Source organism: Rhipicephalus sanguineus, chromosome 7 (genome assembly GCF_013339695.2).
Source record: "Rhipicephalus sanguineus isolate Rsan-2018 chromosome 7, BIME_Rsan_1.4, whole genome shotgun sequence".
Classification (NCBI taxonomy): domain Eukaryota; kingdom Metazoa; phylum Arthropoda; class Arachnida; order Ixodida; family Ixodidae; genus Rhipicephalus; species Rhipicephalus sanguineus.
In genome coordinates, this window is record NC_051182.1 from 34,490,197 (window position 1) to 34,764,986 (window position 274,790).

The 274,790-nt window shown below is 48.3% G+C and overlaps 5 protein-coding genes, 1 long non-coding RNA gene and 1 other non-coding gene across 7 annotated transcripts; 3 read left to right on the plus strand and 4 right to left on the minus strand.

The window, feature by feature from the left end:
• Positions 1 to 3,081: 3,081 nt before the first annotated feature.
• On the minus strand, positions 3,082 to 5,726 carry LOC119399389 (uncharacterized). Its single transcript, XR_007416844.1, has 3 exons — positions 5,430 to 5,726; positions 4,524 to 4,636; positions 3,082 to 3,272 (listed from the first exon to the last, which is right to left on the minus strand). It is a non-coding gene; the product is annotated as an uncharacterized LOC119399389 (long non-coding RNA).
• A 58,303-nt stretch (positions 5,727 to 64,029) lies between these two features.
• On the plus strand, positions 64,030 to 64,683 carry LOC119398608 (uncharacterized). The gene has a single exon (XM_037665442.2). It carries the CDS (start codon positions 64,030 to 64,032, stop codon positions 64,681 to 64,683), a length of 654 nt encoding a protein of 217 aa, XP_037521370.2.
• Positions 64,684 to 70,877: 6,194 nt separating this feature from the next.
• Positions 70,878 to 203,131, minus strand: LOC119398609 (uncharacterized). Its single transcript, XM_037665443.1, has 10 exons — positions 202,880 to 203,131; positions 186,385 to 186,572; positions 138,296 to 138,436; positions 128,775 to 128,999; positions 126,561 to 126,789; positions 91,432 to 91,532; positions 90,613 to 90,789; positions 79,836 to 80,939; positions 77,496 to 77,783; positions 70,878 to 70,916 (listed from the first exon to the last, which is right to left on the minus strand). Exons 2-10 carry the CDS (start codon positions 186,394 to 186,396, stop codon positions 70,878 to 70,880), a joined length of 2,316 nt encoding a protein of 771 aa, XP_037521371.1. The 5' UTR covers positions 186,397 to 186,572; positions 202,880 to 203,131.
• Positions 203,132 to 230,911: 27,780 nt separating this feature from the next.
• Positions 230,912 to 236,644, plus strand: LOC119399391 (putative nuclease HARBI1). Its single transcript, XM_037666202.2, has 4 exons — positions 230,912 to 231,736; positions 232,420 to 232,555; positions 233,010 to 233,500; positions 235,275 to 236,644. The coding sequence occupies exons 1-4, from the start codon at positions 231,185 to 231,187 to the stop codon at positions 235,299 to 235,301; spliced, it is 1,206 nt and encodes a 401-aa protein (XP_037522130.1). The 5' UTR covers positions 230,912 to 231,184; the 3' UTR covers positions 235,302 to 236,644.
• A 4,764-nt stretch (positions 236,645 to 241,408) lies between these two features.
• LOC119399393 (uncharacterized) lies at positions 241,409 to 243,329 on the plus strand. The gene is made up of 2 exons (XR_007416845.1): positions 241,409 to 241,857; positions 242,345 to 243,329. It is a non-coding gene; the product is annotated as an uncharacterized LOC119399393 (transcript).
• Positions 243,330 to 246,053: 2,724 nt separating this feature from the next.
• On the minus strand, positions 246,054 to 248,132 carry LOC119398611 (putative nuclease HARBI1). Its single transcript, XM_037665444.1, has 3 exons — positions 247,563 to 248,132; positions 246,649 to 246,860; positions 246,054 to 246,393 (listed from the first exon to the last, which is right to left on the minus strand). Exons 1-3 carry the CDS (start codon positions 248,130 to 248,132, stop codon positions 246,099 to 246,101), a joined length of 1,077 nt encoding a protein of 358 aa, XP_037521372.1. The 3' UTR covers positions 246,054 to 246,098.
• A 2,005-nt stretch (positions 248,133 to 250,137) lies between these two features.
• LOC119398612 (uncharacterized) lies at positions 250,138 to 258,930 on the minus strand. Its single transcript, XM_037665445.1, has 4 exons — positions 258,740 to 258,930; positions 257,372 to 257,462; positions 255,102 to 256,991; positions 250,138 to 250,167 (listed from the first exon to the last, which is right to left on the minus strand). Exons 1-4 carry the CDS (start codon positions 258,928 to 258,930, stop codon positions 250,138 to 250,140), a joined length of 2,202 nt encoding a protein of 733 aa, XP_037521373.1.
• Positions 258,931 to 274,790: the final 15,860 nt, after the last annotated feature.

A 274,790-nucleotide genomic window follows, 5' to 3' on the forward strand; every position in this document is an offset into this window, starting at 1 on the left:
AAGGTAGGGCTTTTTGTCAAACATTATAAAGGTAACATTGAGGTAAAATTCTAAAAGCGATAAGAAATTGTCAACAGTAACGCCTGCGTCATTAATAAAAGGAACGTCGCCATTCTTTTCGATGCAGGATTTTACAGATGCCAGAAGCTTGTCATGCGGTACAGAATAATATAGATCTACCACATCCACTGAGAAAGCGTTGCAAGTACCATTACGAGGCCAAGCTAACAACAAGCGTGCGCTTGTTGGTAGCAGTGTGACGTGATTTCGTGCCGGGTACCAGCGACGCCGACACATTCAGCTGTCAGCGGTCTCATTTACATTCATGTAAAAAATAGAAGCTCGAACGTGCGCGAGTGTGGTGATCGAAAAGGAAAGTTGCATGATCAAGTGCTGCTTGTGTTGCCTGCTATTTCACTTCTTGACTCTTGGACTGGTTCTCTGCCGTGCAACTATACCTTAGCACATGCCCAGTTGCACATACCTTGTTTTGCAGGTTGTCTATTCTGACACACATTCTCCCTAGTCTATTCTGATACTCATAGACTGGAGAATGCGAACAATGGCGGTTCTCCATCGTTTTACAGTTTACTTTGTTTACAGCTGGACAGCTAATTTGCTAAAAAGCTTGTAAGTGACAAGCACCTCCATTGAAATCTGAGGTGCACAATGACATGATAGTAAGAAGAGAAGGGCATGACATCACACGTATGTGCAGAAGGAATGAAAGTGCAATATTACTGTGCTGCTCTTTGTTTAGAAGGAATTCAAACGGTGCCTCATCTGCAACCACAGACACTTTTGAGACCATTCTAAACTGCGCACATATTTATCTCTTCCTCCAGGCTGATTCCAGCTGAAATTATTATTTGATGGTTTCAAATGCCAAATCCTTGGATGTATTGCAAGGACTACTTCATTTCTGTTCAGTTCTTTGTATATGCACTAACTTGGACTATACATGCACTTAAGCATAATTGAAATATGAAGGCATTAAGCTATGTCAGACAACTTGCCAAAGACTTCTATACAGTGCTCTGGTACAATCCTATGACCGATATCTGATGCATCATGAAGTTTCAGGCACGATTTATATTATATTAGAGGGTACTTTGACTACTGACGACGTGCAAAGGTTTTCTACACAGTGCTTGGTTCCAATCTTATAACCAATATCTGTTGCATCATGAAGTTTCAGGCCCGATTTATTATATTAGAGGGTATTTTGACTACTGATGACGTGCAAAGGCCTTCTACACAGTGCTTGGTTCCAATCTTATGACCGATATCTGTCGCATCATGAAGTGTCAGGTGTGGTTTGTTGCGTTAGAGGATATTTAGACTACAGACAATGTCCAAAAGCCTTGCACAGCTGCAATCACAATCTTAACATAACCCATTTTTTGTGCAAACTAACATGTTCAAATACAATTTCTTCTGAGATATACAAACACTGGAATGATCTACCTGGTTCAGTTCATGAAATGAATCTGATTTTTGGAGGCACTTGTACGATATTAATGTTTTATTTCTCTCATTTTTTTTACCCAGTTGCACTCAACAGGTGGGGATATCTGCTTTTGTTGAAGCACTTGTTGCGATATTACTGTCTACATTCTTTCCTTTTGTATGTATGTACACCACTCCTGCAGTAGCCCTGCATTGGGCTGCAGTATTTGAAAATAAATAAATAAATGTTATGACTGATATCTGTTGCACCATGAAGGTGTGGTTTGTTGTGTTAGTGGATATGTAGACCACCAAGAACGTGCGAAAGCCTTCTATACAGTGCTCAGCTGCAATCTTATGACCGATATCTGTCGCATCATGAAGTGTCAGGTGTGGCTTGTTGCGTTAGAGGGTATTTCAACTACAGACAATGTGCAAAAGCCTTCTACACAGTGCTTGGTTGCAATCTTATGACCAATATCTATCACATCACGAAGTTTCAGGTGGGGTTTATTACTTCAAAAAATGCTGTAAAATATGAAGTGTAAACATGCACTGGATGTACCAGCATATTCATGATAATTTTAATGAATTTTGTTTTGTAGGTATATGAGCCTGGTGGTTTTTAAACCTTCATGATACTTCGTTTTTTGCTTTTTAGAGCCTTTAGAAAGTTTTTTTGGTGTTAAAAGCTTCAAGAACAGGACGGGCCCTATGATATCTTCACCAAAAGCGCTGCTCACACTTTACTTTCTGAACCATTCCTAGCAACAATCATGCAATCAATGTACAGACACCGTCATACCACTCATTTCATTTCAATGAAATTCAGAGAAAAGATCTCTTGCACATCCCACTACATGAACCAAATGCTGTATAAGTCAATTATAGGTCAATTATTTTTTGTTTTATAGACCTGAATGCCTTTCTTAATCAAAGCATCACGCTGTGCAACTGAACAATAAGAAGGTATTTGAGTATGTTTTGTGCAGTGCCAGGAAGTGTATAAGGTGTGGGGATAGACTGTTTAATTATGAACTCGATGCATATTTTGTGGTGAACATTGCATATTCATTTATTAGAAAACAAGAAAGTCAGGCCATACTTGCAGCAGCCAACCATCTCACATCCAGTGGACATTCCATAAATATCAACCATGAGATATTTAATCTTCAGAGGATGTCCACAAAAGTTAATTTAATATTTATAAAATATTCAGAGGATGTCCATTTTGAACAGAGTGGACATCCATAGAATGTCCACAGCAGTTCCACACACAATATTGATATGATATTGGCAATATTAGTACAATATTTAGAGGACGTCCATTTTCACAAAAGTGAACATCCATAGGTTGTCCAAAGCAGTTCCACAGATAACATTTATATATCAAATGGCATTTATTTTTAGGTGCATGGACCCATGCAATTGCACCATATGCTACAAAATAAGACTTTTACTCGATATGATTGCTTTCCGAGGCAAAAATTTCCAGCAAGTGAAACCACTTGAAGTGGTCCCACTTGCTCGTTCCCCTCCGCCCCCGTGGAATAATTTCCAGTTAGAATCTTGTTTCCAACTGGAAATCCCTCAACGAATGTTTATACCGAGTACAATTCAGACTGGCCAGATCTCGCACAGATGTTAGCTGGCTGCTATTGCATGTCACGTGGTTCCTACTTTATCAATCACAGGACCTGCTGGTCTAGTGAACAGTGCACAGCAAAAGTAGTATGATGGTGAAACTTAACAGCATTTATTGAACGCTTCCAGCAACATATCTTGGGATGTAGAATGTGTTTGCACATGTTCCTGTACGCCACCTGAAAGAAATATTTATGCGTAGTAAGTTACAAGTAAAACAATAAACACATCAAACACATTTTTAGCAAAAGCCATAATGGCCCTTAGCCCGTTTTGCAAAGGACATGCACAGTTTAAGGTGTGCCTTCAGCCCACTTGGTTGGCTAGATGAACCATGAAACGGTTATCAATGTACATTTTAAGCTACTTTTAATAGACTTAAAATATGTTAACTTGTACGTATTTACTGTTGTTTGCTGCATGGGCAGATGTGCACCATTAGACATGACCGTATTGCACAGCATTGGGGGGTGCTTACACAAACATGCAGCACTTAATTTATCAAGGCAAGGCAGAGAAAAATAACATTTGCTCACGTAGATGACTGGCCATTACATCGGTATCATAAAGGTTGACAATGCAAGCAATGAAACAAAAAATATAAACATGGGTAGAAGATACGGTATTTTGGAGCAACTTCAGAGCGCATTCCAAATCGGCAGGCGTTAGAGGATAACCTATTTGTTCTTACACAGTGTAGAGAAATATCTATTAGAATATGAAACAGATTATTAAACGTGGCTTTTCTAGACATCTCTGGGGTGCATCAAAACGTTAATTAGAAAATCTTAAGGACTATATTGAAAGAAGCTGGCATACGTAATGACCGTATAAGCTTCCGAGGAAGATACACCGAGAAATCATAGTCTGCATGGAATGAGAAAGAATAAGCAGGAAAGAGAACATTGATATAAGCAAAAGGCTGAGGCAGGAATGTCCGCTGTCTCAGCTGTTATTCATGTTATACATGGTGCGGATGGAAATAAGTGAGAATGAAACAACACTGGTTTCCATATGCCACAATAACAGGTGAGTGTGACTCGAGAGCAGCAGCTTCCAGGTTTATGTTATAAGGATATTGTCTTATTCGCGGATAACCGCGATGATATACATCTCATTGTAACTTGTAAAACAGCACATGAAATTAAGACACATGCGGAAGGGAAGGTGAAGGTGTAGAACTAGGATTTAGTGTAACAAAATGTATAATAATGAACGATACCAATAATCCAGTCGCATCAATACAGGTCCAGGAAATACCGACGGTAAGAGAGTGTATTATTGAGGGTGATACAGAAAGCATCACGAAAATCCACCACCATAAATGGAAAGAGGAATGCTGCAATAATGAAGCACAGAACGTTATGGGGATACAATAGGTACGAGGTACTTTGAGGTTCGTGGAAAGGTGTAATGGTTCAGGGACTTACATTTGGGAACTCAGTGGTGTTTATGAAGTCAGAGGTGCAATCAGGACTTGATATGCATCAAAGGACTGTGGGACACCTCGAGTTGGGCACTCACGGGAAGACGAAAAATGAGGCTGTAAAGGGCAATATGGGATGGGCAAGGATTGAAGTGACAGAAGCGCAGGGTGAAATGAGGTTCAAAGAGAGGCTAAGGAAAATGGGCAAAAAAAGTGCTCCAGTATTTGTATACGATGAGTGTTGACTCACAGTGGAGAAAAAACAAGGAGACTCGCCAGCCGGCAGTGTAAGCGATATGACAACATAAGACGTAAGGTGAAAAGTCATAGAGGCGAAAAAGATTTATTGGATAGTAGCAATGGAAAACAAGACATATTTTGAGTACCTAGCGAAAGGGCTGCGAATTCATGGACTTTTATTTAACTGAACTAGACAAGGCAATAGGCCAAATTAAAAATAACAAAGAAGTTCTTTGTTTAGCTTGGGCGCACAGGTCGCCACCCTGTTATAATGGGACGTTCATAGAATCCATCCATCCAATCATTCATTCATCCGTGTACTTGGAATGTTCAACAGAAACGCATGACGGCTGGTGCTTTTTTGAGTCATCAGTGAATGCTGGGTTTTCGCCTGATAGTCAAACGTTGTCACAGTGCGGAAGCAGGGCTTTTCCTTTCATATATACCTTAACTAGTAGTATATCAGTGTCCTCAGCGCCCAACGGTCGTGTAAGAAAGCGCCAGGCGCCATGCCGGCTGACTACCGCATTCCAATCGCTGAGCGCTGTACTTCGCGCATACATAGACATCGCATACAGGACTATACAATACGGTACCATGCTTAATAAAGCCCACGAACATTCGGGATAAACGTTCACTTATACTTGAAATGTATTAATGCAACACTTACCTCTTTATGGAAGAATTATTGCTGAGGAAATCGGTGTAGTTCGACCACTGATGAATCCAAGATACCGCCAGTACAACCGCAAAAACCGCTCAAACGTGCTGGTCATTACGTGTAACACTTTCCACAGATAAATCTGACCAAGAATATCAACTATTTCATGGTAATGTTAGACGGGTCCCTCTACAAAACTCGCTGCAATAACGGATACACACAAGAAGAAAGCCCCACGACGAGTTGCCATGTGTTGTACGAAACTGTGGTGCCTTAATAAGTTCTACAATATATTAGACCGCTGTTAGTAACACTTTCAGCTCTAAATAAAAAGCACAACATTATTTATTTAGTAATAATACTATGAAATAGGTTTTTATTTAGCATTAGCGCATGAAAACATAAAAACAAATATACGGGACTAGGGCTACCCCTACTCATGTGCAAACAGACGGAGCAGACATGGCGGCATTATGAAAAAAGCAGTCGGAGCTAGCAGAGTTCATTGCTGTTAGGTCGTGGCAGATAATGGCGAATGTTTAAAAGGGCTCCTTTTCGCAGGGAAGTGACTATGTTTTAAACACGAGTTATTCGCACAACGGTTCAGTATGAGCAGGCACCTCGTTGGAAGTCTACAACAGTAATATTCGTAACGCCGTGTCGGTCTGGCGCACGTCTACTCCAGCGGTAGAATTAAAGTACGTTTTTTTTTTTTTTTCCAGTGAGACCAGTTGCCGTCCAAGTGGTGCTGTTTTAATGGGCGCTTGAAAGCAAGTGGTACCACTTCAGTCGCCACTTAAAAGCAAGTGGTACTACTTTGAAAACCACTTGGCAGCAAGTGGGACCACTTTGGACCACTTGAAATCCCACTTCAAATTTTCGCCTGGGTATAGGCAAAGTTATTGTACGTAATATAGCAAAAGCCTCGGGGGACGCGCATATATATATATATATATATATATATATACACAGTTTTCATGGTGGCGTTGTGCATTGGTAGCCCGCAAATATAAAAATTAATGCATATATACACATGTGTATTAACACCACTGATGACACAGCTAACATAAATACGGGTAAAATAGATGCTCAACGAGTAGTGTATGAAGGAAAGCATGTTCGCTGGGTTAATCTGGAATTTGAAAAATTGCCTCAACAGCATCACAGAGGCCATAACAGCAGTTCCAGTAATGAGTGTCACCACCATGGTGTACCCCATCTAAACATTAGAACAAAGCAAGTGAACTTTTTATATACGCTAAATATCTCGGGCTTCCTGATGCTGAGCTCTCTTGTGCATGTTAGTGAAACAATGTTCACGAATATTTTATGAATATCCACTTTTTGATATTTAAATAGAGATGTTCACCCAATATCCATTGAATATCCACAAATAACATAGGATATTCAGACCATTTGTGGACATCCTCTAAATATTGATGGTTGGCTGTACAGTTTACCTGCATTTTGTTGCTAGAGGGGACATAAGTAACTGTGAGTTTCCAATAATGTTGGTTTCTTTTTTCCATGCTATTGAAAAAAAATTTAGTTAGTGTGTATGCTTGCTCCAGGATTCTAACTTCTCAATTTTGGCCCATGTAATAAACTGTAACTCATATTAGGTAGCTAGAATACCAGTCATAGTGACACCCGTGGTACGCGGTAAAGCCATCTTCCTGTTAATGTGAAAAGTATTAGTTGTTATGCGGCGAACTTTTAGGGCACCTCAATTGGACTTTGCAGCAAATGTCTATTTCCTTCTTTTTTTTTCGTAACTAAAGTACGCGCCAAGAAACGATGTCAAACCCACCGACGATGCGGGCGACGCCGCTCCCGTCCGCTTCTTTTTAGCAGCAACAGGAGCAGAACCATTTTCATCAACAGGATGATTATATTCCTGTTGGGCACTAATAGCATGCCAATGAACAGGCATCAACAAGGCAATCGCACAAGCGTTGGCGATCTCGCAAACATCGTTGGCTGTGTCCCGTGATGCAGATGCGAACTTACGTTCGCGGGAGCAGCGCATGCACCGATGTCGATCACTTGTGCATGCCGTGGTTGTTACTTTGGTCATTGCGATGTTAATTACTTCTTAAATAGTCAAAACAGTGGTGGGTGAAGCACAATCAATATTTTAACGACATTCTAATTCGCTTCGATTGATAATGCACCGTTCTAGGCAGTACATGGACAGTTTTAAAGGAAAACATCAAGCAACACTGTGCCTCTGCCAAAAGCGAGCGTCGACGCAGTCAACGCTTGCCAGTGGTTGCGCGCGCTTTTCCTCCACGGGGTGCGACGCGACGCATTTGACGCGTAGATGCGTGGAGCGCGTGCCGGCGCTTTCCAGTGGTTGGGCCTTAATGCTAGGACACCGTCCGTCATGTGGATGTGCCTGCTGGTGAATGATCTGTGGATTAGCCGTCCGCATCCATGACAAATCCGGAATCAGTCCATTGCCTGAATGCACCATAAGTCAGTGAGATTGCTCAGTTTACACACCTTTTGGCAAATGGTGGGCGTTAATCACGTTTGTACTGGTAAAGGTACCCCCTCTCCCCTTCTTGAAAAAAAAATATCCTGGGTTTGTGCCTTCTGTAGTTAAATGTAACTACACAGACTTATCTAATAGTGCCCTCTTTTTTTCGTAACTCGTGGAATGAAGTGGCTTATTCGCCAGTGCATTTCGCACATCTCACTCCTTCTCATTCTGCCTTTTGATGTTCCTTGTTGGGCCTGAATTATTGTTATAAGCAACTTACAATTTCCTCGTTCATTTTTACAACTGTAGCTTGAATTCTTGTGATTACAGAGTTCGACTCCCTGTGCGCATGATTTAATTCATGTTAGCAAAAGGTTTGGTGCAGCGTTCAAAATGTCTCTGCTCTTATTTTAGCATGCATTCACTGTTCTTATATACAATATTGCACGTACAACCAGCAGGATGCCACACTCTTCTCGTCTTCAGCACCACCACAACAGTACAAACAGGCTACCCAAATGGGGCACGTTGTCTTCATATTATGTTCGTGTACTGACCAGCCATCGCCAATCAACCTGTTCCCCACTTGCCTCCTCTCTAGTGTACAGTGTGTTTAATTTATTCACACGAGCTCATACACAATGCCTGACATTTGTATTAAAAAAAGAATGAGGCACTAAGTATGTGGGCAAGAATGAAATAAGTCTGTTTCGAGCACTGTAGGATTGCTGAACCTGGAGGAGTATGACTTAGTTTGTCTTATTGCATTCAATACAGTCTGATAACAGACCTGTACCAGACAAACACCAGACATGTGGGCTTGCAATATTGCATGAGTTTCCAAACAACTGTACAGGTCTGTGTTATATACAAATGTACACGCTGCATTAAAAGGCGTACAGGCGCTCTCAGAATAATTCGGAACGCCGGACACGCAGCAGCGCGCCGGCGGAGTGTGCGCGCAGAAAAGTAGTACTATGGTAGTAGTACAAGTAGCACTAAAGTAGTAGTAGTACAACTACGAGCTCGTCTGCTCGTAGTTGCGTGGTTGCGTTTTCTTCACCATGCGCAGTGCCGAAATCGTGAATATTTCTGTGCTTTTGACCATCGCTGGTTGCTGTTGAGAGTGGTAGCCGTTCGAGTGTTGCCTCGTCAGCTAGAAACTGCATCGTCGGCACGTTCTCACGACTGACCGAGGCAGGGGTGCAGCATTTCTCCAATAACAATGCTGGCGCCGGCTAGTTTAGGATACCTGTGTTCGCTGTATGGCGAGAGTCCCGTTCGCTGTCTGTTCAGTATGTCATCGAGCCGTACCTCGGCGTATCCTCCCCGTAGTCTCACGTTCCCGAGAAACTGCGACATAGCAACCAAGCAGACTCGCATTTTCACGGTAGCTGCAGACAGCCGGGGGATGGGTCCGCACTGGCCCGATGCCCCACGATCCTTTCTTCTAGTCTTTAGTACTTTGTTGTCAACCCGCACTCGCTGTGCGCCCGCATTCGAAGAGCAAACAGCATCGAAGTGCCCACCCACCGGCTTAAATGCTGTCAATCCAGTACCGCCACCTGGAGAAGGGTGCACGCAGCTTTGCCGTGTTGAATACTGCCACGCCCACTTCTTGTCTTGTTTTGATGTATTCGGGTTTGACCGGCAGGGACGGTTATCAACGCTCGACGCTGTCAGCGAACTAGTGTTCTAGAAGCGTCGCGATTGTAGTAGATCGGTTTGTTAAGATTGCGCCCCGCACGCGAATGTTCCAGCTTTGTCTAGAGATTACGCCGCCACCAGCGATATCGCTGGAAAGTTCGATAGCGCCTGTATAAAAGCCGACGCGCTTGACTGCTTGTCAGTTGATCCACGGGCGACGCCCTGTTCGCCGCTATCATTGTACAGCGTGTATTGCTGTAGTTCTAGTTCTCATTTTCCCGGCCACAAGTTCGGCCAAATAAACAGTTTCATTCTGCAAACGCCGACTGCTGTCTTCGTCGACGTCACGACCACGTGACATCTGGTGGAGGTGCTGCTTCATGATCCGGACGCCACCGCGGAGCGCTGACCCAAGCCCAAGCCGCGAAGAAGACGACTCTAAGGACAACCCGGAGCCTCGAACCAGCCGCCGGCAGAAAGGACGACGGGGGCACGAGACAAGCAGTCGGCGTCGGAGTGTTTCCTTCCGGACTTGTACACGACAGTAATGTCAAATTCTTGAAGTCTTAAGCTCCACCGTGCGAGGCGACCTGAAGGGTCCTTCAAGTTAGCTAGCCAACACAAGGCGTGATGGTCGCTCACAACTTTGAAGGGCCTGCCGTAGAGGTAGGGGCGAAACTTTGACGTAGCCCAGATGATGGCGAGGCACTCCTTTTCTGTTGTGGAATAGTTGACCTCTGCTTTAGACAGCGACCGGCTAGCATAACTGATAACCCTTTCCAGTCCGCCCGTCCGCTGCATAAGGACGGCGCCGAGTCCTATGCTGCTTGCATCGGTGTGAATCTCTGTATCGGCGTATTCGTCGAAATGCGCAAGTATCGGAGGCGTCTGCAGGCATCGTTTCAATTCTTGAAATGCCTGAACTTGCCACGTTTCCCACCTGAATTCGGCGTCGGCCTTCGTGAGTTGCGTCAGTGGCTCGGCGATCCGTGAAAATTCTTTGACGAAACGTCTGTAATAGGCGCACAAGCCGAGAAAACGGCGTACGGCCTTTTTGTCGGTGGGCGTCGGGAAGTCAGCGATGGCAGCTGTTTTCCACGGGTCCGGGCGAACACCATCCTTGCTGATCACATGACCCAAGAACAAGAGCTCCTCGTACGCGAAGCGGCACTTTTCAGGCTTCAAAGTGAGTCCGGAGGTATTGATTGCTTGAAGTACAGCTTCAAGGCGCCGAAGGTGTTCGTCGAAGTTTGAGGAAAACACTACGACGTCGTCCAAGTACACGAGGCACGTCTGCCACTTCAAGCTGGCCAGTACTGTATCCATAACCCGTTGAAAAGTCGCAGGTGCCGAGCAAAGACCAAAAGGCATGACCTTGAACTCAAACAGGCCGTCTGGCGTTATAAAGGCAGTCTTTTCTCGGTCTCTCTCGTCGACTTCTATTTGCCAGTAACCGGTCTTGAGGTCCATCGACGAAAAGTACTTTGCGTTGTGTAATCGATCCAGGGTGTCGTCTATCCGGGGAGAGAGGGAACGCCGCTATGGCGCCGAGCGGACGCATGTCACGTTGGCTCTGCGCATTTCGTAGTTTTTGACCCGGACCACCCTCTTTTCGTCGCCGACAGTCTGTCGGACATTCAAGTGCTCAACAGAGGGACCACCCGGACCCAACTTTCTAGTCGGTAGGACAATTTTTTCGCCCATTTCCGACTTGTAAAGTGACGAAGCGAGCGCTGGCTCGCTAAGCCTAACGGCAGACCAAACTCGCCTCGGCGAGTGACGGGCTGCCAGGCCTCGCGGCGGGGCCCACAACCCCATGATGGATCCCACTCAGCACTCAACGAGTACTTGCACGAACCACGACATGGACTCGCGACCGGACGACGACCAATTCAACTCCCCCCTTCCGGCCGACCCCTCTGACCTCGACGAACTTACATCGGTGAGCGATGAGGACGACCGTGGAACAACTCAACCACCTCAGGAATCCGAGGGACCCGCTGATGACCAGGATCCAAACTGGAAATTGGCGTTGTCTCGTCGCTCCCGACAGAAGCAAAACAGACGCGAACGCGAGCGGGCAGCAACGCAGCAGCAGGCCGGGCAAGCTGCGGCCCCGAACGCCACCGGGAACGCTTCAACAGGGCATCACTCCGTTAACCCGTCTGCCGCGGTAGCGGCGGCGTCTCCGACAACAACAGTCTCCACAGCGTCGCGTCAGCTGCGACGAAAGCTGCCGCCGCTGCCTCGAAGCGACCTTAAAATTGTGCTACGACCGAAGAAAGGCCTTGCCATCAAAGAATACTCTACGCACCAAATCTCTCGTGCCATAGTGGCAGCCTGCACACCCCACCCTCAATGCACGGGCAACGATTTCATTGTCCGGATTCGACCCGGATCCAACATCATCATCGTAAGCACACCGCACGAAGAGACAGCGCGGGTACTTCGCCGAGTGAACACCCTCACCCTGGATGGCAAAAACTACGAGTTCAACGCATATGTGGCTGCCCCGGAAGGCACCTTGCGTGGTGTTATCCACGGCATCGATCCAGGAACACCACCAGAAGAGCTCTTAGCAAACCTACGGGTACGCACGCAGGGCGTCAAGGTGCATAGTGCCCGAATGCTAGGAGACACTAACACAGCAGTCGTCACATTCGACGGCAGCATGATCCCCCGATACGTGCTCTACTACGGGGGTGAGGTGGCGTGCCATCCTTACAAAGCTACCCGACAAGTCTGCAAGGTCTGTCTGCAACAGGGACACAGATCAGACGTGTGCCCTAACCCGACAGCTCCTGTGTGCCGCAGTTGCGGTCTTCTCAACCCACCGACGGACCATCCCTGCGCCCCTCAGTGCCAGATATGTGGGGAGGGACACCTCACAGGCGCTAAGGAGTGTCGACAACGGCTGAAGACGATTCGCCAACATCCACCACCCCACCAGACCAAAGCGTACAGTGAACGCGGTCGTAAGCCACAACGCCGCCCTCGATGGTTCAGCTCGGAGAGGGACGCGTCACGCGGCGGATCCAGATCTGGGTCTCGATCCAGATCCAGGTCCAGATCCTTCCCGCCCCTTCCCCCGGCGGACTTGGACCACGACCAAACCCAGGGCAGCCCCCGGAACCACCAGGACACCGAGCAACAACAGCAGCAGCAGCAGCACCAGCAGCAGCAGCACCAGCAGCAGCAGCCACATAGCGCCAAAGGCACCAAGATTAAGAATCCTAACGCATGCCCCGCGGGGGATGGCACTAAGGTGAGCTGGCTGGCAGAAGGTTCGGCTCCCGCGGCTCCGCACTCGCTAAACCAACCCCACCCGCACTTGTTTGACAGCCTAGCTCGCGAAAATCAGGCACTAAAACGCGAATTACAAACCCTACGAGCCACACATGCTAGGGAATTGGCAGAGTTAAGAGCCCTCATCACGGGGCTTCGTACCTCACACCCCGCCCCAACCTCCACGAACTCCCCTGCCCCCGTAGCCCCGCAATCCTCCAATGACTCTCCGGTCACCCTTTCAACGCTTCAGAGCATGATGAGGGATCTAACACAGCAGATTACGCACCAACTTACGCAGCAGCTTAACCAAACCCTCTTGCACCAGACCACACAACTAAGTGCTCGTCTCGACACCATTGAAAATCGAATTGACGCACGAATCAGCGAACAAAGCAGCATCGCGCGGAAAAAGCGAGCCACCACTGGCACCACACGTGCCGCCACACAACCACTCTTAGACCCCGGTGTCTTAACGCTGGCTCCCCAAATCACTCACTCCACCTCTCAGAAATAGTATGGGCAGCGCACCTTCTCCATTTCAAAAATCCTTAGAAATTTGGCAATGGAACTGCCGCGGCTACCGTCGTAAACGGGGCCTTTTACAACAATTTATTCAGAAGCAACTGGTACCGCCGGATATCATCGCACTTCAGGAGACAGGGACACACCCTGCACTAGCCGGATACGAGGTCTTTGTGGGTCCGGAGGATGGAAAGGTGGCCATCCTAGTTAAGAAGGCCATAACGGTCATTGGTCACGACACCATACCTGACACTAATGTTGACCATGTAATTATTGAGCTGATCCTGCAAGTAAAAAAGCAGATGAAGAAGAACAGCTTAATCGTGCTCAATGTTTATAGCCCGCCTCGGCAATCGGACGCGGATTTACGGAAACTCATTCGTGGAGCATGCCGTATCGCACAAGGCAAAGAAATCATCATACTAGGTGACTTTAACGCACACCATGATCGGTGGGGCTACCGCAAAAGAGATGCCAAGGGGAGACAGTTAGACACAGCTATAGACGACTTTCAACTTGTCTTGCTTAACGATCCAGCTGCACCCACACGACTGGGCAACAGTGTATGCCAAGACACCAGTCCCGACCTTACCCTAGTTCGGGGCAACGCGACGTACACATGGGAAAATATGCAAGAGACTTTGGGCAGTGACCATTGCATCGTCCGAATCCAACTCACGGAGTGCGCCAAAAGCCACCCCATTGGGCAAGCAAAGATCACTGACTGGGATGCTTTCCGTAAAGAAAGCACGTTGGCTCTCGATCATCTTTCAGATCTTGGTGATTGGACTGCTCAGTTAAGAAAACTGAGGGACAAATGCACCAAGAACATAGCCAGAACATTAAAGAACCCAGAAGTTGACGGCCATCTACTCCACCTCTGGGAAGCACGTCGCAGCCTCATCAAGAGGTGGAAAACACAGAAGCACAATCGCAAATTAAAGCTTAGAATTGCCGCCCTAACAACTCAGGCGGAACTATATGCGATGCAGCTAACCCGCCTTAATTGGGCTCAATTCAGCGACAGCCTTCAAAAGTCCCTGGGGACGGCCCGCACTTGGAATATCTTAAAGTCTCTTATCGACCCCGCAAAAACAAAAAATGAAACAACTAAAGCAATAACACGACTAGTCCACACCTATCCAGGTACTGAAGATCAACTCTTGGAGCAGGTCCGACGCAAGTGCTTTGGCACCACTAATCCTCCTCCCTATCAGGGCACGTATCAAGGGGAGCCAAACCAATACCTAGACCGCCCAATAACGTTTGACGAGGTCTATGCCGCAATCCGCAGCAGCACTCGTAATACAGCCTCCGGTGCCGATGATGTCCACTACAGCCTCATACGGAATCTCAGCGATGCAGCTGTGCATGATCTCACGACCTTCCTCACGCACACTGGGAGCAGGGTACAGTCCCGCCCGAATGGAAACACGCCAAGATAATTTTGATTCCAAACCAGGCAAGGCGCTTCAGATCGAGAACCTTCGACCCATCTCTCTGACCTCCTGCCTTGGCAAACTTTATGAGAGAGTGATTACCACCCGTCTCCAGAACTACCTAGAAGACCACTCACTCCTTCCTAATACCATGTTTGGCTTCCGGGCTCGCTTATCAACTCAAGATGTGCTCCTTCAAATTAAAGAGGAAGTCCTCGAGAGAGTGCCCCAGCACGGAGCCCACATCCTCCTGGCCCTGGACATTAAAGGCGCTTTTGACAATGTCAGTCATCGAGCTATACTAGACTCACTCGCTGCCCTCAATTGCGGCCACCGAACCTATGAATACGTCAAGACGTTCCTTACAAATCGCACTGCGACGATAGGGCTGGGCACACTTCGATCTGCCACACTGTCTGTTCCTAACAAGGGAACCCCGCAGGGGTCTGTAATATCCCCGCTGCTTTTCAATGTAGCAATGATAGGCCTCGCGCGGAAACTACAACAAATCGAGGGAGTTCACCATGCGCTTTATGCGGATGATATTACGCTATGGGCCACACAGGGTTCCCTCGGAGAAAAAGAGACTCATCTGCAACAAGCGGCTACCTGCGTTGAGGATTACGTGCGTAATTGTGGCCTCGCCTGCTCCACAGAGAAGTCGGAGCTTCTCCGCATCTGGCATTCGAAGAAAAATAAACCCAACCCCCAAGATCCCAGCCATCGGCTACGCATTATGCTGGCCGGGCAAGAAATACCGGAAAAAACTATTGTACGCATCCTGGGCATGTGGATACAGTCGAACCGTCAGAGCAGCCACACTCTCAGCACCCTTCGCACCACCACTCTACAGGTCTCTCGTATGATTGCGCGAGTGACCACTCGTCGCCACGGTATGCGAGAGGAGGATACACTAAAACTCGTACGCAGCCTCGTCGTCAGCAGAGTGACCTACAGCCTTCCTTATCAGCGTCTCACTAAAGCGGAGGTAGACCAGATAGACGCTATGTTACGACGGGCTTACAAGGCAGCCCTTAAGCTCCCACTAGGAACCTCTAACAACAAACTTTTAAGTCTCGGCGTTCACAACACATTTGAAGAGTTACAGGAAGCGCAACTGGCCACCCAACTCTCCCGGCTCGCGCAGACTTCTACCGGCAGGGACCTACTGCGGCGCCTTGGGCATATGGGCCTCCTTCGAGATGTCGCTAAACAACAGCCTATTCCATCAAACCTCCAAGCAACCTACAAGGTTGCCCCCATACCCCGTAATATGGATCCTCAACTACATCACGGCAGGCGGGAGGCCCGAGTCGAGGCTCTACGAAAACAACACTTAAATAAGACGAGCGCAAGATATGTAGATGCAGCGCTCTACACTGGTAATAGCAATAAGGCTGTAGCCACGGTGGTCGACCATCGTCTTCGCGAAATCACCAGTGCATCAATCCGCTGCTCTTCCATTACGGAGGCTGAAGAAACGGCCATCGCTTTGGCCATTGCCACCGGCAACCACCAAAGGCGGTCACTAGATATCCTCACGGACTCTCAAGCGGCCTGTAGAAATTTCTTGAATGGGCGAGTCGGTCAAGCGGCGATTAGCATTCTCCGTGGTGCACCAGATCCCAACGACACCCTTGACACACGAAACCCCATCATCCGGCACAGGATAATATGGACGCCTGGTCACATGGGGCTGGAGGGGAACCAGGAGGCAGACAGGGTGGCTCGAGGGTACACAACAGACCGAGCACCTCATGATCCGGCCTCCGAGGAGCCTATCCCGGTCCCGTGTGAGTATGCGGCCATCCTAAATCACTACAAGGGACTCAGACGTATCTACTCCCTCCCCCATAAGAAGCTCACAAAGGAGGAAGCTACCAGCTGGCGCTTAATCCAGACCGGAACGTATCCGAACTTACATTTTCTCAATAAAGTGCACCCAACAGAATACCCTGCGCGCTGCCCATGGTGCTCTGAGAAACCCACATTAATACACATTACATGGACTTGCCGGGCCATCCCCGGTCTGCCCCCCATTGACCAAGCTAGTGTGGAGCGGTGGGAGGAGTTGCTAGCCAGCGATAACCTTGATGATCAGATCAGTTTGATCGACAGGGCACGCAGGGCGGCAACTGCCTGTGGCGTCCTGGACTGAGGGCAGCCAGCACTGCTAGATGGTACTTGCGGACCAAGCATCACAAACCCCTTTCTGTTAATAAATGTTTTTTCCTCCTTCCTCTATCCGGGGAAGGGGATGTCACGTGGTCGTGACGTCGACGAAGACAGCAGTCGGCGTTTGCAGAATGAAACTGTTTATTTGGCCGAACTTGTGGCCGGGAAAATGAGAACTAGAACTACAGCAATACACGCTGTACAATGATAGCGGCGAACAGGGCGTCGTCCGTCGATCAACTGACAAGCAGTCAAGTGCGTCGGCTTTTATACAGGCGCTATCGAACTTTCCAGCGATATCGCTGGTGGCGGCGTAATCTCTAGACAAAGCTGGAACATTCGCGTGCGGGGCGCAATCTTAACAAACCGATCTACTACAATCGCGACGCTTCTAGAACACTAGTTCGCTGACAGCGTCGAGCGTTGATAACCGTCCCTGCCGGTCAAACCCGAATACATCAAAACAAGACAAGAAGTGGGCGTGGCAATACGATTCAAGCGCGAGCAGCGCTACGAGGCGGTGTATCGGACTGTGGGTCAAAACCCATCTCAGCTGTCATTCGTTCCAAACGCGCACGCAGGCTTGCGTCCATGGTTGGCAGAGCGATGAAAACACTACAGCAGTTCGAGGTGCACGCCCTACATTACCAAACCGACTCGCAGTTTTCAAGCACGCGCGATACACGGTGCGACGGGCTCCGCTCGACGACGACCACGCAAGCCGACCGGAAGTGGCGCCACAGACCACGTGGTTGCACCCACACGCCAGAGAGAAAAAAATGAAGAAAAAAAATTCCGCCGGCACTGACGTAACTCTTGGGCACCTCCTCGCACCTCCGCTCTCCCTCCCTCCACGCCCCGCGCAGCTTTCCGTGCGCTGGCGGCATTGAGCAGAGGGAGAAAGCTGCGGAACGTGATTTCTATAATTTCGTAACACCACTTAGACTTGACGGATTTGAAAAATATTTGCGGCATACGACTCGTGAAGAGTCATACGTCAATAATGAGACTATTCCAATATACCTCAGAAAGGTGTTGCAGGGCCCCTTCAAGCAAAGCAGTATAGCACTATGCTTTCTCAGTCTAGAAGAGCTAGCACCCTATCGTAACAAATTCTTGATGCCCCAGTAATCACCAAGAACTGTGTGTAAAATTACTTCTTTCTTTAGTGCAAGCCTGTCAAAAAATCTGACAAGGAAAAGCACGAGGGCACAAAAATCTAGAAAGAGGAAAACCAACCGTCCAGCAAAGACTGTTAATTTGAAATAGGTAACCCAACGTAGCAGCAAAACACTAGACTGACACACTGCTAAACTAGGCAAGTCTGTATCCTAAGTAGTACTATATCTTCCAAAACACGGGACTGTGCATTCTCCCAGCACCCACCCAGTGATGAGCTACAATAGGCAGAAACACCATTGTGCAAACCACTAGGAGGTCAATGGCCAATGAGATTTTTGTTCAGTGTAAGTGATTTGGGGGTCCGCGTTATAATCGAAGCACCTCAAATCGTGCCTTAACGGTGCCGCCCCACTCGTTCCTTAAAATGGCTACGACAAACCTAGCGATCTTTCAACCTTGTGCTGGCAACATATGCATGCTGGCAATATCAAATCCAATCCAATCCAATCCTATTGTTCGCGACGTGTTTTGCGGGCGGTTCATTTCCTTTGTGCTTCCGCAACTTTGGCTCGAGCAAATGGCAGCACGACGAGTTCAGTACGATGCCAACTTTAAGAGAAGTGCAATACTGATGGCTGAGGAAATCTGGAACTCAGCCGCGGCTCGACGGCTAGATGTGGCGGAATCTACTATCCGTGGGTGGAGGCTCCAGCGTGAAGCGCTCTTCAAGAGTGAGCCCGGCCGAAAAGGCTTCTGTGGACCTCGTTGTGGCAGTCACACAGAACTCGAAAAAAAAGTGGCGGAGTTTGTGATTGAGCAGCGAAATCGCCTACTGGGGGTCAACGTTGAGCTGATTCAGTGGAAAGCCCGAGACGTAGCTCGAGAGATGGGGATCCCGCGGGAGAACTTTAGGGCTTTACGTGGATGGGCACAAAAGTTCATGCGAAGAAATGGATTTTCCCTCCGGCGAACAACGTCGATAAGGCAGAAGCTACCAGCAGATTGCGAAGCGAAGCTAGTGGAGTTTCAGCGCTATGTGCTCGACCTGCGCCGCTCGTTGCAAATGCCGTTGGGGCACATTGGCAACGCGGACCAGACTCCCGTTTTCTTGGACATGCCTATGTCAAGGACTGTCAGCGAAACAGGTGCCCCCAAGTTCACATAAGGACAACAGGCAACGAGAAGACGCGGCTAACCGTGATGCTAGCCTTGGTACGGCCTGCCGCACGACATGATAGTTCGCGCGTTTAAAAAGTGCTGTATATCGAATTATAGGGATGACACGGAGGATGACCTCATCTGGGAGAAAGAAAGTGACAAAGAGGGCTCGACCACCGGCGATGATGGCGATGAAAGCGACGAATGAACAAAACTCACTTTATATTTAGAAGCTGGGATGTCTTTGCCACTACCCTGTGCAGCAAATAAAGGCACCTTTTTCCCCCCAATTTACTCGCGTTACATTCGTGTTCTTTTTTTTTTTCGGCACTGAAAAGTCACCCCTCGCTTTACAATCGTGGTCACGTTACATTCGAGTAAATACGGTACATCTTAAACAAAGGAGACTTGTATGTACAACATTTGGTGAGAGTTGCAATTTGGCCATCGCTGCTGTGATCCTCATCCAAAATTCAATTGCTACAGTGAGCGGTAGGTACGAGGACACAATACATGACGGCAAGAAAGCATACCAGCTGCACTGTTGAACTTCCTCCCACGTTCATAGAAACATTAAATGTATCATACACATGCATGACTTTACCTTATCAACTTGGAGCCAAATTAAAAGCATTCAGAGGTATGCTGCGGTATCTGGCAGATGATGCCCGCAAAAGAACGTCCAAAACAAGGATCTTAGTAGAAGCGGTTTCTAAAACCCTCCCCCCCTTTGTTTTATGTGGACTGGATCAGATGCAGAAGCAAATGTTCATATGGTACGCGTCAAATACTGTAAAATACCGATCAAAAGACCTCAGAACATTTCGGCAGTCCTGAGCAAGAGCCCCTTCACCAATGTTCCCTGCATTATTCCCAAAGTTGAGGGGGGCACTTGTCCATATTTTACGGTCAGCTGCAAGCTGTACAGTCACTACACATGAAACATAAGCTGAAAATGTAAGAGATGCTGCTCTGACAATGGCAGCCAATGCACAAAGTCAATAAAGACTCAGTTGACAACAGGTGAGGAAGACATGACTAATGCCAATAACACACAATGAGACAACACATCTGCACACCGTGATTACCTATGTGCATTATTAAAGCCCTCCGGAGTCGAAATGGAAGGAAGTTTGCCAGGGATTGGCCGCAAGGCTGTGTGTATGATGAGTATTTGACAGATGACCACAGCCATGGTGCTTTCACTGATGCGAGTTCTGTGCTGCAATAGCAGCGATGGTGCCATGGATCCAGTCCCACTCGGCTGGTGTCAGGGATGCAAAAAAGTCGGGGGTGAGGAGCTGGTAGAATTCGTCCTGCGACATCAACCCCAAATCTGCCTGCACGTGCAGCGTCTGGAAAAAAGAGCCAGGTGTTATGGGAAGCATCATGGAAAGCTGAAACATCACCCCCCACTGAAATTTCTCTTTTATTGCACAGGTACCATGCAGAGAGTGTTTTACGCTGACATGACGAGCATGCTTTGTATGGAAGACTATGCATGTGGTCTAAGCAAGCCTAGAAAAGTGGCAGCTCTAAAGTGCGCCTGGGTGGATGTTCCGTGGTCTGTCTGCACATGCGGCATAGTTTATACGCTGAAGCAAAGGACCATTCATGGTTTTCTGCCACCATTGTGATGACTAGTGCTCACTGTTCACAGAGTGAACTTCAGGCACATTATACCATGCCTTAGTAAGCATAGGTTTCCTGCAGTTTACCCTATTCATAAAACGACAAACTGAAAATATTTCACAATAATAAAATTCTTTGGTGTCTAGGTCAATGCTTCACTTTTTCAGGTGAAAGCGCTTAATTGCAATAGTAATTACAGTTAAAACTCGACTTAACAAAACACAACTTTACGAATTTCCTGATCTAACGAAGAAATTTCTATTCCCCGGCAGGTACCCATAGGATTCAATGTTGTCATCAGCTTGAATTAACGAAGCTCTTGTGGCACTGAACTGAATTTAACCAAGTTTTTCCGGAAATAAATGAGCAAAAATGCCGTGATTCCTTTCCAGTTTTCACACAGTCTTTGGATGTGCGCTGTATCGTTATTGCGTTAAAGCAACTTGCCACCCTAGTCACAGCACAAGTTTTATTCTGACGAGGCTGTTTGCCGCAGTTGATAGCGCTTTTACTTATCAAATGGCGCTGGGCGGTAGTGGTTTGTTGTCCCTGCAAATACTCCCACAGGAACACTGTGGTTCCTTTGGTTATTAAATGGTTTGTGTGACAGATGGCAGTGATCGTCTCCTTGGAACTTTCTTGATCTGTCTGCTCTCGCACATTAACTGCACCCGTTCTCCCTATCTTTGAATATCAGCAGCTTGTCATAGCTTCACATGGCCATCTACCTCGCCTGTATCGCCCGGAGATAGGAGGAATTCATGCTCATGCTGCCCACGTGGGCTTTTCACACGTGCAGGTGTGTATTAGTAGCAAACAAAATGCCGCGGTAGCTTTCAGGAGACGCTACGTTACAATTGTAGATTTCAAAGGACCGAAAAATTCCTTCCTCAATTTTACGAACTTCCTGACTTAACGAAATCATTTGAGTGCCCTCATCACATCGTTAATTTCCATCATGTTTCGTATAAAGTTCAAACTGATATTATCGCGCCACGTGTTGTATGTTCTATGCGCTAGTGGGGATCTTCGATTTTTGGACTTCTGGCAGTTTGCTGGCAGGCAGGGCTAGCCAGAGGGTCAGTCAGCTAGTTCCAGTTGAGACAGGAAACAACATCGTGGTCACCTGTGTTGGAATCCCGAGACAACCCCAAGCTGTCTGAAGATTGCAAAATCGAATGCTGGGACAGCCAGCGTAAATGTAAACAAGTGCTACCGCCGTGGCAGCCAACGAAACTTTTCACCGCATGTGCGTTGGCTTTTCCTGCATTGCCCGCTTGGAAATATATGTGGCTAGGTTTGCTGAAGAGCTGAAATGATATTCTAGAGCATACGTATTTGGGATACCGCCATGCACGCTCACAAGATCACGCACAACTTGCCCCGTCCGCGAATAAACGCACGGCGCCTAGAGAACGATGCAAGCTGAGCTGCCGTGCTGCTAACTGCTTAACAAGCTCACGTCTGCTCACTACATGTAACAATGCTGCACAACACGACGCAAAATCTCGCGAAAGTGATCGTGTCCCCAAAAGAGCTCGAGGATAACCTGCTCGGCTATCGCGTACTACATCGCACACACGCGTTGACCAGCTTGCGTTTTGTCTTACTGAGACATACAGCGGTATCGGTACCACGAGTGCGTATTATATCTAAAATAAACTTCTGCGTGACGCGTCTTCGACTCGTTTTGGCAGATGCTGCCTGAGCCTCTTTTCCAGTCCTAAGTGGCACTTCCAAAAATCTCATGTAACCCAGCTTTTATTTGAACTACTAGGTGATAACCGCGTACTACGTACTGCATGGCATGATTACTAAATTGTGGAAAAAGACAAATCCGACAATGAAATAAGCAACAAAAGAATGCATACATTTCTGAATTGATCTCCATTTTTTCACATCGACACGCCGTAGCATAACATGATACCATACCACATATACTGGCCCATAGATCAATGTACGCTCGCACGCCGTTCGCGACCAACGAGCATCACACAAAAAACACTGTCGCGATCGCTATTATTCAATCATTGCATTCTATCAACAGCGAAGACCTGGTTGAAACAGTTAAGTTCCGAAGGGGTTCACGCACCCTAACATACGACGGAGCAGAATAGCTAGTTCGATCACAATCGTCTTTGCTAAGTGCACAGAAAGCACACACGACACCACAACCGAATACCTACTACGAAAAAATAAACTCGAAAGGGGTTTCCATGCGTGCGTACGAACGTTTACATATCTTTTGAGACATGTGCACGACACAGTTATAACACGACAGTTCGCCACATTGCTCACGAAAGGAAGCTTCATGGGACACACAAAAAAGCAATAAACATTAGCTCCAAATGCTCGCCGCCACTCATAATCGCACCATCTCGCACGGCGAAACGGGCTTTAGAAGATAACGCCGCACGCAATGACAAGCAAAGGCTAGCGAAGGTGTAGTCAGAGCGAAGGTGTAACCAGAACCGTCCGGCACGAGAAAAACGAACGCCAACCGGAAGTGCCCTGCGCAGGGCGCGGAGCGACCCAAGAAAAACGAACAGGCTCTGGCTGGCTCTGGCAGCCCGTGGGTCGCCAGAAGTAAAAAATCGATGAGCCCCAGTGAAAGCTTGTGAGCACTGCTGAAGATTGCGGCTGCACTGGCCGTCTACACTGTGCAAAAGGCGCACAGAAGGATGCTAGAGGGGGAGCTGCATGCTTCCAGCACGACATGCGTACTTTGACCAGCCGGGCGTGGTTGCCCACAGGTCGCGAGCCCCGTATTCTTGCAGGCGATCAACTAATAAACACATACCTCTGTACGTGTTTCCTTATCATCACAAAGCTTGAGTTGAAGTAATAGGCAGCCCGAAGGTTGCTTTGCTTGCTGCAGCAGCTCCGACTCCAGAAATACGACATCCGCGTCGTATATCGCTCTGGACGCAGACACTGATGCTGGCGCCCCTTCCCGGTTTCCACTCATTTGAGACTGCAGCACTTCTACTTGCAGTAATGATATGCTGCCACTTGATATTATGGACATGGCCTTGGAGCAATGAAGCAACCCATGAATCGCCACCATTTTGGATTTTTGACAAGCCCTACAACAGCGTCGGCACCTCAAGCACTGCGGTGCTAGGTACAGCATTTCGCTATCCGTGGCGGACTTTTATACCACCACAACTACCACGATGACGGCCGCACATGGTTATTAGTAGGGGTGTGCGAATATTTGAAATTTCTAATATTTTTCTATTAGTGTTTGCTATTCAATTCAATTCGCACCGGGATTTTACTATTCGAAGTATTCAAAGCTCCGGAAAACAGATATAACGGTTATAATAACGGAAAATTAATAGAACGAGGATAAATCAGCATGCAGCGTGCTTGGTCTAGCGTTTTGGGGCACCAACGTGCAAAACTGCCACACGCTGCCACCGGTGCTCGGAGTGGTCGCTGCACGAGGAGCTTGGCCGAGGGTCCGCTGCCGATGCGTGAGATGCCCATCCGCGTTTCCAAGGAGCCAGCGGGCGATGACAATCATTGCTTGTGACGAAGCACATAGTGGCTTCTTCGCTTTCGCATGTGCGCTAGCGCAATGAGCAGAGTTAGGCCTAGCCACAACTCCGAGCAGTAAGCTCGATCATGGTGCCCAATGTTTCAAAGTACGCCATTTTCGATCACGAGTACAAAAAGTTGTTCCACAGTAGTCTCTGTCATGAGTTCCGAGGTACCGTGCTAGCAGACATGCCTGCAAAGTTCGGATTTGTATAGTACATCGTGGCGCCGTGAGCGGAGTTAGGCCTAGCAACGACTTCGAGCAGTAAGCTCGATCGCGGTGTACGTGGCCGCGGTGCCCGATGTTTCAAAGTACATCATGACTTGATCGCGAGTGCAAAGAGTCGTCCCACGACGGTCTTCGTCACGGGGTCCGAAGTGGTGATAACTAGAACCTCCAACCACAAGTCGGTCCAAGACATGAGTCTGCGATGTTCGCGACGAGCACAGCGCACTATCGTAATCTGTTGATTGAGCTTCCGCTTGGAGCTGCCAAACTAAGGCGTAATTATTTTCTAAATGACTGTCAACCCGCGAACAATGTCCGAGTGCGAAGGCGTCCCTAAGTAGCGCGATTTTCAACAGCCGTGGCCTTGCGATGCGCAAGCAGTAGACGACGCTGACGCTCTCCTGGAGCAAGATCGGACCAATGGCGAGACGTGCTGGAGCTACTGGGTGCAGCCAAGTGGAAGCCTCGTAACGAACTTCAAACATTTGCTATATGTCCACTTCTTTCTAAGTAGACTACCGTAAAATTCCGAGCAAGCGCTCCCCTTACGGTGAAGGATAATTCAACCAGATTTGGAGGGGGGGCGCTTGCTCGGCCCCGGACCGAAATTCAAGATGGCGGTGGGAGAGCCGCTAAAAATAAAAAAGCCCATCCATGTTTCTAATGAAATGTTTTATTTATTTACTGTTTTTATTCCCCCTGGTCACTGTCAAACTCGTCAAACGACTCCTCAGAGTCGGACGCAAAAGTTAAGCCCACGCACTCGGCCTGCAGAGACCTGAAGTCTTCTGGTGGTACAACGCCGACACCGGAGAGCCTGGCGTGCAGCGAAGCATCCTCCGAACCATCTAGTGCATTAGATATGCCACACACGCATTCAGTGTACTCATTCTTGTGGTTCTTTTTACGCAAGTGATGCTGGCCTGAAAGAAAAGTGGCCGCCAAAGAGGAGGGGGAGGGGGGCGGCGCTTGCTCGGTCAATGGTGCTTATTTCAGATCTCCCAAAAAAGGGAGGGGGGCGCTTCCTCGGGTGGGGCGCTTGCTCGGCATTTTACTGTAGTTAGTTAAAGCGGGAAATTCGAACACGGAGAAACGCTCTTTCCGGCGAGCGCAAAATAGCGGCGCCCAGTTGCACCGTTGCGGAGCTATAATTTTATTAAAAGCTCTTTTTCTTGCTTTTTTTGTGATTTACACGTCGGCAGGCGCAACAAATTTTTTACGGCAGTTTTAGGCAGTTTTCAGTGAATATACTTTGGAATCAGATAGAAAAAGGGCTACATAAACTGAAAATGTGATTTGGAAAAAATCGATTCGTTATTTTTTGCGCACTCACACTCGTCCGGAGTCCGCAAAAGCAGCGCGTGGAAAACAAGTGACCTCTCCTACCGGCACTGATGCCGGCACCAACGCGTTAAGTGGTGACACCGCTTTGTTTATACCAAATCATGCAAATAAACGCAATGTGGCCTCCCCATTTTCTCACTCTTTATAAGACATCTGGGGAACACGACTTAGCGGCACCCCTCCAGTGCTTCATCAACCTAGCCAAATATAACACTTTCATGTTCCTACCTCTTGAGAATATACATGGATTCTCAGCAACTTATGTTCTGTAATTTGGCTTTGAAGTATTCGAAAAATATTCGAGAAATATTCGAAAATTATTCGATTCGATTCTCACTCAAAATTTTCCTATTCGCACAGCTCCAGTTATTAGTAGTACCCAGCCATCTTTGACAAAACGTGCGCTCCGCTTTTCACCATGACCTACAGTGTGGTCAAGCTGAAGTGTCCACGACGCACACGTGGCTTCGCCTAAAATATTATTGGCGTACAGCACATACTACTTTGTCTGTAAGTACATCCGCTCCTGCATCGCCTGCCAACGACGCAAACCAGTCTCACATCTCTCCACCGCACCTCCTCAGCCAATGTCCCTGCCCAGCCCACCCATTTGATTGTATCGGCATTGATTCATATGGGCCTCTTCCATGCACTGGTGCTAGCAACCGATGGATTGTTGTCACCGCCGACCATTTGACAAGGTATGCTGAAACTGCCGCCTTACTTGCTGCAACAGCAAAATGCGTTTCCTCTTTCATTCTACACAACTTTGGTCTCCGTCATGGCGCACCTTGTGAACTGCTGAGTGATCAGGGTCGTTAGTCCTCTCGGATGTACTGCAGTCACTCCTATCTGCATGCTAAATTATTCACCACACCACTACTGCGAGCGATTTAACCGAACTCTTGGCGACGTGTTGTTGACATAGGCGTGCGCAGGGTTCCCCTTCAAAGGGGGGGGGGGGGCTGTCCCTCGTGCGCACTCCTACAGTTGTCGCCATATGTTGTGTAAGACCACTCCAACTGGGATCTAAAACTTCCATTTGTCACATACGCCTACAACCCCGCCTCCCAAGCCACTACTGGATTCTCCCCGCTCTTTTCACTTTATGGCTACGGGCCCTCCAGCACCACAGTCTGATACGATTCTCTTGTACTGTTCGGACCTTGCTGACTGCCAACCTGTGTCTGTGGGTGGCGCACTGCGCAGTCACGAAGGAAGGAAGCAGTAAAAGAGGCAGGTCGCTCAGTATACCGAGAAATGCCGACAACAGGCCTGTTCTTTGACGTCTGCTCAACAGAGTTGCCAAAAAAAAAAAAAAACGCATGGCAGCTCTACTACTGTGAAACCTGAGGAAGCGGGTCGCATGGGCACCTAGCGATTCCTGTTTGTCGAGTTCCCACTGCTCCGTTTACCAAAAGCGTCGATGACGCCAATGTTTGAGGTAAGCATGTTGGGTGTCCCCGGCACAAGTAGAATCTTGTTAGGCAGATTTTCAAACTCGGTGAGTGACATGTGCATTACTTTTTGCTGCACTTCATCGACTTCCTGCTTGTTATGGCATTTGAGATACGCATCGTCTGCAGCGCCGGCGAAGCATAGGGGGAGGGGCATTCTCTTGCTTGGTGATGTGGTAGTTGTTGTGTCGTGCGACCCCTCTTGTGCAGCCCCAGAGTAAGCCGCAGGTTTTCGAAGCGTTTTTGGCGATCTTTAGTCAATAATTGCGATTACTTCTTCGTTATTTTTGTTAATTATATTATATTAGACATTGCTCATTCATTTTAACCCGGTTTTGAGCATTGCTAGCCTTGTTATGGCCTGTATTGAGCGCTTTACTGTGAGCGTGATCATGCCACATGAGATGCATGGATGGCCTACAAGCTGGGCCCCTCAAGTGCTCCGCACTTAAAACAGCGTCGTGACTCCAACCCATTTGCAATCAACACCCTCGTGAGGCTTTGGGTCCTGCCAGTTGCTGCCCCTGGTCTTTTGTTTAAGGTCCTTCCGAAGTACCATGGACGCTACTGCGTGGTTGCACGAACGTCACCCGTTAATTACGTGGTCAACCACATATCTCCATCGTCGCAGGTAAGAGGCAGTTCACATTGACGGGCTTAAGCCACATTGCAATCCTCTGACCTCTCTCTAGTTCGCCAGAATGGCTACCTCTCAATAGCAGTGATAGAAGCGACAATTTGCTTTTTGGAGCAAATTTTAGAGCAGAGAAAACGCTCATGTTAAGGCAGGTAGCGCAAAGAAACACGGACACAAGCGGTGTTGGTCTCGGGGTTTCTCCAGAAACATTTAGGGTCTTTGCATGTGAACGATCCGTCCTATATTTCATGTTCCGCGTCTGTTGTGGAATTTTTGGACAAAGACAATCCGGTGGGTTGCGGCGCTTTCAGTATCGATGTCGAGAACATGTATAATTCCATGTCCCAGGTCGCCCTCATGTTGAGCGTAAGAGAATGTACGAGGGACGTTCAATAAAGATTTCCCCTGACTGACTTCTATTTATTGCAGGATGCTGAAACTGCGCGTGTGTAATGACATAAGTCACTGTAGGTCACGTGCCAATGTGCAACTCTAAACTAATAACGGTCTTTCTTTTAGAGGTGCTGAAGTGGTGTGAGGTGTGATAATGGATGCAGTGGAATACAGAGCAGCCGTCAAGTTCCCGTACTTGAAAGGCCGCACTCCAAGGGAGACGTTCGATGAGACAAAAGAGGTTTATGGGGAGGATTGCCCATCATATGATGTAGTGAAGAACTGGCATCGTCAATTCAAATACGGTCTGATTTCGGTGGAAGCGGCTCCGACTGCAGGGCGACCCCACTCCGCTGTCGATGAACACACCATGCAGCAAGTGGAGGCCGCCATTTTGGAAACTCACCGCGTTAGCGTTCGAGACCTAGCCCAACATGTCAAGATTAGTGTGGGGTCCATGGAAAAAATTATTCAGGACCATCTTCATATGCGTAAGGTATCCGATCGCTGGGTTCACCGGCTGCTCACACCTTTCCAAAAGCAGGAACGAGTCGAATGCTCCCAGGCTCTTTTGACCATGTGCCATAGAAAGCAGCAGGACTTTTTCAACAGACTGATTACACAGGATGAATGCTAGGTCCATCACTATGATAACGGAGACTAAAGTCCAGTTGATGCAATGGAAGCACTTGGACTCACCGCCTCCAAAGAAGGCACGCACCCAGCCCTCGGCGGGCAAGGTCGTGCTCACAGTCTTTTGGGACCAGCACGGAGTAGTCTCAATGGATTTCCTAGCAATGGGTGCTACGATTACTGGGGCATACTATGCTTCACTGCTGCGGAAATTGCGAGAGACCATCAAAAACAAGAGACGTGGCATGCTCACCAAAGGCGTCCGCCTTCTGCAAGACAGTGCCGCAGTTGACAACTCACATGTTGCCCAGACGGAAGCATGCTCCTGAGGCTTTGAAATTCTACCGCATTCCCCTTATTCACCCGACCTCGCACCATCGGACTTTCACCTCTTTCCAACAACATTGAAGTCACATTTGAAGGGCAAGCATTTTCCAGATGATGAGACTCTGATTTCTGAAGTTACAACATGGATTTTGCAGCAACCTGTCGACTTCTACAAGCGAGTTGTCACAGTTGCATAAAACGATGTGAGAAGTGTGTGTCCCTGGGTGGCACCTATGTAGAGAAGGGCTAATAAATCTGCAAAGTTTCGTTGCTCTCTGTCCCCAGGAAGTGGGTCAGGGGAAATCTTTATTGAACGCCCCTCGTATATGTACTGATAATGACGAGGTCGCCTTCATGTCCAGATGCGGTGTTTCGGCTGAAGGTTCTTTAGAATTGCTAACTGTCTACCTCCGCTCCACCTTGATTTCATGGGAAGGAGGTGTTTATGCGCAACGATCAGGCGTGTGTATAGTGTCTCGAGTCGCACCCATCTTGAGTCAAATATTTTGGCCAAGGTGGACAGAGGCATCAACAGCCGTCTTGGTAGTGTGGCACAAAAAATTGTGAGGTATGTCGATGACTACTTGATTTTTGCTCAAACGCAAGATTTTCACCTCAAGGTATCTGAGGTGCTAAAGATTTTTAAAGAGCAAGGCCAAGGTTTGTGTTTTTCATTTGAAACACCCAAAGACAACGTTATACAGTTCCTGGACTTGCAGATTACGCTGGGAGGCTCGCATGTATGCTGGCAATATATGCCTCGGTCTGAGAAAGCCCTGCTGAGCTACAATTTCCTGCCATTCAAAGCTGGTTAAGGCTTAAGCAAGGTCAAGCGGTACTTACCTACGGAGCAGAAACCTGGAGACTTACAAAGAGGGTTCAACTTAAACTGAGGACAACGCAGCGAGCGATGGAAAGGAAAATAATAGGTGTAACCTTAAGAGACAGGAAGAGAGCAGAGTAGGTCAGGGAACAAACGGGGGTTAAGGACATCATAGTTGAAATCAAGAATAAATGGATATGGGCCAGGCACGTAGCACGTCGGCAGGATAACCGGTGGTCATTAAGGGTAACTGACTGGATTCCAAGAGATGGCAAACGCGTGAGGGGGAGACAGAAAATTAGGTGGGTAGATGAGATTAAGAAGTTTGTAGGTATAACGCGGCAGCAGAAAGCACAGGACTGGGTTGATTGGCAGAACATGGGAGAGGCCTTTGCCCTGCAGCGGGCGTAAACAGGCTGATGATGATGATGAAGCAAGGTATCGTTCTTTCTTGCATTCATCATCATCAGCCTGTCTACGCCCACTGCAGGGCAAAGGCCTCTCCCATGTTCCGCCAATCAACCCGGTCCTGTGCTTTCTGCTGCCACGTTATACCTACAAACTTCTTAATCTCATCTACCCACCTAATTTCTTGCATTCACTCAGCTCTAAAGAAATCTTGTGAACATTTGATGACACAAAGTACGAAAGGGCAGGTGAAAAGGCTTCAGGCGGCTGGGTACCCAGAGTCTATCATTACTGCGGCTGCCTTCAAATGTTTAAAGGGACCGACAACTGATTTTTCTCGACCCAGCTTTTTACGGCGCGACAGGAAGCTTACCCTTCGTAGCGTTTGTAGCTGCAGTGGTTTATCCTAAAAGCACGCAGTTATTTTATAAGCAGTATTTTTCGATCTGAAAGGCTCCAAACACGCATGAAGGCTTGCTCCAGCAACGCTGAGAATTGATAGCAATGCCGCTAGCCCTTGTGAAAGCTGTCGTCGTTCTGCTTTCGCAGGAGTTACTGTAGCTATGCTTAACCACCTGTATTTTGAGCTTTCCAGCCATTTTTGAAAATAGCAAGCTGTTACAATGAGATGATGTGGCTTTACACACCTTCTCGGTATTTGTACAGCGTTGTGCGCGCCTGCGACCAAGGTTGCCCACGCCTGTGTCATGGATGGCTTTTCGCGGCATGGGATCATTACGCCAAGCGAAGGCAGCGTCACTTTGTTGCATACAACTAACGCAGGCCTATATGTACATTTTTATGGAGTAATATCTTTTAATATAAAGAAATGAACAATATTTCAGTACTAACAGAAAAGTCATCGAACGCATACACCAATCAATGGTCACGTGACCGGCTTCATCGGACCGTGTATGATTTTGCCGCTAGAGGCGCCAAAGGTCATTTTTCGCGACTTTCAATGAAGAAATAAAAATATAAATCCGCCTCTCAAGATATAAACAGGGTTGATTTGAGTCAATGCGATGGACAATCTTTCCATCAGTGCAGTCATCTTATTTCATGTTCTGGGCAGTTGTCGGTCTCTTTAAAGACCGTAAAAAAAATGGCAGCAGAGGGTGTCAAAGGGTCAAACTGTAGAGAGGAATAGTTTCGCGGTTATACCGTACATCCACAGGTTTTCTCATCGCGTCAAAAAGATGGCATCACGTCACGACGTTGACATTGTTTTCACTGCGAAAAACAACGTGGGCGCCATTTGTCCAAAGTTGCAGAGGCGCATGTGCAGCAAGGAAGACCACAAAACGGCGTTTTGAACCATTAGGCACGGTATGCGGTTCGTTCCGTGCACTCGTAATGTTGTGTACTGCATTCCTTTTTCGTGCGGACGTAAATATATTGGTCAGACGGGCAGATGTTTGAACATCAGGCTCGGAGAACATTTCAGCTCTCTAAAAGGTTCGCCATACTCGCATCTTGCGATGCACTGTCGGCAGTGCATCGCGAAAAAAACTTTTTTCTGACACGGCGGTGATGTACCGGAACCGGAACAAGCTGTCCAGAGAGATCGTAGAAGCGTTTTTAATTCTCAAGAACGATTCCGTATGTGTTAGCCCTTCACTGAGCCTACTCCCGTGTGAGATGGCCTTCCTTTCGGCCAACCTGGCTCCTACCCTTGCCACGTGAAAGGAACTCTCGATTCTGAGCATGTTTGTTTTATTGTGATGTTTTCGAGTGTTATCAGCTTTTGACTGCGCAGTTTTTGCGCGTTTCGGTGTAGTTATCATTTTTAGGTATAAGAGCTGATCAAGATGAGTCGGCGTCATGACATCCATAGCATTATCAGTTGTTCTTTCCATGGTGACAATGTGGTGTTGTGATCTTTGATAAGTAGGCGAGGATTCAGGAAATAAACCTTAGTTTGAAGTTGGCACTTGTCCCATGTACTTATTCGCTTGTGTCCGTGTTTCTTTGCATTACCTGTCTTAACATGAGTTCCCACAAACTAGCTCAGTTATCTGTTCTCGTAAGAAAATGCTGCTTTGGAGTAGCCATAAGTGTTTTTGGAGCAGAAAAAGATGCTAGCTTGGAGCAGCGATTGGTGTTTTTGGAGCAGATGGCAAAATTTATCTGTGCGACTCCTAGAGTTTAAAGCATGGTTTAAGCTTTTCATAAATATTAATATTTATTATTAAACATATTGCACATACAATAATCACTGCTAAGTGCAAGATACATAATTAAGCAGATGGATGGCCATTGAACACTAGGATGAGCTATATATTTAAGATATCAGTACTCGTGGCAGTAATTTTATAAAATCGATAAAGCTGAACACCAAATTATAAAAGGAACCACAGACACATATAACCGTTACCAAAGAAGCAGTTCATAAATGGTACGAGATCAAAGCAATCTATTATTTCCATACTTCACCAAAATAGCCTGCACTGAAAATTTAAAAAAGGCAACGAAGTTCTTGTGGCATAAATGAGGTGAAAGCTGATAAAGCAATAAATGTAAGTCACACATTACATTCGTAACAGCAGTATTTATTAATCAGTGCGATGTTTTACTAATCTCGCACACATTTCACCAAAATAGCCTGCTTGTCAGGTACAAATATATAGCTAAACGAGATATATATTGGCAATGCTAGTACGCACCCAGTCTACAATCGGCATACTAGGACAATAGTATACAGCTTGTTTTTGGTTTTGTTTAGGCTCGCTGGATGATCACATGGTCAAAGTTCATTGTTTTCAGTTTCCCAGTGCCATTTCGGAGCAGGTTCGGAGCAGTTGCTAAGAAAAATTACTATTTGGAGCAGCATGGACCAGCACTTCCATCACTGCAATAGAGGGGGTGATAGTGAGCAAGATGCACAAATGCCTATCGCCATCGACTGGCTCATACCAGCGGTGCGCTCTCTAGCTATGCCCTGCTCGATGTTGCTACCATCGTCACTGTTGCTGCATACGAACTCAATAAACCTCCTCAGCAATTGCCTGCCTTCGACGTAAGAAGCCGGTTCGAGGATACCCTTTTCAGTAATGGAAGCGCCATTTTGCTTTTTGGAGCAGATTCTGAATCAGAAAAAATGGTGCTTAGGAGCAGCCATAAGTGCTGCGAAGCTGAAAAAATGCTAGTTTGGAGCAGCCATTGGTGTTTTCGGAGCAGATGGCAAAATTCTGCAAATGACTCCTAAAGTTTAGAGCATCATTTAAGCATCTCATAAATATTATTATTTATTATCAAAAATACTGCACACACAATAATCACTGCAAATTGCAAGAAACAAGTAACTAAGCGGTCACTGAACACAAAGTATGATGAGGCACGTACATCTATTTAAAATACCAGTACTTCTGGCAGAACTGATATAAAATAGATAAAGCTGAGCACCAAATTATAAAAGTAGCCAAGATCACATGTATCTGTCGCCAAAGCAGCAGTTTATCATCGGTACAAGATCAAAGGAATGTTATTTGCATATTTCACCAAAACAGCCAGCGTTGAAAATAAAAAGAAAAACAGCTAAATGAGCTATACACGTAAAATACCAGTTCTTATGGCATAAATGAGGTCAAAGCTGATAAACAAGTAAAGGTAATGTCACACATCAAAGTTGTTACAGCAGAAGTTAGTAATCAGTATGATATCAACCTAACCTCACATACATTTCACCAAAATAGTCTGCTAGTCAGGTACAAATACAGTAATACCTCGTTAACTCAAAGTAGTAAAGACCAGAAAAAATTTCGAGATAAGCAAAGTTGCGCGAATTCCACTCAGAAGTCCAGTTCTATCTAAAAATGTTATCACTAATGACCAGTTTCTTAACAGGAGCGCCTAACTCGCTCTTTGTAAAGGTTTTAAAGAAAAATAATGACATACCAAAGCTATCAACCAGCTGTGTTTTTCGGTACTGCCTTTTTATTTAGTGCACAAAGACCGACTCAACGGTAGACAGAAATTGAACGACTTCCTCGGAGTTACGTACAAAAAACTGATCATGGATGGACAAAGAATGTTAGCGTTTCTGCAAAAAACCTGAAACTGCCAGTTGCCATGTGCCACGCTCAGAAACGATAAGAGCAGAAGGGGATTCCTGGTTTGTGCGTTTTAGCTGCGAAAAATAACGTCAACGTCAGCTGCGTAGGCCGTTTTATAGCTGCGGCCAAACTTTCCAAACTGAGCTCTCTGCACAGGTCAAGTGCTCGTTTTTTCGCGTTTTTTGCTGTCACCTCAGCCCCTTTGAAGTTATTTGCCACTGCTACCCACGCTTTCTCAGCAAATGCGGACTCTTCCAGGACCACGAAGTGGCCTTCCTTGTCTGACACAAGTAACCGTGCTCCCTTTGCAGCTAAAGCCGAGCCCCCCCGTCCGCTCACCGCTCTGGGCCTAGCAACGACATCAATGCACTCTGATACAAAGTGATTCCTTCGTTCCTCAGTCACAAAACGTGCAACATTCCACGTCAAAGCTAATCGTTCTACAGTCTTCAAAGGGGTGTCTAGACAGAATTTTGGGCCGAGACCCAGCACTTTTTCCTCACGGTTATCCATGGGCACATTTCCTAGCACAAGGGGTTTTCCATCAGCAGGCCTGCACTTGTTGGCAACCTGAAGACTTGGACGCGCATTGTTCCACAGAAGCACAGTGCGTCTTTCCGTGTGGGCAGTCCACTGTCGGAACAAACCGAAGTTCAGCCTACCCGTTCTCAGAGACACGCAGGCTACCTTCAAGCTGTCTCTGAAGTGTCACTCCTGGCTTTTACATGATCGGCACGAACCATCTTACACGTTCTCGTCACATGGCCGGGTGAAGAGTGCAGAAACCCGAAGACACCTTGAAGCCTTGCGTAAATAAAATACTGAAGTCGCATCTCCGACGGTAAACAAAACGACGTGTATGACCCGAGCTATCTTGCAGGGCCTGCCTCTGTGCACGTGTATAGAGTCACATGACGTGACACAGGGTTGCTTGACAAAGTTGTTATGCCGCTAGGTTCTGACTTCACATTCTGGAACAGTGTCAGCTTTGTCGTAAGCAAGGTCTAGGTACGGGCTAGTTGGTATTCCATTTTAAATTGTGATCAAAGCGCAAGGTAAGACACAAGACAGAGAGCAACGAAGATGAGCACTGACTTCCAACTAAAATTTTATTGTGAAGAACAAGCAATTCATGAAAAATGACATGCGATAAAAACTGCATATGATAAATGACACCCCTTCCGAAACACAAAGCCAACATGATCAAGCACTCTAAAACAACAAAGCGAGAACAGACCTGTCAAAAAGAACACTAGCGCATGTGTGAGTGCAAGAAAGCAAGTTCCTTATCAGTTAAAGGGGTACTGACACAAAAATTTCGCGGCCGAGATAGCCTGCTGGATCGATTTGCGTGTACGTGCGTGTACCATCTGCGAAATATCGACAGCGAATAAAGCTTGGAAGGTATTTTATATGAATATTGAAGTTCGCGTGCGCGATCCAGCATTATAGGGCGCACCTATTGCATTGACACCCTCGGAGGTGACCCGAGGTGACCCGAGGTGACCCCCCTACTTCCCATACGTAACCGTTGTAGCTGGTACAACAAGTTGTGATGACGTCGTAGCCGCCATTTTTGTTTTGACGCGCTCGCCGCTGCGCTGTTGGTGTCTCAAGGAAATCGTTGCCAACAGAGGAGGACGACGATAACGAGGACGATGATGGCGACGACATCGCGCAGCACGTGCGGCAAGCGTGCGAATGCGAGGAGACGACGCGAACAGCGCGGAAGTGCGTCACACTTCTGTGTGCTGACGTGATCGAGCGCTGCAGCCGCTAGGTGGTGATAGTTGCACCCGGAGGCTTGTCGTTTTCGAAACCGAAACTGACACTGGTCGGTAATGAGGAGCCTGTAATTAATTATCTGTCGCGCGCTGCAGCAAACGATGTGCCGTGTTATGTCTAACAGGCCCCCAGCAACACATTGCGGCAAAAAAAACGCGAGGCCAGAGTTTTTGTGTCAGTACCCCTTTAAAGCTATCGAAGGCTTACTAACAGAGCCACCTTCAGCGATTGCTGCAGCTTCTATGATGAGTCTTGTATTCTCGTTGGGTTGCCTTGCTAGTACAGCAGTCTTTTCAAAGAATGGAATACAGCCGCATTGTGCGCAATGCACACCAAGAAAGCCCTCTCTCCCTCTCCTCACTTTGTTGTTGTGTTCCTGTAGTCGGATGTTCAGATATCTACATGTCTGCCCTACGTAGGACAGACCACAAGACAGGGGTATCTTGTACACTACCCCTTTTGAACCAATGCAAGGTAAATGTAACTGGTAGCGAAGCTTCCATAGGAGCCCATACATTCAGAAAATGATGGCTCAGCAGCTGCTCATGGGGCTTAGCGCCATCTATGTGAGGAGGGAACATTTCCGGCGGAACAAAAAATAAAGCGGATGTGACGCAATATTTGGTAAATAAGTGACGTCATTTTGTTGGCACTAGCGCAAAATGTGACGTGAAAATTGTTTTCGTAGGCCCCTTATCGCTAAGGGCTCGTGCTAAGGCGAGCCGGCAAAGTCCATGACGAGTGCGCTTCATGTCAATGCCAGCTAAACTAATATCGACTCATGTCTAGACGGTGGTGTTTAAGTGCACTGCCGTTTAATTCACTTTGTTTTTACTAGGAAACTTGTTCTTGCAACTTTTATCCGGTGATCGTGAAATATTCCGCAGATAGATTAAAGCCAAGGAGGTTGAAAAAAAGACTTCTGGATTGGAGGCGGCGCGCCGCCGTTGAAGGCGACGACCGCCATATTGCTCCAGGCAGAAAACGTGTGGGTCGTCGCTTGAGCCCACGCGGAAGTTCCACAGATGGCGAATTTCTAAACTCCTTTGGTGACAAGCGAGTGTTGTGGATATATCATTTTTTGGACTGCGATCCACTCGATAACCACATTTACAATTTGTTGAAGATTGCCAAGCTGTACATAAAAAGCGCCAGGCCTGCGCGGAGCACGCAGCACAGTCACAGCGAAAGCTGGAAGAGCAGCCTTTCTAGAGCCCGTTCTAAACTCTCTTGGGGAGACTAATGCAAGTACACTTGCAAGGTACCCACTACGCTGCAAATAATAATTTTTGTGAAGTGGGGAAGCAATCACTATGCCATTATTCGTCTTTCTGCGGATAAGCGAGGTACCCGCTACACATGTGTAAGGCATTATGTGAACTTTGTTGATGCTGCCTGTGGCTGATGACGATGAAGAATTATGGCTGAGCCTTTTGTAATGGATTGGGAGCAATTAACGATCCGGTCACTCGTTGCACAATTAGCATACATGTGTGAAGCCTGGTCGTTATTTTACTCTTCTGACACGCTATATTACACATTTAACGAGATTCTTTGCCCGACATGACGCCTGTAAGGATGTTTTTGCAAAGGAGTTCCAGTCACTAGCGTGGCTCTGTGGTAGAATATTTGGCTGCCACGCAGAGGACTCGGGTCCAAATCCCAGCTGCGCTTCTTCATTTTTATTTATTTCATTTTTTTTATTTTGCGCGATAGTATAGTTACGGACACCGGCGGCGGCAGCGGACAACTAACCCACTGCCATTGTGATCTGATAACTTTCGCTGTAAAATCAGGCTTGACCACATTTCAAAAGAAATCGACCGGAAAAAATTAAACATCTTCCTGAAGGGAACCCTGAGGTGATGCAAACCATCAGGGGGGGGTTCCGTTGTTTTAATTGCGTAGACGAAGGTGAAACGGTTAAGGAAGGCCTTTATTGAGCAGTGTATAGTACTTGAGGTGTGCACTTTGCTTTGAAGAGGATGGGTTTGTGGTCACTGAAGTGAACCATGAGGGGATCTTGGTGCAGTAGGTGGATCTTGAAATTGGTGAAGACGTGATCAATGCAGGTGCCGTGACTGGTAGTTGGCTGTTGTTTTCGGTCGTCGTGTGATACATGTTGCAGCGAGTGGTGTGATGACATGTACTCAACTATCCAATCGCTCTTCATGACGTTGACATCAGTCGCCAATGAACATGAAAGGATGTGTGTCTGTGTATTGCTTTTGGTAGTCACCCATGGCCTCGTCAATGTATGTCTCCACGGCCGTGCGCGAGAGGTTGGGTGCGCCGCTCGACGTCCTCGAACCGACGCTGCTTCATGTTGTCGTAGTTCAGCATCCGCCGCTCGACGTTGACGCTTCCCCACTAACTGACGAGACTGTTGCTTCTATCCCACTTCATCGGACAATCACACCTCATCGGACAATCACACTTCATTGGAAGGATCAACGGAGTCAAGCGGAGTGAATTGAAGCAAGCACTGAACTGAACGCGCGCAGCGCTCAGCCAACACCTCCTAGAACTTTTCGGGCATGTGCGCAAGAATTTGACGTCACAAGCCGCCGGCCGACAACCCGTCCGACGAGTTCGTTTACCTTGCATTGCAATCCCCTGTCTCCCTAGTGACCCTGCCTGAAGCGCGTGTGTCTGCGTCATTGCCGAGGGCACGTTTCATGTATTTCTGCATTCGCTGGAGAGGAGAGGAGACTAGAGGAGGAGAGTAGCGCACACGCCGCGAGAGCAGAAGCGAGAACGCAGAAGTGCAAGCAGGTGGTACGGGAGAAGTGGAGAGTGAGTGCGGAGAGTGCGCAGCGTGAGTGCGGACGCCGACGAGCGTGTGGGACATGCCGCCGCTAAGAAATGCTTCGCATTTTAAAAATTCGGCAGACCCCATGCGCTGTGGGAATCTGTTTCATGCGAAGCAGTTAGTGAGTACTTCTATGCTGTATTTTATGGCTTTGAGCCAAGCGTTACGAGGTGGATCAACGTATTTCTGTAAGTGTAGTGGCTGTGTGCACATTGTGAGCTTACCAGGCACGTCTACAACACTGGCATTTAAAGGGTAACTTTATGGTGCAACGTAACGTCAGCCCTCACGTTAGAATACGTACGTCAGTATTATCGAAACTAAGTGCACATTATGATGCAACCATGTGCATATCATACGTAACTTTCGTTAATGCATTCCTCTGGGGTCGAGCAATGCTTCAATGTATGTATAGCTTGCTGAAACAGGAATACAAATGTAATGTTTATTACACTGCTATGAAAGCGGAGCCAACATTGGAACCACATACGTTAATCTGACATGACGCCTGTATGGTAGGAGTACATACGTACTGTGCATTGCTTTCTTGCAAAATTAGATAGCCAGCACCACAACCACACTTGACGTTGCACCGACATTACGCCTGCATAGGCTGTTTTTCCAAACCAGACTATATACCTGAAGTGCCTGTGTGGCAGAATACCTGATTGCCACGCAGAATGCTTGGGTTCGATTCCTGCTGTGATCCTAACATTTATTCTTTCCATTTGTCGGGTCAATGCTGCCGATGTCGGCTTTTCTTAACGCTCTCGCAGTTAAGTTATAAATGTCTCTTTTCGCCATTCCTGGGTAGATATAAACTGTCAATCACCCGTGGTGCATAACCGTACACCACGGCCAGTGGTAAACGGCTATGTGCCACACGTGTCTGGAGGAAAGGAAGTTGACGACGCACGCAACAGGATTTTCCCGTTATTCATGTCATGATCTGACAGTCATATTCAGCAAATCCTCTTACCCTCCCATGCTGATTTTGGTCTACACCAAGTTAAGGAGGCAATCATGAGAGCACCCAGGCGTAGGCGGCTAGATAGATAGATACGTATAGATAAAAATGCTGAATGTGCCAAAGGTTCACTAAAAAATGCTTCGCATTTAAAACTCTGAGACCGGAGCAAGAATGCGGCTTACAAGGACCGTTATTTTTAAAATTTTGTAGACGAGCGTAAACAAGAGCTGCAGCAAGCTAGTCAATCTGCTTTCGTATCTCTTCTTTTGCAGTGTTTACTTTTTAAGGGCGCATGTTTCATATGATTAGTTTAGTTATGTCTGCATTATGCATAAACAAGAGCTGCAGCAAACTGGTCAACCAGTCTGCTTTTGTATCTTTTCTTTTGCTGTGCTTAGTTTTTAAAGGGCCCGTAAACAGGCTGCGACTTTTTTTTTACACCCGCCAAACAAGCTCGCTAATCCGTACAGTAGACCGTGGCGATCACGTTTTCCGAATATTACAGCGCCGCGCGCCGCGCAGACCCTTCATTTCGAAAAACAATTCCCGCGCTTCTTTCCTACGCCTGACCAATCCTCCTCGTACGCACAGTGACGTCAACTCGGCGATCGCCGAGTTGACGTAGCACTGAGCTCGTCGATTGGTCTAAACCAGGTCTCAACAAACAATTGTCAAGTTAACGTCAGTTCCTCTTCCCACCCACCGCTACGAAACTGCGCCTTGTTTTTGGCCGTGCGGTGATGCGGTTTAGCACCTGCACGCGCTTCGCCTTCGACATGAGGCGAAGCGTTGTTCAGTTGCCGGCTGCAAATCGAGCGGGGAGGGGGGAATCTCCGGTAGCTCGGACGGATCGCGCTTGCTTGCGCGGCACCGGGGTTCTCCAGGCTTTTCTCTCGCGCCCCTTCGACGTCTCGGAAAGCAAGCACGCATTCCTGCTGCATTGTGAACTGTCACAAAGGTTTAAAAATAGTGAAGAGCCGAAAACTGCCCGTCAAGTTACGGAGCACGTGCGACAATATAAACAATAAACAACCAGGAGCCGCAGCAAGCGGAAGGGCATTGCGACTGATCGACTGATCGAGCTCGCCCATGACGTCAATTGTTGACGTCGTGTCGCGTTGCCGAAGTGGGCGGAGTCACGACGACGGGCTACGCCTTTTCCTGCGAGGCGGTACATGCAGGAGAACGATCCTCAGGTCACGTGGGCATAAAGTCACGTGATCAAAGCGATAGCTCATCTAGGTACATCTTCACCTAGGAGCAGAGAGTGTGTCTAGGGACGGTTTAGGTACAACCACCGAACACGCGGAACACGTAGTACAATCGCGTGGTGCGTGATGGGTGTGTGTGAGAGGCATGAACGGGGTGGGCGTGTGTCCACAGCTTCCGAGCTAGTAAAGTTGCGTTAATTCGTTACCACTTAAAACGTGGCAGGCCGTTTCAAGCACGTCTTCATTAGCACTGAAACCAACTCTTGGGAAAAGAAATACAGGCAAGTGAGGTGTGAAAACGCAATGTGAAGTGCTAAATGTTGAGAAAGCGCCTATGAACCAAATGTACTGGCAACAGCTAGGTTGAGGCATTTTCATTGGTGTCATGTGTGCTGACTCTACGTAGTTTCCGTGAATGGTTTGAGAAGTGTTTTGCGTTTTTTTTTCCTTCATGTATTGCATGAAGCTGCACACATTTTAAGTGTCCCGTAGAAATGCTTGTACGCAAGAAGAGTAGCTTGGGCTTGTTCGTGTACATACATAACGCAAGCGGAATAGCTCACACCGAGGCAGGGACGGTGTAAGCAAGTCGACACGAGAGCATGTGTTGTCTTGCTTGCTCCGTCGCTGTCTCAGTATGTGCTATTCCGCTTGCTCGTGCTAGGTCTAAGAGGTGCTAGCGCGCGCCCCGGCGCTTTCGCTGCCGTCCATCGAGAGCGTCCGACAGGAGAAAGGAATCGCTCTCCGCTAGCTCGGGAGACGGGAACGCGAGGCTCACTTGTTGCGGGATCGGCAGGAACTGTAGGTAAACTGGGAAAACTTGGCATCGCCTCATGGGGAATAATCGAGCTCTTGATTTCTCTCGTGGTTGACGCTGCACCGTCCCTAGAATTCCCCAGAAAGCGATGTTATACGGAGCGGTGACGTCTGCATCGAACTAGCCAATGAGAGCGAGGATCACCCTCCTGGAGTTACCGCTTCGCCCTTTTCCTCCATGTGGCGGAGAAGGGTGGTGAGGCCGCGCGAAAATTTGAAACCAGCTGAAACGGATGTTCTAACCCCTGTAACTTCCTTATTATAGCACGTACTCGCAAAATTCTTGCGGCAGCATGTTAACATAGCAAAAGTGCGCATATTTTCTTTTCATTAAAATTTTTGGACGTCGGGGTTGTTTACTGGCCCTTTAAGGGCACATGTTTCAAACGGTTAGTTTCGTGACTGTCTGCATTATGATGCATTTTGAAGTTATTTTGGATTTGCTGCTTTATCGATTCACGTATAAACCACATTGTATATGCTTCTTTTTTCTTTTGAAATTGTATAAAGGCCAGTGATGAATAATATTTTATGCACCACTTATTAACTCCACCATGTGCTTCATCTCGGGAATGCTGGAAGTGAATTCTATGTGTTATGAGGCTCGCTTCCGGCTATGTATTATGGCGTAATAAACTGCCTTCTTCCACCTTGCAGGACAAAAAAAAAAAAATTCGGCCAAATAAGTGACACTAACTATACACTTCTCATGCTGAAATGCCCCCGCGGAAGCTCACAATTATGCTTCCCGCGCTCAAGCTGTGCTCCCTCTTGCCTGGAGCAAGATGGCTGCCAACCGGTCTCCCAGGCTTCACGCGCTCGCGTGGGCGCATATAGGGGACCTCCAATCGAGAAGATTTTTTTTAAACCTCCTTGATTAAAGCATGCAGCAGTGTACCTTTCATATTTTCAGCGTTGCTTACTTGCTTCGCACACAGGTGCGTTTCTTAAAGTGCACATTGGTTGTGTGCTTCAGTTTCAACAAGAAGAAATGACTTCCAATTACGCCAAAATTAGGACATTTCAGTTTTTTTCAATGGTCACAATTAACTAAATTTCATTACACTGCAGACAATGAGCACCAAGTGTGGGAATAAAAGCAAAAAGTGCAAGGACACTACGGGCTCTATGTTTTGCCTTATGCTCCAATAAATTACTGTTATGTGTAACGTATACAGGCATGCTAATTGTAGCGCGATAGATAACTTGGCGATCTGGTCACCAATAGCAGGAATAATAGTAGGCACTGCGTGTCACTATGGAAGCTGGGCCGCAGGAATACCGATTCCAATACCGCATCTTTGCACAGCACATCGTTTCCGCGGGTATCGAGGTAAGCGCTCGGCGTTAATTATTCTCCGCATCGTCCCGTTGCTGAGAATACATAACTTCTCCTGGACACGTGTCCTGAACACGTTGGTGAACGTGTGCAGGACACAGTCCTGAACACGTTCACCAACGATGAAACACACCTCACGACTCAGCGCACGACCAAAATTAAATTCTCACCACAATACAGTATGACCTCGTTACAACGAATCTGTTTACAACAGACATTCGGATATTACATACTAATCTGCGGCGTTATGTCGACCTCCATATTGGTTCCATTGATTGAGCTTCGTTTACAACGGATTCTGGTACAACGGACATTCAGATATAATTGACCAAAAATGTCAGGCCAGCAAGGTGGTCAGGACTCCTTTAGAGCGGACTATTCTACCACGGACATACCAAATTCAATAATTTCCGACTTCAAACATCGCTTAGCATACTTTCGGGACAGGAACAGCGCGCCGCGGATATTGACGTACCGATTTAAGAACGAAGGCCGCCGATCTTAGGTCTGTCAATGATCAGCTATGCCTGGCTGTAGCGACAAAAAATCGGCGCACAGCGTGCTTGGTGTTACGTTTTGGGACGCTGACGCGCGAAATTGCTAGCCGCTGCCACCGCTTCTCCGAGCGGTCGTTGCGCGGCGAGCTTGGCCGGGGGGTCCGCTAACGATGCGCAAAATGCCCATCCGCGGTTATGAGGAGCCAGCGGGCAATGCGATTCGTTGCTTGCGACGCAGGACATTGCGGCTTCTTCGCTTTCGCATGTCCGCTAGCGCGATGTTCTTGCCCGCAAAGTTCGGATTTGTCTCGTACATCGGCACCGTGAGTGGAGTTAGGCCTAGCCACGACATCGAGTAGAAAGCTCGGTCGATGTGCGTGGCCGCAGAGCCCGATGTTTCAAAATACGTCATGCTCGATTGCGAGTACAAAAAGCTGTCCCGCGGTGGTCTTCGTCATAAGCACTGAAGCGCTGATAAGAAGAACCTCTAACAGCGGGGTCCAACGAGTCAGCGCACGTCTGCGATGTTCGCGACTAAAGCCCCTCCATGCGTTTTCCGCCGGCTAGGTTAAGTAGCGCCAACTCGTCCGCCCCCCTCTCCCATTACACTGGTTCCCCGCCTAGCGGAAGCCGAAATGCCGCCATGATGTTTCTGCTGCTTTTCCGGTTGATGCACCTGCCCCATACCCGCCTCTGCCCTCGCGACGCAGAAACAGAAACACCGAGCGAAAACTCGCTCGGCGGCGGACAGTTTACGACGAACCTCAAAACAACAACACTTGTGAAACGGAGAAGCAAATATGTGCTTTCTCGCGTGTGCACATGCGTGCGCAGAAACAACATGGAAGGAAAAAGCGGAAGGAAGTGGCTCAAGAACTTCCTTCCGGAAGCTCGGGAACAGGAAGTGGGCGTCGTCGTCGAACAATAGATGGCGGTACTTAAAAAAAGCGGCAGTAGACGCGATGGAGGGGCTTTATTCGCGACGAGTGCAGCGCGCTATCGTAATCTGATGATTGAGCTTCCGCTTGCAGCTGCCAAACTAAAGCGTTCTAAATCATCGTCGACCCATCAACACAGAACGAGTGCGAACACGTCACTAAGTAGCGCAATTTTCGACAGCCACGACCTCTCAATGCAGAAGCGAGCATCACGGCAGAAGCAGCCAATCGGAGGCCTTGGATTGAACTTCAAACATATGCTTTTTGTACGCTTGTTACTGAATGGAGGAGCTAGCTGAAACGGAGAACTTGAACACGGAGAAATGCTCTTTACGACGTGCCCAAAATGGTGGCACCCGGTTGTACCGGTGCCGAGCTATAGTTTTGAAAAACGCTGTTTTCTTTTAGCTATTTCCGTAATTTTCGCCAAGTCGGCAGACGCAAAAAAATTTTTTATAGCACTTCTACGTAGTTTTCAGTGAAGATATTTTGGAATCAGATAGAAAATGGGCTACTGAAACTGAAAACGCGATTTTCCAAAAATCGCATTTTTTTTGGTCCCCCGTTAAAAATAAGACCATGTTTGTGACTCGTAATTCTCTCCGGTTATAACAGATCCATTCAGTGTTTACATAAAAGTCTGTTGTAACAGTACTTGGATTTTACATACTCCCTTTACAACAGACCAAAATACTCTTCACTATGAAGGTCTGTTGTAATGAGGTTATACTGTAATTCAGAGAACACATGCAAGTGCGGAACACCAAAACACATGAGGAGGCGTGTCGTCGTAGTCAAACTTTACGAGCACGCCTTTCCATACAACGCGAGGGCTGCACTGAACAATAATAGCATGCACCTCTCTTCAGAGGGCGCTAAAAAAATGTCTTTCGTAATATAGACACTGTCATAAAATCTTTCCACGTTTATTCTAAATAATATCGTTTGCGAAATAAATGTATCATTTGTAAACGTTAAGATTGCTTAGCTCTCGAATGAAACTTGGTTTTTTTCTATTATTGTTTGTTCCCTCCACACCTAGTCGGGCTTCAATCGTAGCACCCATAACTCCCCTTGTTGATGTTGCTGGCAATAAGTTCTGAACTGCTTTTCGCCCAAAGTTTCGTGACCTATTTGGATCGACCTTGACCAACGTACTTCTTGTTATGGTTAATACTACATAGATTACGCGCCTTGGCAACAGGATTAGTCCTAACACAAAGCTGTGAAAGTTTTTTAGGAGCCGAAAAGACTACGTCGACACCCACTTTTCTTCCTATTTTCTTCAGTTTGTGGGATACGCCATGAATATACGGAAGAACAGTTATTTTTCTGCGATCATGTGCTGCAGGATCGACGCTCTGGGGTCCATCACCTAACCTACTGCGCAGCTTTTCCGCGACTGAAACCAGAAGCTTGTCAGGATACCTGGCCGCCTTCAACCGAGCGATTTGGGAACGGAACCTTAAATCAATTGAATGATGACAGGATTTTACCAAAGCATTATGCAAGCCGGCATGGGCAATTCCTCTTTTGATTAGTTTCGAATGGGCCAACACATATGATAACAGAGGCTTGTGTGCACGTGGCTCATACATCCAGCATGCATGATGCGGCAAAAAAGATAGCTTCAAATCTAAGAACCTAAGCCCACCATTCATCGGTAGTTCATGCGTAATTTAAAGAGGTTTGAGGCATTCCTGAAATAGAGCCAACATCTGACGAACGGAGGTTTCTAAAGAACGGTGATCACAATCAAGCAGTCACAATCAAGCAGAATTAAGTAGTCGTCTATGAAACGAAAGCATTTCACAATTTTTGTATCGCACAACCGAGAGTCGACGTTTCTGTTGAGATATGCCAAAAACAAGTCACTCAACACGGGAGCGATACAAGACCCGATACTTATACCACTCTTCTGAAGGAAGAACTTACCATTCCACTCGGCAAAGGTTGAGGTGAGGTAAAACTGAAGCACTTTTATAAAGACCGAAGTAGAAACACCACACTCGTTTTGAAATGCTACAGCATCAAACCTTAAAATCACTTCTTCAACAACATCCAACAGTTCCTGATGTGGTATAGAATAATATAGATCTTTTATATCTATGGACATAGCGTGAAATGTAACATCAGAATTTTGAGACAGGTGTTCAATGACATCGGAAGAACCTTTGACTAGAAAAGGGTCATCGACCTCAAGATTTTTAAGACGGCTCTGAAGCCAGCAGGAAAGGGTATTCTGCCACGTACCTTTTTCTGAAACAATGACGCGAAAAGGAGTACAGTCGAATCCCGCTATAACGAATACCGCTACAACGAAATTTCCGCCACAACGAATAATTTTCGATTCCCCGTCAGCCGCCCATAGAAAACAATGTGAAAAATGTCTCGTCACAACGAATGCTTTTTTTGGGTACTTCCGCCTGAACGAAGTTTTCGCGAGTGCCACCACATAAGGAAAAGGAGCTTGCCTAGGATTGCCGTGAAATTCCGCTAGAAACTCTACCATTTCTCGTTGCCAGAGCCATGCGGCCGCATTGCAAGACCCTTGTTTTCATCGGAGACATGCTTTCTGCCCACACGCACATGCTGGTAAATTATTCACCATGAAGATGCTCGGCGACAGATCGTCCATCCGCCATGATGCTGCCGGCGAGTTTGATGCGTGTGCGGGCCGCGGAAGAATCGTTCTTCAAGAACTCCCACCATTGCTTTGACGTAGCACTCAAAACAATACTACTGCTCGTCGTCACAAGCCCTGCGATCGTGAATAACATCCATGGCATTTTGAAGGCACACGCGCGGCCAGCGCGCACCTAGTCCAAGCGTAATACATTCTGCCGCAACCGCTGCGAACACAAATGCAGTCATGTCGACGCGATCATGGGTGACGACGAAAGTACACGCGCATGCAACGTCCGCGCACCAACTCAAAGCAATGTTGCGGTCAAAACCGCGGTAGACACGATCACCGACAGCAACGACGCAGTTCTGAAGGCACGCGCACGGCCAGCACGCAGATTGAAAACGGAACCACCGTTTGCCGCAATCGCTGCGCTGAAAACCGCGGTCGCTATCGTCGCGATCATCGATAGCGAATACGCTCAAGTACGCAGCTAACACACCGGAAGAACGATTAAAGGCAAGAAAGTCGTAAAACAGCACAAAGCGTTTCGGCTATCCTTTCGCTCGCTTATGACTGTGGTAATGCGGAGCTCCGGCACTTTGTTTTCAGTTAGCCTCTAGCGCACTTCAGCACGCGCCTTCGCGGCGCTACGCGCTCGGCACGCTTCGAGGGTAGCCTGCATGCAGTATTTGCTCGTGTATAGCCCACGTGTATAACTCGCGTATTGACGCAAAGCCGCCTTCCTTGCATTACCGTGAAGCCAACTTGCTCACCAATATTGCGTGTAACCCGCACCCCGAGTTTAGCGCTAAATTTTCTGTATATTTTGTGCGTGTTATACGCGAGAAAATACATTCACTCGGTGTGCGGCCAAGTACGTCCGAGTTAGCGAGAATTAAATGCAAAGGACAATGCATGCGCTTGCCGGGACCAAAGGAAGAGTCATGATCATCAGATCTTCCTAACTTTTGTGGTCTATAGATGAATTTTCGCTGCAACGAAATTCCACGACAACGAACCTTTTCGCGCGTCCTGTCAATTTCGTTGTAGCGGGATTTGACTGTATCATGTTTATGAGTTTTTCCTGAGAAAAACATCGTTAAGGCCAACCCTTCCTTTTTGTCTAAAGACTGTGCAAGACCACCCAGATTAAGTCCTGTTAACATGCGTTTTGCCTTAGTTTTTACTTTCTTGAGATCAACATCTGTTCGTAAGCACGGCAGCCTGGCATGAACATTGCGAAACGTATGACACTTTCGCGCTAGTATTTCATGAAACCGTTCGGCGGCGAAGTTTTTGTTCCACTCTCAGTCAAGATTTCGAAATAACCGATAGTGGGCACAGAAATACTTCGAGATAAAGGGCAATAAATACAATGCACCTATAGGAAATCGTTCAGTACCAAGGAAAATTTCAACTTAGCCGATTTTTCAAGATATGCAAGTTCGAGTTAACGAGGTATTACTACACAGCTACATCCGGTTTACAATATAACCTCACTACAACATACCTTCATAGTGACAAGGATTTTGGTCTGTTGTAAAGAGAGTATGTAAAATCCAAGTACTACTGTTACAACAGGCTTTCATGCAAACGCTGAACACGGAGAAAGAAGTATTTGAGGAGGAGAATCTCTCAGCCGTGGCAGCGCGCGAGGGCGGCGCGATAGCGTCACGGTGGAATGCGGTTACGCCGAAGCACGACAGATGACGCTTTCGGCCTGTTGCCATCTTTTACATGCTCATGGACGCGACGCATAAAAATCGTGATAGCGCCTCGTAAAATGTAAAATTTCTAAGATTTCTGTCTGTAACATCAATCGGTAGATATGGCAGATATTTTAGCTGCAGTTCCTAATCGATACTGCCAGAATTATAGGCCGTACAGCACTTGGAACGAACTGCTAGTAGTGGCCCCTGAGCAGACGACGTCTGCCGCCGCATGCACGCGATCCTCGCTCCTCTCTCGCATGTTGTGCGCGCGCATGCGCAGGTGGCCTTGGGACGGAAAGTTCCCTTCGCTTTTGCTGGTTTCTTTCTCTTTAGCGCTCTCAGTGGCTTCCGCGCGTTGTGCCGGCGGCGCCGACTCCTCGATGTTTGCGCACGCTTTTCACGCCGCGACAAAGGAGAGTGCTTTGCAGATTTCGACCAGTGCTTCTTCAGGATGGGGCGGAAATGTGTCGTGCCGAACTGCAGCAGTTGGTACGCATCCTGCAAGGAGAAGGTAATTACCATCGAAGTTCCTAGTGACACAGTGAGGTTGGAAGCATGGGCTTGCGCCATACCAAGAAAAGACCGACAGCTGACGCCTCGTGACTACGTTTGCGAGAAGCACTTCTCGGACAGTGACATAGACAGGCGGCGCTATTATGGCGAACTTGGTGGCGAAGTTCTCCTTGACAAACCGAAACGGCCAGTGTTGTTATGAGACGCCGTGCCTTCAATCTTTCCGCGCACTGTTCCGGTTACTTGTCTGCTGTTCTCAAAAAAAGACAATGTGAAATTTCAACCACCTGGGGTTTTGTAACGTGCACCTAAATGTAAGCTCACGGGCCTTTAGCATTTCGCCTCCATCTAAATGCAGCCGCCGCAACAACCTAAATCTGAATTGATGGCATATAGGCTAAGTCCCATCATTCGTTGAAATAAATATACCTAATTCATTGAGTTCACGTTATCAAAAATTATAGATTTCACGTTGTACAATTAAAAAATATCACGGTGGTAATTTTCCTGCATGTGACGCCAATTTTCTCGTTAATTTACCAAAAAAACTTGGAGTGCGCTTGAGCTTTGCCTTTAAGAGTAGAATGCGATAGCGTAATCGGGCCCCGTGCGCATCGCCTTCTCAGTTGCTAGCCTCACCGACACAGACGCCGACACCGGTATTTCTGCGAAACGGGCTCTTTAACGCTGTCGCGTTAAAATATGGAGCCGGCGAGGACGCACAAGACACATCCATTCGGGCGTGAAGCGCGAACGGCGAATTGGCGATGAATAGCCTTGAACCGACGAGCTTCGTTGGAGAGCGCGGTGAGAGGGACGCGCGCATTTTTCCTTCTCCGCTAGCGGACTCTCACGACAGAGGGCGCGTGAGCGCTGTGCCCGATTTCGTGACTTTATTAGGGCGCCCGAGCGAGCGCAGTTTCGCCTCCTCAAGAATTCTTGCTCCGTGACGCTGAATGGGTCTGTTATAGCCGGAGAGAATTACAACTCACAAACATGGTCAAAGAATGAATTTTAACGAAGAACGAAAAATGCGATTTTTTTCAAACATCGCATTTTCAGTTTCTTTTCTGTAGCCTTTTTTCTATCTGATTCCAAAATATATTCACTGAAAGCTACATAGAAGTGCTGTAAAAATTTTCTTGCGTCTGCCGACTTGGCGAAAATTGCGGAAATAGCAAAAAATAAATGAATAAATAAAAATAACAGCGTTTTTCAGAAATATAGCTCGGCAAAGGCGCAACCAGGCGCCACCATTCTGGGCTCGCCGTGAAGAGCATTTCTCCTTGTTCAAGTTCTTTGTTTCAACTAGCTCCTCCGTTCAGTAACAAGCATACAAAAATCACGTTTCAAGTTCAATTCGAGGCCTCCGATTGGCTGCTTCTGCCGTGTTGCTCCAGCAACTGCCAGCACGCCTCGCCATTAGTCCGATGCTCGCTTCGGGAGCGTTATGTGCCGCTTGTGCGTCCCGAGGTCATGGCTGCCAAAAATTGTGCTTAGTGATGCGTTCGCACTCGTTCAGTGTTCACGGGTCGACGATTATTTAGTATATAGTTACCCTTTAGTTTGGCAGCTTCAAGGGGAAGCACAATCGTCAGATTACAAAATTGCGCCGCACTCATCACGAACATCGCAGACGCGCGTCTCAGACTGAATGTTAACTTGTTGGACCCGCGGTTAGAGGCATGGGCGTCGGCAGGGGGGTGCAAAAGAGGCACTTGTCCCTTCAAGCCACACAAGCACTTGTCCCCACCACTACACCAGCGCTCTTCCCCTCTCCCAGCCACGATGCAACACAGGCTTGCACCCCCTAAGACAAAATCCTGCCGACGCTCCTGGTTAGAGGTTCTGCTCATCAGCACTTCGGACCTTGTGAGGAAGACCATCCGGGGACAACTCTTCGTACTCACGATCGAGCATGACGTACTTTGAAACATCGGGAACCGCGGCCACGCACATCGCAGCCAAGCTTTCTGCTCGAAGTCGTGGCTAGGCCTAACTCCGCTCACAGTGCCTATGTACGAGACGAACCTGAACTTTGCGGGCAAGAACATCACGCGAGCGGACATGCGAAAGCGAAGAAGCCACAATGTCCTACGTCGCAAGCAACGAATCACATCGCCCGCTTGCTCCTCAGAACCGCGGATGGGATTTGCGCATCGGCAGCGGAACCGCCGGCCAAGCTCGCTGCGCAGCGACCGCTCGGAGAAGCGGTGCCAGCAGCTAGCAATTTCGGGCGTCAGCGTCCCAAAACGCAACACCAAGTACGCTGCGCGCCGATTTTTTGTCACTACAGCTAGGCATAGCTGATCATTGACAGACCGGAGAGCGGCGGCCTTCGTTTCTTAAAATCGGTACGCGTCGATATCCGCGGCGCGCATCTGTTCCTCTAAAGAATGCTAGGCGCGCATTGCCTAGCATTCTTTCTGTTCCTCTCCTGAAAGAATGCTAGGCGATGGTTGAAGTCGGAAGTTACTGAATTTGAGATGTCCGTGGTAGAAAAGTCCGCTGTATAGGTGTCCTGACCACTTGCTGGCCTGACATTTTAGTCAATTATATCCGAATGTCCGTTGTACCAGAATCTATAGTAAACGAAGCGCAATCAATGGAACAGATGTGAAGGTCGGCATAACGCCGCAAATTGGTATGTAGTATCCGAATGTCTGTTACAAACAGATCCGTTGTAACGAGGTTATACTGCATATGGTTTCAGTACTTGTGGCATATATTATTATGGTGCGGGCCGAGGTTTTATTCTTTTTTTTTTTCATACCTCACAATAAAGAAAGTACTTGTGGCATTGTCAATATGCTAGTATACATGCTGCGTACTGGTGTACTGGTATAGCTTGTTGTCGGTTTCGTTTCTCATGGTTCAGTGTTTTCAGTTTCCCGACGCCATTTTGGAGTAGGTTCAGAGCAATTACTAACAAATATTACACTTAGGAGCAGCATTTCTCTTTTGCAGTTAGGAGCATTTGGGGTAGCGCTTTCAAATGCGAAAACCACGTGCTATGTGCACTCACTGTACACATTTTGTAAACACATCATGTGTCTGTGCTTTCTTTTGTCCAAGACTATTATTGTAGCAGTTAAAACTTCCCTCATTTTGAAAGTATTTACAGCAGGGCTCTCACAATGAGCGCCAACCTAGGAGAAGCCTGTCGCATTATCCCTCACACTAGGCAGGCGAGGCCCTTCTGGCAGATGGCGACTTCTCCCCCTCGTCGTGCCCGAGTCTGCCTTCTTGGGGCTTCTGTAGAGAATGCAACGAAATATATTCACCTGTTACCAGTGGGCAATACTGCACCTCCCTGCTGGCAGTGGTTTGTGCATCCATCTCAGTTTCATCGTCAATTGTGGTTGCTGGATTGTCTTCCTGCAAGATACACACAGAGCAAGCTTTTCAATATACCTTGGCAAAGACAAAACCTAAGATTATCCCACTTGAGATTGACAATTTTCTAACCATTTGAATAAACACAGACACGTTAAACCTTAAAGGGACACTAAAGGCAAATATAAAGTCGACGTCGATTGTTGAAATAGCGGTCCAGAAACCTCGTAGTGCTACTTTTATGCCAAGGAAGTGCTTATTTTGAAATAAAATCACGTTTTAGTGGTCCGCATCACGTTAGCGCATTTCAAATCACCCGCCTGAAATCCGACTTTCATACGTCACTGCTGCCGTGCCCAACGTTGCCCGCCTTTACTGCGCGGCCGCCGACACTAGTAGCAGCAGAGCGAAAGTAGCAGGACCCACAGCAACAACAATGGTCATCGAAGCCATCAAAGCTTGCCACAATCGCCGCAATGAATGTGGACGGAGAACTTGACAACGAGACATTAGAGTCTTTTAGCAAGTTACGGAAATGCGGTACACAAATACGGTAAGGCAGTACGGTAGCGTTCCTCCTTTCCCGCTGCTTGTGCTTGCTCAACGACCGGGAAAGGAGGAGCGGTACTGTACTGCCTTACCGTATTTGCGTACCGTATTTCCGTTACTTGCTAAAACACTCTATTGGCTCGCGACGCTGGGCTCCAGTTCAGCGACTTAAACCCCGATGAACGCGGTATGCTGCTGAGGGCTCGTAATGTCGGCGTCGTTGCATGCAGAATTTTGTCGAACTTTCTGTCAGAGCGACTTTCACGAGCGCGCAAAACACACGCGGCAGTACGCGATACCGAAACTACCACTGAGAAGCGACCGCGTGAGCGAAGCAGGGCGCTGGGCGAAGCGCAGTTCGGCAAAAACGGAACCTTTGAACCACGCGCGCCATTTCCCATGGCAACGCCACAGAGGTTCTTTTTTCCATGAATCAAACGGAAGTGAACAAACAGCATTTTATTACGTCTTTTGATGCACTGAAGGTTCTTTTTTTATTGCTGCTAGTTTGACTACTAGTGATTTATTGTAGGCAGACTCTCATACGTCATCGGGATCACTTCGAAAATGTCCCACCCGTGGCGCTCATCATGTGATACATTTAGCTTAATTTCTCGGTAAGTAAGGCACTGCTGTTGATAATGTTGCCATTTTAGAAGTTGTCATACATTGAGCTTTCACTCTGACATAAATTGTTATTTGCCTTTAGTGTCCCTTTAACGCAACAAACTTGAGTAAAACGAAATTTTCAGTACAGTAAACTTCAGTTAATATGATCTCGGTTACGATGAATTCTCGCATGCACCGAAAAACAAGCGAATGTTTGGTTTTTTTATGGACTCTATGCAAAAAACACCTTCTTAAGATATGAACTGCCTCACGTGTTAAAACAAGTGTTCACAGTCAGCGTCTATGTTGGCACACCCCAGGGAAAGCAAGAAGTGAAGACAGAAAGGCCTCCCCCAAAGTCAGTGGTCATAAAGAGACAAGATGTTTAGGACTGGGACCACCAAGCCACAAGCTGCTGTGTTCCTTTGCACTTTACCGGTGTTGTTCTGTTGGCCAGCCACAGTACAAGAGAATGCAAGAGCTAGGGGCTACTTAAGCTATCGTGGCCGGTCTGGACACACATGCGCTGTGGACAGCAACAAGAGGCCAGGACGCTTAACTTGCTCTTTACCACTAAAAGGTTTTTTAGTTGCAACCGAAGAGCATCCTACCGACACATAAGCTGCTTCAATTGTTCCTAAGTGTGTGTATCTGTTTTACCATTACTTCCTTGCATTACTAGCCTTATGTAATGTTCCCACTCCTGCTAGGGCCCTAAATGGGACTGTGGTATATGAAAATGAATAAATAAATAAACAAAGCAACAGAGGGGCCATTCCATCAGCAATGTTTACTGGCCATCATAAATATGGCTGAAAAATTTTCCACGTTTTTGCTCAAGTTCAAAAGTCATTATTTTTGTTGCTGAAAATTTTACCACCTATTTATGAGTCACAGTGATGTGCAGGAGGATCGAAAGGTGGGCCAGTTGGTAATTCATTTTCTTCGTTCAGCGAACTGGGAGCGCAGAAAAAAACACAGAGGACGAAGCGAGGAACCACATAAGACGAGCGCTCGTCTTATGTGGTTCCTCGCTTCGTCCTTTGTGTTTTTTTCTGCGCTCCCAGTTCGCTCAATGAAGAAAAAAAAAAGACAGTGATGTGATTGACCAAAGCTACTTCGGTGCAGCTTCTGGAGCTCACTTTGTAGCAGCAAATCAGCCTGTTCGAGCAGCTACCAGTCCAGATTTTCTAATACTGATGTATTTAAGCTTAATGCAGACACTTTATGAACACATGCATTCATATTTTCCCAGCAATACACTTCACATCTGCAACTGAATCTTGCTCTCCGTGATGCTTTAGTTACAGCATTGGAAATACAAGCTGTGTATAATTTTCATGCATTTAGTTTTGCTCTCATTACAACTTATAGGAGTTCATTTTGAGGTGCAGTACCTGCTGTTGTGCATTATGCACAGAACAGTTAGATTTAGTCCTTTGTGCCCAAAATCTACTTTGTGCCTCTCAAAACTTGGAGAAATTTCATGCTTCATATTTAATTTTGACAAGTTATAAACACAAAACTTTGCCGCAGTGGAGAAGCGGAACCGGGACGTGGCTCCATGCTTAATCAGCACGATCCCACAGGTCACTGCAGTGGGTAAAATGGTTGATAAATTCTGTGCATCATATTTTCTGGAAATCAATAAAATCAAATAGTAGAAAATATTTTTTTAACACAAACCAACCAGAATGAAATGTTCTGTTCGAGTACATAGACATACACTGTAACTAATGCAATCAATCAAGTAAAAAACTGTCATCCTATAAAAACCTGTAGTTGCAGCAAGAATTACTTTTTTCTAACTCAACAGTTGTGGATTCACAACTGTTAGAAACTACACTGCTGAACGTAATAATGTAACCTTTCATTATGGTCAAGTAGAAGCAGAATACTTTATCTACGAAGTATTGGGTACTTGGAATTGCTTAAAGCCATGCGATAACAGCCAGTAGACTTAAAGCAGCGCATCATGATGGCGCGGCAGAGCAACCACACACAGACAGAGAAAAGAAGGAACACAAGTGAATTAGCAAGACTTGTGTTCGGGCAAGTTGGTTCATACTTGATGCGGAACATACGAGCGCTATGGAACGGGGACATAGACAAGAGGCACACAGGACAGATGCTCCACTTTCAAGTGAGGTTTATTCAGCAGACATGAAAAATTTATACTAGCAACCAGCAAGGGCGATAACATTTGTGAATCATCCACTCGATAACAAAAGTACCAAGACCTCACCAAAAAGCCGCGTCATGGCCGCGCACCACGCCGAATAAAGTTCCTACCGCTCAAAGGCGATACAAAACATCCAAGATTGAAGACCAGGAGACACTTGCATTAAAAAATATACCTAGAAAGACACATGCGCACTCACCAAGCCTTAACATCGAAACCCAAAAGGAAGCAAGTGCCATCAAGACTAAACAGGCCGTCAACGAACCAGCCTAACAATGTTGAAACAAACTACTCCACCATTCAGGACAAAAAAAGAAATGTGGGCTAGAGACTCTGCACATATGCTGAACGGAACTCCAAAAAAAATTAACCCGCTCAATCTTAGACACAAAGACAACAGCACAAAACGTAGAAGCATACCATATCCACAAGTCCGGTGATAAGTGTATCAGTGTACCTTCCATCACACTCTGTGACAAGGAAGTCACCTTCCTAGAAGGTTATCTGTAAGCTTCCATTCTTTGGCGTAGCTGTTTTGTGCTGTTGTCTTTGTTTCTAGGGTTAAGCGGGTTACTTTAAATGCGAAGCATTTCTTAGCGAACTTCTGCGACTTTGAGCGTAACTATCTATCTGTCTATCTATCTAGCTGCCTATGACTTTGTATTCTCCTGGCCATTTCGTTAATGGGATGTATACCAAAATTGGTACGACACAACATGACTGTATTACGAACATAAATGACAGGTCATAACATGAAAATCATGACATGCATGTCATGAACAGCATGATTTACATGCCACGGTCTTCGGACTCTTGCGGCCACCTCGTTAATTTGATATATACCAAAATTGGTATGGCATGACAAGAGTGTATGACAAACATAATGACAGGTCCTAAAGTGCAAATCATGACATGCGTGTCATGTACAGCATGATTTACATTACATGGTCCCGGGCCCCTTGCGGTCGTTTAAATGAATTGATACATACCAAAACTGGTAAGACGAGACATTTCTGTGTAACAAACATAGCTTACACATGGTGACATGAAAATCATGACATGCATGTCATGTACGACATGATATACATGCCACGCTCATGGTGCCCTCGTGGCCATTGGGCTCGCTTGATATACACCAAAATTGGTCTTGTGTGACGATACTGTGTGATGAACGTAAATCAGTGGTGGTAACGGGAAAATCATGACATGCAAGTCATGTACGACATGATTTACATGCCACGCTCATGGTGCCCTCGCGGCCATTTGGCTCGCTTGATATACCGTATTTACTCGAATGTAACGCGAGTTTTTTTCAAAATCTCTCTGAAGTGATTTGGGGGTCCACGTTATAATCGAAGCACCTCAAATTGTGCCTTGGCGGTGCCGCCCCACTGGTTCCTTAAAATGGCTACGACAAACCTAGCAATCTTTCAACCTTGTGCTGGCAACATATGCACGCTGGCAACATCAAATCCAATCCAATCCTATTGTTCGCGACATGTTTTGCGGGCGGTTCATTTCCTTTGTGCTTCCGCGACTTCGGCTCGAGCAAATGGCAGCGCGACGAGTTCAGAATGATGCCCGCTTTAAAGGGGTACTGACACAAAATTTCGCGGCCGAGATAGCCTGCTGGATCGATTCCCGTGTACGTGCGTGTACCATCTGCAAAATATCGACAGCGAATAAAGCTTGGAAGGTATTTTATCTGAATTTTGAAGTTCGCGAGCGTGATCTAGCATTAAGGCTGCGCCTGGTGCATTGACACCCTCGGAGGTGACCCGAGGTGACCCCCCTACTTCCCCTACGTAGCCGTTGCAGCCGGTACAAGTTATGATGACGTCGTAGCCGCCATTTCTGTTTTGACGCGCTTCCCGACGAATCGCTCCCCGCCAGTTTGTCAAACCTGAAGTGATTCGCCACGTCGAAAATTCCATCCCCGCCACAAGAAAATCGTTGCCATCAGACGACGATGAGCCCGGCGATGACAGACTGCGCGGAAATGCGTCACTGTTCTGTGTGCTCACGTGACCGAGAGTTTCACTCGCTAGGTGGTTATAGTTGCACCCGGCGGCTTGTCGTCTTTGGAGCTCTGTCAAACCGAAACTGAGGCTGTGTCGGTAATGAGGAGCTTGTAATTAATTATCTGTCGCGCGCTGCAGCAAACGATGTGCCGTGTTATGACTAACAGGCCCCCCAGCAACACATTGCAGCAAAAAAACGCGGGGCGAAAATTTTTGTGTCAGGACTCCTTTAAGAGAAGTGCAATACTGATGGCTGAGGAAATCGGGAACTCAGCCGCGGCTCGACGACTAGATGTGGCGGAATCTACTATCCGTGGGTGGAGGCTCCAGAGTGAAGCGCTCTTCAAGAGTGAGACCGGCCGATAAGGCTTCCGTGGACCTTGTTGTGGCCGTCACACAGAACTCGAAAAAAAAGTGTCGGAGTTTGTGATTGAGCAGCGAAATCGCCTATTGGGGGTCAACGTTGAGCTGATTCAGTGGAAAGCCGACACAACATGATAGTTCGCATGTTTAAAAAGTGCTGTATATCGAACTATATGGATGGCACGGAGGATGACCTCATCTGGGAGGAAGAAAGTGACAAAGAGGGCTCGACCACTGGCGATGATGGCGATGAAAGCGACGAATGAACAAAACTCACTTTATATTTAGAAACTGGGATGTCTTTGCCACTACCATGTGCAGCAAATAAAGGTAGTACTTTTTTCCCCCCCGCTTTACTCTAAGACGAGCGCTTTACTCGCGTTACATTCGTGTTCTTTTTTTTTTTTTTCGGCACTGAAAAGTCACCCCTCGCGTTACAATCGTGGTCGCGTTACATTGGAGTAAATACGGTACACCAAAATTGGCTTTGTGCGACGATACTGTATGATGAACGTAAATCAGTGGTGGTAACTTGAAAATCATGATATGCATATAATTTACAGCATGATTTACATGCCACGCTCATTGTCCGGTCGCTGCCGTTTCGCTTGCGTGATATACACAAAAATTGGTATTGCGCGACACGACAGCATGACGATTGTAAATAAGAGGTGGTAACATGAAAATCATGACATGCAAGTCATGTACGACATGATTTACATGCGACGCTCATGGCGTACTCGCGGCCGTTTAGCTCGCTTGATATACACCAAAATTGGTATTGCGTGACGTGACTGTATGGCAAACATAAATGACAGGTGGTAACTTGAAAATTATGATATGCGTATAATATGCGGCATGATTTACATGCCACGCTCATTGTCCAATCGTTGCTGTTTCGCTCACTTGATATACACCAAAACTGGTACTGCGCGACGCAGCTGTATGATGAACATAAATGAGAGGTGGCAACATGAAAACCATGACGCGCATGTCATGTACAACATGATTTACATGCCACACTTATAGTGTGCTTCCGGCCGTTTTATTAACTGGATATATGCCAAAATTGGTATGGCATGACACGAGTGCGTGATTAACATATATGACAGGTCATGCATCGTATATTCCAGAATACATGTTTCATTAGCATTGTATATACCGGATTGGACATGCATGCATGCATGGCAAACATACAATATACAGCACAGACCGCTTATAACGTAAGTCGCCGGAGTTGCGAATATCCGCACCATAACCAAATCAACATCTTTGAAAGGTTGCACGTGTGCAAAACATGACCAATTGCAGGGAAGCGCGCGATTCCGACTATCGAGGCATGCGACTTGGACGTAAGTTTTCATCTGCTTACGTTTCAAAATGTTGAACGGTTAGCGTCTGCAGACCTGCGGTGCTGACATAACGAATGCGGAAAAAATGCGCCGTCACGGGAAGTCGCCGCGGTAACATACTGCGCGTGCGCGATGTCGAAAACGGTGGCGACCGCAAACCACCACTCGAGTGTTTCACACGCACGCCCACGTTTTTGTTAAAGATGTAAGTCACCCCTTCTAAATGCAACAACTGCAAAATGTTTTATTGCCTCGGCACCAAACCGCAACTTCTGTAGTCTGCAGCCGCCGACATGGCAGCTAGCGCTTGTTAGGCTTAGCGTGCGCGTTGCAACTTGGCATGCCGTCGCGAGAAGCTTGCCCTAGACAACACAGAGATCGGACGTAGAAGAGATCGCAGTCGCGAGCTGAGGGCATCACGCGTGAAACGAAGTTTCGGTTAGCGGTCGGGAGAACAGCCGCGGCAACTATCCTGAAAAAGTCTTTCAAGCTTGCAAGTCCGCCTGTTGGTGGCAAAGGCGAAAGCTCAATCGCATCTCAAAGCATTGTTACTTGCGAGGGAATCGAGGTTGCACGCGCGATATCTGCGCTCTACGACGAAGCAACTATTTTCCCGACGGAGACAAACAGCGGTGACGCGCCCTTGAGTGCGGACGCGGGCGCCCCTACGTAGCGGAGCGCGTGTCAAGCGGCCAAAGAAAAGGGGGCAAAGGCTTCTCCGTCGGCCACGCAACTGCTCCCCCTCCTCACACCACGCACCCACGCCGGGCCGGGCTGCTGCCTCCCACCGCCATCCCTCCCTCACCCCCTCCCGCTACTTGTTCGTTCGTTCCGCGTCCCCTCCTCCTTCGTAACGCCGTCGCCGCTCTCTCCGCCGCCGGCGCATCTCCGTTGAGAAGCAAGCTCGCTCTCTCGTATCTCTGAAAACGTTCCGGCAGCCGCCTTATAACCGGTCTTTCATCTCGGGGGACTGCACAATAAGCGGTATGCATATACATGGAGTTCTATGGGAGGGTAAACAGGAGTCACAAAAAACCGCATTATAGCCGGTACTGCACTGTAAGCGGTTACGTTGTAAGTGGTCTGAGCTGTATAGTGAAGTAGATGCCATGGCATGAACGACTTCATTTGCCTCAAAAACGAACAAGGCCATGTAGCAGCTTTTTGATAGCTGCTTCGCATTACATCGATTCCCACAGTGCGTGGAATCTGACGTATTTTTTAATACCTTGTTTTCGACTGTTTTCCGACGCAGCTCCTTACTGTTATGAGTGGTTTTTGATGCGGACCTTATGTGTTCAAGCTTTGTTTTTGGTTTTTATGCTTTGTGAAAATTGCTTCTTTTACTTACGCGGCCCTTGGTTATGTATTTTTTGGAGTCCCGTTCAGCTTATGTGCAGAGTCTCTAGTCCGCATTTCTTTTTTGTCCTGAATGGTGGGGCAGTTTGTTTCCACATTGTTAGGCTCGTTCGTTGATGGCCTGTGTCATGAGTAAAGGGCACAGGGCGCGTGCCAGACGGCAGAATGCGTCGATGGTGTGCGGGGAATGGAAAAGTACCCGATGGTGTGCACCTCCGCCACGTCCACGCACGCCGTTGGCCGGAGAAAGGCGCGTGCCACGCGACCCGAGCTGAGGTGACAGACCCCAGAAGAAGAGAAAGTGATTGTTCGGTGGAGTTGGCCAAGAGGAAGGTGGTGCAAGCCAGCGTTGCGCCCTCGACAAGAGAAGCAGGGCCGAGTTCTGGAGGCAGCATTGCGTGAGTCCCGGAAGGGTGGCCGTCAACTTTGGTGTCTACCGAGTGAGGCTTCCCGGGCTTGCGGCCTCATCATGCAGTTCTCATGGCACCTGCGGCACTACCCCAGCTCGACGAGACGGCAACCCACCGACAATCACGGAGCCACGTCGGTAGTTGGACCCCGTGGCACTGAGGAGAGGCCGACAGGCCTAGCTGGGAGGGTCCGGTGCTGGGAGGGTCGCGCGTTTATTTGCCGCGTTTTTTTCCTAAACGTATCAACGAGGTTCTACTGTACTTTCAGCGTTAGATGTCTCGCCTGCTGGAAGGGTTGGCTGGTGTTGTTAACCTTACGGACGACATCCTTGTGTTTGGCCGCACCACAGAAGAACACGATCAACGCCTCCAGGCAGTCCTCGGTCACCTCCAAGCGGGGGTCACCTGCAACGCTGCCAAGTGCACTTTCGGCATGTTGAGCGTGCGGTTCCTTGGCGGTATCGGCGGTGCCAATGGCATCTCTCCGGATCCAGAGAAAGTGACCGCCATTCAGCGCATGCCAGCTCCTCAGGATGTTCATGGTGTCCAACACTTTCTTGGTATGCTCAACCATATCGGTCGCTTCGTCGTGGGCCTCTCTCAAAACACTGCACCAATCAGAAGTTCCCTGAACAAGACTGCAGCCTGGACATGGGGACCAGCACAAGCGTCAGCATTTGAAAAGCTCAAGAGCATGCTGTCCTCAGACATCTGCCTCACAAGGTATAACCCTGCACTGTTGACGATAGTCTCCGCAGATGCCAGTTCCTTCGGGCTAGGTGCTGTTCTCCTTCAAGACCAGTCATCAGGGGAGCACCGACCAGTTGCATGCGCCTCTCGAGTGCTGACTGAAATGGAACGGAGGTACAGCCAGATTGAAAAAGAGGCACTGGCTGCCACCTGTGCCATCACCCGATTCGACGAGTTTCTCCGGGGCCTTCGTTTCACCCTGGAGACCAACCATAAGCCGTTAGTAAAGCTCCTAGGAACAGCAGATCTCGATCTCATGCCACCACGAATCCAGTGCTTTCGCATCCGCCTTCTCCAGTACCAGTTTGATGTCAAGTACGTTCCTAGGAAACAGCTGGCCACTGCCGATGCACTCTCAAGGGACCCAGTCGTCCAGCTGCCAGCGACTCCAAGCTGTTGATAAGGTGCAGCTGTACGTTCAAGAAGCACTCCGTGCTATCCCTCCCACATTTGCAATCCTCCTCGACGACTTCCGAGCTCACCAGGCTGCAGATGGGGAGTGCGTGCTGCTCAAGTCGTACTGTGAGCAAGGGTGGCCTAGGAAAGAGAATCTGCCTCTCAGCATGGCTCAGTTCTGGGTTCATCGGGCCAAATTCAGTATCGCTGACGGCCTTCTCCTCTGCGGTAGACTCCTGCTGGTGGCTGCTTCTCTGTGGAAGCACATCCTCTGCCCCATCCTTGACGGACACCTCGGAGTGAACCGCTACCGTGCCATCGCCAGGGGAGCTGTCTGGTGGCCGACCATGGGGAGCCAGATCAAGACCATGCTGGAGAACTGTCCCAACTGTGCCACCACGCGGGTCCAGTGAGCAGAGCCACTGCTGCCTACCGTGATGCCTAGCCATCCCTAGGAGCGAGTCGGGGAGGACATCTTTCATCATGAAGGAGCCGACTACCTTCTCCTCGTATATTACTACTCGAGGTACCCAGAAGTGCTGTCCCTTCACTCGACGACGTCTACAGCGGTGATCTCCATCATCAAAAGTGTCTTCACAAGGCATGGGATCCCAGAGACCCTCGTCAGCGATAATGGGCCTCAATTTTCGTCGGCAGAATTCCGCGTCTTCTCCCAGAGCTATGGCTTCTCCCATGTCACCAGCAGTCCCAGGTACCCGCAGTCTAATGGGGAAGTTGGGCGTATGGTGCAGACGGTTAAGGAACTCTTCAAGAAGTCTCCGGACTGGCCTTTGGCCCTCTTGGCATACAACAATGCACCTGGCCTGACTCGGTACAGCCCTGCTCAGCTGCTCATGGGGCGCAGCCTCAGGACTCGCCTTCCAGTCCCAATGGCCACATTGCTCCCAGAACCGCCTAACGCTGCCGACTTCCACCGGCGTGACACGGCCCAACGGCATCGCCAGCATCAAGATTTTGACCGTCGACATGCTGCACAAGATTTGCGGCCCCTGGAGGAGGGAGAGAGAGTGTGGATTCACGACACAGATTGTGCTGGCACTGTTCTGTGCCCAGCACAGCGTCCACACTCCTATGTGGTCCAGATGGATGCAGGTGCTCTTGTCTGCAACCCGAGACATCTGGTTCCGCAGCAGTCTCCGTCATCAGGTGGTCTAGACCTCTGCAGCCCCAGTCCACAAACACAAGGATCCGAAAGCCTGCCACAGACTCCAACTCGCCCAGAGCCTGTGTGCAGCAGTCCAACTCTCAGGGCACTTACTCCTCCACCAGTTGCATCGCCACCAGTTGCCCCAGCTACGCCCTCAAGACCGCCTGGGTTGCTTGTGCACACTCGGTCAGGACGTTGTGTTAGGCCACCGGCGCGGCTGAACTTGTAGAGCATGCCATGAGACATTTGTATTTACGTTGCATACCTGAGAGTGAGGAGTTGCTGTCTGTTACTTTCCCAAAGGGGGGATGTAGAGGGCGCGAGCGCCAAGTCAAATATGAGGCGCCCTCTATAGGATGTACTATATAAAGGGTGTACTGTCGATAAACGGGGGAACTTCTGCTGGGTAGTCGGAGCGTGGGTACTCGGAGCCTGCCTCCTCCGCCGCCACGGCTCGAAGCCGCCCACCACAGCTACAATGTGGCGGTAGTCGGCAGGAATTTGATGCGGGTGTAACTACGGCGTTCTTTGAGCGCTTTCACGCGAAATGCCTGGCTGCTTTGTTCAGTGGCGTAGCCAGGAGGGCCCACCGGGCCCGTGCCTTCCCCCCCCCCCCTCCCCCCGAGAATTTTTTCACATGAAATACAGAGCACAATATGACACTCGACCCCACATATCTGCTCACACCCAATGTCAGATAAAAAAGATGCCCCCCCCCCCCCCCGAAAAGAAGTTCTGCCTACGTCACTGGCTGTGTGCCAGTGTGCTCAAACCACTCGAGCAATGATTGGCGACTGTTCAACTTTCCGAGGGACCCAAAAAGGGGAACTGTCTGGGTGGCTCAGATCAAGCGCGACAACTGGCAGCCTACAGACATCTCGTCCGTGTGAATTGTGAGTATTATGTAATTCCCGCAAAATATTTGTTTATTCTGCAATTTTTTTTAGCACAAGGGTGGTGACTGAAAGATCTTCCCTTATACATCGCGTTTGATGAGAAACAGCGTACGAAGTAATTTACAAGTTACGCTAACTCTTAGCTGTGAGTGTAAAGCATTCAGAAAACAAATCCCATTATATAATGTTCTGCCAGTTTTAGAAATAGAGTTTGGAATCCTAATTCATACTCAGCGCACGCAAACTTGCACTAAACGCATACTTGTGATGAGGTTGTCAGCAATAAGTTATAACAGCGCGTTCGTCGGCGGCTGCCACCTCGCCTTCGTTCCTGCCTGATGCTCACCGCAAAGGCATCGCCACAATTGCGCGAAAGTTGGAAACATTGATAGACCGCACTTTTCGAAAAGGAAAGTTCTGCGGTGCAGCAAATTTTTGTAGTATGCAGGGTATGGACTAGCCAGTAGGCACAGACGCACTCATCGGTAGGCATAACTATGGCTTAAGGCAGTCAGCGAATGCATTAGGCTCCGCGAGACTCAGTCAGGGATTTGTCGCAGCTATGTTTTAACTGTTAGTATGTTTGAAGCCAGTACGTATTAATGAGGTTTGACTGCATCAAAAACAAGAGGCTTGCATTTGCAGTAAGTGAGCCTACTCTGATTTTTTTCCCTGGGACCGCTCTTCACAGAGTCCAGCCTGCCAGAGGACAGCATCTTTCCAATTTGTGATCTTGGAGAGTGAGATCATGTCATAGTAATAAATGAGGGAGGGATCTCTGAGGAAGGCACAAATGTTCAAAAAACCAGTTTGTTACACAACCACACAAATTTACTTCACTTCTAGGATCCATTTTGAATGCACTTCTTGTCTCTTGCTCTGCTTGCCTTTAGTTACCCGTCATGGGAAGTTCAATATTTCGGAACGAACACCCACAGATCTAATCACAAACAAGTTGGCCACCAAGAGTAAAAAAGACGCAAATGCTTTGAAAATCTTTTTCAGTTACACAGCCATAAGAACTGCCTTAGCCCAATCGCAATTCCTGGCACTCACAAGTACAGAGGTTTATTTGTGATTGGCAGTGCTTACAGGTTATGGCATGTTACATGTTGCTATGACGATATTTTGTGGCAGGGTCTCGAATGTTATATGTTTATTGAGTAGTAGTACCTGTGTCCTGGGCATCTCAATGGCCTCCTCATTCAAGGTTTCGTCCAAGTTGGCCTCAGCTGCTATGTCATTCTCTGTTGGTGCCAAGCAGGCAGTGGACTTGCCGTTTCCTGATGCTTCTCGTGAGTCGACCGGCAACTCGAGGGAGGCACAGAGTCACGGTCTACCTCGATATATTGAATTATTGCCTATATCAGGGGTTCCCAAATTTTCTGGCCTTGGAGAACACCAATGGCTTCTCCAGAGCATTGTGGAATCCTAGGGGGGACATGGCAATGAAAACTATCTTTGTTATTTATGGAGATACAGTGATAAAATTTGGCATGCAGATGTGATATGTTGTGCTTATTTCATAACTGAAATCGGTTTTGAGCTATCTGTTGCGGTTCTGGAGTTACAACACTCAATAGACTCTCATCGTCATTCCAAAATTATTTATTAATTAGACAGTCAAGATTTTTGCATAAAGATATTTACAAGGGCCCATCATGTGCCGTAAAGCTATTGGTTTATTTTTTAAATATTCAAATAAGCAGACACTCTTACTAACAACTTTTACAAAAAGCCAATTATAAAAATCTGTATGACGTCCAGACAAATATGGACAGCTTTACGGCACTCACCAATGTCTCAGGATCTAGGTGCAGAAAACGGAATGGTTATATCTTCATTTGTTGTAAAATCGCACAGGGATGACTGACAGCAACTGTTCAAAAAATGAAAGCTGAGAAAATGGAGCTAAAAGCTAAGAAAATGGAACTCAGAAGGAAGCTGGTTTTATTTTTCATTGGAAAAATGCAGCTTTGCGGCTATCTTGAGTTCTATCTGTCCTCTTTATGATGACGCTAATGTGGTGGCACTGTGCCAAGGGAAAATTTCAGATTTTCATTTTCAAAAGCCCAATTTTCTGAGTTTTTGCGGACAGCACACCAGTAAAATGCTTTTTTTAAACTTCTACTGCATATTTTGGTCTAATATTTCACCATGGCACGGAACGTAGGAGCCTTGTGCAATACATTGAGGGCAAGACCGACGTTGTTTTGAAGGTGTTGAAGTGAGGGCTGGCATCATTTTTCTTGTGAAGCAGTCTTCTCCTAAAGAAGAACTTCTCGCCCCTTCGAGCCAACTACCTCCTAGTGCCTCCAGCATTACATCCAAAGGTTCTGGAAATTGTGCATGACAATCCGACGGCTGGACACCACGGATTTTTCCGCACGCTCATGAAGATACAAGAAAACTACTACTGGCCTTGAATCAATGCCGACGTTCCCCATTACCGAAGGGCCTCCCGAGACTTTCAGCGACAAAAGACACCGCCGACTAGGCCAGCCGGACTTCTGCAGCCCGCTGAACCACCTTGCCGACCATTCCAGAAAATCAAGATGCACTTACTGGGGCTGTTCCCGATGTCAACTTCAGGAAATAAATGGATCGTCAAAGCTACCGACTACCCCACACGTCACGCTGCAACAAGGGCCCTGCCCAAAGACAGTGCCGCCGAGGTAGCCAAGTTCTTCGTTGAGAACATCGTCCTGCGTCATGGCACCCTAGACGTCCTCATCATTGATAGAGGTACGGACTTTGCTGCTGACCTCTCAGGTGATCTTGGAATACAGCCAGACAAGCCATCGCCGTACCACCGCCTAGAACCTACACTCCAATGGCCTGCCTCACAGAGCGTCTAAATAACACCATTGCTGACATGCTGGCCATGCATGTTGACGTTGAACACAATACGTGGGATGCCATTCTTCCGCACGTGACCTTCGTACACAACACTGCCATAAGCCATAATGACCAACCAACAAGCCCGCCAGTATATTTTAGGAATTTTTAAAATAACAGAGAACTGAGCGTGCAAACACGGACACAAGAGAGAAGTCATGACACCATAAACGCCGACTAACAACTGAAAAAGCGCACAATGGAAGAAAAGAAAGCAGGCATGAAAACTTACCTGCGCATGCCTAAGCAATAGGCAGCATGCGTGGTGGTCTACGTGAGAGATAACTATTCGGACACTTGATGTCTTCTTTAGGCAGGTTAATCGATGGTTGGCTCATGCATGTGCTACCACTATTATCGATATGCCAGGCCTCAACCATTAAATGCGTTTCTTCATTCCTGAGCCGGTACAAAATCACGCATTCATCGAATTTTGACGTACACTTACACTCTCGACAATGTAAAGATAGATTACACGGTGAGCCTCTGGTTAGCGATCTCTTATGCATAGGTCGGCAAAAAAATTGGAGCTCAGTCAGATTCACTCAAAAAATATATTTTGCTCTGAGGGCTCACTCGGACTCAGACTCACCAAAATTGTCCTCAAATGGACTCACTCGGATTCAGACTCGCTAAACTTTTTCTCAACTGGACTCACTCAGACTCAAACTCACCAACATATTAGTACTCAGCTGGACTCACTCAGACTCGGACTCACGGCTTCACCTGAGTCCGAGTGAGCCTGAGTGAGCGTTCAAAAGTGGATAGCGCGAAATCGACAAGGACTAAGAATGAGAACAGATGTACAGGACAGGTGCTACTCGCAACTAAGCTTTGTTCAGAAAAGTCTCCCTACATGTATACACAGCCGAGTGGTGCGCGCAGGCATAATGCACATCACAGTCAACAAAGCTAATCACGATTGGGAGAGCAAAACATATTCACATCATAATCAAGTTTCTAAGAACGCAAACCTGGCTGAAGGCTAAACTTGGGACCTTTTTTGAGGGTCGTAGAGAAGACACCTTGTGGTAGCTGAACATCCCCAAGAACAGTGAGGTTACCAGATTTGGGTGGCACGCGCCGAGGCCCTTTCGGTAAACGGGGAACGAGGGACTGCCACTGGAACTCCGTAGTTTGAGCCGCTAACTTCTGGAATCTTTTGAAGGTCATTTCACAAAAACCGCCGTCGTTTTGCTTGCAGCAAACCACTCGTAGCCAGTTGTACAACAGCCGCACTTGTCTCCATAACTCAGATTTCGGGATGCGGCAAATTCGTTTAGCATGTCCAAACGATGGTTGAATGCAACCAAAAAGAGCGAGTACTTCCGTTGGAAAAACTTTCTTGTGAAGGCAAAATGCCAAAAATCTTTTTTGCCCGACATGTTGACTGCACAATGTGAGTGATGATGGCAAAATGCTGTACAGAAGTAGGTAGGACACAAATAGAAGGGCCCACTGCAGAAAAAATGTAGCTTAATAGTATACGTTGCTGGGCTAGTTGGTTCATAATCTTCAAAAGCTGGATAGCGCGAAATCGACAAGGACTAAGAATGAGAACAGATGTACAGGACAGGTGCTACTCGCAACTAAGCTTTATTCAGAAAAGTCTCCCTACATGTATACACAGCCGAGTGGTGCGCGCAGGCATAATGCACATCACAGTCAACAAAGCTAATCACGATTGGGAGAGCAAAACATATTCATATCATAACCAAGTTTCTAAGAACAGTTCCTCCTTACTGCGCAGAAAGTACATGTCTCACGCAACCCCGAAGTTCTTCCATGCAAGCGGGGGCAAATCGAGGACATTTTGTTGGGAGCAGACATTACGACATGCACCCCATACCTACTCGCCACATTCTTCAATCCATGAGAAAACTTAGGCACGTAGGGGACCACAACCAGTGTCTTTTCATTGTGCACGCTTTCTTTTTTCCTACGTGTGTGATTCCCTCCTTTGATTCACTTGATTAGATTTTGGCAGCTTCTTAAGATTTCCGCATCAGGGTAGCCTGCCGACTTAAGCCTTTCAACTTGGCTCATGAACTCAAGAAGCGTACGGTGGGGGGCTAGTTGGTAAGACATAGAAAACATAAAACTGCGCCTACAAACAGGACACAAGAAGAAAGAAGTGCACAGGACCAGTGCAGACTAACAACTTCTTTCTTCTTGTGTCCTGTTTGTAGGCGCAGTTTTATGTTTTCTTTGGCTCATGAAACTTTCTTTTAACGCATGTGCGCACGTTTTCTGGAGCGCAGCTCGCAATGCAGCATAAATAATGCCGAACTTAACTATCTTGGAATGACCTGAGGTAAACGGCAAGATACCCTTTATGGATCGGGGCTTGTAGAGCCAACACAAATGTTCCTCATGAAAACGCAGTCTGATATCGAGGAACTGAAGCTCTCTTTTTTCCGGCAACTCGAAGGTGAACTTCAACCCATGACCAGAATCCTTAAAAACGGACAGTCTGTGTTGTGCCTGTGTCGTGTTTTCTTCCTTAGTCCTCGTCCATTTTTAGCGCTGTTTTTTCCTTCACAATATTGAATCACCAACTAGCCCAAGTTTCTCTTATAGTGCAGTTTATTTCTTGTGCATCGGGCTCTGCTCTCTCTCCCAACTTTCCTCATGAAGACAAGGCCACCTTGACTTCTACCATAGCCGTCTGCATATGTAGAGCAAGGTTCTCGGATGCGGGCGTGAAAAGACAAGGACGAAGGAAAGACGGACAGACACCTTCTTCCTTCGTCCTTGTCTTTTCGCGCCCACATCCAAGCCTTTGCCCGCTGGATCTGCAAGGGATGTGCGGTTTCCTCAATTCTTCGGTAGGGCATGCCAGAAGGATGTCTCGCATTATGTGCTCCGAGTGGTGGAGGCAGGTACGGTTTTTCCAAGACTGTTTGGTGGTGGCCTGATCCAGTGAGCCCACATACAGACATCAGCACCGCCTGCAAGACCAGGAAGAAGAAAAGCCCGACTCGAGGGGAAGTGCGCCTTCTTGGTGATTGCTCTATCCCGGAGGACGTACACAAGGTATTGAGCCTCGGACCCAAGTTCACTTTTGAATAAAATGTTCCACCGGTGGAAAAGGCAGCTTTTTCAAGGAACATTTCCTGGTATGTGCCTGAAGGTGAGCAAGTAAGATGCGTGTCTGAGTGTGTTGATGTGTGCGCACAGACGTCGTTAGCTAGACGAAGACCTTCGCCGGACAAGTATGTCGTGGATTTTTTGGAGGGAAATAGTCTTAGGGTACGCCTGTCAGATAAGGAAGGAATGTTTGTGGTCATGAAAGAGGGCGTTTTTAATGGAAAAGCCTGAAAGAGCTGTTTTGAAGAATTTCAAGAGAGTTGATGTTAGAACAGGGAAGGTATGTTAGAACAGGGAAGGTAAAACAGAGGGCGATCGCTATGTTACAAGATAGGAACCTGTGCAGTCTCATTAGTAGAGTAAAAAAGGCAAAACAATCAAACCTGCAGGTTTTCTTCTCAGTAAAAACCCATAAACTGGATTCCCCATTCGGAGCCATCATTTCGAAAAAAGGGACTTGGCTGTCTGAAATATCGACCTACTTGCAGAAGCACCTAGAAGCCTTCAATGTAGTCGATCCTTTTTCAGTTAAGAACTCGGAAGGTGTAGTGGATTTTCTCAGGACAAGCAACCCGGGTTCATGTACGGCTTTCAGCATCGACATTGAGGACATGTTTTACTCCTTACCTCACAGTAAACTTTTGCAGAGTGTTAAGTCTTGCGTTGTCGAGGACAACGATGAAGCCAAGTTTGTCAACAGTTGTGGCATTTTCTTGGAAAGCTATCTAAAATTGTTGGCTTTTTACCTGCGGTCTATGTTTGTGGAATGGAAAGGGAGAAGGAAAGGGAGCCCATGTTTCTCTTCTAGTGTTACTAGTTAGTGATAGATTCGGCTGGCGAGCTCACTGTTGTAAAACCAGTTAAAAAAATGTACACGTGTTCGTTCGTTTGCTCGACAGTGTCCGTGTGTTCCATGAGCGCGGTTTCATCATCAGACCCCACAGTACCAACTAGGCCCACCAGAAGTTTTATTGAGGCACAAGCGAGCCCGTGAGAGGGAAAAAAAGAAAGAAGAAAAATACCTTGGACGCACCAGTGGAGGTTTGTTCCTGCGTATCGGTGTCCGCTGCTGATACGTCGTGACGCTGTTTTCGTCGGAATCGGATTATTTAGAGAAAGTACGCTGCTCTGTGTAGCACATGCGCACAGGACGGCACTGTTTTCCAATTCTGGTTACCAGAATCAAGTTCTTTCTCGACCAAAATGCATGCTTAGAAGCACGTTTTTAAATTTTTTTCCGCACCATCTGTTCAAGTACAAAAGAACTCCACAAAACGAATCAGGTTAACCAGTGATGCTACCGAGGACTTCTGATTTGGAGCAATTTTTGGAGCAGCAAAATTTCCGTTTTGGAGCACTTTGGAGCAGCAAAATTTTCATCTTGGAGCACTTTGGAGCAGATAATTTTGTATCTGGGAGCACTCTGGAGCAGCGAATTTTACATCCTGGAGTGCACCACAGAAGCATATTGCAATAACATTCAAGCACCGGAATATTACTATGGGGCTCTTATGAAGGCTAGAAATATTTCAATTCATTGCAAATCTCATGGAAAAAATCATCTCAGGAGAACTCCATACTTCACTCGCTAATGAAAAAATAAGGGCTCATGCAGTTGAGTGTTCTGAATTAACCTCTTCAGCGATTATTTTCGACCCTAGCAAATAAACAGAATACCACATCAATATAATTGCACTTTATGAAATAACACTCTAAATACATCTATGTGGTTATCAGCAGACATTGTAGACAAACGCCGTGATGTACAGCAGTGCCTCAATGCCAAAGAGCCACACTGTCCCTAATGCATTCCCCTAAGAAAACTCCAAGGCGAAAGCCAGGTTCTTTTTCTTCTCGATCGACGGGTTGATCCTCCCCCTCCTTCTCTGCAAGCTATCTGCACTTCACCTGGTTTTGCGCTAGCTCCGTGATCGGCGCACCGATCACAGAAGCAGTGTAAAGCGACGATGTCGTGATGGCGTCATCACGTGACATCACGATATTGGCCTCGAGGCCCACCACTGGAAACGCCGGCGCCACCGTCGGCGTGACGTGCTTGGCAGGATCACGTGGTCTGAGCGGCCGCGTCGGCTGCTTGTGGCGCACTGCCGCGTGCTTTGAAAACGAGTTTCAAGTCCCACATGCGCTGCGGTGTGTTCAAATTCGGAAGTTTTCTCTCATTTTCTGCTCAATTGAAGCCATTGTAATAGAGTGGCTGCGTCCGAAGGCGACGAACATGGGGCTCTACCGCTCGGTGCCGCAGTGCCGCGCTTACGCAAAGGAGCCCAGTGTCTGCCTGCACGCGGGACAAGAAACAGCGTGAAGCATGGGTTGTAAAGCTAAGAACCGGCAAGTAGTCATCCGTTACGAGTCTTGTGTGCAACAAGCACTTCCGCGGCGAAGACTTTTGTTACTGCGTCGGGCCTGCGATGTTCGGTGAGTAGCAGACAGCGCGCACTGAGACGATGGCTCGCGCGCGCTTCCCGCCGGCAAATGATGCTTATCTGCCACAGGATGGTAAAAGCGCTACCTTTTACCACGTGCGATGCCATCTCAGAACCCTCCAATGCGACCTTTTGATCGTCGGCCCCGTGCTCAGCGTCCACAAAATCGGCTGCAGATGCGGAAGTCATTGTTTAGATACGCTGAATTAAAAAACCCCACAGGGTCCCTTATGCATTCGTTAAAGATGACTAGAAGGCGAAAGCCATCTTCTTGTCAGTCGATGTACTGATTCTCCCGCGCCCCCCTCCAAAAGCGTTCTGCACCTAACGCAGTTTTGCACGGCCTCCGTGACTGATCCCGGAGGCAATGCAAAGCGACCATGACGTGTGAATACGTCATCATGTGACGTAACATTATGTGACGTCATAATGACGCTACATATTTTGGCGATCTGTGACGTCATATGGTGACACCATCACGTGACGATTATTTTTTGCATCGCTCGTGTTGGCGCCGCCGACGCGGGACGCCGACGGGCAACCTTCCCATTTGATGAGGCATGCATTGCTTCATAAGCTACATAAATTTTGCAGTGCCTCCGTGAGCGGCCCACCGATGATCGGCCCACCGGCCAACCCCATGTATTTTCTTGGAGCCTTATTTATTTACGTGGAAAAGATGCCACCCTGTTGGCGTTAGACACGACACTGCTGCCAAAATTGCTGGGGTACACGCCAAATAATTACTATCCTGCTTTGCGGCTGCTGGTTGCTGCAATAAGTTCTATTTTATTCACCGCTATTTCAAGTTCATGTGGGTCCTAGTTCACAGCCGACGTTTGCAGAACAAATCCGGGAAACGTTACTGTATTTTCTTTCTTTTTCTAGGCGTCGCATGCTGCTACATGCTCGGTCTCGTATAGACTGGTTCTTCTTCCACCAGCAATCTCGAAGTGGTGAAGCTTTGGTCTATGAATTTTTTGATGACAGAGAGCGGCAAGTTCACTGGAATGCAAACGGAACGATAATTAAGGAGCATTGAAAAGAGGCGTCGCATTTGCTCACGTTTTCTGTGAGCACCAAACGAAACGAATGCGCTGAATAAAGAAACAGAAGCAGCGGCATTTGCCCGCTGAGAAGACCGATCAATACGCAGTGCGAGACAACTTGTCAAATGACATTGAAACGTACCCGAATTTAGACCGAAAAAGAAAAAAAAACACTGAATCGTCGCGACGGCAGATCACAAAGTTGCCATGCGCACCGAAGCCGCAGTTGTAAGGAAATTGTTTTTGAACTGCTCTGATAGCGTCCGCGCAACAGTAGTTGTTTGTTTACTCACAAATTCTCATATTTTGCGGCGTAAAGTTCACAGCGCGGTGCCAAAACGTGATCGTAGCAAAAGCGAAACAATCAGTACGAACATACATGCCAGACGCTCATACATGCAGAGGCACCATCAGTCGTCGCGAACCCGTGCGATCGCTGGCTTGAGGCTTCTTTCCGTTATGCTCCGTTTGGTTATACAGGCAGTCTACTCTAACGAGATATTTCACATAGTCTGCACTCAGCGAGTGACTACCTTTCACGCAAGAAGCCGGTTCAGGGGTCTCCAACGCGGTGATAGCGTGAAGCGGGTGCTCGGTTTTCTGCAAAGAGACAGCGACTGTAGACTATCTTGTGCTTTGAGTTCGTCGAAAATGATTATTTTGACAGTACAGAACACAGCTCATTTCGAAAGTACTTACAGAAATGCCCTGGAGGGCTTCCGCGAGGCGTTTTTGTAGAGCGCCGACAGCAAAACCTATGGGGAGCGCGCCGGCGGTATCCTGCCTAGCACGCAATCGAGGCGCGTCCGATAGAGGGCGACTCCGTAACTCCTCGAGGCCAATATGACACCATGATGACATCACAAGTTTTGACGATCTATGACGTGATGATGACCCCATCACATGATTATTTTTTGCATCAATCGATTGACGCCGCCGACGGTCAATTTTCGTGTTTGATAAAGCATCTGATGCTTTCGCATTAATATTGCGTATTGAACGTTAACAACCTGGCCTTACATACCAAACTATCCTCCACCATGTCACCTCCTTGCCATGCGCGAAACAGCTTCGCTTATCATCCACTTCCCAGAGTCAAATGGCTCCTCAACTTTTTTTTAATGTTTATTGTGATAACAATTATATAGACGCTCTCCGTGGATTTTTGCCGTTGCTATTGCCGTAATTTTCTGTATAAAGACCAAATTAATAACATCACCACGCGCATTCTAGCCGCGGGTAAAAGCTCGCGAGCGCTGGCGACGAACGCGGCTGAAGCGGAGATTAAGCTAGCCGGCCGTCTGTCTCCGTTGCACGGACAGCGCATGAGATAACATCTTCCCGCGTGCGGGCCTGCCGTCGATTGCTCATCAGAGAGGAAACGCCCCGCCCGTCTTTCGTAAGGAGCATGAAAGGACGCCAGGGGAGCGGGGGGCGGGGGAGGGGACCGCATCGTTTGAAGGGCGCAGTCGCTTGCGCGCGCGCCATCTCGAGGCATCAGGAGACGGCTCGTAAACGTGCTGTGCTCTCAACGCTTACTTCGTGTTTAGAGAACTCAGAGCAAAGAAAACGCTTCGTTTTTCGTTTCCTGGAGCGGCCATATTCCGTTAAACCAGTGTTTTGTTGAGTTACGCGAGATCAAATCCAAAAGAGTTAGCTCCTAGCCTTACTTCGTTTAACAATACAATTTGTTGGTATGTAACTGAGTTTTTTTACCAGTCAGCTACTGACCACCGAAAGCGAGGGGCGGACGTGTAACTTAGGGTAGCCGCTTTATTGTGGGCCGTCAGCGACGGGCCCGCTACTGACAGCTGCGTATTTGCGGCTGCTCCGACCAGGATATATGATTTTATTAATGAGATGACATTTTTAAAAAGCAAGCAAAAAATTCGAATTGGAACCCTAGCACATGAGCTCGAAAGGGCAGGGCCTTTTAGGGGGTATTTACCGCAGAGTGATTAAACTCGGACGTGCTGGTATAAGCAATTACGAAAAAGCTCTTCCGAATGAAGATCCATGTATAAAGTATATCTGAGGAAAAGTGTGAACGCGTTTCCACCGTTCGCGTGCTCTTCCATAAACGCGAAGCAAGGAAAATTCGATATTGTTCCATATATATACTGCTAGCGATGAATCCGCCGATGAATCGCCGTCGCACTTTCTACCGAGAGGCACGTCACGAGCCTCTGCGGAGAGCGCGTTTTGCTGTCGAGCCGACTTGCAGAACAGAAACTGCGTCGGCACCGTGCATGACATCGTGGCTTATTCGGGACGCACGCGCGAGCGCTATTTATTCAGCGGAATAATTCTTGGTCCTTTGGCAGCCCCAAGATCAAGCTGCACATGTTCTGACGCGCCGGCCGTGCGATTGCCGGTGATAGACGCCCTCAAACCCGAGACTTTGGCGCAGTTTGGCGCAATTTTCGTCGATATTATCAGGATGGCGCAGTAAATACAATTTGGCGCACTTTGGCGCAGTTGGCGCAGGAGTGGAATCACTGGGTTAACTTAACTGCATAGCCCTGAACTGCTTCTCTCAGCGTGAACAAGTCCCACTTGTTTTTGGTAGGGAAAGGGTTAAGCAAAACAGAGGACTGTGATGCTTCCCTGTACAGGACATTTGGAGCTAGATGGCCAGGAGCAGTTCATTGATATTTAGCTCACCTTGGCTCTATGCGGGGATCCCTGTGGTGAGCCATCTTCAGCTGGTGGGCGCCTCTTGAGGATGCTTAGTGGAGAACCAGTGTTGCCCCCATCGTCGGTCGATTGTTGCACAAAGGGCACATTGGCTGTGTGACAGCTTGTAGAAGAGCCAACGCTCTGCATGGCTGCATCCAGCATGATGCGGCTGCGTGACAGAGCTGGTGAAGAACCCGAACACTGAGGTGGCGGCTTGCCTCCAGCTGCATCTGGTGGCGGAGAAGAGCTCCTCTGCCCCTGTTCTCGACATACCTGATAAAGCAGCAATGCAGATTCAGAAAACTCGGAAAGCGGCATCAAACAGACTTATAACATGGCACGAATGTCCAACAGCCAGAGCTCGTCAGCAAGATTGGCCACACCGCCTTGTCATCCCAGTAAAACCCTGTTTGCTGTTGCTGCACGCAAAATATACATTCGGAGGACGCCATTGCACAGTTACTAATGGCACATGTATAGCACCCTCTTAATACCTCTTTTCAGGTAACTGAGCACACACCATTGCTGGCCTGATGCAAAAAAACATAAGCGCATTTAAAGGCCAACTCCTCGGCGATTTTTTGGCCATGTCAAAGTAATGGTGCTTTTATGTTCCTGAGACGCTCCTATTACGGGCCCGATAGCAGAAATACTCGGCGAATTGGAGAATAATTTTAAATAAGCAAAAAAGCGCAACACCGAAACCGAAACCCACCCGAGTGTACTGTCTACGTATGACGTAGACGTTGTTACGAACGAACCGGAAGTCGTGCAAGGCATGCCGGTCACGCCGGCGCGGAGTATGAAAACTGTGACAGCCGGGACGACCAGCGAAGCGCCGGCCAAACCAATGCTGTCTGTCGCCTTGTGCACCGCAGACGCTCGCTGTAGCGGCCGAAGCGCCGAAGTAGCGGTGCCCTCGGCTGCGTCACTTCCGCCGCCTTCCTAATACTGACGTCACAGACGCAATGTTGCCAATAATTGTGGGAAGCCAGGAGGGCGTTTGCAGACAATCTTTAAAATTCATTTGCAAACAATCTGCGCATGTCTCAAGCTTGTAATTTGGCATAAATGACAAAAACGTGCAAAGGAACGTACCCAGCGAATTTCATTGAGATCCATCGAGCTCGAAAAATCGCCGGAGTTGGCCTTTAACAACCTCTCATAAGTCAAGAGGTGTTCTGACTTGACAACCGGAACTAGACCTTGTCCTTGCCCGGGAGCCATTGTCATCACCACTGGGTGACAACAGTGTTGTACACGTTCCTCTAAAACAGGAACAAAAGCTCATTCCTCCTTAATCTTGGAATGAGTTCCTCTTACCAGTTCCTTTATTGTGAAGGAAACGCGTTTCAGTTACACTTCGAACACTGAAATGAGTTGTTACTTTAACTTTACATTTGATTATTTAAATTAAAATGTAGTGCCGGATAATCCTAAAGAAAGTGAGCCACTTAAAACTCACATCGAACTACGTATATTATATGAACTTGAACATACGTTACAGCAGATTACCCACAGGTAAGAAGAACCCAAAGAAATGCACCTAAAGGAATTTTTTCAGGCAGCACGCACCGGACGTACTCCAGACATGTCTAACTGCTACATTGGTGCTCGCCTCTTACAAGAGCAATACATATGCCACTTTCCAGTTCAGTCTTCAGATAGCTACTCCCATGCACCAAAAGAAAGCTACTCCCATGCACCAATATGAATAAATTTCCTGCTCACGATACATCATCAGAAAGAACAATACACCGTTTTTCACTGAATGTTGATTCGACATCACAGTTTCAGTGGGAGAAAAATGTCCAGAATACACTTTCACATGCTGGCAAAGAACTGGCTTGCTACATTGTGGACAAGCGATCTGCTGCCGACCATTTTTCTGGTGAAAAAATTATTGTCACGTGCCAGTGGTGGTGTTGGTGGTACGTAACAACGAATGGATTCAGAGCCTGTTTCAGCTTAAGATATGGGGGTCTTGAGCTGAGGTAACATTGTGAACGAAGTTGTGACTGACGAAAATTGCAGCTTTTACACTGCTCTTATGCAAAATAAGTACTGGATTTACATATTAATCAAGAAAATGAAAATGCACTTGTTCGCTTTCTTGATACTTTCGATAATTTGGCATTTGGTTAATTCAGACGTTTTTTTTCACTTCCATGAAATCCGAATCAACGAGTTTTTACTGCATTGACGTTTATATGTACTTGGTAACCAATTCCTGGAATTGAACAACCACAAAGTTATGTTAAGTCAAGCGTGCTCTCTTTGCCTCAGTGTGCATGCAGTTAGAGATTAGAAATTATTTCAGCTCACCTGCTTTGCCCGAAGGCGGCTGGAGGTTGGAGATGTTGTCTGTGAAGGCCGCTTGCGCTTGTGTGCTCCGCTGACAGCCTTTCCTTGAGCTAGCATGCTCTCTGGCTTGGATGCTGCAGTATCTGTTGCACTTTGTCGTTCCCAGCTTTCTATGGTAGCTTGGTCTTCGGTTTCGGGCACTGTGCAGATGTCTGGGCATGAGTGACCAGCAGAGACACTCTTGTGAACGTCAACCCCGGCTGGGCACACATTGCCTATTTGCTCTTCGGTGTCCACTGCCAGCTGGACTCTGTTGGCGTCTTCAGAGCTTGGAATAGGCGCACCGAATTCTGGTGATGCCCGAGACGCTTGCGTGGTGCCCTCGCTGTAACGTGCAAAAAAGCCTTCAATGAGTTGCAGCACGCACTGCTCACTCGCCTCACTGTTCGCAAGTGTAGGGGATGCTGCCGAAGGCTCACAGTGTGGAGAAGTTTCAACCTCCTTTGTCACTGGCTCCTCCGCCTCCAGCTGGTCCTCGTATATTTCAGTGTCAGTGGACTCCTGAGTTGTGCAAGCTTCCTCTGCGTGCACTGCACTGCTATCACCATGCTCCTCTATGTTCTGCTCAGCTGGTACACTGTTTGTGGGCACATGATCATCAAGTGGTGCACTGCCATTTTCCAACAGCTCATCTTGCCACCTGATAGGCCCATTAGCAAGCAGCCACACCCACGTATGCCTTGCACTTTTTTGCGCGCTATCACCACCGTCCTCATGCACCAGTGTCCTCAATGATCTTTGGTGCTTGGCAGGAGACAATCGTGCCTCTTGACTGGCAATGAACCGGTCCCACTCCTGGTCTTGCAGCCGCACTATGACAGGACTGTCTGGGTGTGGATCCATGAGTGGCTTATCCTGACCCAACCTGGCCACTTCTACCTCCTCAGAGGAGTCTACGGTGGACTGTGAACAGGGCACTACATCCGTGTCTCCTAGTGCCTCACAGGCTTCCGGTTCCTGAGCAGATGGCCGGGTGAAGGTAGGCCTGGCCCTGGGACGGTGCACTCGAGGGCTGCCTCCAGACACATGGTTTGAAGGACAGTCCACCTTGCGTGGCTTTCGGCTCTACAGGACACCACAGAGATAAGAGACAAACAAACTTGCTATCAAACTGCTTTTGTAGCAAGCAATGCAGCAAACACTTTGACATCATCTCCCACCCATATTTTGATGGCGAGGTAAGTTTCTACAGGCAATCTTTTTAAATTGTACCTATGAAAAGTTACTTATTATGCTAGCTTTAATTGAGCTGATGGCAGAATTTCAACAGAGCTAATCACATACCACTAACCTGCCCTCCTGATGCAGAGAGCTTTCAAAATCCAAGTATGGTTCAAACACACGAGGAGTGTGGAAACTGAGGCATATTGTACTTTTGTATGCTATCTGTCCCTCTATGATTTACACCATCTACTGTGCAAGTGACAGCCCGGCATCACCTGATCCAATGTCGTCACATATTGCATCATTACACTTCCTGCCACAGTGGAATCACCAGTGCGACCAATCCAGAGAATGCCCAGTAAACCCTCCAAAACAGCATACAACATGTACGTACGAGTGTAGAATGCCTCGGCTATAAGCAGCACTGGCTAACACTTCCAGGGATTACACATACACCCAACAAAGTGCACGGGGAAGCACCTTTCGTCGTAGCTCAAATTAGTAGAGGTTGCGGTTGCGGTTTCAAATCCACCTATGGAAACGGTGATTTTTCGACAAGGACTGCAGATTGGGCAAGTTGGTGCCTTATGATATCATACTGGTAAAGTTGGTGCATTATGATATCATACTGGTATAGCGCAGCTCAGTTTGAGCATGAAGAAAAGAGGCAACAGCAGAGAACTCTCCCCAAGTTCGCCGTGGAAACTAAGAGAAGACCCGAAGAGCTGTTGTCTTTCTTTGGTGATTTTTCGTTCACTTTAATTCATTTTGTCATTACTGCTATGCTACCGTCAAAGACAAGAATGAATGCTTTCCCTGGCACAACCGTTTGTTGAATTCCTTAGGCTGTGCCCAACAAAGCCCCCCGAAGAAATTCTTCTGTTCAGGCTATGCCACGTTAAACTTGTCGGAGGCTCAAGCAAACAGATTGCCGTAGCGCCCAGGAAGAAGCCTACAGATCACTGTGAGAGTGTGCCCCACAGCTACTGGCGCACTTTCAACTGTGTCTTGCTGCAGCCATTTCTCGGAAGTGACACGCTAGCAGCATCCTTTCTGTGTTTCTGCTTTTTGGCCCTGGAGCTTTTTTTGGTTCTTGTGCCAAACAAAAACAGGCATTTCTGGTGTTGCTGGAAATGAAAGAACCTGGTACAGTTAACCGTGTTTGTGGTGAGAGGCAAGAAATGCCACATATTTTGACTCAAACCTTGGATGGGTCTAACACAACACACTATGAAAGAACAAAAGGAGGATAATTAATTGAGGGGGTTCTTCTTTTCTTAGACAAAATATAATGAGGTCAGCAAACAACAAAGCCAAGGACAGTGCAGTCTGTCCGTCTGTCTACGTCCTGGCAATCTCGTGGTCGTCTCCTTAGCTTGCATGTTTTGCGAAAATAGGCCTATTTTGCGAAAGAAACATACAAATAAAGCCAGGAATGATCGTACAAAAAAAACTGACTAAGGAAACTAAGGAAACGAACAGCATCAACAATGGTGTGTAAAAGTGGGCAGAGCACGGTGTGTGGCCTCCCAAGAGGTTGGTGGTGTAAGTCAAAGGGTTGGCGTGTGGTAGTCGCTGACAGAGGTCACAAGAAGGGGAGGGGAGAGCAGCGGAGGCTATGGAGCTAGACAAAAGAGGATAGGAAGCACCGGAAAATTGGAAACAGGCACTGCCCACAGGAGAAAGTCGGGAGGGCTTTGCATGCGAACAAGAAAAAAATGCAGTGACGGAAGGAAATGCACTGAGATGAACCGCGCGAGACGCGCGAAAGACCTGATACCAGGTGACAATACGAAGGCTAGAGGAAACGACGTAAGGCTACGGAAGTTCTCAGTTTGAACATGGAGGTTGCGCGAAAGAAACCCCTGGCTGCTAGGGCTCTCGCGCTATCGGTTGAGGACGACGAGGATGTGCAGATATATTCGTTCAAGAGTGTCGAGAACTGCTCCACCAATGAGAGAAAGTATAACGTAGTCGTCGCTCCACGTAGCCATCTTTACACAAGCACAGTAGAACGAGTACTGAGCCGCAAAAACGACGCGAATGATCCCGCGCGCTTGTTTTCAAACAGAAACACATGTTCGAATAGCCGCCGGCGTGCCCAGCTGCCAAAAAAAGATAAAACAAAAACCGGTTTTGTTGACACACCAGCCTCGCAAGCGCGCGGCCCGCCGTCGAGGGCCGGTACGGGTGGCCCGTGAAAATGTTCTCAGAATTTCTCGCGTGCTCCCTCTCCAGGCCGCCCGCGGCCTCTCCCAACCGGAAGTGGAGGGTCACGTGACGGCGAGGCCGCGGGCCAAAAGCGCGGTGTGGCCCGTCGTCTGGATGTACCATAAGAGTTGAACGCGACAGTGAAATCCAGCCCCTAGGGCACACTTGAACCACTAAGTGCACACTTAACAATGTGTGTTGTTACACACACACGCGCACAGACGCGCGCGACGTGGTCAGGCCAGGAAAGCGGAGGTCAAACGCCAACAACGCCATGAAGATGCCTTGCTGAGAGCCAGGGAAGTTGAAATGAAGCGTCGTCGCCGTGATGTCGATCACAGGCGGTAACGACGCCAAAAAGACGCAGAACTTCGAGCTCGAGAAGCGGAGGCCAAGCGGAGGCCAAGCGTCAGCGTCGCCAAGACAACCCTGACATGAGAGCGACTACTTGACATGAGTGTCCCACCGGCACTCATCGATTAGCAAGGGCTCTGCTGTAGTCGCATGGCCTCCGAGACGGCAGGCACGCGGCGCATTTGCAATCTCGGAGGCCATAAAGCTTGCGTTTGTTTGATATGTTTTCCACTAGATGGACATAGTTGTCCATTCTTGGAGCTGTTTGTAAGTCTTGCTTTTAGCGGCGATGGCTGCACTATACACTTGAACTCCGCTACCACGAACTCCGCTTCAACGAAATTTCCGGTACAACGAAAACTTCTCGGTTCCCCGTCAACAGTCCATAGGAGTCAATGCATAAATATGCTCGCCACAACGAACACTTTTTCTGCTGCCGTTCCGCTTCAACGAAATTTGACGATGCCATTCGGGGCTCAGAAATTTAATTTACCGTGCAATAAACACAATCTCGGACATTTTGATGCATTTTAGAACATAAAAATACGAATTCAAAGTCTGAATCGCGTGTTGGAACCACCAGAAACCGCTGCTGTTGACTGAGCATGGGGGCCGCAATTGCTTGATAGCGACGGCGATCAGACTGCCCTGCTTTCGCAACTGGCTTGAGTTGCTTCTGAGTCACAGACAATCCGAAGCCAAAGCTCAGTTGTCGGCACTGGTGTGCAATCGTGAAACGATAGGTTTTCCGATGCCTTTCCAATACTTTTCGTGCTTTTCGCGCTTCGCTAGTAGTCAGAGCGACGGTACATCCGCCACATCCGCGTTATCAACGCGAGCAGCCCTGGGGTGCAGTCGCGGCATGGTGCCTTTTCCAATGCCAATGCTTTTCGTGCTTTTCGCGCTTGGCCAGTGCGACCGGTGGTCGGAGCAACAATTCGTCCTCGTTATCAACGGGATCAGCCAGCCGCAAGTGGTGGATAAGAAAAGCATAGAATAACGCGTAAGTCATCGCTCCGCGATAGCACGCCTGCATGTCGCCGTTGTCGGCGAATAGCTAGTGTTAGCGTGTTGGTGCAACTGTGCAGTTCGTGTTGCGCGCCCATGCTTGTTTGATTCGTTCGCGAAAGCCGTTGTTTCTGCGTGCTTTTCAACGTGACGTCGCTATGCATATATGAGAATCGCGTCGTAACGCTGCTGGGGACGCAAAGGAAGCAGCAGACACTTTTTGAATATTGGAAATAAAAGTTTCACTGTTCTACTAGCTGAGGTCAGCCATATTTTTTTCGATTTCACCACAACGAAATGTTCGCTTCAACAAACATTTTTCTGAGCACCGTCAATTTCATTGTAGCGGGGTTTGACTGTACCGGCTTTTTCGAAGCATGGCGTCGCGCAAAAAACGTAGTTTGATGGCCTCGCCAATGCGCCTACAAATCGCCAAATGGGGTCAGTTTCGTCGTGACACCTGTCGAACAAAGTAAAGAATCCCTCAAGCCTGTGCTTAGTTTGCAAGGCACACAGCAAGAAGTCCGAAAGCTGATAGGAGTGCGAGCAACTCGCTGTCGGCTTCGCATGAAATCGATTCCCACAATCGATCGGCCGGAATTTTTTAAAATGTTTTTCACTGTGGTTGTGTCCGTGGTGTTATAATGATGGCTCCTTCAAACTTGTACACTTATTTATCCTCATAAGCATGGTATAGGTGTGGTAATGATTGTGTACTTAGCTTTTGTTTTGAAGGACCACAGAAAAAAAAACTCATCTTGGAGTTCTGTGCTTGTGAAAAATGTATTGGCTGGATGCATTATTGCTATTAAAGAGATATAGAGTCGCCGACCGTTTATTCGGACGCCGAAAATTCGGACATGCTCCTTTATTCGGACACCTTCGCGGCACCGCCACTCGTCCCATTGAAGTAATGTAAACTCACGACCGAAAATTCGGACGCCCCACAGCCCGCCGTTCGATTTTTCGGACTCCGGCTGGCTGTGCGACGTTGAATGCCATAACAAGCTGTCAGCAATGTTTACAATATTTTTACTAGGTTGCCAGCACTGAAATGTTGCACTGGCTATAACTGGAGATCGTGCCAGTGTCAAAAATCCACGCAGAAGTTACCGATCTCGAAGGCTATGTTTGTTGGCTACACGTAACGGTTGCCTTTTGGCTTTAGCCAGTCACGTATCCATTGAACGGCTACCACGGCCAAACAGCAGGCCAAGCCAAGCCAAGCTTGGAATCGACTCTGTGCGGCGTTTGAGGTGAATGACAGCGCGTACGAGTACGACGCGGATCCTAATTCGGACAAAGAGAGTACGACAACAGATTACAGAAGCGCTGCAACATCAACTAGACCAACGTCGTTTCCTTTTGGCGTGTGAGGGTTTGCGTTCTCAGATGTTTCTGTGGCTAGGCCTGATCTGCATCCCGAGCTTTGTGTCCTGCTCGTGCGAGGCCTGATCTGCTGAAATTGCTCCGACGCTGCCCGTTCCACGTGCGCCGTCGGAACTAAAGTAACGCGGCAACTACAAGGCCCTGATGATGGCGAAAAAAGCGGCGATTATTCACCAGGTGGAAGTTGCTAGGGAGTTTTCGCCGAGTTGGGTGATGAGATCATCCGTCAGCTACTCGAACCAGCGCATGTGGACAGTGACTGCCTGACGACGCACCTCCCACACCACAGCCATCAAATGCGGATTTAGCATAGGCCGTTGCAGTGCTATTGCCGACTATCAGGGGTGGCCAAATATTGGCTGAAATACAGGCCGACTTGCTCGCGCGTAAGCGTACATGTGTACAGACGCGCACTAACAAGTTTTTCCGGCCGCTGGGCCAATAAAAGTGTTTTTTTCTGGTGAATCCTTTTTTTCAGACTCCCGATTATTCGGACTTTTCAGCGGTTCCCGCCGAGTCCAAATAAACGGTCGGCAACTGTATACCACTTCAATTCATTCTGCTTTTTACCCACGTGGTACCTTAGAGGCTATAGCATTGAACTGCTTAGCATGAAGCGTGCACGTTTGAATCTGTCCATGATAGCCACACTTAAATAAGGGTTAAATGAAGAAACATGCATGCACTCTAAATGTGATTTAAGTACACATTAAAGCTCCTGATGTGGTATAAATTATTCCAGAGTCCCCTGCTACACCATGCCTCATTATGTTTTCCCAATGTAAAGGCCAAAACCTTATCCTGTCCACTTTCTTTGTTAATTTTATGTTGGCAAGGACATGGATATGCACATGCTGTTCTGTGCTAACCCCAAAAAGCGAAGCTTCAGTTCTTGAAATTGGGATTACAGTAAAACCTTGGTAATTTGTACTCGGTTAATTGGGAATCCCGGATAATTTGTATTATTTGTGCGGTCCCAAATTTTTACATGTAAATTTAACCGGATAATTGGTGCGGCCAGTCTGCGACTTCCCGGTTAATTGGCACACTTGGCCGCGACTTCCAAGATATGCAAAGGGTGTTGCGAATCTCGGAGGCTGTAACTAAAACATGCATTTTTTTTTTTTTGATGTACGGATCTCGAAGGCCATGTTTTTTTTTACCGGAAATACGTCGTAGACGCCATGTTTTAGCAATTCCCAGGCGGCGATGCGTGCGGTTGCGATCATGATCATCATAATCTCAACAGCGATGTTAGCCACTCTAGCGAAGTGAATGTTTTGTGGAGTCTTTGTGCCATTTGGATGTCGGCTGGCGAGCATTGCGCGATTCGGTGCGACTGCTCCATTTGTCTCCTGTCTCCGCTTGAGTGTCTTCCCTGTGAATTAGTTGATTGAGGTGTGCTTGGAAGGAAGATGCCGAAGTACAAGAGCTTGTCCCTGCACGAAAAGGTGTGCTTAATTGAAGAGGCCAGCAAGTCGACGAAAACGGCTCTCGCCGAAAAGCACCACGTGCCTCTGTCAACGCTGTGCAACATCATCAAGAATAAGGAGAAAATTCTCGATGCTTACAGCAAGACGCACTCGTCAAAGCGTACACGAGTACGCCCGCCTACGTACGCCGACGTTGAAGCAGCTCTGATCGACTGGCTGCAGAAAGCCAACGCAGCACACCTTCCTGTGAATGGGACCATATTGCGTGAGAAGGCCAACCAGCTGGCGCTGCAACTTGGACATTCTGAGTTTAAATGCAGCAATGGATGGTTTTGCCGATTTAAGGAGCGCAACAACCTGACATTCGTGACTGTTTGTGGCGAGAGTGGCAGCGCGGATCAGTCTGTTGTCGACGGCTGGAAGCAGCACACCTTGGCTCCACTACTCGCCAAGTACGAAGCAGCAGATGTTTACAACCTTGATGAAGCTGCTCTGTTCTACAAAATGTTGCCTACGAAGACGTTCGCTTTGAAGGAGGCAGACATTAAGGGGCGGAAACAGAACAAAGATAGAATCACTGTTTTGTTTGGTGCAAGCATGTGCGGTGAGCACAAGCTGCCACTGCTTGTTATTGGGAAGACAGAAAAGCCTCGTTGTTTCAAAAATGCACGACTGCCATCCAAGGATGACCTGATCTATAAAAACAACAAGAAAGCTTGGATGACGGCTGCACTCTTTGAAGAATACGTGCGGCACCTTGACCGCAAGTTTGCGGCCGCAGGGCGCAGCGTTTTGTTCGTCGTCGATAATTGCCCAGCTCACGGCGACATTCAGAACCTGCAGGCAATCAGGCTGGTCTTTCTACCCCCGAACACGACGTCGCTATCGCAGCCGATGGACTAGGGCGTCATACACCATACCAGGAAAATATATCGCTACAATCTGTTGAAGCGAATGCTCCTTTGCTATGACAACGGAAAGGAGTATAACATTGACCTCCTCGGTGGTATTTGCCTCATTGTTCACGCATGGAGGCAGGTGGAGGCCACCGTTATTCGACGGTGTTTTGAGCACGCCGGTTTTGTGAAAGAAGAGGCAACCTCCGCTGAGTTTGCTGTCACCGCTGTCACTTGCCCGTTTGATGAAGAAGGGGAGACTCTCTGCGCTCGATATGAGGCTTTGCACGCGGACGAGGAGTGCACTCCAATCGGATTCTCCGAGTACGCAAATGTCGAGTGCACAGTGCAGACGTGTTACGCCGACATCGACAGCGAGATAGCTGCGAGATCGACCGATTCGGCCTCTAATGTTGACAGCGATGACGAGCCCTCCCGAGCACCCCCTTTGGCGGATGTCATCGATGCCTTGAGTGTTGTGCGCAGCTTCGTCGAGTGCAACGGCGGCGAGGCTGAGATGCTGCGCCTCATTGACAGGCTGGAAAATATGACTTTCAGTGCTGGGAACTACCGAACGCGTCAGTCACGCATGGAGGAATTTTTCTCCAAGTAGGCTGACTTGCCACAATAAAGGTGTGACTTCCGTACATCACGTTTTCTGGCTGATTTCTTTGATTTCGCGTTGTTTCGGATAATTGGGAATCCCGCTTAATTGGGATAGTATTTTTCTCGGTCCCGAGGCCTTCGAATTAACGAGGTTTTACTGTATATTCTTAATTTGCTCTTTTCGTTTACATGTATAGTTCACTCCTGACGATACCATGGCAAGGGCGTTCCATGGCAATATTATAAAATTTTAAAATGGATATGCATGTCAACATGGCTGCACAACACAAATGAACGAAAAGAGAGGACACAACGCATGCACTGTGGTGTGTCCTCTCTTCTGTCTTCGTTCAATTTATGCTATGCAGCCATATTGATATTCAATCACCAACTCACCCAAGCTACAAGCTCTATCAACTGTATTCATGACTGGGGCAGTTTCATCACGACTGCATGCTTCTCTGTCTTGTGCACTAGCACGTTCACTAGCACATTGGGCACTAGCATACTTTTCATAGAGATACAGCACAATCAGTTTTCAGTGGATATATATGTGTATAAAGGCATCATGTTTCAGGACAGAAAATACTATTAAATAGGAATGTAGTACTACAGAATTGTGTCTAATTACTCAAGGCACACTTCTGTTGTCACAATTGAAGGCACACTAAGACAACTAGTTTCTGTTGTAGCACAACACATTTCTGTAGTACTACAAAATTTTGTCACATACTGCAGGGACATTCCTGTAGCAACAGCCGGGTGCCTATTGTGACAACACATTTTTATAGAGTACTAAACATTTGTCGTAGTACTACAGCTTTCTTTTGTACCACTGCACATTCGACACAACACACTTCTGTTGAGCCGACAAAAATATGTGCTGCACAACTGAGAAGTCTGTCCCCACAGTTGGAATGTGCAGTAAGTACAGAAAAATCTTGTTGTGACAACAGAAATTTCTGTTGTCTCAAGGCAAGTTCTGTTGTTATTTTCAACTGGGTCGAAGCACATCCACATGGCTCCTAAGCTCCTTCTTGATGCTCGCCAGGGGCGTAGCTAAGGGGGGAGGGGGGAGGTTTAGGGGCTCAACCCCCCCCCCCCCCGAAATTTTTCAATTTTGCTTGCGCATATATACACGCAGACATACAAACGCACGCACGAACATACATAATGTATGGTTGAACCCCCCCCCCTCGAAAAAAATTTCTAGCTATGCCCCCGATTCTCGCACACTACACTCTAAAACAAAATCGAGTATTTGGGGAGTATTTCTGCCACACAACAATAATCGTCATCTGGCTTGCTCGCGTTTCCTTTCTTGAAAACCCAGCTCTCGTCACTTTCCTGTCAAGAATGCTATGTCACGCTGATAAAGCGCGCGCCGTTCGTGACCGGGAAGTGCCGCAACCGCGGTGATAACGCGAGGAAAGCACGCGAGGTGGATGACGATTGTTGTTGTGTGGCAGAAACACTCCCAAAATACTCGATTTTGTCTTAGAGTGTAGTCCCCTAAACAAATTCCATTCTACTACCCTATTATAGATTTATAGCAAAAATGAGAAAGTCGCAAACACTGACAAAGTTAAACATGACCGAGCAAATGCAGCCCCTTCCAGTCCGGGAAAGTAGTTCAATTTCGCGATAAAAAAGTCACAGGCGTGACTCTGAACTCACATTCTCAGCGCCGTCAGTGCCCACTTCCTCGCCATGCAGGGCAATGAGGGCCCGAATCGGACCGACCAGCCTCGCCAAGACAAGCCTCTGGTCTCCACCGAGTATTGAGCGCAGCTCCTCCAGTTGCTGTTGCACATCCTCCAGGACACTCGACAGGTGGCCTTTCTCGGTCTCAAGCTGTGTTGAGTGCAAACAACATCCACATGTAAGTTTGCAGAGAAGGCAAACAGTTACTCAGACAGAGACGTACTTGCTCGTATAAACCTAACCCCTTCAGGTAATGTGTACACGCACTGAGAAGGAAATACCAAAGACACAAGAAGTGTCGGCGCATGTGTTTCGTTGTTTCTTCTGCTCGCGTCTTTGTTATCTGCTGTGTGTAAAGATGCAGATGTAAAGACTCGCCGAACTAGCGAATGTGTGCACACTCCTACAAATTAAATTCTTGCAGCAAAGGCACAGATGAAAAAATAAGATATTTAAAATGTAGGGGTGTGCACATGGTGAAATTTATAATCGAATCAAATACAAATCGAATAGCCGCGCGTATGACGCTTTTGGAGCTGCATTTCAGTTACTATTCCCAAATTATTTTGAGCAGCTCCTCATCCTTTTTCCTTAAGACAAACCTCAGCCTGCAGAACAAAAACTCCTTCAGCAACTTATACGCAACATTGTGAAATCAAATCATATATACCGAATCGAATATGAATGAGGCATCTTACCATGACAGTGCTTCGAACCACTTCTGTGCTCTCAGTTTCCAGGAGCTACTACCTAAGCGCCAGCCGAACCGACATGCACTTGAGATTCACTAACCTGTTTAATCTGCTTCTCACGCTCCCTGATCTCAGCGAGATGCAGTTCGCTGAAGAGGTCACCCACTCTAGATGGCCGACAGGTCGTGGACACTTCTCCTTCTGTTCACACAAAATTAAAAAAACAAAATGCCATCATTAACAAAAATTTGCTGCTCAGTGTGTCAGTATATGTGTGAGCTGAAACGAATTAGCCAACTGATTATGACACCTTTTGGGCGCCTTTCTGATGTCTTTCTATGTAACTGGAATCAATAGCTTTGGTACTGTTCCTTCATAATATGTTAGATGGTCCTGGGAGATGTCAGAATTAATCTGTGAATTCAGTGTCCATGCCAGTTCCAGTTGCGACTGTGCCTTGATGAGATGAAACTTTTCCAAATGTGGCAGCATGATAGCGATTCCAAATGACTACTACTTTAAATGAGAGATAAAGTAATGCCACTTCCACAAACAGTGTGTTTTAAGACTTGCTTTATCCTGACAACAGGCAACTAAGCACTCTGAAGAAAAAAACTGTTGTTCCAATGTCATGCCTGTCAAAACTTTTCAGCTGACATGTACCTTCTCTTTTCAGCTCAAGTCACCAAAAGCAAAACCAAGAATGTCTGTGCCATCTGGCTTGTCATCGTTTTTAAGAACATATACTTCAAAGCAACATGAATTCAGGACATATCACTACTGCTCAATTTGCCCAGGAATGGCGCTTTAACAGCTACTAAAATTTGCTGTTAAGTAAATCGGTAATTGCACGTCACAGAAGCACGAGGCATTGTGAAAGCAGCAAACCAAAAGAATCCCGTTTTAACTGTCAATTTAATGAGATATCTCCATCAGCTCGGAAGGTACCACACTAAGAACTAACCAATATCGAAGCATCAGAAGCGAAAACAATCTTGTATAAAAACTAACCTCACACTGAAGCCCATGATGCTATTTGGGCCTGATCTCTAAAAAAAGCGCACTAGACAAAAGAGCACGCAAGCGTGAAGAAAGCAGCAGGCCTCAAATCAATGATGCTGTGTGTGAGAGGTCTTATCAAAGAAAACCTCGCCACAGGCTTTGTGACAACAGCTATCGCTGGGAGGCTCTCAATAAAAGGAACTACCCTAACATTACAATCTGAAATCGTGATTTCTTGCAGCTAAGTATCACAAATGTTTGGCAGCTTGAAAACAGAAAGGTTTTAATATTAAATAATCAGACAATTCGCAAATGCATTCTGTGCTTTACATATGTTCTCATAATGGCTTGGAGATTGTTCACTTTTGGTGTACGCTCATCAGCATTCTGGCAGAGACGGCCAAAAAAGCACGCAAATAACACAATGCAGAGTGTTTCTCTTAAAGCTAACCTTTACTTGCAACTACAGGAACTTAACGAGTACACTGGAACAGAAGTTATAGTGATCATAAATGTTGGAACGCAGCACTGCATGTTCCGTCTTTTGTGTGCTTTTGCTGTAAGCACCCCATAGTGAGCAGAATACCATTTCTGCACTGTTAATGTTCTGAGACATAGGAGCAGTGAAACTATCACCTTCCAGTTGTCCCCTTCAAATTTATGGTAATACAAATTCATGGCAAAGGACCTCAATAAACCACCATAATGTAACTAAAATGCGCAACATGAACCTCACAACATGCAAAAAAAAAAGAAACTGGCGTGCTAAGCTGCCATGGGCGTGGCTAGCAGGCAATATGCCTGCTTGACAAGCCTGCAACACCTAAGAAACGATGACATGAGACACGCGATGAAAACAAGTGTTTTATTCCACCATGCAAAGAAATCATTTATTAAAATGAATAAAAATGCTGCTAATACCCCTGTCACACTGAAGGTGTTAATGTCATTAAGTTCGAATGTCATTCGGTGCAACGAATGCCATTCGATCCGTGATGGTGCTACACAGGAAAAAATAATGTCATTCGTTCATGATACCTATGTCGATAATTCAGACAAAAAATGGCCGGAAAAGTTGAGGAAGGTCATGTAGAGTTGTAGAAAAGTGAAGTTATTTATTTTAAAAGACATGTGGGAAGTCGCTTCACAAAAAATTAAACGGTTAAAATTTTGAATCGCATAATATCTGGCCACAATAAGCCAAGACGACGCTTAGCCAGTAGCAACATGAACACAAGCAACATGGCTGACATGTCAGTGCCGCTGAACAACGACGCTAAGCTGCAGCAAATAAAGCATTTAGTTGCTTTGTACTTCGCGTTGCGAGAAAAGCGCATAAGACAGTCGAAGAGACTCGTTGATCTTCAAATAGAAGAATCAAGACGCAGCCTGTTGGGTATGAATGTGAAACAAGGCGGAGTGCGTTCGCCTAAGGCATGCGCGGCGTGATGAAAAAAAAAAGATGTGCCACGTCTATTGAAGCTTTCCCCAACGCGAAGTGACAGAGGCACCCGTGGCACTTTGCGGTGCGACAGCACACAGTCAGAAACCCAGAGCGTTCCACGTTTATTCGCTTTCAAAACGCAGTCTCACATGCGTCCATGCAGGAAAGCAGTTTGCAAAGGAACTTCGCAAAATTGTCTTCCCATAGCCTTATGAGAGCAAACGCCTCCGCCTGGATCTAGTGCGCTCGTCGAGCTGATGCCATCGCTGCAGATACACGTGCACACAGGCGTCTGTTTGTTTACACTACGACCGACAGCGCCGGCGGCCAGACGCCAGAGAGTGGGAGAGTAAAAAGATTTTGCAGCGGCCTTGCATACACCTGTTCTCGTTAAAATGAGAGATGCCTAAAAAAAAGCAACATTAATAGCGAGTTTGTATGAATGCGTGCCAAATTGGGAATTCTGAATGCCACATTTTAAGTAGTCTCTGGGGTAGAGAGTATACATTCGGTTCGGCTGCGACGGCGAATGAGTTTTCTGAACTCATTCGATTTCTTAATGCATTCGATTCTAATGACATTAAATATCACTGTGTAGCAGCCGCATAATTCCATTAGATGCGAATATCATTCCATTCGAATGACATTAAAACGTCCAGTGTGACAGGGGTATAAGCTATGAGGGAAGCCTCGTAGATGATAAAAAACACTATCTAAAACGTGGAAAATGGCACGTCTATGTAAAAATGCCCAGCTGGTAGGGTTAAAAAAACAAGTACAAATATGGTAAGCTAGTTACCCTACTTGACAAAAAAGCATCACATTCCTCTAAAAAGTCATGCTAAGCCAATCAGGCTGTGCACTACCTCTTTAAAAACGCTACTTTCACATTTGTGCTTTGACCTTCAAAGGAGTAAAAGAACAAATATTGCAGCTTTTGCAACAAAACTGCCAAGGCACAACTACAGACAATGCAGCAATCAACAATGTGATTGATACTGCGCTCACTGAACTTAAAAACAATGCCTATATTTAAAACTTGCGCAAAAATATGGAACCACGAGAACAAGTTGTGCATTTGAAATTTGTGCAGCGCAAAATATATAGCAGCAGGTACTCAAATCGCACTGTGCCGACTCATTTTTAGAATGACCAGGCCTTGCACAGTTTTCACATGACGTCACACCCAGCTCTGGCAGTCTAGTGACCATTATGGTCATGCGGCTTATATGCTCAAGTTTTGCACCTGACATACTTCAATCTATTTATGAGTTGTGAAAGCTTGCGACAAAGTGCAGTGTAAGATACACACTCTTTAGGTGTGGATGCTCGCCAGGCATGATTGAGATGATAAAGTAGCAACAGCCAGTGCCCCTGCCCGATGATGATATTGCCTGTACGATGCGACTTCGAGACAGAAAAGAGTATCTCATGCTGCTATGGTAACCAGTGCTTCGCGATAAATATGAATCCAATTACAGATGGGTGTGTGTGTAACTCAGCGAGTCTGACCGGCTGTCGGACGTGCGTGAAACAGGCGCATTCCTCTCTCTGCTACATACTTAAATTCACTGCGGCGCTCAACTACTTCCAACTTACCCTGAGGCACCAATTACTACAGCAGTGGGGTGCAAAAAAGTAGTATGTCTTGAAGCAAATATGCAAATGATATGCTATGCAAATAATAGAATAAAGCAGGGGCTCTCACATTAGATTCTGCAGAACCAAGAGGTTCCACAAATGGTATAAGGGTTCGACAGATGGTCAAAACAAACCCTACCACATACCGTTTTCCCCTAAATGCCTCCATGACTTAATATCCATTCATCGATCAAAATAATAAATATTGCATTGTGCTTTGGATTTAACGAGCCATCTAATGCAAGGCAGTGGGAAACCCACACAGCAGAATAAATGAATTGTTGCTTCGATAAAAGATTTGGGAGTTCACTTGCGCACGGTTCTTTCCAAAAGTGTACTACAGTAAAGCTTCATTAGTTTGCCAAGTCAGATCATTTGGACTCACCATCTGATCCAAGTCACATTGCACACGTGTCTTTAGAATGATTACCGTGCATGATCACAGTGTTACTGTTCTAAGGTACATCCAAAAGCGTTCCGGCAAATGGTAGTCTTGATTTGCTTCCAAAAATACATGGACGACATTTACAATTGTGTCAATCGCAATTACGGTTTCATCTACAGCACCTCCATCAAACAGCACCTTAGCTTTTGCTCATATGGTCAAAACCAACCACACCGAAATGAATGGGACAAGTGAAAAAATTCATTGTAATAGAATTTCGTTGCAGCGAAACTTCATTAAGGACCACACAAATATAGATAATTACCAGTGCTGACTCATCCACTAGACACCAGCAAGCGTGTGCATTATAAATTGGCACCGAACTCTGACTACTTCAGACGTACCCGACCGGACCTCAAGTTACCGTTCAGAAACGGGACACTATTCATTGTGATGCAATGTTGATGTCTTTGGCCCCGCCTCAAGCTATTGAGATACTGACGAAAATTACAACTCTGATCCCAGAATTTGTTTGGATCCATAAACATCTAAAGAATACTATCGCATAAATTGAAGCGAAACGCTGCCATCTCCGACGCAGTTACACACGCAGTATTAAGTGATTTTGTTTAGCTCTTTTAAATACTAAGCTAGCTTCAAAATACAAGGCTGCATATTCCAGAGGAAAGTGTCAAGATAGGCTTAGTACTGTTGACATTACTGTCACAGAAATAAGCCCTTAACATTTAAGGTTTGACCCAAAAACCAGAAGCACAAATATGCGCATCGAACACTATCTCTGTACTCTGTGTCCCAGATGCATGTGGCATTCGCAGCATGCGTTTCCCCTGCAAAGAGCCTTCCTAGCAACTGACTTCACTTTTGTTGCAATGGCACTGTGGGAAGGTCACACACAGTTAGAACTCCGGAAGAGCAGCATGAACACAGTGGTCCGGGGCACATGGTTATCATACTGTCAACCATATCAGGTAGTGAAGTGCTCAATCATTCAAAACTACATAGTACCATTGGTCTATCATATCAGGTGACCAAATCTGTTGGATCACCATGGATCAAAGCCTGATTTTTTTGTATTGTTTTCTATGAGTGGCTCAAGGAGAACTGAAAGTTCTTCATTATGAAAATATCATTATAGTGGAACTTGACTGCAGCGCTATGACCACTTGCCGTCACAACTGCGAGGTTGTTATCCGTTACTGCGCTGTTAGAGATCTGGATTTTATTCACAGTGGTTCCAGCAAACAGTTTCATTTTGACTTGCCGTGCACAGGCTGCATACATGCATCCAGATTTATGATCGTGTCCCTATCAACCACAGTTTCATCTGCAGTGGATGCAGTGCTCGGCAAGTCCATTTTCACAGCGCAATGAGTGCCCAATGTTACAAATGTGGCGAAAGTTGTCGAAGATGGAGGGCAATTCAACCAATGAAGTAGAAACGAGAAAGCTGTGCATCGTCATCAGGCACTAATCAATGGCCACTTATCTATCAAGTGAAACAGGTCAACAAAAACTGCAGTCAGGAGGAGGAGAGGATCACCTGGCCACTCCGCCATTACAATTCTTTCAACGCTCTGCAGTCTCAATTGTTTTGCTTTAACAGCGGAGCTGTAAGTAGCACATTTCCTTGATTTTGAGGTGTCCGTCCGCGTACAAAAAACGTGTAGCATTCAGTAGGGTGCAGTGGTGTATTTTGAAGAATTAAAGTGGAACCCCTGGCACCCTACATGAAATGGCAGAAGAAACTAATGCATTAGGGTGGAAGAAAAATAGGCAGATCCCACGCAATGTGGGAATCGATGTAATGCAAAGCAGCCAGCAAAGAGCTGCATACATCGTCTTATTTGTCATTGAGGCTAAAGAAGTCATTCATGTTGTGACATCTAGTTCACTATATATTGTAGCGCGGTTGCAGCTATGACTATGGTGAGGTGTGCGAAGAAGAGGCAGACGACGTGTCGGTGTGCTGGAAGTAACAACCGCCATCTTGACTGCTGGACCATCCTACACTGTAAATAAGTTATAAATATATTCGCAACATTTTGGTGGAGGTGCGGGGTACTACGCAAGACGGAACTCCGCAGCGGACGTATCCTGGACAGCCGCAATATGTCAACAGAAAGCAACTCTGCTGCTGCCGCTTCGACCGCGCCTCCGGTACAGCCGGTACAGCCGGTTGTATTGACTCAACCCCGCGATCCCGGTAACTTCTGCGTCACCGACAACGTTGACGTCGATGACTGGATCGCGAAGTATGAGCGGTTTGCAGCGGTCTACCGGTGGGACCCTACAATGATGCTTGCCAACGTTGACTTCTATCTCTGCGGAACAGCAGGTATGTTGTTTCAGGCTCATGAAGCTGACATAACCAGTTGGGATGCCTGTAAACAGAAGCTTCGTGACCTATTTGGTAGAGCCGTCGGACGCCAGCGGGCCGCTTCTAAAGAACTCTCCTGTCGGGCACAATCTTCGACCGAATCGTATGTCTCCTACATCCTTGACGTCCTGGCCCTTTGCCGACGTGTCGACACCAACATGTCAGAGGGTGACAAAGTAAGCCACTTGCTCAAGGGAATTGCGGATGATGCTTTCAATTTACTAGTGTCTAAAGACTGCTCCACCGTGGACGACATCATCAAAGAGTGCCGCCGGTTCGAAGAACTGAAGAGTCGCCGCATTGCCCAGCATTTCGTGCGACTTCCGAACACGGCCGCTACATCATCTTGCGAGGACTAAAGCCCCTCCATCGCGTCTACTGCCGCTTTTTTAAGTACCGCCATCTATTGTTCGACGACGACGCCCACTTCCGGTTCCGGAGCTTCCGGAAGGAAGTTCTTGAGCCACTTCCTTCCGCTTTTTCCTTCCATCTTGTTCCTGCGCACGCTTGTGCACACGCGAGAAAGCTCATATTTGCTTCTCCGTTTCGCAAGTGTTGTTGTTTTGAGGTTCGTCGTAAACTGCCTGCCGCCGAGCGAGTTTTCGCTCGGTGTTTCTGCGTCGCGAGGGCATGGGCGGGCATCAGGTGGGCATGGGGCAGGTGCATCAACCGGAAAAGCAGCAGAAACATCATGGTGGCACTTCGGCTTCCGCTATGCGGGGAACCGGTGTAAAGGGAGAGGGGGCGGACGAGTTGGCGCTACTTAACCTAGCCGGCGGAAAACGCATGGAGGGGCTTTAGCGAGGACCTTCAGCCGCCATGCGGTCAACCGCCTACCAACGAGAGCGTAGTTCGCATCGTGTGCCGAGAAATCGAGGCGGCGTCGCCACCATCTTTCCTGACGCGGCCATCTGATGATCCTCGACCAACGATCTCGTTGATCCAGCAGGTTGTGAGGGAAGAGCTTGCAAATGTCGGACTGCAGCCGGTGTGTTCGTTGACGGAACCTCGTGTCAGTTCCATAACGCCTCCTCGTGCACCGGAAATGTTTCGCCGCTATTGTGACCCTGCCCAGTGGAGAACGCAGGACGACAAGCCGATCTGCTTTCGTTGCCACGGTGTAGGACATATTTCTCGCTACTGTCGTTCTCGCACCTTTCCATCTCGCTCGTTTTCTGGCTTTCGACGTGACGACAACCACCGGCCCCTGCAGTTTCCCGCTCGTGACGGTGGACCATACGCTGAGGCTCCTGCGACATTGGTCCGACGCTCCAGCCGTTCGCCGTCCCCAAGCGATCGTCGCTCCCAGTCACCTCAGCCCCGTCGCCATTCGTCGCCCCGCCCTACTGGACGCCCATACTCGGAAAACTGAGCAATGCAGCTCCCGGAGGTGACGCTGCATTCGACCCCCGACCTGAAAACCCTCTGCTGACCCTCACTACGGACCAGAACCTGCTTGCTGTGGAAGTGGATGGCCTACCTGTTACTGCCCTCATTGATACCGGTGCACATATTTCTATTATGAGCTCTGATCTCCGTGCACGATTAAATAAGGTCCTTACGCCGCCCGAGTCCCTATTTGTACGTGTCGCTAGTGGAGGAACTCCGGCTGTACTCGGAATGTGCACGGCACGTGTGAGGTTCTCCGACCGCCAGACGTCCGTTCTGTTTCATGTTCTCGCTCATTGTCCACATGATGTCATCCTCGGACTCGATTTCTTGTCTGACCACTCTGCTGTCATTGACTGCTCGACCGGTGTTGTACAACTTGACTTGCCTGCGTCCACCGACGTGTCGGAGGTGGTTCAGACCAAACTTTCATGTGCTGAGGCTATTCGTCTGCCACCACAAGCCCTAACTTGCGTCGCTGTTGAACCCTATCCCAATGTGCCGGATGGTGATTACGTGGTTTCTCCTTCTCCCAGTGTTCTACTGGCCCGCAGCGTCTCCTCTCCGTACACAGTTGTAACTGTTACAGCGAACAAGACGTGCCTTCCTCTTCTGAACTTCGGATTCAGCCCTCAAGTCCTACCACAAGGCATTGCTCTTGCTACTCTGTCACCGTCGCACGAGTGCCAGATCTCATCGGTGTCACCTGAACTGCCCGTTGTCGTCTCTCCGAACCCGCATAGAGTCGACGCAGTCACCTCTTCTACACTGCACAACAACATCACCAAGATGATTGCCTCAGAACTTTTGCCCTATCAAGTTAAAGACCTCAGTGATCTCCTTATGATCTACTCTGACATATTTGACTTCGACAGTAGGCCCTTAGGTCAAACCTCGCAAGTCAAGCACCGCATAGATACCGGTGATGCAGCTCCAGTTCACAGGCGTCCTTACCGAGTTTCACCATCAGAGCGCCAAGTTATTCAACAGGAGGTCGACAAGATGCTCACAAAAGGCATTATTGAGCCTTCTTCGAGTCCGTGGGCTTCCCCTGTAGTCTTAGTTAAAAAGAAAGACAACACCTGGCGTTTCTGCGTGGATTATCGGCATTTAAACAAGATCACCAAAAAGGATGTCTACCCGCTTCCTCGTATCGATGATGCCCTGGACTGCCTTCATGGTGCTACCTATTTTTCTTCGATAGACCTACGCTCTGGTTACTGGCAAATCGCCGTAGACGACCTCGACCATGAGAAGACTGCCTTTGTAACGCCTGACGGTCTCTACCAATTCAGAGTCATGCCGTTCAGCTTGTGCAATGCGCCGGCCACGTTCGAGCGGATGATGGACACGCTTTTGCGCAGCTTTAAATGGTCTATCTGCCTGTGTTACCTGGACGACGTTATTGTATTTGCCTCCACCTTTGAGTCTCACCTCGACCGACTTTCGTCCATTCTTTCAGTGTTTCGTGCGGCTAGGCTACAACTTAATTCATCGAAATGCCACTTCGGCCATCGCCAAGTTGCTATTCTCGGGCATCTCGTTGACTCATCTGGCATCCGACCCGATCCCGACAAAGTTCGCGCTGTCCTCGATTTTCCCGTACCAACTTGTGCCAAAGACGTTTGAAGTTTTGTGGGCCTATGCTCATATTTCCGACGATTCGTCAGAAACTTCGCAGATATTGCCCGCCCCCTCACTGATCTTCTCAAGAAAGATGTGCCATTTTGGTGGGGTCCTGACCAAGCCAGTGCTTTTTCCCGCCTCATTACGCTGCTCACCACACGGCCGATCCTCGCCCACTTCGACCCGTCTGCTCAAACCGAGGTCCGCACAGACGCTAGTGGTTACAGCATTGGCGCTGTGTTAGCCCAGCGTCAATCCGGTCATGATAGAGTTCTTGCGTATGCCAGCCGGCTCCTCTCCCCTGCCGAACGCAATTACTCTATTACTGAGCGCGAGTGCCTGGTGCTTGTATGGGCAGTTGGTAAATTCCGCCCCTATTTATATGGTCGACCTTTCTCCGTTACCACAGACCACCACGCTCTATGCTGGCTTTCAGCACTCAAAGATCCAACAGGGCGCCTAGCTCGTTGGGCTCTGCGCCTCCAGGAATTCACGCACACAGTGGTCTACAAGTCCGGCCGTCTACATCAAGACGCCGACTGCCTTTCTCGGTACCCCGTTGACGATCCAGACCACGTAACGGATGACACGTCCATCTGTATCTCCTCGCTCTCTGCTTTCGGCAACATCGGTGACGAGCAACAGCGTGACGCGTCCCTATGAGATCTAATCACCCGCCTGAAGACTGACTCGACGGACAGTTCGCTTCGCATGTTCGTCATCATAGACGGCATCTTATACCGCCGGAACATGCGCCCAGTGGGACAGGAACTACTAGTTGTAGTACCCACTCATCTCCGCTCGACCGTACTTCAGCAACTACATGATGTACCAACGGCCGGCCACCTTGGTGTTGCCAGAACGTACGACCGTGTCCGCCGACGCTTTTTCTGGCCCGGCCTCTACCGTTCCGTACATCGTTATGTCGCTTCTTGCGAGTCGTGCCAACGCCGGAAAAGGCCAGCTGTACACCCCGCCGGGCTCCTTCAACCCATAGACATCCCTGCTGAGCCTTTTTTTCGTGTCGGCCTCGACCTTCTGGGACCTTTCCCACTTTCTCACAACGGTAACAGATGGGTCGCCGTCGCTACGGGTTATTCTACCCGTTTTGCCATTACGAGACCTCTCCCGAGCAGCTGCGCTACAGACGTCGCCGACTTTTTGATACAAGACATCATCTTACATCACGGCGCTCCTCGTCAACTCATCACAGACCGAGGCCGCTACTTTTTATCCAAGGTAATTGAGGACCTACTTCGCTCTTGTGCAACCAAGCACAAGCTTACAACGGCCTATCATCCCCAAACGAACGGACTCACAGAACGTTTGAATCGCACGATCACTGACATGCTCGCCATGTATGTCTCGACTGATCATCGCGACTGGGACATTGCTCTACCCTTTGTCACTTTCGCTTACAACAGCTCGCGCCACGACACTGCCGGATATTCTCCATTTTACCTTTTGTATGGAAGAGAACCGACCTTGCCGTTCGACACGCTCGTACCCATCCCTGACCACATCTCCACCGAATATGCTCGCCACGCTATCAGCACAGCCGAAAAGGCCCGTCAGATCGCCCATCGACGCCTTTCGGACTCGCAACTCAGCCAGAAACATAGATACGACAGTTGCCACCGGAACGTTCGCTTCAATCCGGGTGACCTCGTTCTCCTGTGGTCTCCGTCTCGGCATGTTGGCCTGGCCGAAAAATTTCTGCCCAAATACTCCGGCCCCTACCGTGTGCTACGCCAGGTGACTGAGGTTACCTATGACATTGCCCCTCTGGACCCTACGGCGCCCTCTACGTCTTCAAACGTCGTCCACGTCGCTCGCCTGAAGCCGTACCTTTCGCCCACCACCTGCTAAAAGGCGCCGAGTCGGCGCTTTTGCCGCCGGAGGTCGATGTAGCGGGGTTGCAGCTATGACTATGGTGAGGTGTGCGAAGAAGAGGCAGACGACGTGTCGGTGTGCTGGAAGTAACAACCGCCATCTTGACTGCTGGACCATCCTACACTGTAAATAAGTTATAAATATATTCGCAACAATATCGTGAGATTGTCATACATGCATGAGTACAATCTAGTATACACTCCGTTCACTGCGACTGGCGCGCCACCGCGCAGCCGTTAGAGAAGGCAGTCGTTGAGAGCTTGAGCAGAAGCGAACGCTTTCCCGCGCCCGCTAGCAAGCAGTTGTAGGTGTTCTGTGACGCAGTCATGAACTGCTGCGTCGTCGGTTGTACCAACAGGTACACATCGTGCCCTGCGGGAACGACGTTTCACCGTTTTTCAACTCGTCTGTGCTTTATTGGGCAGCGGCAGAAGTGGATCACGGCTGTGCGACGAAAAAAGTTAGCTTGGTTCCCGCTCCCTCTGCCGTCTCGCGTTCTGCGGTTTTGTTTTTCTTGTGCCGCTAGGATCAGTGCATTTCAGCCATGACGGAACAAACTGGGAGCCCTCTCGGCACTCGAAGACATGCAGTGCACATTTCGTTGGGGGTGTGCCGTCCAAGGATGTGTCGTCCCCGTCGTACGTGCGAATGATATTTCCTGACGAGTATCGTAAACCGTCCGTGCTTGCAGAAGATAAGTTGATAGTCAGCGCTCGTGTCATCGTGTGTGTGTCTTCTACATCCCGTGCTTTATGTTCACGCTGTTCCTGCAGTCATGATTTTAGTACTGGCGGAAGCGCAGCTGTTCAGTAAGAGATGCGCTAACTGGGAGTCGATCCCCTTCCCCCGAGATGTTAAAGGACAAAAATGTCAGGTAGCCGCGTCTCTTCGGATAGATCCTAGGATTAAAGCAGAAAAACTATGGCTGGGGTAGCCATCTGGCACTCGGAAGCTTCGAGAGGTCGTGGTCCCAAAAATGGTAAAATGGATAAAATAACAAAAAATAGTGGTAAACACAGGACACAGTGCGAGGAAATGACGGGACATTCACTGTGTCCTTTGTTTACCGCTGGTTTTTTATCGATTTTGACAATGTACCAACTAGCCCCAGTCCAACGCGTTGGTACCGAAAATGTTTGTGCACCTCTGCGCTAGGGCGTAGCTTGGGTTACACCAGAGTTTGCGCAAATTATAAAAGCATGGGGAGCTCGCGCAGACGAGAGAGCCAAGTGCGCAAGCACTTTAAGTGGTTGATACTTGTAGAAAGCAGCTGAACCTGTAATCGTTCGGCGTTGACGAAACTAACAAAGTGTGCAGCATGTAGACAAATGTGCACACGGGACTACACTCGAGGCTATTTATTTTCATCTTAGATCTGGCCGTCGTTGCAGTTTTCTGCGAACGCTGTTGCGACGGAAGCGCAATGTTTGTTTCGGAAAGAAGCATAAACAACGAAAGAGGTTGTAGCGAATGAGGTAGACTGATGGTGGCCGATCGTGACCTTGCCGTCGTCGGTGCCACATCACTTGAAGCGAAAGACGAAGCGGGGCCAATCGTAACACGTTTATTTCTCGCCTGCACCTCAAGCTCTAGGCATGAGCCGCGCGAGCGGCGAGGTAGAAACGATGATGATGAGCGATGATGATGCTGCAATAAGGTCGCTGCTACGCGCGACAATTTCAAGCAAAATACTTGGTGGCTGCGAATCGACATGACAAGAAGCCGCCAACAAATTAACCACGCCGCCCGGCCACTCGCCGAAGTTTCCACGGCGAGTGGCCGTGGAATAGCTATGGAGTAAGCCTCTTGTGGGACGCACACCTGACGCATGCATTTAGCCGTTAGTACTGACGATGCCGTAGCAAAGCGTTCACTTACGTCAAAAACGTGGCCGCTCTCGTGCAGGCTTTCCCCTTTTTAGGGGCGAAGCTCCTAAAGCCGTGGGTCTGTACATGCATGTCTTCCGTGGTACGTGACCGCCTAGTTCTATGAAATGCACTTGCGAGGAACCCACTACGCTGTAAATCATCATAATTTTAGGGGCGAAGTGCACTTGCGAGGAACCCACTACGCTATAAATCATCACAATTTTCAGTGCACTTGCGAGGAACCCACTACGCTATAAATCATCACAATTTTAAGTGCACTTGCAAGGAACCCACTACGCTATACTTCCTAAAGGCGTGGGTCTGTACATGCATGTCTTTCGTGGTACGTGACCGCCTAGTTCTATGAAGTGCACTTGCGAGTCTTACGAGTTGCGAGTTCTAGGAAGTGAACTTGCGAGTCTTACGTCTTTCTTAATGATGTAATGGGCGAACTTACACGGGAGAGTTACGGTTTTACCGATCATCTCCCCTCTCAAGCTTCGCCCCACTCATCATCATTCATTCCGTGAATATGGCCTGATTTTTTTAATGGTGGCATCGCGGAAGAACGATCCCACTACGATATCTTTAAATCCAAATCGAAGCACTAACACGCCAGCGACGGGCGCTTGCGCCGTCATAGCTGTCAAAGCAATCAGGCACTGTTGTCTGCTAAGGCTCTCAACGTTGCACGCTCGCTGCACTGCAAGTGGCGCTGCGTGCGTCTTTCAAGGCGCCCTCTATAGGTCCCAAACGGAGTGTACGTAAATACCCGCGTATAATACGAACCCGGATATAATACGAGGTGATATTTTAGGGGTGTGAAATGAAAAAAAAATTACCCACGTATAATATGAGATAGGAAAGCGCGGAGAAAGCATGTACTGAACATGGACCCGCCACTTCAATCGCTGTCGTCTTCAACTGCGCTTCCTTCGGACATTTCCTGATCCGACAAATCGTCCCACAGGTACTCGTCTTCAGTGCCATCGAGGGCATTAGAGATGCCGCACTTCTTGAACGAACGATGCACAAGGTCCTCTGGGATGCTTGCCCAAGCGTCAACGATCCATTTGCATAGAGTGGCTGGCGATGCCCGCTCCAGCCGCCCGGTCGGCGTCACTGCAGGCTCACCCGAGCGCATCCACTCCGCGTAGCAACGCCTAACCGCATCCTTGAAAGGCTTGTTCACGCAAACATCGAGAAGTTGCAGTTGCGACGTCATTCCACCCGGGATCACGACAAGTTCCGTGCCGCAGTCGCGCAAGAGCCTCTTTACTGAATCGGCCAAATGGCAGCGAAACGCGTCCAGCACCAGGATGAATGGAAAAGAAAGCAGGGCGCCGGGCCGTCTGCACTACACAGACTTTATCCAGTCTAGGACAAGGTCCTCGTTCATCCAGCCTTTATCCTGACATCTCACGATGACATTATTCGGCAACTCCTCACCCTTCGGCATGGTCTTGCGCTTGAAGACGACATAGGGTGGGAGCCTGCGGCCGTCCGCCGTGCACGATAACATGACTGTGACTCGCGTCTTCTCGTTGCCCGTGGTACGAACACAAACTTGCTTCGAGCTCTTCTCGTGAACGGTAAGAGGCGATGGCATGTCTAGGTAAACTGGCGTTTGATCGGCATTGCCGATTTGCCCCAGCTGGAAGTCTCGCGAGCGGCGCAACGAAATAACATGGCGCTGAAATGACACAAGAAGCTCTTCAAAGGCTTCAGGGAGCTTCTGAGAAATCGAGGTTCGCCGGCGCAGGGAAAATCCGGCTCGGCACATGTAGCGGTATATCCAGTGCTTGCTGGCTTTGAAGTCCGAGCTTGACATCCCCTTTTCTCTTGCCAGCTCCCTCGCTTTCACCTGCATCAGTTCCATGCTGACTGGTAAGTGTGCCGCACGCTGCTCCCGAACAAACTCTGTCAGGGCGAGTTCGATTTCTAGGAATGCCCCATTCTTCGGACCGCGAAAACTTTTTCGCTTTCCGCTGCATGCGAAAAGCGCTTCTTTTTGTCGTCGCCATCCGCGGACACTTCCCTCGGTGACTCCAAACTGCCTCCCGGCCGCACTGTTGCCGATTTTCTCGGCAGCTGTGATGACATTTCCCTTGAATGCAGCAGAGTACTGTTTTCGAGGACCTGGCATGTTGCACCTTGACGAAGCGAGGTTCACACGTGCATAAGTCCGCTGTCAAGGTATACGCTACAGAACACTCGGCGATAAAGAAAAAACACAATCACACAATGGCGCCAGTACTCACCTTTGCCACGCGAGGGCGCGAAAGTAACGAAGCCAAGCCGTAGCCAGTTGTACACAAAACCAAGCCGTAGCCACGCGACCATTACGAAACCGAAACTTCAAGCACAACCTTGGTTCTTCAAGCAGGTTTTCGTTCGGATCCGCACATAATACGAGGCGGAAATTTGGAACGCTAATATTAGGAAAGAAGCCTCGTATTATACGCGGGTTTTTACGGTATATGCCATGCTAATGAAACATATATTGAGCTACATATATACAATGCATGACCTGCTATTTATATTCGTCACGCACTCCTGTCATGCCATAATAATTTAGATATATATCCAGTTAACAAAATGGGCGCAAGTGCAACATGAGCGTGCCGTCTAAATCATACCCTAGATGACATGCATGTAATGATTCTCGTGTTACCAGCTGTTATATATGTTCGCCACACAGTCATGTCACGCAATACCAATTTTGGTGTATATCAAGCTAGCGAAACGGCCGCCAGCGCTCCATGAGCGTGGCATGTAAGTCATGTTGTACCTGACATACGTGTCATGATTTTCATGTTATCACCTGTGATTTGTGTTCGTCACACAGTCACGTCGCGAGATACCAATTTTGGTGTATATCAAGCTAGTGAAACGGCCACTAGCGCACCATGAGCATGGCATGTAAGCCATGCTGTACATGACATACGTGTCATGATTTTCATGTCAACTCCTGTTATTTATTTTCATCAGACAGTCATGTCGCGCAATATCAATTCTGGTGTATATCAAGCTAGCGAAACAGCCGCCAGCGCTCCGTGAGCGAGGCACTTAAGTCATGCTTTACATGACATGCATGTCATGATTTTCGTGTTAACACCTGTTATTTGTGTTCGCCACACAGACGTGTCGCTCAATACCAATTTTGGTGTACATCATGCTAGCGAAACGGCCGTTAGCGCTCCATGAGTGAGGCACATAAGTCATGCTTTACATGACATGCATGTCATGATTTTCGTGTTAACACCTGTTATTTATGTTCGTCAGTCATGTCGCGCATAACCAATTTTGGTGTATGTCAAGCTAGCGAAACGGCCGCCAGCGCTACATGAGCATGGCACGTAAGTCATGCTTTACATGACATGCATGTCATGATTTTCGTATTAACACCTGTTATTTCTGTTCTTCACACAGTCAAGTCGCTCAATACCAATTTTGGTGCATATCAAACTAGCGAAACGACCGCGAGTGCACCATGAGCGTGGCACATAAGTCATGCTGTACATGATATGTGTGCCATGATTTGCACGCTAGGACCTGTCATTTATGTTCGTGACACACTCTTATCACGCCATACCAATTTTGGTTTATATCAAACTAACGAAACGGCCGCAAGAGTACGAAAACAGTGGCACATAAATCATGTCGTTCATGACATGGATATCATGATTTTCATGTTACTGTTACGACCTGTCACTTATGTTCATCATAAGGTCATGTTACGCCATACTAATTTTGGTGTACATCCTATTAACGAAACGGCCAGGACAGCACAAAGTCGTAGGCGGCTAGATAGATAGACTAGGGAGCCTACATGAACGACCGTTTTAGGGTGGTGTCAGCCTTTGACCCACTACATGCCGCCAACGCTCCTCCGCCCGCCAAAACACAATGTTGCCAGACGGAAATGCCGCGGTATCACGCCATATTGTGGCCCCGCACTGCGTGTACACCTGTCCTCGAGAGTACGGCGCCGGTAGCGTCTTCAACTCGTTGAATCAGTTGTTCTGTGGTGAAGGCTGCCGTTAGTCTTACAATGCCTGGATGCTGCGTACCGTGCTGCACTAATCACAGCAGAAAAGGCAAGCGCATGTTCCGCTTCCCAGCGAACCCTGGCCGACGACGACTTTGGCTGGCTCAAGTAAAGCGAGACGACTAGGAGCCCACCAGCGCGTCTCGTATTTGCGCTGTGAGTACTGCGTATTTTCTTTACTCTCTTTTGCTGCGGGACACGTTATATGTGTTTAACGGTGTTCGCGAGTGCATAGAAAATCTAAGGTGTCGTTGCTGAGGTCACGCATCGCGAGTAGAAAGCTTACATGCGGGACGCGGGCGCGCGTCCGTTTGGAGACGCGTTTGGGACGCGCTGGCTAGTCGTCAGCTGTTGCCTCCCTTCCGTGAACTCGCGTCAGCTTAGCTGATGTCGGAAGTGTCTGTGTGTGGGCTGCGATTTTTTTTTTCTGCCCTCGCTTTGAGAACTGGGTCGTCTACACGAGCCTGATAGCCGGTGCTGTCAGAAGCCCAGGTGTTCCGTGTTGTTGTAAGGGATGGGCACCAACGCCGCACGTCAGTACGCTCGAAGAAATCGCGTCAGTTTACAGACAAAAAGGCGGACATGGAGTTAAGAAAAAACACGGACTCCAACACTTCGCAAATGTCATAGATATAGCACTCGTTGAACAATCGCAGACCCCACCACTTCGTGAATAATATTGTTGCGATCCTTAATAAGTAATAAGTAGTACGCGTACCAATATGTATGCAGCACACGTTTAACAATGATTTTGTTATACTTGCGGAGAAACGCTTTAGAGCGGACTGTAGATGAAAAGCAGCACGAAATACGTTCTGTCTGTTCGATTTCACATTAGAAAAACACTCAAGCAACTACTTCGCATACTGGCAGGGCTGATAAAAACTACCTGCTTACGCAACCTGTTCACGGCATTGTCCTTTCGTTTTTTCACGCACATATGGTTGCATGATTCTTTTAAATGAGGTGTGGCGGTGTTGTTATTACAGGATCATTTCAAAGATTCCAACTACGAGCTGAGGAGGCAGGATGGATTGAAGAAGCTCAGGCCAGACGCTGTTCCCACAGTGTTTCCTGTTCGCGGTAAGTGGGAAAGAAAGTGTACTTTGATTTCGTGTTTGGCTGTATTTTGCACAAGCCGAGCAGAACCGTTTCAATGTTCATGCTCGCATACTTGTTATGGCTGTGTTATGAAGGAAATGCATCCAGTTCATGTGGGTGGCCGTTATGATTTTTAGCCTTGCGCATAATGAGGTGAACTGAGAATGCGAAAATAATTTGCTGTATGCGAGCAATTCTGTGTAGTGTGCTTGCTACTTCTTTTTATTCTTGGCCTAGCTTGTGCGCGTTTGTGCACTTCAATGCATAATTGCGCTTCTCCACATTCATTTATTGTCTAGATGCGAAACGTTTATTCTTAATGGGATGTCAAGCACTGCTTAAGCTTGTTTTCTCAGAAATTCCTCTATAAGGGGTCAATTTCAGCTTCGTTGATAACTTCAGTACTAACTGTATTTACAAATGGGCTACTCTTCCTGAGTAAGTCTGAACACATACATCTCATGCATGCAATGCTGCTCATTACAGGTGTCCTCGAACAACCGGAGCCATTGGAGATGTACAGCTCTCCTGTGTTGCCGCCCTGGCATGCTCACCCAGCAGCTACTCTGCAATCAACCCAACCTGTTGGTGACAGCGCTCGTGCGCAAGTTCTGGCTCCACCGGATTTCTCCTGTAACCCAGGTACGAAAAATAAGTGTGATTTTACGTCTGTGTAGTGAAATCTCGATAGAATGAATCACAAGAGAATGCTAAAAACAATGGCCTATTTTGAAAATCTGTTGAGAAGGGAGTACTGAAAATTTGCACAAAACGTAAACACAAACACGGGAGTCACCTACCTGGGCTGTGTGTACATTCGCGATTGTGTTATGTGTTAGTGAGTGCGAAAAAGCAAGAAAACACAAAATATTACGGAGCCAGCCCATGTTTCTTTGAGGAAATGCGTGATCTATATTTATGTGTGCAGCTCGACTGCTGAAATACGAGTTCTTAAGTCAGGGAATTCTTCTGCACTGCGAAGCATCGCGCTAAATACAGATTCCTCATTTTAATTCACGCATGCTGTTTCACCGTTGTCGTCACTCTCGGAGCCATTTTCTTATCACAACAAATGCTATGGCTCTTATCGGTCGTCAGCTAAATCACGTGCATGCTTCGTCCTCGCTCTATGTGTAGCGTTCGAGTATTAGTGAAGCATGCACAGATAATCATTGGGAACTTCAGCCTATTGGTCATTCGCGTCGCATTTTTCACTCTGTCGTAGCATTCTTTTTATGCCGCTGCCAGAGCTGATCTTTACCGTTCAACCACCAACCAAAAGGCTAGAAAACAGCCGTTGACAAGCGCGCAGGTAATGCTGCCCGACGAAAACAAAGGCTCTGCATAAAGTGCTCTGCAATTCTATAACAACGAAGATGCCTGCAAATGAGTATTATATGTCATTTTTGCCAAAACGGATGCGTATATTTCGGGGCTGCCTTTCGTCGAAAGTCTGTTCGACACAATCCACACATTAGCGTCACACTAAAAATGCTGCAGAGAACTGTGCAAAGCAATTGGGAAGCCTCATTACCGAAATAACCATGACGCATGTTTAATTTTTGTACAACTACGCACTTAATTATTAGGAAGAAAATGCAATGCGAATTGCGCATAATGAATGGCAAACTTGTGACATCTTTTGAAACCGTAATATAAAAAAAATATTTTACTCGACTTTAACATTTGTGCGTAGTATTGCGGTGGCATCGCTAAATACTTGTGCAACGTTTCGATACCACCACTTGCAAGTGAAGCCTCCAAATTTTTACAGGTGTTCCACAGGACCACCCCGCCACCACACCTTCCGGTACAGGATTCCTTCAAGTACTGCCGAGCTACGTCCCTTCGGATATACCTGCAGGTGTGTCTTCGACGCCCAGCCATTGCGCAGCTGCTGCTGCTGCTTTGGAATTAGATATTAATGCTTTCACTTCTACCTGTGCTCCAGAAAAAACACCATTATTTGCTGATACTTCCGCGGCTTCGTTATGCAAGGCAAGTCTTGGCCAGTCATGTGTTGTTATCTGCAGTAACGTTGGCGAGGAAGCTGATACAAGTTCTCAGCACACTACAATCTCTATTACACCTGGTATGTTATCACAACCACTTCGTGCAAGGATGTGTACAGAAGGTGAACCTGCGTGTGCAGAACTGTGCAGTTTGAGTTCTCAGGACAGCTGCACTACCAGTAGTTCGGAGGGTTTGATCACATCAGAACAGGAAATTCCATTGCAACTAGTTCAAGATGCGGCGCAACCATGCCATGCTTCCCCTCAGATCTGCCATGGGCGCGTTGTCCCTACTAGGGTTCTTTTTAGACATTCCAGAAACGACACAGCAGATAATTCAGGTCCTGTCAACTGTACCGTTGCAGAACTTCGTAAGAAGTGCGCTGACCTTGCGAGAAAACACAAGAGGCTGCAGACGTTGCACAAAAACGCAAAAGCTCAAATTCATAGCCTGAAACAGCAATTGAAGTCCCAGAAGAAAAAGAATGAAAGGTTCTTGAATGCAAAATTTTTGAATTATGACCAAAGAAAAGCAATCACACGAAAGACTAGCAAAGGGAGCGTTTGGTCAGAAAAAACAATCAAAACCGCCCTCCAAATAAAGCATGCATGTGGAACCTCCGGCTATGAACTTTTGAGGTCACTCTCATATCCTCTTCCTTCAAACAGAACTCTGGTCCGGAGATTGCAAAATATTCATTTTCTGCCAGGTATCCTTCATGAAGTTTTTCATGTGCTCAGGCCGAAAGTGCAAACCATGGAAGACATTGAAAAAGACTGCGTCCTTTTTATGGATGAAATGGAGATCGCGCAAGCATATGAACATGATCGCTCCCTTGATTACCTTTTTGGCAGTACAACGCTTCCCGACTCCCCTGGCACGGTTGCAAATCACGCTCTTGTATTCATGGTGGGCGGTCTTAACAGACGTTACAAGCAAGTTGTCGCGTATCACTTTACCGGCAGATCTGTCAATGCATCACTGCTGAAAGACCTCATCTTCTGTCTAATAGGAATGCTTTACAGCATATCGCTCAGAGTTGTAGTTGTTACGAGTGATATGGGAGCGGCTAACCAAGCAGTCTGGCGCTTGCTAGGCTTCTCAAGCCACAGGTGTTCAGAAACAGTGCATAGCACTTCGCATCCTCACCTCGAAGACAGACAGCTCTACTTTATGGCTGATCCAGCCCATGTTCTTAAGAATCTGAGGGCTCAGCTATTGCGAGCAACATGCTTTTACTTAGGAGAGACACGGTAACAAAACAAGGTCTTCCAGGCAGCAAAGTCGACATCAGTGATGTCCAAGCAGTCGTCGATTATGACTCAGACAGCGATCTGAAAATTGCCCATGGCCTCTCTGCGATACATGTGAGCACTGGTCATTTTACAACTATGAAAGTTGGCATTGCTGTTCAGTTTTTTCGTGAAGCACCTCCAGGTATTCGGTATCTCATTCAAAAGGGGCACCTTCCAGTAGAGGCAGAGGCAACTGCATGGTTTTTAGAGCTTGTCTGGAAATGGTACACTCTCATGTCATCTCGTTGTCCAGTCGTAGCCCTAAGTAAAATAGATCCATCCAAGTACCAAGGGGCTGTAGAGACGTTGATGCTTGCTCAGGATACACTTCGACACATGAAAATGGGGCCAACAGCGCATTGGAAGCCTTCCCAAGCTGGCCTTCTCATTTCTACATCAGTTGTGCTGAGCCTTGCTGAAGAGCTGCTTAGCTTGCGTGGCTACAAGTACCTTCTGACAAGCCGCCTCATCCAGGAGTGCCTTGAAAATGTTTTCTCGATAGTGCGCATGAAGAAACCAGTTCCAAGTGCTTACGACGTGAAGTCCTCGCTTAAGCTGATTTGTGTGGGCCAATTTCTGCATACGCCAAAGTCATCAAGTTAAGATTCTGATGACGGCCTTCACCTTGCTGACCTACTTGGCGCAAGCCTTGAAAAGAGCCTTGAAGAATTTATAAATGATGAAGAGCACCTGGAGAACCTCACGCTGGATGAAGTGTCATCTGTAGAATGTGACATCCTTGCTTATGTTGGAGGGTTTCTGCTCAAGACAATAATCAAAGCCATTGGCGAGTGCCCTCCTTGTACTGCTGTTCTACTGGGAGATGGTCAGTGCTACAACGCACTGATTGAATTGAAAGAGTACGTGAAAGGGGCCACCAATCTGTTGAGGCCCAGCGCTGCTGTGATGGAACTGTTAGTTCACTACGAAGAACACTTTAAAGGATTTGTGGCAGAGGATGCCATCTTGGACCTCAAGGCACCATTCCGGACCATATCAAGGTTTCTTGCAAATAATGTGGAAAATAACCTTGACTTGTGTAACATTCACCGAGAGAAGGTTCAGAAGTTGCTGCTTGAACGGTATGTCCATTGTCGTCAACGAATGCATCTCCGCCAACAAAGGGCGCGGCATGTTGAAACACATTCTAGCAAAACGTGTGCAGGAGTAAACCTACAGTAGGCTTTCATTAACCTATGTGCTGTGCTTCGACACTTACGTCACAGAAGAGATTCTACCACACAGTAACCAACACATGTAACCATTGTCCTTGTGGATCAATCCTACGCACAGCCAGACTACACTTATTCGGCTGAAGACATGCTGAAGAGCGTAATTAGTTGTGTGCAGTCATCAGCACATAGATGGTGTCAGTCTCTGCATGTTTACCTGTATTATTGGTGCATTGTAATTTGTAACCCAGTTCGAAGTTACTCTGCTGGTATTAGGGCACATGGGCAGTTGCGGTTTGAAATTCTTCAAAGAATACGAGTGTTTTGTATACTGTGTGATGTCATGAGCCCATGTACATTGTATTTGTATTGCCACAGCGTAATGTAAGCGAATAGCACTTGATTTGAATTAATATCACTTTATGCACATCGTGGGCGCAGTTTTTCTGGAGCAAGCCCTCAGTAGGTGTTGGATAAATCCATGCAATGTTTTTTTCACGAGAGGTTAATCGTACAAACGATGGTACCCGGCGGGCACTTAATATGGTTTCTGGTATATTTTGCTCGTGGATGCTACAGCCACCAGAATGGCTTTTTTTGCTTCGTGAATTTATGCTCTCTGGCGTGATTCATGTCATAATGTTGTGTAACTGCTGAACCCGAAAACAGCAACGCCTACCTTGGCCTAGGCCAGATGACAAGAAATTTGTAAATACTGTATGAAAAGTTTTGTAATGTCCATGTCGCGATTGTGAAATTTAGTGTTTCGTGTCTTTGCGAAAATGCTGTATCTACAATGCGAAGCAGCCTTTTTTGTACTGTGTGATGTACGGTAAAGAATAATTGTGTCAATAAACATTGTAATGATTGTGTCCAGAGTTGTGCCGTGTCTTCATAAAGTCTGTTTTGCCGTTGCCTTGAAGGTGCTCAACTTTCTGAGCTGTATTTTCAAAAGGTACGGTTTAATGGACCCACGTTGAAGCAGCGCATTTTTCTTGCAATAGTGCTCGGTTGTCATCTTACGAAGGCTTGGAGGCTTGGTGATAGTTTTTTTCAGTTTCAAGTAGACATTACATCTGGTGACATGCTTAGTGGTTACACGACTCCAACAGTTATTGCTCTTAAAGGAAGAGACAGTTGAACTGGGCTATATACAAGATCTGCAGAATATAGCCTTGTAACAGTTACTGTTGCTGATTGCTGCTTCGTCACATTCATGAAAAGAAGCAATTATCGCATTACACCTAATGTAAATTGACTTTACGTCAACCTTCGATGCCTTAAGTCTACCAGTTCTAAATTTTTTGGCAGTGTTCATTGAGGACCCGAAGGAATTGCATTTAATATGCCTTCAATATTAGCATTGGCGAATTTTATTTCCACAATCCCTATGAACTGCATAGAGGACAATGGAATACAAATTCTGTTTTGAGTAATACAGTGGATGTGTCATTATTACCAATGCACTAACAAAACGTTACTCAACACAGCAATTGAATCGATCTTTCCGGTAATTGTGCTAACAAGTAGCCCTGACACCGGTGATAATTCGACGTAAAATTTTGGTCACCTGATCTGAACAAAGCAGTTACCTTTGCCTGTTGCATTTTCGTCGCGAAGACACCAGTAGACAAGCAAATAGTGAATACATGGGTGAAAGTATCTACTAGAAACAATTACAAATTCATTTGGCTTAATCTGCCCACCCTCAACGTCCCTTGTTCAACTGTTGTTTAAAGGAACACTACAGAGGAACGATGACTGGTTGAGATTGACAAACTGCACTCCGAGAACTCCAATGTCATGTTTCACTATCATAAGCTCATTATTCGCGACGAAAATCAAGGTTGCAGTTCAATTTGTTTTTAATTTCGCGCCAAAGTCTCCACGCGTGAGATAAATTTCAAAATGTATTTCTGAGAATTTCGTGAAACTGGCCCGATGAAATTTTTCCAAACTTTGTATGCTAGGTCTATAGTACCCACAAATGATTGATGATTGATATGTGGGGTTTAAAGTCCCAAAACCACCATATGATTATGAGAGACGCCGTAGTGCGGGGCTCCAGAAATTTCGACCACCTGGGGTTTTTAGGGTGCACCCAAATCTGAGCACATGGGCCTACAGCATTTTCGCCCCCATCGAAAATGCAGCCGCCGCAGCCGGGATTCAATTCCGCGACCTGCGGGTCATCAGCCGAGTACCTTAGCCACTAGACCACCGCGGCGGGGCAGGTACCCACAAATTAGGCGGTCATGTAGGCTCCCTACCACAAATGACAATGTACATGTGTTGGGGACGAACTTTGTACGTTCGCCGCATACCTTCATATTGTTACCCGCCCCGCGGCCGGCGTTCCCGCACCAACACGGAAGCGGTAGTTCCGGTTGGTGGAACGAATACTGTCCGCTGGTCACAAAGGATGCAAGGACTCACGTCTCCCGAGGGGTTCAATTATGGTGCCTTACAGGAGACCGTGGCCGAGCCGGGCTACAGGGACGGAAGGCACGCTTGCGCCTTCGCTGTGACAGCCAAAGGCAGCGGCAATGATGCACGGGCCTATTGTATTGACGACCCGTCAACGTATGAGGCCGAACATTCTGGAAACCGGGGTGAAATGAAGATGAGCGGCGGCGGCGGACTGACGAGCGGGCGAGAGGCGGTATTCCTGCGAGGAGGTGGCAAGAAGGAGTCCGGGCCTGGTGCGTTCAGCGGCAGCCGACCGGGAGACAAGGAGAGAGTTACTCCTGCTTTCCGATTGGACTGTAAGCGTGTTTGAATGGGGAGACAGGGAATAAAAGCAGGGGTGCAGGGACAGGAAGGGGGGAGAAGAGAAACGAATAAACGTCTCTATCCAGATGATGTCGGAGCGGTCGTTTCCTCAAGGTGCCAGCAGATGAAAAGTTCTCGTCTTCAGCTTCCTTGGCGGCAGCAGCAAATGTCGCGCAACCAGCGAGGCGAGTGGAACAAACAAGAAGAACCTAACTGGCGCAGTCGAGCAGGATCTGCATGGCTGAACTGAGGAGGACAGCGGGGAGCGACATCGGCCGAGACTGACGACTACCACCTTCAACTGACTACCGCGCTGCGGGACCAACGAAGCAAGGCTAGTCCACCGGATTCCGAGGAGGAAGAGCGCACCGCAAGGCTACTTCAGGTGGGTACCTCTTGATTTTCTGTTGGGCGCAGGCGATGATAAAGCATTACAACTTGCGAAACAGAGAAAGGGACAACTCGGAAATGAACGGGGACGGGGCAGGAAACTTGCAGGCGTTGGGAGTCGCCGACAGCGGCACGGGGGGTCAGGGTAGTGGCACGTCAGATACGGCGTCGGAACAGCAGCTAGCGCTGCTACAGCTTCAACTGAAAATTGCTGAGGCGGAAACGGAGAAGCAGCGCTTGATGCTGGAAAGCCAGCGGCTACGAGCCCGTGATCGGGCGGAGTCCAACGAGGGCGATGACAGCCTATCGCTCGGCGGAAGGTTGGAGGAAGACAGGCGACTAAAATTCGCAAGTTTGTTAAAGGGTGTACTGGCACCAATGCCGAACCAAGAGGCACTTGCGCCAATGTGGTTCGAGGACGTCGAGGCAACGCTCGAGTCGTATGAAGTTCCGAGCGAATGGTGGGCCGGGCTAGTTTTGCCACAGTTAAGCGAAAGGGCGCGTGGGCTGCTGTGCAGGCTGACAGCAGAGGAGCGAAAAGCTTACGTTAAGCTTAAGTCAAGCATTTTGGAGGGTCTCAGGCTTTCGGCGGCGGAGTACAAGAGGCTATTTGCGGGATCGAAAAAGGGAGAAAAGGAATCCTGGGATCAGTTTGCCGTGCGCCTTGAGAATTATTTCGACTATTATGTCCAGAGTTCAAAGGTAGGCACGTTCGAGGAACTCAAGCAGCTAGTGGTCGCGGATCGCTTGAAAGAATGTTTGAGCCCGGAAGCGAGAGCGCACATCGTTTGTAATCAACAGGAGGCCTTTTTGCTACCCAGTGGTGTCGCTAGGCTCGCGGAGAGCTTCGAGGAGAGCGAAAAGTGCAAGACAGCACAAAAGAAGGCGAATATCGAGGAGTGGCAAAAGAAAGCTAAAACACCTGTAGATATACCCACGGACGGAAAGGGGAAAAGGCGATGTTTTGAGTGCAAGGGAACCGACCACATTGCCAGGAATTGCCCCAATAAGGGCTTAGGTGCAAGGCAAGGCACTAGGCCAGCAGGACGACAACAAAACGGTCCAGTGGTCGCGAGAGTGACGGCTTCTGCATTCGGGTTAGGAATAACAACGACAGACAGGTTGTGGCAGTGTAAAGAGCAGAAACAACCCTCACTGGAGACCGTAACGCTTAAGAGCTCGGGTCGTTCATTAAACGCCGTGGTAGACTCAGGAGCAGAAGTGAGCGTCATTAGAAAGGCAGTGGTACCTCAGTACAACGGTACGGGTTCGCAGATAAAGTTGACGGGAGCGTTCGGGCAACAGGTGACCGCTGAGTTGGCTTACGTGCCGCTCATAGCTACTGAAGGAAATCCTTACGTGATGTCCGAGGCGGTGCAGTCTGCCGTGCTTTGTGCAATCACAGATAAGCTGCTAGACGGCACGGACGCGCTGATCACGCCCAACGATTACGCACAACTTCTCGAGGAAAGGGTTAAACGTGACATAGTGTCAGACGAGTGTTCAGCAGTCGAGGAGACCGAAGCCATGGTAGAGCTGTCAGAGGAGGCATGCGAGGAGCAACGGGCGATTGTGGGCGTCATAACCGCGGAGAGCAACAGCGAAGGTTCCGAGCCGGTCAAAAGCAAACGACAGGAGTTTCGTGAGGCTCAGGAAGCAGACCCGGCTTTGCGAGACGCTTGGGCGCAGGCAAAGGCCGGAACACATGGTATGCTTGTTCAGGACGAGCTATTATATCATCAAGAACACCTCGCGGGTCGCATGTGCAAACAGCTAGTGCTACCATCGCACAGGCACAAAGAAGTGCTGAAAATGGCTCACGGTTCACCATGGGCAGGTCATTTAGGAGAGCGGAAAACACTACAACGGGTGAAAAGCTCATTTTACTGGCCGCAGATGTCGCGAGACGTAAAGGAATACTGTAGATCGTGTCATGGATGTCAGGTGAAATCTCCGACGAGGCAGATAGATAGGGTACCGATAACGCCACTGGCCAGGCCCAGCGCGCCGTTTCAGACAGTAAACATGGACTGCATCGGTCCTATGGAACCCCCTTCGGCTAGAGGTCACCGCTATGCTCTTTGTGTCGTAGACTTACATACCAGATGGCCAGAAGTGGTATGCCTCCGTTCACTAACGGCAAAGGCTGCATGTGACGCGCTACTGCAGATATTTTCTCAACATGGGGTGCCAGAGACAATTTGCTCAGATCAGGGCACCAACTTTACGTCAAGGTTGACACAGGAGATGTTGCAAAGACTGGGGGCAACACCGAGGTTTTCCACACCTGATCACCCGCAAAGCAACGGCTTAGTGGAGCGCTGGAACGGCACATTCAAAAGAATGCTTTCTCACATAGTCAGTGAACACGGGCGCGAGTGGGATAGGATGATTCCGTTTTTGTTATGGGCATATCGTGAGGTTCCACACGCGACTACAGGGCGGTCACCGTTCGAGCTCATGTACGGGCGGGTGCCGAACGGGCCCCTATCCATTCTCAAAAGGACTTGGTCAGGAGACTGGGAAGTTCCGGAATCTCTGGGTATGCCAGCAGCGGAATATCTTGCGAAGCTCCGAAGTAGTTTGGAAGAAGCTAGCGAAGGAGCCGCCCGTCAAAGTGAAGTCAGTCAGAAGGAGTACGTAGGACGCTATAACTTGAGGGCCACAGACAAACAGTTTGTCACAGGGGACCAAGTATTATGGCTCGAGAAGGAAGGAGAGGGGAAGCTAGTGGCAAAGTGGAAGGGACCGATGACTGTAGTCGGAAAACTGCGACCGTACAGTTATTTAGTTGAACTCGATGACGGTTCACGCAGAACCATTCACGCTAACAAGCTTCGCGCATATCACACCCGAGTAACTGCAGTAGGAGTGATATTCGAGGGCGATCAGGAATTTGGAGAGGTTCCGGTCCCACCATGCGGGCTAGAGGCGCAGGCGACGCTGCAGCCTGATGAAATAGCACATCTTGAGCCCACACAGAGAGAACAGCTGCGAGACTTAATCGCGAGGCATCCAAGGGTATTCGCAAACAAACCCGGCACCTGCAAAGTGGGAACACACAAAATACAAATCAAAGCAGGAGAGCAACCGAGACGTGCATACCCCTACAGGGTGCCGGTGGCGCTGGTGCACGAGGTAGAGAGGCAGGTAAATGAGCTCCAGCAGTGGGGATTGATATACCCGGTTGAAAGTCCGCACGCGTATCCACTGGTCTGCGTATCAAAGAAGGATGGTGGCATCCGCATCTGTTGCGATTACAGGAGACTGAACGAAATAACAGAGACAGACGCATTTCCCATGAGCGTGGCGACTGATCTGTTATACCAGGTAGCGAAAGCCAAGTACATAACTCTGCTAGACATGTTCAGGGGTTACTGGCAAATACCTCTCGACGAGGACGCGCAGGTTTGTACTGCTTTTGCCACTCCCTCAGGCCAGTACGCATGGAAAGTGATGCCCTTTGGGTTAAAGAATGCCGCCAGCACCTATCAGAGGGTCATCAATGGTGTACTGGCCCCACATAGACATTACGCTTGCGCTTACATTGACGATGTAGCGATATACTCTGAGAACTGGAACGAGCACCTGGAACATTTGGACAAGGTGCTTGCGTCTCTGGCGAAGGCAGGGTTGACGCTAAACGTAAGCAAATGTCGGTTTGCACAACAAGAAGTGAAATTCTTGGGGCATATTGTGGGATCAGGCAGGCACGGGGCCGATCCAGAGAAGGTTCGGGCGATAAAGGAGATCCCGGCTCCCGAAACGAAGGGACAACTTCGGAGTTTCTTAGGGCTAGCCAACTATTATAGGGACTACGTGCCCGAGTACTCTAAAGTCGTTATGCCTCTGACCAACCTAACTGGCCGACGTATTCCGCAGAAATTACCTTGGAATACAGAGGCGCAGGAAGCTTTTGACAAGGTGAAAAACTGTCTAGTGCAGGCGTCGGCGTTGCAAGCCCCAGATCCGAGGAAAGAATTTATCCTCGCCACAGATGCGTCCGATTACGCGGTTGGTGCGTGCCTGGCACAGCAGGATCGGGAGGGCAAGGAGCGCCCTATCGCTTTTCTGAGCAAGAAGCTTAGCCCGACTCAGACCCGATGGGCCACCATAGAAAAGGAAGCTTATGCAATCATTTGGGCACTGGGGAAGTTGGACGCTTGGCTTTTTGGCGCTAAAATCAAGGTGATTACCGATCACAACCCACTCAAATTCCTGACTCTAACCACTCCGCAGAGCGCGAGGCTGACACGCTGGGCGTTGGCGTTACAGAAGTATAACCTGGAAATTGAACACAAAAAGGGGTGTCTAAACGCTAATGCTGACGCAATGTCGCGGTTGGTGACTCCTAACGATGATGCATAAAAGGGACAGCGAGTTAAGGGGGGGTACATGCTTTGTCAGCGCGTGCGCTGGGCAGAGTCAATGAGGTACGAGTGACTGCGGTGCCTCACGTGTCGAGTCAGTGAACATGTGTGAATATGTGGTTGTGTGTGTGTGTGTCGCATGTCATAGATACAGTGCAACACAGTTGGAGGGGAGGTGTTGGGGACGAACTTCGTACGTTCGCCGCATACCTTCATATTGTTACCCGCCCCGCGGCCGGCGTACCCGCACCAACACGGAAGCGGTAGTTCCGGTTGGTGGAACGAATACTGTCCGCTGGTCACAAAGGATGCAAGGACTCACGTCTCCCGAGGGGTTCAATTATGGTGCCTTACAGGAGACCGTGGCCGAGCCGGGCTACAGGGACGGAAGGCACGCTTGCGCCTTCGCTGTGACAGCCAAAGGCAGCGGCAATGATGCACGGGCCTATTGTATTGACGACCCGTCAACGTATGAGGCCGAACATTCTGGAAACCGGGGTGAAATGAAGATGAGCGGCGGCGGCGGACTGACGAGCGGGCGAGAGGCGGTATTCCTGCGAGGAGGTGGCAAGAAGGAGTCCGGGCCTGGTGCGTTCAGCGGCAGCCGACCGGGAGACAAGGAGAGAGTTACTCCTGCTTTCCGATTGGACTGTAAGCGTGTTTGAATGGGGAGACAGGGAATAAAAGCAGGGGTGCAGGGACAGGAAGGGGGGAGAAGAGAAACGAATAAACGTCTCTATCCAGATGATGTCGGAGCGGTCGTTTCCTCAAGGTGCCAGCAGATGAAAAGTTCTCGTCTTCAGCTTCCTTGGCGGCAGCAGCAAATGTCGCGCAACCAGCGAGGCGAGTGGAACAAACAAGAAGAACCTAACTTACATGGTTCATTTTTATCGAGCAGAAGCTATGCAGAACCCAGTAGACACCTTCCAAATTTCTAACCTCACGGTGTTTGGTGCGGGAATTGCACGATGGCGTCGCCACCAACGGTTATGTTCAAGCTTTGCATGTAACGTGCTGACGCCGACACTGGACGCCACCGACGGTTACATTTCACGCTTTGTGCACCTAGGTGTTCGTGTTGACACCGACGCCGGACGACGCCACCGACGGTTACGTTTCGTGCTTGATGCATGTAACGTGTTGACACAGATGCCGGACGACGCCACCGATGGTGACGTTTCGAGCATGATGCATGTTACGTGTTGACACCGACGCCGGACGACGCCACCTATGGTGAAGTTTCGAACTTGATGCATGTAACCTGTTGACACCGACGCTGGACGACGCCACCGACGGTTACGTTTCGAGCATGATGCATGTTACGTGTTGACAATGACGCCGGACGACGCCACCGATGGTGACGTTTCGAGCTTGATGCATGTAACGTGTTGACACCGACGCCGGACGACGCCACCGATGGTGACATTTCGAACTTGATGCATGTAACGTGTTGACACCGACGCTGGACGACGCCACCGACGGTTACGTTTCGAGCATGATGCATGTAACGTGTTGACACCGACGCTGGACGACGCCACCGACGGTTACGTTTCGAGCATGATGCATGTTACGTGTTGACGCCGACGCCGGACGACGCCACCGATGGTGACGTTTCGAGCTTGATGCGTGTAACGTGTTGACACCGACGCCAGACGACGCCACCGATGGTGACGTTTCGAACTTGATGCATGTAACGTGTTGACACCGACGCTGGACGACGCCGCCAACGGTTACGTTTCCATCTTGATGCATGTAACGTGTTGACACCGACGCTGGACGACACCACCGACGGTTACGCTTCGAGCTAGGGAGCCTACATGAACCGACATTTTACTCCTGATGTATCGAAGGCTTTTGCCTTAATAATGTTTTAGCCTAAAAAAAGGCCTTTGAAAATACACTGCAAATCACTACTAACCATGCAGATCATGAGTAGCTGGGAGGGAGGGGGGGGGGGTTGAACGGCTGGCCCCAAAATGGCGGCGCACAACCAAATTATGCTAAATTTGGCGGAAGCTGGCAACAGCGTGCCTGATTGCCCGCTGATTTTGGCTGAGTTTTTTTGAGGGCACTTTTTGAGATGTCTCCACCCTAAAACGGTCGTTCATGTAGGCTCCCTAAGATAGACAGATAGATAGCGCCCTCTAGGTAGCAGTGGTGTATTTTGAAACATTAAAGAGGAACTCCTGGCGCCATCTATCAAGCGGCTAACAAACTTAGAGTGGGAAAAACCCATCGATACACGTTTATAACGTGCTTCGCCACATCAGTCGAATTTAGGCGCTGCATTGGCACAGTCATGCGTGGCAAGTATGAGTCGACCAAGCATTGTGAGAACACCCGAGGAACAGCATGCTCGTGAAGAATGGCGACGAGAGCAGAGTCGGCAGTGCGCCTGTCAGCTCCACTGGTCACCCACGTTCACTGAGTGAAATGGTCTAGAAATTTTTCCATGCAACCCAGTCACAACAATTACAGGTTATAAAACGGAACTTTAGTGGTACTCAAACACTGTTATAAGTGGGTTTGAGCGTATGAAAATGGTGCAAAATGCACTCAGCACAGCGCATGGTCGTGGTTGAGAGCCACACATTCCGGAAAGCACCAGCTGCGACGTCCGTGAAAATTGCACAATATTCATCACAACCTCGTACTTCAGAAGCTCAACAAAAGGACGTACACAAAGAGCATGCATGGGGCAGCATGTACAGCGAAGAAAAACTAGATAACACAAGGAACCGACATAATAGTTATATTAAAAATACAAGTTACAAACTCAACCTAATATAATGCCACAACCAAAGTATCACACAACCTGCCTAGCATGTCATACACAAACACAATTACAACTAGGTATCATAGTAAACAGCTAAAACAAAAACATCAAGCTCTAAACAAGAACATAACTCAAGCTAAACATTACCTCACAAGACAACATTGCACTGCTTTTAAGTCACATGTGCTGAACACCTCACTGTTGCATGTGCAAAATGGATAGCTGCCAATTCGGTGCATCTTTGCAGTTGCCCAAGCCCTAAACTTAATACACAGCACATGGCAGTTTTGCTATTGGCAGTTCTGAAATCTCTACATAATATGTTCAGTGCAGCCCCCTTTGCATTACGTGGGTACAGCTTGTGTATGCTTGTTGAGTGTTCCACTTAATGCTGTACACTTGAAAAACATACCTATACAGGAAAACTGCTCAGGCATTAACTTATCGCAGCCTTGTTCCGCAAACGTCATGGTGCGAATACATAATCGACCACTGCATAAGATACCTTGCACTCTGCCTTGCGGCCTTTGCAATGCCATGAATGGCGCTTTGTACTCTTAGAAGAAGCTATCGAACCGTTTCTAGTAGCCACTGGCTGCGCCAGATAATCGCCTATGACACTACCCTCAACGGAAACACTGCAAGGCCAGTCTGTATCTGGAAAGCTGTCCTGACGCATGAGCGAAATGGAAGACAAGGAGCTCCAGCTGCCATCAAATATGCGCTTCTGCAAGATCTCGTTTCTATCCCTCTGTGCCAGCAGAGTGCCGCTGCTGCCTGCGCAGTCATCCGCAGTGTAGTCAACTGGCCTGGCGGCTGAAAACTAGGCTTATCGCTACGGCTACGACCGTCGACTTGCGTGTCCTTCCCCGCTTTTGCAGAGCTGCATTCAGAATTTTGCAAGTGCACTCTACATGAGGGGCTGCCGTCCGCTTTGCAAAGTTTTGCAGTCATGCCCTCCGTGCGACGCATGGCAACTTCGTGCACTGCAAAATCCGCCCATTTGATGTGCGTGGTCGACAGTGTGACAGAGATGCTGGTCACACGGGTACGACGAGCATAGCTGACAACAAAACGGTGCATCGGCTTCCTCACAGATTGCCGAGCCGCAACTTCCTGCACAGCTAGGCGTACGAAGTGCAATGTTTTCACTTGAAGCTTCGGCCCCATGACAACAGTCGCGTGGCAAAGCGTGATGATCGCAATGAGCCAACAGGTCGTTACCGAATCCAGAGTCCAAGGACGAGTACGCCTCAGAAATGGTGCTAAGCGAGGCACCGACCGCACCACTGTACTGGCAGCATGCAGGGCGCCTAAAAACGTAGCGACACCACAACAAAGAGCAGGCGAAATAGCACACACCAGCGGACCAGAAGACCACGCACCACACCTTGGGACGTAGGACAACCCAGCACGCGAGGCAACATTATGCTTCCCAAGCTTCAAAGACCTTGAACCAACACGGAGAGAGGAAGACCCCCAATTAGAAGACACAGGGCCATGTGACCCCTGTTTAGCTTTTGTGCAGAGCACCTGGTCACCGCTCCCTGCCGCCGCATTAAAGCGCGAGCCAGCATGCAACGAAGTCAGTGGCTCGCGGTCGTTCGGCCGGTGCACAAGAGGATGGGGAAGGGAACGCTTACGGGATAGCCCGTCGCGGTGGAACATGGGCGACTCGGGCGTAAGCTGCTGGTCCAGCTCCCTCCGGAGGGCGTACTTCTGCTCACGCTCTGACTGGAGCATTTCCCTCAATTGTTCAAGCTGCTGCTCGCTGATGCACTGCAGCGAGCGTAGCTCCTCGAGCTGGGCGTTCCGCAATTGCACCTCTTCCTTGAGCCAGCGCACCTCGTGCTTCGCACCTTTCAATTTCTCCTGAAACGGACAAGTGGAAATTTTCAAGCAGCCACTTATTTGCTAAAACGGATGCTTGGACAAGTTGGCTCACACTTACGAATGATTAAACAGCGCAAAAGACGGAACACACGAAAAGACGCACAGGAGCACGCAGGAAGGCTGTGGGTCTTTCTGAGTGTTTCGTCTTTTTTGTGCTGTTTAATCCTTCCTATGCCATTTCTTGCTCAGTATATTAAATCTGCTGCATTGCAGGACTCAGGACTAAACCTTAAGTAGACAGATGTTCCTGCCCCCATTGAAATCCAACCATGGCTAGGAATTGCACTAAGAACCTCGCGTTTAGCAGCGAAACGACATAGCCACTAAGCCACCATGACAAATCACAAATATAGACGGACCTAATTTTAACACTCACGTGTACCAGGAAAATACCACTATTATGCCTAATATTAATTATAGGTTATTCATAACTACCAAAATCGCCAATAAATGCTTCAGATTAAATCGTTATATGTATAGTAATTCATTAAATCCATGTTTGCTCTATTGAGGTTTGTAATACTAATGCACATGCTCTTTCTTCCTTTAGTGAAAATGACAGTTGGCAAAACTGTGAATGATAAACATAGTGCTTTATGAGAGTCTATCTACCGAAAGAAATGCTTGCAGCGACAACGCTGCCACCCTGTATGTTTCTGTCCTGACAATTCATGTCTTCCCGATTCATGAGCTCTTCTACTAAACATTTGCTACCACCTTTTTACAGACTACAATACTGTTTGTTCTAAACTATGATATTCGAAATAGTGAGGCATGTTCATTTACTGTCTGGTGACAAGATACACCACAGGGTGTGTTAACCACAAGGCGTGTTAACTTATTTTGGCCTGCTCTTATATGTAAAAAGTTGTAATGCTGCCCTGATGGTATTCCCAAATAATAGTCTTTTTAAGCCACCCAATATACACTTTGGAAAACTCAATGATTTACTTACGAATTCTCTGTACTTTTAAACACATTCTCTATACCTATACACATTCTCTGCATTTAAACACAAACTTCAGTAAACACAAAAGCATACATAACAGAAGAGCAGCACTACCCAGGTGACTCTTTCTGATGCTAACTGTCTGCATAATGTACAACAACAATCAACTATAGTTGAATACAACATAAGAAGTCCACAGAGGCCCCGCCCAAATGACCGAAGCGCGGCAGCCAATTGCCTCCGCGACCAGAGATATAGTCCCGCTCGTGCACTCAGCATTGTTCTCCGAAGGCAAGGTCACCAGCAATCCTGTTCATGACGCAAGTGAGTGTGTGGCCATTGGTGCAGGCTTGTGTGCATCTGCCTTTGAGGAGGAAATGCCGCAGACTTCTATAATTGCACCCGTCTACAACATGAATTCTAGGACAACCATGGAGACTGAAATGCATGTAGTACACAGTTGCAGTTTAAAGGGAAGCTGAGGCACTTTTAAAAAAAATGACATTCAAGTGTGTAATCACAGTTTGATCTCTGCTGAATTCGAAAACCAATGTAAGAGTTCACAGAAGTGAATGCCAATAGCATTTCTTGGCAAAAAACAGTGCCGGCAGCCGAAGGGCTTCCTGAGATGCTGAGCGAACACGGTGTCATGTTCAATGTGCGTGTCGTCGGCAACATCAAAGCATGGCCTTCGCGATCAGTTTCACCAACACGCGCAGCCGGATCTAGTCACGGAGGCCACAATTGGAGATACGACAATGCTGCGCGGCTCCCTGACAATGACGTAGTTCCGGTTAGTTCGTTTCCACGCCCACACTTTCAGCGTGTTCGCATGGGCGGAGCAAGACGAACTTTTCTTTCGCGTATTTTAAAACTCCTGCTGCCACAACAGCAGATAAAATGTTAACGAATTCCAAAGTTTTACCGAATTCTAAAACCACTTCAGCTTCCCTTTAACACAAGAATATGTACGCATTCACATTGAGAACGTACGAAGAGCCGAGAAAGTACTGACCTGTGATGACTGCAGCGATGAGACCTGCTTTTGCAGAGAGGTGCTCTTTTTCTCGAGTTCGTTGTTGTCCATGAGCAGCCTGTGTACCCTGAGCTTCATGTCCTTCAGCTCCGAGCGCAAGTTCTTGCGTTCCGAGTCAGACACGTCGCGGTGCTTCATGATCTCACAGTTCTCATTCTGAAGGTGTTCCTTTTCAGCTTGAACCCGACTGAGCTCCTGACGAGCCTGTCAGGATAAAACCATCGTAAGGACATGGTGAAGGTCGTTTTAAAAACAAGTTGCGCACTAACTGCACTTTTTAATAACGGCCCATTCATACTACAAGCATCCCAGAGAACATAGCAAATGCTACAGACACTTTGCTGTATTAATAAGAATGCTTTCTTTTTTTTTTGCAAGCACATTGCGTGCTTATTTGATACGGTAGGTAATAAACTTTATTTAGAGTCCAACAAGTCACTGGTCCCGGCTAGGCCTCCAGGAGCCGTGGTCCGGGGAACATCGCACAATGTTCCTGGTGATGTCCCTGGCTCGCTGGACAACCCAGATTTGGTCCACTAGATGTGGGCTGAGGAGAGCGGCTTGCCACCGCTCAGCCAGTCGTCCTGGAGTACACATTCTCTTGTCCAGGTAGTGGTGGCCAATACAGCACTTGCACTTCCAAAGTATGTGCGCCATGTCGGCTGTCTCGTGCCCGCACCACGGACAGCCGGGTGACGGGTGGAGCGACGGACACAGCCTGTTCAGATGCCGGGGATTTTCGAATGTGTCAGTTTGCAGACGTCTCAGGTCAGATGCCCGAGACCTCTCTAGCTGCTTGTGGGGTGGTGGATATAGTTGTCGCGTTTTCCTGTAGTGGCTGAGGATCTCGTGGTACGTGACCATGATGTCCTTGCAGTCCTGTAAGGCTTCAGGGTCTGTTATCGTCGTCGCAGGAGAATGTCCTCCAATCTTGGGTGCCTCGCCATCGACGATGTCTCGCACAGCGATGGCCCTTTCGTCTGCGTCGCGGCGGGTTAGCAGTCTTGCGACCAGGTGGGTGCGCTCGTTGTGGTTCGACGGGAGGTCGGGTCTTTGTTCGTTGCCAAGCTCTCCCACATGCGCGGGGAACCACTTGAGAGATTTGGTGGTGATCGCGCCGAACTTAAAGTCCGCAACTCTGGTGTTCAGCATGTGCGCTGTCTCGACAGAGACCCATCCCTTGGTAAAGTTTCAGACCGCCGTCTTGGCATCACTCACGACAAGTGTGTCCTTGTTGCCACTATGGAGTGTTGCTAGGGCTATGGCCATTTGTTCTGCCGCCTCGGACGATGGCAGCCTCGCCGATCCCATGACCATGGTCCGTTCACTCGTGTCGACTACCGCCATGGAGAAGGCAGGTGTCGATTGGCGCCGTTGTTGCTCTCGCTCGTTCTGTTGTTGTCGTCGGTCGGGCCGGGGGTATCTAGTAGCATCGACAAAAAGGACGCCCTCTCGGCTGCCGTGATCTTTGAGGATCGCCTCCGCTCTGCACCTGCGCCTTTCAACATCGTGCACTGGGTGCATGTTTCTGGGTATATTCTCTGTGAGTATAGCGTTCTTGACCGCTGGCAATAGCGCGCCCTTCAGTACCCACGTCCAGTGGTAACGAATCCCGAGGGAGTCGAGGATGGTTCTTCCGGTCTTGGTGCCCGACAGCCTCTCAAGCTGGGCGGTCCTCTGAGCTTCGATGATTTCGGCAAGCGTGTTGTGCACGCCCAGCTCGAAGAGCCTGCAGTTGGCCGTGTAGTGGGGTACGCCTAGTGCAGTTTTGTAAGCCCTTCAGATGATCGTGTCCAGCTTGTTGATTTCGCTGTTACTCCAATTGACGTAAGCAGCAACGTACATGATGTGGCTTAGAGCGTGCGCCTGTATTAGTCTTACTACGTTGTGCTCTCTCATTCCCTCCCTCCTGTTCGTGACTCTTCATATCAGATTCGTGGCGGCTGCCACTTTCTTCTGCAGTCGGGTGACCAGCTCGGAATTGGCACCGTTTTCTTCGAGTCAGAGGCGGAGGACTCGTATCTTGGACACCGTGGGTATGCGGCCTTGCTCTTTTGTCGTGACGCGCACGCCTGTCTGACGGGCGTCGGCCATGTCCCTCGGGGGGCGCCCCGGTTTTCGAGGTCTGTGGAGCCGCGACTTGTTTGGAGCTCAGACGAGCCAGCCTCATGCCTTCGAGGTGCTTCTCGGCTTCCCTGACCGCTCGCTGCAGCCTGTCTTGCATGCTCCCAGAACTCATGCTCTTTGTGGTCCATATCGTAATGTCGTCCGCATAGATTGTATGGTTGATGCCCTCGATCGTGTCGAGCCGCTCCGGTAGGCTAATCATGACGTGGCTGAACAGCATTGGGGAGAGCACAGAGCCTTGCGGCATCCCTGTCCCCCCCCTCCCCATCTTGACCGGTTTTGGTGGTAACCGGTCTATTTTGATCCGTGCTTCTCATACGTCGAGGAAGCAGCCAACATACCGGTGGAATCTCTCCCCGAGGTTTAGCTGACTGATCTTCTCCAGTATGACCGTGTGCCTCACAGTGTCGAAAGCACTCCTGAGATCGAGCTCGAGTATGGTGCGAAGGTGCGTGCTCGGCGCATCTACGACTTGTTCTTTAATCTGCGGCATTGAGTCTTGCGTGGACAGTCCTTTCCGGAACCCGATGATGTGGGTGCCAAACACGTTTCGCCTCTCGAGGAGCATCACCATCCTGCTGAGGCAGGCGTGCTCCATCACCTTGCCGACGCACGATGTGAGGGAGATCGGCCTCATGTTCTTGACATCCAGCGGCTTGCCCGGTTTGGGTATGAGCACCACGTCCGCGGTTTTCCATTCGCGTGGAACCTGACCTGTCCTCCAGCACTCATTGACGTTATCGCATAGGTTTAAAATGGCGTTGTCATCTAGGTTTCTGAGGATTTTGTTGGTGATTTTGTCCGGGCCGGGCGCAGACTTTGTTTTGAGTAGCTGGCGAACCGCCCTGATCTCCTGCACAGAGAAGTCAGCGTCGATCTCTTCGTCAGGTGCACCAGTATACTCGGGGTGATGCAGGCCCACGGGGCAAGTGAGGTGCGTCCGCACGACCTCGTCCGCGAGAGCCTCCGGATCATCCTTGTATTTGTGCTGCAGCTTGGCCATCTCTGTCGAAACATGCTGTCCTGGTACTGGCGGGGTCTAGCAGGTGCTTGAGGATCCTCCATGTGCGTCTCGCGCTCATGTTTCCATCCATGGTATTGCAAAGCTCTTCCCATTCCTGCTCGCATAAGCGGGAACAGTGTGTCTCGATTGCGTGGTTGACTTCGGCTATCTTTTTCCGTAGCTTTTTATTGAACTTCTGCCTGCTAACTCTTCACTGCATCGATTTTTTGGCTAGGACGAGGTGCGCCAGACAGCTGTCCACTCTGGTTGGGTCGGGGGCTTCAGTTCCCTCGCCACCTGGAGCTTCCTGTTCCCGCCAGTCCATCCATTCGATTTCTTTGGTGGCTTTCTCCTCGTCTGCTAGGATTTCCCTGCACTATAACCCGATATCCTTGATAGGGCCTTCTTTTTCCTGGTCCCTGATTTTGCGGAATTTGTCCCAATCGACAATTCTGAGTTTGTGGTTAGTGCTTTGTTGTGAGTTCCTGCCAAAGGCCAAGTTGAGGATTCGGTGATCGCTTCCTAGGTCTTCAAATGTATTTTCCCAGCTCACCGCGTCCGCGTTCACACACATCGAGAGGTCCGGGGTTGTGTCGCGGCACACACCCTGCCCGATCCTGGTGTGCGATGCTGGCTCGTTTAGTAAGGTGATGCCGAGGTCGTCCACGAGTTCAGCCAGCCTCCTCCCCTTGGGCGAGGCGCTGCCGTATCCCCAGTGTTTGTGCGGGGCGTTAAAGTCTCCGCAAATCAACAGTGGTTTGGAGGCGGCTTTCGCCATCGCTTCGCGGAAGAGGCCATTGAAGGTGTGAGTGAGACCTTTCTTCGAGGGGGTGCTGTAAACATTGAGGACGAACAGCCCAGCTGTTATGCCCTTGCTTGGTATGACTTCTATCAGAGCGTTATCGATGTCGCTCGCCACGTTCAGCTCATGCTCAACAAACGCTATTCCTCTTCTCACTAGGACGGACATCGTGATGTTCCGCCCCGTGCTCTCGGAGAGCAGACTGTGCGTGACGTACCCTGGATGCTTGGCGTGGTCATAAGGTTCTTGTAAGGCAATGACGTCTGGAAGTTTCTTTTTCGAAAGTGCTTACATGTACTGCATCAACGTAGCTTGGACTTTTTGTTTGGAAGGCCTCTGCAGTTCCATTGCCAGACAATAAGTCTGTCATTGTGCACGCAAGGCGTAGTTATGGTCATGCGAGGGTGTTGGAGGGGCACAACTGACCATGTGTCCCTTCCGCTCCAGGGTGGGTGGCATTGGTGTTGTTACTTCTGTTGACGATTAGAGGGACGTTAGTGATGAGATGCTGGGCACTGACCCTTCCCGGCTGCTGCAGCTGCGCCTTCCTTCGTTCTAGGTCTTCTATACGCTGATTCACGGTCAAAAGTTGAGTGTTAACGGTCGCGTGTTGCGCATTCCGTTCGGCGTCAGACTCGTTCAGTCTTGTAAGGAGCATTTCAAACATGCGTTCCGTCTTCTCCGCCAGCTTGTCGATCATTTGCTCGAGCACGTCTACTTTCTTGGCATTTGACCTAGGTCTCTTCAATTCCTGCGTGATGTTCCCGGTGTCACCCGCTGGCGTGCCACTCGGACTTTTGCGTTTGGACCCAACTGTCGGTCCGTCCACGTCGAGCATGTCAACCTCCTTTTCTGCCGCCGCACTGGTGTGCTCTGTGAACCCACGCTGGGTGGGGGCTCCTCCGGCATGCCCCTCCATGCACTGGAGGATTTCGTTGAGCGTTTGCTGCAGCTCGTCAATCTTCTTGGCCAATTCCTCGTTTTGTAGTCGCGCCCTGCTCAGTTCATCCCTTAGTTCCTTGTTCTCTCTGTTTAACCTTTCTACTCTCACCCCAATTGGCGAGTTCAAGGTCTTTCCTAGGTCTTCAGGGAGTGAGCTCCCTCCCGGGCTCCCGCTTTCTTGAGCTGCCATGCCCGACCAGGTCACCTTGTACGGTCCTTTCGGCTTTCCGCCAGGTGGAGGTTGCCCGTTACCCGACGGGAAACTAGGCTCGCCACTCGAGTTTCATCCAGGATGGCTCTGGCTTCGGCTGTGACTTCTACTTTTGCTGCTACTGCGAGTCGTCCTTTTGCCCGCCGATGAGGAGTTGGGGGCAGAGGCTTTGTCGCCATGTCGGGAGCCAGACCTCGATCTCGAACGGCCTCTCCTTGGGCGACATTCCGGTGGAGCATGCTGCAAGTGGGCCGGGTACTGGTCCCCCCCACCATCTTCGGGAGTGAGAGCGCCTTCTTCACCCTACTCCCGATCGTCCCTGCTTTTCGCGAGCCATCTCCTCGCCTTGACCACATACGGAACCTTGTATCTTGCTTTACATGCGGGATCGGCTGTAGGATGGGCTTCCCCGCAGATTTTGCAGCTGGGCGAGCACTAGTGCTCGGTATTCGGGTTTTTCATGCCACAAATCAGACAAAGTTTGACTTCCAGTCTCGGGCACATGTCGGCTCTGTGACCGAGTCTTCCGCACTCCCGGCAGAAGTCGAGTTGCTTCCGGTAGAGTGCGACTCATCATTATGCTGTTAAAGTACACCCACGTCGGGACTCTGTTTCCTTCGTAGAGGAGGATTACCGTAGTGGTGTTTCCGAGTCTCTTCGCGTAGGCGAGATTGGGGTTCCTCGTAGTGATCAGTGCCCGAGAGAGCTGATCTTGCATATATCTGAGCGGGACGTCCCTTATGATTCCCTTGACCATTTCTTCCGGCGCAGAGACATACGCACTGACCTCGTGTTCCTTGTCCCCCACTCTAATTGAGCGGATCTTCGCTAACTTGCCTGCCGTCTCCTGGTCAGACGTGCTGGCAACCAGAACATTTTGAGTGTAGTTGGGGCAAATCGTGATTGTTTCGTCCGCATTTATGTCGGCCGTTCTCCTGATCGTTTCGTCCAATGCCACCCCGCCCGCCGTGCGGAGGTTCAGGCCATTCCGCGGCCTCACGATCACCTTGATGTCTCCTTTCGGCAGCCTCGGCATTTTACTCGTACGCAGGATTTTCTTCCCAATGCCTCCTTTTCGGCCACGCATCTGGGTCTCGCGCTGCGGGGACAGTTCGTCATCGCGGCGAGCTTCGCGTTTTTTCTTCCGTCGCGTAACTTCAATCCAGCCGCCGGCATCCGTCTCGGCCTCTGGTGTGTTTGTGACATTATCTCCATCCTCGTGCTCGTCTGGGGTGTCGTCGGACGCTGTTTTGTCCACCTCCATGATTGGAGATTCTCTGTGGGGCCCGCCGTGTGGTGTCCGCGAGGACTAGGCGCACAGCGCGGCCTAGCTCGGCTGGAATGCCAGTAGGCCTAGAACTCTCCACACGTGTTGCCGAAGTAAATGTGGTCGTATAAGTCTAAAAAATGCACGCTCGCCGTGAAACTTGGTGTCTCCGGGTCCGCGTGATCGTTCGGAAGTTGATGGTAATCAAAGTTTCAATGAAGGTAGTGAAAATGTTGCGGATTCATTCGAAAACCGCGAAGACGAGGTGAGGTGCGTCCGTTTTCATCGGCGACCGCAGCGCCCTCCTCATGTGATATTCAATGCTCCTTTTTATTCTCATCAGTGCTGGCTGCCGGTCAAAGACTTCACTCCTTGAAACCTTGAATTATACTTTCATGAAGAACCAGCAGTATTAACCAATTCTTAGGATAACTTCTTGTGCTAGTTGGTTAGTACTTAATGAAGCCACTGTGGTGCTAGCTAAAACACATAAAAGGAACACACAGCACCGTAATGTCTGATAGCGCATTCCTTATCTGTGTGTTTTAATTTTGCACCGCAATGGCTCCATTAAGACTCAATCCTATGTGCGCAAATTTTTTAATGTCATCGCTTCATACCTCTCTCACTACAATCACCCCTTCGTTTCCTTTTGTACCAATTCCGCTATTACAAGAGATCATCACTAACCTGTTCAATTAATATTATTAATATTTTCAATGAAGCCATCAGCTAACACACAGCCCGCGTGAATAAAACCATTTAGATCACAGTCAATATGTCCACCGCCTTTCCGATCTTGTCCTGTTCGCTTCTGCACTCGTTCAATTAAAACCAATTAGCCACAACTTCATACTGCACAAAGATTACATTCATGTGCATACACAATGCGTTACAATGACGCATCAGCATTAATTTTTCTGACGAATGATACTTGAAAACAATGGAAAATATTGAATTTCGAGACACCACGCAGAAACACCAAAAAGTGTGGAAAGGGGCCAGCATCTCCATGGAATGGCCAACATTTCCACACATTCACAGCCCCACTATCACCAGAGTCGATTTACAGTACATAATAATGTCGGAGACCACAGAAAATACAACAAGTTTTTCCCAATTCCAATTTAGTTGCCATCTTGTACAAGTTGTGCCAATTACAGATCACTGTTGAAGAGCATGAAGTAGCTACATCATATCTTGCACATATCAATTAAAGCATGAATGCTGATCATTAGCCAACAAGCAAATCAATGATCAGATTCCAAACAGCTTTAGACATACAGAAGAACAATGAGTACTTTATAAGTACTTTTATCCGTGAGTCCAATGTAAACGTCAAAGCTATGTCAGTTTTTTTTATATATGTTTGTAAGTGTATGTTATAAAGACAGCCAACCTATCAGGCACAAGAAGTGCTTATGCATCAAGATATTCATTCATGCGAGCTTCTAGGCCATACATACACACAAGGATAATTCTATTCTTAACTAATGAAAAATCTTTATAACCTAGTGCTAATCTCCCAAATTATTTGGTTACAGATGTCATTCCTACATTCCAGTCAAACAATCACATTACTATGCTTAACTAGTATACACTGTATGTTAGTACACAAATTTTCTTTAAACCCCTCATGTGGTACAAAAAAAAAATAGAATGCAACAGGTGAGAAACAGAAACGCTCATTAACTGAATGCTGCAATAAGATACTACTGCATGTGTACAAAAACTGTAGTACTATGAGGCACTAAGATGACATGTTAAAATTACTTTCAAAAGTGTTTAAGGTACCTAAATAATTTCCCAGGGGAAGGAATCTCATTTTATTGCTTTTGGAATCATGTGTAATGATAATAATAATAAAATTCACACACTTGCCACAAGTTCAATTTATAACGGGATGACCAAGGCAGCAATTTCATGGTCATCATGTTAAAAGAAGCCCCGTGAGGCAAAATCCAAATTTCCCTCCAGTTTTGTGAAACAGACCGAGCCACATGGTTGACGTAAATCACTTAACTACAATACCCGAGACAACACAATTTTTTTTCATGTTCAAAATGCAATGGTATATGTCCCTTTGCCTTAATTTTTAGAAGATACCCATCTGAAAGGTAGATGAAGTAGCACAACACACAATCACAAAACATATGTAGTCATATGAGCGCATCCTACTAAAACGTCCAAAAACGTATAACTGTAAATGAATAGTCACTGCTGGGACAATTTGGCTTTGGTCACCAACTACCCATTTCTTTCATTGAAAATGAGGTACTCTGAAGGATGCCTGCACAATAACAGATTGATGAAGCAACACAAATTGCTCAGTACTGAAATTTACAACTCCCATGTAATGTGAGCTACAGAATTACTGAGCAAGAAATATGAAATGTGGGGTCTGAGTCACGCAGCCTATATTCCCCTCCTGTCAATTGCTGCCAGATGTGATCAACACAAATGACATAAACAAGTAGTAACGAAAAAAATGCTTTTGACTTGTCATGTTCCTTCTGCGTTACAATATATATGCCTACAAACTAGTCCTGGTTTATGCATTGAGATTTATGTGTCGCGACATCATAACACAATGGTCAACTCTGTTCCTAAAATTGCTAAAAGTTCTGTGCAGAATTTTCTCCTTCTTCTAGAGTGGTGTCATCGCATTCCCCCGTATTGCTAAACTGTGGGCAGCAAACTGTCGCTTTGGATCGCAGCACTGTGACAATTCCGACAACTCCAGGTCCAGCGCCTGTCCTGTCTCTCACATGTGTCTTTCTTTCTTTAGCGCTAAACCACGATGTTAAGACTTTATTAACAACTTTAAAATATCATAAGCCCTCTACAGCTTCACTCTTGAGAAGTGTTAGTCTTACATGCATGAAATGTGGCTGCAATTTTGACAACACCAAAGATACGTGCAGTAGACTTTAAAAACAAAAATACACACTTCACAGAAGTACTTGTAGCGACACTACCACTAGCAACTAATGCCAGCTATTTTTCCATTTGCATGCCGAAAGCGATTGTGCATACATACTCTTATGTTCAGGCACCACGTTTCTTAGATGTCAGTATGCACGCAAGAGGAAATATTCATCTGATGGCCCGAGTTAGCTCCGAAAATTAAAATCATCTCTATCCTTACCTTTTTCAGTTCCTTTTTCAATTCCTGCAGAGACGAACTGAATGAAGCTTCCTTGGTCGCAAATTCCTGCAGAAGGCTCTCTTCCTGTTCAATGCCTGTAGTTGTGGACACTTTCTGACTCGTTTGCGCCTTGGCGAGGGCCTGTAGAAAATTTCAAAGTGTCAGATCCACGCTGCACGTAACTTTGGCCCAATAGCTTAACAACGCCATATACTCTGTGTACTATGGGAAATTAAGTCATCCATTGGTTTCATGTCATTGCTAAATTCGTCTGGTGTTAAGGCACAAGGACAGCAAATGAAGAGCAATCATGAGTGCTCATTATATTCCAAATAATTATCATAACTGCAATAATTATTTGACACAGAAATGCAATATGATAACGTTCCATGGATAAAGTCACCTATTGGTTTCACTCAGCTGTTACTTTCACCAAGTATTGAGGCACAAAGACAGGAAATGAAGAGCAATTACAAGAACCCATTATACACCATTATTCCAAAATAGTGGTACCCCAAAATGGTTTGCTAAAAACACTTAAGCTTGAGTATTCTCCTTAACTTCTGCCTTTTTATGATACAGGTGTCACGTGGTAACCCTTTCAAATGCAATTGAGCTTTATCAGGACTGAGATATTTATTGAAATTCATTTATTTGGAAAGGTGAACAAATAAAACAATGGATCTAGTGTCATTTTCCACTGAAGAAATGCCTATTTTAGGAGTGATTAATTTACCAGTGTTCACAGAGATTTATGTCCCCAGCTCAAACGATTCGGTCTGAAACATTCAATGTTACTGCACCATCTGATAAACTGCGAGACAAAAATATTTGGATGTCTCACAACATTTCTCGGACAATTCAGAAATGTGGCGATTGTGAGTCGGCACTGTTGACTTGCTTTGCCATTGTGTTCCTGTCCCTGTAGAACTAACTTTTTTTAAACATGAATTTATGATGAGTTGTATCAGGAAGTCTGCCAGGGCACACTGACTGCAGAAATGTTAACACATGGAAGCAAATGACTGAAAAGTGACATAGGCGACAGCGCTTTACAGCATTACCATTTGCTGTCGTAAGTACTGCATGCAAGAAGCACGTTATTGTACACGTCTTTGGCCTGGTTTGCCAGCCATTTTTCTTTCCATCACTCATTCTCCCCAAAGTTCTAAGAGAAGCTTAAATGAGCAAGTCCCCCCCCCCCCCCGAATATGAATTCGTAAAATTCGATACTAGAGGAAGCAATCGCCCACAGTTCATAAAATGTTCTCGAACACGAAGTTCAGCTTTCAAACACGCAGCCAGAGTCATCACTTTCGTTCTCCTTTATTTATTTTTTCCTACTGCACAGGAAGGATCGTGCACTGCCAGGAACGCGAAAGAAAGCGTGGAACATTACGGTTTCTGTGTCAACACATCACGAGTTGCTGGCTACACTACCACGCTACCTAGATGAGTTTAAGCGGTCTCTCGGGCGAACTCGGGCGCCGCTTCTTAACTACGGCCCCTCGCACAGAAACTACAAATCAAGAGAACAAATGAAAGCCCTACTTGCTATTAACAGCAAGATGTGTACGCCAAAAGTTAGTTCTTGTTTCAATTCCTCGAACTTTTTTTTTCCGGGTCTAGCTGCCTGCCGTGGTGAAAATCAATGCTGGCGCTGTAATTGGCACAACGCGCCAATGCACGCAAAACGGAACTCTGAAGCTTTCTTGGGCTAATAACAAATCGATGACGCGACCTTCGCGCAGAGTCGCCAACGCAAAAGCGCTAAATATTGGAAGAGAGAAAAAATTAAAGGGACCGACAACTGAGTTTTCTCAACCCATTTTTTTATGGCGCGACAGAAAGCTCACCATTCACAGTGTTTGTAGCTGCAGTAGTTAATCCCAAAAGCACGTAGTTATTTTACAAGCACTATTTTTCGATCTGAAAGGCTCTAAACACGGATGCAGCTTTCCTCCAGCAACGCTGAGAATTGATAGCGATGCCGCCAGCCCTTCTCGCGATTTGTGAAAGCTTTCGTTGTTCTGCTTTCGCAGGAGCTTCTGTAACTGTGCTTGACCACCTTTATTTATAGCTTTCCAACTATTTTTGAAAATAACAAGCTGTTACAATGAGATGATGTGGCATCATACACCTTCGCTGTATTTGTACCGCGTTGTGTGCACATGCGTCCAAGGTTGCCTGCGCCTGTGTCATGGGTGGCTTGTCCTGGCGCCGTTACTCTCTCGATGCACGAGCCAAGCCAAGTCAACGAAACATCACTATGCATTTGCGCGGCCACGCCGAGTAGCAGCGCGCATCATTTCTGAGACGAAGTGTAGGTAGCAATACTATGTCGCTCCAAAATCTTAGCGACCTGGAAACTGCGTGCACGGTTGCGTGAGCACGCTGAAAAGTTGCTCAAGACGCACTGACGAGCATGGGATCATTACGTCACGCGAAGGCAGCGCGACTTTAATGCATACTACTAACGCAGGCCTATATGTACATATTAATGCAGTAATGTCTTTTAATATAAAGAAACGGACAATATTTCAATACTAACAAAAAAATCGCCGAACGTGTACAGCAGGGGCGTAGCCAGGGGGAGGGGGCTTATGGGGCTTCACCCCCCCCCCCCCCGAAATTTTTCGTGCTCTCATACACCACCGACCAGGGGCGTCACCCAGGGGGGGGGGGGGATTTATTGGGCTTCAGCCTCCTCGCCACCTCCCCCCCGTTGAAATTTTTAATTTTTTTCGTTCTATTATACACCGCCGTCTGAAATAACCACCTTCACCGAAAACCATCCAGGATGTCATCTAAAATGTGTTTTTTTTTTTCGAGCACGACAATGCCGTGGACAGTTGAAAGGTTCCGGAAGGTGGCTTGTCTGCAAGATTTTTTTCAACCATGCAGTTTGTGAAACAGGGTATTACTCTTATTTATTTTTTGAACAATAAAAAGAAAATTGACTCTGGTACGATTATTCCTATTTTTACCTTACTTTCACGCAGCCGGCGTCTGCCATTGTGTTCTTCCTAACCTAGAAGGTCTACAAGGCGACGCACGTTTAAGTACATCATTTTTTTAAGGACTAACGTCCCCGGGTCTAACATTTACCCTCCGTGTAGTTACTTCTACAAAGCAAGGTGTAGGAGCGGGCTGGTTGGTCTTTCGTACTGCTAAAACTTTAGCGCAAAAAGTGCACAGCGGACAAAGAAACTAACTATCATTTCTTAAAGCAACACACAGATATATACCTGTCACATGTGATTACAACGATATCAGTCAACGCACAAGAGGAAAACCTAAACAAAAAACAGCAAAACTACGCGGGACCAACACGTGCGGGTGAATTTAAGTAATCTAGTTCCTTTTTTGTTAGTGCGATGGATGGCTTGCTGACGCAGCTTCCATTGGCAATCGCTGCCGCCTCAATGATGATCCTGGTGCTATCCTTAGGGTGAGTTGCCAACACTGTTGTACTGTCAAATAAAGGCACGCATTTGCATTCCGCACAATGAGCCGCCAAGAAACCATCACAACCTTTTTTCACTGTCTGATTGTGTTCGAGCAATCTCGCATGCAGGCGAGATTGCTCGCCTGCATGCGACGTAAATTTGACCGCAGGACAAAGGTATGTTATACACTACGCCCTTCACACATTCAACAAATTCATTTCGGTGCCTAATTTTACAGCTGTTGGAAGGCCTTCTTGCCGGACTGGTTCTGGCACATAACTGCGACAACTTATTAGGCGCAGAAAACGCAACTGAAATCCCCGCTCTTAGACCAATCTTTTTGAGATTGTGTGATATACCATGCAGGTATGGAATCACAGCCACCTTCTTACGAACTGTTGCCTGCGAATCAGTGCACGTGTTACGTATCTTCGAAAACTTGCGCAACTTCTCTGAAACGGATACCAGCAGGCGGCGTGGATATCCAGCTGCCTTCAAATGAGCAATTTACCCGCAGAAGCTTTCTTGCATCTAATGGTAGCAAGTTTTGGTCAATGCGTTGTGTAAAACAGGCACGAGCAATTCCGCGCTGGACCAGCTTGCTCTGTGCAGAGGCAAAAGGCAACACAGGTTTTTTTTGCACGAGGCTCATATCTCCAGTATACATGGCTACTCGAAAAGGTCTGAGCATCAGGTCCAAGAACCTCAGTGATCCATTCTTTTTTAGCAGTACTTCTACAAGGCAACTTTTGGTCCTCACAGATCACCTCGCCAGACGAATAGTCGGTCCACTCACACACTGCATGCAAATGATCTTTTTATCCCCAGTTCAGATGAGCTGTTAATCCCCAGGGATTATTTTTCACATTTATATAGCGCAAGGCGCGAATACGTTTTTTTGCGTGTTGTTTTCCGTGGTTACAAAAAAATTGTGCGGAAAAGAACACGACAAAACAACATTTAGCATTCCGTGCCTCACTGTTTTCGCTGTCAATGCGACAACTAAATACAAAATACTAAATACAATACGAATGGTGTTCAAGCTGCTGTTTGTGAGACATATGCAGCCGCACTCTACACTCACTGCACCAGTCACTCCCTTAATCTACTTCTGTGTGCAGCATGCTCCATCACAGACATCCAAAACTGTTCTTGGACTCTAAAGGCGACGTCAGCCTTTTTCCGTAAATCTTCTAGCCGCTCACACGTTTTGCGAAAAATGATAAGCTTGAGCTGTACTGAGTCTACAAGGCCGCGCCTCTTGGGACTATGCAAAACGCGCTGGGTCGAGAAGCACGATGTAGTGCTTCTCGACCCAGCATCGAGAAGCACCAGCAGTCACCAGACCACCAGCCGTCGAGCGGGTGTCCGGAAGCAAAATCTTGGGAGCAATGCATTCGAAAGCGTGGAAGAATATTTTCGCAGAACCCTGTTCATTAAAACCCAGTTAAACCAACGGTTCGAAAAGCACAGGGCACTTCTAAAGTACTTTTCAGTAATTGTACCATCCTCAATATCACCAATTCAAGGTGATTGGGAGAAAGGAGCAGAAAATCTCCTGAAAGTTTTTGCGCATGACGTCGAAACTAGGGCTGCTTTGGGAAAACTGCGACTATGGTGGGCAAAGCGGATGAACGAAGCACCAAACCATCGCCCCAGTACAGGAACCGATGCCCTGTTCTATCCGAATGTGTACAAGCTACTCCATATTCCAGCCACACTTCCAGTGACCACTGCCAGCGCAGAGAAAACGTTTTCAAGCATGAGTTTACTTAAGAACTACTCACGCTCCACGATGTCTGAGGAATGCATGGTAGGCCTGGCACTTCTATACGCCCACAGAAATGTCGATATCAGCGTGTCGGAAGTTATTGACCACTTTGCTAAGCTTCCTCGCCGGGTCAACTTTGTCCTTTGATACCAAGCAGGACAAAAATCAGCGCAAGCGAAAGGAAAAGACACTGCTGTTCCAGAGTTCAGGTCAAAAATCCCGTAATTCTGACGCAATATTATTCACCAACTTTTAAAGCAGTGGGGATTTTGTACTTTTTAGCAGTTAACACTGTGACCTAATATAAACATACGAACACGGGCATCAGGTCGACATTAACAGCGAATCGACAGCTTCACCTTGTTCACTGAGAGGTCGGCATACGCGGCGTTACCAAACAAATTCAGCTATTGGGAAGCCATTGTTTGTTACTTTCATTTGTCGGTTTTGTTCTTTATTCCTTTTTGAACTAGAAGCGACAACCCTCCTTTTATATTGAGTGCACAATAGTGGTTCGCACTTTTAAAACAGTTTTGAAATAGTTTCTTTCATTATTTCTGCGCTCTTCCATAATAGGTCTCTCCACATGGTGCGTCCGAGAGAGCAGCTTGGCCCAAGGACATATCAGTTTCTGTGATTGTGCAGCATGTTCTTTTGCCTTATTCTGGACATTATGCATAGTGATTATTGCTTAGTTCTGTATACCGATTGCATATTTAAATGTACATTTGTGATGCTTTGTGTAAGCATACTGCGCACTGTTTCCTGTGACTGATGTTTTGCCCGTGTTCGAGGTGTACTTTCCCATTCTTGTTTTTCCCTAGCCGCATCATTTGCGCCAAAAAAATGAACATTTTGCGTAAACAATCTCCATTAAAATATTTGATCTCGTCCTGGTTATTTTGTGGACGTCGTTTTTTCGTTATCAGGCGCTTCTTTAGCTTTAAAATGATGCAGTTCCAAAGTTTACGTGATATTTCCTGTACCTCTTACACACAAAAAAATTTAAAATTTGAAAAGATTGACGACAGTTATTCCTGAAAAGATTTTGCGGGCATGGTAACATAATATTTTTATGAAAAAGCACATTTCTTACTCGTTCTTGACAGCGCGCAGCATTCAAGAAGTGATTTGCAGCATCCAATACAAATTGTCACTGGTTATACATGTTATTCATATACTTAGTCGTACGAAAAATTCAATGAGGAGGTCGCATTGCAACGAGAGCCCCCCCCCGAACAAAATTTCTGGCTACGCCACTGGCGTACAGCAATCAACGGTCACGTGGCCGGTTTCATTGAATCGTTCATATTTTTGCCGCCACAGGTCATTTTTCGCGACTTTCAATTAAGAAATAAAAATATAAATCCACCTCTCACGAGAAAAACAGGGTTGGTCTGAGTCAATGCCACGGACAATCTTTCCATGAGTGGAGTCATTTCATTTCATGTTCTGGGCAGTTGTCGGTCCCTTTATAGGAGCCAGTAGCGCCGCCTAACCCTAATACACCTAACTTTTGCGCAAGCATCACTGCATCTACGTGTAACACTGCATGAATGGAAAGCTCAGCGCGAGATTATGGGGAATGTTAGGCGGAACTAAGGCGCTAAAAAAAACGGCAGATCCCACGCAATGTGGGAATCGATGTAAAGCGAAGCAGCCAGCAAAAACCTGCATACATCATCTTATTTGTCACTGAGGCTAATGAAGTCATTCATGTCGTGACATCGTGTTCGCTATATATCGCGAGATTGTCATACATGCATGAGTGTAGAATCTGGTATATGCCATGCTAATGAAACATATATTCTGCTACATATATACGATGCGTGACCTGCTATTTATGTTCGTCACGCACTCCTGTCATGCCATAATAATTTAGATATATATCCAGTTAACAAAATGGGCGCGAGTGCAACATGAGCATGGCGTCTAAATCATACCCTACATGACATGCATGTCATGATTTTCGTGTTACCACCTGTTATTTATGTTTGCCACACAGTCCCATCACGCAATACCAATTTTGGTGTATATCAAGCTAGCGAAACGGCCACCAGCGCTCCATGAGCGTGGCACGTAAGTCATGTTGTACATGACATACGTGTCATGATTTTCATGTTACCACCTGTTATTTGTGTTCGTCACACAGTCACGTCATGAGATACCAATTTTGGTGTATATCAAGCTAGCGGAACGGCCGCTAGCGCACCATGAGCGTGGCATGTAAGCCATGCTGTACATGACATACGTGTCATGATTTTCATGTCAACTCCTGTTATTTATTTTCGTCAGAAAGTCATGTCGCGCAATACCAGTTTTGGTGTATATCAAGCTAGCGAAACGGCCACCAGCGCTCCATGAGCGTGGCACGTAAGTCATGTTGTACATGACATACGTGTCATGATTTTCATGTTACCACCTGTTATTTGTGTTCGTCACACAGTCACGTCATGAGATACCAATTTTGGTGTATATCAAGCTAGCGGAACAGCCGCTAGCGCACCATGAGCGTGGCATGTAAGCCATGCTGTACATGACATACGTGTCATGATGTTCATGTCAACTCCTGTTATTTATTTTCGTCAGAAAGTCATGTCGCGCAATACCAGTTTTGGTGTATATCAAGCTAGCGAAACAGCCGCCAGCACTCCATGAGAGAGGTACGTAAGTCATGTTGTACATGACATACGTGTCATGATTTTCATGTTACCACCTGTTATTTGTGTTCGTCACACAGTCACGTCATGAGATACCAATTTTGGTGTATATCAAGCTAGCGGAACGGCCGCTAGCGCACCATGAGCGTGGCATGTAAGCCATGCTGTACATGACATACGTGTCATGATTTTCATGTCAACTCCTGTTATTTATTTTCGTCAGAAAGTCATGTCGCGCAATACCAGTTTTGGTGTATATCAAGCTAGCGAAACAGCCGCCAGCGCTCCATGAGCGAGGCACGTAAGTCATGTTGTACATGACATACGTGTCATGATTCTCATGTTACCACCTGTTATTTGTGTTCGTCACACAGGCACGTCATGAGATACCAATTTTGGTGTATATCAAGCTAGCGGAACGGCCGCTAGCGCACCATGAGCGTGGCATGTAAGCCATGCTGTACATGACATACGTGTCATGATTTTCATGTCAACTCCTGTTATTTATTTTCGTCAGAAAGTCATGTCGCGCAATACCAGTTTTGGTGTATATCAAGCTAGCGAAACGGCCACCAGCGCTCCATGAGCGTGGCACGTAAGTCATGTTGTACATGACATACGTGTCATGATTTTCATGTTACCACCTGTTATTTGTGTTCGTCACACAGTCACGTCATGAGATACCAATTTTGGTGTATATCAAGCTAGCGGAACGGCCGCTAGCGCACCATGAGCGTGGCATGTAAGCCATGCTGTACATGACATACGTGTCATGATTTTCATGTCAACTCCTGTTATTTATTTTCGTCAGAAAGTCATGTCGCGCAATACCAGTTTTGGTGTATATCAAGCTAGCGAAACGGCCACCAGCGCTCCATGAGCGAGGCACGTAAGTCATGTTGTACATGACATACGTGTCATGATTTTCATGTTACCACCTGTTATTTGTGTTCGTCACACAGTCACGTCATGAGATACCAATTTTGGTGTATATCAAGCTAGCGGAACGGCCGCTAGCACACCATGAGCGTGGCATGTAAGCCATGCTGTACATGACATACGTGTCATGATTTTCATGTCAACTCCTGTTATTTATTTTCGTCAGAAAGTCATGTCGCGCAATACCAGTATTGGTGTATATCAAGCTACCGAAACAGCCGCCAGCGCTCCATGAGTGAGGCACGTAAGTCATGCTGTACATGACATGCATGTCATGATTTTCGTGTTAACACCTGTTCTTTTGTGTTCGCCACACAGTCACGTCTTTCAATACCAATTTTGGTGTATATCAAGCTAGCGAAACGGCCACCCACGCACCATGAGCGTGGCATGTAAGTCATGTTGTACACAGGCAGGGTTGCCACTGACTTTCGAGTAAATGCCGCCAAACGACGAGCAGAAAGTCGCCAAAAGTCGCCATTTTTTTTACAAATTTCGCCAAAAAAGTCACCATTCTAGATATGTGCAGCATATCCTAGTAATAAGAACTTCCACTGATGTATAGCCCCGTAGAATACAATGCCATTCAAAGCCCTTAAAGTATATTGACATTTCTCAATGTCAGGCGCATTACCCCTTCACCATGGGAGTGCTTGGTGCACCTGGTTCGACTAGCCGCAAGATGTGTGCGGAGGCGCAAGTATGAAAGGATAAAACGCTCATGATATCCTTCCATCCCTGTCCGCTCGTTTCAAAGGTAAAAGTGTGGTAAACCTTAGGCGAAAGCCGCGAAGGCGTTGTTTGTAGGCAGGTTTACATCCCCTCATATGAAAAAAAGGATTAACAGGTTTATTGAAAGTAGTAAGACAGAATTCTTACAGGTATCGTTCATTAGTGAGTCTTATGCCTTTCAGTGTGAACTAATATGATACCGGACGCCACTGTCCCTTTCATATATAATCACTTATATCTACCCGCGTCAATCCAGTGCGTTATAATTGAACAGGTAGACATTGTAAAATGTTATATAGCAATTGTTTTCATTGCACACGTCCACCGAGAAAAGTAGAAAATGCCTGAATAAATAATTTTTTATTGCACGAACACCAGCGTATCCGCCCATCTTCGCTATACGAGCTCGATTAGGGGATACTGCAGCAGTGAATAGGTCGCCAAGCTATTCAGAATAGTTGGAGCTTTGGCAGAAGAAATGGCCGGAACACACAACCAACCCGTCATCTAGCCCTTTCAGAAGCGAAACTTGAGCGAAGCTCTGAAGCATCTAGATGAATCTAGATGAATTGAGTTAGAAGCATCTAGATGAATTGAGGAGATACACACGAGTTACAGGACGGACATACAGAACGGTGCGCAATGTGCACCTCAAAACCCAGAAAAATACAGAGAATAGTGCCGCTCATTCGTTGGGAATGCACTGAGCTTAGGATGCATAACTCAGTGGAGACCTAAGCTGAAAATCGCCAAAAATTCGCCATTCATAATTTTAGGTCGCCACGGGCCTCTCAAATTCGCCAATTTGGCGAAAAGTAGCCACCATTGGCAACCCAGTACACAGGGGTCCCCTGTTAAAGGGAACATCGGAGTGTGGCGGCAGCTCGGCGCCACCGCCGGCTGCAACGAAATTCGCGCAGACGCAGTGAGCACCGTGCCCGGTGCTCTTTCGTCACGTCAACGGTTCGTTTCGCGACGATTCGCAGCGCGGAAGCAGACGGCAGCAGACGACGAAAGAGCACAACACACAGCCTGCACTGCGCCTGTGCCAGACTCGTTGCAGCCGCTGGCCGGCGGTGGCGCCGAGCTGCAGCCACGCGCTCCGATGTTCCCTTTAACAGTGGACCCCTGTGTACATGACATACGAGTCATGATTTTCATGTCAACTACTGTTATTTATGTTCGTCAGACAGTCATGTCGCGCAATACCAATTTTGGTGTATATCAAGCCAGCGAAACGGCCGCCAGCGCTCCACGAGCGTGGCACGTAAGGCATGCTTTACATGACATGCATGTTACGATTTTCGTGTTAACACCTGTTATTTGTGTTCGTCACACAGTCAAGTCGCTCAATACCAATTTTGGTGCATATCAAGCTAGCGAAACGGCCGCGAGTGCACCATGAGCGTGGCACGTAAGTCATGCTGTACATGACATGTGCCATGATTTGCAGGCTAGGACTTGTCATTTATGTTCGTCACACACTGTTATCACGCCATACCAATTTTGGTATATCAAACTAACGAAACGGCCGCAAGAGCACGAAAACAGTGGCATGTAAATCATGTCGTTCATGACATGGATATCATGATTTTCATGTTACGACCTGTCATTTATGTTCGCCATGAGGTCATGTTACGCCATACTAATTTTGGTGTGCATCCTATTAACGAAACGGCCAGGAGAGCACAAAGTCGGCTAGATAAATAGAGAGATACGCTCAAAGTCGCAGAAGTTCGCTAAGAAATGCTTCGCATTTAAAATTTCCGCGATCGCGTCGTGAACAGACCGATCTCACCGCGAGTTGCACTACGCCACCGCTGCCGCAGTGCATGCGGTACTTAAGAGTACTCGGTACTGCATCGGCGAGCTGCACTATCGAGCTTTAGGGGCCGTATTTGGATGAATCGCGATGGTTGGGTTCACGTGCTGCATGCTGAGATGCTCAACAGCAACCTGAAGCAAAAGGACTCGGATTTTACGTGTTTTCAAAGGATGTCAAGCTCCGACAGGAATGTGTGCGACAGTCAACGATGTCGGACGGAGCGGCGACTACCGCGCACTTTCAACGTATTGTTCACCGTGTTTGAGAATTCCGTGTGTATAATGCATGGTAATTTAGCAACAATCTGTTGCGTCATAACAAGCTTTCTGCGCTACTGATGTGCCGATCACCGACAGCAAAACTTCATACAACGTGTGCTCGATCCCCTCGCCGGGGCGATCGCCGCCAGCGGCGACAGGCTGGATACAACGTCTCATATGCATTCACGTTTAACGCATCACTGTGCTCGAAATCCTGCGCTGACAACACAGTGTGCGTACATTGAAAGTACTGCTTGAACAAAAGAGAAGCGCAAAAAGCTTTCTTTTTTTTTCGTCCCATCGGTTTCTTTTTTTCCGTCTTCGTAGTCGCGGAGAGCTCTACGTTTGGGCAAGTTATTTTCCGCACACTGTAACTTGTATCGCTCGTGTGCTGACGTTCACTAAAGATTTCTGCTCTCATGACGACAGAAACATGATTTCTCGTCTTTTTTTTTTTTAACTAATACTTATTCAGCGAAGCGACGCGCGCGCATCAACACGACGAGACGACCTGGCCACATGTAAACGTCGTCTGTTCCTTTTTTTTCTCTTAAAGCTAGGATATGCAGTGTAGCCTGAAGTAACATAACATACATGAGAGGTCCGGACACAGTTTAACACAGCGTTCAATTGTCTTCTGTGCCGAGGATTCATGCCAAACGACAATATACCTGAAGCAAGCAGCGCACCAGCAGCGCTCAGAGTACTCGAACTAAGATGGCGGCAGTGCCGCTGTCGGAAACTCGCGCATGCGCAGATAATCTGGTGAGATCGACCACGCCTACCACTCACGTCAAAGGGATAGATGCACCATGCGTCACAACTCCCGCGCGCTTACCTCTTTAAGTATTTCCATCTCGTGCTTGGTGGTGTCGCATCTTTGCTGCAAGGCCTCTTTCTCGGCCAGCAAGTCGAGACCGTACTGTGCCGACTGGATCATTTTCTGGTTGTACTGGGCGAGCTTGCGGTGGCACCGCTCCAATTCCAGCTTGAGAGCTTCATTTTCGGCCCGCACGTCGCCGTCCTTGAGCCCGGCGCTCGCTTCCATGATGGTACAATGTACTCGAATGGGTGGGCTCACTGATCCCTACGGTCCCTAGAACATAGGGGCTAGTCTGCCGTCTCCGCTCTCCCGGCTCTCCCGGGCAGTGCTGCCCATAGAGTTTCCTAAAATTAACTAGAGGGGACTCTGGCGCTGCGATCGTTCAGCTACCATGGTACTATCTAGCCACCATAATGGTACTAGCCACTGTAACCATGGGAATGATGGGTAGTACACAAATTTGCCTAGTCTTCGTGCTTGCGGCTTCAAACGTACTTGTGGCTTTGTTTATTGCTGTGTTTTGGCGTTCGTTTCGGATAAAAGAATAGACCGTTGTGAACTTCGTGACCAGCTTTCATTTGGTGAGCCTAAAAGAGTTAAAGTGGTGAAGTGTAACTGCTCATTTTTGCTGAACTTCGTTTTGCGACAAAGCGGATGCAGCCGACGCGGAGCCAAACGGAGCCGAAAGAACGAAGTTTAGACAAATCTGTGTACTACCCTAGCCACCCTAACTACCCATCATTCCCATGCTGGCTGAAGCGCTGGACACATGGTGCGAATTTGGATGCGATTCGTCGTACGGCTGTTCGTGCCAACAGCCGCATCCGACAGACGCCCAACAGGTTCCATCAGCGTGCGGAGACGATTCGCACGCCGCACGGGCATCCAACTTGCTGAATGTAGCCGCGCGGCTGCCGCGTCGGTCTGACGGCCGCAGCCAATGGTAGCGCGGGAGACGCCTGACGTCACTCCTCTGGTGGCGCGTTTGTTGCTTGTTTGTTTGTTTGCGCGTTTGTTGCGCTACGTTCGGATGGCTCCGATCATGAAAAACGTTGGATAAACTTTCTTTCTGACATCAAATAACCCATGACGTTTGAAGTGTGTCATTTGTGCAAGGCGGCGCCCGTTTCCGAACCACAAGCGAGATATCGAGCCGTGATGGAAGGCCACTTAGCAGGTAACAGCCGTACCGGCCGTCTCGGCGAACCGGCCCGCTTCGCTTGCACCGTTGCTGGTCAAATCGAGGCCTACGAGAAAACCAATTGCGCATGTAGACGCGTGTCATCAGCGTAAAAGTTTTAATCGTGTTGATAAAAATAAGTGCTCTACGATCACCTCGCGTTTGATCGCGAACGGCGCTAGCCACAGCGTCCGCCTTGCTAGGCCTACGCTCGGTGTCGTGACAGGCTCGGAGTCGCGAGTGAATGCGGGCTGTTGAGATGTTTGTCGCTTGCGAAGGCGTAGCTTTATTGGCAATGTGCTTACAGAACGAAGCGTGGCTGCGCAAGGTTGTTTGTTTTGCAGTCAACGAAGAGGATGCGATGTCTTCCGAGCGTGCAAGCCGGGGTGCCGTGTGTGGGCGGAGCCTGCGCGCTGATTGCTCGTTCGCCCCCATGTGTCCTGAATTGCCGTATACCGCATGCGGCGTCGCACGTCGGATCGGATGCCGAATCGCACCATGTGTCTAGCGCTTGAAGCGTCATGCGTTGCAGCTCCCATAGACACTAGCGCCAGAGTTCCCTCTAGTAAGTATTGTAGGAAACTCTATGGTGCTGCCAACCTGCGGAGCCACTTTTTCCCTCTCTGGAGTGAAAAAATTCCCTAGAGATCCCTAGATTTTCGTGGAGAGCGCTTTGAAGACTAATGTGTTTGTGCTGTGGAAAGCGACTTCAAAGTTCACTTTTATGACATAATGGTGCATTCGTTTGAAAGTATTCCCACACACACACCTTTGTTCATGCCGTACATCGGAATGTTTTGTTAGCAAAGGCTATATGCATTGCTTTCTTCGTGGTAGGTCGCAGTGCCGCGGGAATTTTTGAGCTCGTGTTTAGTCCGCTCGCTGCGTTTCGAGCCCTAAGTGTTCCCAGCTGTAATGAACATGTGTCGTCATTCTATTACAAATACTTGCACCGGAAGGCCCGCGTGAATAGACAGGCGGCGAAATCTTCCGATCGGTGAAGCGCATGCAGTGATTTCCCGCCCCTACACAGTCCACATCCTGTGGAATGTTTCGTCACCATAGCATATATGCAGCCCTAAAATGTTTTATTTGCTGTTTTTTTCTCTTTATGTGCAATTAGTTTCGAACACGTAAGCCACACGTGCTGTATAACCAAATGCGCTACACGTGGCGGTGCTCGTCTTTCCTTATGCCTCTGGATATTGAGCCCTGTAATGCGCGTTTCGTTTCCTGGTCGACATCCAGCTTGTACCACCCGTGAAACCATCTGTTTTCGAAGTGCACGTATTGACGAACCTTCGGCATTTTCTCTTTGGAGTTTCTCTGTCTATAGTATGTCTTAATTTGGATTAATATTTTTCTTACGAAGTCATCTTTGCTCGCTCCCCGCGCGTGAAAGGGATCGCTGTCTAAGAACACAAGTAAGGTTCCACCTTGCGCAGAAAAAACTAGGCGAACGACCCATTTGCTGCCGCGAATGTTATCTTTTTTTTTTTCTTGTGCACACGAAACAATGTTAAAAACAACAAAAGTTTCGCAGTAGAAGATTTCATCTGTTTCGTACGAAAGCCGTCTTACTATATCTTGTCGTTCCTACAATGCGGATATATTCTGCTCATTCCTTCCTGCAAAAATGTTGTCAAAGCAAGAAAAGAACGTACCTTACTTCAAGTATATGCGCATTAAGAAAAATTACCGCTGTTGGCTGTCATCTGATAGCGCCGTGCATTGTGATTCCTTCAACCTAATGTAAGGAGCTCGGTACGCATTCATACACCGAGCGCGCCAGTCGACTAAAATTAAGTAATATTTCTTACGTGAATGCAAAAGCAATTTGCGAGGGCTGACATTATAACGCAGGGTCACTTCTATAGTTCTGTCGCATCAGCAGTTTATAATTAAGTGTTCAAGAAGAAATCTGAGGGGAAAAGACACGCAACTGACGTATACGTGAGCTCCTCTTTACGTTACATCTTTTGTGATAAATATTGCCGATAACTGGATATAATTGGTACCAAAATACTTGTGAACTGTTTGCGATCACGAATATACCAGGTCTTGGTGGTTATTTTACGTTTTTGTGTCAAAAATAGTGTATTTCCGAATGTAAACAAACCGCACATTCTGCGCAGCGTTTTTTGAAGTTTATCTTTTTTTTTCTCAAAATTGTGAGCTTAGAAATGCCGTACTACTGCTGTATTTTTTTAGAGGAACACGAATCTGAAATTCGCATGTTCCTAGCTGCCTTACAAGCAATTGGGGTTTTAAGCTCCCCATGTATTTCGCCGATAGGAGTCACATGGTAGGGTAGAAATCTTTATCCGACTGAATCAAAAATCTAAGCGGCATCCACAAAAATTGAGCTAATCAGTCGATTCTACATCTTCGAATCTATAAAATATTATAATTTCAAATCGTATTTCATCAAACTGACGATGTAACAAGCATTTGTAAATCCGCCACAAAGAACGTCAACAAGGGCGGCCATTTTGAACCGAAACGGCTTCAAACCCGAACCTACGTTCATCGAGGCTAATACCACTTTTTGAACGAAACTTTTTGGTTATGCAGGAAGGATATAAAGGACCGATACACTACCTAGCAGTACTTTAAAAATTTCGCAGGAAATTGAGGAGAAATTGGGATTTCTTCCTCCCATGAAACTACACACTGCACGCAACTAAGCACTTGGCCATTACTACTGCACGTAACTAGTGCATAAGTCGCCCTAAAACATTTCTCTTGCAACATAACAAGGTCAGAGACAGTGATATTTTGGGGTTGAAGGAGCCCGAACAATGACAGGAGAGGCGATGCCGGCCTAAAACGGTCTTTTTTCGGCGGAAAGGTTGAAATCTTAAGTAACACGTATGTGGCGTTAATTCCGCCTCGTGCACTGCTGCTTTCAGTTGTACTGGTGGCGCCACCAACGGCGAACGGTGAGAAAGGTGGATACGCGCGGCTCATAGAAGCCGTGGGCAAAGCGCCCGTTACTCGCCGTTTTTCTATTCATTTTCCATTCTGGTTTGATATTTGTACTGCCGACGCTGCTCCACTAGACAACCATGCCGTTTGTTATGTCGATTGTTCTGTACTATTTGTTTTAAAATGGCAGGCCCGTTTTTTTATGCGTGCGCGGGATGCACTGCGTACGTTTCTTACGTGCATGTGTCCAAGTTGTCTGCGTGATCTGTTAACATAGATGAAACAAAAACTGTTGCAGTAGAAAACAGCATTCTTGTTTTATTGAACACCCCAAACAGTACAACAACAATGACTATTACGGCCGTACGTCTGCTTAAGAAACGCACAAAAGACACGCGTTTTTATCTTCGCCCAACACTCGCAGCACTCAACTAGGCCAAGAAAACCAAAATCTAACTTGCTGAACGTTTTAACAGCCGTCACAGAGCTGCATAATAATGCATGAACGTACTTTAGCCAATGACCAACAAACATTCACACAGCGTTTTTTTTTTTTTTTGTTCACAGACCGTGTTAACATATGAGAAAGTTCTAACTGCATTGCAATCACATCTTTCGGAATATCTAATCACTTTCACCATTGAAGCCACAATTAAACTTGGCGAAAAACAGCGCAATATTGAGACAGAACACAAGACGAAGAAGGCGCGACAACAAAAGCGCTGTGTCTTGTGTCCTGTCTCAATCCTGCGCTGTTTTTTGCCAAGTTTAACCATGAACCAACTAGCCCAAGCCTCGACTATAGGAAGCCACAATCCTCAAACACATGCGCTTTAAATTGAGCATGGCATTACTAAGACTTACATAGGGAAAGCGCAAGCGTGACATTACTCAGATTTATATAGGAAATACGCACGCGTGCAATGTATCTCGTATGCTAGATTCTCCTTTGGTACGTGCAGCTCTACATAAAATACGATTCTAGAAGTAATGTTCGTGGAGTAGCGAGCACATAGAAGGGCAACTACTTACAGCTTCACTTACCATTGCAAAAACGGTATTCCAATTGCAATTCAATATTAACCGACGCAACAACGATAACAACACACTTGCACACAGGCGTACCAGGTTGACGCGCGAGGCCAAGCGCGGTATTTTAAGTAGCACAATCGTGCGCGTACAGTACGCTAGAATATTCTGGCACAATGTCGTCAAGCTTGCAGTCACTTCAGCGGTTCCCACGATGTAGCACCAGTTCACGTCCTCGCGTCATCAAACTGCTACGACGCCGAGAACTACACACACAGCTGACTTGGAAAAACACGGTCTTGCAGGAGGCCATCTTCTCCAGCAACCAACGGACAAAGGTCCACAACTGAGGCGTCTGAAACACTGCCGTTGATGAGATGGCAGCTGAACGAAATCGGGGATCATCGTCCGACGTGTAGCCAGTTCAAGGAAGACGCGAGGAAAGCGACGAGCACAGCCGGTCTTTTCGGGTGCGCTACTAATGATGATGATGATTGATGATTTGGGGCCATTCCCTTTGTATCGGGCGGGCAAGATTAATTTGCCCTAGCCTGCTGCACAGTGCACAGCGCGCGCTCTCACGGCCACCGAAAGAAATAAAAAAAAAGTGGAGAGAGGGGTCACCTTGGAGCATGGCATATCGGTGGAAGAAAAAGGGTGTGTTGCGTCGTCGGTGTGGCGTATTGTCGAGAGATGGCGCTAGTTTGTTTTTGCGCAACGGAATCGCAAACTTCATTCAAAATGCATAGGATCCTATGGGGGGTTGGGAGAGGGTGCAACCGCCTGAGCCGAGCGGTGGCGCCACCATACCGATGCACGAGGCGGATAGTGAATGTTTGTTCGTCCGTGGGCTTCCTTGCGCTAGCGCAATACCTGGTTACTGCAGCCGTAACCGTGAGAGTCCGTATAGGTGGGGCCATCTTGCGGCGCAAAGAAGACCCTGACACTATTGTATTGACCCATTCGCTATGCTGTGCACGCTAAAATTCTCTGATATAGCTAACTGAGACACACCAGCGAGTATGGCCCAAGCGTGCGCCCCCGGGCACCTCCTCATTGCTGCTTGGAACGGTGTCCGTTTTTCAATCGCTGTTTTAAATGTAAACATTTCGACAGAAGTCTGTCTGGCTGGGTGCAAGAATTAAGAAGTTGAAATACCTCCAGCCACAAATTCTTGGAGGAAACCCGACGTTTCGAGACCGGCTTGGTCTCTTCTTCAGGGGTGACTGTGCTGATCAGGGGGGCTTCGTCGCAGCTTGTTTTTGGCTCCGCCTTTCTCTTTCCCTCACGTTCCGGAGGCCGTGCACGTAGATCGGAGGCATTGTTCCGAGGGACCGGTTCACATTCGCAGGTGTGTTCTGGATGTGCCACGACTCGAGTAAGAGCCTCCTTCCCAGATTCCTTTCCGTTTCTATGATGGAAGCGCCCTCGAAGTCAATTTTGTGGTCGTGCTTCTCGCAATGTTCTGCAAGGGCACTGCGTTGTATTTCCATCTTTCTGACGTCGTTTTTGTGTTGGCGCATTCTTTCCGGGAAGCACTTACTCTCGCCTATGTAGCTCGCTGGACAGTCAGCACATGACACTTTGTAGACCACGCCCTGGTGTTGCTCCCGGGATGGTCGATCTTTCGGCCGCGGTAGTAAGCGAGCGAGCGTTGAGGCCGGCTTGTGAACCACCGTGACCCCAGCTTTTCCGAGAACCCAGGCGAGCTGTTCGCTAGTTCCCGGAACATACGGGATGACGACTCGTTGGGCTGGTTTCTTCGATACCATTGTATCCGGTGGGGTGGCCAGCGTGGGAGGAGGGTCCCGTGTGTCGTTCGCAGATGCGTCTCCGCGGTGGGGAAGCTGATCTCTCGGCATGCGGCGTGCCACACGGCGGATGAAAGCTGTCGTGTATCCGTTCTTTCTTAACTCGGCCACGACCCTCTCTTCTTCTCTCTTTCTCTCTCCTTCTGATGTGCAGATGGCTCTTGCTCGTGAAAAGAGTGCCGACACCACGGAAGCTTTGTGGGCAGTGGGGTGACTCGAGGTGAAATGCAAATACCTGCCGGTGACTCGAGGTGATCTCCAGCTCGTCTGCAGGAACGGCTCTGCACCAGGATTTTACGGGCTTCCAAAGATCCATAAGCCCACCATCCCGCTCCGTCCGATCGTGGATTTTACATCTTCTCCACTCCGTGCGCTGTCCCAATATCTCCACCGGACTCTGGCGCCGCTCGTGGGAAAAACACCAACCCACATACGCAACGCCAGCCACTTCGTGGAGCGCATGAAGGAAGTGACCGTGAGCAGTGATGAGTGCCTCGTCTCGTTCGACGTCGCGTCCCTGTTCACCAGCGTGCCCATAACACTAGCGGTGTCTTGCGCACGGGCAGCTTTGAATGACGACGAACTCCTGAGTGAAAGAACTTGCCTGAGCACAGATGAGCTGTGCCGCCTACTGGAGTACTGCCTCAAGGGAACATACTTTAGTGTCAACGGGGACTTCTACAGACAGGCCAACGGGACCGCGATGGGAGCAGCCGTCTCCGTTACAGCTGCGAACCTCGCAATGGAGCACGTAGAAGAGGCGGCACTGCGTTCCTTTATTGAAAGGCCGAAAGTATTTGTGAGGTATGTGGACGACTGCTTCTGCATCATAAAGAGGACAGCGGTAGACAGCTTCCTCGAACATCTTAACTCCGTCGACCAAGCAATCCAGTTTACGGTGGAAAGAGAACAAGACGGAGCGCTACCGTTCCTCGATGTTTTAGTATGACGACAAGGCGAACGCATGACCTTCTCGGTGTACAGAAAACCAACGCACACCGGCAGGTACTTGCATTTCACCTCGAGTCACCCCACTGCCCACAAAGCTTCCGTGGTGTCGGCACTCTTTTCACGAGCAAGAGCCATCTGCACATCAGAAGGAGAGAGAAAGAGAGAGGAAGAGAGGGTCGTGGCCGAGTTAAGAAAGAACGGATACACGACAGCTTTCATCCGCCGTGTGGCACGCCGCATGCCGAGAGATCAGCTTCCCCACCGCGGAGACGCATCTGCGAACGACACACGGGACCCTCCTCCCACGCTGGCCACCCCACCGGATACAATGGTATCGAAGAAACCAGCCCAACGAGTCGTCATCCCGTATGTTCCGGGAACTAGCGAACAGCTCGCCAGGGTTCTCGGAAAAGCTGGGGTCACGGTGGTTCACAAGCCGGCCTCAACGCTCGCTCGCTTACTACCGCGGCCGAACGATCGACCATCCCGGGAGCAACACCAGGGCGTGGTCTACAAAGTGTCATGTGCTGACTGTCCAGCGAGCTACATAGGCGAGAGTAAGTGCTTCCCGGAAAGAATGCGCCAACACAAAAACGACGTCAGAAAGATGGAAATACAACGCAGTGCCCTTGCAGAACATTGCGAGAAGCACGACCACAAAATTGACTTCGAGGGCGCTTCCATCATAGAAACGGAAAGGAATCTGGGAAGGAGGCTCTTACTCGAGTCGTGGCACATCCAGAACACACCTGCGAATGTGAACCGGTCCCTCGGAACAATGCCTCCGATCTACGTGCACGGCCTCCGGAACGTGAGGGAAAGAGAAAGGCGGCGCCAAAAACAAGCTGCGACGAAGCCCCCCTGATCAGCACAGTCACCCCTGAAGAAGAGACCAAGCCGGTCTCGAAACGTCGGGTTTCCTCCAAGAATCTGTGGCTGGAGGTATTTCAACTTCTTAATCGCTGTTTTGCAAAGGGTCGAAGCGAAAATGATTCGCGACGTCGTGTATCGCGGTGCTTCTAAGTTCCACAATGGCGTCTTCAACACTAGTCGATACTTTTGACGGCGACGCTGGTGACAAGGCATGACTGAACGTGCGCGCCTAGCAGACGAATGTTAGCTGAGCAGCTGATCCTCACGTCACGTCACGATCAGATACCGCCCTAGTTCTGACCATAAACGATGCCAACCAGCGATCCGCCTGAGTTACTCAAATGACTCGGCGGGCAGCTACCGGGAAACCAAAGTATTTCGGTTTCGGGGGAAGTATGGTTGCAAAGCTGAAACTTAAAGGAATTGACGGAAGGGCACCACCAGAAGTGGAGCCTGCGGCTTAATGCAAAGCTGACAAGGCCGAGGGTGCAGCCTCACTGGCGACCACAGCCAGCAATGCACTCCCTCACCAGAGCAGGATTGGCCACCCTGGTGTAGTACTTGGCCACTACCTCCCACATGATTAACAATTCAAACAGCATAGAAGATTCCACGCCCTAACACTCGTTCTACAAGTAGAAGCGATGGTGTCAACCTGGGTGACAGGTACCACCAGTGGCGGGTGCTATTCCTTGCTTGCCACCCGCCACCTGCCAAGCCAATGGGAAGCAGACCTGCGACGGTCAGACCTGCGACGCAGCAGAGGGTGCTAAGAATCTTTGGGTCCGGACAGTCCGCCATTGGAATCTGAACTTGGCAACGTATAACGCTAGAACTTTATCTAGTGAGGCGAGTCTAGCTGTACTATTCGAGGAATTAGAGGGTGTCAAATGGGATGTAATAGGGCTCAGTGAGGTTAGGAGGCCACAGGAGGCTTATACAGTGCTGAAGAACGGGCCCGTCCTATGCTATCATGGCTTAGCTGACAGAAGAGAACTGGGTGTGGGGTTCCTTATTCATAAAAATATAGCTGGCAATGTAGAGGAATACTATAGCGTTAATGAGAGGGTGATATGTATCGTAATTAAGTTTAATAAGAGGCACAAGATGAAGGTGGCACAGGCCTACGCACCTACATCCAGCCATGCTGATCAACTGGTTGAACGCTTCTACGAAGACATAGAATCAGCAATGAGCAAGGTAAAGACACAGTGTACTATACTGATGGACGACTTTAATGCAAAGGTGGGCAAGAAGCAGGCTGGAGGTCATGCAATTGGGGAATATGGCATCGGCTCTAGAAACGCCAGAGGGAAGTTACTAGTAGAGTTCGCAGAACGCAATAATTTACGGATCCTGAATATCTTCTACAGAAAACTAGCTACTCGTAAGTGGACGTGGAGGAGTCCTAATGGCAAAACTAAAAATGAAACAGACTTCATAATGTGTGTCCACCCGGGCATTGTACAGGATGTGGAAGTAATTAACAAGATCCGATGCAGTGACCACAGAATGGTCAGATCTAGAATTCAACTAGACTTGAGGAAGGAACGGCAGAAACTGATACGCAAGAAGCCGATTAATGAACTAGCTCTGAGAGGGAAAGTACAGGAATTCAGAGTTTCACTTCAGAATAGGCACGCGGCTTTAACCGAGGAAACCGACCTTAGCGTTGACGCAATGAATGATAATCTGACTAGTATCATTAAGGAGTGTGCAGTGGAAGTCGGGGGTACAGTCGTTAGACAGGACACTGGCAAGCTATCCCAAGAGACGAAAAACCTCATTAAGAAACGTCAAGCGACGAAAGCTTCAAGTGCAACAGAAAAAATAGAGCTGGCGGAGCTTTCGAAGTTAATCAATAGGAGTAAAGCAGCCGACATAAGAAAGTATAATATGGAGAGAATTGAGCATGCTCTAAAGAACGGAAGAAGCCTCATAGCTATGAAGACAAAACTGTGCATAAGCAAAAATCAGATGTACGCATTAAGGGACAAGGAAGGCAAGGTCACAACCAATCTGGATAGAATAGTTGAGGTAGCGGAAGAGTTCTACAGAGATCTGTACAGCAGCCGACACAGTCAGGATGATAACGTAAGAAGCAGTAATAGCCCAGAGGAATCTGACATCCCACCAGTATTGACAGGAGAAGTAAAGAAAGCCCTAAAGGGAATGCAAAGAGGCAAAGCCGCTGGTGAGGATTGGATAACATCAGACCTGTTGAAGGACGGTGGAGAAATGTAAAAACTGGCCACCCTGTATACGAAGTGTCTCTCCACGGGGAGGATAACAGAATCTTGGAAGAATGGCAACATCATCTTGATCCATAAGAAAGGGGACGTCAAGGACCTGAAAAATTACAGGCCCATCAGCTTACTGTCCGTTGTCTACAAGCTATTTACAAAAGTAATTGCTAACAGAATTAATAAGACATTAGAGTTCAATCAACCAAAGGACCAGGCAGGATTTCATACAGGCTTCTCAACAACAGACCATATACTATCAATCAGGTGATAGAGAAATGCGCAGAATACAACCAACCCCTATAACAGTCATGGGGACGTTACCAGTAAAAAGTAACAGTGTTACAGTTACAATTTCCAAAAGTAACCTGTTACAGCTACAGTTACTGTGAAAAAGTAACGTCGTTACTTTTTCATTATTGTATAAATAGATCACAAAACAAATTATAGAATTTGTTTGATGAAAACATGCGAAGGCATGCGAGTAGTCGAAATTGCACGTGGTAAAACCCTAGACGAAGGAAACCTAAAAGGAGGCCAACAAGCAATCGTTGTGTACGTCTTATTTTGGCGCATCAATAAACGTCCTTGGGTACTGTAACTGGAAAACGTGGTTGATGCACTGGAACGACAGCAGTGTCGCAGGACGCTTATTAACGATACCCAGAAATGCATGCGAAGAAGTACAGGGAGTTCGTCACGAGTGAAGACGACGCGTCCCTATTGCCACTCGCGCTCCTTTCTTTCTATGCTTTATGTTAATGCCCCCTTACCGGCGTTACCACTGCCTTGCGCAAACCGTTCCAGATTACTTTGGGATGATCTGATAGACTAGCGCGGAAATGCAAACAGCCGAGTCTTTTCCGGAACTAACGCGGCCACCAGCGATAAGGCTGGAATGTTCGATGTAGCATGTATAAATGCCGACGCGCCTTAGCGCTGAGCAGATTATTGACGGCCGACGCTCTGTTCGCCGCTATCAGTGTGCAGTGTGTATTGCTGTAGTTTGACTTTCCGTTTCCCGGCCACAATAAGTTCGGCGAAATAAAGTTTCATCTTGGACACGCCGAGTGCTGCCTTCGACGACGTCATGACCTCGTGACATCTGGTGGAGGTGCTTCCAGGTCCATGTACCAACGCCCCCGTCCAGCCATGAGCCAAGCCCACACCGTCAAGGGGGCATCGACGCCGACCAGCGAGCCAGCCGCAGGCAGCAAGGTCTCCCACCAGAATACAGACCCCTACCCGACAAGACCAAGACCGCGAAGACGACAGGCACCATAACAGCTGCTGTATCACCTCAACGAGTCGTCATGAATCGGCCCAGGGAGCCGCCGACTTTCCGTAGAAGTGTGAAGACTCGGAAAACTGTGTGAAGACCTGGAAAGCTGGTTGGAAAAATACGACCGAGATACCCGATTCAACAACTGGGACTGTGATGAGAAAGTTCGTTACGTATACTATGCCGATGAAGATGGAGCCAGGACCTGGTTCGAGAACAGAGAGGCCACCCTGACGACCTGAGACCTCTTTCGCGCCACGTTCCTCGGAACCTTCACAAGTAACGCGTGTAAGGGGGCGTTAACATAAAGCACAGAAAGAAAGGAGCGCGTGTGGCACTATGTTCAAGGTGTACCAAACTCAGTTCGGAGAGCTCTGCGTCCACTGGGCATACAAACCATTTTTAAGCCCCGTTATACCCTAGGTCATGCATTCGCGAAATCCAGACCACACACCTGCGGACGATCAGAGCGGGGTTATATACATGTACAATGTGGGGATTGCTACGCGACTTACATCAGCGAAACAGGCACGAAAAACGAGATGTTGCTAAAGCAACCCATGTAACGCGTTCTTAGAGGGGGCTTGTTGAACACTGCTGGACAAGAGCGCACAGCTCTGACCTAAACAGTGGGACGCGCTGGCTCGTGAACAAAGGCGGGGGGAAGAAAACTCTTGGAATCGTGGTTCATTCGCTGCAACGCATTGGCTTGCAACAATCTGAGGATGCCACCTGCATAGTAGACGAAATGTCTATGTCATTTTGTTAATAATTGTTGTGCCAAGTCGAAGTAAACCTTTTAATTCAGTTCCGAAGAGGTTTTAAAAAAATTGCTTCCCTAGTTCATGGTACTGCTGGCTCTCAGCCGTTTCGCGCGCTGCTGCTTTCTAGCCGCCGAAGGAGACTATGCGTCCTAATGCTCCACCGGTACACCAAGAAGAGAGCTAGAAGCTCAAGTGAGAAAAAGAATATATTGTGAAGAAGAAGACGCGTCGCCGGTCAGCAGTATCGCCAACGCTCGCCTCGCGCTGCTTGTCGCTGGCATCTTTCTGGACGGTGCTCTGCCCCGACTCGCTGTGTTTGTTCAGAGCGTCACCACAGGAACGCACCGCCAATAAACCTCTTCTCAATTGGTGGAGGGTGCTGAGGGTCCCCGTCAACTGAACCTGGAGCTGCGAAGCAGAACACTTCCGCCCGTCATGACAACCAACGTCGACCAACCGGCCCCGTCCGCCCAGTCCGGCAGCGGCACCGGAGTTCCTCGGCTGAGGGACCCCAAGGTTTTCAGCGGTGCCGGTGAGACCGACGTAGAAGACTGGTTCACAAACTACGAACTGGTGAGCGCACACAACAAGTGGGATGACGCCGACAAGTTGACCCACGTCGTGTTTTATCTCACTGACGTTGCCGAAATGTGGTATCACAACCACAAAAGCGACATCCCGACATGGTCAGTATTCAAGACGTCTTTCGCTGAAGTGTTTGGCCGACCCGCTGTCCGTAAATTCCGCGCCGAACAACGCTTGCGCACACGAGCACAGAAGCCGTCCGAAACGTTCACAAGTTACATTGAAGACATCATCGATCTTTGTAACCGTGTCAACGCCGCCATGCCTGAGTCGGACAAGATTCAGCACATCCTCAAAGGGATCGACGATGGCGCATTTCAGATGCTCCTGGCCAGGAATCCTCGCACAGTTTCGGAAGTTGTCACTTTATGCCAAAGTTATGACGAGTTGAGGAAGCAGCGCGCCCTGACTCGGCCATTTTCATCGCACGCCGACTCGCTCTCGAGTCTTGGTACTGTTCCCGAGCACTCGCCGACGCTTCAGGAGATCAAGGACTTCGTGCGCGAAGAAGTTGCTCGTCAACTTTCCTTGGTCCCCTTCACACAGGAGCCGCCCTCTCGTCTGCCGCCAACGCTCCGCACTGTTATTGCCGAAGAGGTCGCTCAAGCCGTTCCCGTCGCTCACCATCAGCAGTCCGTGGCCGCGCCTCTTACATATGCGCCGGTTATGCAGCCCGTAGCCTCACCTATTACGTATGCCCAGGTGGTGCGTAGGCCTCCCCAGCAGCCTTACCCACCTATGCAGCAATATGCCCACCGATCTGCACCTCTTCCTACATCTTGGGCCGAGCCGCGAGTCAGCACTTCTTGGAGGACTCCTGACAATCGCCCCATTTGCTACGCCTGCGGTACTCCAGGGCACGTTGCTCGATATTGTCGCCGTCGCTTTCAAACATCCAGCGACGCTACCCGGCCGTTCCAATACGGCGCTCATCCCATGCGCCCATCTCCTACCGGACCCTCACCATCGGATGCTTACACTGACCACCCTGACTTTCCGTCGCGCCGCTCACCATCTCCTCGACGGCGATCGCTCTCCCCAATGCGTCGCCGACCCGGACCCTCGAACCAGGAAAACTAAACGCCGCAGTTCCAGAGTGCGACGTCGCGTTTGCTACGCTCCGTCGTCTGCTCACTTCTCCTCCCATCCTTCGCCATTTCGACCCAACAGCTGCAACTGAAGTGCATACAGACGCTAGTGGGGTCGGTCTTGGCGCTGTCCTCGCCCAACGTAAGCCCGGCTACTCCGAATACGTCGTCGCCTATGCGAGTCGTACGCTGACAAAAGCAGAGAGCAATTACAGCGTCACTGAAAAGGAGTGCTTAGCTCTAGTATGGGCGCTTACCAAGTTCCGCCCGTATTTGTACGGTCGCCCGTTCGACCTGGTAACGGATCACCATGCCCTTTGTTGGCTCGCCACGTTGAAAGATCCGTCTGGCCGACTAGCCCGTTGGGCACTCCGAATTCAGGAGTACGATATTCGCGTCATCTATCGCAGCGGACGCAAGCACTCTGACGCGGACGCCTTGTCTCGTTCGCCTCTACCTCCAGACTCGGCCTGCGCAACGAACTGCACACACTCAGTCACATCTCTCGACATTGACTCCGTAGCTACTGAACAACGCCGTGACCCATGGATCGCTTCTCTTTTCGGCTATCTGTCGGGAGCCTCGACCACTCCTGCATCCCGATCTCTCCGCCGCCAAGCTGCCCATTTCGCCATTCGTGATCGGCTGCTACACCGACGGAACTACGCTCCCGCAGGCCGTAAATGGCTCTTGGTAATTCCCCGAAGCTTAAGATCACAAATATGTGCTGCCTTCCACGACGATCCACAATGTGGCCATGCCGGAGTTTTCAAAACCTATGAACGTATTCGCCATCGCTACTACTGGCGCGGCATGTACAACTTTGTACGAAAATTTGTTCAGTGCTGCCCCGACTGTCAGCGTCGCAAATCACCGCCTTCACGCGCGTCTGGAGCCTTGCAGCCACTTCCGTGCCCTGCCAACCCCTTCGACCGCGTCGGCATAGATCTCTACGGCCCACTTCCAATGACACCGGATGGCAATCGGTGGATCATAGTCGCTGTGGACCATTTGACACGCTACGCCGAAACTGCTGCTCTGCCAAGTGCCACTGCGCGGGACGTAGCGTCTTTCGTCCTACGCCAATTCATCCTTCGACATGGCGCACCTCGGGAACTCCTTAGTGACAGAGGTCGAGCCTTCCTCTCGGAAGTCGTCGAAGCGCTGCTTTCCGAATGCCACGTTGTTCATCGACGGACCACGGCATACCACCCGCAGACTAACGGGCTCACCGAACGATTCAACCGCACCCTCGGTGACATGCTCGCGATGTACGTGACATCTGATCATGGTAACTGGGACCGCGTTCTTCCCTTCATAACGTTCGCATACAACACCGCGACACAGGCTACCACGGGATTCTCACCTTTCTTCCTCCTGTATGGCCGCGAACCTTCGCACACCATCGACACTCTCCTACCATATCGTCCGGACGCTTCCGAATGCCCACCTGTGTCCGAAGCTGCCCGACAAGCGGAAGAGTGCCGCCAACTCGCGCGCACCTTTACATCCCAAGAACAACAGCGCCAGAAGGAAAATAACGCCGACTCACTTCCAAGTCCCAGCTATTCCCCTGGATCTCTTGTATGGCTGGCTGTTCCGTACCAAGCTCCTGGGCTTTCCTCAAAGCTCGTCCCAAAGTACGAAGGGCCTTACCGTGTTTTGGAGCAAACATCCCCGGTGAACTTTATAATTGAGCCAGTTTCCCCATCTGACGACATGCGCCGGCGTGGACGTGACCTCGTCCACGTGGCACGTCTCAAGCCATACCACAGCCCTCTGCCTCCAGACTCCTAGGTCGCCAGGATGGCTCTTTTCCGGCGGGGGCGAATTGTGAAGAAGAAGACGCGTCGCCGGTCAGCAGTATCGCCAACGCTCGCCTCGCGCTGCTTGTCGCTGGCATCTTTCTGGACGGTGCTCTGCCCCGACTCGCTGTGTTTGTTCAGAGCGTCACCACAGGAACGCACCGCCAATAAACCTCTTCTCAATATATATATATATATATATTGTAAGGAGTGGGGTACGGCGGGTCTCGTTACGGTAGCTGGCTCCCGCCGTCCGTCCCCATAGCCGAAGGTTCCCAGTGAGGAGGCGCGTTCTTTCAAGAAGGAACGTAATTTATTTACATGGTTAAGAGATTGGAGTGAAAAAAGAGCAGAGAAATAACGTCAAAGGTCTTCGGCTTTTATAGCCCCGAGACCGTCACTGCAGAAGCACGGGCAAACCGGTGTCAGCGTCTCCCGCCAATCCGGTGACCTGTCGTCTTGGCGTCCGGCCTCCCGAAAGGAGGCAAAGAGTCACACAATAGAGAGGGATTCGTTATTTGGGAAAATTAGGTGAATAGTGGGGGTAAGTGACGCAGTAACTGTCTCTCAGGCGAGGACACCACAACCGCGACACCTGGGGGGAAAGGGGAGAAAAGTATAGAAGTTAGAGTTAAAGTGGAGGAGGAGGCCTGGGGGAGTTAAACACAGCACTGGGGGGGAGAGGGGGAAAAAGAAAAAAAAAGGGAACACGCGATAAACACATGACTGGGAAAAAAAAGAAAAAAAAAACACGGAAGTTCCGTTTGTTGGGGGCTTGGACGGCGTGGTTAAGAGAATACGGTCGGCCAGTTGCGCGGCTTCGATGTAGTTGACCGCGCGCAGGGCAGGGCGCACGCGATGGGCTGATCCTACCGAGTGCAGGATGTCATCTACCGTGGCACACGGAAGACCCAGCTGCTTGAAGGCACGAGCGAGCGCTTCGCGGTGGGTGGAGAGGGCGGAGCAGGAAAGGAAGAGATGCGCCACGGTTTCCCTCTCTCCGCAGTCACTGCAGAGGGGCGAGGGCGCACCGCGGAGGCGGTGCCGGCGCTCAGCAGGCCAGACGGAACCTGTCCGCAGTGCGAGGAGGAGGGACCGCTCTTTCCTGGTCAGCACGGTTTCCGATAGAATGCGTGGTGGAGAGCCGGCGGCCATGCGCTCGTCGGGGTGGTTTCGCACGAGCTCTCGCCAAAGGTTTCGGCGCGCTGAGTCCACGGAGTCCGCGCACGTTGTCAGTGGAACAGCTGGGTCGTGTGCTGTCTTTGCCAGGTCATCGGCAGCCTCGTTCCCTGCGATGCCAACGTCCGACGGTAGCCACTGGAGAGCCACGTCGCATCCGTGTTCGCGCAGACTGTGGAGTGACCACGCCACACGTTGTGCGAGTGGGGGGGCGCGTTCCTCTTTGGCGAGCTGGCGGAGGGCAGACCTCGAGTCGGTGTAGATTGTCGCGCGTGTGACTTGCGGCGTTTCACGGATGAGGTCGGCAGCAAGGTGTATTCCTACCAGCTCAGCCGTGGTGGAGGAGGCGCGGTAGGCGAGCCGGCATTGGCGCTTCAATGCCAGCTGTGGTGCCGCGCAGGCAGCGGCCGCAGAGTGGTCCCGAAGCACGGAGGCATCAGTGAAAAACTGTGTCCTTCCATCAAGGTCCTGGTCCATTCTGGCTGCGGCTTCCTGCGCGATAGCACAGGCCGGTGTGTTGCGCTTCGAGCGCACGCCTGGGAGCTCGAAGCCGATGGGGAGCGGCACTCTTTGGTGAGGGGGGGGGGGGGGCACGGGGGAATCTCGGGTGCGGAGTCCACGACGACAGAGTCAAACGTGTCGAATAGTGTTCCGACACGCGAGTTGGGCAGTGCCCGCAACTGGGACAGGATGGCGGCCCCATCCGGTGCACGTTGGAGGCGCTCGAGGTGGTAGAGCGCGCGCAGTTCGCCTGTGAGTGACGCCGGCCAGGCGCCTGTCTCCGCGAGCGTGGCAGCCACTCTCGAACCGCGCGGAAGTCCGTGACACATGCGGAGAACTCGGCGATGGTCAGCGTCGATGGCACTCCACTGTATGGGGCGAAGGCTGCACAGAGGAAGCGCGTAATGCACTTTGGACATTGCCATGGCCTCGTAGATGTTCATCGCGAAGGAGGCCGGGCATCCGGCTCCTCGCGCGAGAATCCGTCGGACCGCACCCTCGACACGGCGTGCTTCACATCTCACACGGCTCACCTCCAAGTTCCACTTTAGTCTATGGTCTATGGTGATACCAAGATAGCGGACGTGGGTTTTCCAGGGCAGCGGAACACCGTGGAGTGTGATGGGGCGGGTTGTACGCCGTTCACTGGCACGCGGGTGGACGAGGAGTGCCTCCGTTTTGGCGGCCGAGATGCGCAGTCCTATGCTGTCCAGGAACCCGTCGACGGCCTCTAGGGCGTTCTGGAGGCACTTACGCACCCTGGCGAGGCATCGGGAGGGGCCGCGCACATACAGGGCGATGTCGTCCGCGTAGGTGACCGCGTCCACAGTGAAAGCGTCTTGTTTGGGAAGGCACTCGGTGAGCGGTGCTAGAGCCAAGTTAAAAAGAAACGGGCTCAGCACGCTTCCTTGTGGCACTCCGGTGGTGACAGGGCGGCGCGTACTGTTCGCCTTCCCCACACGGACAGTCAGTGAGCGGTCCGCGAGGAAGGCTTCAATGTAGCGCAGGAGTTTGCCCTGCACACCAAGCGCACAGACCGCCTGGATAATCGTCGTGTGGGGGAGACAGTCAAAAGCTGACTGCACGTCGAGCAGAAGTAGCAGGGCTGTCTCCCGGTCGTGTAGCGCTTGTTCCAGGGTGCCAACGACCGCGGCAATCGCGTCAGCCGTGGCGCGAAGGGCGCGAAAGCCGCACTGTTGTGGAGGGAAGGTGCCGCTCGCAGTGGCTATCCATTGGAGGCGATGAAGCGCCATTGCCTCCATGGTTTTCCCCGGCACCGATGTCAGGGATATCGGCCGGTATGAGGCTAGGCTGCGCAGTGGCTTCCCGCGCTTCAAAACTGGCACGACCAACGCTGTAAGCCAGGTATCCGGGAGGGAGCCGCTGTTGAAGACCTCGTTGAAGGCGACGAGCAAGAGTTGGCGCTGGTCGTCGTTGAGGTTCCGCAGCATGCTGTGTGTTATGCCGTCCGGCCCCGGCGCACTCGCCACGCCCCGAAGACTCGTAGGTGAGAAGGTCGGCGAGGAGTTTCAGTCCAAAGGGGAAAGGGGTTGGAGGACCGATGACCTCTGCTTCCACTGCCGGTAATACTCGGAAGAAGCGTTGAATGATGGCTGCCTCGGGTGAAGACCCCACCTGGGTTGATGGGAGCGTCTTCAACGGCGGAGTCCCACGCTGACCAAAACGCACGATAAAGCGGGTGTGTCGAATTTCGGAAGACACGCAGACCGCTCCCTCCGGCACGGGTTAATTTTCCCTGCTGCGGTAGGGTAGAAGGCAGAAGTGGCTGGCTGAGAATCCCTTCCGCGGTGCTGTCTCACGCAGAGAACAACGAGCCAAAAAGGGGTCTCCGAATTCCGACGTCCTTTTTCTGGGAAATCCATCCACGGCGACATGTCCGCTCGCCCGGCAAAAGCTCCTCCAGGAAGAATCGCCATTCCTGCCTCCGTCTAAGCGCCGATACGGGGGGGGGGGGAGACAGCATTCTGGTAGATAGCTGCACACTCAATGGCGTCTGCCTCGACGAATTTCAAGGCCAAACGTAACAGCTCCTCCGCCGCCCGGAAAATCTCGGCTGGCCAGCGCTCACAACCGCTGGGCACGAAGAGAAAGGCTGGTGACGAGGACGATGTCCTGCCTTGGAACCGCAACTGCGAACTCGCAACAAACTCCCAAACCACCTCACAATGATCGACAGCAGCAAAGCGAACCACACAACACAATGCCGCGTCGCGACCAAGCGCCTTGGACTCGCTAAAAGCTCTCCAGGCTTCTCAAGACACACAAAGAAATGAAAAACCCGCTACTCTAAAATTTTGGCAGAATTTCGTGCCGCCAAAACTACAACACTCATGGATGAAGAGATGCCTACAAGGTGAATCATTTTGGCCGTCCAAGCAAAACAACACCAAAAGCAGTTATAATGTCGCTCTAGATCCCTGAAACAACCAATTTTAAAACAAATATGCTCCTACCATCCGCACTGCCATGTAGCGTTACCTTCTCATATGTAACTACACGAAAAACAACCAACAACACAGCTTTCACACGAAGGCTGCCTAAAACCTACAGAAGATATCTGTGCGTATTCTCTACGCTCACTCAAAACAAACTCAAAACGTAGCCGCTATTACCTACTTGAGACACAACCTGACGTACTCGCAAACTCTTTCACAACAGACTCAGCTGCGTCATACAACTGTCTGAAACGTGTCCCTATCCTTAATGTTCAGTAAAGCGTAACGCTCAGCTTACGTGATCACACGACGTGTAAGCCATCAATGAAAGTAAACAAAATAGAGGGAATAAATATCGCGTACTAACATGCACTTGTGGTCAATGCTACCCGTCCCTGAGAGCCGCTCTGATAAAGAACGCACTGCGCTCTGCTGTGCTCTTTAGCTCTACACTGCTCGTATTCATAGAGCGCTGAAACATTAAACCACCCAATTAGCCATACGCCACATCCCTAGAAACTCAACTTCTCTAAACACGCGACAGAACTCAACTTCTCTAAACACGCGACAGAACCTAAATGTTAACGAAAAACAACACGCAAAGAAAATAACTCTTGATGCCGTACACCTCGGCAGCACCTGATGTAATCTGCGTTAGATTCGTGCTGAAAATCCGGCCCAACATGCTTGTCAATCCTGACAGTGGTCCACTAAAATAGCCACATTCAGCGCTAAACCTGAGCATTTCAAAATCCACTGTGGTTTTACTCTAAAACCTTCCTCAAAATTGCTCATTGGCTCCCTTAAAATGTGTGTCAGTATACTACTTCGCGCTATACATAAAAACAAAAACAAGTGAAATTCGCTTCCGATCGACAAACGCTATACCACTACTTCACAATTAGCGGTCGCACCAATATTCACTCATAACTACCGTGACTCATCTTACGCAGTCAGCTCACCTCCGTGCGGGTCACAGCTTCCGCACAAGTTACTCATAATATTGCGCCCACAATTATTTCGCGCAAAGCTTACAGGCTCAATAAAAGAAACATACATCGCTTAAAAATACCAAAAGTAAGAAACTGCTTAGCTAAACAAACTAGTCGCGGAGATAACAAAAGAACACTACATCAAACTTGAATAACCTTACAAAAAAAATTCTTTCGACAAACTCACATTCTCCGACAAGCTTACAGCTTTCTTCGTCTTTTTAGTCGTACTCGTGGCGGTCGCGGTCTTGGCGGCATTTCAGATCGCCAGAGACTACAATGAGCGCGCGCCATTAGCTGTACTTCTCCGTCACGCCTCATTCGGGAATTCCGACGGTTTCCTTCACAAAGGCGAAGGGGACGCAAGAAACGCGGGGGGAAAGAGTGGCAATCCTCTCCTTTTGTTTGCTCTCGCTAGGCGCTCTGCTCCTCCTGCTCATCGGCTACAGCGGACCGACGACGTGCGCGCTGAGCAACTGCTCTGATGCGCCCTGCACCGACCCCGGTCATCCCCCTGGCTCGCCCCGAACTGCCCTGTATGTGCGCGCCGCCCTCGCGCACACCTGCATTCCCTGTGAACGTTTCTGTGATGACGCAGTGGAGTGCCTCGCAGTGACAGTGCGTGTGGGTGGTGTGGACACTTCGGTTGCGTGTGTCTACGTCCGCCCGAACCTCCGTTGTGATTACGCGTTTGTCCCCCGCCTCGCCGCGGCGCTGACAGTTGACTGCATCGTGTGTGGGGACTTCAACGCTCATCACAACAGCTGGGGTTGCGGACTGACTGACCTTCGCGGCCGGTGCCTGTCGGACGCGATCGCCACCACAGGTCTCTCCATTCTGAACACTGGTGAGCCAACGTTTGTGCGCCGCAACACACGCCCCTCCACGATCGATCTGGCACTGGTGTCTCAGTCCTGCTCGTACATCTGGACACGAGCCCCAGACACTGCCGGATCGGACCATTACCCCATCGCCCTCTCGCCCAGCCACCCGAGTCGCGGGGCGAAGCGCGTGTACAGTGTCGTGAGGTGGCGTGTTTTTCGTGAACTTTGCGCGAAACCAACGCTCGCCAGTGACTTTTTCACTCACATAGCGGAGTGCGCGCGTTCAGCCACAACGCGCTGTGTTGTGCCTGCCGGCTCCCCGTGCCCTGACGTGAAGCTGCTGAATTTGCGCGCCGCTCGCCGACGTGCACAGCGCATTGCGACCCGCACGGACCGTGTCGAACATTGGACGGTGCACAATCGCATAGATGCGGTCTGCAGACGACAGGCACGGCGACTCAGGCGCAACAGCTGGTCCGGCGTCTGCTCGTCTCTCAGCGATCCACGTCGCCGTAATCGCGCCTGGCCCATCATGAGAGGACTTCTCAACCCAAGGGCCCCTCGCCACCCTGTGCTCGCGATTGCGGTGGCCCGCGGCATCACGGAGCTGGAACTTTCAGAGCTCTTAGCAGACGCTTTTACCCCAGCCCTCCCTGCGCCTCCAAGCGTGAGTGCCGGCACTCTCGGAGGCCACCGTCCGACCTTATCGCCCTCTGCGCCGACAGACGCGGCCGTCTCGCAGCAACTCGCTTGCCTGTGCGACGCCGAGTTCACTGAGCACGAACTCGCTCGTGTGCTCAACCGCAGACGTCACCGCAGCGCGCCGGGGCCGGACGGCATAACACACAGCATGCTGCGGAACCTCAACGACGACCAGCGCCAACTCTTGCTCGTCGCCTTCAACGAGGTCTTCAACAGCGGCTCCCTCCCGGATACCTGGCGTACAGCGTTGGTCGTGCCGGTTTTGAAGCGCGGGAAGCCACCGCGCAGCCTCGCCTCATACCGGCCGATATCCCTGACATCGGTGCCGGGGAAAACCATGGAGGCAATGGCGCTTCATCGCCTCCAATGGATAGCCACTGCGAGCGGCACCTTCCCTCCACAACAGTGCGGCTTTCGCGCCCTTCGCGCCACGGCTGACGCGATTGCCGCGGTTGTTGGCACCCTGGAACAAGCGCTACACGACCGGGAGACAGCCCTGCTACTTCTGCTCGACGTGCAGTCAGCTTTTGACTGTCTCCCCCACACGACGATCATCCAGGCGGTCTGTGCGCTTGGTGTGCAGGGCAAACTCCTGCGCTACATTGAAGCCTTCCTCGCGGACCGCTCACTGACTGTCCGTGTGGGGAAGGCGAACAGTACGCGCCGCCCTGTCACCACCGGAGTGCCACAAGGAAGCGTGCTGAGCCCGTTTCTTTTTAACTTGGTTCTAGCACCGCTCACCGAGTGCCTTCCCAAACAAGACGCTTTCACTGTGCACGCGGTCACCTACGCGGACGACATCGCCCTGTATGTGCGCGGCCCCACCCGATGCCTCGCCAGGGTGCGTAAGTGCCTCCAGAACGCCCTAGAGGCCGTCGCCGGGTTCCTGGACAGCATAGGACTGCGCATCTCGGCCGCCAAAACAGAGGCACTCCTCGTCCACCCGCGTGCCAGTGAACGGCGTACAACCCGCCCCATAACACTCCACGGTGTTCCGCTGCCCTGGAAAACCCACGTCCGCTATCTTGGTATCACCATAGACCATAGACTAAAGTGGAACTTGGAGGTGAGCCGTGTGAGACGTGAAGCACGCCGTGTCGAGGGTGCGGTCCGACGGATTCTCGCGCGAGGAGCCGGATGCCCGGCCTCCTTCGCGATGAACATCTACGAGGCCATGGCAATGTCCAAAGTGCATTACGCGCTTCCTCTGTGCAGCCTTCGCCCCATACAGTGGAGTGCCATCGACGCTGACCATCGCCGAGTTCTCCGCATGTGTCACGGACTCCCGCGCGGTTCGAGAGTGGCTGCCACGCTCGCGGAGACAGGCGCCTGGCCGGCGTCACTCACAGGCGAACTGCGCGCGCTCTACCACCTCGAGCGCCTCCAACGTGCACCGGATGGGGCCGCCATCCTGTCCCAGTTGCGGGCACTGCCCAACTCGCGTGTCGGAACACTATTCGACACGTTCGACTCTATCGTCGTGGACTCCGCACCCGAGATTCCCCCGTGGCCCCCCCCTCACCAAAGAGTGCCGCTCCCCATCGGCTTCGAGCTCTCAGGCGTGCGCTCGAAGCGCAACACACCGGCCTGTGCTATCGCGCAGGAAGCCGCAGCCAGAATGGACCAGGACCTTGATGGAAGGACACAGTTTTTCACTGATGCCTCCGTGCTTCGGGACCACTCTGCGGCCGCTGCCTGCGCGGCACCACAGCTGGCATTGAAGCGCCAATGCCGGCTCGCCTACCGCGCCTCCTCCACCACGGCTGAGCTGGTAGGAATACACCTTGCTGCCGACCTCGTCCGCGAAACGCCGCAAGTCACACGCGCGACAATCTACACTGACTCGAGGTCAGCCCTCCGCCAGCTCGCCAAAGAGGAACGCGCCCCCCCACTCGCACAACGTGTGGCGTGGTCACTCCACAGTCTGCGCGAACACGGATGCGACGTGGCTCTCCAGTGGATACCGTCGCACGTTGGCATCGCAGGGAACGAGGCTGCCGATGACCTGGCAAAGACAGCACACGACCCAGCTGTTCCACTGACAACGTGCGCGGACTCCGTGGACTCAGCGCGCCGAAACCTTTGGCGAGAGCTCGTGCGAAACCACCCCGACAAGCGCACGGCCGCCGGCTCTCCACCACGCATTCTATCGGAAAACGTGCTGACCAGGAAAGAGCGGTCCCTCCTCCTCGCACTGCGGACAGGTTCCGTCTGGCCTGCTGAGCGCCGGCACCGCCTCCGCGGTGCGCCCTCGCCCCTCTGCAGTGACTGCGGAGAGAGGGAAACCGTGGCGCATCTCTTCCTTTCCTGCTCCGCCCTCTCCACCCACCGCGAAGCGCTCGCTCGTGCCTTCAAGCAGCTGGGACTTCCGTCTGCCACGGTAGATGACATTCTGCACCCGGTAGGATCAGCCCATCGCGTGCGCCCTGCCCTGCGCGCGGTCCTCAACTACATCGAAGCCGCGCAACTGGCCGACCGTCTTCTCTGAACCACGCCGACCAAGCCCCCAACAAACGGAACTTCCGTTTTTTTTTTGTTTTTTTTTTCCCGAGTCATGTGTTTATCGCGTGTCCCCCCCCTTTTTTTTTTCTTTTTCCCCCTCTCCCCCCAGTGATGTGTTTAACTCCCCCAGGCCTCCTCCTCCACTATAACTAACTTCTGCTATACTTTTCTCCCCTTTCCCCCAGGTGTCGCGGTTGTGGTGTCCTCGCCTGAGAGACAGTTACTGCGTCACTTACCCCCACTATTCACCTAATTTTCCCAAATAAAGAATCTCTTTCTCCTCCTGCCTTGCGTCTAGGAATACCTCGACATGGTTGTCCCGCAAACTTGTACCTGTCGAAGGCACCCTCCGTCGTTGAGATGCGCATTGTTCTCCCCCGCTTCCCCCTTTTCTCCGCTTGCACCTTACTGCGCGCCTCAAAGGACGTTTCCCTGAACTGCCCGATGACCTGTCCTCTTCCTTTCTGCGCTGCGGTGGTCGCTTGCATCCGACTGTACGCCTCAAAGGGCGTTTTCTCAAACTGCCCGCTCGCCTGTCCTGTGTTTCGCTCTTACGTGTGCCACCTGTCTCAACACTTCGCGGCGCCGCACGAGTCCGCTTTTTTCTTTTGCGGCGACGTTTGCGAACATTTGCCCGATTACGGTGGACTTCACTCTGGATTGCGACATCGGCATCTTCACAACTCATGGATGCTTGTGCGTCACTTTCTCTCTTGCCTAAGTCATTCGACTTCTCCGCTCCGTTGCACTGTCGGGCCAATTGATCTGTGCTCTCATTTGCAACAACTACAGCTGGGCCCTTCTCGAGAGTATGGCTCTCTACCCTCTCACACTCTGGGGTATTTCCTCCGCTATCAAAAGGAACTTTTTTTGAGAGGCTCTCTGCGATAGTGCTGTCTTTCTGGAGCGTCGCGTCACCGCTACGTTTAGGACTAGCGTTGTCCTCTTCTCCTTCAACTTCCGGAAGGCCATTCACGTGTTGGGGTGCGAGGGAAGTCTCCAACTCCTCAATGACCCTATTAGGGCGGCTGGAACCAGCCTCGGTCCCACACGGAGTGCCTTTCGGAATCCTTTCAGACTCGATACCAGCCGCGGTCTCGTCTTCTATTTTCTCGGCCTTCGCACAATCAGAGAAACGCGTACATTTATCAGGTGCGATTTCACTATCCGCGACCTGTCTCTCTGTTTTCTCCGCAGAAGGCTCCGTTCGCATGTCGCACTCGTAGAGACGCGTACTTTCCCTGGTGGCATCTCACAAGGAGCGGCTTTCTCTGTGGCTTCAAAGTGCACCGCACTCGCCACTTCTTCGCACCTTTCGTGCGCAACCTCTGCGGACGTCTTACTTCTCCGCCGCATTGCCTCAACTTTACGCTCCAACCTTTCAATCTCTTCGTCTAAGACTCGCTCGCGTTCTTCTCTTTCTTTCTCGTGTTTTTCTCTCCTTTTCTAGCTCACGCTCTTACCTTCGCACAATCGGAGAAACGCGTACCTTTCTCTGGGTCGGTTTCACTAACAACGACCTGTCGCGCATTTTTCTCCGCAGAAGGATCTCTCTGCAAGTCACTCTTGTTTCGCTCTCTCTTAAGGGTGATACCGTAGCACCGCAATAAAGCTGCCTTAGTTACTTCGTACTTATTGAACTCCTCCTTGGGAAGGTGCCCTATCTTACCAAACAAGTCACACGGAAGAACACTGTATAATGCAATAGACCAATAGTCCCGGTCTAGCCCAAGTCCTGTGCAAACCTTCTCGTAAGAGGTAAGAAAACTCTCTATACTTTCACCCTATCTGAATTGGTGAATCCTTGAATTTACTTGAGACCATTTCCAACGTTGCATTTCTGTTCTCCTCACTTCGCGTTCTCTTTCTAGCCTCTCCTTCCGTTCCTGTCTCTCGCGTTCTCTTTCTAGGCTTTCTCGCTCTTCCAACCTTTTGGAAGCTACTAACGCGTCGTAAATGTCCTCCTCACTGGATTCCCTAATAATCAGATTCCACATATTTGTCCTTGCCATTTTATTATCTACCTTGATGCCGAGATGCTCGCACACAAACAAAAGCTCATCTTTCAGCATCGTCCGCAAATCCATGACTGCCGCTTTGCTTTGGTCCTGCTCACACATAATTAGGTGATCCCTCAAACTCACTCGTTACGCATAACTAGGTGATCTACCTAACCCACAAAAATACAATCCAGCTTCTACACCACTCAAGTGTAAACGCAAAATGAAGCCTGGAAAGTCAAAGCAAAGACCAAGCACTCACCACAAACGCAGCACCATGTCGCAAGGTCCATCTCACCACTGCCAACCAGTTGTAAGGAGTCGGGGTTCGGCGGGTCTCGTTACGGTAGCTGGCTCCCGCCGTCCGTCCCCATAGCCGATGATTCCCAGTGAGGAGACGCGTTCTTGCAAGAAGGAACGTAGATTTATTTACATGGTTAAGAGATTGGAGTGAAAAAAGAGCAGAGAAATAACGTCAAAAGTCTTCGGCTTTTATAGCCCCGAGACCGTCACTGCAGAAGCACGGGCAAACCGGTGTCAGCGTCTCCCGCCAATCCGGTGACCTGTCGTCTTGGCGTCCGGCCTCCCGAAAGGAGGCAAAGAGTCACACAATACACTCGCCACGCCCCGAAGACTCGTAGGTGAGAAGGTCGGCGAGGAGTTTCAGTCCAAAGGGGAAAGGGGTTGGAGGACCAATGACCTCCGCTTCCACTGCCGGTAATACTCGGAAGAAGCGTTGAATGATGGCTGCCTCGGGTGAAGACCCCACCTGGGTTGATGGGACCGTCTTCAACGGCGGAGTCCCACGCTGACCAAAACGCACGATAAAGCGGGTGTGTCGAATTTCGGAAGACACGCAGACCGCTCCCTCCGGCAAGGGTTAATTTTCCCTGCTGCGGTAGGGTAGAAGGCAGAAGTGGCTGGCTGAGAATCCCTTCCGCGGTGCTATCTCACGCAGAGAACAACGAGCCAAAAAGGGTCCTTTTTCTGGGAAATCCATCCACGGCGACATGTCCGCTCGCCCGGCAAAACCTCCTCCAGGAAGAATCGGCATTCCTGCCTCCGTCTAAGCGCCGATACGGGTGGGGAGACAGCATTCTGGTAGATAGCTGCACACTCAATAGCGTCTGCCTCGACGAATTTTAAGCCAAACGTAACAATATATATATATATATATATATATATATATATATATATATATACGCCGAAAGAAAAACAGGCGCGAACTTAGCAAGCTGTTCAGATGAAACAGGATTAAGTAAACTTGAACTTGCGTTAAAGACCATTCTGCGACCTCGGTCTTCTGCAGGGAAGATGAGCCTCTCATGGCCTCCTCTCATAAACTGCGAGGGGAGCCCTATTGTAGAAAGTTGAATGGTAGAGAGGATACGGTAAAGAAGGAAGTTCGAAAAAGTGGAAAGCGTTTAATGTTGGCATTAAACGAGTGCTGCTGTTGGATAAATTTTTATATAACACAGAAGTAGCTGTAACGGTATTTCCCGTTACCGTTACTGTGTAAAAAAGTAACAGTGTTACAGCTACAAGTTCCTCTAAATTGCAAGTAACTAGTTACAGTTACAAGTTAGTGAAAAAAGTAACTAGTTACCGGTAAAGCGTTACTAGTAACTAGTTACTGCCCAAGACTGCCCTATACATAGCCTTCATAGATTACGAGAAGGCACTTCATTCGGTGGAGACATCAGCAGTCATGCAGGCACTGCGGAATCAGGGCACTGACAAAGCTTATACAAACATAATAGAAGAAATCTACAGCGGAATCCGCTATAGTCCACTATAGAAGAAATCCACTATAGTCCTCCATAAAGAAAGCGACAAAATCCCAATAAAGAAGGGCGTATGGCAGGGAGACACGATCTCTCCAATGTTATTAAACGCGTGTTTATAGGAGGTTTTCAGGGTCCTAGATTGGGAAGAATTAGGGATAAGAGTTAATAGAGAGTATCTCAGTGACCTGCGATTCACTGATGACATTGCATTGATGAGTACGCGGGAGACGAATTACAGCTCATGATTACTGAACTGGATACGGAAAGTAGAAGAGTAGGTCTGAAAATTAATATGCATAAAACCAAAGTAATGTGGAACAATCTTGGCAGAGGACAGCGCTTTGCGATAGGTGGCGAGATACTGGAAGTTGTAAAGGAGTACGTAGGACAGGTAGTAACCGCGGAGCCGAACCATGAGAGTGAAATAACTAGAAGAATAAGGATGGGATGGGGCTCATTCGGCAAGCATTATGAAATCATGAATGGTAGTCTACCACTATCCCTCAAGAGGAAGGTATATAACAGCTGCATCTTACCGGTACTTACCTACGGAGCAGAAACCTGGAAACTTACAAGGAGGGTTCAACTTAAATTGAGGACGACGCAGCGAGCGATGGAAAGGAAAATGATAGGTATAACCTAAAGAGACAGGAAGAGAGCAGGAAACAAATGAGGGTTAAGGATATCACAGTTGAAATCAAGAGGAAATGGATATGGGCCAGGCATGCAGCACGTCAGCAGGATAACCGATGGTCATAAGGGTAACATGTTTGTGCACAGCGCGAGGAATGACGAAGACGGTAAGAACAGAAGGGACACGGACATGCTGCCGTACCAACTGCTGCAAACATGCTGCCGTACCAACTAGCCCAACTTTCAATACTGTTGCAATAAGAGTAACGACTGGATTCCAAGAGATGGCAAACGCGTGAGGGGGAGACAGAAAATTAGGTGGGTAGATGAGATAAAGAAGTTTGTACGTATAATGTGGCAGCAGAAAGAACAGGACCGGGTTGATTGGAGGAACATGGGAGAGGCCTTTGCCCTGCAGTCGGCATAGACAGGCTGATGATGATGATGATTACACCTCGATCAGTGCGACTTGGGACTCGCAAGGTCCCTTATGCATTTTTTGTCTAAGAGGATTCGAACGCCAAAGCCGCCTTCTTTTTCTTCTCAGTCGACAGCATTGATCCCCCCACCAAAAGCTTTCCGCATATCTCACGCGGTTTGTCAGTTCCTCGGGGATCTGCCCACCTTTGACCGAGCAGCGATGTCATGTGATGAAGCCACGATGACAAAAATTTTGGTGATCTGTGACATCATGAGGTGACGTCAATCAATGATATTTTTTTTTTTTTTTTGTAGCACTCGTGTACACGGCGACGGACACTTTTCTCGCTTGATGAGGCCTCTAAACTTTCCCAACCATGCGTACTGTGCTGAGATGACTAAAAAGGACACGGCGATATCCAACACAATTCTAGCAGAAGCAAGAAAGCCAGAAAAAAAAACGGTCCTTGTCAGGACCAACCATCTTGACACTTCGGTGGACATTTAGCACTGAATGCGTTCTTCGTTCAACTGCCGTTTCTCTTTGTGTTCTGTTTTATCTATTTCTTAGTTTACATTGCTGCTATGTAGAGAGCTGAAAATAATGCACATTCAGAAACTTTGGCGAGCACTGAAAGTGCGAGCAATGCATAGATCGAGTTGTGTAATATAAATGCACACTTGGCTGCTTCGCGTAACGTTGCCATCCTCAGCCAATAGCAGCCAACGTGCGGGAAGAAATGACAATTTTAGTACAAAAACAATAGCTTCCGTGTGCCTTATTGGAGAGCCTCTTCGAAACGCTGAGCTAGTTTTCGGGTATAGACTTTGGGCCTACATAGATAGGGTGGGTTTCGCTGGAAAAGAGCCCCCCCTTACACATTTTATTATTCAATACTCTCAAAAGGACGCAACTCGCATCTGTGTTACAACTAGTGCTCTTTGCTGCGGTGAGGACTCATTTTATAGCTGGAAAAATTGCCTCTCATATGTTTCGCTAAAGCTGCGCAGTGCGTTCGTGTATATGTTTGTGAGTGCGCCCTCCAAGTATGTATGTCGCGTTGCTTGACCTCATCTTCCCCTATCTGCCTGCTCGCCACGCTTGCACCACAACATATCAACCTAATCACCATTCATATTCTTGAAGATTTCAAATAACAGCAAGCGTGGTGTTTTTGGCATCGTTAAAGAGTACTTTACTAATATGAGAAAAATCGTTTTGCGCTTTAGTGTCCCTTTAAAGTCTGCAGCTATCATAAACAGATTGTTGCACATGCCTCAACTTCAACAATTCAACCTCTGATGCATGCGATATTCAGAATACGAGGGACACCTTTCATGATCTGTTGTGGCAAAATTTTATACCGAAAGCTTTATAAATTAGCTTTCCTATTAAACCAGCATATTACTGTGACCACTCTCAATACATTACAAGGGAACTGTTCGGTCACCACCTTGTTGATTGCTTTACTGCTTTTGTGAGTGCTACAAACACAGTTTTGGTCGAGTAATGAATTGTAATGCGAGTGGAATTTTCCTACCTGTTTGCTTGAAGAAATGCTGCACGCTATAGCTGAGTAACTATGGTACTCATGTTATTTACATTCTGCTTAAATATCAGTGCTTGAAATGTGATAAGCATATTATATCTGTTAGGGCTCTAATTACTTTTTGCAGGTTGCACAGCCACTTCATAACTGTTCTGTTGGTAATTGATTTCAGTATTTGTGTCCTGTGTGAAAATTTCGGATCAAATAAAATTGACTTTTGGTTTATTTCAGATGGTTCGAGTTCCACACGAAGAATCCTGAAGCTAATTCTTCCAAGGCAGAGCGGGCGAACATGGCGGGACATGCTGAAAGTTGCTACAGAAGGCCGAAAGAATAAATCGGTGGTTCATCTGCATTTACAACCATCGTAAAGTGTTATCATGTACTGTTTTTTGCAGCTGCGTAATATTAAACAGTCAGAGTCTGCCCCAGCAACCCATATGGGTAATGGGTGTTTTGATTAAGACTTCTTTTATGATGTCTCTGAAAGTAAGGCAGTATGCATTCGAAGAATTCAAATTATTTCATAAACATGGCTTGATGTGGTTGGATAAACCAGTTGCATAAATTGATGTGATATTTCTAGGAATGACAAGTTCCGTGGTAGATTCACACACTAGTTTTCGCACGCAATTGACTAGGTGGCAGTGTAAAGCGTCTAATACAAATAGTGATAGGAACCACCACAGTTCCCCAAGTGGCTGACACCAACAAACTTTCCGTAAGTACCAGTGAAACACGGCTTATTATTTGATGGCAGCACTGTTCCTCAGATGTGCACCATAGAGTAGCTGTAGGTCCCCGTCTTTATATGTTTAATACTGCCCAGGTGTAGAAATATATGATACCCAAAATATAAAAAGCTGATATATGGGCATATAAAAGTTCACCAGATATGGCCATATATGACATTATATAAGGATCGCATATATGAGTATTAAAAATTTGGCAGATATGGCCATATATGGCCATATATGACATTATATAGTGATCCCATATATGGGTATATTAAAAATTGGGCAGATATGGACATATATGGCCATATATGTCATAAATGGCCATATAAGTCCATATCTGCCCAATTTTTAAAATACCCATATATGGATTTTTTTATACAAGTCCATATGTGGGATTTTCGTAAGGGACAACATGGGTGTTTTGATTTGTCAAAACACCCTTATTGTAGGGTGTAAGGGTTATAGACACGGCAAAACACCCTTAAGGGTGCAAACTGGTTTACTGTGTTGTTGGCGGGACGAGGGTGGTTGTTCGGGGAATTGTTCCTTGAGTCGAACTCAATTTCTTATTCTGCTATTGCCTCAATTTTTTATTCTGTTTTTCTTTGTATTGTTCTAGGTCCCTTTTTTTTCCTCGGTTGTTAAGATTATGTTCTGGAGTTTTTGAGAAAATTCTTCAATTTGTTCCATACAGTGGCTCTTGAGTATATTTAAGAGAGAAAATGAAGCGTTTTCTAGTGCTGTTTGCCAGTTATACTGGTTGGAGAGAGTGCCTAAAGCGGGTGTCGCTTTAAGTTTGTCCTTTGGGGATTGTGTTGTTCTTTATACAGTGCCTGTACATGATGAGGTGGCAGGTGTAGGCGAGTTTTTGGGTGTTTTCTAGCTTGTAAGAATTCAATGCGGCGTGTCTGGGGAGTAGTGATTTCAAGGGTTTGTCACTTGTTTGTCTTTGTGCAGGTGGAACGGCGTGTGTGTGCGCGTTCCTGCTTGGGAGCTCTTTGAACTTTTGGTTCGTTAATTTCGACAACTTTTATGATTTTGGTGTCTGTGTGCGGAGGTATGAGGGTGGGTGTCTGCGTGACAACTTTGGTTGCGGGTTTGGTTGCAGATTTGGTTTCGTCGGTGTCGGTTGTGTCTGGTTCCTCGTGGTAGTGGTGAGGTGGGCATGTAATTTGTGTGGAAGATTCGGCTGTGGGCCTCGTGTTGGATGTAGTTTGTGTGGAGGCTTTGGCTGTGGACCTTGCGTTGGATGTAGTTTGTGTGGAGGCTTCGGCTGTGGTGTATGTTGCCTCCGTTTGGCTCACAGACGAGTGTGTTTTCGGTAGTGAGTTTGTCTTTTGTTCTGTTGTTTGCGTGTGGAATGTTGCTGAGTGGGCTAGTGTGGTTGTAGTGCGTGGCACTGTAGCGGAAGCAGGGACGGTGGAGGGGACTTCTGCGGGCTGGTCAGTGACGTTATGTTGCCCTTTAATGAGATGTTTAACATCTCATTAAAGGGCAACTCACTTACATCTTGTGTTGGAAAGGTCTATGAGCATGTTCTGAATAATAGGTTCTGTGCGTGTATCGAGGATGAGGGTCTCCTCCCTCCGAAATAATGGTGGGTTTCCGTCCACATATCTCAACTCAGGATGTGATGCTTCTCCATAAATCTCACATCGTTGACGACAGCACTCACGATGCCAGGGCTATACTTGGTCTCGATCTGGCTAAGGCTATTGATCACATATCTCATGCCTACATACTGGAATCCATAAACAACATGAACCTGGGTGTGCGATTTTTAAATTTTGCCGCTGCTTTTCTCAGTGAGCGAACGGCTACTCTTAAGTTGGGGGAGCTGAAGTCAGAAAACTACGAATTAGGTTCACGCAGAACCCCTCTGGGGGCAGTCGTCTCCCCGCATCTTTTCAATATTGGCATGACTCGCCTTGCTCGCGAACTGGATGAACTCGAGGGGTTGGAAAGTGCGCTCTACGCGGATGGTATCACGGTCTGGGTCCGAGGCGGTGCCATAGGGCGCCTTGAGGACAGATTACAGGAGGCGGTCAACACTGCAGAAAGAAACATCAGTCGTATGTCAAAGCTTTCAAGTAGTAAATACTACTTGAAAAGTAGCTTTCAAGTAGTTTCGGTAAAGCCCGGGTCTCCTCCCTCAGTGTACAGTAAAGTTATCTATCTATCTCTCTCAATGTTTACAGAAAGAGTACGCATTGCCCAGTACCTGAGCATAATGTTGTTCATCAAAACACTTGTGAAAGGTCAGTAGTTGCCTCCCACTTGGACCGTTACAGTCGTATTTGAATGAAACCTGAAGACCTGACTTCCTAACGTAGAAAAAACCACAAGAACTTGTCGATGAACAGTTCCACTCTTGCATTCATGAAAACTGTGGAGCACCATTTGTTCACACACTCCCAGCTTCCCACTGCCCGACAGAAGTACAGTGCTCCAATTTCTTACGTGCCAGCGTAAGCAAGACTTCATCACATGTACTGTGCAAATATGATGTTGAGACAATACTTCTTTGCAGATTACCTGGTTCATACTGAATTCTAGTCTTGTTGCACAAGCAGAGAGAAGGAAAAAGGCTACATTCTATCCTGTCTCCCTTTCTCCTTCCTTCTGCTTGAGCAGCAAGACTGGATTTCCAGATGATGTTGAGGTTGCCGACATTCCTGTGTACAAACTGAGGCGTGCACTTGTAAGTGGACGACATCATTTTCACCACTGCACTTTTTGTCGAGCTTGCACTTGGATACTATTATTTGGCCTAGGTCAGAACAAAAAGAAAACCATTCAGCCACTCACGCTGCCATGCATAAAGTCCCTCCAAGGGCGATGACCTTGATCTTTGATGAAACAGCAGCATGAGGCACAAGTGATGCTCTAGTTGTGCAATGTTTCTAAGTGCGATAGTGCTTTTGCTGTTTCTCTGACAGAAAACAGCCCCACCGCCACTTTTGGTTTTCCATTTACAGTCATGGGCCAAGATCGACCTGCACAAGGTCACAGAAGAGGTTTCTAGAATTTAAAACATGACAACCAAACTTCTTCAGAAGAAACTGGCTCCAATTATCAAGAGGCAAATTCAGGCATCCTTTCTTAGCAGTTAAGAGCGAGACAGACGGTACGATCTTTTATGCGATTCGACGTTCGACATGGCGGAGGGGAAACCGGAATGGAGACCTTTCATAGCATCGTACGGCCACCATTCCCTCTCCCCCACCGCCGCGTCGGCCGTCGGATCGCATGGAAAATCGGACCGTCTTTCCCCCGCTTTAAGCTCTGCATTTGCAACCTTCATTTTACTTATTTTTCTGAACTGCCACAATCCATCTAGAGCCAACTGTAATGTTCAAGGTGAATGTTTACTCTATACTGTATATACAGAGAGTACTAAGCTAGGTCACGGCAGCACAACCACAACTCCAGTTAACTAGATGTTCTGGGCAGCTTCATTTTAAAAAATGGCTTATTTGGACACTGATGGTGCAACTACACTGGAAGAGATGCAAAAATTACCTCAGGGTGATTCCACGAGAGATCGAACATGCCTGTCCGGTCGATATTTTTGTTTTGCCTCGGTTTTTTTATATGTTATGTGGCCACATTCAAAGCGCACGGAACCGAAAATATTATTTCCAAGAAACGCTCCCAGCGTGCAAAAAAAATATTTGAAGGTGGCCATGTGGGCATCCTGTTTTAGCTCATCGCAATATTTTTGGATTTCAAAGGAGAATTTAACGCAAAGTAGAAACGTTGTGTTGAAAATTTTTTCTGTTGGTTTTTTATTTATTTTTTATTTTTTTTTACATACTGCAGCCTCAATGAGGCTATTGCAGGAGTGGGAAAAGAAAACAAACAATAACAGCAAATCAACATTCATGAACATGCTTCCAGAAATTCTTTCAGTGGTAAGCAACGCACACTTCCGGGCAACAAATTCCAGGCTTCAATAGTTGCAGGAAAAAAGCTATATTTGAACATGTCAGTGCGGGTGAAAAAAGTTGTAATGTTAAGGGCGTGGTCGCTCCGCGTAGACAAAGGTCTGGAGAACTGAAGATAACTGTCTAGAGTGTCGAGGCGGGGAGAATTGATTAGATTGTAAAGGAATTTGAGGCATTCAACGTGGCGACGCTTCGCAAGTGTAGTGAGACCTAACTGAGGAAGACAATTCGACGGAGAAAAATCCCTGTCATATCTTTTGCATACAAAACGCACAGCTCTTTTTTGAACGCGTTCTAGTTTCTTAATGTCACATTTCTTATGTGGGTTCCACACCACGCAACCATATTCGAGGATGGGACGAATGAGAGCTTTGTAGGTAAGCAGTTTGGTTTCTTGAGGAGCAAGACGGAGCGTACGATGTAAATAGCCTAATTTCTTAAGAGCCTTGTTGCATGTGTGATCAATGTGTTTAGACCATGAGAGATTATGTGTCATAAGGATACCAAGGTACTTGAATTCATTCACCCTGCAAAAACTAACATTGTTAAAACCATAGTCAAAAGTCAAGGGGCATGAACGTCGGGTAAATGACATAACGACGGTCTTGGAGAAGTTAATATTCATTTGCCAAGATTTGGACCAGCTACAGAAGTGAGAGAAGGAATTGTTGAGAGTGGCATGATCTAGTGGAGATTTAACAGTATGATATAGGACGCAGTCATCTGCGAAAAGGCGTATTTTCACAGGGGTGTGCAAGGGGAGGTCATTAATATAAAGCAGGAATAAGAGGGGGCCCAGCACAGAACCCTGGGGAACACCTGATGAAACAGGCATCGAAGGCGAGTTAGTAGAGCTGAAGCACACATACTGTGAACGCTGCGAAAGAAAGTCGGATATCCAGCCAACCAAGGACACGTTCTTTAATATGGCAAACAACTTGTGCAATAATTTAGGATGTGAGACAGTGTCGAATGCCTTGGCGAAGTCTATGAAAATGGTGTCAACCTGGTCACCTATGTCCATCAAGCTGCTGATGTCATGAACGAATTCTGTAAGTTGAGTAATAGTGCTAAGACCGCATCTGAAGCCGTGCTGGTAAGTGCTTAAGATTTTGTTCGTTTCAAGGAATTCCATGATATGTTTAAATATAATATGCTCTAGCATTTTACATGAATGCGCTGTTAAAGAGACTGGTCTATAATTGCTTAATAATTGAGCATTACCCGATTTAAATAAGGGCAGAATTGAAGCACATTTCCACGAGAAAGGAAGTGTGGCTGACGAGAGAGATTTTCTAAAAAAATCGCAGCATTTCCACGGAGTGAATGATGATGAGTGGGCGAAGCTGCGGAGGTTCATCGGTAAACCGTGAATCTTCCGTGAATTCTGCCCAGTACATCATCACCGACGTGAGATAGGGCGCGTTTATACTAAAGGTTCGATGAGTTATGACGGCTTGCAGCTCACTTTAATTTTACATGTACGCTGTGAATTTTCATTGTTTGGAAAACCATTGCTTTAGAAAACATCTGGCGTCTTTCGTTAAGCAGCTGGCGTCTTTTCCTCTTGCTTTAGAAACATCTGGCGTTCTTCCGTTTTGCTTTTACAAAACATCTGGCGTCTTTTGTTGGTTTACTTCATCAATCAACGGCGTTTTGAACAAAATTTTTATTGTTTAATCACGCACAGGAGAAATCTCACCAGGCACTACCTTGGAGGTAAAGAATGGCTGCTAATGGGAATGAGAGACAGAAGAAGTCGGCTTTTAGCTGCCGCTGCGAATTTTTTATTGTTCAACAACGCACAGGAAAAATCTCCCACCGGCACCACCTTGAAGGTCAAAGCGTAAGACTGGTTACGGACTACGACTACGACTACGAGGGACGAACGGGTGCCGCCTTAAAGGACCCCTGACAGCAAAATTTTTGTTGGTGACTTTTTTACTGTAATTTGTAGCTTTGGGTCTGGTAATCCCTAAGTTAAATCGTAAATGCTCTAGCGTATCGTATAACTAATTCTAGCGTAGTTAATTGTGACCATTTTAGCGTCACTTCAAAACGCCCGCCTAAAAACCACAAGAAACTAGCGACCCATGCGGGGAGCGTCAAAGACCACGTGCACTCAAGCTGTGGTGACGTAGAAAGCGCGGTTTTCAAATCGGGGCCCCGCGCGCGGTAGAGATTGAAAGTATGTGGGTGCCTCGGTATGGGTTAAACCTGTTAAGCGCGTGACCCCTCACGAAAACTACCTCGAAAGCAGCCCGACAACAAAGCGAGAGGGGTGCGGAACAATAGGCCTCGCCGGGTGCCAGTCGTCGAACGCACGCCGCACGCTTCGACACAGCAAAGAGAGTGAAAGCATGGCTGGCAGTCGGCTCCAAACACACTCAGAGATCGTCGACGTCATTGTTACTAGCGTATCGTCACTCAGGGTGATTTTTGTGCAATGTATCACACCGAACACGTAGCACTAGTGTCAATGTTGCAGGGCAGCCGATTTTTTGTTTTTTCTCCTACGCTGTTTGACATCGAATTAAAATAACTTCCACGCGACGGATGCCGTTCAAATTTGGCCAAGAAGACCTATGCATACCAAGCGATCGAATGATGGGCACATCTCGATCTTGAAATTTGATGTCAGTGCTCCTTTAAGGAGCTTCGCCCCTAAAATAATTGTGAGGTATCTGCTACACCAAAGAGAGTACCTAACTAGAAAAGCTGTTGGGATGCCGTCGGGACCGCATGATTTCTTGGTGTCTAAATTTAAAATGAGATTGAGTACGCCCTCAATTGACACTGACACATCGTCAATTCTGGGGTGAGATTCTGAATGAAAAACAGGGATGTCCGAGTTGTCAGTAGTAAAAGACTGAGTGGAAGTAGGCGTTGAAGGCAGAAGCGATTGTCTGTGGATCAGAAACTGCAACATTGTCAATTGTCATCGTGTGTGATGAAGACCCAGATGGTTGGATAGCCTTCCAGAATTTACGGGGATTTGCTTTCATTAGCTTCGGCAAGGTAACCCTGTAATAAAATTCTTTCGCTGCCTTAATTTTAGCACAAAGTTCGTTTTTGGCGCTAACAAACTGTTGGAGCTTTGTTAAGTCACCAGAGCGTCTTGCTCGACGTAGTCTGGTCACACGACGCGACAAATGCAAGAGGTCCCTAGTCATCCAAGGTATTTCAGTGGTTGTTTTCTTTGTTTTCAGAGGAATGAAACAATTGATACACTTACTGACAAGACTTTCAAAAAAAAACTGATAACGTATTGACATCACTGGTGACGCTTTTTAGCTCAAATTCTTGAAAAGAGTCGCAAAGGGCGTCTGTAATTGCTAGATCATCAGCATGGTTAAAATCACGAAATGTGCAGTAAGTGTAACGGCATTTTGGGACGATACCCGGAACTGAGAACAATACAGCCTTATGATCGGATACGCCATCAATAATATCACATTCAAAACCGGAGTTAGCTAGAGATGAAGTGACAAAAACCAGGTCCAGGACAGCAGCATTACGTGTAGAGTCCTTAACAATTTGGTGAAGGCCACAAGACAACGAAACGTCGATTAGCTCTCTTCCGATGGATACTTCATGTCCGCTAACTGTCATAGATGACCAGTCCACACCAGGAGCATTAAAATCACCCATGCAAATAATGTTAGGCGCTGAAGCAACATAACTTTGTAGAAATTGGTTTATATTCTGTAAATGTTTTATATCAGAACCAGGCGGTCGGTACACGACCCCGATAATTAAGGACATATTTTCTAGTTGGACCTTACACCACAAGGACTCAGTATTCGGTGGTGCAGGAAGTACAGAGAAGTTCAGGTGAGACCGAAGAAATAGGGCCACACCGCCGCCTCTCCCGAATTCTCTGTCTCTCCGAACCACCTTGAAGCCAGGGAGAGTTATTTCAGAATCATGAACTCCATCATGCAGCCAAGTCTCAGTAACGCCGACAATGTGTGGGGAATAAGAGGAGACGAGGGAAAGAAATTTGGAGTAATTACTAACAACACTTCTGGCATTGATATTTAATAAGAAGAGTTTATTGTAGGTGCCACGTGGTCAAGAAGATGTTTCCCCAGAGGTTGATTCAGCGGGTTTAGCTAAGCCAGTGGATGATTGGACAAGAGTATTGGATGAACTATCCCAGTCATATCGCACGTTGTAAATGAACACATGATCAAAACGAATTTGGACAGATGCACCGTTATCCCTATAACAGGCGGATGCCTCCCAGAGCCTTTTGCGAATATTACGAACCTGGAAAGAGAAGTCTTCGGAGACCCGGAAGCCAGTGTTTTTAAGTTTATAGCAATTTTTTAACACGGCCACCTTATCCTGAAAATCCAAGAGCTTCATGATAACGGGACGTGGGCGGCCTCTAGCATTACTGCCAAGCCTGTGGCACCTTTCTATGCGCGGACATGCAACCTTAAGAGTGTCGTCGAACCACTTGGAAATGATGGCGGATAGTTCCTCACGATTCTCGCCAGGCCCTTCACTAAGGCCATGAAGGATAATAATGTTTCTACGTGATCTGTTTTCTAAGCTGTCGTTTTTGTTAGAGAGAGTTGATATGGCGCTCTTTATTTGTTGAATTTGAGCATGCATGTGATCATTCGAAATCTGCGTACCACTAGACGTTGATGGTGATTCCAGAGAACATACACGAGCTTCCAAAGCTTCAAACCTCGCATTGAGAGATGACTGAAACATTTTGATTTCAGCAATATCCTGAGCCAATTTCTTTTGACCATTTAGTAGTTTAGCAAACATTTCCACTACCGTGGGTTCACTATTAAGATCTGTCAACTGAGGTTGTGATGCAGCATCGCGCTGAGAACGTGTGTTAGGACCAGGGTTAGATTCCACATCACCGCTCAGTAAAAGTCTGCGGGCGGCATTTAGAAGCACAGAGTACAATGAAGTATAAACAAAACCCTGATAGCGATCATGTGGGCGAGGGAACAGCAGCATACATCGGTCATCCGAACGAATGCACCGAGGATTGGCAAGGTAACATACCTGCGTGATGAACAGACAGCGGATTAGCATGGTGCCCACACCGCTGTTGCCTCGCCCACTGATGAAAAAATCCACCGGGGACGCTTTTATAGCTGTAGACCATGCAGACGTCGAACTAGGACTGTCGATGATTGGGCCGTCGAGTGTGACGTTAGCCTTGTCCGGTGCAGGATCCAGGGTGAAAGTAGAAGCGAAGGTGAAATCATCGCTGTTATCCGCAAGGAAGATAGGGCAGTCCACACGTGCGCTGTCGTTCACATCCATGACACGGCGAGGGAACGTTGACCAGGCTATCCACTGCATGACGTAAGGAGCATGCGCGGTGGCATCCCCGAACATCGAGGCAGCAAGGTAGCCGGCAAACTGCGTGATGAACAGACAGCGGATTAGCATGGTGCCCACACCGCTGTTGCCTTGCCCACTGTGCATTACTGTGAATTACATCCATGCTTTTTTTATGCCGTCCTCAAAAGGAAAAAAATGTGAAAAAATGCCAAATACAGCCCAAGTCAAAAAAGTTTGCTAAGTTTGATGCGCCTAGGCACCTTTTCTATTTCACACAGAAACTTCAAAACTGTCAAATGTAGAAAAAAACATTTCCAACATTTCTAGGAAAATTGTTTTCTTACAGGCAGCGCAAAAGAAGAAAAAAAATTGAGAAGCAAGTTTTTTAAAAAAGGTCATTTTCAAGGAATAAAATAAAGAAAACTCCGTTCTCAATTTTGACGACAATTTTCTATCAAAGAGTGCTTATGTCAGTGAAAACACAGTTTTAATATCATATGTCCTCATTTGCTTTGTTCACGAGATATAACGGGCCGAAATGACCCTTACTGTGTGTGCTCACTTAGTGTGACCAATGGTTGTTAACAGCTTGCATTGTGCGTAAATCTACAGTTTTAATTATTTTGCTGCAGCAAAACTTTGCTCTGGTAGCTTGTCATCAAGAAAAATTAGTTCTCAGACTTTATTTGTGTCTAGCATGTGCGGTAATGGGCTGCTGCTGCCCTCTGAAGGGCTAACGCGTATGCAGTTTGCAGCCTAGAACCTCACCTACAGGCATCAGAGGAAAGGTGGGTGCATCTGTTCAAGATATCAATCGCTTCTTCTTCCTGAAGAAATGCCTGGACTACCTCATCGCAGTTCAGTTCTCATAGATGTAAACAGGTTTTCCTGGAGGTGCATAAAGCAATGCTAGCAGACCTCACAGGTGTCGCGAAGATCCTCACCCTAGGGCAGTAGCTTCTGGAGGTAGGCAACAACAAAAGCAGGAATGAAAAAAAAATTGACGCAACGAAAATGTTTTTCTCGGCAATCTTCTTTTTGTGGATGCGTAAATTATCGGCACAGAATACTCAGACCTAGCCATGGGCCGCACATCCCGTGTAGTGAACAGCTAGACCAAGTCGAGACGTTTATACTGAACACCGCTGCACACATTTTCTCACTTGACTGCTCACGGTTTCATATTTTATGACCAAGGATGTCTAAACGCTTTGGGCTGTGATAATTAATTTGTGGGCCAGACTCCTCGTCAAAATTAAGGATAATGTCCGTCTGGCGCCACCTCTGCTGTTCTCGACGTGGGAAAGGACTTTAGTAAAGTGCTGACAAAACATCATAAAGTGGGCAGCTTCAGCAACATATACCTTAATCATGCCGCACCGCACGTTTTCTAGCTGCTGAAATGCTGAGGTAAAGGTCAAGATGATACAGGAAGGCGTTACCTGTGACGCCAAAAACGTGATAGCGGGAAGCGAAATTAATGACTCAGAAATGACTAACTTTTTACATATGCTGTTCAGCACAGTGTGCGTTGAATGGCGAAGATGGTTAGTAGTGTACAATGCACGTAATGAAACGGAAGCAAGCAGGCAGTGAGAAAGTACCTCAATAACAGCGTGCCTATTGATTGCAGAGGTCGGCAAACTCACTCATAAGTCGACTCACTCAGACTCAGATCAAGCCCCGAGTCTGAGTGAGTCCGGCTGAGCAATACGTTGGTGAGTATGAGTCCAAGCAAGTCCGGTTGAGGGAAACTTTAGCGAGTCTGAGTCCGAATGAGTCCGGTTGAGGAAAATATTGGTGAGTCTGAGTACGAATGAGCCCTAAGCACAAAATATATTTATTGAGTGAGTCTGAGCGAGCTCCACCCTTCATTGCCGACCAATGGACTTATCTACTCACCTATCGGCATTACTATCAGCCTTATACCGGCTTACGTTTATACTCAAATCTATTCACACGTGCCTCAATGCACTAGCGTTCATGCTATACCACAATATTTATTGATAAGAGGTGTGTGCTAAGGGAGGGTTCCATGACCTCCCCCCGCAAACTCTTGCACAGGAAGTTCTTGATAGAAATATCTCGTGTGAGTCGCACATTTCATAAAAACGTCCTTACTGGATTGCAACCACTCATAACTACTATTTAAAGGTATAAGATCAAAAGGTGTATTGTAGAACATGATTATGTGAGATATTGGCATTGAAGAGCATTTACACCATGATCGGAAAAGCTAACTTTACACCAGCAGACTCGTGAGTCGACTCACTCAGACTCAGTTCAAGCCGTGAGTCTGACTCTGAGTGAGACCGGCTGAGCAATAAGTTGGTGAGTTTGAGTCCGAGTGAGTCTAGTTGAGAAAAAATTTAGTGAGTCTGAATTCGAGTGAGTTTGGTTCAGGAAAATTTCGGTGAGCCGGAGTCCGAGTGAGCTCTCAGTGCAAAAAAATTACACCATTTCCCGCTAAAGGGGACTATGAGGCGATGCGAAGCCAGTGCACTTGCACAATCGCATTCTACCGACCTCGCGTCATGGAACGCGAAGAGGAACGCTACGCGCGTCTTGTCTTCCCTCTAGCCTGGCCGTTAATTCTCACAGGCCGAGCGGGGTACGCTGTCGGCAGGCATGTGAGAGGGGGGCAGCGTAGGAGAGGAGAGAGAGGGGACGCGCATGCGCTAGTGCTCATCGCGGCGTTGCGCAGGAGGGAATTTCGGCATGTCTAGCCTGCGTTTCAGAGGAAGAGAGGAAAAGGGGGAGGGGAGAGGGGAGGGAAAGGGGAGAGGGGAAGTGGAGAGGGTATGCGCATGTGCAGTAAGGGTGGTCACGCCGCACATCACCACCACCACCACCACCACCACCACTGGATTGAACTCCGCCATAAGATACTTCGCATCTAATATATTTTTTGAGTGAGTCTGAGTGAGTTCCAAATTTTTCCGACCTATGGCCGGATTGTGGCATTTAGTTACTGATTAAGCTGGCCTGTCACTGCATACAGATGCTTTGTTTGGCGTGCAAGGCGGGTTTTGGCAAAGTTACCTAAACCATGTGCTCGCAGTGTCTTGCGTGCTCCTGATTAACGAATAATGGCGGGTAAGTTCAGGGTGTAGGCTGCAAACTGCGTAAGCATTAGCTCTTCAGAGGGCAGCAGCAGCCCACTTTTGCACACGCTAGACACAAATAAAATCTGAGAACATATTTTTCTTGTTGACAAGCCACCAGAGCAATGTTTTACTGCAGCAAAATAATAAAACTGTAGATTTACACCCAATGCAAGCTGATAACAACCATCAATCACACTGAAGTGAGCACACACAGCAAGGGTCATTTTGGCCCGTTATATCTCGTGAACAAAGCAAATGAGGGCATATGATATTAAAACCGTGTTTTCACTGAGATAAGTGCTTTTCGATAAAAAATTGTCGTCAAAATTGAGACTGCACTTTTTATTATTTTATTTTTTGAAGATGAGCTTTTTAGAAAAAAGTTGCTTCTTTAACAACTTTTTTCTTATTTTGCGCTGCCTGTAGGAAAACGATCTACAAAAGAATAGTTGCAAAGGCTTTTTTCTATATTTGACCCTGTTTTGAAGTTTCTGCGTGAAATAGAAAAGGCACCAAGGCGCATCAAACTTGGCAAACTTTTTTGATTTGGGCCCTGTTTGCCATTTTTTCAAATTTTTCTCCTTTAGAGGACGGCATAAAGAAAGCATGGATGTAATTCACAGTAATGCCTATTAAAACCAACAGAAAAAGTTTTCGACACAGAATTTATAGCTCGCGTCAAATTCGGCCGTGAAATCCGAAAATATTGCAGTGAGCAAAAACAGGACGCCCTGCGCCACCACTTTCAAGTATTTTTTTTGCCACGCGGGAGCGTTTTTTGGAAATAAAATTTTCGGTTCCATGCGCTTTCAATGTGCCCACATAACATAAAAAACCAGACAAAACAAAAATGTCGACCGGACGTGCATGTTCGATCTCTTGTAGAATCACCCCTCAACTGAAATACACAAGACATGTAGCCACGATAGAAGGGAGACAAGACAGAAACGAGATGAATCTCATCTCCTTTCTACGGTGGTGAAATATCTTCCGACACTCTTCCGTTGATACCAATTCCAAAAGTTTAGAAGGAGGGGAACAATATGCAGGAGCATGTCCCACTACTATTTACACTTACGACAAATGAGATGAGACGGTAGAAATGCAGCAGCAAAGGCAAATTCTGCATGAGTGGCACCATAAACAAAGCATGATTATAGAAGCTTGAAGCAAAACAGTGCTGTGCAGAACACATGCTGAGAGCTGTCACATGCTGGCTTCTATTCTGAGCCTCTGATTACAAGGCATTCTCTTGGCAGCCAAATAGAATGTTGAACAAGATGTCAGGACCATAGTTGTGCATACTCTCACAGCGATATTGAAGTGTGTATGTGCCGTGGCATAGCGACAACGATGTAACACAGTTTTCAGCATGGACCAAATGCCCCACAGATATCATGTGTACGTGCCAGGGCATGGTGATGACAATGAAACGCATGGGTTCCTTAGTTCAATGAAAAAATTAAGACACTGCTTGTTCAGTTATAAAGCTGGTCAATCTGTCATGCTCTCTGGTTTTCTTGTCTCCCCTACTTTTAGAATGGCGCAATAAGGCAGACGAAAAGATGAATGATCACACGAACACAAGTGCCATCGATTGTTCGTCGTTTCATCTGAATTGTTGCGCCGTTCTAAATCTATGCATCCATACCAACTCGCCTAATTGTCAGTGCTACTGTCAAACTTTGTCGCAATATCAAAGCTGCTGAAAGCCACAAAAGTGCGGCTGTGAATTTTGAAGGCCGACCGACTCAGCAACCATAAGTGACATTGTACTTTCACTGCTCTTACACTTTTCATTTTCTCCCGACAGTGATGCATAACTAAATGGACTCAGACCCACTTATCCCACCTGTTTTTCAGTTTTATGTCCCTTTTGCCTGTATAAAGCTATCAACTAGCATAGTCATCCGAGGCTTTGTGTTGTGCGTCACTTTGTGTCTGCCTCCTAACTTTGAGTAGCACTGACAATTGGGCGAGTTAGTACAGATGCATGGCTTCAGAATGGCGCAACAAGAAAGACGAAAATACGTGTGTTTGTGAGATCTTTCGTATTTTTGTCTTCCTTGTTGCGCCGTTATGAAGCCATGCGCCTCCTAACTTGCACTGCTGTAGTTCTTAAAGAACAAAAAATAATTTAAAAAAAGGATGGCCAGGTAATGCACCGAACCGACAAATGCCAACACCTTCCCTTCATTTGCGCTTTTTAAGCAGAGCATAACTGAACAAATGACTTGATCAGAGCTAATTGGGATTATATGTGCAGTGTACAGTACTCACAGATTGAAATAGGACACTCGGAGCACGTGGCCGCCGGTATATGCAGCGCCGCTCGTGGGTGCTCATGGAACCAAGGTGTTGCATTGTGAGGAGGGAGAACATCGACGCAGCAGGTTTGCTCCTTCCGGTCGTCAACTAGTCGGCCTGTAGTTCACCACATTGCCAGCGTGGCGCTGCAAGCCTTGCGCGCTTTCGTATGCCAACCGAAATGTCTCCCCAGTGCGCACCTCCGATATTGCGGTGCGAGCAGAGGATGCTCTCGTTCCGTGTGCTTTGGCGATGTGGAATGCATGCAGTGCAAGTAAGACACAGGATTCAGCTAAGAGATTGTGCCTTACATGCGTTCGTTGACGCTACATTGGCCGCTGCTTGCAACACGATGCAGATTGGGCGTTGAACATAGGCGAAGGAAGCGGGAGGAACACAAGACATTATTTCATTTCACCGCGATTTGTTACTGCGATTAACCGCGACGATAGCGGGCCCTGCACTTAAATGTTGGCAGAATGGACTGTTTACATGCACACTGCAAGGCGTAATCCCTTAGTCTTGCAAAGCATTCGTGCCGCATCACCAAAGCACGTGTAACGAGAGCATCCTCTGCTCGCGCCGCAATATAGGAGGCGCACACCGGCAAGCCATTTCGGTCGGCATATGAAAGCACGCAAGCCTTCCAGCGCCACATTCTCAGCGTGGTGAACTACAGGGCGGCTCGTTGGCGACCGGAAGGAGCAATCCCGCTGCATAGATGTTCTCCCCCTTGCTTTATACCACAATGCAACACCTTGGTTCCATGAGGATCCACGAGCGGCGCTGCATATACCGGTGGCCATGCGCTCCAAGTGTCCTATTTCAATCCGTGAGTACTGTACATTATACATGCTATGTGAGGTGTATGCGACTCCTGAGAGGTACGAGGATTATTTACATATTCGACTGCACCAATTTTCTCTCGAGCAAAGCGGCCTACCTCACCGCGTTGTATGCATGTGTCTAAAAAGAGGAAAGTAAGAAACATTACCGCAAAATCCCGAGCAAGCGCCACCCCTACAGTGAGAGATAATCCGACAAGATTTGAAGGGGGGCCCTTGTTCGGTCATGAATCAAAATTCAAGGTGGCGGTGGAAGAGCCGCTAAGAATAAAGAATGCACACCTGTGCTTCTAATGAAATGCTTTATTGAATACGCATGCATTCCCTGTTTTCATTCACACTCGTTGGACAAATAAAAACAGTGAATGAAACAGTGAAAATAGTGGGAGGGGAGAAGGGGGCGTATATTTGAAATCTCCCGAAGAATGGAGGGGGGGCGCTTGCCCGGGATTTTACAGTAAGCAGTAAGGTAGGGAGGAATGAGAAACAGTAAGCATGACAGTGCTGTGCAGGCAGCAGCATTGAATTTGTGTAAGGTCACACCTTGTAACTGCGTGCAATACTTTCAATGCACTAATGAGGTCAAGAAACACTAATCAATTTGACACGCAATTTCTTGAAGTTAGAAACTAATAAAAATAAGCAGTATTCAGAAAGCTGAAACAAAAGCAAGTGACCACGTGATGGGCTTTTACGAGGTGTTCGCATAACAGCATGAAATTTCCTTTGTCAAGGCGCGTTTATATATGCCCAATTTATTTTATTTTTACTGAAGCATTAAATGGGCAACAAAAGCATTACACAAAAAGCCTATTGCTAAATTATATGCACATACATGTTTTAGCGCAAACATGATGAGGACAGAAGGTAGACGCATAAGAGTGGCTGGTCCTGTTGCTACGTCTTCCTTCTGTCCTTCTCTTGTTTGTGCTAGCACACTTACATTCCTCATGAGCCAACTAGCCTATTCAAGATCCTTCTGCCTCCTAACATGCTTACATAAGCAACCGCACAGTACCATGCCAGCGCCTCCTCTATTTTTCAGTGCCTGGGCGAACGCTCTCCTCGGGCCGTCGAGCGCGCGCTCCGTGTCCGCTCGCCGCTGCCGCGTGGTGGCGCTGTGCAAGTAGACTACGGGAAGCTGGCGCTGAACGGCCGCGCGTATCACGAAGCTCACGAATTCGTGTATGCATCCGAGTTTAATTGCATTTGTGCTTCTTGCAGGCTTTCACAGGTACAGGGGATTGGAAAGAAACGCGAACATAGTGGCGCGCTGTTTTCATCACGCTCTATCCGTGGTGGCAATAAAAAGATGCTAGATGCTCTTTTATCGACTCATGGATGACGTGTTCTCATCAATCATCGAGGCTATAACCACTTGAAAATAGATGCGAAACAGCAAAGAATGCAGATGCCGCATGTTCGCGTGTCTTTCCATCCCCGCTGTAAGTATTCCGCAGCCAGACGGTCAGGCCGTGCTGCCGGTTCGATACTTGCACACGAGTTTGTAGTATTCGCGTTTTATTTTCTATTTCAGTCTATTACAACCGTCCCAATGCCTTAGTATGTCATATACTGTTGTGTTCCACTCTGCAAATGGAACTGAAAGAAATCACTGTTGTCTTTTTTTTATTTCCCTTTATTGAGAAAGAAAAAAATCTCACAGGGTCCCTAATGCATTCATCTAAGACGACTGAAAGGCGAAAGTCATGTTATTCTTTTTTTCTAGTCAATGTATTGAACATTTCCTGCCTCCCTCCGAGATATTTCTGCGCGTAGCGTGGTTTTCTTACAGCCTCAAGGATCGGAGGCAGTGCAAGCTTTCTGCACATCAGCGGAGGCATGCACTGCCTCCTTGATCGGCCCATTTTGACCAAGCGAAGATGTAATATGACGACGTCACGTTATGTGACGTCACGACGATGTCACAAAATTTTATGATCTGTGACGTCATATGATGACGTCATCACGTAATTATTTTTTTGCATCACTTGTGCTGACGCCGCCGACGGTCAATTTTCGCGTTTGATGAGGCATTTAAGGCGTTCGCCTTAATACACTGTTGGGCTGTCGTTCCGAAAAATCCCAGCTGCCGTTGGTGTTCGGTAGAGGTGGCTTGCAGTAATCGGGCGGGATAATTGGTCTTCTAATACATCTTCAAACTACACTGGAATATGCAGCCGTCGTTTACGACGCGAAGATTTCATAGAATATAAGAAGCGGCGGCTTACCAAGGATGCAGTAGCGTCACTCTTTGCAGACTACCCTTCACGTTTGCAGCTCAAGGTAACAACTGAATCAAGCATGGCAAGGATCTCTAAACGTGACCGTGTTGCGTCCGAACAGTCAACGAATGCACGTAGTACTAGTAGCAACGCTGCCTCGCGATCGCCGCCATGTGCATGTAGCGCTGACATTAGGTCCCGAAGCTGAAAAATCGGAACCCATGGACACTACATGCGCTACCGGCGAAACAACCGACAATCATTATGTACATTGTCACTGGAAGCAGCTTATTGACATTTCATGCTATTTAGCGCATGAACTCATGCCTTGCGTATCACCAGTAGACGGCAGCACGCATCGGGGAACTTTAAGCGCCCAAGCTTTCAGTATTAGCTTTTGGCAAATGCTGCTTTCGAAAATCGACTTTCAGACAGTCAATAACCGACTGTCATTCAAGCGAACGTAACGGTGACAAAACAATTTTTCGCGCATCACTGGCATGCGCTCTCTGGAATCGGGCTAGCAGACGACGCGCGAGCGTCTCGATCAAATAGCCGCGAAAGACGCATGCCTTCGAAATGGGCTGGTTGCCCAGAACGACAAGTGCTTCATGATTCGAGTTTACAAGTTTTCATTACACTTTCAACAACGCGAATACAGCCGAAAACTGAACCATATAGCAGCTTCGAATGCAGCCACGGCATTCGTTTCCGCAAGCGACGACGCGACGACTGGCCTACTACGGTGGCGGCGCCCGGCGGCTAATAGCCGCACTAACGCCGACGGTCGGTTCCCATAGCGCTCCGCTCCTTCGCCCAGGCACAGAAAAATAGAGGAGGCGCTGACCATGCTAATTAAACCACTACCACACAGCAGTGTAATGTATACAACTACATGAAGACAGTACATTCATGTATAAAAAGCGACACTCTGAGAGAATATGGAATCTGCTGCTTCGGATAAGGTTCACATGGTGACTCTGACAGAACATGAAATCTCACATTGTGCATGTCAGTTTTTATAATCGTGGATGCTCATTCGTACAATATTACTGACAAGTGAAGGTGATACACACGCACGGACTGAACAAACACGTCTCTACACTACGCTGAAGTCAAGGCTCCAGCTCACTATTCACATTATTACGTTTACCTAGTTCAAGTCAATGTCTCAGCGCATAGTCAACACTTCACCATTAGTGTCAGCTTATTATACCGCTTCGCACACGAATCGCATCGCACACGAACCTGAGCACAAGGCTGCACAGTAAATGGCGCTGCAGCATTGCTTTGCTATCTTAACTGCTCACTACGATGCTCATCAGAGAAATCGATCATCATACACATGCATGTTATCTCAGTTCTTACGAATTTGCTTCCGTAAAGCCGTACCGATGCGTCTTGACTCTTTCTGCTCGTATGAGCGTAGTCATAGCGAATCGGTAGCGGGGACATTATCACTCGCAAAGCGGCATAAGGCTGCGTCTCTACAACAATAACACAGGCTTCCGCTGAGTTGCGTGCTTTGCATAATAACATGTGCCACTTACCTTTCATACTGTCGTCCAGTAGGTAGCCACGGGCGTCAGCCATCAGCTGCGGAGTCCTACGAGCGCCCGTAGTACGTACATCCCTTCGATTCCTTGAACGACTCGTACGTGACTGGCGCTCCAAAAAGCGCACGACTTGCGCACGATCTTTGCACATCGCAAAAAGGAGGGCGGCACTTTCTCAGATGAAATTAATGTTCTTGAAGACGTAGCGAGCTCAAACAAGACGCCGACACAGAACAAAAAAGAAATTACATTGGGCTTTGGCTGTGGATGGCTTTGGCTCGTAAAGTTGATGTTAAAAAAAAAAAAGAAATTCGTGAGCGAGTGATAATAAAAAGTGCGCATGTTCTTGAAAAAACATAGTTTAAAATAAAAAATAATAGCTTATCTTGAAGAGCAATTTATACGATGTCAGCCAAATAGTACCTCAGCAGATTTGCTTTTTTTTGTTTTGCTTGCTTTTTTATAGCAGACGACAGGCTTCTAGCGCGGACAGTGCGCCTTTTCCATCAGTGCGCCTTTTCCATCGGCGGTCGAAGCAATGCTCTACATTACTTGTATGTACAGTGCGTTCTTATTTAATCACAGGTCGTATCAAAAACAGTAGAATTTTTACATAAGACAGCGTTTTCTCTTTAAAACAGTGGTATTTCGTACGTACGTTGCGTCGAAGCAAAATGAATTAACAAGCTATCATATGCTCTGCTGGTGTCACCGCTACGTACTTACGACGCTAGTCGGTACATTAGAGCTCCCTGTACGGTAGAAAATCTTTGTTCATTGAGGCAATTAGTCATTGTTCAGTGCGGAGTTAGTGATCGAACGATATCGCAACTAGCGCGTCTCGGATCAGTACGGCGTAGCACTGATTTGGCGCGATGGTTATTAAGTAGAACACAGATATTATACGCCGCAGCTTTTACTGAAAAAAAAATGAAGCCTTCGCACTGCCAAGCGCACGGGCGGTGTCCAATAAAGGAAAGAAAGAAAGAAAGAAAGAAAGAAAGAAAGAAAGAAAGAAAGAAAGAAAGAAAGAAAGAAAGAAAGAAAGAAAGAAAGAAAGAAAGAAAGAAAGAAAGAAAGAAAGAAAGAAAAGCGCACGGGTGGTGTAGCCGGCTAACGCGCAACGCGGACAGCCATGGCTATAGTGCTGTTGTATGTGGGTTCGAGTCATGGATGAATTTAAACTTCTTCCTTTCGTCTTTTTTTTTTTGAAATATTTTAATACACTGGTGTCTCTACCCAGACAACACAATAACAACATCAGGACATCCTCAGTATGCCACCTTGAGGACATTATGATGCCCTCAGAACGTCCTGTTATAGTACTAGAATGGCACTAATCCAGTCCTGTTGTCCGTACTCATAACAACCTGAGGGCGTCCTCAAAACAACACTTCAGGACTTTTTTAGTATGTTTTCAGAACAACCATTGTGCAGCCGGTTCGGTACCGTAGGCTGTGATATTTTGTATTACTACATTTGATTTATTTCTTTTCAAGGTATTTACATACATTAAAGGAAAAACACCTCTGTGAGGTCTTACCCGAGCAACACTGGCCGACTGCCGACGTTTGGCTGATCACTGGCAAATAGCCGGCAGCCGACTTCACTGGCCACCAGGCATCCGAAAAGGGTCGGCCGGAGGTGCGCTGGCAGCTACGTCGGCACTAGATCTGCTGCACGATTCGCGCCACCGTCGGTGGCCAAGTGAACGCCGAGCGCGCCAAGCGCTTGTCGGCACTAGGTCGGCTGCACGATTCGCACCACCGTTGGTGGCCGAGTGAACGCCGAGCGCGCCAAACGCTTGTCGGGGCGACAAGTCGGCAACACGTCGTGCCGGCCTTGGTTGCCGGCAGAGAATTCGAACAGCGTGTATTATTTTAGGGCAGCATAAAATACACCGCAGGAAGTGTAAACAACTCCTACAGTGTGTTTTTTTAAACATTACAAAAATCACCTGTGACACACAACATACTTGTGGTCCTTGAGCTGATTACACCAAGTGATATAGATTATTTGTGCGAACAATCCAAATACATTATTGACTAAATAACAAAAATAATAGCGAGCCATTACATTCGTGCATGGTTTCTCCAAGCGTGCGTATCTAGATTTTTTCGAGACGATCATTCGCCAAGTGTGCGACAGTATTTATATACATGGGCGTTAAACTAGGCTTTTGTCGTTGTTCGATGCTTAAAACGGATTCTTACAAAAAAAAAAAAAGAAAAACGTGACCGAAGCAAACGGTGAATTTCTACCTCAAATTTGATGGCATAAATATTAAATCGTAAGATTTCATTCCAATTATTGCAAACTCAGTGGCTACAGTTAGTCAGTTGCAGTAGGTAAGGCAGTGTAATTTGAAGGTCATAAATGAACTTTATTTAGATAGGCGATTATTTATTTTGCTTTTTCATGCAAGTAATGTCGCCCGCTTGCATTAAACCGAGCTCACATAATACATTTATGTCATTTCTGAACTAAAACGGCCATTAAAAACCATTCTGTATAACTTAAAAGAAGCATCGTCTGTATACAGACATCGAAGCATGAAAATTTTTGCGTGCTGCCCGAGCAGCGCTGCACCCAAACAGCCTGTGGATATAGAGAGACGCAATGTTTTGTTCTAACAGCTAGTCCTTTATTATGTAATTTGCGCAATGGAATGAGTAAACGTTCTCATCTTTCGCTGACGGATAAGTCAGGCAAACGGAAATACCATATATGCTATGTGAAAAAAACTCATCAAAAGTGGCCGCAATGTAAGATTTAGTACCAATACACGAATAATATATAAACAAGAAATATTCTTTCAAGATTGTTAGAACGAACACAGCAGTGGCAATCCACTGAAGGCTCGTGCTGTGGAAAATAAAACGCAGAAGGTGGAAAAGTGCGGGAAAGAGCCAAGAGGAACCGCGCGCTGCTCTACAGTGTAGCTAGGGGGCGTGAAGTGAAAAACACACTTAAAAAAAGAAGCAAAATAACATGCGCTACTGCGGCCCGCGCCCCGGAAGCTCCCGGTGGGGAGAGGGAAACTTCTTTTTTTCCGCTGTTCTCCGGTTTTTCTTTCTCAGCGTTTTCTAGCGCCGCAAGGGCAGAATGGTGGAGCCGCCTCCTCTTTCGAAGAAGCCGCACATCTGCAGGCACGCCTAAAGCCGCCAAGAAAATGGGACACATGTCCGAAACAGCACCACTAAAGACTTGCGTTTGTCAAAATTTACGCGTGTACGTCTAGGTATACAAGTTCGAATTAAGTTAACGCGAATTTATCTTTTTCTTTAATGTGCAATGTAGTTACACCTTTATCTCTTACAGATAATAAGCTCATATTCCTTGATATGCCTATTTGAAAAGTTTCTGTTATCCCATCACTTCGTCAGAGGTCGCCTTGCATATTTTTGTGACATCATTTTAGCACAACATTTCAAATAAAAATGAACCCCTGTTTTTAATAAAAGACAAAGCAGGTACACCGTAACCTACATTATAAAGAAGTTAAAATAATCCCAACGATGCACTGCCTCAAGATACGCAATAATGCCAGTCAGAAATCGCGTGGTGATCATTTTATACGTCTTGAAAATACTAAACAAAAAGATAAGCAAGCGAATATGATGCATGGAAATGCATGAGAAACATTCCGCGGATTTGTCTGATCTTCTGACTCATATGTATAAAAGAATCGCCTAATGGAGCATTTGCGGCGGGTAACGCGCAACGCGCACTGCTGTTCTGTTGGAATGTTAATAAAATGTTTACTAGTTCCGTTATTTCACATAATGATAATTATCAATGGGAGCAACACGTGCTTAAAACTGGACGCTGTAGCTTTATATTTCAAGACGCGTTAGACAAATGCATAGCTAGTGCCTCGCGGTAATCTGCCGTCGTCGGTGCCTCGCATGCAAAACGAAAAAAAAGTAATAAAATTACATTGCTAATAGTAGACGCTTCACGTGCCGTTGACGATATGTGTGGCTGACTGTAGAGGCTGCGCAACGTAAGCGTACCGTACGTTTCTACACATATGAGAACTTAATTATCAAGTCCCTTGCTGACGCACCACATGGGACCAGGTGCACTGCTCGACACCGTTAGATTGATTTATATATTTGTCCAGCCTTACATCGGCTGCATAGAGTGATGAGGATCTGTCAGCAGAGCTCATCAATCTAACGCCGTTGTTATCGAAAGCAGAGCAAAATAACACGACGTGGTGAAAAGTATTCGTCTCTGATCGAGTGACAAGTTGAACACTGGTCAATTTTACTTTGAAGTTCAACATTTAGGTTTCGAGCTAACAAGCGCGAGCGCGTTTGGGCAGTATGTTGAGGAATAAGTCATGTAGTGTAGCTACAAACGCGATGACGGCCTTTGGTCAAACAAGGAAAACAGCAATGACCGTCAACCACAGACGTAAGGGAAACTTGCGGCTAAGGGATAACATCGAGTTTTGCTCTGAACTGACTGAAGTTAAGCTATTAATCGGATGCTGACTAGACATGCGATGGCCATAGCGCATGCATTGACATCAATATGGAAGTTGGAGTTCTTCGGCGTTGTGAGGAATTATTCGATCGGAGAATATCGTTAAAATATTTTTATAACCTTGAGAAATCGCAAGATTTGAACACTCTGGAGATCAATGTATTTGCCACCAGGAAGTACATAACGGATAAGAAAGTGCAATCACGCGAATTTATGTTTAATGTGGCTTTACAATGGTCCATTGTGCCGCGGTATAGAATTGACTGAAATAGTTCGCAAATGGCACGTTGATTGTAACCGACCGTATACATTACACCATCTATTAATAATAAACTTTATTGAAAATGAATTAAATCATTCTTTCTCCCATCGGAAAGGTTTTGGATGCTTTATAGCGAGACCAAAAAAATATTAATTTCGTCACACGAATTGTGCGAAATAGAGTTCTCACGGACTGCACAACTTCAATAGAAAATTTCAGATACGTGTTTCAGGGGCGCGAAAGCTCTAACTGATTACATGAAAAGCTGAATTGCGAAGTGATCTTAAAATCTGGCGTTCTTGTAGCTTATTACACGTCCATTTGTCTAAGAATGACGTCGCATTTGCAGTTCTGCTCCAATCAATAACCCCAGCACTAAAGTTATATGTTTGCTGTGCCTCAGTTTTCCCGAATCCAGCCGAATATTTCTGATGTGCACATTAAGTATGTGAATAAGAAAAGGTACAATTGCGGAGTTGGTTAGGATGCGGAATTTAAATGTCGAAATTTTTCACCTGTTTCGCAAGAAACTTCAGAACCTTTAGCGATCGGGCCGCCGAGAATCCACCGCCGCATTGTCATGAGCACCTTTCAAGCCTTATGATGACCTGTTATGATGAAGCACTTATATGCTCAATGTACAGTGGTAGGACATCAGTGCTTTTCAAGTGTACCGAGCGTTTACGGTTTCTGCTCGAAGCTCAAGAAAATGTCCGCCTTTGCATGCATTAGACGCAAAGCATTTGGTTGAGCAACATCAATAAATGGGAATAAATGCGAGTACCGAGCAGAAATTTAATTGTGATCCTGATACTATAGCGCGCTAGGCTCTATTAAAATATCGATGATTTTGAACTGTCCACCGAACTGTCCACCGCTTTAGCACGGTCGTGAATATAAATACATGATTGATCTGATCGAGCCGCATGACAGAGGGAGGACATCAGATATAATGAAAACATTTGGAATATAGAATCGAATATCGTAATACTTGATTCGGTCTTCGGGAATAGCCCATATGCGTTAATACGAATATTTCAAAATATCATCTATGTCCAAATAAACACAAAATTAGCGTAAAAGTCGCTTGCAGAGCCAGAATTTGATAGTCCGCACACTCTGAAGAGTTTTAATATTTGTACTTGATGCTCAGTTTATGGTTTTCATGTTAACTTGTTTTAATATTAGGGTGCCAACGATATTTTGTGTTAACAACGAAAACGGTTCAATTCAAATTCGATTCGCTTCTTGGACGCATTAGCGCTGCCGAAATTTCGCGCGCCTTTTTTTTTCTCACCAGACACACGTGCGTTCCCCCGAAAAAAAAAAAAGTGGTAAGATGGGGTCTTGCGGTCTTACTTTGGAGAGAGAGCGCACGCAGCATGCATCACATCCCTCTCCTAAAAAGAATGACAAGTCCTGAAAGGAGGAATGGAATGTGCCGAGGGCGGCGGGGCGTGCAAGCGGAGCGCCGAACCTCGGACTTCTCGCGGTTTTTTTTTCTTTGTCACTGCGCTGGGGAGGCACGGCCGGGCTAGACCGCGCGCGTGCGGTCTAGCCCGGCCGTGGGGGAGGGAAGCGAGTTCCGTGGCGTGCCGGCGTGCGGGAGTTCCCTTCCCGCGAAATCGTAGCTCTTTCGAGCGAGGACGTGCTCAGAAGCATTTCGTTTGCCTTGATCCTGGAGGCGCGCGGCCGTCTCCCGCTGCCGAGGATTTGACGCGAACTCGTAAGTGACATTCTATTTCCTCGGTGTATCGTATGGTGACTTTTGTCTAGTGACAAAATCAAATTTTATTTGCGCAATTGATGCGTCAATCTGGTCGTCTCTTCTAGCGGGCAGATCAGAAATGTTCAGGCGAACGGTGGTTATATATGTCCGTGGACCCAAGACATCGTTGACGGGCAAATATGTAAGATTTTCTTGTTTTTTATTTGTGGCATCTTATTGTAAGACCGTAACCTATTTTGCCGTTTTCTCTAAGGAACACTGCAACAAGGACTGGTGTGGATAGCGTGCTGCGCTGGTCTCGTCAACTGAAAAGAATTCTGGTAAGACGCATGCTTGGTTACAAAAGTTTCACGCAATCGCTTTTCACGTTGAATTTGGTCGCAAGTGTGTTGTAAATGCCGACTACACAATATGTGACTGGCCCGCGGCCGCTTTGAAGGTAAGATTGTGTTCTCATTAATCTATTTATTGTACCATTTGTTTTGCAGTGACATTACGAGCCAACAAGGAAAACCTCAATCCATCCTGTCTCCACATATTATCAAGTTTGTGCACTGTGGAGCTTGAAGCACTTCTCAGAATTTCAGCACACTCGCATTTATTGTAAGTGCAGTGTTTTTCTTATTTGTGCAGTGACAAAATAATTTTGTTTAGTTGTGTGAATAGAGTTTCTAGACGCGACATGACTGTGCAACTGGTCAAGTAAATAGTCTACCTTTCTCAGAGTATTATTCATTGTTCTTTCTTTCAGTGTTTTCCGACAGAAGAACAATGCAAGTCTCACATCTTGATGAGGGTGGCGGTTTACCCTCTCACATCTCGACGGTAAAACGTCGCATCTGCGTACGTGTTCAGGGCCAAGAGCACGAGAACTGGCCGAAAGAAGGGAGCCGATCCAACAAGAATGCCGTCCGTTTTATATATGTGTCAGCGCTATCATGCAGCGATCACATGGACTGTACGGTTGCGTTGCACAAGGGCTGATGCAAACGCTCCGTGCGAACAATGTTGCATGTAAAATTAGTACATCTATACAATTGCAAAATAAACATATAAAGAAAGAAAACTTATATTCACGTCTTTCTGTTATTGTGTGTCACGTATTAACACGTTAGTGCAGACCGTTAGAGGCGTTTAATTCCGTCTTACATGTGCACTCTGCCCGTAATTAATTCAGATAGAGTTAAACGCCTCTATAAACTGCCCGTTCACATTAAATACGACACGCATCAACACACCAGAAAAACAATTGATGCGTTTTGTTAGAACACGCACAAAAAATAAAAAAAAGCAGAGCAATACTAGCGAGGAACGTCCGCAACCGACCCACGGCCGTCGGTAAATCGACGCTTATGTGATGTCAGGCCTTGGTCATTCCGCGAGCGGCGTGCACTCGGCATCGTCGGCCACGGTGGACGGGCCTACATCGGGTGCCGACGCAGGCCCACATGAGGCCAATGTCAATCCCCAAGACCGGCCCTACATTGGTTGCCAAGGTTGGGCCAACGACAGTGCAGTTGGCCAGCGACATCAGGCCGACATTTTGCCAAGGATAAACTGTTGCTTGGGTAATAAGGTCATTCTGCCTTAAGAGGCAGAGAGATAGACCGTGAATTTGTATTTTTTGGTATAATAACATAGATTTAATCAATGTAGATAAGGTATTAGGCCAACATGAAACAAGGAAGCTTTTCTTTTTTTTTTTTCGAGCCTGGTGGCAGACATGTCACCGCCCCGTTACAAAGGGGACGCTCATAGCATCCATCCATTAAAGTCCCTCAATAAATTCAAAAGTATCGAAAAGCTTTCATGAAGCCGACGGCGCCCGCGATAGGCTGATCTGTGACACGTGACCTTGCCCCGCCATGAAGGTTCCCGCGCCCCGGGAGGAGAGCGCTCGCTTCGCCTGTTCCGCTATGCACGTTGTGCGGTGATTTCGTTCTGGAAAGTCCGATATGCCTTGTTGCTGCGCGTTTGGGTGCCGAAACCGGACGGAAGACGGCAAGAAGTTATTTTGCATCCCGCGGGGCAAACAGAACCTAACCAGAAGAAAAGTGTGGTTGCACAGAATTGGACGGAAAGACTTCGAACCGTCGGCCACTGCACGACTATGCGAGGTAAGTAACGCGACACAAAGGCGCAAGAAAAAGCATACGCGTGCATGTGCCGAGCTGCAATAGCATTTTATTCGTGCGCGCTGGTTTTGATGGCCCACATTTGTCGAGATTATTCATTCTAGTGCTTTATGAACCCGCTGACGTAGGTCATGCAGTACGAACCTAGCATGCAAGTAAATAAAGCGAGGGAAGCGCACTAACTCGCCGACAGATATCCGCATTGTGTTGCACGCGATCAAAATTTGTCCGCCGCCGTGGTATGACAGTTACTGCGGTTACGGTGCTCGGCTGCTGACCGGAAAGACGCGGTTCGATCCCGGCCTCGGCGGTCGCATTTTCGATGGAGGCGAAAATGCTAGAGGCTCGTGTACGGCGCGTATTCAGTGCACGTAATAGAATCCCAGGTAGTCGCGAAATTACAGGAGCAGTCCACTACGGCGTGCCTCTTACTCATATCGTGGTTTTGGCACGTAAAACCCCAGCAATTATTATTATTGTTATAGCGATAAAAGTTCATAAATTTCGGCAGTGAGTTCTACTGTTAGACTTTTCTATCTCTGCGCGCGTTGTTAACTTCGTTTTACAACATGTTGAGAAAGTCGTTTCCAAATGCAATGTAATACGAGCGCGAATAAACGAGATGTAAACATGCCAAATGTAGGCGATGAAACATTTTTTCCGCTCTCTTTTTCAATGTTTATTTGAAATAAAGGCACAGCTTTAGCATTTTGGGGACTTATTTCGGCCTTCATTACAGTCAGGCATCAGTAGCTTTTATTTCCTAGCATGTGCAGATATTTTTCCACCAGCTGAATGCCGTGCTTTAACCTGGGCGTCGTCTGCTACAGGAACTTTCTAGGTGGCGCGCGCGGCAGATGTCGCTACCTTAAAAATTATGGAGGGACCTTACCATCCATCCATCCGCTTGGCTTGGCCGCCACAGCACTCCCCCCTTAGTGAGTTGCCGAACGGAGTTAAAGGTCCAGGCGAGTGGGTGCTCTTGATAGCCGCCCGCTGTGCGTCAGCCGGGAGGCGAGTTTGTAATATGCAGAGCGCTCAACGCATGGCAACGGCAGCGGCGCGCTATTGGCTGCGCGCACACAGGGACGCCGCTGCGGAGTTCCGCCTAGCAACGGTGCCTTCCGCGGGAATTTTAAACGGTGAACGCGGCCGCTGGGCCCCGTAGAATTTTCGTCGCCGCTTGTGAAGTGCTACTGCTCTCGCGTTGACCGAATACGCCGTCGTCGCCGTATGGTTCGACTGTGCTTTGTGCATTTTGTTTTGTCATAACGGTGAACACGTTCGCCCATGAACATTTGTGTTGTCGCCACTGTCTTTTGTGCCTTGGCGCTGCAGCAAGACGCGATCGGCCGTTGTGTTCCACTGTGCGTTTCTTTTTTTCTTTTTTTTTAACAGTGAACACGCTCGCCCTTGAATATCTGTGCTGTCTGCTGTGTCTTTTGAGCCATCGCGTTGTCGCAAGACATAGTCGTTGTTGTGTTGGACTGATTGCTTTTGTTTATTTTTTTAACGCTGAAAACGCCTTCACGTGAATATATGTGTTGTCGCCAGTGTTTTTTGTGATCTCGCGTTGTCGCAAGACGTGATCACCGTGGGTTCGAGTGTGCCTTGTGTTTTCTTATTATTTTTTTTTTCGCGGCTGATCTTGCCAACGCATTTCGCAGCCCTGCAACGCCGGTGTTGTACGGCTATGACCACGGAAAGCAGCGCATGTGAGACGTCGGCGCGCCGCGCGATCGAATGCGTTGAAGACAATGACAGTTCATCGCCTGACGTTGACGTGCCGCTGCCGTTGCCATGCGTTGAGCGCTCTGCATATTACAAACTCGCGACGTGGTTCGGGCGAACTTCACTGATGAACAAGACGCCTGCAGCTGTGTAAAAGATTACGGCTTGAAGACAAACACATCGTGGGTTGTAGACTTCGTGAAGTCAACAGCAAGGTGTGAAAGGTAATACAAAAATGGTGTTTCATAACTTCAAAATTAACTTGCGGCATCTTCTGTGGTGATTTAAATTCATGCTTTGGGGATAATGTCCAATGATGAGCCGTCTCAATGAGGTCGTATTATTTGTGCACTTGAGCCGTCTCAATTAGGTCGTATTAGCTGTGCTCGTTCTGCTGCCCTAATTGAATTTTGTTTGTATTTCTTTTTTAGTAAATTTGCAATGTCAATCTGGCTCCCAATCTCTGGCCGATGCAACCTTGGGTCCTTGCTGGTTATTGTTTGTAATTTATCTATATTCTGTCAGTCGCGGTGCTGGCAATTCTTTCCAACTGAGCTTCAGTCAATCCTTCTAAGGTGTTATGCATGCCCAGGTGCGTTAATCTCTCTATGCTGGTGCTTTCGGGCAAGCCTAGGGCCTGCTTAAAAGCTTTCCTTACGAAAATATTGATTTTGTCCTTATCTGTCTTGTTCCATTTAAGCCTAAGAATGCTAGCCTCCTTCATTCCGTGATATACTTGTTTGTGATTCTCCTGATCAGCCAGTTGCCTTAGTGACCTTAGTCACTATTTTTATAAGAGTATTGCTGTTAGTTCGCTCCGACTCAATGTTGAGTACAAGGACCCTAACTTGTTCAATGATGGGGACCTTTTCGTGCAAGTCTGTATCTCCTCGCACTCTCTCTCCTTCATGTATCTCTTGGGCCACCTCCGGTTAAGTATGGGCCTGTAAAGTTCTGATTTCTATGGTGAAAATTCAAGCCTAGTGCCTGTGAGGTAGAGTTCCACTTTATCTACCACTTCCTGTAACTTCTGTTCTATTTACCCATCACTGCCTTGCGAGATCCATATGGCAACATCATCCGTGTATACGGAGCGATTGATTCCTTCGATGTCTTCACGTTTTTTCTGACAATCCTGTCATAATGAGATTAAGAGCATGAGCAATATCATGGAGCCCTGAGGTGTAACTAAACTGTCCATGCCCCTCACCTCAGACTCGAGTTCCCCCATGTTGAAGGTAACCTTCCTATTCGTTAGGAAGTATCGGATGTAATTGTATGATATTTCTCCTAGGTTTAAGTTGGTGACCTAAGTGAGGTTTAAGTTGGTGGCCTAAGTGAAATGTGCAGGTTTGTGGAATACTTTCGTGAGATCCAACCATAATGTAGATCTGGTTCACATTGCGCTCTGATTGCTCTCATTATTTTCCCATCCTATGGTACCTACGCCATAACATATGAAAATAACTAGAACACAATTACTTATGTGGCTGCGGCACTTTTTCGATTTTGTTTCGCCAACCGCACGCCACGTATAAGGGGAGCCAAGTGCACACATAACACGACCTAATTGAGAACGGCTGATCATTGGACATTATCCCCAAAGCATGAAGTTAAATTACCACAGAAGATACCGCAAGTTATTTTTGAAGTTCTGAAACACCATTTTTGTATTACCTTTCACACCTTGATGTTGACTTCACGAAGTCTACAACCCACGATGTGTTTGTCTTCAAGCCGTAATCTTCTACACAGCCGCGAAAAAAATAATAAAAAAAAAACACACGGCACACTCGAACCCACGGCGATCACGTCTTGCGACAACGCGAGATCGCAAAAAACACTGGCGACAACACATATATTCACGTGAAAGCGTGTTCAGCGTTAAAAAATAAACAAAAGCAATCAGCCCAACACAACAACGATTATGTCTTGCGACAACGCAAGGGCTCAAAAGACACAGCGGACAGCACAGATATTCAAGGGCGAGCGTGTTCACTGTTAAAAAAAAAGAAAAAAGCGTAAACGCACAGTGGAACACAACGGCCGATCGCGTCTTGCTGCAGCGCCAAGGCACAAAAGACAGTGGCGACAACACAAATGTTCATGGGCGAACGTGTTCACCGTTATAACAAAACAAAATGCACAAAACACAGTCGAACCTTACGGCGACGACGGCGTCTTCGGTCAACGCGAGAGCAGTAGCAGTTCACAAGCGGCGACGAAAATTCCACGGGGCCCGGCGGCCGCGTTCACCGTTTAAAATTCCCGCGAAAGGCACCCCGAGAAGGCGAGCGCGTCGTCTCGTCGTGGCGGCCGTTGCTAGGCGGAACTCCGCAGCGGCGTCCCTGTGTGCGCGCAGCCAATAGCGCGCCGCTGCCATTGCCATGCGTTGAGCGCTCTGCATATTACAAACTCGCAGCCGGGAGGGCACCTCGTGGACTTGGGCTGGCATTGAAGCTGGGGGTTCTGGCGGTGATTCCCTTAGCGGAGGCAATACGGCGTCGTCACGGTCCATGTGTGCTGGCTTGATGTGGTCCAACGACACCATGGACTCCAGACTCGCACACCTCCTGGATTCGAAGAACGCGTTGAGAGAACGATGGAAACAGCAAAAGCTAAACAGGAGGCTACGATCTAAACTAACGGAAATAAACAAAAAGATCGAAGAACACTCCAGGAAGCTGAGTGCGCAGCAATGGGACGAGGTTTGTAATGAGGCGGACGGTAAAATGAGAAGGGGAAGCAAGTGGAGCCTTCTTAAGAACCTATTCGCCGACAGCAACAAACCGACCCAGAGCAATGCGCGGATAATGATCGAAAGGCTCGTCCATCTGCACACGAATGAAGGCACTAGTCCCCGGGATTTTGCTGACACCCTGGCAGATATATACCTGCCGGTAGAGAGTAAATCTCTCCCCTGGGACGACGCGACACGCGAGTACAAGGGGACACCTCAACCCTCGCTGGATCGTCCTTTCGAGGTATCGGAGATTGTGCACGCCCTTCACGACCTAAACGGCCGCTCGGCCCCCGGTCCAGATGGACTCACAAACAAACTGCTCAGAAATCTAGATGACAAAGCCATACAAATCATTACGAGCAAAATCAACGCTGCATGGACTGAAGGCCGGGTACCGGATGACTGGCGAATTGCTAATGTAATCCTTATTCCCAAACCCGGAAAACCGCTCCATGCAGAGAATTTGAGACCTATCTCCCTTACTTCGTGCCTCGGGAAGGTCGCCGAACATGCTATTCACAACAGAATTGCTGAGCACATTGAAGAAAACAGCCTATTCCGCCACAATCTCATTGGCTTCCGAAAATCGCTCTCAACGCAAGACGCAATGCTCCTCATCAGGAGCGCCGTCATTGACAATAAATCCAGAGACGTAAAAGGCATCCTGGCGCTCGACCTAACCAAGGCCTTCGACACGGTCAGGCACGAACACATCCTCAACGAAATCTCCACTTTAGATCTCGGAGTAAATTTACACAACTATGTACGATCGTTTTTGGCTGACCGAACGGCCACCGTAAACATTGGACAAATCAGAAGCCGAAAGCACAAGCTAGGCAACATCAGCACCCCGCAAGGGTCAGTGCTTTCGCCGCTTCTTTTCAACATCGCTATGCACGATTTGTCCAACCAACTCTCAAGAGTCCAGGGGGTAGGACACGCGATTTACGCGGACGACATTACCATTTGGTCTGCCAGCGGCCCACTAGGCGCTCTGGAGCAGAACCTGCAGCAAGCGCTGGACACCACAGAAGCTTTTCTTAAAGGGGCCCTGCAACACCTTTCTTAGTTATATTGGAATAGTCCCATTATTGACGTATGACTCTTCACGAGTCATATGCCGCAAAAATTTTTCGAATCCGTCAAGTCTAAGTGGTGTTACCAAATTATGGAGATCACGTTCCGCAGCTTTCTCCCTCAACTCAACGTAGCGAGCTCGCGGAAAGCTGCGCGCGGCGTGAAGGAAGGGAGGGAGGGAGGGAGGGAGGGCGGAGGTGCGAGGAGGCGACGTCAGCGCCGGCGGCATTTTTTTCTCTCTGGCGTCTCGGCGCAACCACGTGGTCTGTGGCGCCACTTCCGGTCGGCTCGCGCGGTCGTCGTCGAGCGGCGGAGACCATCGCACAGTGTATCGCGCGTGCTTGAAAACTGCGAGTCGGTTTGGTAATGTTGGGTGTGCACCTCGAACTGCCGTAGTGTTTTCATCGCTCTGCCAACCATGGATGCAAACTTGCGTGCGCGTTTGGAACGAATGACAGCTGAGATGGGTTTCGACCCACACTCCGATACACCGCCTCGTCGCACTGCTCGCGCTTGAATCGTATTCAACACGGCAAAGCTGCGTGCACCCTTCTCCCAGTGGCGGTACTTCGATGCTGTTTGCTCTTCGAATGCGGGCGCACAGCGAGTGCGGGCTGACAACAAAGAACTAAAGACTAGAAGAAAGGATCGTGGGGCATCGGGCCGGCGCGGACCCATCCCCCGGCTCTCTGCAGCTACCGTGAGAATGCGAGTCTGCTTGGTTGCTGTGTCGCGGTTTCTCGGGAACCTGAGACTACGGGGAGGACACGCCGAGGTACGGCTCGATGACATACTGAACAGACAGCGAACGGTGGAGCCGATCGCACTGTGTATCGCGCGTGCTTGAAAACTGCGCGTCGGTTTGGTAATGTTGGGTGGGCACCTCGAACGCCGTAGTGTTTTCATCGCTTTGCCAACCATGGAAGCAAACCTGCGCGCTCGTTTGGAACGAATGACAGCTGAGATCGGTTTCGGCCCATACTCCGATACACCGCCTCGTAAGACGGCAGTTGCAGACGACCCCGAAGCGCCGCCATTACCGGACGCCAGCACTGTTATCGGAGACATGCTGCACGGCTGCCTCGGTCGGTCGTGAGAACGTGCCGACGATGCAGTTCCCAGCTGACGAGGCAACACTCAAACGGCTGCCACTCTCAACGGCAACCGGCGATGGTCAAAAGCACAGAAATATTCACGTTTTCGGCACTGCGCATGGCGAAGAAAACGGAACCACGCAACTACGAGCAGACGAGCTGTCGGTGAGACCGGAAGTGCTAAGATTAATGTTTGTTCGGTGTTTTTAAAACGATAACAGAATATAAACATACATATTATCTACTTATTGAACTCAAAATTAAAGGGGTGGTGCCATCAAATTTCGAGGCTAATACAAGCCTGTTGTTGGTTTCCTCTGTATGCAAGGACATTCCACACGAAGGGTCGGACACAGCAAACGTTTAGAATATATTTTAATTCACTGCCGAAGTGTACCTAAATGCCCATTCTCCCGATCGAAACCCATCGCGAGCGCGCCAACACTGACGTAGATCTGTAGGATAGGCAACGAAAGTTGTAGTGACGTCACACCAAATCTGCTGTATTAACGTGAGTGGCCTCCGGACCTCCGCCACCTCCGCAACGTACGTACCGGCTGTAGTGAACTAGAATACATTCTAGTTCACTATAGTACCAGCAAAGCATCGGTTGCTACATCACTCGCCGAGTTTCGATCGCTTCCTGGCTATGTGCGTCACAGCCTTGTGTGGTCACGTGACCACGCCTCCTACACTTCTACGTCACTGCCCAACCTCGGCGCCCAGAAACCGAAACCGAAAGTTGTCCACATCAAAAGGCGATATTAAATTATTTAGCGAGAATACATGAATCTTGGTGCGTGCATCATGCTTCCTGGAGCTATAGGAAACGCCTACAGCAAAGAACGCGCAAGCCACAAATTTGGTGGCACCACCCCTTTAACAACGAAAGTAATAATGAGGGTGTTATCGTGATTATAACATCAGCCAATGGTGGAACTGCCGACAATTGCGTCATATTTTGCGGACTAATACATCATTTGTCGAGAGAAGAGGGAGCGATTTTCAGCTGACTTTGAGAATTTATTGTAAATTCCAGGCCGTGCGCATCGCTATAATATTTGGCTCGCGTGTTCTCGGGAGCCTCGCCTGCCGATCGGCAGCGCTTTTTGAGCATGCTCGAAAAGTGTTGCAGGGCCCCTTTAAAAATACGGGACTGAAGCTGTCTCCCAGCAAATCAGAGCTCCTTCTGTGCAAACGCGGCCCCAGGAAGGGACAGCCCCTTAGCTGCCTCCCCGTTCACCTAAGTACCAGGGACGGAGGCAGTATCCCCAGGTGTAACACAATCAAGGTCCTCGGTATGGTCATTGGGGCTTACAGCGGTGACAACGTGGAGGCACTCAAACGCATAGAAAAGAGTGTCCTCAACTTCACCAGGGTTATATCACGGGTCGCCAACAGAAGGGACGGCCTGAAAGAAGACAACCTCATGAAAGCATTTCACGCCTTTCTCATCAGCCAAGTAATGTACGCCGCCCCTCTCCTCAACTGGAAGAAGACAGAGCTCAATAAAATCGATACACTAATTAGAACAGGATTGAAAAGGGTCCTGAGCCTTCCTCGAAATACTAGTACGGAACGACTCCTCCAATTGGGCCTGCACAATACAGCTACCGAACTGTTTGAGGCACAGCGGCACGCCCAAATTAGTCGGCTCTCGCTCTCAAGGGCGGGCAACGAGATATTGTTGGAAGCCGGCATTCAGCCCCTCTTCATGCCGCCAGAGAAGTCACAACTTTGCAAAAACGCCACGCAAGCGATAACTGTTGATCCGATTCCCAGAAACATACACCCGACCCACAACGAAGGACGGAGAAAAGCGAGAGCCAAGGCCATACTCGCCAAGATCATGCGCAACGAAACGCAAGTCCTCTTTGTTGACGCTGCAAGATATTGGAATCGAGGCGCTTACGCCGTCTCCGTGGTGGACGCCCATGGCTCGCTCGTCAACGCAGCCACGGTAGTTACCAACTTCACCCACGAAGCAGAAGAAATGGCCATTGCGGTGGCCCTTCAAAGCTGCACGGGAGCCTCTATCATTTACTCGGACTCCAGAACAGCCATAAGAACTTTTTCGGCTGCCCTCGTCTCTTCGAAGGCAGCTACAGTTGTCAACAAGCTCTTCTACCAAGAAAGGGGCGAAGATAATTTCCCGTCCTCACACATTACATGGTTCCCGGCTCACATGGGAAACATTTCCGGATATTCTTCCTGCAACCCAAACGAGTGGGCACACCAACTGGCGCGAGAGCTCACTTTCCGCGCCTGCGGTCCACCCCCTCGCTTCAATGCAGCCTGCAGGAACCTCGATAACAAAGACCCGCTCGTGTCATACCACGAACTCACCTCTCATCATAGGTTAGGACGTCGAACTTTTCCTCCTCCTCACAGAAAGCTCAACAGAGCACAAGCAATAACTTACAGACAGTTGCAGACTCGAACATACATAACACCGACGACACTAAGCAGGAGCAATCCTGACTTTCCTGCTGTATGCTCGCACTGTGGCCACGAATACAACAATTTCGAGCACATGCTCTGGCTGTGCCCTGCCAAAGCGGGTACATATTTTTCTGACCAGTCGTCATGGGACTCAGCGCTTCAAAGCACAGAGCTCACAGCTCAGCTCAAGGCTGTCCAGAGGGCCCGGGCCGTCGCCGAAGGACTCTGTCTACCGGCCCCGACCTGGGTGGAGCCGCCGGACTGATTGACGGGGCCTTCGGCACCGCTTTCTTTCACCTCAGGACCTGAATAAAGTTCGTACTCACTCACCCCCCACCTCCTCACGGCCGCTTCTCTTGATTGTGAATTGTTTGTTGCCACGGCGGAGGACTTGAAACGGCCCATCATAGGGTGGCTGAAGAGGTCGCCGAACCGCGTCGTGTCGTACAAACACATATGGGCACGATGCGAGCTGTGGGTCGACGTGCACCACACGCGACCCTGGGGGCCGTGGAGGTACCGCGCGCAGTTTGCTCATGACGTTGCGCAGGCGAAGTGCATAGTCGCTTCAAGCTATGGATGCCTCCTCTGAGCCGCGCGCAAAGAACTTTCCCGGCAGCCTGAGTGTCGTGCCGTAGACCAGCTCAGCGGCGCTGCAGCCGATGTCCTCTTTCAAGGTGGACCTTATACCCAAAAGAACGAGTGGGAGGGCCTCCACCCAGTTGTGTTCCTTGGTTGCCGTGAGCGCAGCCTTCAGCTGGCGGTGAAAGCGCTCCACCATGCCATTGCTCATGGGGTGGTACGCCGTCGTGCGTATGCGTGAGGTGCCCATGAGCTGACTGGTGGCAGTGAAAAGGGCTGATTCGAACTGTCGGCCGCGGTCTGTTGTTATCGTGGAGGGCACCCCGAAACGGGCTACCCAGTGGTACAGGAAAGCACTCGCAACCGTCTCGGCAGCGATGTCCGCGATAGGGATGGCCTCCGCCCAACGGGTGAACCTGTCGACACAGGTCAGCAGGTAAACCTGTCCGTGGCAGGGTGGCAGTGGGCCGACGATGTCCAGGTGGACATGATCAAAGCGAGAATCCGGAGTGGGGAGTGTTCCCAGTGCTGTCGAGGTATGGCGTTGTATCTTAGAGCGCTGGCAAGCTACACATTCACGTGCCCAGCGTCGGACGTCCCGATTTACGCCCGGCCAGACAAATCTTGCCGTCACCAGTCTTTGGGTGGCTCTAATCCCCGGATGAGACAGTCTGTGCAAGGACTCGAACACATGGCGACGAAGGCTCGCGGGCACGAACGGGCGAGTTTTACTGACGCTTGTGTCACAGCAAACCTTGTCCTCGGATCCAGGAACTGGGATCCACTCAAGATTCAGCGCAGTGGTCGCGGTCAATAGGTGTTTCAGTTCGTCATCTTCACGTTGAGCGGCTGCCAAAGCGGGAAAATCAACCGGTAGTATGGGCGTGATGGCGTTCACAGGATTCCGTGAGAGGGCGTCCGCTACCTCGTTGTCGCCGCCTTTGACGTGGCGGATATCAGTCGTGAACTCTGATATATAGGACATTTGGCGCCGTTCACGTGCTGTGTGCGTTCCACCGTCGAAGCTTAGCGAGCGCAATGCGTACGTAAGCGGCTTATGGTCGGTGAGGACAAAAAACTCGACACCTTCCAGGAAATGTCGAAAATATCGTATGGCAGCGTGCACGGCCAGCAGTTCTCTCCCGAAAGTGCTGTAGCGGCGCTCGGTAGGCGTTAGCTTCCTCGAAAAGAAGGAAATGGGGCGCCAGATTCCCCCAACGAGCTGCTGTAATACAGCCCCAACGGCTGTATCAGAGGCATCCACCATGACACTCTGCGGGACACCGGACCTGGGATACTCGAGCAGTGCGGCGTTTGCCAAGGCGCCCTTGACCTCGCAGAAGGCTTCTTTTGCTTCTTGAGACCAGGAGAGGGTGTCTGAGCCATTCCGTGAAGTGGTCAGCAGGTCGTGGAGAGGTTGAAGGATCTGGGCGCAGCGGGGAATGAAACGGCGGTAGAAGTTTACCAACCCTAGAAATTCCCGAAGCTGGCGCTTGGCGGTCGGCTGCGGAAATCCTTGCACGGCTTCAACCTTGTTGGGTTGAGGAAGAACTCCTGAGGCGGAGATGACGTGTGCAAGAAACGAGAGCTGTCGCACACCAAGCTCGCATTTGGCCATGTTCACGACCACGCCATGCTCCACTAAGCGCTGGAAGACGATGCGCAGATGATTCACGTGCTCTTCCGGAGTGCTGCTGGCGACTAGCAAGTCGTCAAGATAGGCGTGGCAGAAGTTGAGACCGCGTATAGCACCGTCCATGAAACGCTGGAACGTCTGGCCCGCGTTTCGGAGTCCGAATGGCATTCGGAGGAATTCGAAAAGTCCGAAAGGCGTTGCGATGGCGGTCTTCGGGACGTCCTCCGGGGCAACGGGAATCTGATGGTATGCCCGCACCAGGTCGATCTTCGAGAAGATAGTGGCACCGTGAAGCCTCGTCGTGACGTCGTGTATGTGCGGTACCGGGTACCTGTCTGGAGTCGTTACCTGGTTCAGCGCCCTATAGTCCCCGCATGGTCGCCAGTCTCCCGGCGTTGATTTTGGCACCATATGGAGTGGAGATGCCCAGGCGCTCGACGAGGGTCTGATGATCCCTAGCTCCATCATGTGTTCAAATTCTTGTCGTGCGACTTTTAACTTCTCTGGAGGCAAACGGCGAGGCCGCGCGTGCACGGGTGGGCCGCTGGTGGCGATGTAGTGGCGTACCTCGTGCTTCGCCGCGGCGCTGGCTGGCGGCTGCCTCGTCAACTCGGGAAACTCCTGCAGAATGCGAGTAAAACGTTCTGCACCGGACGGCCCGAGCAGAGTGGGGCTCAGCGGAGGGTGTTGCGAGGGATTGCCTTGCACAGTTGCCTGCGACACGGGATCGTGAAGGCGGCGGTTGCGCACGTCGACGAGAAGGCCGAAATGCCGAAGAAAGTCCGCACCCAAGATGGCGAACTTCACTGCTGCCACGATGAATATCCACCGGAACGTTCTGTTCAAGCCTAAATCGAGTGGCAGCGAGCGATGTCCGTAGGTGGCGATGGTTGTGTTGTTGACCGCCTGAAGGGGGGGCCCACTGGGGACACGGCAATCGGTGGACCCAACCGGCAACACGCTCACCTCAGCGCCGGTGTCCACGAGGAATCGAAGGCCACTGTCGCGGTCGGTGAGGAAGAACACTGATGGACGACGTTCGGGGGCCTCTGGGACACTGGTCGTCCTCAGTGCCTGCCGCTCCCGTTTCCCGCACAGTCGCAAGGAGGAATGCATTTGCGAGCAGCGTTGCCATGCTTCCTGTGATACCAGCAAATTCTCTGTTGCGCTGCTGGGCGCTGGCGCTCCTCGGGAGTGCTGCGGGCCTGCATCGCTGCGACGGTATCGGCGAGGCGGGATATCTGCTCCCGGATGTCATGCAGTGCGGTCGTAGTCGCGCGGCCGGCGATGTCTGGCTGTAGCGCCGCGACGGACGGCGGAGCGACCGCCAGCACCGAGTCCGCGAGCTCGGCGAGTTGAGACAGGCGTTTGTCGGCAGCCGAGGCGAGGACAATGCGCACGTTGACCGGAAGTCGCTGTAGGAACAGCTCGCGAAGCAGTCTGCTGTCGGCCTCGGTGGTGGTCGCGCCGGCCTCATGTGGCAGCTGCCTCATGTGGCGCAACAACTGGCTGGGCGTCCGGTCCCCGAGCTCGGTGTCGTGCAGTAGCTGCTGCAGTCGCTGAGGCTCCGACGGCGTCAGGCGGCTGATGAGCAGCTGTTTGAGCGTTGTGTACTCGTTCTCTGCAGGTGGAGCGACCAGCAGATCGCGTATTTCGCTCGCTATTGCCGGTGGGAGGCTAGCGACCACGTGGTGGTACTTTGTTAGCTCAGTGGTAATACGACGAGCGGTGAATTGGGACTCCACTTGCAGGAACCATAGCTGCGGGTCCGCTGTCCAAAATGGCGGGAGCCTGATGTCGACGGCGGAGATGGCTGGTGCGTGGGAGTCTCCAGGCGTCGATCGCTTGAAGAAGGCGGTAAGCCTCGTCCGGGTCACCACTGTTGGGACGCGTGTACGCGCGGGAGAAGGAGACACAACCGCGCGGCGGGGATCCCAAACATGAACTGGTTTTTATTCGGGTTCTCTGGAGGTTCCGGAGAGCAGCGGAGGGTGGCGCTGCCTGGCGGTTTGGCTTGGCTTGGCTTGGCCGCCACAGACACATACGTCTCTTCTTTCCTTCGTCTTGTGTTTAAAAAAGCGCTGTTTTATATTTTTAATAAGTGAGTGCATGCATGTGTCGGTATGGAGGTGTGAATGCAGAATTATTGAGACACAATTATTATTTTATTTTATTTATTTAGTACCCATACACCTTTTCAAATTCTCACGCCAGGGGGGCGCCATATTGAAATGTGCGCCGCCTAACGTGCAAGATTGGCGAAATCGCCATCTTGGGCTGCGCGTACTCGAACCGGCGTGCTATCCATTGGTGTGAGATCTCTGCTAAAGCCCGTGTTTGCTGATTTTTCGTTTCTTTAGACTGTTTTGTTTGATATCGTCGCTGCCACTGACCGATTCGTCGCTGTCTGAACCGTTAAGCGGCGCGCATTCGCGCTTGCAACGCAAGAATGAGCTCCGCGTCTGCGAACGGCAGTGCTTCGTCGTCGGTACCAGTAGCAGCAAGCGTAGTAGAAGGTCGATCACGGCATGAAGTGTTAATAATCGGTAACTAGAATGTTCTTGCAGCTGTCTACCGATTTCCTTTATTGGCGTACTAAACGTCTACGGATCATTCATCAGTTTCAACCTCCGCGCATACTTGTTCGCGACGCGTAAGTTTGTCAGCTGTAAACTGTAAACACCGCACAATTCTTCTTCACAGATACCTTGACCTACATTCACCACAACGACGCCGAAGACTAGGTCGAGGACACGTGTGAGTGGCCAGGAATACGGCGAGTGAACTTTGTTAATATATCGTTGAGGCGAATGTGTGGGGTCTTTGCCAGGTGTGCAACTACGAGGCACTGGAGTCGCACAACTACGTGCAGTCTGGCTGGGTGGGTCAGTCACTGGAGCACAATGTGAAGGAAAAAGTCGTGCTGGTGAAGGGGAATGTGACACCGTCGCAAGCCGTGGAAAGTAGGCCCCATCGCGCGTGGGTTGCCGCGAGGCCCTCCGGTGAAGTACGGCGCGCGCAGGCTGCACATGCGTAACCGGACAAGGCGGAGTTTGCAGCCGTGTCGGCCGCTGTATTATGGACGATATGAAGTACGAATCCGTAACATTCTTACTTACTAGGTGAGTCATCAGTGGCTTGCGTACATTCCTATCCAGGATGCTGCAAGGGAACGTTGTCCTCGTCAGTTTTTTTGCCGCCAGCGAAATACCGGGAAGACAGGCGTGACGATGGCGACACGCGGAAGTTGTTCCGATTTACTGAGGCCACCCACTGCTGCCGCATTTCAGGCGACGATGGAAAACGATGCAGCGCGAACATGCCACACTTGCACTCATCGCATGGCGTACTGTGCTGCGGACACACGATTTCACCTAAACTATTGCTCTTCTGCTGCTCGTTCGTTCACTCGTACACGACACAGTGATGGCCAGATGACTTGCTATGCGAATGCAGTAAATTTTCTGCCATGATAGTCACTTCGTATCAGAGACGGGAGCACAACACAGTCACACAAACGCGTACCAAAGCAACACAAACACGGCAGTCGCGCAGCCCAAAGCACGATGGCAACACTGAGAGCATACCCTCTACCCCTGCAGCTGACTGGTTCGAGGCTGCTCCTGTGAAAAGGTCTATAGCGCCCATACAGGCATTACAGTGGGGGGGGGGGGGGGTACAGAAGAAGAACAAACATGAAAGTTGCAGGTGCAAATGAAAATGTAGATTATTCTACGCCGACACAAACGTACACAGCTGCGTCGAACACAGCTACATCAAAAATGTCGTATACATTGGGAAAACAATCTAAAATAAACAGAAAACACAGTGATAATAGTTAATGGCAATGCGAACAGTAATTACAACAAAGCGCGGTAGTGGTAAATATATAGTACAGCACAAGATGCAAAGGGAGCACTAAAAGAAAACAACACAGTTTACAAATGGGATACAGTATAGACCATGGTGATTACCAGGCATACGCATGATTTCTTTTAAGGCTCAGTGGTCAAAAGATTCAATCACTTTTATTGCACAAAAGAATGCGTCATTAGACGAAATTCCTACAATTGTGGAATGAAGTCGATTCCACTGATTGATAGTTCTCGGAAAAAACGAGTTGCTGAAGGACGATGTATTCCATTTATATTCTCTTATCTTGTGTTCGCGATCTTTGCGTGCTGATGTGTAGTGAGGCCGGTTAATGTATACACGTCACGGGGAATTCGAGTATGAAAATAATATATGCTGTGTAATAGCTTCAGTCGAAATGACGCTCTTCGCATGCTGCAGAGACTTCCATTTTAATATCGCCTTAGATTCCGTTGCACTAGACTGTCTGTCATACATGGGTATATTAAGCACATATCTTGCCGCCATGGACTGAACTTTTTCTAATCTTTCTTTGTTTGATGCTGTTGAAGGGTCCCACATGCAGCACGCGTATTCCAGCACTGATCTTACGTATGTTTTATATAATAACTCCCGGGTTTGCTGTGGAAATGCACGTGTATTTCGTCGCAAAAATCCCAAACTCCGGTATAATCCACATGCCGACTCCATGATAAAGAAGGGCAAAAGTAAACGCCTAAGTATTTGTATTCGCACACCATTTTTACCGGTGAGCAGTTTATTGTGTATTCGAATTCACCACTTTTTTTTTTCTGTTGAACCTCATGCACACCGTTTTCTTAAGCTTCAGTTTCATTTCCCATCGCTCACACCATGCGTGTATCGCACATAAGTCGTTTTGGATCACAGATCAGTCAGTTTCAGAGGTAATTTTGCGGTATGATATGCAGTCGTCTGCAAATAGCCTAATATGATATTGTACGTTTTCGTTAATCTCATTGATATAAAGTAAGAAAAGAAGGGGTCCCAGAACTGATCCCTGAGGCACCCCTGACGTAACATCAGTTATTGCAGACTGTTCGCCGTTTACAACTACGCATTGTCGCCTCTCACGTAAATATTCAGCAACCCATGCAATAACTTGGGGATTAATGTCAAAGCTGGACAGTTTTTGCAGTAATAAGTAGTGCGAAACGGTGTCGAACGCTTTCTGAAAGTCGAGGAAAATACAATCAACCGAAGAGTTATCGTCCAGTGCTGCTGCTAAAACATGTGTGAACTCTACCAGTTGTGTGACGCACGATAGTTCATGTCTAAATCCGTGCTGGTTTGAATTCAATAAAGAATTACTATCTATATGCTTAACAATGGCGGTATATAAAACGTGTTCAAGAATTTTGCAGCACGCAGAAGTGAGTGAAATGGGGCGGTAGTTATTGATAACGTTGCGCGGGCCAGATTTATGTATAGGGGCAACCGATGCCATTTTCCAATCAGTCGGGAGAGAACTGTGTTTTAAGGACTTTTCGTAAATGACTGTTGCAATCTCGTGAAGTGTTGGCGATTTAGAAATCCTTGTGATACCAAGCATGAACTATAGTCTGCAAAAGCCGGTTAGCAGTAAAAAAGACCTCAAGTCACGCACTTCTAGAGAGGTACACGGATTCATGCAAACAGAAAAGCAGAGTGCACAGAGTTCCACTTCAACTATAATTACACAGAAATACAGGCTTTTTTTTTGTAGCCGCTACAGCAAGAAGTATATTGGTTCAGTCGCACAACACCATTTATATTGTAGTATGGGCAGAACACAACCTAAGCACGTACAAATAAAGCAAGAAAAAAAAACATCGAGCACAGTGGAAAACAGGACTGTCGCCGAAGGCCAGTAACCCATTGATTGGCGGATTGCACTTCTCACACACGTAATAGGAACGTTAGGGCGGCTTCGTGCATTAATGTGGCAATGGAAGGCGTATATACCACCATTGGGCTGTAGTCAACGCGCTTTCTTGGATATGTGCAACACTTAATTGGATATGTGCCGCCGACCGCCCATCCATACTACACTGCTAACACCGCGACGGTGAGCCCAGTCTCGCAACAATGTGTTGCGAGTAGGCCAAGTAGGCTGCACCAACATAACTGGACGGAAGGAGGCTTTCTAAAGACGACATTTATGTGTACACACGCGGGGCAGCTGTACCGATTGTTATTGTATGGACGTAACCCCAGTGGACGTGTGATACATCAACACGGGCACGCAAACCGTACTTACATCAAGTTCGATGGAGACCTGCAGTTATTTCACTAACCGTGATTGCCCCAAACTGAGGTTGACCGCCTCAACGAAGCTAAGGAAAAGGCAGCACCCGAGACGATGGCTGAAGGCAGCGTGGCTCCGGCGAAGGCCGAAATTAACGTCTTCCTGGTCTGTCTCGACAACAGAGCTGCTGATACGCGAAACAGTCCGGCAAACAAACCACGGACGTCTCAATACACAAGTGATACTGGTAAATCGGTGATACGACAGTGATACCAAATGTATGGCCGCTTAATTCAGCGAGCGGCCGTGCTGAACGTTACAGTTACAGTGGCTATGTGTAAACGTCTAACCTTTCACACCGACCACAAGGTGACCAGCCCTAACTTACGTCAAATATTCTCAGGGACAGTAGATTGCAAACAGGAAGGAGTTGTTTTAGTCTGCGCATAGGACGCGTAACCACGGAGGAAGAATTGCACCGTGGACCCGGGCCCGTGAACGTAACGCTAGCGGTGGCTATAATTACGTCTGGACGTAACGATAGCGACGGCTACAGTTACGTCTGGACGTAACCCTAGCCGCACCGTTAAATAAAAGTGATGGTTCAAGTACACTTCGCCCAAATGATTTTCCAACTGTAAGCGATCGATCCACGCAAAGCACGCACTTACCACACATACACGTCCGCCACAGTACAAACTGTGCGTCAGACAGACATTCACAAATCACGTAATTCATGGCCTTTATCTCATGCTCGTACAGCTCGTTATCATATCATATAGGTTTGGCAATGGTCCACTGAACAGGGGGACATCGCAGGAACGAAAGCGGCAACGACTTGCTACGACTTCTACAACATACGCAACGCGATCACGTCCCTACGGTCAGAGGCGGTTCTCGTTAATGCGCACAGTTCACGCTCAATATCAACACCACTACAGTAGTGCGTAGTGCCGTGCCTCCCCTGCCAGCACCCACCACGCAAGCCACACAAACGGGCCACGCAGAGCACGCACTTACCACACATACACGTACGCCACAGTACAAGCTGTGCGTCAAACAGACACATTTCACAAATCACGTAACACATGGCCTTTATCTCATGCTCGTACAGCTCGTTATCATTGCTTATAGATTTGGCAGTGGTCCACTGAACCGGAGGACATCGCAGCAAAAGCGGCAACGACTTGCTACGACTTCTACAACACACACAGTTCTCGTTAATGCACACAGTTCACGCTCAATATCAACACCAGTACAGTAGTGTGCCTCCTCCGCCTCCTCTGCCAACACTCACCACGCAAGCCACACAAACGGGCCTGAACGCTACTCTGCCGCCACCTACTTATACACTTCAAGCCAAGTCAAGCCGGTTTTAAGCGGCTATATGGGTGAACCGAACGTATACCGAACGCTTTGCCCACCTAACGTCTCCTTCCACCCGGTGGAAGGAGACACTGCCGTTTGGAAATTAGGTGGCTACACCACGGCACTCCGCTGCCCGAGCGAAGGCGTCCCTAGCGGCAAGAAGCGCAGATTTGGCGGGATGCTTTCACGCGCTCGCAATGGGGTGAAATCGAGGAACTATATCCCCCGTATTCTTAAACGCACCTTCACTCGAGCCTTCGCCTCGACTTGACCAAGTCAAGGCGAAGCGCCCTCCTCCACTCAAGGAGCCGCTGGGTTTCAAGAACGCTCCTCGGCCTTTCCTAGCCAAGGGACACTTTGCCAACGCTCCCTTGACTCGAGTGGCGTCTGATAACGAGAATATTCCTAATGTGGTTAGGAAATAGCTGTTTCTGCTCAATATTTATGTGCTTTTCTTAGCTTAGTATTCACAAACGCACCTTCACTCAAGGCTTCGCCTCGACTTCACCAAGTCAAGGCGAAGCGCTCTCCTCCACTCAAGGAGCAGCTGGGTTTCAAGAACGCTCCTCGAGCAGGGGGGCGATCGGAGATCTGTTCGTTCCGCTTGTTCGTTCTCCTGGGAGAGAACAAGCGCGCTGATTGGCTGAAGCGGGAGATGCCACTCAAGGCCGGGGGGTGGTGCCAATTCTTTTTTTTGTTTGAGGTTTTCTTTTTTGGTGACGTCATGCCGCGTCATAATGAAAATTTCGTCTGCTACAACGGAACGCCGAGCGAGACCGTTCGCGCGGGGATCGCACGCGCGCTCCGGCGCGTAAAAGCGGCTTTTCACGGCGTAGATTGGATTGATACGGCGGCTTCGGCTGCCGCAACGGCGTAGTTTTCGAGAAAATGGCGCTCGCCGCGGGTGTTGTCGCAGCGTTGGCGATTCTCGACGAAGAGGAAGAGGTGTTGGAGGTGCGGAATGCTTTTGAAGAGTTGAGCGAGTGTGAATTCCGGCGTCGTTTTCGTTTCTCGAAACGAACGGTACGTTGGTTGTGCGGCGAACTGGACCCCATCATCGGGTGCCGACGAGCCAGTGGAATTTCAACGAAGCGGAAGGTGTTGTGTGCGCTGAGATTTTTCGCGACCGGCTGCTTCCAGCGAGCTGTCGGCAGTGAGGAGTTCATCGGCCTGTCGCAGCCGTCCGTCAGCGACACGGTCCACGAGGTGGCACACGCCATCGCTGTCGTTGGCGGACAAAAACGGTGGGTGGCGTTTCCCGAAACATCACAAGCGAAGGAGCGAACAAAGGCGTCGTTCGCTCGGCTCGGGCGGATTCCCGGTGTGCTGGGGTGCGTCGACGGCACGCTCATCGCCATCCAGAAGCCCCACGGCCTGAGCCCCGGCGACACGGCGAATTACATGTCGCGGAAGGGCTTCTACGCCTTGAACACCATGATCGTGAGTATTCATGCATTGTAAGCGTAGCGAATCGTTTCATTTTTAGTTTTCCGCTTTACTGAGACTTGCGACAGTGTTCTGGGAGCGGGATTTTGAATCGACTATCCAGAACGGTAATGGGTTCGTCTCGGGGCACCTCTCTTAGTATAAGCGATGAAATCTTGCGACGCGCAGTTCGCTGTGCTTCAGTGGCCTCGACAGTGCATAAAATTATCGCTGATCGATCGCCAAATGTACCCTCAACCATGATTCTCGATGTCTATATCTTGAGAGTAGCGCTCCATGCATAATGTGTGTCCTCATTGTTGATTGTGTGATGGGCGTTGCTTTAATTAACTACGTATTGTTTCATCACCCTTTTTCACTCGCGAGTCTTTTTATGCTCTAAGTAGTTTGTGATACAGTTGCTTAAACATACAGTAGTAATTTGGGGTAAAGCCTGCTGTGGCCAGAAGCTGGGTTGGTCCAAACAATAAGCATGCAGACTATATACCATTTCTCACTGTCTTGATCAAGCCAAGTGAATGTGTTAGCGCTTATGGTATAAGTCCTATCTTGTCGACGATGTGTTCATAGCTATGTTTGAATGGCAGGTAACAATGCAGGCATATGTAGTTATATTAACATAACAGCTTTTGCGAGGTCTTTTGTGACTACAATTTTGACTCAATTAAATTCCGCAGACCTGTGATGCCGACCTCTGGATTCTGGATATCAATCCATGTTTCCCGGGGTCGTGCCATGACTCGTGGGTGTGGCGGAGGAGCTCTCTTCGGCGGCACGTGGGAGCTGAACTGCGGCTTGGCGAATGCTTGCTTGGTAGGTGCTGGCAATCTTTGCCACAATCAAGACGATATTTCCACGTTCGTTTATTGCCTTATATTGATGTATTCATGTTTCAGCCACACCAATTGTTAATGCTTGGTGCAGAGTGCCTCAATGTGTGGAAAGCTTCTTCGTGATCTTTTTTTTTTTCGATCAATCTGTTGTGATCACACGCAGAACGCAAACAGTCAAGTTTCGAGAGCTTATGCAAGCACCAGCGATAACGCTGGAAGGTTCTATAACTGCTTTATTAAAGACGCATTCTGCTGATGTTCAGATTACTTGACGGCTCACAGTTGCTCATGTTGCTTTCACATTGTATTTTCATTTTTGGGCACAAATTCATCCAAATAAAAAAAGTTTAGTCTTGAACACACTGACTGCTGCCTTCGTCAGTATCACTGCCACGTGACACTATAACTACAGCTGTCATGCTGCCCTTGTGCAGGAGACTCTGGCTATCCTTTGGAACCGTGGCTCATGACGCCAGTGCTCGGACGTCCAGCTAGTGGCACCCCTGAGAGCGAGTACAACAAGGCCCACACCACCATGCGCAATGTTGTGGAGAGGTGCATCGGGGTCCTAAAGAGCAGGTTCCGCTGCTTGCAGCGTTACCGGACTCTGCTCTACAACCCCGACAAAGCAGCCACCATCATTGCTGCTTGCGCAGCTCTTCACAACATTGCAATGGCGGCACGTGAGCCTGCTCCTGAAGGGGACGATGACGACACAGACGACGATGACGACTCTGAGGTGCCACCAGCAGCTGATGAGCCATCGCCGCCACAAGAACAAGGTCCAGCACCACGGCTGTTGCATCTCAAGGGCCAGCAGCAGCGCAGCCGCGTGGTCAACCTGTTCCGTGGACCGCGGACCCCACATGCTGCGCACCTGCGTAGGGTACGCAGCCGCCTGCAACGACCTCGGCAGCGTTGCGTGGTGCGTGTTTCTCTTTGTTCCTTATGTTAGTCACTGGCATGTTGAAGGAAAGCTCGCTTTATTTTAATGCACTCTTTTAATGAAACAACATTGACAACTTGCTGCAACATTTTTAATGAAACAGGGTTGTCTTTACAATGAATGACCCCTTTGCCAAGCAATGCCATCTGAATGAAATACTTTGACCAGCTTGTCACAATATGGTGCTTCACAGTAAGCACAAGTGAGAGCTCAACTGTAAATGGCACATGACGCCATTCACAGCCAAAGTGGTAACCTGAAAAGGCAGCCTCAACCAGCGCAGCAACAGGGGCTAGTTTTACTGAAACAAGGATTGTGCTTTTACACATGAAGTAAACATTCACAAGACATATAACAAGCAATGCACATATAAGGCAAAATAAAGCTACTTTGCATCAACACGTGCACTTTGCAACACAAAAGTCATTGCAGTACATGAAAACAAAGTACAGTTGAACCCACATATATCGAATTGACTAAAAGACTATAACTGGTTCGATATATTGAGCTATTCGACACAAAACTGTTGGAGAATTTATTGCCTCCTAAGTGGTACGTTGGCTTCACGGAACTGCTTTGCAATAATATTAGAAAGACGCCGTCACGGCACTGCGTAGGGATCTTTTTTGTTTTGCATTTTGCATGGTTTAGAGTCAGCGATGCACTGTTATATGCAAGGGTGGGTTGTACACATGAGGACATGGTGTGGATGTAAATGACAGCTGTGTGTACTCGTCAGGCGCTGAAAGCATCTAGTCTGCCTTGGCCCTATTGTCAGTCTTGTTCCTAAGAATCATACAGTGCATGCTTCTTGGGATGTTGATCACAGCGGAGACGTAACGCTTTTTCCCCATCTTCGGCAATATTAATATCACCAACTTTGCGGATATCAGCATCGCTTTTCCATTTTATGGCATGTATAAAGCTCGCAAAAAGGTGCAAAAAAATCGAGCTGCAATCCGGATGTATCAAAATGACTAGAAAACACTTACTGCAGACTGTAAATATAAAAATACACTACACTGTGAGCATATATTACAAAATTTCTTATTGCATTACATCGTATGTTGAGATTTAAAAAATCACATTGCAAAAACATGATTCTAAATGCAATCTCATTGCGCTATGCTCATTTACTACAAAACTGCTGAATGTATAACCTCACATGATGAGATTGAAGAGACAATGACGTGGCGTGACACGATTCACCACTGCAACTGCACTGTGCTATGTACAATAAAACAGCACATCCGTGCTTCTCATATACAGGAAAAGAAAATTTACAGAGAACATTTGCAGGGTGCTTCAAAAAGAAACCAACATACCACAGCTTGTGGTATGAAATGAACAGAAATAATATATAAAATAAAAACACAGGGCACTGCAGTAACAATCCTACATACCACAGCTTGTGGTATGTAAGGAAAGAAAAAAAAGAATGCGTAAGACAAAATATCACGGCTCGTGGTATGAAATGAACAGAAATAATACATAAAAAAACACAGGGCACTGCAGTAACAAACCTACATACCACAGCTTGTGGTATGTAGGTTTGTTATGTAGGGAAAGAAAAAAAAAGAATACGTAAGACAAAATATCACAGCTCGTGGTATGAAATGAACAGAAATACATAAAAAAACACAGGGCACTGCAGTAACAAACCTACATATCACAGCTTGTGATATGCAGGGAAAGAAAAAGAATACATAGGATAAAAAAAAAACACCACTGCAAAAGACAAATTATGGCGCAGGTGGCTGCCGTTGGAGCGCCGCAGTGAGGGCCCGGACGAGGGCACCGATGCCCTGCAGCTCGCCCGCGACGTCATCAAGACTCCGAGCCTGACGTTCAGCGGCCGCTCGATGACGCCTGGCCTCGTCAGCGAGCTGCTGCAGTGCCTCGCCCTGCCGCCTGGTGTTCTCAGCGAGCTGCTCCAGCGCCGCGGCCTGCCGATCGCCAACATCGCGCAGCTGTGCCAGGAGCTGGAAACCAAGAAATGTGTTGCCATTATCATCCATGCATTTCTCACTATGGACTCTTCGCTGGAAGCTTCTGTTTGTGAAGAGTCTCAGTGTGCACAACAATTTCCTCTTTGTTGAAAATCCACTGGCCCAACGGCATCCATGAATGGTGCCGGTTCACCGCACAACCAATGCACTTCGTTTGGACAGACCGAAACGGTGCCGGAATTCATTTTTGCTCAACTCATCAAACGCATCTCGCACCTCCAACCACCTCTGCACGAGAAGAAACCAAACAGCCCTTTTCAGGGCTACACAACCGTTGCTCGGCCTTACGAGGTGACCAACATAATCACAACCTCCTTCCGAACCCTCACTTGCTGCAGTATGCAAAACATGCAGCAAGCAGATGCGACACAGGTGCAAAATGTGCATTAGTGTATGATAAGTTACATAAGTTCGTTTTTTGTACAGAACCTTAGGCAATAGCACATTTTCATATATAATGCTTTAGAAGCATATGACACTACAGGGAACCATCTCGAGACGTTACACATTCTTCATGTAAATTTACTGTTTCACCTTAACTACAAAGCAGGATACCTGCTTGTTCAGTCTGACAGTAAACAATTAGCTTACCTTCAACCCTTCTTTAGTACTAACATACACCTGCACGCATGAGCATCACCTATGAGCCTGTAATATCATCTGCAGTTAATGAAGTTGGTATTCACGAACCGTGTTGGTCTGCTGCTGCTGCTCCATTAAACCCGGTAGCACGGCGCGGACGGCTGATGGCTGGCGCCTCCGCGGTTGGCGCTGGGGTACTGAAAACAAAAACATTACTTTACTTCACAGCAGACACCAATGGAACAAGTGTTTTAAAGCTCTGAAATGGATTATCTTATTAAACGACTTATACTGTTAATAGGAAAACATCAAACTTACACGCTGGGGCCGCATCCTCCTCGGCCACACCAGCGGCAGCCGGAGCAGAGCTCACGAAGGCCTGTTATAGTAAGAAGTTTCTTTAGTGACACATTGAGTGCAATAAGAAACATAAAGTGCAAGGTGTGAAAGTTCACCTGCAAGCCGCTGGTGCCCGGCCTGTCCCCGACCGAGACCCTTGGCGGTGCAGGCAACGGCTGAGGGCGGCGGAAGTCCCCAGACAGCGCACGAGCCTGCAGGCTCTGCTCTGGGGGAACCAACTGTAAGCATACATTAAACAAAGGCTACATTGCAATCTTGTCTCCAGTAACGCCAACAGTGCAGCAACCGAGAGGCACTAACATTCGTGAGTATTGTGCTAACATGTACTTATGCTGCAATTAGCATAACAATGATGCTTCTTTAACGGCTGTTTCAACAGTGGCATACTATGCCACTGAAACTTTGGGTAGAAGAGAAGGCAAACCCACTGGCCATGCCCCTCAGTCGACTGCAGGGTCTGAGAAATGATTTGGAACACGTACAGTCCTTTAATGAGCTTCAAAATACAGTTCGTGACTGTTCTTTCGTGATCACCGTGAATGTAACTGCCTCGCACACTGTTCTGGACGGCGCAACATGTTAGTATCTCAACCACAGCAGAGGCCGAATGATCCACTCGAAATTTTTTCAAAAAGTAAAAAACTGCGCGTAATTTCTAGAAGCTAATGAGCACACTAGTTCGCAGCAAAGAAGTAACAATGACATTCCAAAGCAGTGCTTATTACCGCTTCCGACCGCTCGAAGACTGGGCCCCTCGCACCGTCGATCCGTGAGGTCCCGGTCAGCTGGAGGATGCGACCACGGTAGCCCGTCACCTGGCCGCCTCCGGTGCCCCTGTAAAGCACAAACAGGAAGTGTAAAATGACCCACTGAGATATAACAGTGCTTGCACTCACCTCTGCTGTTCGCGCAGGCGGATGAGTTCTTGTTCCGCATTAAACTTCTCCTTACGCCAGAAGGCCTGCCACTGAGCGACAGACCTTACCGCCGGGCCGGCCTCGTTGAGCAGCGTTTTCAGCTGCTTCCAGAGGTCGTCCCGGACTTCGCGGGTGAAGGAGGAGTCCAAGGGGAACGAGGGCGTCGCGACCTGGGGGTGCTCTTCCATAAACGCCAGCAGGAGCTCGCGTTGGCGGTCGGACACCCGCGGACCGGACGGACCACACACGTTTCGCCTGCGCGACGACATTTTGAAAACTGCGCTACCCGCTAGTTTTCTCTTTGTTTTTTGGTTCACGACACCACCTAGCGACAGCATCCGGAAAACTAACATTAATAAATGTCAGTACTCAAATTTATTGCAATTTCAGAGAGTGTTTGAGCTTGAGAAGGAAAAACAATACCTTTTAGTATAACAATCGCATTTATTAGAAGACGAGAAACACTTCGTTTTCAAGTATACGGTCCCCCAAACGATGCGCGTCTACTTCCGGAAAGCTCGCCGCTTGACGATTGGCTGTCCTCTTTCTCTCGGTGGTTTTCGGCGAGAGAGAGCTGACCCCGCCCGCTCCTGTGACGTCAGCTACCCGGAGAACGAACGCAGAACGAACAGATCTCCGATCGCCCCTCAGTCCTCCGCCAAGGGGCTCCTCGAGAAACCGTCCTTCACTTGAGTTACGCAAAACGCACCTGGTAGCGAGGGTGTACAATAAATTATTACAATGAATGCAAGAAAAGTCGGTTAAAACGCTTGCGGAGGGCTTAAAAACGATCAAATAATTAAATGCATGAATGGTTGAAACTTACAAGCGGTATTCGAAACGTTTTTAGCTAGTTTCGACAGCAAGCGACGCTACTTTAGCCAAGCCACGCCAGAGCAGCGTTGCCAGATGGTGAAATTCGGCACCAGATTGGGAAAATCTGGTGAAAATTGGGGGCTGCTGGTGTTGAGGTGCCAGAACGGCTACACCAGACAAAATCTGGTGAAAAGTGGTGAAAAATGTTGAGGAGTGGCTTGTCACTACAATTATTCTTAGCGCCAGTTTCTTGCTGCACTCAAATCTACAAGCCTTCAAACCGAAACCGGCCGAGCAGGCTCATTGTGTGCCGAAGGTCGCGGGACAGTTCGCGGGCCTGCTGGACGCCACCCCGCTCGTACCTCTTGTCTTCAGTAATAAAGTTAATTTTCTCCTTCTCCTTGTTTATGCATATCCACCTTTATGGCTCTAGAAGGCGACGGGCTCTAAGGAGGTTAAAAAACTTCTATAGTGGAAGTAATCGAAACTTCGGAGAAGCGAATGTGAAGCCAGCGTTTGGACATACCTTACCTGAATAACCTACCCTTCTCGTCTGATGTCTGATTAGAAAATGCCCTTGTTCTGGTGACGTAAATGCTATAGGTTAGTCATTGGTCGGTTACGAGGAAAGTAATATATCCGAATGAGTATGTAAAGCTCGCCAAGGCTTTGATAAGGATGCCAGTAACATAGAGGCACGTTGGGAAGTATCTGTTCGGAACAATTATCCATCGAAGGTCCGTGTTCAAAACCAACCTTGTCTTTACCTCTTGTTTTCTTTGTAGTTTTTGGGCCCTTAACACGCGCTAAGTGGATAAAAACAGTAAACAGGGCTAAATAACTGAAGTCGGTTTGTGGACACTGGCTTCATCATAAGACAAAATGAGATGTATGGGCATGGTGTAAGATATATGTAGATCGAGTATATATCTTACACCGTGGGTAAGGGTAAGCTAATTGGTTTTAAACTAAGAAGAGCACATGTGACAGCTGACTTGCTACTTTTTCTTAGCTGACGACGTTTTATCGTTCGGCTTTTCCACTCCAGCATCTTTTTTTAACATCATTGGGTGGGCCACCCAAAAACCTCCTTGCCTGTTTCTAGGAGTACGTGTGCGAATATATATTCTAAAATTTCGAATAATTAATCGAATAGTGTTCTATTCGATTCGGCATTCGAATCGAATAGTGTATATTCGAAATACCAAATATTTTTCCAATATACACTCTTCAGCATGGACGGAAAACCCAGAAGTAACGACATGCTGGAGCATTGAGGGGTCATTTTTGTACACGCTTACATGCATGACTAACAACAGACGCAACTCTTATGTGTTGCACGGCGGGCTCGCTTGCAATCTTCCAAAGGCATAGCGCATGCAAGACGGGACGGCGAATGACAAATAGACAGGCATAGACATCAGGGAGTAGCCAGGGGGGGGGGGATTCAACCCTCCCCCCCCCCGAAAATTTTCAGTTTTGCTTCCCCCCCCCCTCGCCGAAAAAGAAATTTCTGGCTTCGCCCCCAGCAGATACACATCGCTGTACATACACAATATGCTGTGTATGTGTGTTTATGCGTCATTCGCCTTGTCCCCTCTTGGACGCGCTACCTTTGGAAGAAATTTAAATGTTATCGCGTGATGTAAATTTCTTGCAGATCCAGTTTTCAACAATGATATTTATCTGTCTGTGGCGCTAAAGCCCATTGTACGTAATAACCGGTTGGTTTATCTGTTTCAATAAATGTTTAGCTCGATGTGCGGTGTTCGGTTAAAGAGACCTTAATTCTTATGCCTCAGTTTTATTTAAAGGCTAGTGACAAAAAGCCACCTTGAATAGTCTTGTCACTGTTGTATTTCAATGTAGGTATAGTTACAAAATAACCCGAATGCTCCAGTCGCTGATGTGTACGCCTACCTCAGTCTAGATAATTGTAGTAGTTTTTGTCGATTAAAAGTAATCGTAATGTTCCTTTAATGTTAAAATCTGTGAATATTTGTTGCAAAGAAAGTGTTATGGGATCCTGGAGCTGTTTCGAAAGTGGTTGCCTGACTATTCGTGCGTCACTTCGCGACGGTGGATGCATCTGTTGAGCGCCACTGCCACGTGCAGACGCGTCTTCGTTTGCGCGCACCCGTGCCCCCTCGCTCTCTCCCCACCCCCACACACAACCGTACGAGTGTAGTACAAGAGATAGCTACACTCCCGCCCCTCCCCCGCTGTTCTTCCCATCTGTACGTAGCCCATTTCATCCGTCTACGGCATTTGTTTCTTTGCCTGCTCGGAAGAGGCGCCTGCGGACTACGCAGCTTCGATGGTGCACCATCCACCCTCTTCCCATGCTTTTTTTTTTCTTCGAAAAGACATTCCTGCTCCCTCCGCCGCCTTCCGTTCGCCACCCCCCCCCCCCCCCCCCCCCGGTCCCGAACTTCTATTTTTATATATATTGTCTTTCTTCCGTTCTCGTATGTCACCCCGCGGTGCTTTGTTCGTTGAGAAGTTTGCCTGCTGATACACAGTGTGCCATAGGCACACGGTCACCGGATGTTGCGGGAAGCACACGCCTGCCTTCTTCAATGGCAGCGGCGGGGCCTTTGGCTTCGACAGCAGCACGTTTTTGTGCAGTGTTGATCGACTGATGCACCAAAATAGGAATTGTCCACGCAGCTCAAATGGTTCGCTGGCGCTCTCCTCCTCGCACCACAAACACACACACACACAAACAACCACTTGTCCCCACGTTTTATGGCCCATTCAGTCAGGCGCGCGTTCAGTGTTCCAAGGCCACGGACCCAGGGGCCGTAGATGCCGTAGACGCGTGGCTCTTCTCGGAACTCGGAACTCCAAACGTAAACTGATTTCTGATTGGTCCGTTTTCTAGGGGCGGGGCTCCGTCCCCGTGCCGGCGACGGAAAAAAAAAATTATACGAATGTGATACGAATACGCTGACAGCCACAAGTAAAAAATGCAGAAATAATCAAATCACTCTCCTTTGTAATAATATCGTTATAAACAACAAAAAATATTTTCTATGGGGCAGGGCTTTTGCAAAGTAAAACACTAAAAAGAAAAAAATGACGTCATAGTCGCCATTTTGTAGTGTTGGTGAAATCTGGTGAAATTTTGTTCTGGGGTTGGTGTCGAAGCCCCTTTCCAATCTGGCAACGCTGCGCCAGAGCCGAATCCGCTGAGATCACATGCCGTCACATGCCCGGTGGTTGTGCGATTGTTACTGCGCTCTTTCCTCCCCGTTATCCCCGTGTTGTGATTGCGTAGCTTTTGTTTTGGTGCTATCGGGCACTTTGTCGTGCCGTAGTGTCTGTGACAGTGCAATGAGCGCGAGCAACGACCACGACGTCATGCGTGACGGTGGTAAGACTACCGCACCAAGGTTTGTGTATACGGCCGAAGAACGCGAGCTGCTTCGCAACTTGGTGATGCGGCACAGGTCCGTCATCGAAAACAAAAGAACGGACAACGTGTCGAAGCGCGCCAAGGACATCGGCTGGGAAAAAATTACCGAAGAGTACAACAGCCAACCAGGCATTCGTCGCGTGACGGTTTCGAAGTTGCGGAAGCTGTGGGACAATGAAAAGACAAAGTGGAAAAAAATGCAGTCGGAACAAAGGCGGAACTTGTACGCAACAGGTAAGTGTTTGCTTTACGTTTGCTTACTACTGGTAAGAAGTGCCGAGGTTCGGCTTTTATTTGTGCGGTTAATCGAAATTTGTAAGAACAGATTTTGTGATACCCTGGCACCGCTGACGCACGCAATCCTTCGCCAGCACAAAATGCGCTGTCGTCCCTACTTATTATATTATTGTCTTAATATTGCTGAATGAAACATTGAAACTTACACCGATAATGTCAGTTAAAGAATAAATATTCTGAGTACTTTATGTCAACGTAACTAATTGTGCATCGTTGCACGTTAAAGATGGTAGAAATTATTATTATTATTATTATTATTATTATTATTATTATTATTATTATTATTATTATTATTATTATGAACTAATGCTTCCCCTATTGTGAAAGTGAGGTATTTTTATTTGCGTCGCCTTGTTTAAATGTTTTGTTTGTGCTGTCACTTGTAGTACTGATGAACCCACGTAACCTTATTTTCACACCTCAGGGGGTGGTCCATCGACCTGCCGGCCAATGAGCCCGTCGTAGGGGCGGCAGCCTCGCATATGGCGACACGGCTCCCCAACCCCTATGACAGCGATGGAGCACACATCGGCCAGCCGGTGCTGTCTCTACCGCCGGCACGCATCTTTGAGAGCATGGTGACTGGCAGTGAAGACACCATGGAAGAGCTGCTCGGTGAAGGAAGAATTGGCAAACTCGGCAGCATGTCGCAGCTGTTGTGTTGTGCTATGCCAGCATGCATGTATACTGAACGTGATGTGTTATATTTCACTGATATTCAGTTCCGTGACTAATTTTTTTTTCGTTCAGCAAATCAGGAACGCAGGAACATACAACAGATAAAGGAAGAGTGCGGTGTGGTTCTTGTTTTGTTTGTTGTCTGTCCCTGCGCTCCCACTGCGCTGAACGAAAAATGAATGACCAACTAGCCCACCTTTCGATCTTTCCGTGACTAATGCAACTGTCGAAATGATTAGCATGTCTGTTTTACTAGAATTTACGTGTCCGTAATTATTTTTTTATATTTAGTAATACTCTCAATCCCGTCAGGAACTTTTTCCAGGAGTGGGTTCAACACTGTGTGCACTCATTATACATGCACACAATTATGCAGTAGTAGATATGCTTACAAAAAATTATACAAAATAATAATGCTAATTACTTCCCATAGAGAGCATACCGGGCTGTTGACAGAAAGTAATGCTGTGTAAACAGTCTGATATCACCCCAAACCGTTCTAATGTACTTCTGTGTGGTTTAGCATGTACTTGCACGACATGTTTCACATCATGGCTAGTTTGCTGGCCAGCACACCTTTGGACGTGTAATTCAACTTTGTTCTTTGTGTGCAGATGCCCTTTGCCCAGCACCACGCCCCGGGCAGCAAAAGGCTGACTTGCCAAAAAGCCAGTACATGTCAACTGCGAGAGATAAAACTCGCCAGTCAACTCAACATTGTGCTGCCATTGAAGCACTGGTTCATGAAGGACAGTCTCTTTTTCGCAATTTGTTTCTCTTGCATGCTTCCATGTACGTTGAGGAGCTGTCCCCATCTGTTTTTATTATCAAGGTGTTTGTGTGGTGTCAATGTTGCATGCAACTAGCACCTGTTATTCGTTTTCATAATTACACTATGAACAGAGTAATTTCCAATGTTGTGTGTTCACGTAGAAGCATGGAAACACACAAGTGTGCCTGTACCGAAAAGCTACAATGTTAAAAGGCCTTTCTGATTACATAGCATGCCGGTAGGGCACCAGTTCTGTTTCTTTTGTGTATGCAGACACTACCAATATCGCACCATGGCCAGCTGTTGAAGTCTCGGCTCAACCAGGAGCTATGGGCTTGCCGACATCTACAGTGCAGGCGCCTTCAGTCATAAAGCCCAGCTGCACGCTGCTCCAGTAGTGCTGGCGACATGTGGTCTCTCAAGTTGGATTGTGTGACTAACATGTAGCAGGCGTATTGCAGATAAGTTGTTTCTCCACTTAATCGAAGTAGTTTGTTACTGCTTATGTTCATGTAGCTAGTAAAGTAAAAGTAAATTTCTTATGACTCCGGCAGCCATGCAGTACGATGTACTTTTATCCAAGAAGTTATGTGTAAAATCAGGCCACCTTTTGACATTAGATATGTGTTATTAACATATTTCATAGACCTCAGAGAAAGATGCTGAATGTACAGTTATTCCAAATGAAATGCTTCTCAGGTACGCTGCAGTAAAGCGTTAGTAGCTGCGGCCGTGGCAATGCTGAGGTTAGAATGAATGCAGTATTCAAGTTTATATCTGCAAGTATCACTGGCCCCCTGCTACACTTCTATTTTACTTCTTGGCCAGAGTTCCATAATGGAGCCAAAAGTGCCTTCCATTTACGTGTGTAGCTGATTTGTAGTAGCTGTCTGAATACGATTCGTGCATGTCTGTGCATTTATACTCGTACCAACTTCTAACAGCGATACCGACACCGCTTACGTGTGTGAACTTTCTCAACCCTTATGCAATTGTTTTTTATTATGTGTGCAGACATGTCATTCGAGCCAATCCTGCCAGCAACGGAAGGTGCTGCCTCCGCAGTATTGCATGCATCGCCACCATCCATGACAGATCCCCCTGCAAGTAGCACTGTACCTGCTGAAGGGAGCAACGTGCCACGAACAGCGCCGACAGCTGCTCCACAGGGAAGCGGGAACGCTTTGTCTGGCGCAGATGCACACCTGCCATCGAGATCGGCACGAAGCCGCACAGCAGCGGTAGAGCGGGTGCTCGCCCCAGAAGTTGCTGCCCGAATGGAGGCGATAAAAAATGATGAGCGACGCAAAGCGGAGCTGCATGCCGTGGAGCTGCGTCTGCGTAGGCAGCAGCTGTCCCAGCAACGACAGCTGCACAGCATGCGAATGAAGCAGGAGCAGGAGCTCCATAAAATTCAGGTGCGGCTCCTGGAGCAGCAGCTGGAGCAGCAAAAGTCGCGCTTTGAAATGGAGTGCCAGAAGCAGCAGCAGCACGCAGAAAAATAAATGATTCGTTGTCTCTCACACACATTGTTTTTATGTGCAAGACGTACGGCACAGCTCTCGTGAAGGAAAAAAATATGCTGCGAATTGGCAAGCATGGAAAGGAAAGCTAAAACAGGACCAAAGTATGTACATTAAGGATGTGTTACACATGTCAAAGCAGAAATCTTGATTAACATTCAATGGAATTCCACCTTGTTACACGAGAGAGTGCTGACAAGTTCCTGGTTTTGCACAGACAGTGTACAGTGACACCTTTGAAAGCGCACAGTTATTCAAAGTGATTCCTTCTCAAGCAGATGTCCGTTCTACATTGTTGTTTCACCTCTTATGGTTACCTAAAAAAAGCCTTGCTATAAGACGTCAAAACAGCTCTCAGCAGCATGTCTGATGATAACGTCGTCATAATGATGCCTCTTCAAGACATCATTATGACATCTTCAAACATACGGTAGTTGTAAAGGACCAGGTCACGTGAATATGAGCGATGCAGGGCCACTTTGGAACACAAGGCCTCAGTTTGGCAGGCACAACTCGTGACATCTGTGAGTATTCATTGCCGACTGTTCCAAAATTTCTGCACCCACTTCTGACATGCTCCCAGAAGATTCCCAGGAACTGGGCTGTATTTTTGCCAGGTATTCACCTATTTTTAAGAATCTGCTTGTAGACAACATAGCTTGTTACCGGATTTTTCGAGATTGTTGGGAGGCCTCTGTGCGATTCACGTTCAATGGCAAAATGCCATGTCTTAAAACGAGGGAGCCCGCTTTTGAATGAGCCGTAAGGACATCTCCCTCAATGTTTCTGACATTTCAGCATGACTGATCTTTGAAAACTTTTGGTTATGGCGCTCGGCTACTGACCGGAAGGTCGCGGGATCGAATCCCGGCCGCGGCGGCTGCATTTTCGACGGAGGCGACAATACTGAGGCCTGTGTACTTAGACTTAGGTGCACGTTAAACTACAGGTAGTCAAAATATCCGGAGCCCTCCACTATGGCGTCCCTCATAATCATATTGTGGTTTTGGAACGTTAAACCCCGCATATCTTACTTGCGCAATTATTGACAAAGTGTCAAGTTTTCATACGATTTTAGGTGTCTGTTTCATTTCTGAGCGAAAGATGACGAAGCCACGAACTTCACAACACCCCCTAGAACGTGCTCATATATGGCTGAAGTTGTTTGTCATCTCAGTAGAACAGAGTGACATTAAATTAATTCCTTAGTTAAATGCGCGAGCGATCAGCCGCGTTCGGCATCGCGAACCGAGCAACGTGTCCGTTTGGTTTGCCACATCAGGCTGCGGCCGCCTCAAGTGCTGTGGTATCACGACAGCTGGTGGTTCCGGGTCCCGCCTGAGGACTGCCAGGTTGTGCAGGGCAGCGCAGGCTGTTGTGATGACAGCAGAACGTTCTGCCAGGTGCTGCAACCCCATGTCCAAACACGGGAAGCGACGCTTCCACACACCAAAGGCCCTCTCGATGGTGTTTCGGGTGCGGATGTGAGCTGCTTGATACCTACGTAAAAAATATGTTGCTCTTTGAACTTACACTCAATACTCGAGGGCGAACATTACACTTTGGGATCATAAGGACACAAAGTATTGCGGCCAGCGTTCATATTCTATTGTAATATGGGATATAATCAGTGCACAAAATACAAAAAGGTGTACATGCACCATGCTTATTCTAATTAAGGCCTTAAGCACAATACCTTGGAAATAATTCCGCTAGTTTCATAAAGTAAACCAAACCTAAATGTTTACTACTAACCGGCTCTCGGGGCTGTCCGGTGGCGCGTCAGCCGTCGGGGTCATGAGAAATGAGAGGCACGGGTAGCCAGCATCGCCAAGCAGGAGACCCGGCACTCGCTTCGTCTCATAGAGAACGCGTGCACGACTGTTGTCGAATATACGACTGTCGTGCACAGATCCAGGCCAGCTGGCGACGACGTCGAAAAACTGCAGCTTCGGCCCTGCAATCACCTATTGAAAAAAAAAAATTGCATGTTGTGCTGTTTGTCTGCTGGAACAAAAGTAAACTACGTACATCATGCATGCGTTATCTTCTTTCAGTGTACTAGCATTCACTGTTATTTCTGGTTACAGCCAAATAATTTCAAATACGTTGCAAGACTATTCCATTCGTGTGCCTCTTTTAAAGCTGTAATCACGCGACGGGCGTGATCGCGGACGAGTCGCTTGACATGTGACGTGATTCGGATCGCTCTGCAACTAGCATTCACAAGAGAGGCGTGAATTCACGCTACAGAGGAGGATTTTGGTATTTCCCGTTGAGCATCCCAACTGTGATTTGGGCCTCCGTCGTTTCGCGAATCGCTCCGCGCGGACTTAAGGAGGACCGCGTGGAACAGGTGACGTTGTACGTAATCCTGATCAGGCTCGAAGCGCGATTCGCTCCGTCGCGTGGATACATTTTTACACGGGCGCAGCGCCGCGCAGTCAAAAGGACGCTCCACCGTTCAGAAGAGCTTCAAAGGGGCCCTAATTGAGTTAATTGATAATTACCATGGCTGATTCTTTTTGTCAATGTGCCGTTTATGGCATTGTTTATTTAAATTGCAAAAAGCATTTATAATGAGATTATGTAATGTGAATGTTAAATTATTATTCTTTAAAAATTACCGCAAAACTAGTAACATTAAAAGAGAAGAAGTAGCAAGTTACCTGAACGTTTATCGAGAAGTAGCCCTTCCGGTTGCGGTACACTTCTCCGTCCGGCCCACCAGGCGATTTGATGCGGATGTGGGTGCAGTCTATGCACCCTGTCACCCCAGGAAATTTGGCGATGCGGTAGAACCCCACCATCGTTTCGCGGAAGCCGTCGTCAGAGTTGGGGAACTGCACGACGTCCGGGAACAAGTGCGTGGCGATCAGCCGCGACACACGTTCAATAACGCGGCTCACAGTCGGCTGCGACACATGCACGAGGTCGCCCGCCACAACTTGAAATGTGCCCGCTCCATAGAAGCGCAGCGCAATCAGAAGCTGTATCATCGGTGGAAGAGGGTGGCCACGGTCGCTGCAGCTCTCCTCAAGGGGCAAGCACTCGAGCAGCTTTTTCACGCTGCTCTTCGTGAAACGGAAGCGCGCGAGGAATTCGCTGTCCGTGAAATCTTCCATGGGGTTCGACCTGTCCCTCAAGAGTGGCCGCGGTATGCCCACGCAGTCCTCTACGTCGCTGAACAGTTCATCAACGCGGAGCACATATTGGACAAACGAAGCGTAGTCCGCCATGATACTTGACTCAAGGAGCGATTCAAGGTAGCTTCCGCGCTACCTTGAGAATCTCAAGTGAAACACTCGAGATTTCCTCAAGTCGAGGTGCGTTTCGAGTGAAGGGCGATTTGTGAATCGCAAAACGGCCCTCAAGGAGAGTTTCGAGTGAAGGGTCGAGTCGAGGAGCGTTTGTGAATACGGGGGTTAGTTCATCTTCTTTATCAGTCGACGTTATGGCAAAATACACGCCTTTAAATCTGTAGTGTGCCCCGCCACGGTGGTCTAGTGGTTATGGCGCTCGACTGCTGACCCGAAGGTCGCGGGATCGAATCCCGGCCGCGGCGGCTGCATTTTCGGTGGAGGCGAAAATGTCTGAGGCCCGTGTACTTAGATTTAAGTGCACGTTAAAGAACCCCAGGTGGTCGAAATTTCCGGAGCCCTCCACTACGGCGTCTCTCATAATCATATCGTGGTTTTGGGACGTTAAACCCCAGATATTATTATTATTAAATCTGTAGTGTAGCTTCCGTAAGCTTGAGCCGATAGAGTAAGCGAAACCCCCGCTTGAAATCTGGCAACAGTCGCATCCCGGCTGCTGAAAGAACAGCTGATTCCGATGTGTCTGCTGCTGATCGTTTCCACGCGCTTAACTTCTTTTATGCCGCATGCGTCTGTTAATCGCTGTATATGATTACGGCAGTGTCTACTTGTGTATTGTTCGTGACCCAGCTTTCGCCATGGTGACTGACGAACTACTTGAGTGATAGCGAAAAGCAGGGCCCATCGCACGGACGATTTGTCGTTTTGTTTAGCTTCCTGCTGCTGAGAGCCTTCTGTTCATTGATGCAGCTGCAGAACGGATAATGCGGGTGAGTCATTTTTACGTACGATAACATCAAACTGATGTGCTTGGTGAATTCGCCACCGCACTGCGTGCAGGAATTACTTATCATAGGTAAATTTGCTCTCGATGCGGAGTGCTAGCATAGTTCATAATTAAAGGAGCCTGTGCAATTGTTATTTTCTCATTTCATTTCCTGAGACATTTAACGCGACACTGGTAGTGGTTCCGCTTCGTTTATTTTACAAATGCGGTAGAGACTGCTCGCAGCTGCTACTCATAGTTATCACAGTGTCGCGTTAAGGAGTACGTATGCTATGCATGTGGTAGAGCGTTCAAATTCGACTGTAACGCAGGTTGAGGAAAGCATTCGCTTGTGTTTTCTCCACTTTCGACGGAAGCAGTGTTTTAAAGTCGTTTTTTTTTAATTGGCAGCGTATGTTGTCGGTTAACTTGGACTGATCTGTGTTTAGTCTCTTCTTAACAGCGTTTCTTGACATCAGGTATACTTTATGCAAAGTTTTAATATTCGGATGATGCATAAGTTAGCAGTTCATTACTTCCATAAACGTTTTTCTATTCGCCGTGCATTTGTCGATGTACCTAACGTGACTAATTCTAATGGACGCAACGGCCATATTTTAAAATGTTTGTCCTGTCTTTTTATTTTGGAAGCGCAGGCAGCCTGTAATTATAGTGCACGAGTGCCCTGTGTACTGATGTTTTGGCATTCATTTGCAGTTTGTGACCCCTGGGAATACCTGCTGAGGAGGGCATCGGCGTCTGTGCTGTATAGGGACGCTTTGGCATTCCAGAGCATCTTTTGTTATTCTGCACATCACGAGACTGAAGCCGTTTCTGCCTTTTACTGCTGTTTTGCCTTAACGACGACCGTGTGGACGCACTCAACCTGGGCGGATGTGTTGCAAAGAAGCAGAGTAAACTACTCTGCTGATTCAACGAAGACGACAGCACCGAAATGGTGAAAGATTCTCAAGGGCCTTGCAGTCATCGCAGCTACTTCTGGTCACAAGAACCGTGTAAATATTTGTAAATATACGCTATCAAGTAAAATCAGCTTGCCTACCTGTTGGAACCGCGCCACCTCCCTTCCATGGAAGAGGAACGTGCTGCATTCTATAGAACGTGTTTGGTTGTTGTAGAACTGCTTTTTCTATATAATCAGAGCAGATGAGGTTTTTGCGATCCTGTCTGAACACGAAAGCACAGAGAAAACTCAAAATCAATTGAAAAGGGTAAATGAATTTTTATTATATGTGCTTGATGAAGAATAACGTAGGTGACAAAATACAAGTGTGTAAAGCTGCAAGGTGTCCGTCAATAAAGCATATGCAGCCTACATACTGTCATGAAATTCGAGCTTGTAGGACATCATAAAGAAGATACAGGTGGTAGCCACACTAGTGTGACTAATCCATGCCGTGCAGCTATTAACTGCAGCTTTTCTTCCTTTGTATAGTCATGCAAACGCTGCAAATACTGCACATTTGTAAAGAGTGTTGGTGTATCTTCTAGTCTCAGCAGCCAGGTTCCTGCACAAAAGAAAGGGGTTATAAATAATGAACATAGTGGTACATCAAAGCTGCATTTTTCTTTACTTCTCGTTCTACACACATTCTTCAGTACTTCTCGCCTTGAAGAACAGGCATGTCTTTTGTTGACTTAATGAGCTTTCACTATATTGATACATGTTTGGGCCTGGCACTTGTGCATCTGAACAGACGTATGGCTATCCAACGCCCATTAGCTTCATTATATAATGGCTCAAACGTCTACAATTACATTGCGTGTGCTATTGTTTTCTTAAAATTTGCCGTCATTGCTTAATTAGAAGCAGTGTTATTAAGCTTGAAAATAAAACATTCATTCATTTCTCTGCTGTATCTTTTGTGTTTGATACGTTTCACGCATTTTTGCATACATGCGGGTTTCATACTGCACCACCACCTGGTTAATTTCACATAGCTAGGCTTGGACGTCCATACATATTGTGGGCTACATAAATACTGTATAACGAAGCTACGAATTACGTAGTTATAACTTTCAGTACTAGCAACTGCACACTCGTTGTACCCCATTACATTGTCTTTTGTTTTCCATAAACCATCCCAAATATGAATCTGATCAAACACAGGGAAAATGTGAAAAACAAAATAGAAGAACGCACCTTCACGTTGATGCAGAAGATCTCCTTGCAGAGGTATGCTTCTTCGTATTTCGGTTAGGGTAGAGAAGATTTACATGAGCGAAAGCCCCTCAGGTGTGCGGTGAATGCCGGCGCATGAATAGTCAGGTACGCACCCATGAAGCTAGCATGAATAATTCACCCATTAATTGGAGAAGAGTTCGCTCTTTCACTTTCCTTTCGCTATCGCGCAGTCTTTCGCACCGGGCTTGAACTGATGCGGCGTAAGGTCTTCAACGAAATACACATGAAAGCACTGGCGACCATAGTAAGACTTGGAACACTTCGCACGATAATTATCCGAAAGCAGGTTATCCATTGGCTCATGCACGGAATGCACCCATCACGGCACAAGAGCGCGGTCCTCTTGACATCATGCCGGCCTCTCTCGGAGCCACAGCAGCCACAGTATACCTGAGCCGTTGCCGAACCACTCGAAGACAGCGCCATAGTAAATGCGCACCTTCACTGTCGAAAGCAAAAAGGCAGCGGCAGGGCGGCAGCTTGATCCATCGGGAAATGCAGAACAAGTGAGCGACGCACCGCATGGATGCCACGCTGACCGTGGCCTCCGAAATGGCGAGCGCGCGGCCCGCTATCTCGGAGGCCACGCGCTGACGCCGAAACTTCACTCAAGGAACGATTCAAGGTAGCTCCCGCGCTACCTTGACAATCTCAAGTGAAACACTCGAGATTTCCTCAAGTCGAGGTGCGTTTCGAGTGAAGGGCGATTTGTGAATAGGAAAACGGCCCTCAAGGAGCGTTTCGAGTGAAGGGTCGAGTCGAGGAGCGTTTGTGAATACGGGGGTATCTTTTACGATGACTATACTTTTCGTGCTTTTCGCGCTTGGCCAGTGACCAGAGCGACGGTCCGTCCGCGTTATCAACGCGATCAGTCAGCCGCAGATGGTGGACGCTAAGAACAATATAGCATAAGCCATAAAGCATCGCTCCGCGATTGCACGCCTGCTCGCTCCACGCTCCCGCTGTGACGGTGCGAGGTATTTTCGCGGGGAGTTCATTTTGTGTCGGTTGAGCTGTTAGGAATGCTGAACTCCAGGAACAATTGCTGCGTTGTTGGGTGCAATAACACCTACAGGAATTCTCCGGGCACGCGTTTTTACCAGTTTCCATTTAGAGAAGTCGGCGCAGCAAATGCAGTGCCATGGCTGTGCGATGGAAAGCGTTTTTTTTTTTCATTCAGCTGCCGTGACAGTGCAATTGCTGGTATCTCCAGTTTCAAGCTGCCGCTGAGTTCGCTGCCGCGGTAGCCCGAAGGCGATAAGCTAGCTGTGATTGTTTAGCGAGCGAGGCGGCCCGCGTTACACGTGCGCAGTTTCGCTCAACGGTCTCGTCACCTCCGTTGTCTTCCCCCAGCACATGCATTTTATGTTGCCGCGTTCGCCTGAGGATACACGAGGTCTGGCGAAAAGAAGCACACGCGCTAACGCTACGTTCTCTGACGCTTGCTAACAATTTGACGTCTTTTGAAAGCAAACGGGAAAGAAAACGCCTCAAGAGAAGCACCAAAGCATATTGGCTTGCCGCCACCTGCGTCGTCTGCTCCCTTATCCCGCCAAATCTGCTGCCGTGGCCGCTTTGGCGCTGAAGGCAGTGCGTGACTGTGGCGGCTCCTAACGTATGCACGGAGCCCATAGCTAGATCACGCCGGGTGTTGACGGCGTAGCACTCATTTGGCGCGATGGTTATTAAGTATAGAACACAGATACTATACGCCGCAGCTTTTACTGAAAAAAAATGAAGCCTTCGCCCTGCCAAGCGCACAGGTGGTGTCCAATAAAGGAAAAAAAAAGAAAGAAAGAAAGAAAGAAGAGCGCACGGGTGGTGTAGCCGGCTAACGCGCAACGCGGACAGCTGGGTATAGTGCTGTTGTATGTGGGTTCGAATCATGGATGAATTTAAACTTCTTCCTTTCGTCTTCTTTTTTTTTTAAATATTTTAATACACTGGTGTATCTATAGACCGTTGCATCGGGCGAGGAGGACCGGACTGGCAACCAGCGCTTTCCTCCTTTCTGGCTCGTGCGCGACGGCACGGAGTGTGCGGGCTGGTGCTTGGATGAGTGGCGTTGTCGAACAATTTTTGCGTGTTTTAGGTCGACCTGCGGATTTTGTTCTCTTTTATTGCGATGTCAGCCCGCGAAAGGTCAACGGGAAACCACTGAGCCGTTTTCGGTTGTTCTAACAACTTTAGAAAAAAGGAAACTGCTGTCTGAATAAGTATGCGACGTGCATCACGTTACGTTACAGGTTCCACATCGGCAAGTGCCGCAACGTATCCGGAATTCCCAGTGTTCCACGCAATCAAATGTCAGTTGGATTTGGCCAGATTTGCTAACAAACATAAACGGGCAAGTACGGCCCTGTCCGGTTAAGTGCAAAACATATTAGTACCACTCTAGTAGCCACCGAGTTGTTTTCGCTTCGTTTTATTATTATATTTTAATATGATGTGTTTGGTTTAACAATTACCTTCGTAGCTCGGCTCAACGCGGTGATCGCTGCACTTGATGTTTACCGGTATTAGCACGGACGAGAAATCCCTCACTTTGCAGCGGGGTAACCGGCATCATACATTTAATTTGCGCTCCGTGCCAGCCTTGTAAAACCCGAACATTCACTGAACACTACGTGAAAAGGATGTGGCGAGGTCTTTGTCGTGATGTTACAACTTCGATAAGACAGCGGGGTGTATACGATGAGCCATATGAAAGCCGAATGGTAAAAAAAAAGAAAAAAAAAAGTTCTGTCACTTCGTGTGTAGAACAACTACCTCTGGAAGACAAATTTTTACTTGGTCAATAAGCGTGTCCGACAAGTCGCGCAATGATTTACAACATAGTTAATTCTCTTCTAAGCGTGATACAAAAACCACGTTGTTACGCTTGTCTAGTGTTTCTTGAACTGCCAATTTGCTGCTTAGCTTTGTGAAAGACAGCAAGAATTTTGCAGAAGCAGTACATCTGGTAGATAAGGTTACAAAAAAAAAACGCGAATCGCCTCCGATGTTGATCAAAGGCTCGAGCCCGGGAACGCTTCGTGCCTCATCGGCAGAAGAAACTCTCTGGCCATCTTCATCTTATCACCGCGAAGTGCTTGCTGCACACTGTCGATGAAGGCGTGGGGCGCTTTCCCATTCTGAGCTTGACTATCCAATTCTTCTTCAGCTTGAGGTCCTTAGGATAGTTGTGAGAGCTAACGCCTTTTTCACAAGCGGACGAAGTACACTGAGAGAGAGAGACATAACTTTATTTTTGTCCTTGCTGTGGTCAAGGGAGGCGGGGGCAGGGAGACTAGCCCTACCGGAGCCCCCCTTCCTCAGGCGGCGGCCAGACCTTGGGTCTTGGCGGCGTCTTCGGCCAGCCGGACTGCCCAGAGTTGGTCATCCGGGCACGCGCTGAGCAGCATAGCCTCCCACTGCTCGGGCGTGGTAATCTTAAGTTTAGGGTTCTTGCTGTGTTTGGTGGTGTGTGTCGCTGCGGGACATGCCCATATAATGTGGTCGAAGTTGGCGCGAGCCATCCCGCAAGCTTTGCACTGTGGTGTGTAAACGACCGGGTATATGCGACTGTACAGCGTGGGTGTAGGGAATGTTCGCGTCTGTAATATCGCCATGTTGTCGACTGTTGCTTATTTAGCGACTTGTCAGGGGGTGGGTACTTCAATCTTGCCCTGCGGTAATGCATGACAATTTCACCATACGTGACCATTCTTTCTTTCGCGTGGCCGCACCAGGATTCGACTTCTTCGTCCTCAGCCTGCTCGGCTCGTCGAGAGGGTAGCTGCTCTGATGACGGGTGACGCGCCCGGTGGACGATTTCTCGGGCAGCGTCGTGAACGGCTTCGTTCCCGGCAAGGCCCGAATGGCCCGGAGCCCAGATTAAATGAACTTGGCGGCGACGAGATGGGGATGTGCTTGCAAGTATGCGGTTCGCTTGCGGTGAAATGATGCCCTTGGTGAAGTTGCGGATAGCTGTAATGCTGTCACTAACAATGCAAGAGGCGGTAGTCGTCGCGTAGGCTAAAGCGATGGCAGCTTCTTCGCCCTCTTCGGGTTGTGTGGTGAGTAGAGAGCTGGTGGTGGTAGTTACATGATTCTGTCCCGTGACGACAGCGAGCGCCATGGCCGGTTGTTGCGGGTACTCTGCTGCGTCAACGTAAGCTACATGCGCGGCCCCCTTGTAACTCTTGCTGAGATGTTTAGCACGGTCGGCGCGCCGTTCTGCGTTGTAGACGGGGTGCATATTGCGAGGGATGGGGGGAATCAGGAACGTTTCTCGGACGTCCTTGGACAATGGGACCTTGGGTCCGGTCTGCGTAACGTATTCAATGTCAAGGGTACGGAGGATGTGCCGCCCGGTCTGTGTTTGCGAGAGCCGCTCGTAGTGTGAAATGCGCTGAGCCTCAATTAACTCCTCAATTGTGTTATGTAGGCCTAATTCCATGAGCTTTTGATTCTCCGTAGATTGAGGGACGTGCAGGGCTTGCTTGTATGCTTTCTTGATAATTATGTTAATCTTGTGTTTCTCGGCGTTGGAGAGGCATAGGAAGGGCGCGACGTACGCGATGCGGCTGATAATAAAGGCTTGCACCAACCGTAAAAGGTTGTCCTCTTTCATTCCCATGTGCTTGTTGGCGATGCGGGCGATGAGCCTTCCTATTTGAGTAGCGTGGGTCTTGAGGCATTCGATAATCTCTGTGTTCTTACGGTTCTGTTGTATGCGGAGCCCCAAGACTCGCAGGCTAGGCACGCACGGTATGGGATGTCCTTTGACTTCGAGCATGATGGGATGCGTGCTCTCCTGACTCGTTCGACGATGCGTTGCGGGGCGTATGATTAGTAATTCGGACTTGCTCGACGAACATGAAAGTCCTCGTGGCTCGACATACTCGACCACCGCGTTGATTGCTTCTTGCAGGGTCTCTTCAATTTCGCCATCACTGCCTCCAGCAGTCCAGAGGGTAATATCGTCCGCGTATAGGCAGTGATTTAGGCGTGGGATAGCAGACAGCTGTGTTGGAAGCCCCATGAGGGCGATGTTGAGAAGCATGGGAGAGAGCACGGACCCTTGTGGTGTGCCCTTGCTTCCCAGCTTGATAACCTCCGACTGGAGTCCCCCTATTGTTAATGTGGCAGTGCGGTTGGAGAGGAAATCTTTAATGTAGCTATAGGTCTTTGCACCAACGTTTAGTTCTGAGAGTGCCTCGAGAATTGCACGGTGTGTGACGTTATCAAATGCTTTAGTAAGGTCTAGGCCAAGTACAGCCCTTGTGTCCAGTTTAGGTCCCTGTCGGGTGTCGAGTACTTGATGCTGAAGTTGAAGCATGACATCCTGCGTGGACAGCCGGGGGCGGAAGCCTATCATGGTGTGTGGAAACTTGTCTTCCTTATCCATGTATTCAGTAAGCCGAGTGAGAATGACATGCTCCATGACTTTTCCTACGCATGAAGTGAGAGATATGGGGCGGAGGTTGTCGAAATGTAAAGGTTTGCCTGGTTTGGGGATGAAGACTATCTTGGCGTGTTTCCACGGCGCAGGCAAGGAGCCCGACTCCCAGACGATGTTGATATGTTGCAACAGAGTCGCTAGGGAGTCGTCATCCGCATTTTGTAGGATCCGATTGGTGATGCAATCGTCCCCCGGCGCTGAGTTGGGGCGCCGATTTCGTACCGTTGCCTGCACTTCCGCCAGGGTGATAGGGGCGTCCAGGGAGGCGTTATCCTGACCTGTGTAGGGCATCTGCGGTTGCGTCACCTGGTCACCAAGGTACTTGTCGACAAGGTTACTCAGGAGCTGCTTGTCGGCGGCCTGCGTTTGATGTAGGAGTTTCTGTATATTGCGTTGTTGAGTAGTTTTGCTGGTTCGCGCGTCTAGCAGGTGCCGCAGAATGTTCCAGGTCTTGGGGATATTGGGTTGCCGCTGTATGCCGTTGCATACGGCATGCCATTGTTGATTGGTTAGCTGCAGCGCGTACTTCAATGTCCGTGTCAAGAATCCCGATTCGTTTGCGGAACGTGCGATTCAGTTTTTGGGTCTTGTAACGTTTTCTAAGCCCCGCTAGAGCCTCCAACATGTGTAGTAATTTACTGTCAAGCTGCTGGGCGCCTGCTTCTTCCAACACCCATTTAGTCGCCGCCTCCGCGTCAGCAAGAAGGTCGCTGGTCCAAGTCTCGAGGTCGGGTGCACACCCTTCTGGGGAGGTACGTGCTGCCCTGCAGGCCCGGAAAGCATCCCAGTCCGTGATACTGAGCGTTCGCCCTACCCGTTTTCGTGGACCGGCTGCGATGAGCGTTTGCAGAACACAGTGGTCACTACCGAAGGTTTGACCGGTATTGTGCCATTCTGTGAAGGAGGCTCGCTTGATCATCGTGAGATCCGGTGTGGTGTCCCTGTTGACGCTGTTACCAATGCGCGTGTGATGGGTAGGGTCCGTGACCACCGTATATTGTAATTGTTGGATATCTTCCCACAATTGGCGGCCTTTCTTTCTGTCGTAGGAGTAGCCCCATGCTAACGCTGGGGCGTTAAAGTCAACCACGACCATAAGAGGGAAGCCTTGCGCTGCCTTGTCCGCTGCGGCAAGGAGTCTATGAAATCTACGTTGGTGTTTGGGACTACTGTATACATTTAATATAAAGAGTCTGCTGCGCTCTTTCCTGCAATGTGGAATTATTTCGATGAAAACGTGTGGGGGTCCGTCCGAGAGCAAGTCATGTTGTAGTACTCCGATGTTGCGGCTCACTAGCGTGACTACTAACACCCTCTGATCAGTGTTTGATTGTTGATTGTAGGCCGCATATCCTGTTAGTTTTGCCTCGGTCATGGGCTCTTGAAGTGCAATGACGTCTGGTGGTTTCTCCGATGTGAGAGTGCGTAAGCTTTGCTGAAGTATTCCGCGTTTCCTTGAAAAGCCTCGGCAGTTCCACTGCCAGATACAGTAACCTGTATAACTAGTGCTGGGAGGCGGAGGCATCGTCAGGGCGGGGGTGTGCTTCCTTTGCAAAAGTTCCCTTGAACCTAACGGAATGTTCCTCTACCTCTGTCATGCGGCGCTCTAGTTTCTTGATAGACATAAGCACCTTATGCGCTAATTCTGAATGTTGCTTATTCTGTTCGTCTTTTAAGGTTTGGGTCATTGTGGCAACTGCAGTTTCTATCGCCTTGGCGATGGCGCCTTGCAGGCATTCCTCTACCGTAGTTCTAATAATATCTGCGTTTGTTTCCGGAGCGGAGGTATCCATGTCGGTGTCTGGTGCAGTTGCCTTACGTTTGGGTGGGTTGGTGGTAGCATCTTTTCTACTGACCACCCCGACCGATCGCTCTGCCTCAGGCTTGGGAGGATGCTGCATTTGAAGCTTTTGCTTGAGGAGCGTATTCTCTGCGCGAAGTTCTTGAAGCTCTTGTCGAAGTGCACTGAGCTCTTTCATGACCATGTGAAGAGCCTGTCCGTCCGCATTACTGTGTGTCTGTGTAGGCATTGGTGCTGTGGGTTTGTGTGGTTGCGATGTCATGGGTGATTGTGGGTTCGCGCGGGAGGCCATGGCTGCCCAGCTTACCTCCAATGAATGACTGGCTTTGGTGGCCTGCCTGGGGGCCGTCTCGTTACAGTTACTCCCAGGTTGTGAGGTCCCTCGGGCTTTGCTTCCTGATCTGCTCCTCGAACGGTTCCGAGATCGGCTCCTGGAAAGGCTCCTAGGTGTAGTTTGAGGATCTTCTTGGTGTTGCTGTTGCGTAGGTGTTGCGGCATATTGAAAAGTACGTCGTTGAGCCTGCTCTCTGCGCCTCTGTAGAGGTAATCGTGGGGTGAGGTAGCGTTTTGTGTACATCTTGTCCCCTGTGGAGTGACCAAGTCCACAGAGAGCGCAGCACAGCTGGCACGTGTGGTCAGGTTGGGGGTCTTCCTTGTAGCAGGTAGCGCACCTGTTGCGTGGTGGTGATGGACAGACATCCACTCGGTGACCAACCAAAACCACAGGCGGTGCAAAATTCAGCTTTCTTTTTGTGCAAGTAGCATTTGTATTCAGCTCCTCGATAATAGACTTGGTATGGGACTTGATGACCATCAAAGACGATGAGCACCGAGTTCGTGCTGCCCATACGGCGGGCCTGGATAATCGTTGGATTTCGCTTGTTGACTAGGCTGCTCGTGATGACTTCAGCGGTGTCGTACGAAGGGACGTTGTGTATGACTCCTTTAGCGGTATCATCAGGCGATGTAGCGTATGCTGCAGCTGAAAACTTGTGTTCGCCAATCTGTAAGTGTGTGATCTTGCAGTACCTTTCCGCGTTTTCCATCGAGGGGGTGCTGACCAGAACAATGTTGGAAGCCGGGTTTGTCCTGTACGTATCTGCATCAGTTTGCTCGGGAGTGAGGCCAGTGACGGCAAGGATAGCGTCCCTTATTTGCGCCTCGCCCACCATGGCAGTATTGAAGCCGTCTAGGAAGCGCATTACGACTTTCATATCGTCTTCAGGTAGTTTCAGAGGTCTTGGGGCTCGCGGGCGCACGCAGGGGTGCGGAAGACCCGATTTCTTCAGCATGGATGTGGCTTGGTCGACATGTGTTGGCTGTTGCTGGCGTTGTTTGTATTTATGACTCACAAGCCATCCGGATTCCACGGTGCATTCTCCAGGAGAGATGCTGGTTCCCTCCACTTCGACGATTTCCATTACGGTAGTGCTAAGCGTAGTGATGGCGCTGATCAGTGGCGGAACACGTCAGGCACAGGCGTGTGCAAGATGAACGGCCGCCTGGCCGCCGGTGTTGCCGTTAGGGTTGGCAGAGCGGCAGCTTGGCGCGGTGAAAAAGTCGTAGAATAAGGTACTTGCTCTGCTTGGATTTTGATGCAGGTGATCTCTACGAAGTGCTGATATCTTCCGGAAGACGATTCCGGCGTTGATTGGGTCGCTTCTCCGCGGCGAGTGCTGCGAAATGGTGAAGTACTGCTCTGTGCCTCAGTGTACTTCGAAGGGCGTTCTACTCACTTCGAAGTACACTGAGGCACAGAGCAGTACTTCACCATTGCGCAGCACTCGCCGCGGAGAAGCGGCCTCAGTTCTAAGAAACAAAGAGCTGTAGTTCTAAATGAACGTTAAAAGCAGACCCACGGTTGTTCGAACAGCGTCAGTAGCCACCATACGCAAGATAACCCAGTGAACTGCTTTTTTGTTGATATTTACCACAACGGTGGTTTCAACACGGCGCTGGGCCTACGTAGCTGACGAAAGAGCGCGAATCCCCGCTCTGACGTCATACAGGCGCCGTTCGCAGCGCCGCCATCGGTAGCACCCCAGGCCAATACTCGCTACATCAGAAACAAAGCAACATAGACAGCAGTACTCGTACATACCAGTCAATCCAAGCTCGTTGCGATTTTTATTCCACAAATCGTCCTTCAGTAAACTGTCCTTGTGCTTCGGGTGGCGTTTGTCGTAAAGGACGAGGTAGTTCCGCACCATTTCGATTAGCAATTCCGCTATGTGGATGTTTTTCGACTGCGACGTAACGAGCAACGTTTATGGAACCAGGTTCTATAAACGTTGGTGACGAGCGTGTCGGACTTGGCCGCCATTTTTTCAAGTTCCGCGGCGAGCGGATCCGGCGGCGGTTGCCGCAAAAATCGGTCCGGGAGCGATCGGCGCGGAGAGGGCCGATTCGGCGAATCTCGCCGCCACCGAACCGGATTCTGCGGCTCTCCGGTCGCCGCAATACTCAGTGTGAACGAGCCATTGGAGTGTAGTACCGCAATTTAGTCTTCGTGTGAACGAAATTTGTATTAGTCTCTGGGATTGACCTCAAGTATACAAAGCCAGAATGCGTTTTTCAAGACTGGTTTCACGATGTTCGCAACTAATGTCGCCGTTTGCGGGCACCAATTTTTAGCGCATTAAAATGAAATTTTTGTCGAAGTGCTTTCCTTCTTTGTACTTGTGGAACCATATGAATAAAAACTTGATAACTGCATCTCTCTACCGAATTTTTTTTTCGGTAGCGACGAGCATACGGCGAATATGATGTTTTTGAGGGAATATAAGATAGTTTGAGTGTATCCGGCATGTCGCTATACACAAAATACTTTGCGTATAGCGGAATACGGGTGCGAAGTGCGTAATCGCGCGCACGAAAAACAAGGCCGCACCGCCGAAAGTGGTTGCCGTCGTTGCCGTCCACCTGGAATCTATCAAGTGGCCGTCGTGCGCTCTGTAGCTCGTTAGCTCCAAACTGATGCTTTTGTTTCTATTAGATTCATGTCCTACCAAAAAACGCTATAACCCCCAAACTACAGCGACCACGTGTAGTATGAAAACCTTTCAACGTCCGCTGCGGATTGTTCTGTTGAATTGTTCTGTCTGATGATAAGATGGGCGTTGAAAACCGGACGTGTGCACTGCACTGGCGTTGCCCGAAGGGAGGCGGGGGGTAAGCCCCCCCCCCCCTAATTTTTCAACATTGCGTATGTATATATACACGCACACATACAAATGCATGCGTGCGCATACATAGAGTATGGTTGAAGGGCCTTCCTTCGACTCCTCCTCTCCCCATAAAAAAATCACAGCATATCCACGGAGTGAATGATGATGAGTGGGCGAAGCTGCGGAGGTTCATCGGTAAACCGTGAATCTTCCGTGAATTCTGCCCAGTACATCATCACCGACGTGAGATCGGGCGCGTTTATACTAAAGGTTCGATGAGTTATGACGACTTGCAGCTCACTTTAATTTTACATGTACGCTGTGAATTTTCATTGTTTAGAAAACCATTGCTTTAGAAAACACCTTGCGTCTTTCGTTAAGCAGCTGGCGTCTTTTTCGTTTTGCTTTAGAAACATCTGGCGTTCTTTCGTTTTGTTTTTACAAAACATCTGGCGTCTTTCGTTGGTTTATTTCATCAATCAACGGCGTTTTGAACAAAATTTTTATTGTTTAATCACGCACAGGAGAAATCTCACCAGGCACTACCTTGGAGGTAAAGAATGGCTGCTAATGGGAATGAGAGACAGAAGAAGTCGGCTTTTAGCTAACACTTACACTTCTACAGAGACAGAAGAATTCGGCTTTTAGTTAACGCGCACGCTGCGAATTTTTTATTGTTCAACAACGCACAGGAGAAATCTCCCACCGGCACCACCTTGGAGGTCAAAGGGTAAGACTTGTTACTCACTACTACGAGCACGACGAGGGACGAACGGGTGCCGCCTTAAGGAGCTTCGCCCCTAAAAAAAGTTGGCTACGCTCCTGGTGTGCTGCCTACTGAGAATTGTTCCAGCGACGTCGCTCTATGGTGCTTAATCTGTTCATGTGTGTAGCGCACCTCTTTGTCGATTTCTCCGCTTTTCGAGAACCAGCATATCGCTGTCTTTTCATGTTTCAATATTTTCAATAATAAATTTCATTTAAAAGTGAACGCCAGGCCATTTCTATTTTTCTCGCTCTCTACAGCATATAAATTGAAACGTTGGTTTTTCTTGCGCTCCTTTCGGTATCTGCCACAACCATATTACACATGAAAAGCACGAAAACGTCGAAGTGCTATTTAAAATGTTTAAGATATTGTTACAAGCTATGGTGTACAACAGGGAATGCTCCATGAAACACGGTGCTGCGCAAAGTAAACACGGACAAGGAAGTTAACGAGGACGGGCGCAGATTCGCGATTGAATTTTATTGAAAACAAAACGCATATTTATGCGACACAAACCGCAAAATCATCTATGCGCATGCGAGGAACCTGCTTTCATTATCGTACAATGTTATGGAGGTATCACTGACGCAAATGTCTCTTTTTTATTGATGAAGAAAGCCTCGGCAATCTCACGTGCCAACTGGTTCTGACTACGCCTCAAGTTTTTTTTTTTTTGTTGCCACATGCAGCCGACGGGCATGCGCTGCAGTGAATAGGCAAATTAGAACCTTGTCTGTTCTTTATCGAAAGCTGGTGTTCCCTTAGCCGTTCATTTATACACCGGCCCGTTTGGCCGATGTATACTTTCCCGTACGTCAGAAGGATTTCATATACCCCCCTCCCCCCCCCTGGAGGGGCATCTGCGAAAGCGGGCGTTTGGTGTGTAGCGACACCACGGACCCGAGCTAACGGGGGGTTTCGACCCCCTTCCACGCCTAGCCGTGCGTGGCTTTGCCGTGTCCGGGGAAAAGGGGATCCTGGGGGTTGAGCCGACGCCGGGTGTTTGGACCGTTAAGGCCCCCCGGCAGAGGCAACACGCCCCTTTGGCCCTGGCTTCACGTAGACGGCACCCCTGGGCTGACCCACCCAGGGGAAATCGGCAGTCGCCTTTTCCTATCTCTCTCTCCCACGTCTTCGTCTTTCTCTCCCACTTTTAGCCTTTCCTATCCTCTCATGTCTTCTATTTACTTCCGTTTTTCTTGGCGGCGAGGGTTAACCTTGTGTATGTGCCCTCTCTTGGGCACATTATATTTGGTTATAGTAGCTCTGTACAGCGGGCGTTGGCTCGCCTTGTAACAATATAAGTGCGGTCGCGTCCCCATGTAGGGCTCCATGGTGGGCGGCTGGCATGGCTGCCGAATTCATACATTATCTATGGCCTCAACCTCTTTTCCCAAACTTAACAATCATCGTCTCACAAAGAGGGGACGCACCGAAGACACTGTGAACATTTTCATGAAACCTCAAGAAATGTTTCCACGATTCCGTGTGATCCACTGCGAAACAGCTGACAAGAATGCCCGAACAATATCCCCTTTTGTTGTGTCCAAATGCCTCACTGAAACACTCGGCAGTAGATATCAGGCATCGAGAATGGCTAGCGGAGATCTTCTCTTGGAAGTTCAAAACAAAGCACAATATGAAAAACTGTCCAAACTTGTTTCGTTCGGAAACTCACCTGTCTCTGTCACACCACATCGTTCCCTGAACAGCTCGCGAGGTGTAGTATCAGACCAAGACCTGCTTGAATTGACAGAAAGTGAGCTCCTCGAGGGCTGGAGTGAATAGCATGTGACAAATGTACAGAGAATCAAAATTAGGCGCGAAGATAAGGAAATCCTGACTAAACACCTAATCGTCACATTTGGTACAAGCACACTGCCAGAACATATCCAAACAGGCTATTTGAAATTAAAGGTTAGACCATTCATCCCTAACCCACGCCGTTGCTTCAAGTGCCAGCGTTTCGGTCACGGCTCTCAGAGCTGCCGTGGCCGCCAAACGTGCGCAAAGTGTAGTTCACGTGAACACCCTGCAGACAACTGTGTTGAAGCTCACCATTGTGCGAACTGCGAGGGTGGGCACCCAGCCTACTTTCGCAGTTGTCCCTCATGGAAAAAAGAAAAAGAAATCATAACACTCAAGGTAACTGAAAATATCTCATTTAAGGAGGCGCGCAGACGCCTTTCCTTTCCGCAGGGTCCTACTTTCGCGGACGTGGCACGTCAGAGGCAGTGTCACAAAAGTACGTACCACACACAATGGACGGGCGGCAGCGCTATCCCCCCCCCCCTCCAGCGGAAGCAGCCCGTACTGCTCCGCAACCAAACGGCATGCTGGCCTCCGAATCTGCAGGCCCAGGGCCTTCTGTGCCGTCAGAGGGCCCCAAAACTCTGACACCCGTGCGCGTAACCCGCGAGCGGTCATCCAGCGTCGCTGCCGAGGCGATGGACACAACGGCAAGTCTAACGGCGTCACAGGCGCCGAAGGAACGGCGCAGCTCTTTGGAGCGCGCCAGAAAAGAAAAAGCCCGCATCACGGGGCCTGGAAAGGGCTCTGTGACTTAAGCCTACAGTTCTCTCCATACACACAGCACTAATTTAAACTCAATATGGATACACAAATCTTACAATGGAATGTGAGAGGTCTTCTCAGAAACATTGATGATATCCAAGAACTCATACACGAACACTCGCCAAACGTGCTGTGTGTACAGGAAACACACCTGAAAACTAAACACACGAACTTCCTTAGACACCACGTCATCTTCCGTAAAGACCGAGATGAAGCTACCGCATCATCTGGTGGCGTCGCCATCATAATAGATAAGAGCATAGCATGTCAAGGTTTGCAGATACAAACGCCGCTCGAAGCAGTGGCCGTTCGTGCTGTTATTTTAAACAAACTTGTTACCATTTGCTCACTGTACATCGCCCCTCATCATCAGCTGCACAAACATGAATTTCAGTCCTTAATCGATCAATTACCTGAACCCTATATCGTACTTGGAGATTTTAATGCCCACAGCCCTTTGTGGGGCGACTCTCGTAGCGATGCGCGAGGCCGTTTGATTGAGAATTTTATCTTTTCCACTGACACATGCCTATTAAATAAGAAAGAACCCACGTTTTTTAGCCTGGCGAACAAAACATACTCGTGCATTGATCTTAGCATCGCTTCGCCCACCCTTTTATCCGATCTTAAATGGGATGTTATTAAAAACCCTTATGGCAGCGATCACTTTCCCATACTGCTAAGAACGCCAAAAGAAAACGAATATCCACCCCATGCTCCAACTTGGAAGGTAGACGGAGCTGATTGGGAGAAGTACCAGAGTCTCAGCAGTATCTCATGGGCCGAGATTTCCCCCTTAGGAATTGATTCTGCTGCTAGTTATTTTACCGCTTTTATTATTGACGCAGCTTCAAAATGTATTCCCCAAACAAGTTGTGGTGCCTGCAGACGTCGTGTCCCGTGGTGGAACGACGACTGCAGGAACGCTCGCAAAAAGCAGAACAAAGCGTGGGGTTTACTACGCGATTCCCCCACTGCAGAGAATCTGATCAATTTCAAACAAGTAAAAGTCCAAGGAAGAAGAACGCGCCGACAGGCAAGAAGATACAGTTGGGTGAAGTTTTCATCAGGAATCAATTCCTACACAGATGAAGCCAAGGTCTGGAACAGGGTAAATAGAATAAGAGGCCGACAGACACACTCACTCCCTTTAGTAGACACAGAGGGCAACAGCCTTGAAGACCAAACAAACTTCCTGGGCGCTCACTTTGAGCACGTATCCAGCTCATCGCACTATTCAGATACAGTCGGTACAAAGAGAGAATAGAAAGACAAAAACTAGAAAGGAAATGTGCAAAACAAGAGCCATACAACGAACCATTCCACTTAGCTGAGCTGCAGGCAGCGTTAAACTGCTGCAGCAAATCTGCGCCAGGCTCTGACCGTGTTACATATCAAATGATGAAACACTTACCCCATGAAATACAAAAAACTCTCCTGTGCCTGTACAACACTGTATGGCCTTCCGGCGAGATTCCCTCTGCGTGGAAAGAGGCCATAGTAATACCTATCCTGAAACATGGCAAGGATCCATCCTGTGTTTCAAGTTACAGGCCTATAGCCCTGACTAGCTGCCTCTGCAAACTATTTGAAAAGATGATAAACTCCCGACTACTACATTTCCTAGAATCAAACAAACTCCTCGACCCATACCAGTGCGGATTCCGAGAGGGTCGGTCCACCACCAACCATCTCATTCGCATAGAGGCACAAATACGCGAGGCTTTTGTTCATAAGCAGTTTTTCCTATCTCTCTTCCTTGACATGGAAAATGCATACGATACCACGTGGCGGTTCGGAATATTGAGAGACCTCTCACACTTAGGTATACGTGGTAATATGCTAAATGTGATCGAGAGCTACCTGTCCAATCGCACATTCCGTGTTCGAGTGGGCAATGTATTGTCTCGACCGTTTGTGCAAGAAACTGGAGTGCCACAGGGCGGTGTCCTCAGTTGCACACTTTTTATTATAAAAATGAATACCCTGCGTTCGTACATCCCACGTAATATTTTTTATTCAACATACGTTGACGATTTACAAATAGGTTTTAAATGTTGTAATCTCTCATCATGCGAGCGACAGGTTCAGCTCTGTGTCAACAAGATCTGCAAATGGTCAGACGAGAACGGCTTCCGTCTGAATCCGCAAAAGAGCTCCTGCGTTCTGTTCTCGAAGAGAGGCCTCCACCCCGATCCCCATATAGAGTTGCAGGGCGAGCTTGTAGCTGTTAAAAAAGAACAGAAATTTTTAGGCATAATTCTAGACACGAAGCTCACGTTTGTACCACACATTAAGTACATTAAGGACAAGTGCATGAACACAATGAACATCCTAAAGGTTCTGTCCCGCACAACCTAGGGCAGCGATAGAAAATGTCTTATGAGCCTCTATAAAAGCCTGATACGCACGCATCTAGACTATGGGGCGGTAGCTTTCCAGTCTGCAACACCAACCACCTTGAAAATGCTGGACCCTGTCCACCATTTAGGCATTCGCCTTTCTACGGGTGCCTTTCGAACAAGCCCCGTGGAAAGCCTTTACGCGGAATCGGACGAATGGTCGCTAAATATACAAAGGTCGCATCTATCTTTTACGTATTTTTTGAAGATAAATGCAAGCACGGACCATCCCGCACATCATGTCGTAAATGACAAGTCCAACTGCCAGCTCTTTCAAAACCGACCCACTGTGAAAAAGCCCTTCTCGCTGCATGTGCGAACACTAGCTGAGGAAACAGACGTCCCATTACTCGATCACCGCTTAATAGCCCCATCTTCACACGCCCCGCCATGGAGATGGCAGGTTATGTACTGTGACACATCTTTCCTAGATATCACAAAGCATGCCCCGCCTCTACATATACAGATGTACTTCCGTGAACTGACACACAAATACACCTGTCCCGAATTTTTCACTGACGCGTCGAAGTCTCACGCAGGTGTGCCTACGCAGCGATAGGCCCATCTTTTTCTGATGCTGGTGTTCTTCACCCAAGCACAAGCATCTTCACAGCGGAGGCTTACGCAATACTGGCGGCAGCAAAGCACATTAAAGAATTAGGAATAAGTAATGCAGTCACATACACGGATTCGCTAAGCGTCGTGAAAACCTTAAAAACTACTAGAAAGTACAAAAACCCAGTCATTGTCTCGCTATACTCCCTCCTGTGCGGCATTTACATTTCCAAACAGCATGTAGTTGTATGCTGGATGCCAGGGCACCGTAAAATCGAGGGAAACGAACGGGCAGATGCGCTTGCAACATCAGTCTATGCAAACGCTCCGCAATCATCTCTAGCTGTCCCCGCAATGGACCTGAAACCCCTCCTAAGACAGAAGCTGAGGGATTACTGGCAGCGTACATGGGACCAACAACTGCATAATAAATTACGTGTAATCAAGCCTTACCTCGGTGACTGGCCAACCACACCAAAAACACGCCGCACAGATCTAACACTCTGTCGGCTATGTATCGGTCACACACACAGCACACATGTACATCTTTTGTCTGGTGGTGATTCGCCCAAGTGTGAGAGATGTGGAGAATCACTTACGGTGCTTCACATCCTCATGCAGTGCAGAGAGTTAGACACTATGAGAAAGAAGCACTTTTTATTACCCTACCGACAGCAATTTCCAATGCATCCTGTCATGTTCGTCGGTAGGGATCCGCTTTTTAAATATGATTCATTGCTCGCGTTTCTTAACGACGTGCGTAGTTTTTATGTGATCTACCCAGGCAATCCGCAGCACGAGCTCTGAATAGAGGTCGCTGCTGCGGTAGCTACACACAAAAGCACCTGCCTCGCGGCCCTTGGACTCAAGGGCGTTGACGAGGCTTCGTGCTTATGCCATATATCTTCACCGTAGTTTGATCACCACGAGCAGAGCCATGCATTCCATTTACACATATTTCACGTCGCCCCCATGATCTTAATACTTGTATGTTTTACCCGCCTTAGAGCATGGAATTTTAGGTCTCTATACAGCCACGAAACACTGTCATAGCTCTCATCCCTTACATAACGTAAATCACGGGTCATTGTGACTTTTTCACCGCTGTTCATGGCGCTCTTTGGCCAAGCATGGCCCTTGGGCCATTAAAACCCACATATCATAATCATATACCACCCCGGTTGAGCACTCGACGAACTGAGTGGCGTGGCGTTTAGTGCAAGCTTGCACGCTCCTATTTCCAGAGGCGATGACGGGGCATAGTGACGCCAGTTTGCATGGGGCAGAAAACACCACCGGCACACCATGACGAATGGCAACATTCTTCAGGTTATGTGACACCCTATGGAGATAGGGGACAACTTCCGGTCGCATTTTTTCACAACCTGGACAACCCTGAATCGCACTAGCCTTGTACCTCTGCAGGAGCTTCTCCGCCACAGCAACCACGACTGCCGTAGGGTAACCAGCATTCATCAGCCCGGCATTCTGAATGTTTAGGCTGTCATGTACCAGGTGAACACATGACTTTTCCGTGGCTCCCTTCAAACAAAACATGCCAATAGCCCGCTTAACTGTCTTGGAATGCGCAGAATCGTACAATAACAGGTCTTTTCTGGCTCGCGGTGAGTACATGATCGAGCACGTGTGATCTGGTGTCAAAGATAGGTTAATATCTAAAAACTGAATTCTATTCTTGTCCAGTAGTTCGAAGGTGAAGGCTAAACCTCTCCATCGAGGCTCCATCGAGGCTTGAAGAAAGCGATTTGGATAGCGCTGTGGTTGTTGTTGCAGCTCGGCTATTTTGGCTGAAGGAATCTGTATACATTTTTCAATATTTCTTTCTCTCTGTTGCATATTATTGCCCCGTGACATTTTGGTAGATGTGCTGGGTACCAACACGGTATAACGGAGCTCCTGGCAGAAGAGGGTTCGTTTCCCACAGCGGTAACCGCAACAACAACAGTTGTTCTTGCTCAGCTGAAAGACCCTGGCACGTTCTGCAGGACTGACAATGTCGACATTAAAGACTGGTTGCTGCTGTACGAAGGAACAAGCAAGAATTATCGCTTGGGTGACATGCTTATGTTGGCAAACATTTTATTCTACCTGAAAGGAAAAGCAAAGGTGTAGTTCCATAATCACGAAGCATAAATCAGCAGCTGGGAAGTGCAGAGAAAAGATGCGTGAACTGTTCGGCAAATCGGCTGGTAGAAAGATAGCGGCCAAGAAGGAGCTCGCATGTCGTGCTCAGACATCGATGGAGTCGTACCTATCTCACATACAAGATGTGCTCGCCCTTTGCCGCAAAGCGGACGACTCTATGCAGGAGTCCGAGAAGGTAGCGCATATATTAAAAGGCCTAGCAGATGATGCATTTAATCTCCTATTCTCCATTGACTGTGACACAGTAGATGCCATCATTTGGGAGTGGCAGCGTTTTGAGGCCGCCAAAAGCCGACGTATTGCCCATAAGTTCGCTCGACTTCCAAGCACAGCAGCAACATGGTCGTGCGAAGGCGTACCTGCGCCACAGGCGCCGCTGACTGCAGAGCACGTCATGAAATCATCCGACGAGAACTCGAACAAGGTGTGGGTTCGAGCTAGTTGGTACTCCATGATCACTACTTCTTGCGCAAAATTTTCTAAGACGACGGACGAAACAGACACGGACGGGCGCAAACTTCCAACTGAATTTATTATTAACAGGTGCCCTAAATATATACAAATATGACTATGACAAAACAAAAACACCAGTGCCACAGGTGTGCAGTGTGTCAGCGCGCATCAGCTACTCACTCCCCCAAAATGTAGTGACCCTTCCAAGAAAGCCATTTCCTTCTGTGTCAATGACACTGACGTCATGCTCACGCAGTTGCTGCCCTCCCTTTGCATTTTGGCTGCCTCCACAATCTCTCGCGTGCGCTGATCCGCGTCATGAAAAACAGCAGTACACTGTTTATACAACGGTTTGCATCCACACTCGTGGCAATGAATGGCCAAATTTCCATCCCTGCCCCCGTCCACCCTGTTCGCGTGCTCACGCAGGCGGTGGTTTAGACACCGACCTTGGTTTAGACACCGACAGGTCGGTGTCTAAACCACCGCCTGCGTGAGCACGCGAACAGGGTGGACGGGGGCAGGGATGGAAATTTGGCCATTCATTGCCACGAGTGTGGATGCAAACCGTTGTATAAACAGTGTACTGCTGTTTTTCATGACGCGGATCAGCGCACGCGAGAGATTGTGGAGGCAGCCAAAATGCAAAGGGAGGGCAGCAACTGCGTGAGCATGACGTCAGTGTCATTGACACAGAAGGAAATGGCTTTCTTGGAAGGGTCACTACATTTTGGGGGAGTGAGTAGCTGATGCGCGCTGACACACTGCACACCTGTGGCACTGGTGTTTTTGTTTTGTCATAGTCATATTTGTATATATTTAGGGCACATGTTAATAATAAATTCAGTTGGAAGTTTGCGCCCGTCCGTGTCTGTTTCGTCCGTCGTCTTAGAAAATTTTGCGCAAGAAGTAGTGATCACAGAACTCGAAGTTATGTCTCCTGCTTCCACGTGCTCTCGTGCCTGGGATTCCAGCTCCCAAATGGTACCTCTCGTGCGTGCTATCGTTCGTCAAGACCTTTCTAGTGTTGGCCTGGACTCTGTGTGTCCCGCAGCTCCCGCCCACCGGAATGATCGTCTGTCGCCACTTTCCTACGACCAAGGTCAATGGCCCCCGCTGCGTCCAAGCAATCCCGCCGAGTAGAGGACTGCCTATGTCCGCCCCATTTGCTTTAACTCCCGTCGCATTGGTCACGTGGCCCGCTTTTGCAACAGCCGGTGGTATTGGAGTCAGGCTTCCTATGGGTACAGCCGTCGCGCAGAGGCAGATTATGGTCAATTTGAATTAAACCTCGCCGCGAGTCACCACAGCCAACCGGTGGAGACGTTTCTTCCATGCAATATTGTCGGTCACCATACCTGCATGATCACCAGTCCCGGTCGCCGTTCTATCGTCGCCCATCATCGCGCTCGCCTCAGTTTCGCCGTGCTACATCGCCGACTGCACGCCTTTCTCGGGAAAACTAGACGATGCAGCTCCCGGAGGTGATGCTGCATCGAAGACTCGCCTGCCAAATCCTCTGACCACACATGCCGACAGGTCGCAACCTTATTGACCGCGCGCGCGACCTCAGCCGCACGAGCGTCGCGCCCAAAATTGAGCTTGGTTTCCCTATAGCGTTTTTTAGTAGGACATGAATCTAAAGCAACTAAAAACATCAGTTCGGATGTTCATGAGCTACTGAGAGCATGACAGCTACTTTACAGATTCGAGGTGGACGGCAACGACGGCAACCGCTTTCGGCGGTGCGGCCGTGTTTTTCGGGCGCCCGCTTACGCAGTTCGCACTCCCTATTCTGCTATACGCAAAGCATTTTGTGTATAGCGACATGCCGGACAGACTAATACTATATTATATTCCCCCCAAAACATTACATTTGGCGTACGCTGTTCGCTACCGACAAAAAAAAAACACATTAGGCACCTAAACAGATGCAGTTATCAAGTTTTTATTCATATGGTTCCCCAAGTACAAAGAGGGAGAGCACTTTGACAAGAATTTCATTTTAATACGCTAAAAATTAGTGTCCGCAGAGAGCGACATTAGCTGCGAACATCGTGAAGCCAACCGAGAAAAAGCGCATTCCTTGCTTTCAATATTTTTGGGATGATTCCCACAGACCGACATCATAAATTTCCCTCACACAAAGACGAAATTGCGGAACTACATGCAGGAAGAAGTAGGAGCATTCACTTGATTTGCTCCGGTAGCCTTCGCTTGATGGCAAATGTAATCTAGAACACGAGTAAAAGCAGTTTGTTCTGTAGCGCTGCATGCAGCTTTTCTCGTGTGAGGAGGGAAATGGGAATAACTTAATTCTACTATGTTTGAGGCTGCTCCTTCGCTGTAACCCCTATCGTTCTAGTAACTGAGCCTATAGAAAGCGGCATGGTTAACAACACATTTCTTGCTGATTTTCTATTGACCAATTGCGTTTGAAAACTTCAAGTGCTTCTACGCAAGTGGCACTGTATATTAGGGAAGCTTTAATTTTAGAATATAAAATATACGTGGGTGAAATGCTAAAACATTAGGAAAATTGATGCAGTGTTGATATCGTTCTGTTTTACCAAAAACATTTTTCATAGTGCAAGTTTCGAAAAGTAGGTGGTCTACATGTGTCGTGAAATGCATCCCTGTCATAGTTAACAGGCTCTTTTGAAGGTTATTCTAGAGGAGAAACTTACGCAATATGGAGATAAATATCGCGGCAAATTAGAATTCTTACATTGTATTTTGCGAGCGCTTATCGAGTTGCCTATTCGACGTAGTAATGACGTCGTTTTGTGTCCTTTCGATCGATCCTTTGGCATGATATGAAAACCTGCTGAATATTATCTTCATTTTTTGCAAACGCTACAAACAACGAAATGTGGTGATTCTCAAGATCCCCCATATCATTTACGATATTTATTCAAAATTCCGACGATGTAGCTAAGCGTGGAGAACCATTTTCGGATAAGTGGCACTTCCATCACCTGTCGCATGGCTAACCACTTATGATTTTCCCGGATGCAAGAAAGGTGACGTGTACTTCTCCGCCACAAAAAAGCCGGCAGATCCCACGCATTGTGGGAATCGATGTAATGCGAAGCAGCCAGCAAAGAGCTGCATACATCGTCTTGTATGTCATTGAGGAAAATGCGTGTCATGGTTTTCATGTTAACTCCTATTATTTATGTTCGTCACACAGTAACGTCGCGCAATACCAACCTAGAGAAACGGCCGCCAGGGCACCATGAGCGTGGCACGTAAGTCATGCTGTACATGACATGCGTGTCATGACTTTCATGTTAACTCGTGTTATTTATGTTCGTCACACGGTCACGTCGCAAGATACCAATTTTGGTGTATATCAAGCTAGCGAAACGGCCGCCAGCGCACCATGAGCGTGGCACGTAAGTCATGCTGTACATGACATGCGTGTCATGATGTTCATGTTAACTCGTGTTATTTATGTTCGTCACACGGTCACGTCGCAAGATACCAATTTTGGCGTATATCACTCTAGCGAAACGGTCGCCAGCGCCCCATGAGCGTGGCACGTAAGTCGTGCTGTACATGACATGCGTGTCATGATTTTCATAACTCGTGTTATTTATGTTCGTCACACGGTCACGTCGGAAGAGACCAATATTGGTGTATATCAAGCTAGTGAAACGGCTGCCAGCGCACCATGAGCGTGGCACTTAAGTCATGCTGTACATGACATGCGTGTCATGATTTTCATGATAACTCGTGTTAATTATGTTCGTCACACGGTCACGTCGCAAGATACCAATTTCGGTGCATATCAATCTAGCGAAACGGCCGTCAGTGCCCCATGAGCGTGGCACGTAAGTCGTGCTGTACATGACATGCGTGTCATGATTTTCATGATAACTCGTGTTATTTATGTTTGTCACACGGTCACGTCGCAAGATACCAATTTCGGTGCATATCAATCTAGCGAAACGGCCGCCAGCGCCCCATGAGCGTCGCACGTAAGTCATGCTGTACATGACATGCGTGTCATGATTTTCATGATAACTCGTGTTATTTATGTTCGTCACACGGTCACATCGCAAGATGCCAATTTTGGTGTATATAAAGCTAGCGAAACGGCTGCCAGCGCAGCATGAGCGTAGCATGTAAATCATGCTGTACATGACATTCGTGTCATGATTTTCATGTTATGACTTGTCATTTGTGTTCGTCATACAGTCATGTTACTCCATACCAATTTTGGTGCACATTCGATTAACCAAGCGACCAGGAGAGCACGAAGTCGTA

What these genes read in the sequence shown, in the direction of transcription:
- LOC119398608 (XM_037665442.2), top strand. Translation starts at nt 64,030, where the DNA reads ATGGTGCAGACGGTTAAGGAACTCTTCAAGAAGTCTCCGGACTGGCCT.
- LOC119398609 (XM_037665443.1), bottom strand. An exon ending in TGAAAAAGGAACTGAAAAAG is followed by an intron (nt 129,000 to 138,295) that starts GTAAGGATAGAG and finishes TTATCCTGACAG; the next exon opens with GCTCGTCAGGAGCTCAGTCG. An exon ending in CATCGCTGCAGTCATCACAG is followed by an intron (nt 126,790 to 128,774) that starts GTCAGTACTTTC and finishes TGTCCGTTTCAG; the next exon opens with GAGAAATTGAAAGGTGCGAA.
- LOC119399391 (XM_037666202.2), top strand. Translation starts at nt 231,185, where the DNA reads ATGGCGCTCGCCGCGGGTGTTGTCGCAGCGTTGGCGATTCTCGACGAA. An exon ending in GCTTGGCGAATGCTTGCTTG is followed by an intron (nt 232,556 to 233,009) that starts GTAGGTGCTGGC and finishes GCCCTTGTGCAG; the next exon opens with GAGACTCTGGCTATCCTTTG. An exon ending in GACCTCGGCAGCGTTGCGTG is followed by an intron (nt 233,501 to 235,274) that starts GTGCGTGTTTCT and finishes ATTATGGCGCAG; the next exon opens with GTGGCTGCCGTTGGAGCGCC.
- LOC119398611 (XM_037665444.1), bottom strand. Translation starts at nt 248,132, where the DNA reads ATGGCGGACTACGCTTCGTTTGTCCAATATGTGCTCCGCGTTGATGAA. An exon ending in ACTTCTCGATAAACGTTCAG is followed by an intron (nt 246,861 to 247,562) that starts GTAACTTGCTAC and finishes TTTTTTCAATAG; the next exon opens with GTGATTGCAGGGCCGAAGCT. An exon ending in CCGGACAGCCCCGAGAGCCG is followed by an intron (nt 246,394 to 246,648) that starts GTTAGTAGTAAA and finishes TTTTTTACGTAG; the next exon opens with GTATCAAGCAGCTCACATCC.
- LOC119398612 (XM_037665445.1), bottom strand. Translation starts at nt 258,930, where the DNA reads ATGCCGCAACACCTACGCAACAGCAACACCAAGAAGATCCTCAAACTA. An exon ending in AAGCCAGTCATTCATTGGAG is followed by an intron (nt 257,463 to 258,739) that starts GTAAGCTGGGCA and finishes CGCTCATCGCAG; the next exon opens with CCGGTCCACGAAAACGGGTA. An exon ending in CGCAAGCGAACCGCATACTT is followed by an intron (nt 250,168 to 255,101) that starts GCAAGCACATCC and finishes TTTCGTGTTCAG; the next exon opens with ACAGGATCGCAAAAACCTCA.